This window comes from Triturus cristatus, chromosome 5_2 (assembly GCF_964204655.1).
Source record: "Triturus cristatus chromosome 5_2, aTriCri1.1, whole genome shotgun sequence".
In the NCBI taxonomy this organism is placed as follows: domain Eukaryota; kingdom Metazoa; phylum Chordata; class Amphibia; order Caudata; family Salamandridae; genus Triturus; species Triturus cristatus.
The window spans coordinates 219,655,395-219,887,696 of NC_140588.1; the positions used below are offsets into that span (position 1 = coordinate 219,655,395).

The window sequence follows — 232,302 nt, forward strand, 5'->3', positions numbered from 1 at the left end:
TTTGTGACTTTGGAAATAAAGCGAGTTGCAACTGCATTGGGCCTCACCTTGTTTGTTTCGCCGAGAAGGTATTGATGGGCTTCCCTGTGCCCATTTTGTGAGGCCACCCTGAAGGGCCAGGAGCTCCTGACAACAGGGGAACGCTTTGATGCTTCTTTTGAATATATATATATATATATATATATATATATATATATATATATATATATATATATATATATATATATATATATATATATAAGAGAGAAAGATACACCCATACTTTTAGTCCTACTTTTATGTTTGCCTTGTTGGTCTATCCCGGTTTTTACTTTTCTAAATCTGGTCACCTTATAGCAACGTCAAGCCACAACAAATCAGTGCATGTGCAGTGATGTCCAGTGGTTTTAAGGGACATACATACAGAAGTGTTGCTAAGAATAGCTCTATGCTCACTAACCCAGAGTACTTCTTTTTTTCCTACTTAGAAGCGCCAGTACTCTCCTAATAAAAGTACTGGATGGACCTCAGCTGACAAGTACAGGTATTTGAAATAAAACAAGTGCAGGTAATTGAGTACTTGCCACTACCTGCCAATTTTAAGAACTGGCAATGTCTTAGAATGAAACTTTTGTCACCCAGAGAATGGTTTCTGAAAGAACAAAACGTGTGAAGCATGGACTATGTAGAAACTACGTAAAGCTCAGCAGACCCTCTGTGTCTTTTGTGAGAGCTGGGAAACAAATGTCCAGACACCCGTGAGCTGTGTTCAGTCAGTGCCCGTGGTGAGCTGTGCATGATTCACCACAGCTCCTGCCCTGGAGCCCTTCCCTCCCCTCTCACCGTCTCCTAGTGACATGACGCTGCCTGCAAGAGTAGGACAGAGCCAGTCCATGCCACCGTCTCTTGCCTGCCGTGTTTTGTGCGGGAGATGGCAGCCAGGCCCAGGCTGTGTGGTGCGGTGCAGTCACACGGACTCCTCGGTGGTGGAACCGCACCGCAGACAGACGAGGCGGAGCGGGAGGAGACATTGTGGCCGGGATTCGGACCCCAGTACCGGGCGGCGCTGCTGGGGCTGTTCCGCCAGCGCCTGCAACTGGAGCCCCGGCACCTGCTGCTCTGCCTGGGGCAGGACGCGGCACCGGTGGCCGCAGCCCTCCGGCGAGCCTGCCACCTCCTCCAGCCCCCTGTACTGTGGGAGGGACAGCAGGCTCAGCCGCCCCCCTGCCAGCGGGCCCTTCTCCTGCATCCGCCTCACGACCATCACCAGGTAGGTAAGTGAGAAGACGATGGAGAAGGGAGGAGACAGATATAGAGTTTCCTTAGCTTTGTGAAAAGGCATGTTCACCTGATCCGCAACGAGAAATCTTGGCTTTGAGCATCGGATGCTGGAAGTTAGTTAACAGTCCAACGTCACTTGCAGGGTCGCCCCAACTTCTGACCTATTTTTCGTCCTCTGTGGATCACGTTGTAAAGTCATTTCATTATCTCCACTCTTCTAGAATATTCCGACCATCCGTTTGTTCGCTGTTCTTGTCATATTCGTATTTACTAAATCCACCACCACTGCAACTTTTGCTACATCTGTCGTGACATCATAATTTCTTTCACTGTCGTTTTCTCAAATGTGTTCTTTTGCTGCAGTCTATTGCTTTAAAAAAAGATATCCTTATGTTTGCCCATCAAGCGTGGCCCAGATCTGGAATTGGCACTCATGCCTCCTGCCTACACGCTTCAAAATGTATCCTCCCAATGGTGGATGAGAAGCAAACCTACTGCCATCTCCTGACGGCCTCCACCTTCCATTTCATTGGGCCTGCTACCTTTGGTTGATAAATCTCTCAACTTGACCGTTGGGCTCTGAATGGAGCTCAAACCTAGGCCCAGATTCTCAAAGGTGTCACGGAACGCAGCGCAGCAGCCAAAAATGGTGCGTTGCGTGACAGGGAGAGAGCAGGAGAGCCCCATATTCACAGAGATGTGGCTTTCTCCTCCCCTCTCCCTAGCGCCGGGGCTGATTTCAACTGCCCTGCGCCAGGCACACTTAGCGTCATAGTGCTAGGGTGCGTGCCTGAGTCTACCATAGGATTTGTACAAGAAGGGTAATACCCTTCCTGTACAAAATACTATGGCTAGACAAGTGAAACACGTTTTCCTAATTTGTATATGTGCTGTACAGTGCAGCACAAATGCTAAGTTGCACAAGGAAGGAGAAATTAAAAGATTTCTCTTTTTAACTCCTGATTTTCAGTGGCGCATATTTTTGGTGCTAAACCCTGTCTATAAATATTAGTAAATATGGTTTAGTGTCTAAAAGCATGGGTGGTTGCATGGAATGCCCATGTACCACCCATGTAATGCCCCTTGACACAAAGTAATGAAAAGCAGCGTTTTGCACTGGAAATGAATCAGGAAAAAAACATATGTGCTGGTTAGCGTCACTTTTGTGATGCTAACCCAGCGCAAAATGTTTGCGAATCTCCCCCTTAGTTTTGTAGTCATAATATTGATATTGGGGGAGTTAACGCTTGTCCTGGCGTGAACTCTCTGGTATGTCTATTACACACCCCTGGCCTGTGTGTAAGGCACAGCACTGAACTCCTCTGAGCTGGCTGTGGGTAAGGTACGTCACTGCAAGGTCCTTGACTGTCTGCAACAAGCATTAGTCCGAGACCCGTCTCCCCCATCTCAGTCTGAACTATCAGAGGAGTTCTGCCTCCAGAGATAGCTGTCCCAATATGTACTGTGAAACGAAAGTCTCTCTTTCGTCGTCAGCCCTCCCCTTCGCCACTTAGCCGGACCCACTTCCTTCAGATCCTGCTTCATAGTGAAGCTGAATACCTTGAGAAATAAAGGAAAGGACTCGTTGTAGGGAGTTAGGGAGGAAAGTAATGCTGACTGCGACAGGGAGGACTAAGGTCCAGGGTAACAAGTTTTTTAACACTGTTGAATCAAAATGTATCTGGCCCACTTCACCCCTCTCCTGACAAAACTTCACTGGCTCCCCGTTCACAAGAGATGCTTATACAAGATTCTGACTCACGCCTACAAAGCCCTGCACAACAAAGACCAGCATACATCAACCACCGACTGAGCTTCCACCAGCCCACCAGAATCATGCGATCGGCCTCCCTCTCTCTAGCTCACACTCTTCACATCTGCCAAAGCAACAAGGGAGGACGCTCCTTCTCCCATCTGGCCGCGAAGTACTGGAACAGCCTTGCCCTCCATCTCCAGACTCCATCCTCTCTTCAGGAGTTCAGAACAGGACTCAAGATCTGGCTTGGACCTCTGTTTCTGAAGACCCTGGTGGGTGATTAGTCACTCTTAATTAATCCTTCTTGATTGATTGACTGTATTTCCAAACTCCAACCAACAGTGTTTGACAAATGAATTTGTGGAAACTCATGTTGCCATACTACAAATTTTCTAGCCAAAGGAACACCAGTTGCTTCAGCCCATGATGAAGCCACTCCCCATGTCAGCCTTCTTTATATGCCCTTGCAAACCTGCAGTTCCTTTACTGCATATGCTATTGTAAGGGCCTTTCTCACTCACGTCCTTAGGAAGTGTGTCAATGGCATAGTTACCTGGATTGGCAAGGCCAAAAGAAAGAGAAAAACGCAAGCTAACTTTGGAGAGGAAAAAAGGTCCCATAGTAAGGACCTGCTTGTCACAGATATAATTGCCACCATGAACAAAATAACTTCTAGGTCAAAAAGTCTTAGGACACCATACTCAAAGGCTCAAATGGCTGCTTCTGGATAGAATCTAAAACCAATATTTAATCCCAATCTGATACCATCTTCCTCGCTGTTGGTCTAGATAAGGAAACACTTCTCAACATTCTAGAGACATAAGATTCAAATCTTCTGAGCCCATGGCTCCCTGAATGCTGTTCTTGCCGACCATTGGATTTTTAGGGTATCACAGACAAACACAATGTAAAACCCTTCTGAAAGAGATCCCAAATCTTTACCTCATTACATGAGGCAGGGTCATAAACATCATCTGCACACTATTTCTGAAATGTAGCTCAACGTCAGGCATTGAATGGAAAAGTCAAAGCCTTCTAGAGGATTGAACTGCCACATCTAGCTCTTTAGTACCATTAATCATCCAGGCTGTCAATTTTAGACAAGCAATAACTTTCCCTGCTTACCACAGGGGTCAGTAAGAGATATGGGAAAGAGGGAGAATCCATTTCCGCCCATTCCCCATCTGACGAAGCAGAGGATACCAGAAAGAGCAGGGCCAAAAGGGAACAATTATCACTAAATTCACTTTCTCTCTCTTTATCCTCAATGGAACCCTCCCGATTAGAGGAAAAGGAGGAAAGGCATACAGCACTGCCATGCACAAGTCATGGTGCAGTGTAGTTCCTATATCCCTGATAGGCTCTGCGCATTGGAATAACATACACTATAGATTTGACATAGGACTAAGGTCAGTATGTCTCTGTTGAGTATATTAAACGTAATTACTTGAGTGTGCCAGCTAACTCAGAGGTCACTAGAAACTTCTCGAAATTACAAGAAGGGATTAGTCTCTGACAACCGCATAAGCATGACAACTTTGTTTCCCTTTAGAATCGGAACAGTCTCAGAATCGTGGAAACAATAGATAACAGTTTCACTCAGTCAATCGTGCATGCTTCGTTTCTACAGAGTTGCACAGAAATAGGGAGATGGGCGTTTTTAATAAAAGGGTTTATTGAACAGCCTTATTTCTCGTGCAAGAGATATGAATTGCTACAATCGTAAGACAGACTGCGAAGTACAATATGTACGAGGTTAGCAGTAAGATAAAATAATACTGCAATAGCATGGTTTGTAGCTATGACATATATTGATCAAAATACATACATAAATAACATATGCTAAAATGTGATGCTCATCTTATGCTTCTAAATGTTTCTACCCCAGTGTACCTAACCTAAGTGCAGTACGAGGTTTGAAGTAGGTGCTGTTTCTAAAGTATAGCTAGCTATATTTTAGTTTAGCCAAGAGTTGCCAAAAGTTTCTCTAAGTTCTAATCAGCTACATACCTGAGAATGAGAGAGGTTGGAATCTCTTTTCTGGACTCGATAGTCTAACCCCCCGCAAGGGAAGTCAGAGAGCACTGGAGCTGGACTCTCTGCGAAGAGGATGGCAGCGTCAGGTCAGTGCATCAGGCTGGAACTCGATCTCCTTCCGAACTTGCCGTGGCGAACCGCGTAGTCTAAGTTGGATCGAATCCTCTGGGAACCACAATTTGCCAAGGCAAGTGCTGGTATATTTATACCTTGAAGGTGTCTAGGGATGCCAGTATTGACGTAAAAGTTGGGCAGAGAAACGTCATGAATGAACCCCTAAGGAATAGATGTTCATGCATACTTAATGAGTTCTTGGAGAAATCAATATTCAAGCTGGGGGAAATTCTTTAAGGCTTAAGGGTCTGGTTTTCCAAGAAATCGTTGTGACGTGGATGGACGGATGTAGGTGGCCATGCCTGTATTTGGTTTGTACGGAAAAAGTCTAAATAAGGGCCGCATTTCTATGTCCAAATAAGAGCAATGTGAATTGTACCTACATAAGGGCATAAATCGGGATTCCTATAAATGGAATCTAAATCTACACAGACCACCCACTCCAGTTTCGTATGAACGACGTTACTAAATCCCAAACGTTCTAAACATATCTTAAAACAGAGTATCGCATTGGTTTGCTAAAATAAGCTAAAAACATATTTAAAACATATTGTCTAAAAATACATTACAAAACCATTGCTATGCATAAAGTGTTGTACATATTAAAGGCAATGTTCATTCTAAGCATAGGATCACATAGGAATGCTAAATGAATGAACCAAAATATATACATGTGATGAAATGGCTCGTAAATACAGAAGAAATAGGGCCGAAACCATTTCATATCAGGTTACACAAGTCAATTTGTTATTCATGACAAGGTGGTATACTGTCCCTGGAAGTGTTATCAAAGAATTCTGTTCTCTATGAAAAGTTCTACTATACGCAGATTACTGTGCCCAGAAAACCAAACAATTTTTTGGTCGGGGGAAAAAAATATATAATCATAGAAAATGTTCCAAAGTCAGTATTTACGTTTGAAAAAGAATGAAGGCCAAATTCAGAGTCTCTCCGGAACACTTTGTGCTTGATTCAAAAATCAGTGTTCGGGGATGGAGAAAACATAACATTTTCTAATCCAATAGACAACAAGTCGTCTACCGTAGTGGGTGAGAGTTGGAATACCTCGTGTAGAAGATCAACCGCACATTGCTGCGGATTATCGCCTTCAGCATGGGAAGCATCAGCAATGTCCGGATTGGATGTTACCTGCGTGCCTGGTGTTTCCTCTCGTATCTCAGCAGTAGCATGCTGTGTCTGTGAGATCTCAATGAATGCCGCCATCAGGATTGGTAGCCGCTGGGGACAACACATAGCATGGGCCGTTATTGGGTCAAGCAGAGTATCGATATACGTAGGCATGACTGATGGGAGTGTCAGACAAACGTCCAGCACGCATTCGTCCCCGAAGAGCAGGCAGCGTAGAACAGGTAAGATGCTATCTTGCCAAATTGGTCTAAATGACAGAAACCAAGTGGTGTTTAATTCTCGTAGACGAGTTAACCCCAGAATTTGGACGATGCGCTCACGACACCTCATCTCCAATAGAGTTCTTTCCATGGTGAACTGGGTATCGCTGGTGATTTGGCTTGCCATATCGCAGCAGTAGGAGCAAAAATAGTATCCCTGCAACGAGTGCTAAAAGGAGCGACAGTCCGCCAAACACAGAGTGCATGAAATTCGGAAACATTCAGAGGACTGCTTGAAAAGGTGCTAACAGTCCTGCGCACACATTCTTAAATACATGTACAATACCGCTCGTATCAGACATGTTTAAGTTACGACCTAACATTTCTGAGAAATGCACAGGGCAGTTTGTATACAGAAGGGTATGTATCTCCGCAGAAGTCCTTGCGACTTGGAGGGCATAGGTTTCCTTGGCAGAGGTTAAAGGCACAGTTTTTTGTAAAAGAATGGCTTTCATTCTGCTTAAAGTATCAACTCGTATAGAAGAGATATTCAGTGAAGGCCATAAATGCGACTCCCTGACTAGGTCTACTTGTGGAAACAAGACTTGCATACAGCAAGTGACCCTGGAAGTAACCGTTACTAGATATGGGATACCTGGCAACATGCCACAGCAGCTGTGATCATTCAACATAATGTAACTCCCGTTCGAAAGTTGACCAAAGATTGGTTTAATCACTGCTGCCGGTGAACCGTGCAGGTGGCAGGATAAGTTTGTAGTGGAACTGTCACAGGCCCCGTGTAAGTTAATACCCTGACAAAGGAGAGAACCGCTTAGTGCGTGTTCACAGTTTTCACCGCTAAGGAACACTTCACGTCCCCCACTCCAACATCTGTGTGTGTAAGGTAAATTCCAGGATGTCTTGATGTATTCTTTACCCAACCTTTCATATTTGCCTGCTGGTATATTTTTTAGGCAATACTGAAAATGGACAGTCGTAATAGGCAGAGTATTCTTACCATGTATGATCCACTCAGTAGCTGGTTTTTCTGCCACTGTGAATGGTAATTTCTCTAGTTTTTCAATGCTCAGCACCGTATAGTCTGCTTCTCTTTACGCCAGTTTGATCTGTCTGTCAGTGAGATTGAATTCTGAAAACAGTGACGTAGTATTGATTAAACGCCAAGGCACATAGCCAGAACGCAGGTTTTGAAGCGTCCAGCCTAATAGCATGATAGAACGTAGTTGTGACAGACCATGTTGCAACATGACCAAGTCTTGTTCCATGATGTCTATGACAGAGGATACAATGCTGTCCAAAGAATATATCCTGGACGACAGAGCCGTTAACCCATTGTCTACTACAGAGAGAAATTTCTCTAAATTAATACGATCAATTTCTCGTATTCGTTCTGCAGTCTCTGCTTGAGTGACCTTCCATGCTTCATTATAAGCAGCGTAGATACCGGCATATATGAAACGTTTTTGATGCGGTTTTCTTGGTCCTTGCAAGAATTCCCTAAGATCAGCATCTTCTTGAAGTAAAGTTAAGTGTTGTTTTACATCCTCTAGTGTAGCTTTCTGTAGCCAATCAAGGCAAAGTTTCCCTACACTGTAAGTTGTTACTACCCCCGGATGCTGTCTTTGGACAAGACGTGGGTCTAGCCTATGAAAGGTAAAACCTTGTGTTTTGTTCAGGAATCTATCTTGACAGTTGTTTGTGTCTAAGGGCCAGAGCAAGCATTTTTCCCATTCAGGATCTGATCTGTTGTGATGCAAAATAGTATATACATCGACCTCCCCCTGTGTAGTGCTTTCACTTGTAGGTGCAGGCATAGACGGAGTGTTCATGTCTTTTATCTTGGCTAATCCAAGGCATGAAGTTTGTTGGACAGTGTTGTTCAAAAACATAATTTGCTCAGGGATGATACAGGCTCTAAACAAAGCTTCTATTCCCTGTACTTGCCAATCTTTAGTACCCCAGACAGTTTTTGTCTCAATATTGTCTTTTCAAAAGTCGTAACCCTGTCTAGACTGTTGGGCAATAAAGGCTGCAGAGTAAATCTGTTTGGTATTTGTTAACATATTTTTCATTCCTGTCTTGTTGACATTTTTAAAGTAAAATGTTTCTGCATTTGATACATTGAACCCTGAAAAATATGGAAATTTCATTGCAAATGTTTTGGAGCTACCCTTTGGAGGCGTAGGACAATGTTCCCATTGGTTATACATAAATACATTTCTAGGCATCGCTGTGATGTTCACTGCTGACAAGTCTCTTGCTTCACGATGAGATGATTTGTGTGGCTGGAGAAGTAAATTCACTCTTGTACTTGCTGTGTCCATTTGAATATATCTTCCATTAATCAGCATACCCAAAGTTATTACCAGAGCTAACCAAAGTAGAAAGAAGAATATTCCCAAAACATTCCATAGTTCAATCCATGGTGAAACCAGATACGTTTTTTCCAGTAGATGAAAAAAGTCTGTTGCTTGTTCTTTGAAAGTTCTTTGTACTGGCGTAGTTTCAGGCTCGCTGGGATCCTCAGAAAACATATCAAAGTTCATGAAATAGCCAGAAGCAGTTCTGTCAATGGTTGGAATTGCATCCGTATTTGATGAAATGGCTGGAACCAGTTGATCACTTGTTACTTTGTTGTAGACAGGTGTATCTGGACGAACTGTTATTTGGGTCTCAAGAGGTACAAGGTCCATAGCATTGTTGCTTAGTCCTCTATTTCTTACTGTCGAATCTTCAAAGGTGATGAGTCTCTCAGTTTGAACCTCTTGGATTGTAGCTAGAGGAGTACGTCTGCTACATTGGCGGAGTCTACTTGGCCTACTGTTCAGTATTGGCCACATAGTGTGGTTTGATCAGGTCTATGGACACAAATCTTTTCTCCTTTTTACCAGCAAGGGGCGGCAAAAGTACTGTTCTTGATCCTTGGATTGCTAGGACAGGTGCTGGTTGTCTGTAAGAAGGCCCAAATTCCTTCTTGTCCGAGATATTTTCACTGACTAGATCCCCAAGCTTTGGGATCCAGACAAGCCTTGCTGGGATGGCCGGATTTTTCTCAGTGGTGGTTGGCTTCAGGACCACGTTGCTTTGTTGTTTTTCAAGTCATTTAAGTCCTGTAAAACAGCCAAATGATCTTTGATATCAAATTGTTTGTTTTCCACCACTGTGTCTTTCAAATCTAAGTCCGGAACCAACATTCTTGTCCCAAACAGGACCTCATATGGAGTGACACCCCCTAGAGAACTTCTTGGCAAGTTGTTTAGTGCGCGTTGGACCCCATATAAATGTGTGACCCACCCATCACCCGAACCTAATACCCTAGCTGATATAGACTGCTTTATGTCCCGTTTTTTTCTTTCCACAACAGAATTTCCCTCAGGATTAAACGGAGAAGAATACCGCAATGCTACGCCCAGACTGACCATGGCTTCGTTGTAAGCCCTAGAGCTAAACGCAGGACCCTGGTCAGAATGTAGTGTGCCTAATGCGTATGTGTCGATAAAGACTCGCAAATCTTTTATAACAGTTCGAGCGTCAGCCGAGCGCTGAGGCCACATCCATAGGAACCTAGACTTAGTGTTTCTGGGATTGTATTCGTCCACAAGGACGCATGCACATAGTTAGTCTAATGCTGTCTAACAATGGTGTCTGCACTGGACTGACTACGTTGTAGTCAGGTATCTAGTGGTGTTCTGTACTGCGATCTCTATTGCATGCCATACAGTTATTGATGAAGATGTGAATGTGAGTATTCATCCCAGGCCACCAGTACATCTCTTTTAGTTCTAAAATTGTCTTTGCGATCCCATGATGTATCAGACCCTCTCCCAGATGCGCTTCGTAAATCAAAACTGCTCTACGTTCCCTGTTTGGAATTACTCTATCCCCCACTCCAGGGATTCGAGCAAACGGAACACCATTCACATCAATTATGTATGAGTATTTGAGTGGAAACTTTTTAGGTAATGCCGCACGGCTGTCTTTGCTTGATGCATTGACAGCCAGCATTATTTTGCTTTCTATTTTCGTTTTTGAATTAGTGATTGCAGCTACGGAAGCCGTTTGCACAGCCCCTTTCGCTGCTTCATCAGCCAATGAATTCCCTTCAACGTGAACGCCATCATGTTTGTGACTCAGCGTGTGTATCACATGAGTGTTTTGTAGTCCGTTTTGCAACTGAACTACTTGTTCCCAAAGCATTTTGTGCTTGATTGTGCCACCTTTTGCATCTTTGAAACCATTTTGAATCCAATTCTGTAAATACTTATTGTAAGATTGAACACAGTAAAAAGAATTCCACACTAGCAGTGTGGGGAATTCGCGATCTGTATTTTCAAGTGCCATCTTAAATGCTTGTAGTTCAGCTCGCTGAGCTGTACAATCTCCTAGAGATTGTGTTTTTGTGACCATTGGTCTGAATTTGCCATCTCGCATACGACCTTTAACAATAGCACACGCCGCACTGTAAGCTTGTTTGCTCCCCTAGCGGGCTGTGCAGATCCATCAGTATATATTATAAATTTATACTGGTCAAGAGGGAGAATTTCAGTAGGCAGAGGACATTCATGTTCATATTGCAGGAATGCTTGTGTTTTTAAATATGGATCAAAAACGTGTTCAACATCAGTTGCAGCAAGAGAATTAACCCATTGTATCCATCTCGGATGTAAAGCTTTTGCATTTGGAATGCTAGCCTTTGTGACTGCCTCTAAGGCTTGTACAGGAGTCACAACCATAATGCGTTTCCCCTGTGCTAGGGCTCTTTCTTTTGCTACAGCGGTTTGAACTGCTATCAGAATTTTTTCTGTAGAAGTGAATTTAATTTCTGCTTGTGTATACAAGTGGGATTTGTATGCAATTGGTACTTTTTCACCTTCGTTAAAAGTTAAGTAGGTGAATCCGCATTGACCCGGAATTATTCAGATCACTAAGTTGCGTACGTTTACGCGTGTTTGCAAGTGTTTCGTTGCTAACATGTCTGTTTGGAGTGAACACATAATTTCTGTGTGTTTTTGGGTCGAATCTGTGATTTTAAAATCAGATTTGATTAATTCGTAGAGAGGTTTAACCCTTTCTGCGTAATTTAAAATGTACGTTTTTCCAAAAATCTGGAAACCTAGGATCAACTGTAAATTCTTTATTGTTTTTGGAGGTTGGAGCAGCGCATACTTTTCTAAAAAGTTGGCTGCCAGGCTTTTGCCTTCACTTGATAGTTCATATCCTAGAAAAAGGACGTTGAGGTGGGCAATTCTTGACTTTTTAAAATTGAATTTGTAACCCTCTGAGGCGAAGCCCAATATTAAGGTGCTCACCCTGTTCAAGTGCCTGTCCAGGTCATCGTCTGTCAGATATATATCATCGACATATGACAATGCTTCGTCATCATAAGTTTGTAGTAACTCTGTTACCCTTGCTGAGAATAACCCGGGCTGTTTTTGAATCCCTGGGGCAGTCGACAGAATTGACGCTGGGTCCCCATTATTGAGAAAGTGGTCAAATATCTGCTTTCAGGTGCAATGTTTTGACATAAGAAACCATTTGAAATGTCTAATGTGGTTTTATATTTTTTGCGCACAATGTTATTCATTAATGCTGTAATTCTGCACTGCAAATGTTTTGCAACAAGAATTTAAGTGTCTGTAATCCAAAACTATACGATATGTATTGTCTGGTTTGGAGACATGAAACAAAGGATTGTTCATTGATGAGGTGCATGTTTCAATCACCCCCTGATATTCAAGTTGATATAAGATCTCCCTGACCTGTTTTTTAGCTTTTTGCTTAACTGGGTACTGCCTTTGTGCAGTTGGTTGATTTTTTAACTGGATTTTATGGTGAGGTGAGTCCTCATCCCATCCTACATGATTTTTATACAGTGCTGGGGTTTGGGCTACTGCCCATTTCCTGGCTAATGTATATTTTAAATGTATTGGAAAAATGGTTGGAGAAGGCAGGCATAATGATGGCCTCGCCATGTGAGCACTCCCTGACAAATTCTGGTGGCCAGTCTTTTTCTACTAAAAGTATATCATAACCCCTTGAAAGTTGCTCTCAAAAGAATGCTTTCACTTTTCTTGATATGTCTCGCTCCATCCAGAGTGTTATTTCAGATAACCAATGTGGAGAACTAACCCTGGTGTCTACAGTCTCAGCTTGTATGTCTTCACTCACGTCCACTGTCTCCTGAAGTCCGTTCAGGTTCTGGCGAGCTATTGTAACTTCTGCTGCACTGTCCAGCATGGTCTGGGCCCATTCTATGTTCTGTAATTGAGTTCTCAGTATTCTCGGCATGCCTGATCTTCAGACCTGCTACCTTTTTCTTGGTGAATTGAGGTTTTGCTTTATTTTTCTGAACGTGTTGATCGTCTTTGGACTTCATGCGTTCTTCCTTATTTTCTGACCGTCCTCTTCTTTCGGATGTCTGTGACGATATCTGAAAGGTACAAGAGAAACGTGTAAAATTATCCTGATATATGTCATGTTTTCGCAAATTATCCCTATTCCTGAGGTTGTTCCTGATATCAGAGGCCTCCTTCTGTGATGGAGACCAGCCTCGGGAATGAGAACGCTTCTTTTCAGAATTCTGTTTACTATTTTCCCACTTCTTTTTAGAAGAGGTAGGAGTGTTTTTAGGAAAGAACTTATCAGGACTTTCAGACAGTTGTGGTTTTAACTGTATAGCTCTATTAGCTTTTGTATGTTTTTAAGTAATTCTTCGTCTGACATTGATTTCAATGTCAGGGTCAGGTGTGTAGCCGGCTAAAATCGGCCCTGTTGCTCCTGGTCTACCAAGTGGACCGAGCCTGGTAATGTGATTGTAATGTTTTAGGGCGCCTTTAAACCAGAGCTCATGCTCCTGGTATTTGAGTGGAATTTCAATATCCTCGAAAGGAATATATTCCTCAGGTGGTTCATCTTCTTTGTAGAAGTGAAATATATGTGTTACTGGATTTGATTCTGGGAATACTATCCATGAATAGAATAGCTCTGTCTGGTGAGATTCATATGCCTCTATCACAAAAACTGCTCTACCACCTCTTGGTGTCAGACCATGTTTTATAAGTTTTAGAGTGATGGCTCTCCTTAAATTTGGTGGGATGTGTATAACACCCAACTCGTTAAGACCTGTATGGTCAGCAGTAGCTTGATCGTTGTTGACAACATCATCTCCGGTGTCGGACATTGTTTAATGAAAAATTGCAGAGCAAGATTCAAGGAAACAAAGATAAGGTGCACAATATTTTGGAATACTGTATCCTTCAACGTTGAACAAAACCAAACAGCTAATACATAGGACTTTCGTCCTACTCAGCTATGGCGGATATTATCCCTACCCACTCCAGATGTCTTATGGAGTTTTATGTGTAGAGGGTCTCTGAGAAAAGCACAACTGAGTTACTTCAGTATCTAGCGATAAATTAGTGCCTTACCAAACTGTTGGGCGCCATGTAGTGTAGTTCCTATATCCCTGATAGGCTCTGCAAATTGGAATAACATACACTATAGATTTGACATAGGACTAAGGTCAGTATGTCTCTATTGAGTATATTAAACTTAATTACTTGTGTGTGCCAGCTAACTCAGAGGTCACTAGAAACTTCTCGAAATTATAAGAAGGGATTAGTCTCTGACAACCGCATAAACATGACAACTTTGTTACCCTTTAGAATCGGAACAGTCTCAGAATCATGGAAACAGTAGATAACAGTTTCCCTCAGTCAATCGTGCATGCTTCGTTTCGACAGAGTTGTACAGAAATAGGGAGACAGGCGTTTTTGATAAAAGGGTTTATTGAACAGTCTTATTTCTCGTGCAAGAGATATGAATTGCTACAATCGTAAGACAGACTGCGAAGTACAATATGTACGAGATTAGCAGTAAGATAAAATAATAATGCAATAGCATGGTTTGTAGCTATGACATATATTAATCAAAATACATACATAAATAACATATGCTAAAATGTGATACTCATCTGATGCTTCTAAATTGTTGTACCCCAATGTACCTTACCTAACTGCAGTATGAGGTTTGAAGTAGGTGCTGTTTCTAAAGTATAGCTAGCTATATTTTAGTTTAGCCAAGAGTTCCCAAAAGTTTCTCTAAGTTCTAGTCAGCTCCATACCTGAGAATGAGAGAGGTTTGAATCTCTTTTCTGGACTCGATAGTCTAACCCCCCGCAAGGGAAGTCAGAGAGCACTGGAGCTGGATTCTCTGCGAGGAGGATGGTAGCGTCTAGTCAGTTCATCAGGCTGGAACTCGATCTCCTTCCGAACTTGCCGTTTCGAACCGCGTAGTCTAGGTTGAATCGAATCCTCCGGGAACCGCAATTTGCCAAGGCAAGTGCTGGTATATTTATACTTTGAAGGTGTCTAGGAATGCCAGTATTGACATAAAAGTCGTGCAGAGGAATGTCATGAATGAACCCCTAAGGAATAAATGTTCATGCATACTTAATGAGTTCTTGGAGAAATCAAAATTCAAGCTGGGGGAAATTCCTTAAGGCTTAAGGGTCTGGTTTTCCAAGAATTCGTTGTGACGTGGATGGACGGATGGAGGTGGCCATGCCTGTATTTGGTTTGTACGGACAATGTCTAAATAAGGGCCGGATTTCTATGTCCAAATAAGGGCAATGTAAATTGTACCTATATAAGGGCATAAATCGGGATACCTATAAACGGAATCTAAATCTACACACAACAATTGCGTCTACTCCTGGTGCTCCCATTGTATGAAATCTTGAATTGCATTTTGGGCAAATGGTGTTTTGTACTGTAGCACATAGTCTGCTTGAGGACAACCCGTTCTTGTACAAATCTTTTTGAACACTACTAAATTGCCATGAAAATCTTGTGGTGGCGGAAAAACTTGACTCTGCCTGCTCGCACACTCTCCACTTCCTTGATGTGTAGTGCTGTCAAACACTGTGCACTGCCCAGCAAAAAATGAGAACACTTAGGGCTGCTAGAGACTGAGAGTGGGTTTTGCCTTGCATGTTCATATACGTCTTTGTTGTCAGTATGTCTGTTCTGATCACAACAGATGTCTTTCAAATTTTATCCGCAAACTTTAGAAGGGATAATTTGATCACTTCTCACTCATTCCTGTTAGAGAAATGCAGCTTGTCTAAAGGCGACCATCTGCCTTACGTCTTCTTAGTGTCCACTGTGACTCCCCAACCACTTCCTGGAATCTGCTGTGATTACTGTATTGGGTTAGGAAGGAGACACACACACTTTGTGAGATGATCTTGGTCCGCCACCAAGCCAGTTGTTCCCTCATTTCCCTGGTCAGCAAAACTGGTGCCTGGAGATTCGGAGATTTGAGATCCCACCAAAGAAGGAGATGGTGGACTAATATTATAAATTTAAATCTTGCCCATGAAATCAGGGCTACTGTTGCCGCCATAGCCCTTGTACCTGTAACTAGATCCTTGACCTTGGAGAAAACTCAGTCACCATATATTGAAAATATGCCTGGATCTTGTAGACTCTGTTGACAGGGGACAGAGAATAATCCCTTCCTGGTCTGAATTCTGGGATCAATGAACTTGTGATCCAGCACTGGGGCAGGATCAATTTCTTCCAATTTTTCAGAATCCCATTTCTGGTTAGTGGAGGTATAACATGATGCAGATGCTGTCATTTCTCTTGAAAGGGCATGCATCAGCCAGTCATCTAAGTAAGGGTGTATTGAAATAACACTGTAATGCATAACAGCTACCATAAATTTGGTAAAAAGGTGCCATCAATTTAGTAAAGACTCAAGGCTGAAAGGCAATACTCAAAACTTAAAATGAAGACCTTGCACTGCAAAACATAGATACTTTGGGTGCTCCTCCAAAACTGAGACATGTAGATATGCATCTTAAAGATCTAGCTGCACCATGAATTCTCCTCGCTGAACAAGAGAGCTGATCTTTTGTGAGGAATTCATCTTGAAATGAGTTGTTTTTACCCGTTAGTTTACTCTCTTGAAGTCCAGCACCGGTCGCTATCCCCCTGATATCTTTCCACCTGAACCAGAATTAAGTATGAACCCTGCCCTAGCTCGACATTAGCACTTGGACAATAGTTTGTTTGACAACAAGTCTGAAGTTCCTTTCCATAGTAATTCTGATTTGCTCTGATTCTTTGAAATGGGTGAAGGGTTGTATACTGGTTCTGGAGGCCTGGATGTGAATTTGGCGCTATGTTCGACACCCAGACATCTGTAATGTCCTCCATCCAAGACTGAAGGAACTCTTGCGTACATCCTCCATCTGGACTTTCTGATGATTCCTGTTAGAAATGGGGGTCTCTAGTTTGCAGCTGCTGTAGGGGCCCTTGCTTCTAGTCAGGGTAAGGGGGATACACTTCTAAAATAACCCCTGCTCACCCCCTTGGTAGCTTAGCACAAGCAAACAGGCTTATCTCAGAGGCAGTGTGTAAAGCATTTGTGAACACATACAGTAATACAGTGAAAACACTACAAATGGACACCACACCAGATTAGAAAAATATGTAATCTTTATCTAACCCAAAACAAGATCAAACTTTTTGCTTTCCCCCTAGACCTTTTTTCTGACATGGTTTTGCCAACTTAGATGCTTTGGACACTTTGCCACTGCTGATCAGTGTCAAAGTGCAAGTGCTCCCTGTATAAAGTATAATGGTAATTGGTTGTCCATGATTGGTATGTTTGTCTTACTAGTAAAGTCCCTAGTAAAGTGCACTATGTGCGCCAGGGCTGGTAATGCAAATGCTACTAGTGAGCCTGAAGCACTATTTGTGCCACCCACACAAGTAGCTTTGAAAAGGTAACTCAGTCCTGCCATTGCAGGGCCTGCGCGCAGTTTGTAACACTGCCATGTTGTTCTGTCAAGTGCACTTACTTGCCAGACCTTACCCTTCCCTTTCTATGCACATCAGACACCCCTATGGTAGGTCTAGGGTACCCCCCGGACAGGGGGCAGTGCATGTGAAAGGTAGGACATGTACTGAGGTGTGTGCCATGTCCTGGCAGTGAAATGATCTCCATTTCGTTTTCACTGTTGAAAGTCCATCTTGCCCATAGGACAGAATGGGGAGGCTGTGTAATATGTTTTCCAGCCTTTCTTCCCAAAGGTTTAATATGGAAAGGTGAAGTTTAGTATGCCTGAACTCACAATGTAATAACACGTCTTTTTATGAAGGTGGTTTTTGCATTGTGTGTTTAGAAGCCACTCTTTTAGAAGTGGCTCTAACATTTCTGTGTGTCTCTGCCTGGCTGTGGATTGACTGTCTGGATTTGAAAGCAATAGGATCTAGTGAATGTCTTGACCCAGGGGAAGAGGTGAGACAGCAACAGGCTGACCTGCATCTGGAGTGTAGGGGGAGGAGTAGCCCCTAGAGGTGAAGAGGCCTGGGCTGCTGCTATAAAAAAATTGGCCCATTTCCTGCTGAGTGATTGAGAATCCAGACCCCCACTAATCAAAGGAAGAGAGGTGTCACTGGCAGGGAGGCACCCAGAACTGGTTTGAACAGGGGTCAGTGCCCCCTGAAACACAAAGACTTCAAAGCCATTGAGGGGTATAACTGTGAGAGATGAAGCCCCTGAACTTTGGAGAATGGCTTAACCAAGTGTGAACCAGACTCGAGCTACTTCGTGGTAAAGAGGACCTTTGCCAAGGAAGAAACAACTGAAGAGACTGAAGGATAGGACTGACCCTTGCTGTGTGTTCTGGGTCTGGCCTGCAGTTTGCTGTTTTTATCAAGGAAAGGCTAAAGGGACTTTGCGGTGTGCTGTGTCCCCCTGCTTGAAAGGACTTTGCTGTATGCTGTGCCCTGAAGTTACTTATCCCCAAGGGCCTGAGGTGAGGTGACTCCCTTTTGCGGAAACACAGGAACATAAAAGTTTCCATGAGAGTCTCATTGGTGCTGTGTGTGTGTGCCTGTTGCAGCCTGAGACCCTCGTAAGGCATGCCCTGTGATCGTGGGCACCTGGAATCCAAGGAAGGATCAGCGACATGGTGTGCGTGTGCTTTGTACAGCCTGAACCCTTTGTGAGTATTGACCAGTGATCGTGTGCACCAGAATCCAAGTGAGTCTCATCGGCGCAGTGTGCGGGTGGTTTGGCACCGTGAGACCTTCGTGAGGATTTGTCTTGTTATCGTGTGCACCAGAATCCAAGTGAGTCTCAACGACGCTGTGTGCGGGTGCGTTGGGCACTGTGAGACCTTCGTAAGGATTTGCCTAGTTATCGTGTGCACCAGAGTAAAGTGAGTCTCAGCGACGCTGTGCGCGTGATCTTCGTGCAGCCTGAGACCTGTGTGTGGAGTGCCCAGTGATCGTGCACCCAAAGTTTAAGGAAGAGCGTGTGCTCTGTGGCATCCTGAGATCTTTGTAACTGTAGCGGCCTGGACTGGCAGTCCCGGAGGAGCTAAGTTGCCGGCCCGAGCCCGCCGTTGCCAATTCACAAAGTTGCATTGGAGGCCCAGCTGCTGGACGAGGAGAGGAGAGGGAGTTTGCGCCCCCCAGGTAACTTGTTTCGACTTCTGGGGCAGGGCACGGGCTTGGAGGGAGACGCTATCGGCCTCTCTCTCGTGTTGGCAGTGCGAGCCTCTGCTTCGGCTCGTGTCGCGGCCCGTATTGCCAAGGGAGTGGCAGTACAGGGTCCGGAGTGCGGAGTTGCACTTTCAGATTACATCGTACCGTGTTGGGGGCAACTATTGAGAGGCTGACTGCAAGTCAGAAGGAGAGGCGGAGAGACTGCCTAAGGCCCAGAGATCAGGGCCTGAGTGTATTACGGATGATTCCATTTCTGTAGAACAGAGTACCTTACTGTCGTATTACACATTGCATCATGTTTGCATAACGGAGTACCTGATTAGTGTATGAAGCATGGCATCTTATCTGCATAACGAACTACCTGATTGTCGTATGACGCATTGCATTGTTTCTGTATAACAAACTACCCGATTAGCGTATTGCGCATTGCATTATTCCTGCATAACAAATTACTTGATTAGTGTATTACGCATTGCCTTATTTCTGCATAACGACGTACTTGCTGCCTGAAACGCTGCCTGAAACGCGCGGACAGCCGCTATACCTGTGCTTTGCTCTGCATTGTTTTACCTTAATAATTGTATTTTAAAACTGTATCTTTTAAAAAAACGAGGTCAGAAACTCACTGAGAGGCTGCTTCCTGAACAATCACGGCGCTCGGCTCCTCGCTTTCGCTGTTCTCTTCCTCTCACTCCCCTCCCCAGGCCCCAGCCTATCGGCCGTAAGGAGGAGGAGCTTAAGGGCGGGGCTTAGCAACAAATACTGGTGGTCAGCGCGGGAAAGGGAATTGTTGCCTGAAACGCGCGGACAGCCGCTATACCTGTGCTTTGCTCTGCATTGTTTTACCTTAATAATTGTATTTTAAAACTGTATCTTTTAAAAAAAACGAGGTCAGAAACTCACTGAGAGGCTGCTTCCTGAACAATCACGGCGCTCGCCTCCTCGCTTTCGCTGTTCTCTTCCTCTCACTCCCCTCCCCAGGCCCCAGCCTATCGGCCGTAAGGAGGAGGAGCTTAAGGGCGGGGTTTAGCACTAAATGCCTGCAATAACGCGGCAGCGCAGCGGACGCGCGCAGCGGGTGTGCCGATGACGCGCCGAAGGCGCGCCTAAGGCAAGCCCGTCTGCGCCCGTCCACGCCTGCCTGGGCCCAAGGGCCACAGACTCTGGCCAATTCACTACGTATACCTCTAACCATCTGCGCTCGCTAGCTAATTTCGGCTCGTTCCCTCAATTACTCATGTGAAAACCGTCTGAAGGAGCTCAACCTCTTTGTTCAACCCCCCTACCTTATTCCCCCCCCTGTCCTCAGTTCTTCAACTACCATTACCTACCCACACAAAACCAACAGGCAGACTGCCTTGAACATACTTTACTTAAACACTCGATCATTGGTCAAACACCAATTGGACATTTTCCTGCTACTTAGTCACAAAAAACCCAACTTACTTTTGGTCAAGGAAACTTGGCTCACTCAGGATTCTGCTCCTGACATATTAGCAGCTCTTCCCTCAGAATATTACATACATACAGCCAACCGTTCTTCGGGGAAAAATGGTGGCGGAGTCGCCGCCATTATTCACAAAGATCACACTTTTACTACCCTCACCCCTCTGATTCTCTCAGAGGTGGAGAATTTAGTGATTCAACTTGAGGCCACCACTGGCTCTATTGTCTTGGTACTATTGTATCGTCCCCCTTCTGCCATGCCTACTTTCCCTTCAGCCCTTAGCGAACAGATGACTGATCTGATCACCAATCACGCAAGTATTATGCTCATCGGCGACATGAACTACTGGTTCAATGATGCCCGGGGTGGCCCCCACGCCACGGAACTGTCAGAACTGCTTGTCAGCTTGAATCTTATCCAACAAATCTCCACGCCCACCCACGCTAAAGGACATATCCTTGACCAAATTTGGTCCTCAAATCTCACTCTCTCGGCCCTTACGGTCGCACCTTGCATCTGGTCTGATCATCACCTCATTAATTTCACTATCACCACCATTCCCAACCAGTACCTGCCCCCCACTGGCGGTGGCTTTTCCAGGAGATGGAGCTCCATTGATAAACCCGGCTTCATTAACTTTTTAGCTAGGTCCACGCCCACCTTCAGTTCAGATGTCGAGGTCATGAACTCGGCAATTACTGATTGGCTACTTGAGGCCTCTGACTCCCATGCTCCTCTCACCAACTTCACCCGTTCCCGCCACTCTGATGCTCACAAATGGTTTTCTGCGGAGCTCAAAAAACAGAAACTTGAGCTACGGCAAAAAGAAAGGAAATGGCGATTACACTACAGCTTAGAGGACAAACTCCTGTTCTCCTCAGCCCTCACGGACTATAAAAATGCCATACGGGAAGTTAAAGCCGCATACTTCTCCACTAAAATCCTGAATGCCTAAAATAAATCTTAAGAGATCTTCGCCATAATCAACGACTTATGCAACTCAGATCGCATTCACCCTGCTCAGTCATCCACTCAGGAGCTCTGTAACTCGTTGAATTCCTACTTCTTAGATAAAATTTCCATCATAAAAGCCATTATCCCTGTTCAACACTGCCCTGACAATGTGGATTTTACCACTACCAGCCCTTTTACTCCGGATCGCCTCCCTGCTCTATGCCCTCAGACCCTTTCAGCACTACTGTCTCGAGTGAAATCCGGTTCCCCCAATGATCACTGTCCCCCTCATATTCTTAAAGAGGCTTTCTCTCACCTTCCTCACTGTGTGCTCCCACTCCTAAATGAATCCCTATCTCAAGGTAAGGTCCCCTCTGCATTTAAGAAGGCTATAGTGGTGCCTATTTTAAAAAAACCTGGAGCGGACCCCCTCAACCACTCTAATTATTGTCCCATATCTCTGCTCCCTTACCTAGCTAAGATCCTCGAGGCTCACGTCACCAAGTCTCTATCCAATTTTATTGAGCTATCTGACTATCTGGAACCCAACCAAGCCGGCTTTCGCCCTGCCCACTCCACGGAATCAGTCATCCTTGCTGTATTAGACACTTTACGATCAAATGCAGACAAGGGCATCCATCAGGCCCTCGTCCTCCTTGATCTGTCCGCCGCGTTTGACACGGTGGACCATCACATCCTCCTGTCCCGTGTCAAACAGGCGGGCATACAAGGCTCTGCACTCAACTGGATCAAGTCATTCCTTGAGAACAGAACGCAGGCAGTTCGCCTCGGCCCTTTCACCGCACCCATGGTGGACTTTCCCTGCTGGGTTCCCCAGGGATCTTCCCTTTCCCCTCTCTTATTCAATCTTTACCTGAGACCGCTTATCAGTTCTCTAAAACATATGAAGGTCACTACATTTAATTACGCAGACGATCTCCAACTTGTCTTTACTCTTAGTGGACCTAACTCGGTCTCCGATTTTCAAGCCACCATGCTCCACATCCAGCGCTGGATGAACTCCAACCACCTTAAACTTAATCCCGGCAAAACTGAACTAATCTTGCCGGGAAACAGCGCAACCACGTGGGGCCCCCATTTCTGGCCCTCTGATCTCGGACTACCCCCCCACCCCTTCCCCCTCAGTGAAAAGTCTAGGAGTGACACTTAATTCCGATCTCTCGTTGAGAGGTCAGGTTGGGTCGGTGGTTTCCTCATGCGTCTTCCAACCCAGGAAAATTAGGAAAATAGCTTACCTTCTCACTCCCTCGGCTCGCACTCAGGCAGTTATAGCTCTAGTTTTATTGCGCCTTGACTTTTCCAATTCTATTTACTTTGGCCTGCCCATTTATCTGCTCAAACGTCTTCAAATGGTACAGTACCAGGCAGCCAGGCTTATCCTCAAACAACCCAAATGGCATTCCGCCAGGCCCCTTCTGGCTAAATTGCACTGGCTCCCAGTTGCACAACGTGCTGCTTTCAAGACTGGGTGCCTCCTCTTCAAAGCCTTGCATTGTAGTAGCCCCAAATTCCTCAGCAGCCGCATTGTGAAATACACCCCCAGTCGCACCCTTCAGTCTGGCAACCTTAGGTTGCTTGCTACTCCGACCATCAAACTCAAACGCCAAGGAGGGCTCAAATTCTCTTACCTCGCTCCCTGCTTTTGGAACTCGCTGCCCTTAGACATCAGAACTCAGGACAACCTCATGGGCTTTAGGAAAGCTCTCAAAACACAGCTGTTTACTCTATCTTACAATTAGCCTCCCTGCCGTGCCACCAGGCCTCAACTCAGCGCCATGAAACCTTCTGGTGTACGCGCGCTTTATAAATTCCTGATAACATAACATAACATAACTTGGTGGTTGTATTACGCATTGCATTATTTTAGATTGCAAAGTGCCTGATTGTTGCGTTACGCGTTGCATTCTTTTTACATTGCAGTGTCTGATTGCTTTGTTACGCCTTACAGTATTTTTACATTGCAAACATACCTGATTCTAGCATTACGTACTGTATAGCATGATATTAGGATTACAGGAGAATGTTTAGAAGTGCTCATTAATACCGCCAGAACTTACAAGGGCTGGCTGGCCTAACAACCGGCCAGGAGAAATGGTACACAACCTCATATGTTGGATTTATATTGTGTGGTCTTATCGTATATCTTTTTATATAAAGTTTATACTAGTTTTTATAAAACTTGTGTGGAGTCTATTTGTGGTGTCATCATTGGGTTGTTATGAGCGCGGTTGCAAATACTTTACACATTTGCCTTGAAGATAAGCCTCGCTGCTTGTGCCAAGCTACCGAGGGGGTGGTCGGGGCTATCTAAGAAGGTGACCTTTATTTCCCTGACGTTGGAACGCGGGTCCCTTCTTGGCCTGAGGTACCTACCTTGGCCAACCAGGGATCCAGGGTCTAACAATGAGGCAGCAGGCCAACACAGCAGAGCACGTTACAAAGTGACAGTCTCTCCTGGCAACACAGCAATCAGCAGGCCAACACAACAAAACAAGTAGTAAAGTGGCAGTACCTCCTTGCAGCACAGCTCCTCTTTGTTGCAGAGTTTCCTAAGGACCCCAGAGTGAACCTAATTGGGAGTGTCAGGGATCCAATGCTTAGACCCAAAATGTGCCTTTTGAAGTGGGGGAGACATCAAAGAGACCTTTGAACCTCACTAGGTCCCGACCGTTCCATCCCTGGCTCCATACGCCCTACAGGGGAGTATGCAGCTCTTTGTTTGGGGACAGGCATAGCCCTATTCTGGTGCAAGTGTCAGCTACTCCCTCATAGTCTACCTCAGGAAGGCCCATCAGCCTGGTGATAGGCCATCTGAATGCAAATGTCACACCCCAGCATACTTTGTATGGGAGTGCACAAAGCCCAGCTGTCACCCTGACCCAGATGTGTATTTGTTGACAGGCAGAGGCACAAGATGGTTAAAGTAAAAAAATGCCAATGTTTTGAGGTACGAATTAGAAGCGGGATATGAGAGTAAGTTAAATTTCGTTTTTAAATGTGTTTCACGCTGTTTAGTTGGTGGTGTGACAGTGAGGGTGGTTAAGGGAGGTGATTCTCTGTTGGGTCATGGGTTATTATTCTTTCATTTTTTTAAGCACTGGGCAGGTTATGTTGTAGAGTGGTTGGCTAAGCGCATCTTTCTAATTTCTTACAGCGACCCCTGACGAAGAACCAGATAGGTGCGAAATGCATTGGGTGATATTCACAGTCTTACAGTGAAATACGATTGATTGCACACGCTCATGTTAAAGCTTGGATAGCGTTTTGAAAATGCATGAATAAAGTATTCAGTGTTATCTATCTGTCTCCAGATTGATTCTACACAAACATAGAGATTATGATAACTAACATGATAAATTGATTGGATTAATATGGATTACTTGGTTTACTGTGAAGACTTGGTGTACATGGAAAATTTTCTCTTTAAAGCAGTGCAGCAGCTGGGGCCGCTAAAAGCGGCACCTTTTTTCAATGTCTTGGACATGCTGTGATGGGACGATTCACAGCGCTGCTTGCACGCATGCATACTGGCAGTTTCAGCATAAACTAAAATAACAGACAAGGGAAGGAGTGCATTCACTATTCTAGTCTCATTAACCTTGTAAAAGTGGCATTTTCAGACCTGCAATTTAAAAAAAACGTCACTAAAAGGTGTATTTTTAAATTGTGAGTTCAGAGACCCCAAACTCCAAATCTCTAGCTACTCCCAATGGGAAATTCCACATAAAAGATGTTTCAAAGCAATCCCCATGTTAACCTATTGGATAGATAGGCCTTGCAGTAGTGAAAAATACATTTAGCAGTTTTTCATTACCAGGATGGGTAAAACTCAAAAGTACATGTCCTACCGTTTAAATTCACTGCACCCAGCCCTTGGGGCTGCCTGGGTCCTACCTTAGGAGTGACGTACATTTAATAAAAGGAAAGGTTTGGGCCTGGCAAGTAGTTTAACTTATCAGGTCGAAGTGGCAGTACAAAACTGCACACACAGGCTCTGCAATAGCAGGCCTGAGCCATGTTTTAAGGGCTACTGGGTGGGTGGCACAATCAATTCAACGCTGAAAGCCCACTAGTAGCATTTAATTTACAGGCCCTGGGTACATATAATGCACTTTACTAGGGACTTAAATGTAAACATAAATACAATATGCCAATATGCCAATTGTGGATAAGCCAATATTACCATGTTTAGAGTACAGAGCATATGCACTAGAGCACTGGATAGCAGTGGTAAAGTACCCAGAATCCTAAAACCAGCAAAAAGGAAGTCAGCAAAACAGGAGGTAAAACATCAGAGGAAACCACACCAAGAATGGCAGGTCTAACAATATGCATTTAACATGCAAACACTGTACTCTTCCTTTATTGTATCAGGCCCTACTCTTCCTGTATTGTATCAGGCCCAGGTACACATACACCTAGTCCTCCTCTAGCAAGTCCGGCATCGTCATCTCGCCCTTCCGCCTGGAGGAGCTCAGCAACCGGCTGGCGTCTCTGCAGCAGGAGAACAAGGTCCTTAAGATCGAGCTCGAAACCTACAAGCTCAAGTGCAAAGCCCTGCAGGAAGAGAACCGCGACCTGCGCAAGGCCAGCGTCACTATCCAAGCGAGAGCAGAACAGGAAGAAGAGTTCATCAGCAATACATTGTTTAAAAAGATTCAGGCACTGCAGAAAGAAAAAGAAACTTTGGCTGTCAACTATGAGAAAGAGGAAGAGTTTCTTACAAACGAGCTATCAAGAAAATTGATGCAGTTACAGCACGAGAAGGCTGAACTGGAGCAGCATTTAGAACAAGAGCAGGAGTTTCAAGTGAACAAACTGATGAAGAAAATAAAAAAACTGGAAAACGACACCATTTCGAAACAGCTGACATTAGAGCAGCTAAGACGTGAGAAGATTGACCTTGAGAACACATTAGAACAGGAGCAGGAAGCCCTTGTGAATCGCCTTTGGAAGAGAATGGATAAACTAGAAGCAGAAAAAAGAATTCTACAGGAGAAATTGGACCAACCAGTGTCTGCTCCACCATCCCCGAGAGAGATTTCAATGGAGATTGATTCACCAGAAAATATGATGCGACATATCCGATTTTTAAAAAATGAAGTGGAGCGACTAAAGAAGCAACTCCGAGCAGCTCAATTACAGCACACTGAAAAAATGGCTCAATATTTAGAGGAAGAGCGTCACATGAGGGAAGAAAACTTAAGACTCCAAAGAAAATTACAGAGAGAAATGGAGCGGAGAGAAGCTCTATGCAGGCAATTGTCTGAAAGTGAATCGAGCTTAGAAATGGATGATGAAAGATATTTCAATGAGATGTCTGCACAAGGATTGAGACCTCGCACTGTATCCAGTCCAATACCTTATACACCATCACCAAGTTCGAGCAGACCCATCTCTCCAGGTTTACCTTATCCAAGTCACAATGTTGGTTTTACTCCTCCAACATCACTTCCTAGAGCTGGAATGTCTTACTATAACTCACCAGGTCTTCACGTGCAACACATGGGGCCCTCTCATGCCATCGCAATACTGACCTGGAGCCCACTTTTCATCATCAACCTGTGACCACACTGAGGAACACAGTTTGTGGCCCAGAGCGATACTGACCTGGAGCCCACTTTTCATCATCAACCTGTGACCACACTGAGGAACACAGTTTGTGGCCCAGAGCGGTATTGAGGGTATTTTATTATGTCTCACCAACCTTCACGTGCACTTAATTTTAACAATTTGGTCCTGACGAAGCGCCATCGACCTCTTATAGGCGGAAGAAGCGCGAAACATGTTGACCTATGACCTATGACCCCTGGGCATAGCGTGCCTCTAGGGTCATAACTTTTCAGCAGTCCAAAGCCTGCTAAGGGTACATCTAATAAAATTTGCTGCATGATGACCCTTTTTTACATATTTTTCACACCAACTAGCACGCACTTCATTTACCCTCCATCATCAACCCACTCCCCACACACCCACATGCACCATCCGGCGGTCCTCAAAAGATCTCCGACAAAGAGACCCTTCGCGGGGCCCGTAGGGAATTGCAGCGCCGGCCCTACGAGGAGCAACCGCCCGATGATGAAGCATGACACCCTTCGGGGTGTGTGAGGGCAATAGAGGACAAAGAGTGGTCTTCCAGTTTCATGAGTGGGTTTCCAATCTAGGAAGTTTTCACACTCTGCTTTCCTTTTTTTCTTTTTTAAGGCTTGGTGACTTTTTGCACTCGCCCATAGGAACTGTGTCCTCTTGGTTTAGATACACATACACCTAGTACATGCTTTTGTCCTGCACTCACTGCACAACACTGCGATCCTTCAGGTACTTTACCACTCATAGGCACATGTACATTCAGCACATGATTCACCATGCACACACGGCTCAGTACTGGATTTTCTTTGTTTGTACCCTTCCCAGGCACACATGCACCCAGCACAGATACATAACCTCTGTGCTGCATAACATTTTACACCAGTCTGATGTAGGCCCAGGGTGAGTTAAGCACAGAGCAGCATAACTTCAAAAATGAATGTGCCTGTAGACGTCACTCCAGTGGCACAGGTCAAAAAGGATCTGTTCTCTCTTACTGATCACTACAGTATGATGCCAACACCGCGCTCATGCTGCTTAGTTCCTGTTGAAGGCAGTAGCCTTCCACCATTATGAGGGTAGACCTTTTGTTTTGTGTCCCTCCCAGTCGAACATGACTGCAGTTCGTAAGACAGGCCTATATCATGGCACACACATGTGATCTGTGTTTGCCTATGACAACAAAAATCCCCATTAGGGATTCAGACATCAGTGCAGTTGGGCACTCAGGGCAGTGGTGCACATCTGTCACCACGCAGAGGAATTTTCTGTCCCAACACTCACAGATTTGTAAAGCAGGCATATTTTACACAACTGTAAACTGTTGACTGTCTCTTGAAGGGTTGAGGATTCAAACTCCAGACCTTAGTGTTTGAAAGAGAAATCTGTCTGTAACTCATGCCCCGTGTTACATGGGTGACACCCTACTCGTCTCTGGGGTGCATCCCAACAGCTAAAAAGTCTTGCTTAAAAATTAGAGACATTTTTATGCAAAGACTCAGTGGGGTATTGCTGAATATTAAATTCGGACTGTGCCCCCCCCCATGTTTTCGGTGGAACTGTACCATAGCAGAGTTGTTTCCACATGCCGTGGAAAGCAGGGATGCGATACAGTGTCCTACTTTTACACTGGGTTGCAGTCATTGATGCCCAAAAGAGGGTCAGTTTAAATGATTGACACAAATCGGAAGGATAGAGCTACTAATATATATTAGACAAATAAGGAGCTGAAAATTGGGGGGCAGGGATTCTCTAATAATTCTTTCCTGGATGACATAGAAAAAAATATGAGAACTATTTTTTTGTAATTGCTTGTGTGACTCAACCATTTCCTTCATCCCACATATAAAGAGAACCTCAAAAGTCTATTTGCCGCTATAGTGATTTACGCATACATTATTGTGCCAATCACTTAGTAATTTTCAGTCTTGCTTATGGATGCTATGGTCATGATCTGGAATTACTTGATTTAAATACCACGTTAATGAGGTTAAAAATGCTTAATAATCTAGGACTGTTGTCAAATAAGGTCCTATGGTTAAAGGCTTAGAACGTACCTTCAAACAAATTGTCCTTGAATATGAGGACTCACTGTGATGACCTACACCCATACGTGGGTGCAACATTTTCTGGCCTAAAAACACCCACTGGTGAAATATTTGAAGTAGCAGGCCCGATGAGAAGTGAAGTTTCGTGGCACTTCCGTGAGGAGGTTTAGTGTCACCCAGCTCACTTCTTTAGTTTAGCCATTTCGGGGTCTTGTCTATTAAAAACCCAGGTACAAAATCTTAGAAATTAGAAACACCCTTTAAATGTAATTCTTCTTTAGGCTATGATAACTCACTGTGCTAACTAAATATGTTTGGCCCTGCATTCTCCATGTGGTAGGTCTGTTTTGTGGCTTTGCTATCCTACATAATTGATTTATCAGCCTTTAGATGTGTTTGTTTCCCAGCATCCTAACAGGTGGTAAATGGTGGATAGATTCATAGTTGCAATACCACTATTATATTCAAGATATTGTGCTCTAAGAAATACACTTTACCAGTCTGCGTTTTAATGATGTCAATAGATATTAGTAGCTCCTCAAATGTGGGATTTTCAATAACACAAATGACCCAAACAAACATTAAAACATAGAAAAGTCTAACTGGCTTCATATGCATATGCTGATGGTTTTGCATATTACTTAGAACATCAGGATCACATTCATCCAACCAGTTCTCTACATTTTACTCAAATCCACCTGTAATCTTAAATAATCATCTATTTTGTTTTCATTAATTTATCTTCCTAGAATGTAATTGGGCTGGTTCGAGAAATCTTCAGTGGCCTGGAGGACCTCGGAGAAATGTTGCTTGTTCATCGTCCAGGATCGATGATAACATTACCATTTTTTGAGAAAGCAAGGAAGAGGTTGGCAGAGGAAGACCATCCTTACATGGTACAACATTTATTTTTTCCCTGTATTCTGTGAGCAGAATGATTTTTAAAACAGTTAAGCTTCCAAAGTTTGCAAAATCAGTTATAATCAAATATTGACAATCAATACAGTCCTTCTTTTGAGATCTCATCCTTAACTATTTATAACAACATAGCTATTTACTTACCTGAAGACACCACTTTTGCTCTTTTGAAAAAGTAAAAGTAGGACTCCTCAGTTAAAACATGGTTTTATTAACATTTATTTATGTAAGACTTCATCAATTACATATTAGAATTTGTTTGACAGTTGACCGTATTAGTTCATAAAGCACTCACAAAGCAGTGTAAAGTCAGGGTCGGAGACAGGTTAAGTGTTTATTTTGGTTAAACACAGCAGCAGCAGAGTAACACCTCCGCTCTCTCCTCGACACAGCATCCACGATCGACACACTCTAGAACCTCCCCTCGCGTGGATGCTGTAACGAGGATCATAAGGAGAGCACGAGACCATTCCACAATAACAAATCATGACATAACACATCTTCCCCTTACACAATAATCAAAACAAATAACACAAAAAAAACAAAAAATTAAAATGCAACATCACAAAAATAATCTGACATCCATTTTGGTTTAGATCGAGTACGTTTGTTACTACAACTTGGTCCATCAGTAGTGACTTGATCTTTCCCATGAACCCCTTCAGATGACAATTCCATATTGTTTTGTTCTTCACAGGGAGATAAATCTCCATTACAATTTTCCCCCGAAATAACAATATCATCGTTAATAGCATCAGAACCAACATTAACACAATTAGGAGTATCAGCATTAACACAGTTAGAAGTATCAGTATCATTTACATTTCCATCCCCCTTTGTAGTACTATCCCATTCTGAATGAGAATCATGTGACTGGTAAACCAAAGAAGGAGTTTGGTTAGACAAATTATGAGGAGGAAGAAAAATAGCAATCCTTTTAAGATTCCAAACCTTACCATCAGACAATTGAACAGCATTTCTTAAAACCTTCTTAACCTTTAAAGGTTCAAAATATTGACTTTCACCCTTACTAGTTTTCCAAGGCTTCTTGACCCTGACCCAAGAACCAACTTTTACAAAAACATCCTTAGTATTGTGTTTTTTGTTATATATTTCATGATACTTGTTGCATTTATTAACTATTCTGGATCTAATAACATCAACAGGTAAGGCAGAAGAAGTACTTTCTAATAACCACTCAGGATTGCATTTTGTCCTGGCACCTCGACCTCTCATAACTTCAAAAGGTGTTACTTCTAAAGATTCATGGGGTGTCGTTCTATACATCCACAAGGTTTTGAAAATTTGCACTTCCCAATCACAACTGTTCTGAACGGCCATTTGAATAGAGTTTTTAAGAACTCTATTGAATCTTTCAACCATGCCGTTACCAGAAGGGTTGTAAAGCGAGGTCGTCCTATGTTTAATGCCAGCTCTCTTAAAGTATTCTTGAGTTAAATTAGACATGAATTGAACTCCATTGTCAGAGATGACCTGAACAGGTAAACCCTCTTCAATGAAAGTTCTGTCAAGAAATTTCAAAACTTCTTGAGAGTCAACTTTGTTAACAACCTTAATTACAGGCCACCTAGAAAAAATGTCAATGAGTGCTATAATGTATTTTTTTTCAATGCCAACCGGACCCATAATGTCAATTGCAATAGTATGCCAGGGCTTTTCAGGAATAAAAGATTCACCCAATTTTGGTCTCAAAGTGACTAAAAATGTGTCCGAATTACAGCAAGGTACACATTCACGAACGACTCGCTCAATCACAACATCAATACCTGGCCACCAAAACCATTGCTTGACCCTCTGTTTGGTTTAAATATTGCCACTGTGCTCCTCATGGCAGAGCTTAACAATTTTCATTCGCATTGAGAGAGGAGGAATAACTTTATCACCTCTAAAAATGGACCCCTTGGTGACAGAAAGCTCATGCCTTATTTCCCAAAAGGCTTTAAATGCACTAGGAAGTCTATTTTTACAAGGCCAACCATTATTTATAAAAATGATCAACTTCTGCAAAGTAGCGTTAAGTTTATAACTATTCGACCATTCTACTTCATTGAAGTTGGATAATCCTTGATTGTGAATCAAAGCAACTTGTTCATCGTCCAAATCATAAGAATCACACTCATGCATTTCAATGGGTAATCTAGACAGGAAATCTGCAGTAACATTCTTTTTCCCAGGAACATAAACAATCTGATAAATATAATCCTGTAGCCTCAACGACAATCTAGCGATTCTTGCTGAGGCGTTCAAAATCCCTTCCGTTGTTAATAGCTTAACTAATGGTTTGTGGTCGGTACGTATTAAACAAGACCTCCCCCAAATGAAAGATCGAAAATGATCCATAGCCCAAACACATGCAAGGGTCTCTTTTTCGATTACGGAAAAGTTTTCTTCAGAAGGGGACAATGCACGAGAAGCATAACCAACGATGTTCTCGTTCCCATCCGGTCCTATTTGAGATAATACACCACCCAACCCCTTGTTACTAGCATCTACTGTGACAATATTGTCTAAGTCAGGATCAAATCCCTTTAGAGCTGGGGCTTCTACAATGGCACGTTTGATATTATCAAATTCAGATTGACATTCAGTGCTCCATAAAAACTTCACTCTATTCTTAAGGAGTTGTCTAATAAAGAACATTTTTGCAGAAAAGTTTTTTACAAATCTAGAATAAAATTCAGCTAGACCAAGAAAAGATCGAATTTCCGCCTTGTTTGTGGGATTGGGTGCATCACGAATAGCCTTGATTAAAGAACGTTTGGGAGAAATACCATCTTTACTAATAGTGTGACCCAAGTAAGTGATTGATTTCACAGCGAACTTACACTTGGAATGTTCAACGGTCAACCCTTTAGACTCCAAAATAGTAAAGACTTCATCAAGTATTCTATCGTCTTCATCTCTATTGGCTCCAAACACAAGAATATCGTCTTGGAAACATCTTACATTTTTAATTTGACCGAATAGATGATACATCAATCTTTGAAAAATAGCAGCCGCAGAAGCTAAACCAAAAGGAAGCCTTTTATACTGAAAACACCCGAAAGGGGTAATAAAAGCCGTTAGCGCTTTGCTCTCATCCACAAGGGAAATTTTATGGTAAGCAGCAGAAAGATCTATAGTGGAAAACCATTCTGCATTTTTCACCAACGACAACATTTCCGAGATCTTAGGAAGGGGAAACTTATCCACGATGATATTATTATTTAGATGTCTAAGGTCAATACACAATCTTAATTTTCCATTGCTACGTCTTGCAACAACAATCGGAGAAATCCACTCAGCAGATTCAATACGCTCAATAATGTCTGCTTTAACTAATTTCTCTAGTTCTTTCTCCAAATCATCTCTGAGGAGAACAGGAATCTGTCTGACTTTGTGAATCTTCAGACAAGCATTAGATTTCAATATAATGCGATGTTCAAAATCATTCAGATTACCTATGCAGCCACTGAAAACTTTGGGAAACTTCTTCAACAACTTTTTACAAAGCGAATTGTTTTCATTAAGTACCATGACAGGGTCTGGACTGTTGGGGTTGAGGATTATATCAAGTTTTCCCTGATCCTTCCACCCTAAAACTGAAGGTCCCTTCTTGGCAACATATAGTTTGCTGGTAGCTTGTCTATTCTTGAATACAAAAAGCAACAACCTATACCCAACCATGTCAATCTTTTCACCAGAAAACCCCACTGGTTGAATATCTGGCTCTAGAAGTTTATTGCCCAAACGTGCCACAAAAAGAGATTTCCACGTCTCTTCATCCACTATCGTATATGGCGAACCGGAATCAGCATACATTTGCACTGAAATCCCACCTATGATCATGGAACATAAAGGTTTTTTAAGAATTCTATCATTGTTGTCATAAATGTTCCAAATGAATAGCTCCTTAGGATTAAGATTTTGTGAATTGGTGGGATCATTGATAGTAAGTTTCTTAATACTATCTTCACATTCGCTTGAATCATAATCAACTTCATCCAAACACTTAACCTTCACTTTCTTTTTCCTATTACAAGCTTTAGTAAAATGGCCCACAATACCACAATTCGAGCATCGTTGCTTTAAGGCAGGACATGTTTTACACAAAGCTAAATGTGAAGGACTATCACAACGGTAACACCTAAAATTGGTGCCACGGTTGTACTCCTTTTTTTTTTTTACTGTGGTGTCATTTTTATATTTGATAGAATTATTAGTTCTGGAATTAAGCGAATTCGCTTTGATTTTGCTAACCACTTCTGCAGAGTTCTCTGCAATAGCGGCATTTCGTTTAAGTAACTTTGCACTACGGCGAGACATTTCCGCCTTTCTTACTATGCTTAAAATATCTTTTAATTCGGCATCGCCGTTTATCCATAATCTGTCTTGAACAGCAGGATCCTTATTATGCATTACCACCTGATCTCTGATGAATTGATCGACCAGATGATCAAACTTACAATCATCGGCAAGTTTCCTCAAAGCTGAAACATACTCGTCAATTATTTCATTAACTTCTTGTTTCCTGTGAAAGAACTTAAACCTTAAAATTCCAATCCAAACTTTAGGAAAAAAGTATGTATCAAAGTCATTCACTATTGCACCAAACACATTAGCATCACCACCTCCTAAAGCTTTAGTCATTTCCTCATAGGCTTTAAGCCCTCCTGGGCCGACAGAATGTAATAAAAGTTTCTTTTTCCTCTCTGGTGTCATTTTCCCATCTTCATCTATAGTGTCAATAAAGTTGAGAAAATATGCCTTCCATTGTGACCATTTTATGCATGGATCAGAACCAGCAGGCCACAACGCTTGAGGAGGCTGAATAGAATAACCTTGACTTGTCATATTTAAAGATAAGACGAAGAAAAAAAAAATATATATATATGCGTATAATGCACCAAAAAAATGGTGATAACACTCTAAAATGTAATATTTAAAACAAAGGAGAAAAAAAAACTATTCAAATGAGCAAGAACAGTAAAGGTGTGCACATCACCGAGTTGCTTGTACAGCCAACAGGATGTGCCTTTAACTATATGCACTTGTAGAGGAATGCACGACGTATGTAAATGTTATGCGCATTGATGTAACGTTCAAAGGTCATAAAATGGTGTGCGCATCACCGTAATCGTCGAATATGCGCTGCTAAACAAACGCGCATAAGCCAGTTGTAAAATTCCAACCAGTGCGAGCAGACTCGTGTGGTGAATTGAAATAACAGATGCGCTCGTATTAAGGTGTGTGCATCACCGTGAATGGGTATTAAGGTGGCAAAGTCATAGCAAAATACGGTAGCACTTGAAGAAAAAGAAAATGGTGGCACGCTGAGTTCACGCAACGTGAACTGGAACGTCACATCGAAAACGTGACCAATAGGAAGGCGAACTCTGCTGATGCTCTGATGAGCGAGACGCGACAGACAAAAGCGCTCGTGGAGGAACGGTAGAGTCTTCAAATAAAAACAAAGCCATAGCAGAGATAATGTAAGTAGAAATTCCCTTCTTTTAAGAGAAAATATGACCTGTGGTATCTTCAGTAGGTCACTGAGGGCCGAAGTTCAAGAAGTAGGTTGCCTCTTCGTGATCACTGAAATCCACGGACACAGGAACTGTAGTTGAATGCTTGTAAATCAGCACGTCAATCATAAACTTGACACATAGGTTCTTCCTGTACAACTCGTCGCCAATTGTAAAGTCAGGGTCGGAGACAGGTAATCGGTTTAAGTGTTTATTTGATTAAACACAGCAGCAGCAGAGTAACACCTCCGCTCTCTCCTCCACACAGCATCCACGATCGACACAGTCTAGAACCTCCCCTCGCGTGGATGCTGTAACGAGGATCATAAGGAGAACACAAGACCATTCCACAATAACAAATCATGACATAACAAGCAGCTTTGAAGATTTTTTGAATTAAGGTCAAAACATTATTAGATTCTCGCAATACCTATATATTTTGCACCCTTATTTCTATATTATTCTTGCTGCTCTTTTGCAATAACTTTCAAACCTTACTGTCAGGTAGGACTGAAAATGTTCACATGTTGCTATCTAAACCATTCCCTGTATGCAAGGTGCTCTTCTCAATAAAGATTTGATTAAACCTCTATTTACAGGCCTTTCCATAAGTATCTGATTTCTAAAGAGCTGTTATATCAATTGTACACTTCAACTATGATTAATTATTTCATGTAGCGCCCACCCACAAAGCGCTTCTTTAGAAAGTCATATCTCTACTCTTGACGATTTCCTCCTATGTTTGGAGTACATTTCCGAATTTCTTGGTTTAAGAAACTCTAGCTATAGATTTCTAATAGCATTCTTAACTCTCCCTGTGGAGAAACCTGTTCCAAAATACCACAGTGAAATTTGGAAGTATAGTCTGACTTATTCCCATCCTGGAAACACACTTATCTCTTCATCTCTTCTTTCTTGTACCATTCCCTATTAGTGAGGTATTTGCCTCCATCCATCAGATGTTTCCACAAAAAATCCCTTTGCATGTACTGTAGTCTTCCTTCTATGTTAATTTCTTTTCTCAAGTTACACATTCCCTGGCTGAAACTCGTATAGTGATTCCTACCCGGTTGACTTCCTGCTTCTTTGTCTGCATCATGTCAGACAGCTTTCCAGTTCTTTCAAAGAAGACCAGGACATTCCCCAACAAAGTATATAGATGAAGTTTTTTCCTTCAGGTATGAGAGAGGAGGAGACTAGGAGGTGATGATTTAAGCTGCTGTGACACGGGCATTACAAAAAGAGTGAGGCAGATGCTCTTCCCCTAGATGAATGGAAGAAAATGACCTGAAGGAGTCAGACATTGCTTATTGTTTTATGCTAAAAGAGAAAGTGAGGATGATTCTAACTCAAGTTAGGGTAAAGTTGGCTTGCCTGTTAGATTGGAGAACCCAGAGTTTGTTGTCCTATATAATAAATATGAGCAATCTTCTTCTTTGTCTGCCCTTTCATCAATCAATGAAATAAGTTATTCAGAGAGAATTGTGAACAGTTACATTCATATCTAGGTTTTATCCAGTTATGGATGACAGTTTGCCTGTCTACTAAATAGGAATAAAAATGTTTGAAAAATAATTACATTTTTGAATAAAAATAATAATGTTTGAATAATAATGGGTAGTACACACAATACTCCTACTCAAAGATTCAGACTTCTTTCTTAAATGGCAAAGAAGTGCTACAATCCTATTTGAAAGCATGAAGGGCCCGATTAACAGAACTAATCTGAGACAAAATCCTAAACGTACTACTTCTGGTATTCACAGAAGGCCCTTATGATTTTTGGTATTCACTTACGACTCCTAACTCCGCACCCGGACCGTACTCTCCACACCCGTACCGTACTCTCCGCACCCGGACCGTACTCTCCGGCTAGGGCCGTACTCTCTGTAATCTCCGGCTCGGGGCGGATAAAGCGTAATCAATGGACTGGAATGCAATTTTTACAAAAAGGAACATTAGGAATGTGTAATAAATGGTAGAGGAGGTTATGAAAAATAGTTTGGGCAGGGAATAGGGTATGGTCAGACACCACATCATAACCCAGAAAGGTTTGCTCCTTTGAATCATGGTACATGCAGTGCACAATATGCGCTCCTTTCAGTGTTGACTGCGGTGTCAACACTACAGTCAACACTGAGGGGAGAGCAAATTGTACCATGATACAACGGAGCAAACATTTCTGGGTTATGACATGTAGTGCCCTCCTGTGTGCATCCACATGGAGTGAATCACAAGGGGGCCTTGTGGTGCCCACTTTCTTTCCTCACTGCCACTATTTTCATGAATGAAAGAATTCTATGAAATCAGTGGCGGATGAGGAAAGTAGTAACACGCTTGGCTGAATCGCGGTGGTCCTGCCAAGCATATTACGCAGGTAACAGGGGTTACATGGTGGAGCTGGCGGTTCCAGGGTGGTGATCACCAAGGTCATAATTTGGCGGTCCGAGGACCGCCAGACTCATAATTAGGCCCCTTAGTCCTCACCATTAACATCCAAGAATGGTCTTGAGTGATGGTTCAAGAGTCCTTGCCAGGATTGTTTTATCTGTGAGGGAGTCAATGAGAATAGTGGATCCTACTTTATCCAGGATACTGTTCTGGAGTCGTTTTTAGTTGGTATTTTGGAGGCCACAGGGCCTTAGATATTCCAGGATGAGTACCATTTCTTAGAAAAGCAGAAGAGAACAACAGTGGTGTCTTAACCACAGATTGAGTGAAATGGCTGTGACACTTCTGGCCATTATTGAGATATTGATAAAGAACTATATGCTTTTTCACATGCTTGTATTTTGGTACGGGGAGTGTGTTCTAGGCACGCCCGCACATTCGTGGGGGTAATGGTCAAGGCACTGGCCAGGTCTTTCCATGAAATGGCAAAAACTGTTGTTCAGATCATTTGTCATAAAATGGTTAGCCAGATGCACAGCACACTGCTCCATTCTTCTGTGAACAGATACGTTTTGCACTGAGTTATATAATCCGCCCCAGAGACACCAAACTGAAAAGTGCAGGCAAACCTCACACAGGATTGTGGCAGTAACATCTGGATCACCACATCTCCTGTCAGACTAATACCTATGATGGGTAGAATGACAGCAGGGTGGATTCAGTAGAGGGATTAGACCATTTTTAAATCAGCTTTCAAAGGATTGTTTTTCAGACTGTGACACTCCAGTGGGATCTTCTTATATGGGATATTTGTGCTTCTATCCTCTAAACCCACCTTAAAAGGGGTTGCTGTTGAAAACTGGGACTATGAACACTTGTGTAGAACACATGCCCAAAGTTGGGCCTGCTGGCACCGATGACCAGAGTAAAAACCTTAGAAAACACGAGGCACCAGTGTCCTAAAGTTGGTAACCTTGAAGTTCCACTAGCACAAAAAATAGCCTTCCTATTTTGGAAGTCGTTTAAAAGGTGGTACGTTGAGAAGTGGATTTTTCAGAGGTGGTGTAGTGCCCACAGATCCCTTTGCCAACGAGTGGTGTGTGCTTTACCTATTTCGCCAATGAGGACACAAATGAGCCTGAAGACCATAGGATAGAAAGTATCCCTAGTTCTTATTGGTCTGCCTACTCTACTATTCTTAATGCTTTTTTATTTTAGGAAGCATCATAAACAACTATTGTTTCCCCTTTATGAATGACACAGTGTTCAGCTCTCCTGGAATTTTTGGTGGATTTGCTGATCCTCTCAAAGTTCCTATTACTGAGCGAGTGGAAATGTTAGATTACTCTGGGATGACCCGGGCCAGTTGAGAGACATTTCTGTTCTTTTATATTACCTGTGGTACCTTGGAATATGAGCAAATTGTGTATGCAACTTATCTGATTTGCTTAGTACCTAGGCAGAATGGAGTATCCATTAGTGGGGGGGGGGCAATGCTAATTACTTCACCCAAAGTAGGTCAAAGTAAGGCCATTCCTCTTTGACGAAACCAACCACGGTTTCCTGACTTTGTCTACTAGCGGCGAGGATTTCATGTCGAAGCCAGAAATTCTGTTTGAAAGTGAACAACATCCTGTGTCAGGGAATTATTCGGTGCTCACTTGAAGCAGGTAAATGATTCTGAGCAGAGGGGAGCTCATGGATGGAGAAGTGTAATTTATGCACTACCGTCCAGAGTTCAGTTTCTAACAGTAAGCAAACATGGCTGCCTTGTGGTGGCTGTTCTGTCCACATAAAGCCAAACTGCGGGCCAAATCTACAATCCCACTGCGCCCGCCAACAGTGCTTCACTTTTGATGCAACAGCAGCACAACGGGCTTGCCCATAATTAGAAGGCCACGTAAAGTCACCCGGCATGACTTTTCATGGCGTTGTAAATATGAAACATTTCACGCATCACTCTTTGTGAAAAGGGCATTCCATGGGTTTTGCTATGGGTGTTTCCATGCAACATCCATGAAACTTGACACATTCCCAGACTTACTATGCTTTTTAAAGCTGGGAATGCGTCAGAATCCTACGCCTCCCCAGGCGAGGCGCTGGAGTGGCGTAATGAGGAGAAATACTTTATGTCTCAACGTTTATTCCTCTTTCTATGCGTGCTTCATTCTGCAGCACACATAGAAAGAGGAAAATGCTATAGATTATGCAGGCACCCTTACAACATGATCGATGGGTGTCTGCGTTGTCTCATGGCTGCTGTTTGTGCCCTGGCTCAGGGGAGAATGACAGGAATGGGCCGTATCTTGTAGATATGGCGCATTCTACCTTTTTATTTTGACGCGCGGCAGCACTGCAGTTAGCCTTCCTAGGCCTCCGTGCGTCAAAATATAGTAAATGAGGTCCTGTGTGTTGTAACAACAAGTAACAGTGCAACCCTCTCCCTCTACCCCCAACAACCAATACTTCTTATGTACCCTCTGAGGTAGATTACATGGAGATCACTTCCTAACCCAACTCATGGGCACAACTATTGTGGAATTGCAACTAGGAACGTTCATCAAACCCCCCTCTAAGTCTGAAAGGGATCATGTGGTGGAAGTATTTATAACGTCTTAAAGTTTTGTTGTATGTCACGTCCTGCACACCTTTTGTAAAGAAACCCAGTAACATGCCCCACGAGTTGATAAAAATAATTCTTTATTTTTTTGGTACACGTTGTGGTAAAGGTGGTAAAGATGCAATGGTTCATGCAAAACTTGAAGACATTGACTGTCACCCTTACATTCTCAATTTGTATATGACTATCTATTCCTTTCTCATCCCTTTCTTACTGCTCTCTCATTGTAATCTCCTCCAAGAAGTGTTCCAACGCTAATTTTAAAGTTTGCCTGCGGAGCCTTTACTGAACGTCCCTTCAGTCATATTGAAAGAGCCAGGTCTTTAACTTTTTCTTGAAGACTGATAGCTTAGAGATGGACTGAAGCTCCATTGGCGAATTATTCCATACTGTTAGACTTGGGGGTCTCTAGTTGGCACAGGTATGCACTTGTGACAAATAGGGACCCTTGCCTCTAGTCAGGGTAAGGGGGTACACTCCTAAAATAACCCCTGCTCAACCCCTTGGTAGCTTGGCACGAGCAGACAGGCTTATATCAGAGGCAGTGTGTAAAGCATTTGTGAACACATACAGTAATCAAGTGACAACACTACAGATGGACACCACACAGGTTTTATATAAAAAATAAGTATTCTTTATATAGATTTACCACAAGACCATAAACGACAAAAATCCACAATACTGTTACTTTAAGATGGTAGAATTTAGCTTAGTTCTCTTTAGTTCTTAAATGCGACACTTTAAGTCAATGTACCTTTAGATGCAACACGCAGGGCTACGAAAGTGTTGCAACGATGTTGATGCGATAAAAGTTTGGTGCAAAGAAATAAAGACGTGAAGATCTACCAGATGTGGCACGCTTCTCCGATGTTGCGAGAAGACTCGATTCGATGCATCAGCTGCAGCGGCAACACCCCTATACGCGATGCGACTGCAGTGGCTTTGGCGGCGACACACTTCTCCGACGTTGCGAGATGCTTCCGCTCGATGCGACAACTGCAGCGGCGACACCCTTTACGCGATGCGACGTCAACAGCTCCGACGGCGGCACGCTTCTCCGTGGATGCGAGGTGCTTTACTTGATGCAGTGCAATGCGACAGCTACAGCGACGTCATCCAAGATGCGACGGCAGCATCTGCGATGGTGATACGCTTCTTCCTCGATGTGAGACTCTTTTCTTGATGCGGTGAAATGTGTCAGCTACGATGGATGCGATGGCGACATGCTTCTTCGGCGTTGCGAGACACTTCTTCGAAGATGCGAGACGCTTCCGCTCGATGCGACAACTGCAGCGGCGACACTCCTTTACGCGATGCGACGGCAACAGCTCCGACGGCTGCACGCTTCTCCTTCTTGAGTCGCGCTTCCAGCTCCTTGTGACACACAGTCCCTCAGAAGGCCCAAAACAGCAGCCAGCACTTCCAAAGAACTCTGGGGAGCTGGTGGTTAAGTCTTTTGTCCCTGAGACTTCAGCAGGAGGCAAGCTCTTTTCCAAGCCCTTGGAGATCCTTCACAAGTTGAGCAAAAGTACACACAAAGTTCCTTTCTCCTCTCTTTGGTGGTAGGCTACCCCTGCAGGCCAATCCCCCAGTTTCAGGGATAGTCGTCAGTTTCTTCTTGGTTCCTCTCCTCAGCAGAGGATTCTTCTTGTTTTCCCAAAGTGATCTAAATTCTTGGGATCAGGGTCCCAATACTTATACCCCAAAGTCCTTTGTCCTCTGAGGGCAGAGGGGCCTTTGCCTTGTTCAAACCAGTTCTGGTCAGTCCTGGAGCACTTTGTTTACCTGACTCCTTCTTTCCTTTCAAAGTGCAGGGTAGAGACATCAGACGCACCACAGGGGGTGGAGCCAGCATTGTGGAGGGAAGGCACAGCTATATTCAGGTCCCAGGTGCTGCTCCTCCTACCCATCTAGATGCAGATCTCTCTATTCACCACTGGGCTACCTCACCCTGTCTCCTGGAATTCCCCAGCCCTGTCACTCAAACTCCAGACAAGGAATACACAGCCTAGCAGAGGCAGGTTTGAATGGTTAGACAAGAAAATACCTACTTTCTAAAAGTGGTATTTTCAAACACAGAATGTTAAAACCGACTTCACTAAAAGATGTATTTTATCATTCTGAGTTCAGGCATACTAAATTCGAATTTCTACCATGTTCCCTGAGTCAGGTAGGATTATAAGATGTAATAATCAAACTGCCCATTCTGGCCTATGGAGAACAGGTAGCCTTGCAATAGTGAAAAACGAAAATGGCTGTAATTCACTATTAGAACATGCCACACACACCAGGGCATGTCCTACCTTATCCTTACAATGCACCCTGCCCTTGGGCCTACCATACTGATATGAAGAAAAGGGAAGGCTTAAGGACTGGCAAGTGGGTGCACTCGCCCAGTCTGCATGACAGTACCAGACTGCACGCAGGCTCTGCAATGGCAGACCTTAGACACACTTTTACAGGCTGCTTCTGTGGGTGGCACAACCAGTGCTGCAAACAACCAGCAGCATTTGGATTTACAAGCCCTGGGCACTCCTAGTGCACTGTACTAGGGTCTGACAGGTAAACCAAACCAACCAATCATGGAATCACAAATTCATACATCAATTTACAATAGGGAGAGCATATGCACTTTAGCACTGATCAGCAGTGGTAAAGTGCCCAGAGTCATAAAACAGCCAACAACAGGTCAGAGAAAATATAGGAGGAAGGCAAAAAGTTCAGGGATGACCCTGCAAAAAGGGCCAAGTCCAACACATACCATTGAGCCAAGGTAGGAAAAGGATCTGCCTCCAATTCTGATTCGGCGTATTTTGGGAACTTTGGCTCAGGAGCCATAAGTTGACTGTAGGTTCTTGGGAGGGACAGATGCACAAGTCCTCTTCCTCAAGCACACTGCTACATTCTCATGAAGAGCTTTATGAGCCAGGATCATTGTTTTAAAGAGAATCCTTTTTTTAATAGGGAGCCGGTGGAGCGATTTTAGATATGGGGTCATGTGAGTTCTAGGAGCAAGGGTAAGAATCATTCTGGCTGCTGCATTCTGCACCACTTGGAGTCTCCTAAAAAGGTATTCCGGAAGACCCAAGTAAAGTGCATTTCCGTAGTCCATGACCTAAATCTTTATCTAATATTTTAAAAGGTTCGTTTTACTCCTGTTTCAATTGTTTTATTAATCAGGCTCTTGATAAGCCAATTCATTGTGCGCTCCATATCTGTGAAATATTTCAACAACTCCTCATAAGGAGAAAATCAATTGTTGTCTACGTCACTATGCGTGGACTTCTGCTTTGTGTCATACTTTTTTTTTTATAAACATTATTATTGGCATTTTTGGTTTTCTTCTAAGCACAAAGTAAAACAACAGAACAAACCGGTCAGCACTGAGCACCACACCCACCCTGCCCGCCCTCCATTCCCCCCTCTCTCTCATTACACAAGAAGTCTGTTCCGGACTTATTCTGCGGGTGGCACCAGCGTCTTCAGTATACACCACTGCCCGTGCCCTAGGGCTGTACACACCGTCCATGAACCGTGCCGGTCCCCTCCACTCCACCGCCCCTCTAGAGACCCCCCTCCAGGCCATGATATCTCCGCCACCGGGACCACACCCTGTTGAATTTTTTGGGACAGCCATGTATACGTCAAGACCCCTCCTCCATTCCTCCAATCGGGGTGGCGAGGGCGCCCCCCAATATTTTGCCACGTCCCTCTTTGCCACCACCAGGGCCAGTACCAGGAAAGTCAGCAGCGGGCGGGGTGCTTTGTGTCATACTTGACCTCAGCATCTTAAAAAGCATTAAGTAACACTGAAGTAAAGGAGTACTCTTTTCTAAGGAGTTCCAAGCGTGGAACATATTTGTAAGGAGACTTACAGCATTGGCTGAACAAATACTTGATTGTCAATGCAAATGAAATGTGAGCGAAACGAAATGTTTGAACTGCATCTACCATAATGCATTACAGGAGGAGCGGTGCAACATGGTCACTGTGCATTTCACTGCCGTGAAATATATCTCTCTCTAATATGCCTCTCTGATATGTTATTCTGTTACAATTACGTACATTTTTTACATTTGTGTATGTACCCTTGCTATTTTGTAATATTTTGTTAATATCCCACCTCTTTGTGCTTTATTTTGAGCTTAACCTTGATGTATAATATCACACTTATAACTCCATCTTTGAACTTGCCCTGCATTCTAATGCATTGGGGGAATGCCCGCGATATGTAAAGTACAAACAATAAAATTAATTAATAAAAAAAGATACCGTATTGACAGTACTTGGAAGGCAACACACATATTTCCGATGGAAAATTAACACTATTTACAAATGCAAAAGTAAATCGAGGGGTTAATAAATAAGTGTATATTTCACCCAGTCCTATTCATAATTCACCACATGTTTAGGCAGGAAATCGACGAATTACACATTTTCAGGCGTAAACCTTGTGGATTGTCAGCAAACAGACAGCTTGTTTTTCTTCCTAGGGAATTTATTTTTCTCTGAAGAACCCTCTTCCCCTACACCTCTTTGAAATGCAGCATTTTTTCATTTCCTTGTCTCATTCCGAAAAAACACTGCGCTCGTTTGCAGGAGTACATTCCTCTGTGAGTCCAGTCTAGCCAATACCATGCGAAGGGTTTCCAAATTCCCACAAAGTTCCAACTTTCTTTGTGTCGAGACGTTTTTGCTTGGGCGCCGCTTTACCCCTTTTCTTGCCCTTAAACCTCATATAGTTATGCAGAAACGTACACCAATCAGGCAGAGCTTTCCATATATTTCTTCACACATTGCACCAATTAGAATATTGGTTGCATCCAGGAGCTTAGTAATGATGTTAATGGAGGAGCAATGTGAGCAGTGAATTTGCGATATCGGTGCTAGCAAGTCTACAATTTGGAATGTGGCCTTCATGACGTAAAAAGTTATAAAAGTATTGAATAAAGTTCACGTTGATGCCAACACAGAACTATCACCCTTCAGGCAATGGATGACCTGTGCACTGGTACCATAACCACATGAAGAGGTTTTTTTGAGACATTGGACTTAGTGTAACATTAATACCAAGACAAATAAACCCGCTGACAATATCTTCACTTCTCCCAGGAAGAGGTCAGTAATATCAATTAAAGGTTTATGCTCACTGCACGGAAATATGTGTTGAGTAAACACATTTCACAAGAGGTCATTCTTCCATACGTCATCAGGTCCAGAAGCATAATAGAATGGGTAACAAGTATTTTGCTAACATTTGTTATCCATATATTTACTTAAAGGTTTGTTTCGCCTTTGCGTGAGAGTGTTTGATGGGCGTTCTGTAGTAGGTAATCGTGCAGGGAACTTTTGGTTTACTATTAAACAGAGTACCCTTTGACAATGACTCAGACCTTTTCTCATAAATTTGATTTAATGAAAAACTTATCACGGATCTTGCAATGTCTTGTTTTGCTTTGGATGTACTGAGTTAACACAAAAGCAGTATTTTATTGGTAATCTCTAAGATATATTAGACACACCTTATGCATCAGGTACGCGATTAAAGACGTTTGGGTCTCTCAAGCAGCTGAATTGACATCTCTAAATGTATGCATGTTATCAAGCCTAGCATCCAGAAATACCACCAGCAGTGGAAGTTAAAGGTTAAGGGGAAGAATTGGGTTGTTTCAATGTGATTGCCTTTGTGATTCAAGGCAGTGCTTTCTGCATTTGTTGGAGAAGAGCAGTATGCCTAGTTGATAGCTTTCACAGGCTGTTTTGTTGTGTGGGATGTATAGCACACAACCGCCCTTCGGTGCTCGTTGAAGCTAATTCCTTGTAACAGGTGAAACCATGGCAAGTTGAAGAGCCTTATTGATTCAATAAAATGCTAAGCCTTTGATTGCCTCTTGGCAAGTTGTGGGGCTGCATCTTAGATGAACAGAGAAGCTTGCTGCCAAAATGAACAAACCCCTTTGCTAATTTGGTGGAATTCTGGGCTGATGAGATAGCTGAGAGAGGAGAGGCTTGGACAGAGAGTTGTATTGTGATATTGAAAACTTAAAAGTACTGCAAGAATCAAAGGCACTATATTATTGTTGCCCCGATGAACCATTCAAAGAGTCTTAATTCTGTCCCTCTCTTAAAAGAAAAACCAGCATGGAATTTTCAGAGTTAGTAACAGGTGATCTATCTTTTAAAGTTGAGAGGAAAGGCAACCTGTGTAGTCTGGATTTGATGGACCGAATAAGGAGTATGATGGCCAGCCCAAATATAGGACATTGCCATAATCAATCTTTGTAGAGAAAAAAAGATTCATATATGCTACCTGAAATAATTGGGCATACAAAAGGAGATCTTCCTTAGCAATTTGGATATTGGAAAATGTCTTGACCTGGATATTTACCCATGAAAACAGGGCCAGCCCAGTATTCAGGAGAAACCCAATATCTTTAAACATCTGGTAGAGGTAAAACACTGGCATGCAGCCAAGCAACAGGTGATGACCCCAGATGTGCTTTCCTACTCCGGAGGAGATTAGTGCTACCCATGCCACATTTAACTTAAGCTAATCGGTTCAAATGTAGGTAGATCACTTCCTACATACCACATCTTCTGCTATGATCTGTCTGTCATCAGTTTACGCACATAAATAAATAGTAAAAGAAGCATTTAAAGCTCCTAGGGAACAGGAAAGGGCTTACAAACGTGGTGGCAGAGGGAGAACCCATGCATGGGCTCCTAAATGCAGAGGCACAATGCAGAAAGTAAGTGGTGGATAGCCACCTCTTGAGGTTGGCTTGCTAGAAAAGAATGTATAAAGTCAAGGGCATGCCTAGTAAAGGCAGTATGTTGTAGGGCAGTGTAGTAAACACATCTAATGTTATTGAATTGTCCAAAATAATCTATGTGCTGACACCATCAGTAAGACTCCCAAATAAATATCATCACATCACAATGGACTCAGCACTGGAAGCAGGAAAGAATCCTGCCTATGGAGAATGGAAACATGCTTGCTCTTGAATAAAGTTTGTACTGCAGTTGTAACCAGCTGCCACAAAGCTTACCAGGAAAGGGCCGTTTCAAAATGAGACAGCAACTAATGGGAGGATCAAAGTTGAGTGATCTGTTTTTAGGTCTGGTATTGGCCAGGACATTTTGATTTTACTAAAATTATATATAATATAATTCTAGGGAATTTCAGCCTACTCTATTCAGCCATTGTGCTGTTGTTGAGACATTCACATTTTTTTCCTCCCACTACAGCATATATCATGGGACAATGGGTCAGCCCCCATCAGCTAGTGGTTAACGTTATTGTGTGTAACAGCATTCTGTCCTTTCACAAGGAGGACATTCACACATAAAGTCCCTGCCTTGAATGCCAGGAATTGCTATGGCAATGTGTGTTGCTTTTAGAGAGTGTTCTCCTGGATCTGGCACTAGCAAGACCTTTTGATTTGATTAAAGTTATATATTTATAAGTATACCTATATGTAAGGTTTTTCAGCTAGTCCTCTTCATCCATTGGTCTGTTGTTGTGCCATTCACATCTTCATCTGCCCACTATAGCATACAGCATGATGCCATGGACCATCCCACCTAAGCCCTTAACTACCTTCAGTGTGAGGGGCAGCATTCTACTCTTTAACAAGAAGCACACCAACACACAAAGTGGTTCCTTTCAGTGCTAAGGACAAGTATGGTAATGTGTGTTTGTTTGTTGGTGGGGGGCCAGCGGCTCCTCTAACAATAAAGTTTTACTAAAACGGCAATAAAACAAACATTGACAAAGCCAAATGGCTAGCTGTTAACACCGGACCTATTGGCTTTACTGATGCTTTAAAAAAATAATGGTGAGATCAATCATATCCTGCAACAATAAAGTTTTACAATACATTTTTACATAACTGATAATAAAGCTAGCATTGACAAAGACAAAAAACTGATTACAAATGCCAGACATATTAGCTTTGCCAATGTTTGTTTTGATAAGTAGAGGAGATGCAACTGGAAGTGCTAAGTGCATAAAGGCTGCAGCAAGATTTGAGGCCATTTCTTTATGAGTGTGTATAAGGAAAGGCGGCACTGCAGATTTCCGCAAGAAGCTGCAGAACATCCCTTTAGATATAGGTTTAAAGTGAGAAAGGATCAATAAAGTGATTGATGTTAATTCCGACTCAGAGGCTTGTGGGTAAGATTATTAAAAGTACATATATCTTCATCAATAATCTTGAGTAATTCCCAGTGTATGTTGAAAGGAGAAAGTTATTTTCAATTAGCATTATATGTCTTCCTTAATACGAAGCAATTGTAGTTTGTATTTGTGTCTTTGGGAGCATACTTTGGCGTTGAATAAGCAGTTATAATGGCAGGATCATACCATTACCTGTCACCGCCCTTTAAGGAGACAAATAGCAGTTTTTATATATTGCAAAGTTGGAGCATACCATTTTTACAGTTCTTTTTTATGGCAGGGTTTTAAATTCTACATAGCTCTTTTCAATCTTCCAAAGAGACATGTAAGCAAAGAAATAGGGTTTTAATGAGAAAGGAGAAATGTGTTTTTCCAGATTCTAGTGAGAAATGTAAGCCTTCTTAGAAAAAGTTGTTCCCAAGATAGTTGGGGCAGGAATTTTACAAGGGTCTGTCTTTGCAATGACCTCTCAAGTTCTAGGGCAGTCTAACAATTCTCTTAAGATTGTTAAAAATCAATTTTAGTTTATGACCACTTTTATTTGTGGGATGCCTATGACTCAATGATGAAGATCAAATGATTCCATATTAATTCGCAGAAGCTGTGTTTGGGAAAGCTTTAAAACCTTAACACGAACAAGGAAATCCAGTACCATTTGGGATTTAATTTGTAAAGCTGCTCCTGAAATTGCATCTACTGAAACTTCTCCAAATCTACGATGTCATTTGGGGACCGTAAAGCACAATCATTGAGACTGCTAAAGTGCGAGGGAGAGAAAGTGCAACTCCAATTTATGGGAGCTGAAAACGAAATGTTCCTAGGCACAGCAAATGGTGACAGATATTTTTGATGCCATCGCCTGGGGCAGACCGGTTCAGTAACCGGAAAGGCCTAGAGGCATAGTGCAAAATAGATTGTCATTTCAATAGCGTGCCTACGCAGTCGCCTGACATTTATCGTCATCGTTTTCAGGTGGGAAGGCTGCAGGCAGGGTTAAGGGAAATGGTGTGTTGTCATATACTGTAACATTGACAACGTAGCATCATCAACAGAGGGCAACGCGGAGGAAAGCACTATAGGCAAGAATCACATCTCTTCAGATATTCAAGTATCAAACAGTTCTGCAGAGCTTGGCCTACCCAAGTGATTGAAATGAAAATATAGACTATGGATGCTCGCAACTCCAGAGAACATGACTGCTACTGAGAAGTGACAGTAAGTTTGCATTTAAAGTATTATTGAGGAGTAGTAGTACTATTTCTTTTTTCGGTTTTAAAATAGAAAACCATGGGGCATATTAACAAAGGCCTTATCTCCGCTTTTTTGGCTTTAAAAGCTAAAAAAGGGGAGATAAGATTATCGCCCTATCTACAAGGGGATGCTAACATGCATTTGTGCATGTTAGCACCCGTTTTCCCGACGCCTCGCTTCGCATCTCTAATGAGATACAAAGTGGGCGTCACTGGGCGTACCCCTGACGGACTACCTTGTAAATTATCGCTAAATACACATCGCAATATTTACAAGGTGGCCCTCAGGATTTTAGCAGACGTTAGTTTTGGGCGAAAACTGCGAAAAACTAACGTCTGCTAAAATCCTGACTTAGCTATACTTACCATTGGGGGTGGATTATGCTGATACGACCACAGGGTCGTATCAGCAAGGTTATCGCCGTTTTCCATGGAACATCGCTGGAAAACCAGCGTTGTTCCATGGAAAACGGCGATATCCCCTCTATCGCTGGAATTTTTATCGCCTCGGTGATACGTGTTGTTAATAACGTGCTAACCGGCCGAAAAATTCCAGCGATAGAGGGCGATAAATAAAAAAGCACTAATCGCGCTTTGCGATATTTATCGCCGTCTATTGCTAATATGCCCCCATGAAAGTACACAACAAAAAATACGTCAGTAACATCTGAGAAACTTAAAATTACTAGGAGTCTGTATATTTGTTTCATATTTCAGTGTCAACCACCTTTGTGCAAAAGATGCATTTATATAAATATAAAAACAGTAATAAAACCAGAGCAACCTAATCAGTTAATCTACAGGCCTACAACATTGTGCAAAGTCATCAGAATATTCACTTTAGCACCAAAAAGTGCAAAAGGTTTAGTTGTGAAGATGATCAACAGTAGGATAACCCCTACTCGTATTACAAAAGCTTCAGACATTATATTTCCCTTGGCTGGGAGCAAATGTGTTCACGACCAGACTAAACATGTCGTATAATAAGAATTAGTTTTCTACATTTGCCTCTCTGCCACAAAGCATGCAATAAGTATCTAGACAACGCAAACACCAGCCACTCAGTACTTACACTCTTAAGGATTCTAAGAACATACTTTAAGTGCTTTAAGTGCTTAGTTGCTATTATGCAGCAGATTGGTATTAACTAGGTCTTCCTGATAGCAGAATACTTGGGACCATTATCCAGTGTTTCACAATCAGTCAAACAAGCGGGACAGTTTGAAGAGGTATTGCAGCCCGTTCATTCACTGCGCAATGCGTTCAGTGGTAGGGTACGGTGCCTACATTTTAAGTACAGAGTTTTAGCCTGGGGGGGCTTGATTCAATTTAGAAAGTCTCCACCTTTTATGTATCCTTTAAGTCCAAACTTCTACCAGTTAGCTCCCCTACAGTGGTACAGCCTAACCACTGAGAATTTCTATGGTCCCAATATCTCCTATTTGTGCAGTTGAGTTTTTCTGTTTGTATATTCTTGGGGTTGGACCATAAATCAGTCATCCCTGGTGTAGTTGAGCATAATTTGATGTACTGTAGCCAAAGTATAGTTCCTTTAGAATCAAGCATAATAAGATCTCGGAATGACAGACGCAGCATGAGAGGTGAAACATTAGTCTATATTCTGGGCCAGAAAGCCAGGGGTCGAAATGCAGTCTGAACCTTGAGGTACTCAACCGTTTAGAGATGGCAAAACCTGTGTGTTGCAGTACCATCTGGCTCTTGGATATTTGTGGTGACCAAGATAGGGTATTTATAAATCAAACTCTCAAATAGTCGAATTGCTTCACTTGATCCAGGTAGTTGTTACCCAGTTTCACTCTCCCTTTGAATGTCCTATGTGGGTTAAAACACATTAATTTTGTTTTGGTTCTGTTAAATTCCAGCCCAAGATTTTCACACAAGAGTGTGAAATGATCTAGTTGATTTTGTAACCCCATAGGCGATCTGGAAACTAGCAGGTTGTCGTCAGCGAATAATAGTGACTCTATTTTATGTCCTGCAAGCATGGGCAAATCCCCATTACAGTCAGCCAAGTGTTGTGTAGTTTCCTCCCTACAGTAGAAACTGCACTATTGTGGACAGCATAACCGTTGGGATGGTACCAGACTAATTCCATGCACCCTCTCAGCATATGTCATCCTATAGGCCAGCTAGCTCACAGCGTTCACCATAAGTACCTCTAAACCTAGGCAGGTAGCAAATCGTTCTGGCAACCACTGAACATGACAACCCTGATCCCCAAGGAATTGCGGTATCAGCTCTATAACCCTTTTGCTCAGTCACACGTGCTGTCTTCCTCTTGGAGAAATATACAAGGAATACATAGTGGAACATTCTCAATATTTATTAAACCAACGTGATTCTTGTATAGAGTACATGTGCTGCTATGATCAATAGACAGAAGCAAATTAAAGTTATTAGAAGTACTAGTACAGTAAACAGAATAAAAAGTTCCACCATCATGCTAAAACAATGTATATATGCAAGCATTTAAAACAATATAGAAATCTGGCATATTCCTACTATGCGTCCCCTACCCTAAGTGTCCAGGGCGTGTGTATGTGTCCTGCTGAGAATCCCCGTACTGGATGATCCAACCCCTGTTACCCGAAGGGAAAGAATGAAGGTCCCATCATGGTCACGAGCTGGACACCCCTCGTAGAGATATCATCAGGCTGCTGGGATGAAGTATCCGCATGTAAAGATCTCGCCAATGACAGCAAAGCGCATCTCTTCTAACACCTGGAAACATATGTTTATTTATTACAAAGGGCATCCTTGCCTTGAGCTGAGATCTTGATCAGACTGCCATTGTTTGTCTTATAGATAACAACAAGCATTTTTGCACAGTGTATGTATAAACCTTGTACATGGTGTCAAAGTAGCATTATAGTGTTCCTACAAAGTTGATTCTGTAAGCAAGAATAATATCCAAGAATCTAATCAAGATTGTCATGGATGCAACTGTGTGTCAGAAGTCATCGTGTAAAAGTGAAGACAACTTTAAGAAATCCCTGTGTATATTTAAAATGGCAGTGATTCCCTCTAGGCCTAATTGGAACACATGATACAAGGAGTCAAGTAACCCGTTAATATATTGGGTGAACATGGTCGGGTTCTAATACATAGCCTTGTCTCACTCCCCTGTCCACCCCAATTTGTTTGGTCAAATCCTGCCTCTGGCTCCATCTTACTTGAGCATAGTTTCCAGTGTGGAGTAATAACTTTCTGAGGGACACCAATCTGCTTAAGGACTGCCCACAATTTCCCCCTGGTATGGGATCAAATGCAGCTCGTAGGTCGACAAATACTGCATAGATATGTTCTTTTTTAATGATCACATACTTCCAGAGAGCTCCTGAAATTGCATCTGCAGGAACATCTCTAAATGTAAGATCTGTCCTTGGGGGGGGGGCTGTAAGGCACAATCACGAGACTGCTAAACTGCGAAGGAGTGAAAGAGCAACTCCAAATTATGAGAGCTGAAGACTAATTTTTCTTGGGTACAAAGAATAGTGACAGATATTTTTGACGCCACCGCCTGGGGCAGACCAGTTCAGTAACCAAGAAGGCCTAGGGGCATAGTGCAAAGAAGATTTTAATTTCAATAGCATACCTACGGAGTCACCTGACATACATTGTCATAGTTTTCAGTTGGGAAGGCAGCAGGCAGGGCTAAGGAAGTTATAAAATGGTGTTGTCATATACTGTAACATTGACAACATAGCATCATCAACAAAGGGCAACACGGATGAAAGCACCATAAGCAAAACTCCCAGCTCTGCAGACATTTAAGTGTCAAACAGTTATGCAGAGCTTGACCTACCCCAGTCATTCAAATGAAAATGTGGAATGTGGATACTCGATACTACAGAGAACATGACTGCTACTGAGAAGGCAAATGTGTTGTAAGAAAGAACATCTTCTCACTGACAAGGGCGCACTTAATATACGATGAAACACGCTGGTTTCTTCATCAGTTTTCTTTTTTATTCAAGATTTTTTTTAAACTCCAAATGATAAGTTTCAAAGCTTTGTCAGTTCATATTAACAATCATATTCATCGTTCATTTCCAATGAGGTGAAAATAAATTTTCATGACAACCTTAGATGTCCACCCAATGCATTTCGGGTCAAGTAGAAGTCTGACCCTTCTTCAGGGGTCTAAAAGTAGATGAGACAGGACCATTAGCTTCACTCAAGCATACAGTCTAATACATGTCAATTAATCATGAATTTAAAATGCATGTAACCACAGTTTAAATTATATTACACATGATCGTTAACTCTTAAGGTCAAAAACACAGAAAAAAGTTTAACCGTTTAAAAATATACTAAAGAATGCCTAGTGGCTGCAAAAAATATTTTTTTTAAAAAATGAAAGCAAAAACAGACGACATTGGTGGTACAACACCCTACAACTGGTAAGGAAACATCAGTGAAAATGGTAGTGTCAACTATACTCAGCGAGATTATAACTAACAAGGTGTAGAGTAAAGAAACAAAATCTAAAACACTAGAAACAATCACTAAATAAACTTACTCAGGACAAAGAAAGGTCTCTGCAGCTGTTGGAGTTACACACTCGGCGTGTAGCGTTCATGCCGAGATAAGTGGCTAGTTAAATTGTGCTGGATAGGTCTATTTATATCACATGGTGCAGAGATGAAAGTTACGCTGTCATTGGCTCACGAAGTGAACCAATGAAAATAGGGGGCTATGTGTAGACCAATGGTTACGCGCACAAAATGTAAAGCTGTCATTGGCTCCCAAACGAACCAATGAAAATAAAAAAGCTGTGAGTGAACCAATCGTTACACGCACATAAGGTAAAGTAGAAACAACGATAAAAAATAGTAAACCGAACTGGGAATTCTGTGCTTCCACAAAAAGTGTATGTGTGAAAAGTGTACAATAAAGTTGCACATACGATAAAGAAAAATTATCAAACAGAGTTAACAGATCCATGTTAATGAAAAACATAATATAAGGACCAAAGGGGGCCCATTACCAATGAGGAATAATGAAAATTCAAATTATAAAAAACACATATATTCAATACGATCGTTAATCCCAAAAGGATGGGAACAATTCAATTTCTTAATCCAAAAATATTCAGCTCGTAGTCTTTGTTTAGTGGGATCCATGTCGCGGCGTTGTGGAATCGTTTCAAGTATAGTGAAGCGTAGTTGTGATATTTGGTGACCCGCTTCCATCAAATGATTTGCTACAGATGATTTTAGGTTCTTCATCCTGATATTGCTCATATGTTCAGTAATACGAACTTTCACTTTACGCTCAGTTTGTCCAACGTATACTTTGCCACAAGGGCATTTAATGGCGTAGACGCAATTCGCTGTATCACAAGTGCTTGTGTGATTGAGGGCTATGGGGTAACCCTTAGAAGGATGGGTGAATTCTTTACCAATAATGACATTACCACAATGAATACAGTTTTGGCATTGAAGCATGCCGCGCCAATTTTGTATTGATTTCTTAGGAACATTCAACAGTTCTTTAAGATTTTTAGAGCGTTGAAAAGCAAAAGTGATTTTATCATCATATAGATTATTCAGATCTGGTTCCATTTGTATGATTCTCCAGTGTTTGGTGATGGCTTTCTGTATTTTATGTGACTCACAGTTATAATTTGCTACTGAGAAGGGCCTGTAATTTTGCATTTAAAATATTATTGAGAAGTATTGGTTCTCCCCTTTTCAAATTAAAGAAGTGCTGGTACTCAGTACCTGACCGTATCTGTAGATTTATGGGACGTGCCGTAACCTCTGATTTTAATGTCCGCTTGGTGCTGTCATCGGGCAAGTGTGCACTTAGCTGAGTGACCATTCCAAAGTTAAGGTGTGCCTACAATTACTGATGAAGTATAGTGACTGTTAGAAAGATCAAGGGGCATATTTACAATGGTAGTGACGGAGTGTGGCGTTAGCCTTCTTGGCTTAAAGCTGCACTCTGCCACTTCTGGAACGCAGGGCTGCACTATATTTACAACAATATGGTGCACCCTGCATTTCCCCCTGTGCTGGCGCTAAATTTAGCTGCCTAGTGCCAACGCAGGCAGGAGAAGATTGTTTATGCGCAGTGAGGTGACCCTTCCTGCACATATTCTTTAAATGGCGTTTTGTAACTTCCATGTGTGCTGCTTAATGTAGCACACATAGAAGTTGCAAAACGTCATTTTTTTTAATGATTGTTTATGTGCAGGAAGGGACACCTTCCTGCACATAAACAATCAATGGCGTTTTGTTTTTTCCATGTGTGCTGCCCAACGCAGCACACATGGAAGCAGCAACAACTAGGAGAAATTATACATTTCTCCTCATTTTGCTAGGGTAAGACCAGGTTTTCCCTGGTCTTAATTTTGGCGCTGCCCCATATCTACGCCACCCTTGTAAATAAGGGGCAGCACCAAAATCAATGGGTGTTGCGATGGAACGCTCATCGCAACACCCATTGCCCTTATTTTCAAGGCAGCGTTAAGCCTCGTTAAGTGGCCTAACACTGCCTTGTAAGTAAGGCTGAGCATCTATCGCCACCACAACGTCCAAAAAAGTAACTTTGTGGTGGCGATGGGGCTTGTAAATATGCCCCCATGTTCTGTATTATAATCAGGCTAACGTGACAGAATGAAAACTGTCAAAGTCAAGGAGTCAACACAAGGGTTCAGATGGTGTCAATGAGCAAAGGTCAAAAGGAGACGTGAAGGTGTGTAAACAAATGTATTGATGTGTCAGGGAGACGTCAATCGCACATTTATATTTGTGCCAATAGTTTATTAGAAACACAACCATATAGACTTGTCTTTGGTTTTCTTGCCGCATAGCCTGTGTGAAAGGTATGTATCTGCCTGAGCTTTTTCCAACATCAGGTCCCGTCATGTAGATACATTTTGCTGTTTTGAGCCGGTTGCAGGGGTACGTTTTTCTAATCTAGTTTCAGCAGCACAGGCTGTGTTTTATACAACACAGACAAGAAAATGTGTGTTTTCGTCACCGCACTAGCTATATTCGTGACCATCCGATCCATGGTCCAAACTTCCAACAAGAATCAAAAAAGAAAATGAAAAACAAAATAACACATAGGTAAACAGTGTATTGCTATGGAACCTTGTCCTTTGGCAGCCAGGACCTGGACTTTACCATGGTCTTGCTTACAAGTGAAATCTGTAAGTTATTCTATCCCTTTCTAGGTCATTTGACACTGTCACCAAAGGGGGGGAGGCAAGAAGAACAGGCATCCATTTTGCATTAACCACCCAAACAGGATCATGCACACGTGTGGTCAAGCTCCCTAACCTCAGAGTTTATTATTATAATAACTCTTGGTTAAATGTGTTATTACTACAGGGTGGTTAGGGGGCTTGAGAACCTGACTCTTCTCCTGGGCCTTGAAACATAAAGCAGTGCTTTCACTTTGGTATGTTCAGCCTACGAAAATGCTGTGTGTGCAGAATCTTCCTGTATATTTGACCCAGAAGGGTGTGCTGAATCTAGATGCCCTAATGCTAAGTCGAGTATTTTCCTCCATTTATTCCACCCCATGTCTTAACAATTTTGATGGGATGCCTTCCACCTTCAGAATCGCAAACAGGTTGTCTGGCATAAGGAGCCAAATGTAAACAAGATGGCTCTCTTATAGACAAGTTCTGCTATGCAACAAATATCAGAGTTAATATGTTTTGTTATAGAAAAGAACATGATCATTAATTTTGCTGCTGCAAAACAAAACTGACTGCCACCAAAAGGAATGAATAGCACTCATGAATATGTAATTTGCTACTCTATAATTCAACAGAAAAATGAGCAATGACCAAACAAAAAACGTCACCAACACAGGAACTTCGTGTAAAGTGACCTGTGACGGCTCCACGTGGCATCACAGAATGAGAGCCCTGACACAATGTGGGGAATGATATTGAGAGAAATACAAGACAAATGGTCTTCCTCATGAGTTGACAGACTGCATATGCAACCCAAAGAGAGGCACCCTTCTCGACCTATAAACTGAGTTGGGGATCCATGTGGTTAGATAAAATGAGTTCCTCCATTGTAAGAGAGGCATGTTGTTATCCCTTTCCACTTACGTCCCATTTTAGGCCTAGTAGGCTATGCCAAAGGCAGGTGAATCTCAGCAGTGGTGTAGAGTGGAATAACGTTGAGTGTAGTGGCATGCAGTGGAGTGAAGTAAACTGGAGTGCCATATAGTGGAACAGAGTACAGTGGAGTGTCATTCAGTAGAATAGCATAGAGTGTAGTGGTGTAGAGTGGAGTGGCATATATAGGAGTGGCGTAGAGTGGAGTGGTGTACAGTCTAATAGCATACCCGTGAGTGGCGTAGAGTGCAGTGGTATACAGTGTAATAGCAAACACTGGAGTGTCGTCAAGTGCAGCAGTGTGAAACTCAAGTAGGATATGCCAAAGGAGGGTGAAGCCATAAGGTCTAGGGTGCAGTGAGCTGAGAACAAGCTGAAGGTTATAAGCATGAAGATTAGGGTCATTGAGAGCAAGACCGAATAAGTGCTATAGAAACACAATGGATTTCTCTGCCTTCCAACAGTGATTTGCCATTGATGTGCCTCACCTTGAGATGAGAATATAAAATATAATCGGAAAATACCTGGAGTATAGCCAACCTACACATCCTGTTGCCATCAGCCTTGATTGAAGGGGGAAATTTAGAGGGCTTAGAAGAATTTCTATCCACCAAACTACATCTTCAGTGTCTTGGAGTAATTGTGCATATAAGAATGCATTTAGCCTTCCCACCAGATGGGTGGATGGCAGGAAGTTGGGTGGCGATGGTCATGCTGGAGAATGCTAAAGAAAGTGGGGATTCAGAAGAAATTATTACTTGCCAAGTTGTTGGGTTACCCTGAACTCTACCCAGAATCTCAACAAAGAGGAAATAGCTGCAGGCCACTGAGTGTTCCCTCTCTGTACTAAGAGTCACAGTATTAAACTGGCATCTTGCAAAACCGAGGGTGCAGTATGGGGTTAAGATTTTTCTCTTCTCACAAGACTGCACAATCACTCCTTGATAATTTACAGGAAGATGGCAACTGAGGGCATGTGGGAGCCATTTACATTTCATAAGTTGGAGATCTCCTCAAGTACATAATATGTAAAGTAAAAGGAAAGGAAAGATTCATATCCTTTTCAACAAATCTTTCCAAACCTATCCTCTTTCACGACTCATTCTATGCTGGAGGGAAATGTGAGTGAAATGCAATGTTTATTTATTTTTATTTATTTCAAATCTTTTTATTAAGTTTTGCATATGAAATCCCACCTTAGTGGTGGCAACGAATGCAATGTTTATTTGAAAAATGGGGGATTAACAAATGTTAGAATAGTGTGATTTTACAGTTCTGTGTGTAGATGTAGTTGTTTAAAAAAGATCAAGAACTTCGTCACTTCAGGCTCTCATCTACTACAAGATGGGTTCTTTTCAGTGTAAGTACATGCTCAGGCATACGTCCCATCCCGAGAAGGACTGGGGTCCGCTTATAGTTGGCGAGTGGCTGCAAAGGAGCTGAGGTAGCAGAGGCACCACCCCTGCCACCACAATCGTCTGCCAAATCTAAAAATGTGCCACTGGTTTGGCAGCATTTTCTTACTAAAGCTGCGCCCACCGACATGGGGTGAGCAATTAAAAAAAATCTAACAATGCCAGGCAGTCAACCATGCCATGTTGGTATGGCGAACGGTCAGAATCTTTCTTTTAAAGACAAGCCTTCAGGCAGGGTGTTGTGTTTGGAATACAGATCACAGAAAAACTGTGACCCTGACCCACTGGGGTTTATTCTTCGTTTTTGTCCAGTGCTGCTGTTGGTGCATTGTATTCGCTTTGAAACTCAGAGGTGATGGATGGAATACTTATAATTGTCACTGGCAATTCCAGTCCACTGAAAAAATACAAAGGTTAAACCTTTGTTATACTTAGGAAAACTTTATTTATTCTTTCTTTACAAACACAATTTAAACTACAAAAACTGTAGGATTTGAAATGCAAAAATTATAGTTATACCATACATTTATATTTTGTGCACCACCTTTAAATTACTATAACTTTATTCTTTCTATACAAACAAACCTTTAACTACACATAATTTACAAATTCTGAAGTTATACTTATAGCTTTAATTGATCATTTAATACAAACACCTTCAAATTATTAGAACTCACACACCTCCATACACAGCGTATTCAAATCAGTAGCCAAAATACATTAACTATAACTCGCTAGTGGTACAGAGTGTAGTTGCGTACTGTGGAGTAGCTTATAGTGGAGTGGTGTAGAGCGGAGTGGCATATAGTGGAGTGGTGTCGAGTGGAATAGCATAAAGTGTAATTTTGTAGAGTGGAGTGGCATAGATTGGAGTTGTGTACAGTGGAATACCATACAGTGGAGTGGTGAATAGTGGAGTGGAATAGACTGGAGTGCTGTAGAGTGTAATAGAATACAGTGGAACAGCATAGAGTAGAGTAGAGTGGAATGGAGTGGCATACAGTGGAATAGCGTAGAGTGGAGTGACGTAGAGTAGAATAGCATATAGTGGAGTGGTGCACAGGGAAGTGGCGTACAGGGGAACAGCGTGAAGTGAATCAGCATAGAATGGAGTAGCATATAGTAGAGTGCATAGACTGGAGTGGCATAGAGTGGAATAGGGTATAGTTAAGTGGCATAGAGTGGAATAGCATAGAGTAGAGTGGCGTACCATGGAGTTGCGTACATTGGAATAGCATGGAGTGGTGTGGCATAGAGTGTAGTGGCGTACAGTGGAGTGGCATAGACTGGAGTGGTGTAGAGTGTAGTATCGTATAGTAGAATAGCGTACAGTAGTGTGGTACAGAGTGCAGTGGTATAGAGTGGATTGTGGTACAATGGAGTGGCGTACTGTGGGATAGTGTACAGTAGAGTGATGTGGTGTAAAATGGAGTAGCATGGTGTAAATTAGAGTGGCATACAGTGTAGTAGTGTACAGTGGAATAGCATAGACTAGAGTAGTGTACAGTGGAGTGGTGAAGAGTGGAATACTATACAATGGAGTGGTGTACAGTGGAGTTGCATAGAGTGGAGTGGTGCAGAGTGGAATACTGTAGAGTGTAGTGTAGTAGAGTGTAGTGGGGTAGACTGTAGTGGTGCACAGTGTAATAGCGTACAGAGGCGTGGTGTACAGTGGAGTGGCGTAGAGTGGAAAAGCATAGGGTGGAGTGCCGCTGAGTGGAGTGGAATACAGTAGAGTAAAGTAGAGTGGAATAGCGTTGAGTGGAGTGGCATGCTGTGGATTGAAGTAATGTGAAGTGCCATATAGTTGCATAGAGTAGAGTGGAGTAAAGTGTCATATAGTAGAATAGCGTGGAGTGCAGTAGCGTAGTGTCGAGTGGCATACATAGACGTGGCATAGAGTGGTGTGGTGTACAGTGTAATAGCATGCACTAGAGTGACGTAGAGTGGACTTACATAGAGTGGAGTGACATAGGGTTGAGTGGCGTACAGTGGAATATTGTACAGTGAAGTGGTATACACTAGAGTGGCATAAAGTGAAGTGGCATAGCATGGAATAGCGTAAAGTGTAGTATCATAGAGTGGAGATGAGTATAGTGGAATAGAGTAGAGTGGAGTGGCATAAAGTGGAGAGGTATACAGTGGAGTGACGCAGACTACAATGTTGTAGAATGGAGTGGCGTAGAGTGTAATAGCGTTTAGTGAGGTGATGTGGAGTGGGATAGAGTGGAGTGGTGTACAGTGGATTTGCGTGGAGTGTTGTACAGTGGGGTGACGTAGAGTGCAGTGGCATACAGTGTAATGGTTTGTAGTAGAGTGGCATAGAGTGAAGTGTGTTACTTGAAAGAGATATAGAGTGAAAGTGAGTAAACGGATGTAGATGTAATGTGGCAGGAATATAGATTATGAGGTGTAAATGGTAATTTGTGGTAGTAGGTGTAAATAGTGTAAGTGGTGTTAAAGTTATAAGCTGTGAAGAAGTGTGGCTCAATGGTTAGAGCGGCAGACCCTGATGCAGAGTTCTGGCCCGGGAACAGAGTTTAATCCCCCGCCTCGGCGGGTCTTGGATTCAATTTCCTCGGACCTGACAATTCTCGCCTCGTGCCTATTCTAATCATGGGTCCTACGCTGCAACTCTGGGCAATAGCTTGCTTAATCTCCACAACGGCCCCAGCAGCGCTGGGATGCCTGGCTTCACCATGGGGGTGCCCAGGAGTGGACATTTCACAGGGAAAGGCCAGGAAGGGTTCCACAGCGGTATGAGTAAAAGCGCCAGGATACCCCCCATTGGGGGTGGCAGTGCGCTATACAAGTACATACACATTTACATTTACATTTAAAATACTTATATATTGTGCTGCGGAATACTGTGGCAACTTTGTGGTATACCGCAGTACATGACATTGAGAAGGTAGTATCTGATTGCCTAATGGCTGTCTTTTACCAAATCCTAAAGGCATCCCTGTAGTTTTATGCACACTTTCACTTTGTTCTGGGTTGTGGCTTCAGATATAGGTGTGTAATAGGCTTTATTGCTGTTCCCTACCTATTACCACTTTATTAAAGTGATAAAAGGTAGAGAAATGTATTTATATTTTTCTATATATTTTTACAGCACTTTATTGAGAACCGCGCTTTAAAAAAAATGTACATAGCGCAGTAATTGGCAGTTATTACCACGCTACTCTGTAGACTTTTGTTTTTTAAAGAATTAAATATGTAAAACATAGAAAACATGCTGCAGTACACTATATTTTTAAAATATAGTGCAGTTCAGTGTATTTTTTACTTTTTAACATATTTATTTTCATTTTTTGTTTTAAGTGCATTTTTAAAAAATGTAGATCGAAATAATTTTCTCTAAAGTGGTAATAGGTAGGGAAAACATATAAAACATAATACTTACGTATACCTAAGGCTGTAAGCCAGAACACAGCCAAAGTGTACTAAAACAACATGGCTGTCTTTAACTTTTGTAAAGGCAGTCATTAGCCAACCACATAATGCCTTGTCATCGCTATGTATCACTGAGTTTAGCTAAATACCGAAATGTTTTGTGAAATTACTGCAGCCAAGGATATCAGTAAATTAAAATCTCATATATCTTAAAACACGCTTATCCTACCTACCCGTAGCAACTAAAAAGGATCATTTGCATACCATAATGTATAATTCTTCCAAATTTCATGGAAATACGTTCAGCCGTTTTTGCTCTAAGTTTGAAAATAAGTCTATGGAAAATGCATTGGTGGAAAACACATTTTGCTCCCCCCTTTTATCTTTGTACCCCTTTGACCAATCACCACAGAACTTTGCATCCTACGTTAATGAAGGAAAAGCTATAGGTCTGGAAAGGTTTGTGGAGATTCTCCAAACTGGGGTAAAGTCATTAGCTGGTGAAAATCCAAGGAATTTCTATACCTGGGAATCCTAACTATAACTGTAGAGTGGCCGCTCTGGGAAGACTCAATGCCGATAAGACTATCATTGTATGTAGATCCTGTCAATCTCAATTCTTAGCAGTAAATATCATCTAGGATGTAATATTTATTTGATAATCCAGATGCATTATTGACTCCGCCCACTACATTTTCATAATAATTGCTGGTAGCTGAACATAAATCTAAATAAAAGAAAGTAACACACTCTCTTGAGCCAGCTTCTCAAGGGTCATTCCATGTTGAACACTCACACTGGCAACACTTGACTGAATTCTGCTAACAAAATCACTAACCTACTCACCTCATTGTTGATCTATCAACTTCCGATACCTTTCATGTAATAATAAAAGTACGACCCACTCAGATTAACAATCAATCAATTTCTTTATTTCTGCAATTGCCATAAAAGCACCTAGGATAAGATACGTCGATACAATATAACCACTAAAATCATCTCAATAAATAATGTAAAATGAAAAAACATGTGAGAAGCAGGAATTAGCAGCATATGAAAAGCAATCATTCAGGTGCTAAGAAAGATAATATACATAAAGTTCATGCATTTTGCTAATAGTCTAAATCCATAGTAAAAGGACAACATAAAATGTATGTGATAGCAACCAATTGCATAAAACAGATATAAAATGCGTACAAATCCCCCAAGACTTGTTTAGTGGCAACAGAGCATTCCTTTTCTGTCTACATATCCACATGTGTAGTCTGAAACGGGAAACAGCAAATAAAATTGGTTGAACTGTGTTTGATCTAAATATCCTTGATAAAATTCTGTAATCCCTAACACCCTAGTTGCGACATAGCAGCACAATCCATATCCTCTTGTAGACATGATAATACAGTCAACAAAACAGGACATGATCTATACATTCCTTTGTCTCAGAGCAGAAGGGGCAACTCATGTCTAAATCGGAAGGGGGACATTCCCATTTTGCATTAAATGTTCGAAGTGGCAACGTCCCAATCCGAAATTTAATATACAGAGTTCTAGCAACCGGGAGCTCAAATGCATCCATGTACTCTTCCAGAGAGTGAACATCTTTAAACTCCAGAAAGGCTGAGGTCAGAGAGCCCACCCTCCTGGACCTATGGAGCCCTCCATTCACATATCTCCAGTGCATCCCTTGGAGTGCGTGCTTTGATACACTACATGCAGTCTTTGAGTTCAGACTCTCACACCCAATCTCTGTTAAACAGCATTTGATGTGCCCCAACCAAGGAATCTTAAAGGCCACAGGGAGTTTTAAGATTTCATCTAAACCCACCTGATAGGGCACTAAATATGCAGAGGATCAGTTTCTCCTCTAGCACAACAAGGGTCTGAGCCTCACTCTGTGGATGTGGGATCTAAAACTTAGATCTAGCTGGAGAGGGACAAGTGGGGTGCTAGCAAGGAAGTTGGTGAGCAGTTGAATTAAACAATTCTCCACCAGCTCCATGTCACTTGCATTCTCATGCCCCCAAAGTTCCCGCCTTATAATGCCCCCCCCAGAGATTATAGATTGTGATTTTATAGTGCAGGGGTTATTGGGCAAAAGAGGGAGCCCTGCAGGCCCCTCAGGAACCTCCTATGCAATGCTCCGTCCTACGTTTGCACTTCAAAATCTGGGGAGACCATCCGAAATGTTCATTAAGAGTGTACCCCAGATATTCAAATCTACAGCCCCTCTCCAAGGGGATGCCATTGAAGACTGCGTGTGATCGAGTCAAGTGTTCAGGACCATGTACTTGGTTTTTATTAAGGTTGATCTCCAACCCTCCCTGCAGAAGACACTAAACTGTTCCAATAAGTTTTGGATGCCCATGCAGGATTTTGAGACCTGCAAGGTGTCCTCCGCAAACAGGAGAGCTGGGACTTTCATATTGGCCAGACTCAGAAATCATGCTTGCATTGCTCCAAATGGGCCACCAGGTCATTTATGAATAGAAAAATTGGGTCAGAGCTAAAACGCACCCTTGTCTTACACCCAGAGAAACTAGAATGGGATCTGTCAGCTCACCAAGGGAACCATACCTGACCTGTTCATAGTTATTCAAGTGGAGCCTACTGATGACATCTACTAGATATTTCAGGACACCCAAGTCAGTCAGATCTTTCCACAGGGTCTCCCTTGGAACAAGATCAAATGCTGACCAAAGGTTGACAAAGATTACATAGAGGCGACCACCCCCCAATGTAACATGTTTCAAGTAGATTTGTAATTGGAGTACTTGGGCAGTAGTACTAGTCCTTGCCCTAAACTTCGCTTGCAAGGGCGTGGGCATGCCTATATCCTCTATCCAGTTTTGTAGCCTGCTCAACAGAATTCAACTGAAGAGCTGCTGAGAGTTGTCGATGACACTAACTGGCCGATAGTTGGAAGGAAGGGACCTTGAGCCTTTTTTATAGATTGGGATGATCTCAGCCCATGCCCATGTCCGTGGCATAGATAGCCCATTCATAATGCTACTGAAGTAGAGGGTAAAATAGGGACTTGACATCTCCTTTGCAGCTTTAAGCAGATCACCCAGTACCTTGTCCAGTCCTGGTGCTTTCCCTGGGGTAATCCAGTCAATGGCATTGGGAACTTCGCTCACAGTGATAGGGTAAATAACACAATCAACCTGACTGAGCGAAGCTGCCACAGATGGTACATTGGATAATTGACCTTCCTCTGCCCGTTCAGCTGGAACAGCCGTGCCACCTATATAGCAGAACAGAGCCACAGCTTCAGGCGCCCCACTAACTGGAACCACTGCAGTTCCAGCAGCTAGTAAATTGTCCTACTCATTCATGATCAGCTCAGATGGTAGCCGTTATATTACTAGACAATGAGCCTGCAGGTTCTGGGCCCCTGTTAGCCAAAATTTGCCAAAAAGAGCAGTGGTCTTTTACTGCCAGAAGGAACGACTCCCATTTGGCCATTTCATAATCTCACTTGGCCTTGGCTAGTGTGGCCTTGTAAGAAGCCCTAGCTTCCTGGATTGAGAGTCACACCTTTGATAGAAACCATCAGGAAGTGCCTTGCTAACCTGCTTGCCTCATTGTACTATTAAGCCACTTGGGCTCATTTGGGGAGAGCCCTAGGCTTTACCATGAAAAGCTCCTTTAAGGAGCAGAACAGAGAGCTGTGAATGGCTGTGTAATTCTCCCACGAGGCCACTACAAGAGTGCTCCTGGAACATACATATGTCAAATCTGTCCAGGATAGTGCACCAATCAGGACATGGCTGTTTTTTTCTAAATGCTGGCATGGTTCCAGAAGACAAGCTTAATAAGGGTTTCGACCTTGGACAAGGGATCACTGGTAATGGTCACGCAAGGAGAAAAAATTACAATGGATTAGAGGCTATCGGATACAGGTAATTGCAACATATTATCAAAGTAGAGGTTAAGAACTTCAGGTACTGGGTGTGGAAGGTCAACAACTTTGAGGTGCGAGATAACAGTAGAATTAATTCCTGCTTCCTTAACAGTTAATAAAGAAGGGTCTCTCTGTCAGCCTGGGCATTGAACAAGTCACTCATTAGCAACCAGTTCTGAAAGTGCAGATATCTATGATGGTTGGGGACAGCAGAGACACTCAATGCTTCTGTTCAATGGTAAGGTATTCTCCTCCTTGCCAGCTCGCCAGGGGTGCTGGGAGAGGTAGGCCTGTACAAATACCCCAATGGAACAATGCTTTCAGTTAATCCTACATTGCCAGGTCTACAACCAGTTTTAACCAGGCAGTCTGGGTGACTGAAGATTATGACAACACAGCCCCCTCTATTGATTTAGATAAACGGCCAATCCACCCAAATCTCCTCACCAATAATATGTCATCATACTCATAAATGACAAATGCAGTGTTCTGTGAGAGCCAATGGTGGATTTTATTTTTCAGTTCCAAATATTATTCCTTCCTATTGGATAAAGGAGGCTGTACTCCAGACAGAACTGCCACATACAGACAACATTCTGGTACCAGGTTCAAAGACGACTGGACTTGTGTTGAATGGGGCTGGGAATGAGGTCTATTTGCACTTTTAGCCCTTTCTAGCCTTATTTACCTAGGAGCAGCTGTGTCACAACATGTTGTGGGCATAGGCTCTGCCCCTGATACTAAAGTAGGCGAGTATGCAGTTGAAGCAGGTGATTTCTTGGAGAACATGAACCTCTGATCTGTATTGCAGCTAGTGTTAATGGTGATAGGTCCATTGTTTTGAGGTAGTTGATCATGAGATTGCATTGGTACTGCAAGTGATGGTAAAGTGTTCAGTTTGGAGAACAATTCCTAGATAACTCCTTCCAAGGAGCTTTTCCTGATCGCAAGAGGAGTGAAAGCGGATGCCACTATGGTTTTGACTTGGTCCAGAACATTTTCCCTAAATTAATTTAGGCCCCCCCTTCTTTCGCATCAGGATTAGTAATTTCTGCCAATTCCACCTGCAGAAGACTAGGGCCAGTAAATTCCTGTGCAATAGTACAGGAGTGGGCAGTTGGCCCCAGTTTCGTAGAGTTATCAGGGATAGATCCAGTTTTTGTTTTCCTCTTCTTCCTAGCAGTTGATTCGCAAAAGCTAGCAGTCACAGACAAGTCAAGCACATCCATAGCGGGCTCCCTATCCAAGATAGTCAGGGAAGCATGCCTTGGAGCCTCAGGAAGGATTAGCCTGGAACAATTAAAGGGGCTACCTCAGGGGTACCAGACTGTAGTAAGTCCATACGCGATGAAACAAAACTAGGAATTTCCCCCATTTCAAGGGACAGACGCCTCTCTGCCTGTTTTGTTTCCCTGTTGACTACATTTACTGCTTGAACCAGAAAAGAGTGGAACGCTGTGCCAGCTTGAGGATTAACAGTGGCACTGTTCTTCCCTGCATCCAATTTGCACTTGCCGATAGCTACAAAAAAGGACTCACCAGAAGAGCTGTGGTGTGACAGACAAAGGAGTCAAGGGGGGTGGCTCCTTCTGGGTGATGCAGGTGAAGACAGGCCTGTCTTGGCCTAGTCTTCACCTGGGCGCACGCCCGGGTGTGTCCCGTTCTGTGGGCCGAGTTCATATCCTGTTTCTGTCTGGCTCTGGCCCTGCCCCTCTCAGCAAAGAGGTCACTGGTGGATGTAGTCCCACCCCAGCACTTGTGGCAGCAAAAGTCAATTGCAGGCAGGGAACTGCGAGTTGAATCACCTGCACTGTAGGCTGCGCTTATAGCGCGTTTTGACCGGCTCTTGCCGCGTCCTTCTCAGGAATGAGGTCGCAGGGGGACAAAGTACCACCCCACCACTTATGGCAGCAGAAGTCAATTGCAGGCAGGGAACTGCTAATTGAATCACCCCTCAGATTAACACTTCTCCCATTGCTTCCATAAAATTCCCTCTAAATTCTTCTGTCACCACATTCACTCGCCCCTCTGCATAGTAATGCCACTATTGATTTATTTCATTACTTCTTTGTACTTATACATTTATTCCTAAAACATACTTTCTTGTTTCATATCCCACACACCACCAATCTCAATGATACATTGCATAATAAAAAAGGACTCACCAGAAGAGCTGTGGTGTGACAGACAAAGGAGTCAAGGGGGGTGGCTCCTTCTGGGTGATGCAGGTGAAGACAGGCCTGTCTTGGCCTAGTCTTCACCTGGGCGCACGCCCGGGTGTGTCCCGTTCTGTGGGCCGAGTTCATATCCTGTTTCTGTCTGGCTCTGGCCCTGCCCCTCTCAGCAAAGAGGTCACTGGGGGATGTAGTCCCACCCCAGCACTTGTGGCAGCAAAAGTCAATTGCAGGCAGGGAACTGCGAGTTGAATCACCTGCACTGTAGGCTGCGCTTATAGCGCGTTTTGACCGGCTCTTGCCGCGTCCTTCTCAGGAATGAGGTCGCAGGGGGACAAAGTACCACCCCACCACTTATGGCAGCAGAAGTCAATTGCAGGCAGGGAACTGCTAATTGAATCAACCCTCAGATTAACACTTCTCCCATTGCTTCCATAAAATTCCCTCTAAATTCTTCTGTCACCACATTCACTCGCCCCTCTGCATAGTAATGCCACTATTGATTTATTTCATTACTTCTTTGTACTTATACATTTATTCCTAAAACATACTTTCTTGTTTCATATCCCACACACCACCAATCTCAATGATACATTGCATAATAAAAATGCGCCCTACAAATCTACATGTCCTTTTTACTTAGGAAATGGAGGAAATCAAAGTACCCTGAACATGTCATTACCTATAGGTCAGCTTTGAACCACACAGATAGCCACACAATCCTACTCATAACACCTACCTTCATTGATAAGATTAGCATTTTGCATAGCTTAATTGCTTTCTACCTTCCCACGAGATCTTTCAGAATCTCATAGTGTTCAGCAAAATCCCTGCAAGTTTTTCTGTTTCTCAATCTACACCTCTTCTTTGGGCATGATCATCTCTTCCTTTGGATTCAGTTATTTCTATTGGGGCGTCAATCAGTTTTCTTTGCCACCATCAATACTCCCTCTTCTCCAATTCTCACCCTCTGCAGCATCTAACTTGCTTCTCCATTCCAAAACCTTCCCACCTAACACTAATATCCTCCAACACAGTTAGACATTAGTAGTGCTTTGTCAATACAATAGGCCTGAGATAACTACGGTGACTAGGCAGTGATAAAGGCAGTAGGCCTGAATAGTTCATTGGGAAAATGAATATCAGATACCATAGATCAAATCTGTTTACTATGAAACGTTACAACAAAAACAACAACTCTGGCTTATTTATTGTGAAAAGCATATGTTAGAGCCTATAAACCTTTTAGGATGGATTGCTGTTACACTGTACAGACATAGTATTGTGTTGCATGGAATGTCACAAATTACTGGTGTAGGCAAGCCATTTAATGTTAGCCACCTCCTCTGATAATCCCTGGGCATAGACGATTTGTATTTTGATGATGACTGTTAACCCCTTTTAGACGGGTTTGGATATTGTTTTACCAACTGTAGTTTTGTACATAGTTGTAATTTTCTGACTGTATAGCCTAAGACTGCCTGATGGAAAAGTTTATTCTCAATACCATAGGCCTGAGTTGGTTATAGCGACAAGCCAGTGATGAAGACTATATGCCTGATTGGTTCATTAAGAAAAGTTATGGCAGATGCTGTAGGTCTGATCTTTTTTATTTTTTTAAAGTTATAACATAGGCAGTAGGCCTGATTTCTTTTTGTGAAATGCTTATGTAAATAGGCCTTTAAGGATGGATTGGCATAAACCTGTGCCATGTACACATGTATTTTGTTACATGGAATTTCACCGATTACCCTAGTAGGGAAGGATTTTAGCATTGATCACCTCCTATAACTGTATCTGAGTATAGAAAATTTGCACGGAGTCAGACCTATACTCTGCTAGAATAACTGAAAGGTTTAGTTGTCTATCAAACTCTGCTTATAAACAAATTGATAAAAAAATATATACATAAACATACATATATGCACATACATGATGGATCTTTGGGTCAGCCCTCTGCTGCCATTGCTCTGTTCTAGTGTCATTCACATTTAGCTTCCGCCCAAGATGGCATACAGCATGGGACAATGAGTCAGCCCACTTCAGCCATTGAATCTGTTGTTTATTGTACCAGATCACAAGTGCACACCTGTGCACATCTGATGTGTCCTGTAATTACAATCTGGTAAAGCAATATCAAATTACCATGTGCTGTTTTGCTTGGATGAAAACTAATTGAGATAAAATAATAGTAAAGGTAAATGAAAAAGTGAAAATAGCTGATTAAGACTTGTCAAAGCTTTATGACCGGCTCATAGTCTGTGCAGGCGGCGTGTTAGTAACTTGAGTAACTGCTGCATTGGAGAAACTACATCTGTACAATTACATAAGCAAGTTAAGTTTTATATGTAATTTACCTTTACCTCGACCCCAGTACCTCAAACCTATCTCTACTTTGATCTTTAGTAAGTGTACATTTTATTTAATTTGATCATTTAACTACCCTTCACATGAGAAGTGTAACCCTATAATTCAATCACATTAAATTACATTTCATGTAATTGCTAACTACAAACTAACTCTATTCCTAAATAATTTTAATGTTAATTACTTTAAATAAAAAGTAACCTTAACCTAATGCTAAAGCCAGACTTACACTGTTTATTTAAATGAAATAATTAACACTAATGTTACCTCTAACCTCAGTCCTATAATATTTTTTTATTTTATAATATTATATAATACCCTTAATTTCACAATAATGTTGATACAACACTTTAACTATTTATACATTTAATTTAAATTAAATTAAATAACCATAAGGTTAACTACGGTGCCAGTATTTTCTTAAATAATTTTCTTTAAATTAAAATATGGCCAATTTGTTACAATAACATTGTCAGCACACCAAGCCTAACACCTAATCACATTAAATTATAATATAATTAAATAAATTAAATAGATAACATTAAACTAACACTGATGCTAGTCTTAACCCAACCTTAAATTTAATTAAATTTAATTAGTAGTTACAGAGACAAATGTACCTGGTGGTGTGTCCATGAGAGTACTCTCTAATTGTTCTGGCAGACCCAGTATGTTTTCATGTGCAGGGGACCCATGCAGTAAGTCTCATGATGCATGCCGTACAGTGATTTTGTATGTTGCTGACCAACAGAGCGCTACAATATTTTAGTGAGTATCATACCTGATAGACTCTGTTGTATGATAGAGGTACACTCAAAGTGGTAACCCTTTTGAAATTGGTGACTACAGCCTTTATGACCAGGCTATGACATTACTAATAGCAAGGAGGAAAGTGTAGTGTGCGTGCTAGAAATGCAACAAAGCTGACAGAAAACTTTGAAAAACGTATTTTTTTTAATTTTTTTTTATTTTTTTTTATAAGAAACCTTTATTACACATTAAAAAGGATACAAACAAGGGCCTACAACCACAAGGGCCGGCCGCTAGGAAGCTCGGGAGCCAGCAAGGCAGCGCCATACATTCAAATGAGCCAGAAGCAAAAGCTCCCGGTAGTTCGTAAGCGCATATAACAGGCCGCGGCCACAGTCCAAGGGCGATCAAAAAGGACGGTTTCATATTTTTTAATAGAAGAAAAAAAAAAAAAACCAATAAGACACAAACAAGGCAATGAGAGTCCGAAATAGCAGCGTGCGCTCCCCAGGACGGGGGAAGATCCACATTATCTGGAATAACTCTTGACAGGAGGTGGCAGTGGGGGGCAGCGGAGAAGAGGACAAAGCATACACAATTACGTAGAATGCGCGGCTAGGGGGACAAAGCGACGTCGACCTCTCGCGGCAGAGGCGGAGCGCAGATATTTCCACGATAGGAATTCAATGGACCCCACACCTTAGTCCACCTCCCAGGCTTGCCTCTCGCCACATACACCGTCTTCTCCCTGAACATACACCAATCCATATTCTCCTTCCATACCGAAACCGTAGGCGGCCTCGGGGAACCCCACAACTGTGCGATATTGCGCTTAGCCACCATGTACCCCAAAGTCACCCACTGCGTCTGCGCCGCATTATAGTCATTTGGTTCCCAGACATTCAGCAAACACCTCCTGGCCTCTGGTAACAAAGCGACATGCGTGACCTCCTCCATTACAGTATGTACTCTGTTCCAAAATCGCACGACCTCCGAACATTCCCATAGAATATGAAGAAAGGTACCCAACAAGCCACAGCCACGCTTACACGTTCCATCCCTCGAATAACCCATACGTATCAAGCCAGGCCCTGTGACATACACTCTATGGAGTATCTTCAGTTGCACAAATCTAAGGCGGGCCGGGATCGCCACCTCTTTCGGGGAGGCCACCGCCGATACCCAATCCTCATCGTCCAGTTCCAATCCGTCAGCCGTCCACGCCTCCCGCAGATGGGTCAGCAAGTCCGTACGATCATTAATAAGTTTTTTATAGATCAGAGAAATAGTGCTGTCGGGCACATAGCCATCTAACACTCTATCTCCCAACGGGGAATATTCTGGGATAGCAGCCACATCCGGAAAAACCGAACACAGCGCATGGTAGACCTGTGCATATCGGAAGTACTCCCTATCATTTAATTTGTATTCAGTTTTGAGCATTTCAAACGTTGTAAAGGACCCTTTCGCCCAGAGGTCACCCACCTTACTTATACCAATCATATCCCATTTCTCGAAGCCTTTCGTTTTCCACAGACAACCCAAGCGCTGGGAGGCATACAACGGCGTCGCTCGAGTCAAGCGATCCCTCCACCCCATCGCAGCATTCGCCGCATGCCACACGCGTACCGCAACTTGCGTTGGTCCCGTCAACCGTGCATCCAGAGTCGCCGAATACAGTGCCCTATTGTAATCCCCGCCCGGAAGTAATAACTTATCCATCTCGAAGGCCGGATTCAAAGCAGGACCGTATATCCCGTGGTTCACCGCCGCCAACTGAGATGCCCAATAGTATCTATTAATATCGGGGAGGGCAACACCCCCATCATACCAAGGGAGTGTCAACTTGGCGAGAGCGATCCTCGGTCGCCCGTCCCAAAACAGTTGGCGCTGAAGACCCTCCACCTCACGGAAGTAACGGGCCGGCACGACATCTAGCGTATTTTGTAAAGCATACAAGAAGCGAGGCAGCGACATCATTTTAAACAGTGCCGCCCGTCCGAGCGGCGAGAGCGGAAGCCGTCGCCACCGCGCGACGTCGGCCTTCAATCGCTGGAGTGGAGGGAGAAGGTTTCGCTCACAGCGGACCGTGGGGTCCAGTGATATGAAGATTCCCAAATATTTGAACCCCAATGTAGCAATCTGAATAGGGCACCCCCGCGGCAGGAGGGGGGCCTCGCCCGAGAGGACGTAAACACATGACTTGGCCCAGTTGATAACCAGGACAGAATTACGACCGAAGGAATTCAATACGTCCACCAATACAATTAGGGACTTTCGAGGAGAGGTGAGATACAAAAGGATGTCATCCGCATAAAGGGAGACACGGTCCTCAAATTCCGGCGTCCATCTAATGCCCCGCAACGACGGCTCCCAATGCAACCAGGCAGCGAGAGGTTCTAAAGAAAGTGCAAAGAGGAGGGGCGACAACGGACAGCCCTGTCGCGTACCTCTCCCCAGCGCGAGGGGAGCCGACACCCTACCATTCACCACCACCTGCGCCAATGGGTCAGCGTATAGTAATTTTACCCATCTAATGAATTCAGGGCCAAACCCGAATTACGCTAATGCAGCCCAAATATACGGCCACTCTAAAGTATCGAACGCCATGGTAGCGTCCAAAGACGCCAAGATGGCCGGCTCACGCATAAACTCCGCTCTAGCAAGCACGTCATGCAACCGCCTCAGGTTCAGGGCGGTGTTACGATGAGGTATAAAACCGGACTGGTCCTGATGAATCAAGTCGCCCACGACCCGAACCAGGCGATTGGCCAATACCTTAGCCAGGATTTTGGGTTCCGCGTTCAACAACGAGATAGGCCTGTAGGAGGCACAGCGGTCTCGCGGCTTCCCCTCTTTATGTATCACAACTATAGTGGCAAGACGTTGGTCAAGGGGGAGGGCGCCCGCCGCCCGTGCAGCGAGGAACATGTCACGGAGATACGGTGCTATCTTATCTGGACGCAACTTATATAATTCAATGGGGAGACCATTGGGACCCATGGCCTTACCAGAAGCGATCGAGCGAATGGCCAAAGCAATCTCATCCGGCGACAACTTCGCCTCCATCAACATGCTATCAGCCTCCGAGAGGGACGGCAATGCAATATCTCTAAGCAACAGACGAGAGTCCTCCTCCGAACGCCCAGAGACCGGAGAGTATACCCCACGGAAGTAATCCGCGAAGCAGTTAACAATTTCTACCGGGTCAGTCACACACACGCCATCCACTCTCTCCACAACCGGCACCACTCTACTCGCTCTCTCCTTCTTGTCCAACCAAGCAATCAACTTTCCGGCCTTATCTCCCACATCATACAGTCGTCCTTGTTGCTCTCTACTCATCCTTTTAGCAGCATCCGTGACCAGCGCTCTATAATCTGACTGTTTAAGGCTGAGAACGTGCATTTTCTCATCCGTAACACCCCGCTCCAAATCCCCCTCCATCTCAGCTATGTCAGTTTCCAGGCGGACCACCTCTTCCCTCCCGCACCTCCTAGCATGGGAAATAAGAGACAAGGCATGCCCCCGGATCACCGTTTTATAACCTTCCCATAGGGAGACAGCAGACGACACTGACCCTACATTATCGTCGAAGTAATGTTATGTTATGTTAATAACATTTATTACGCGCACAGCTGCCCCAGCTAAGGGGCGTCCTGGCGCGCGACAAGGTACAACACAACCAACACAAGACCACAGGAAAGCAACAGAATTAAAACAAGAAAGTTTTTAAAGATTTCCGGAATAACAAGAGATCGTTAATTGTACGGAGCTGCAGCGGGAGCGAATTCCATAACGCTGCAGCCTTCACCCGGAAAGAGCGCCCACCAGCTCGGCAAAGCCTGAACCTCGGGACTACTGCCAGCGCCTGCTCCGAAGATCTTAATGCACGGGTTGGTACATAACCGGAGATAAGATTGGAAAGAATCTGAGGAGCAGATCCTTTCAGGATTTTAAAAACCAAACATAAAACTTTAAAATGAATTCGCGACTTAATCGGCAGCCAATGCAGTGCTCGGAGAGTGCTGGAGGCCGAGCAAGACCTGGGCAAGCCGACAATTGCTCTGGCAGCGGCATTCTGAATGCGTTGAAGCCGCACAATTTCTGCCTGATTGCTCCCTAGCAGGAGCGAGCTGGCGTAGTCCAGGCGAGATAAGACTGTTGCCTGCACTACCATCTGCCTGGTAGAGGGATCAAAAAACTTAAGAACAGGCCTTAAGCCCCGAAGGACACCAAAGCAGCACGCCGCTGTTTTCTTGGTGTGCCCCACAAAGCTGAGAGTGGAATCCAGCCAAACTCCCAGGTTTCTCAACTCCATAACTGGAGTTGGAGCCACACCAAGTTCCGGCGGCCACCATCTGTCACCCCAGAGGTCCCTACCCTTCCCGACGATCATGACCTCGGTCTTCGTAGCGTTCAGCTGGAGACAGTTGGCCGTCATCCAACTAGCCACCGCCCTTAGCCCGTTCTGGAACTTGGGGGCATCCACATCGGTATCCCCACTGATAGTAACCGCCAGCTGAGTGTCGTCGGCATATGAGACCATATACATGCCCCATTGCTTGACAACATCAGCCAGCGGGCTCACATAGAGATTGAATAGTGTGGGACTCAGTGAGGAACCTTGCGGTACTCCCAAGTCCAGAGGATGGAATTTGGACTGATGGGGGGGTGTGGCAACGCAGAAAGACCGGTCCACGAGAAAGGAGCGGAACCACTGAAGGGCAAGCCCCGTAACGCCAATCTCTTCCAGGCGGTGCAGAAGCATACGGTGCGAGACCGTATCGAAGGCGGCGCTCAGATCTAATAAAACTAGCGCCGCCGTCTGTCCCTGATCTAGCACCGACCGGAGGTGTTCAACCATGGCGAGAAGGGCAGTCTCCGTGCTATGCCCAGCTCGGAACCCATGCTTGGTCTCGTCCAGAATGTTAGCTTGAGTAAGATGGTCAGTAAGTGCCTGATTGACATAGGCTTCCATCAATTTGGCCGGCCATGGGAGCAAGGAAATGGGCCGATAGTTCTCCGGTCTCGAAGCGTCCAAGTTTGGCTTCTTCAAAATAGGAGAAACCACAGCACACTTCCATTTGGATGGGACCGTGCCCGTAGCCAACGAAGTATTAATCAAGGAACAAACCGTAGAAGACCCCACAAAAGACTGGTTCCTAAACAGGGCAGGACGTACCGGATCCAAAGGCGAACCAGATTTGACCTTCTGGGCCAAAATATCAAAAGCCTCAGATGAGAGTTGCAGAAAGGATGCCAACATGGAACCGGCAGGGGCAGTCACTGGACTTAACCAGTTCCGCACGAATATTAGGGTTACGTAAATACCAGGGGTTAATTGGCGCTACTCTTCCCTCTGCCCCAGGAACAACCTCCATCTGAAACAATAGAGGGGAATGGTCAGAAATACCTTGGGCCAAATGACGCACCTCCCCGATCATTCCAGCCTGGAACGCCGGCATAAGTATATAATCAAGTCTCGAGAGACTCCCGTGGGTCCCCGAGTGGAAGGTGTATTGTGCCTGTCCCGGGTGCATCAATCTCCAGCAATCTATAAGTCCTAAAGTATCTAGAAAGCCACCCAGCCAGGCCTGGGCTCTAGGGAGATCCCTGGGGGGGGTGACGGTCCTCTATACCGGATAAAACAGCGTTAAAATCACCCCCTAACACCAGAACCCCCCCAGAGAGTCCCAGGACCAAACGCCCCAAATCAGCAAATGTGGTCGTCTGCAATCCCGGTGGCACATAAACAGCAACGAGCGAAACAGTTCTACCCTCCCATCTCCCCACCAATGCTGCATATCGCCCTCTATCATCGTGGAGCACCTCGTCCACCTCCAACGGGAGAGATGCCCTGACCAAGATACCCACTCCCCTAGAGCCAGAAGTGAAACCAGAGTGAACAGCAAGGCGATAGCCCCGCCTATTCAGGGCATGGAAGGAGTTCCCAATCAGATGTGTCTCCTGCAGGAAAACAATGTCGGGCGAGATCCGTTTCAAAAACTGCAACACCACCCCGCGCTTGATCCTATCCCCCAGTCCGTTCACATTCCACAAAAGTATTCTCAATCCCTTACCCCCCACCCCGCTCCCGTGCATGATGCCCACATCCCGGAGAACACAACCAGGACAAATCCGCAGCTAACCTCACATTGCCTTGTGAAACAAACAAACAGTCCCCAACCCCCCCACCCCCACAATATCCAAACCACAACTCCCCCCTCCCTGCACCCCTGCTTGAGCCCGAACAGCCCCCCCAACTTGCAGTGTGCCTGTCGCCCTAACATGTACTGAACCACAAAAAGAACCCCTGAAGGAGGAAAGGGCCCCAATATGCTCTCCACAACCCCCGAGCATTTGAAGGGCATATTACACCAAACTTGAGTCCCATAGAGCTAAGGTACAAAACGTCACCAGCCTAGTCCATCACCGGGAACCAAAGTTCTAGTCCTGTTCCGCCGAACACTCGCCACTCTCCGCCGTCTGACCATCCCGACCTCGACTCCGGGGCAGGGTATCCAACCAGTCTCCAACCGCCTCCGGCGGGTCGAAGAAGTGCGAGCGATCCTCGAATTCAACCCGCAACCTGGCCGGAAATAGCATCGCATACTTCAGCTCCATGTCCCTCAAGCGCCGTTTGATGCCCAAGAATCCCAGTCGTTGTTTTTGGACCGCTTGCGTAAAGTCCGGATAGAAGCTGACGTTGGAGTTGTCAAACTTCAGCGGCCCATTCACCCTCGACGCCTGAAGGATATCATCTCTGTCCCGAAAGTTAAAAAGTCGGGCAATTATAGGCCGCGGGGGAGCACCCACTTTCGGCGCACCACCCGAAATTCTGTGAGCCCGTTCCACCGCAAAGAATTTGCTCAGCCCCTTGGGTGCGAGATGGTTGACCACCAGATCCTCCACAAAAAGGTCAGCAGCAGGGTTCTCCGACCGTTCCGGTACCCCAATTATGCGAACATTATTCCGCCTGGCCCTGCTTTCGGAATCCTCAAGTCAACGGTCAGTTTGGTCACTGGCCAGCCGTAACCTACGAACCTCCGTTTGCAGGGCGGCCACGTCCACAGTTAGATTCGACGCTGTGTGGTTCAAAGCATTGACCCGCTCATTCGTTTTAGACAGATCCGCCCTGACCAGATTTACATCGATCAGGACCGCATCCAATTTACGAGCCAGGGTATCAAACTGCTGACCCACTGCAGCCTTCATCTCCTCAATGGCGCCCATGACGTCTATCAAAGTCAAGTCAGCAGATAGGCCCGAGACATCCTTGGACCTTTCCGGCGATTTATGCGACCCACCAGGGGATCCCTTTGTCTGCGCATAGCGGTCCATGTTATTAGCCTGGGTGTAAACTCCCCGCCGGGTATTCTTGGGTTTCTGCTTGTCTCCGTCCAGCCTCGCCGCCATCGTCTGGTGACCACTGAGATCGGCACCTGCCAGCACAGGAGTAGGGACCAGATAGCTAATTCAAGGGACTACAGCCGTCACGGACTGTAGCCTGTGTATAGTCCGAGATCCAGGCCAAACACTCCACCATCCACGCTCCTCTGGAACATCAAGGTCCCTCAGCCGATGTCAGCAAACAGGTGCGAAAACGAAAGTGAAAGTGCGGGGTACGTGACAGGCCAGGCCCTGCATGCCGCTGTTGTTCGCTTCGTACCCGGGCACCTCACCAACTAGAGTTCGGGTCCAAGGCAGGAGCAGGCCGTAAACTTCAGATCGCAACCATTCCGGTTCCCCGAGCCCGATTTGAATTTGGAGAACGGATGGCACCTCAGCTCAAGTTCAGCAACAAAAGCCCGTCGACGAAACCAGGATTAATTCAGGATAGATGTGGGAGGTTGCGGAGGCCCTCGGGAGCCTTGAGCCTACGCGGCCATCTTGGTTACGCGCTAGGCTCCTCCCCCTTGAAAAACATATTTAACTTTATATGTGAGATATATACCTGAACGCATGCCATGTTTAAGGGCAGGAGGTGGGGTTGGCATCTGTTGACGTTGGTTAAAACTTTTGGGGTGCACGGAAATACATCACTGCAGCAGGGATATTGCTTTGCGGTGAAGAGTACCAGCCATTTTGTACAAAATATGCCTGCAGTATGTAACTGCTCCTGGTTCACTCAAACACTGCCTGAATGGAAAGGTTAAAGCAAAAAGCCATTCATTTCTTTCTGTATGCAGTACAATGCAGACCTAAACCTAACAAGTGGCAAGGACAAAATAAGGAACATTTTAATAGAGCTAAACAAATCTACCTAAAGATCAGCAGCTTTCAAGATCCATTCTGTGCCATGTCTGACCATTTGAAAGCCTCAAAGAAAGGAAGATTCGAAAAATCTACAAAACATCAGATCTCATTCTGGGATCTTTCTTCATTTCGACCCACTGTTTTTCCCCATCCCGCTTCTTTGACCACCAGGCCAAAAACCCTGCATTCCTCTTCAATAGGACGTAGGGCCTGATTTAGATCTCGACGGATGGGTTACTCCGTCACAACGGTGTCATATAGCCCGTCCGCCGAAATATACATTCCATTACATCCTATGGGATTTATATTTCGGGGGCGGGATATCCGTCTCTGTTGTAATAGGGTAACCCGTCCGCCAAGATCTAAACAGGCCCTAAATCTGCATTCCCATACCAAGTCTATATCTAAATATAGATGCATTCAAAAGAAACAACTTGATAGTATCCTCCAACGCGACTTACCCAAATTAGTCTAGTCAAGTAACCACGGTCCTAGACTAACACCCTCTATAGAAACCTCAGAGTATATACCATGTTACCTGGATGTAAAAGGTCCTGAATGTCATCATCAGACTCATATTATGATCAGAAATTAAAACACGTTTACTACTAGTCAAAGTGAGAACCCAGTCCAGGATCATTTTCCTCTCATACAAATGCCTCTTTAATGCTAGTCATGCTCACCCAATGTGACACAAACTGCACAAACCTAACTGGCCTCAAAGACAGACCAAACAGCATTTACTTATTGTTCTAGTCCCTTCTTCTTCCGGTGGAGAGAGGCAATTTACTATCAATTCTCTGCAATAATCTCTCACCTTAGACACAACTTAACCTCATCTTTGCGACAAACGTGAAAGCATTCTCCTTCCACCTTAGGACTACCACACCTAGGCTGTGAACCCTGCTAAAAAAAATATGTATCTTTGTAACAATCTTGCTCCCTCAACCTCATGGCCTATGCCACGAATATTCACTTGCCAACCTGGGGTCATATTATAGAAAGTGCCAATGCTTAATTTGCAAAAACAATAAGTGCCATGGCCCTCGTCAGGAGGCCACTGCAGTTCGCACTACACATTGCCCCGGACAGCGGTGCTGGTGACAGTACAAACACAACTAACATCACATTCCTACAAATGCAGCACTTCAGACTATGCCAGGCCCCCAAAACTATACGAATGGCTTGGGTGGCAGGTATTAGTCAATTTTAATGTATATTGAATTATTAAACAAATGTTGTTGTGTTCTTCTCTAAATAAAACAAACAGTGCGATCATGTGGCAGACTGTCATAATTGCTGGTGTTAGAAATTCAGTGCTGGTGCTGAGCACTGGCAACCACCAGCTCAAATTAAGCACTGGGAATGCAAGGAACATGTGCACCCAATTTGTTTGCCCATGTACACTTTGGTGTTAAAGAAGCGAACATTAAGGCTTGTGCTGCCTCTTCTGTAATACAGATTGCTCTGACATGAAGTGTGCGCTGATGCAATCTTAAAGTAGTGTGTCTTCATTTGCATGGCTGCATGGTCCCAAGCAAATGAGGAAATCCTTTACATCCATGTCACATGATCGATGTGGAAGCAGAGTCAGAGAGCAAGTGAGTAGAAGAATTGACTGTACTCCATATTGAGGTGCTGCTCAGTCAGTGCACCCCTTCAGAGCACCCTATAGGAGGGGTGCATGTGCATATCCCCATGACACCCTAGGCTTGGCCCTGCAGGTGGGAGCAGTCACCCACTGCACCAGCTGGCAGGAGGATCCTTGCCCCCTTTCAATGTGAGGCCTGTTTGCCACCTGCAGTGAAAGACTGACCTGAGAGTTCAAAAAGCTCATCAGCCTTTCACTAACGCACTGCCCTTAGGCGCGGTGTTGCACCCTCACTCGGAACAGTGTGTCTGCTGTGATATGGCACACTGCCCCACTCTGCACTGGGTGCACACACTTAAGGGAACGAGCAGTGCAGAGGGGTGCAGTATACTGTATCAGTAATGCGGTTCCCTTGACTGCAACTTAAACATCCTATCATACACAGGGCCAGTGCAATTATGCGATTTTGTGATTGTGGTGTTTTACGCATAATTATGGATTTGCTGAATGTGACACATATTCTATAATTTCCTGCATAAACTGTAGATTTTAACAAAAAAAATTGTTTGTAGCTCAAACGATCAATAGTTACCAAAAACGCTATAAACCATGTTGCCACACAGTCGAAGACCCTTTGCAAACCTTGACTAGTCTCCTTTCTGTTGCATATTGCTGGTATTGGGTGTTAAGGTGATACTAATGAGTTGAAACCTTTGCCCAGACAGTGTTAGCCTGTGTGAAAATGATAAAACAAGGCAGTGATATAACCATAAAATGCGCTGAATTATGGCGCTTAGTTTGTGTTTTCTTTTTGCATAATTTAGCCACCCTGCCACATAAGTTGGTCCTCCCCTGACGCATAATTCCAATGGCCCTGATTATACAACCTACATTTCTCTCTGGCCAAATGTAAGTGTACGTGTCAAATGATTATCACAGAGTAATTAAAAAAAAGAGGGGGCTACAACGATAGAGCGAAATTTGATTACAAAACATAACAGATAGATAGATACTATGAGGCTAAAGTAAGGGGCATATTTTTCAATATGTCATGCAGTGCAGCAAGCCTCCTTCCTGCACTGAGTGACAGGGAAAGGGCAGTAATGGCCCGTATCTAACATAATGCAGCACATTACTGCCTTTTTACCAGCGCTGGTGTACAATGGTGCAAGGGTGCCTGGGTTGCCAGCAGGCCTGATTCTGTGCAGGAAGAGACACCTTCCTGCACAATAACAATCCCCTGAGGCAGTTTCCTCATTCTAGAAGGAGAAACGAGGAGAAATAAACACATTTTGCATCCCTGGGGCAGAGTAATGCAACGCAGCGATTTGCGCTGCGTTGAGTTACTCCAGATTTATCAAGCCACGCAACGCCACGCAAGATGGCCTTGCTTGAAAAATCACATTTGTAGTTGCATCACACATGCACCCCATTGTGTGCTGCACAACTCCTTGATAAACAGGGCCCTAAGTGTGGCCCAATAACGCATTACTTAGTGCAACGGTGCTAAGGAACGAACAGTGAAGATCAAAAGCAGTCCCAGTTTTTTGTTTGTTGAACTTAAATCGTCCTTTCTAAAAAGCCTCTTTTCTTTGTTCTAGTATCTTGGTGCTAAAGTCAGCCCTTGTTCCCAAACAAACGTATACGCCCTGTGCCTTGACTTTCTATAGATGGAAGCCTTTAGGGCAATTGTACAGAGCCCTAGAAATGATTTATTTAAAATAAAAGGCATCTATAATGTTGCGAATAACTGTCCAAGAATGTTTTGTCCCTGCGATCCAATAGAATTCCTCTTCATAACCAACGCACATTATTTTCTTTATTATTTCTTGCAGACAAAGAATTTCTGATGTAATCTTATGTTCTGCAATTAAAATATTTGCATTGTTTGGAATAAAAACAGTACATAGCAACATTCTGAGTATGATTGAAAACTATTTCTGAAAATGTGTTTTCTCTTGGCAGAAAGTTCTAGAATGCCTGAGTGAACTAGGAGCCGACGTTCAGTGGGAAATTGAGCACGTGCCAGTCATAACAAGCAAGGTAAACAGGACATTGCAATGAAAGTCGCTGGCTGTGCCTGGAATTTTTTGTCAATTGTCCTCATATTTGCCATATTAACCTAGAGAAATGTTTTGCTTCTCTGATATGCTGCTGTGATTAAGGAAATTACTTCCTTTTGTACACAAAATCCAAATCCCGAAAGTATTGCTAGCATTCTAATTCATTTTTTGAGGCATTAGTCGTTTGGGCATCATTGCTTGCTAATTCTCACCATAAATCCAGAAGTTCTCTTTCCTCTTGCAAACCGGTTATATTAGCAAGCCATTTGCAAGTTGCACGGTGCAAGAACGCATTGTTTAGTGTGGGATCACAGATTTAGATATTTGTAAATGCGCAGCAATGTATAAGGGATTTAAAAAATAATGCTTATTGAAAATAAGAAAATTGAAGACAAAAACATATTATGCTACTTTTTTAGGTCCAGCCTATATGTGTGTGTGCGTGAGCGTGTGTGTGTGTGTGCGTGCGCGTGTGTGTGTGAGATACATTCAGGGTCAGCACTCTTCATCCATTATTTACTTTACCTTTCTTTCACCTTTCATTTCTGCCCACCACAGCGTACAGCATCTGGCAGTGGTGGGTGAGGCTACTTCAATTAATGGTTATCCACACTGTGAGTGATAGCATTTTGCTTGTGCACAACAGTCCTCACCAGCTAAATAATGCACTTCTGTGTCTAGGCTTGTGGTGTAACATTTCGTTTTACATCCCACACAAACCCTGTTAGTGGTGCAGGCAATGAGGAGAAAGATGTGGAAATAGAAGAGGGTTGTTTGAGCATCATGACTTCAGTTTAGTAGAAAGTGAAAACGGCATATCCAAAATGGCTATTCAGGCTCATACATTTTTTTTTCCACAAGACTTCTTGGTCCTTGTTCGGCAAAGTTGTTGCTGGTAGCTGAGGGAGTTGTATTTTCAGATTTTTATGACAACATCAAAGAGATACTGTGATGGTTTTGTAACTTTTACTGAGAATTCAACAGTACACTTGTAATCTTATCAGTTCTTATTGTAAATTGCATAAACGCCAATATTATTTTACTATGTAAAGTCTGTAGTTAGCATGTAGAAAAATCTTTATAACATATATGCTGAAAATAATTTTTCTTGGCCTTGAAAGAGTTTTTTTTCCATCACAAATATTAAATGTTACTTTCAGTCCTGTCAGTTCTAATATGGATATTGTCTTTCATTAAGCTGAGACTTTTCTCTGTGTGCGTGCCATTACAGCCAATACAAGGGGCTCCACATTTCCTCACTGTCCAGAAGTAACCCAGCCATAAAGTGTTCTTGTACCCCTTTCTCATGCTGCGTTCATTAGAACTGGAATCAAATCCCACCCCACAGCTGTTGTGTTGTTGCTCCACAAGAAGGCTTGAAGGAATAAGAACCACACACAGGTCAGAGTGATGTGCAGGTACCTCTTTTATCTAGATTTGCAGCATAGGAAGGTGCAGGCAGAGCTGATCTTTGACCCTCCTCTTCGTCTGGGATCCCGGCTTTAAGTGTGTGGCTTTCCCCCACTTCTTCCCTCATACCAGCTGCATGGAAGTGGTGTACAGTTCTCCAGAGTCTGTTCCTTGTCGCCTCCATGACATCTCAGCCCCTTTGAAACAAAATAAAGATGCAGAAAAGGAGAGAGAGAGAGAGATGGGAAAGTAAAGAATGCCTTATTAAAACCATACTCAAATGCTATGGTAACCAGGAAGTATTTTCTAGGATGCTCAGCAAATTTAGGGCTAAGTCTAACAACTGATAGCCAAATGCTCGGTGCTTCAAGGGGAGAAAAGATTGGTTATCACTACAGCCTTAATAATCTCCTCAAATGAGGGGAAAGATAAACAAATATAAAGTCCCCTTAAGCACACTTCCAATATTTAGTAGCATCCAACAGACTATTGATCCAGGTCCAGCGTCAGTTTTTATTATATATCACATCATAGCCCATCCAGTTAGTTTTTTTCTCTAAACACACGTTGTTCTTTATGTTCTGAATTGCAGTAAAACACCAACACGTGTTTCGTCGTGCAATATGATGCACAGTCAACTTCTTCAGGGCCTAAAATCAAAATCCGTCTGCTTGTAGTCCTCTGTAATCATCAAAAAGGTACACACTCCATGTAGTAATGAATGAACTATTTCAAAACCTTTCCTCGCAAGTTTCGTAGGCATCAAACGATAAATATCACCATGAAATGGTCTTAAATACAGTTGCTATGTGAACATGAATCATGTCCGTGCATCATGAAATGAGCGTTTGAATCATACCAAGTAAAGCGCGTTGTAAACTGTGTCGATTCACGAGTCCGTGACCTGTCCAAATTACCGCGACCGATTCAATCCGTGTTCACGACGGCGTTCGGATGGGCACTTCCCTGTTGTGAGGTGTGTTGCAACAGTCACGAAGAACTTGACACAGAGCATGGCCGAATAATATTTGGATCAGCTTGGCCCTTTGCACTGCTTCCTTGATGGTGGATATGAATGTGATGAAGCAAATTTCTTCATATTGCAAACTTAAAAACATTTAACTGAACAGTGCAAAAGTCTATGCTAAATAATATACTTATTATACATTTTGCAGTAGGCAATCACACTTAGGCATTATAAGCATACAAAAGAAATAATAATGTACTAACTGAAAAATTAGTCTAACAGTTGATGCCATATTAACAGAGAATTTATATCCTAACATTGAAAAGCCTGTTTTCATGCAGAATTGTTGTTAGCCTGAGGTGTTTTTCGTTCCACTGAAGAAGCTATAACTTTCCAGAAGCATTTTGTTAGTTAATGAATGTCTTGTATTAGGCAACTGATAATGAGTTTCTCATGGGGAGGCGAGGAGACAACCGGAAGTATGATTCATGGGAAGAACTGTCTGAACTGCAAAATGTGGATGAAGTATCCTTTCAAGGACTTGTATCTGTGGCCTATTTTGAAGACGTGAGAAACTGGGGAGTTTACCTACTCCCAGGAGTTTACTGAAATCCTATTGGATGTTGTGAATGGAGAATGTGATACTTGTTTCAATTCATAAGTCACTGTGTTTATATTAGTGTGGGTTTCTAGAGTTGGTCATCACATTCTGGAGATCCTCTTCATGAGAGATTACGTTTTGAGCCTATTCCTATTTACTAGATGACTGCTGATTTATAGCTGAGAACACTTTCCAGCTTAACAAATCTCTTATATTTGAAGTGCAAAGACTTCACGCCTATACATTTTATTCTCTCATCTAAACTCTTTAGGGGTTCTGGACTGACACCTTATTCTCAACCTAATTAAGATCAGGGAAATTCCTTTATGGAACACACTTGCGGCATTCTAACTATTTTGTCTATAATTTGCACTAATATTGTATTTTATCTTGTTTTGAAATATCAACTAATGGATTATTAGAATTTATAAGAAAATTAACTAAAGAATAATCGTTTGTAAATAAAATGTATTGCACTTACTAAATTATTATTATAACCCTTTAACTCACACAAATTCTCTTTATTCACTTTTCAAATGTCAAAATGAATTATTGGTACTAGAAGGTTGATGAAAATGATTGCTTCATTTAAGCTGTCTTTATCGACGAGCAAAGGTCTATATGACCAGTGGTGGGGGTTATTTAATCCCTGCTCCATCACATCTTTCTGCCATTCCATTGGCTGGAGGCCATAGCAGTGTTTTCTCCAATGATGAATACCCAGATATGTCATGAATTTGAGTAACTGTTATTCTGAGAAAGGGGTCCCATTGTTTGTCTTGATGGTGAGTGGGACACCGCAGGCTGCAAAAATTTCATTCAGGATGGGCAGCATGGCTGCCTCTGACGTTAAAGGCAGTTGATGCTCTAGAGGTAAACACGATTTTTTCTTGATGACAACCAGTGTCCAGGAATCCATAGAATTCAGCTGCCAACATCAACCTCACTGCATCTGGGAGATCAGATATTTGTAACTGCTCCAGCCTTAAAGGCTTCCCTGTGCTTTGACATGGGTGTTAGGTTTGAACCATTTCTTCTACCTGGCGATCCAGTCCTGGGAACCTTACCTTCTATCTGTGTATCTTCTTGGTTGCTACCATCCATCTGTGACTCTTATGTGCAAGGTTGACAGTTCGCCAACATAATGTCTGAAGTATAACTATTCCGGTGCCACAGAGGAGTATCCCTTGCTCCGTGTCCGTCAACTTCTTTTGCACGTTCTTGGGTACAAGTATCTCATCTTTGTTGACCCCTATCTTGTACTGACTGTTGTTGGTGGTGTGCCTCAATAATTGTCTTCTCATCATGGTTGTTACTTCTTCCATGGCGCTATAGTTGCATGATTCTCTCACCATCTCCTCTAGTGGTATTTGTACTGGGGTGCTCTGACATAGTACAAAGTTGATGTATTCCTCTGCCAGTGAGGGTGCAGGGCAGGCATTCTGAACAGGGTGCCTGGGGACCTAGGGTCTGCATAGTTGTGTTATTTCTCTTGTTTGTCAAGATTTTGAAATTGTAGTCCCTTAATCATATTCACCACTTTTCTTTCGTGGTGGAATTGTTGGCTGTAGATAGTTACTAGTGCTGGATGGTTCATTATGATCATTAATGGTTTTCCATATAGGAACATTTGGTGATGTTTGTATGTCCCCACGATGGCCAAAAGTTCTTTCTCCAGTTGTGAATAAGCTTCTTCCACCTCCTTTAGGCTTCTGCTTGAGAATGCAATTATTTATATTGAAGAATATCGGCCAAGCTATGATGGCTCCTAGTCTTACTGGGCTGGCATCAATTGTTAGATCTGAGCATAGGAAGGCATCAAAGTAAGCTAAGTGATCCATGGATGTTACTTCCTCTTTTATGCTTTCAAATGCTTCTTCACATTTTGCGGTCCACACAAATTGTTTGCCTTGCTGTGTAGGCTCTCTTAGTGGTGTACGTACTGTGGCAAAGTCTTTGATGTAGAGGGAGCAGTAGCTCACCAGGTCCATTAATGAACTTACACCAGCTACTTCCACTGTTGCTTGTATTTTGTTGAGTGTCTAAACCTTGGTTGGATCTTGTTGCATTCCTTTGTGGGAAAATATGTGCCCAAAGAAAATGAGTTTATCTTTTCTCAACTCACATTTGCACTCATTTATGGTCAGATTTATCATGGTTGTGTGTCACCCTTATGCTACACAAGGGGGCACAAGGGTGACGCAAAACCTAAGTGAGATTTATCAAGCCACACAAGGCCACCTTGCACCGCTTGAAAGTCTAGCATAACATAAGGCAGCGCAAATGGCTGCCTTGCGTTACTCTGCGGCAGGGAGGCATTCCATAGGTGGAACGTGGGTGTTACCACGCATTCCCCCTTCGAATGCATGGGGTGCAGTCCCAGATTTGCCATTAATGGAAGACCTGGAAAAGCGCCAAAATGCTGCACCTCCCTAGGAGAGGTGTAACGGGGAGAGATATCTTTATTTCTCCTCGTTTTTCCTCTTTCCTGAGAAGAAAATACCTCTCAGGATTGTTTTTGTGCAGGAAGGTCTAACTTCCTGCACAAAAACAATCCTGGTTACAACACAGGCTCCCGTGCACCAGCATGCAAGGCTGCCTGCACTGGTGCTAGGCAGCCCAAAGTGAACCAGCACTAGGAAAGGATAGGAATGGGCTCTATGATGGTAAATATGGTGCATCCCTGCCCTTTCCTTGTTACACAGAGCAGCAAGGTGGCTTGCTGTGTTGTGCTGTGCAAGAAAATTATAAACATGAGCCTCATTCTTTTGTCCTGTTCTTCTTTTGTGTGGCCAAACACTAAGATATCATTGCTGTAGTTTAGGCAATTTTTACGGGTTTGTGATCCATTTTTCATACTCGGATGAACTCATAGGGCCCGATTCACAGAACAAACTTAAGACAAAATCCTAAACTTAGTACCATTTTGGTATTCACAGAATGCACTTACTACTTCTGGTATTCACAGAATGAACTTACTACTTTTGCGATTCACAGAATAAACATACTACTTTTGCTATTCACAGAATGGATTTACGACTACTAACTTTACGTCCGCACTCGGGCCGGAAATTCCGGCCCGGAGGCGGAGCTTCCGGCCCGGAGGCGGGGCTTCCAGGCTGGAGGCGGAGCTTCCGGCCCGGAGGTGGGGATTCCGGCCAGTGGCGGAGATTTAGCCATAGCAAAAATCTCCACCTCTGGGCCGGAAGCTCCGCCTCCGGCCCGGAAGCCCCGCCTCCGGCCCGGAAGCTCCGCCTCCGGCCCGGAAGCTCCGCCTCCGGGCCGGAATTTCCGGCCCGAGTGCGGACGTACAGTTAGTAGTCGTAAATCCATTCTGTGAATAGCAAAAGTAGTAAGTTTATTCTGTGAATCGCAAAAGTAGTAAGTTCATTCTGTGAATACCAGAAGTAGTAAGTGCATTCTGTGAATACCAAAATGGTACTAAGTTTAGGATTTTGTCTTAAGTTTGTTCTGTGAATCGGGCCCATAATGTTCCATGTGGCTCTACTATTTAACACAAACATGGCTTTATGCATTCCCACGAATAACTACATTGTCACTGATTTCATGATCTCCTTTTTTCCAACATCTGAATGTGTTCTGGCTGTCTGTCTAGTGCTGCAGCTTGTCACGAGGTACACCTGCTCACCATTCTCTCATTCTGGTGATGAATCTGCGGAGGACCTGCATTTGTGTGCCTGTATTTGTCTTGCATGACAGTGTGACTTCATTCTTGGCTTTTCAGGTCACCCTCTTTCTGATTTCACCCACCTTATTTTGCAAATGCTTGCCAAGTGATTGTCTTTGTTGCAGTTCCAACATTTTTGACCTATGGCTGGGCAGGTGCCAGTGTGTATGGCAGTCTGCACTGGTAGCATGCTTTAACATTTCTGATTATTGTCAGCATTTGTCTATGAGGCTATTTGATTCCTCCCACAATTCTGCATACGTGCTCTAGCATCTTTTCCGATAACTTTCCATGTTTATGGTGTGTATATTGGACCTAGCATTGATTCTTGACAAGGCTATTACTTTGTCAAGTGTATATGTTTCTTTGAGGATCTTGGTTCGAAAGACTGTTTAATAGCCCCCTTCGTGATTTGCAATTGTATTGCTTGTTCATTGGTGAATTTTTGGAATTTGCAGTAGTTACCAGCTTTTGTAGTCTCATCATTTGATATCAAATGCTAGGGAACATCAGAAGATGGAGCCATGCGTCTCTTCTTAAGCTCAGGGCCGGCTTGGCCTGTAGAAACAAAAGGGCAAATTTACTAAGCTTTCATGTGGTAATCAAAAGTTGCACTGTTGCTGTTAGACTTGTCATCCTTAGGGTGGTCTTTCCATCAGCTTATTGCCTCTCATTTTTGCTGATTCTTTGTGTTGGCCGTAGGAATCTGAGCACTTTACCCCTGCTAACCAGTGCTAAAGTGCATGTGCTTGTCCCTAAAAATGATGACATTTGTGAAAACCTGATTGGCATATTTTTTGTCTGTTAAGTCCCTTGTAAAGTAGTATACCATATGCCCAGGGCCTGTACTTCAAATGCTACTAGTGGGGCGGCAGCACTTTTTGTGCCACCCACAAAAGTAGCCTTTCAAAGCTGTCTCAGGCCTTCTACTGTTGTGCCTGTGTGTGCAATTTACTGCTACTTCGACTTGGCATTTAAAACTACTTGCCAATCCTTAAACTCCCATTTTATTACATATAAGGAACCCCTACGGTAGGCCCTAGGTAACCCTAGGGGCAGGGTGATATATAAGTAAAAAGTAGGACATGCACCTTTATGTTTTGCATGTCCTTCTAGTTACAAACAGCCTATTTAGTTATTCACTACTGGGAGGCCCACCCCTCTCATAGGCCAGCATTGGGAATTCCTTAATACACTTTTAAGCTGTAATTCCTGATCAGAGAGGAGTAGCTTTTTCATATTTCATATTTTTGGAATGGTAATGCTAAATCCTCCTTACTGGTGAAGTTGGATTTAACATTACTGTTTTAGAAAGTGGACATTTCTCTGTACTTATTGCTCTTTGTGCCAGACAGCCTGTCTCCAATACATGTCTGGGTTGGGTGACAGCTACACTTTGTGCATTCCATCTAGACAACCACAAACACAGGAAGGTGAAGCTCATCTGCATTCTGAGAACTCATCTGCATTCTGATGGGTCTTCCTGGGCATGAAGGAATGGAAGGCGCTTACACTTGCACTTCAATAAGTAGTGTACTGTCCACACACAAAGCACTGATTTACCCCCCAGGGTTAGCAAGGCAGACAGGATTGGGTTGAACGGGATCCTTGTGCACTTCAGAGAGTTCTTTTGAAGTCACCCCCTACATCAATGGCTCTTTTGGGTATATGTTCAGGATCTCTTACCCCCTAAAGTCAGCCACTTCTGGAACTTGAACTGAACCTCTGTCAGAAGGACTATTGTGCTGCTAAAGGACTCAACTGGACTGCTTTTCTGGAAGGACTGCTTTTCTGCTTTTTACCCTGATGCCTTCTGCACCCTGACTCTACTGGAAGGACTCTGCTTTTTCTCCATCTGATCTCCAAGCCAAGGGCTTGCTGGCTTGCATCCTGTTTTCTGAAGTCTCATGGACACAAAAGACTTCCTACAATTCTGTTGGTGCCATTGGACTTTGCGTTCTGTGAGTCCTGCCCTTGCCTGAGGTGCCCCCTCCAAGTGCTGGGCCTCAGAAGTGGGTTCTGGCAGCTTGTTCACATCAATGTCGAAACAGCAGTGACTTTGCGCCCATTAGAACTGACTCATCACCTTCAACACCAAAGCAGCGGTCGCTCTATGACAGCGATTCTACAGCCAGCGCTGCTCGATGCCAATGGACAGTGCGGCTCCTCATCGGCGCAGCTCCTGCATTACAAAGTGGTTCAACACTGAAGCTACTATTGGAGAGAAAGGCCCCCCTGAGATACTTTTAGGTGCGAGAGGAGGGGGGAGGGGATCAAAAACAAATACAATGATACCTCTGTTCCGGCCTATTTTATTTTAGATTGACCAGAAAGGTTCTAACTATCCAATACCCCACACATAGATTCCAAGAAACTCATTTTATTTATCACTTTATTTTATTTGTAGAAAAGAAATTCCTTCAAGTATTAAAAACTTTTTTTATCTTATTATTATTTTCATATCTTTTTTCCTATCAATACGTCAATAAAACTTTATACAAAAATTCAAAACTCATTGACAAAATCACAAAAAATACAGACTTGTCCACAATTCATTGATATAAATGCAGAAATACAAATATATAATCATCCCACAACATCATCTCATCCAATCCAAAACTTTCATACTCATTCACTCCACAGTAGCATACTGTTAAAAAACAAGAGATTCAATCTTATGAGGGGCCCCAGGTAGTGTAAAAGAGAGCAGTGCAAATAGTTTCCAACAGAAACAGTAAGATGAAAATGGCTCTCCTGGGCCACTCCTCAAGAGAAGTGTTGGTCTGGTCTACGCGTGTTTCAGTGGCTGGCCCACCTTCTTCAGGACCAAGGATTAATTCATCTCTAGATGAGCAGAGGATGGCTGTGGGTGTTAAAAATACATGTATATATTGAGGGTATTGGCATAGATTCATTTTTCATTTATTTAATAATTAACTATGCTCTATATTCACACAGATTGACACAGATTGCTAGAAGGAGACAAATGTGCCAATTCACTCTGATACCTTGTGTGGTGCTATAGATATAGTTCAGATAGCAAAAAAAACATTGTGCATACAAATAAAATAAAATGAAAAACGTGCACATAGACTAGCCTGTAATCATCCATTGCCATGGTGCAAGGTGATAGTGGGATAAGGCCATTACATTCCACAACCATATACTCAGAAACAACAGAGAGAAGAATCCTCATGTAGCAAGAACTTCTACTGGCGACCTACTAATACCTTAAAAAATATTGATGAAACTTTTTTTCTCTGTGTCATAGACCCAATTGGTATCTTGCCAGCACTCATCAATTTTTTTTACTCAGTCCCTAAACATAAAGAATTAATGAAAAACGTTACAAACCCTCATGAAATCCAAGGAGGCCAACTGTTCAGACCGCAAGTTACTTTCAAAGAGACTAATAGCATGTTATCCTGTATGGAGCAAGCAGTATCACTTTCCATGTGGTTCAAATAGCTAATATTCGGCTCCCGGACTCAAGTTTAAAACACGGCTGACTCTCGGTTACAGAAACCAACATGCAAATTATTGTGCTATAATATGGAAACGTTATTTTACAAAGGGGAAGATTACTGGGCCTGCATCAAACTATGGGAAATCCTGAAAGAGCCCCTAATAACGAAAATGTCTCCATGGATCTATGCTGCTGTATAGTGGTGCTACCTTTACCTACAAACACTCGTCTAAGCTGTTAGTTTAGGAAAGAGAGGGTCTTATTAAAAAAACGGCAAGAATCTCATGTAGAGAGCGCCGATAGGCATCAAAACCAATACGGACCATAAAATGCACGTCGCGCTATGCTATAAGGGCATACAGCAGGATGGAGACTCCTTACCTCTGATATACAAGGCTCTCCTGGCGTCCACTCAGCGTACGTGTCCCCACGGAATTTTTAAATAATTCTCTCCCACCATCTTACTTTATATGTTACTACCGGTTAACAAATATCGCGATGTTAAAAAGCAGCAGGAACGCAAAGTTGCGTCGCCGCCATGTTAAAGAGTGTTGTTATACTGTATTAGCGGCATCGTCACAAGTTTCAAAACTAATTATAGGACAAGATCTATTAAGGACATGCTATGTATTCTATCCTGCCATCTTATTTTATAATATATGATGCTCCCAACTAGTGCGCGGTCCACCAAGTATTGCGATATTAAAAGCGGCAATTATGCAAAAAATGCATCGCCGCCATGTTTAGATAAATTGTTTTGCTATCTAGCCGGCATCAATCTGACAGCAGGACAAATTATATTGAAAACCTGCAAAAGGAATGCAATGTAAAAAACTGTTGTGAAAAGAAAAAGAAAACCATGCAAACCGCATTAGGGTCAGTGCTCGCGTTGGTTTGCTGGAGGCATCAATAGAAGAACACCAGTTAAAATGGGGAACTCCCCTACGTCTTGCACAAAGCTAACAGCTTTCCATGTTTTTCATTCCTGGGTTTCACAAAGAGCATTTATTTAACCGGTCACCATTTTGGAGAGGAAACCTTACATCTAGTTACATGGACTGTTGCCTTTTACTTACCCCTGGATATGTGCTAAGAGGTGTGGGCCTCAAAAGGTGAAAATGATGGCCAACCCAAGGATATGTTCTTTATGAAAAACTAAAAACTATCCTGATGTACAGTTACTATATCAAAAGGGTTATATATTGATATACCTCACCAACTGTTTTCTACATAGAGTCCTATTTAGACCATAAGAGAAACAGATGTCACTATACCAGAAAAGCTGGCATTGAGACAACATGATGGATATGCCCCTGGCTAGTGCAGTCATGTAGGTCCAAAACATAACTGGACCTTCATGTCACTATCCATGTAATCTCCTCATTCAGTATGCTATTGTGGAGTGAATGAGTATGAAAGTTAAGGATTGGATGAGATGATGTTGTGGGATGATTATATATTTGTATTTCTGCATTTATATCAATGAATTGTGGACAAGTCTGTATTTTTTGTGATTTTGTCAAGGAGTTATGAATTTTTGTATAAAGTTTTATTGACATGTATTGAAAGGACAAAAGATATGAAAATAATAATAAGATAAAAAAGTTTGTAATTCTTGAAGGAAAATCTTTTTCTATAAATAAAATAAAGTGATAAATAAAATGAGTTTCTTGGAATCTATGTGTGGGATATTAGATAGTTAGAACCTTTCTGGTCAATCTAAAATAAAATAGGTCGGAACAGAGGTATCATTTTATTTGTTTTTGATCCCCTCCCCCCTCCTTTCGGACCTAAAAGTATCTCAGGGGGGGCCTTTCTCTCCAATAGCTGTTTTTCTCGGTCTTTACCGCAGGCAATTTAGCTACTAAGCTTAATGCATGTCTCTATATTCACCATGATGGATTACAGGGTGTCAATGTGTGTTTTTCTTTGAATTATACTTTGTAAGATAGACAGGTACATCTTTGTGACATATAGAATTTCTTCCTAAAGAACCAACATTGGTGGTAGTTTCGTTCTTTCTTCATAGGTGCACCATATATAGAGTCAGACAAAGATGGAAGGTTTCAAAACCTTTGGTTTTACTGATTATGTTTTCTCAGCATTCATTGGTCAGATAGCTGGTACTAATGGAGATCGCAGAGACACAGTAAATGACAAAGGCAAATGGAATAAACTGATAAATATAAAGAAAAAAGCAAAAAGAATGGAGTCCCATGCTCACTTTATGCTTGAATATTTGAAGGCAGGGTCGATACCTTCTGGTTTAAGAGTGAGAAATGTCCCAGCTCTCTATGTTGAGGTACGCCAGTTCCTGGAGCGATGGTCGCCAATCGCAAACCATTGCTCCAGGGACTGGATAATCCTCATCATAGAGACAGTAAAAGAAATGATACAGATCTTGAACCAAGAAATACTAGAACTAGAAGAAAAACTCAAAACAAACACCAGTGTAGAAGAAGCGAAAAAAAATTGCTAAGCATAAATCAGGAACTACTTGAATTTGAAGACTACCTAATCAAGAAAAAAACTGACAAGTTAAAAAAAGATATACGCTGGTTCACGCAAGAAAAGGTTTATCCATACCTTCAGAGCAACTTCTATTTAGAGGAACGTTATGAAGGAGGTCCACAACACACACGAGCCTACAATAGACAGAAAACCATGACTTTTTCTGATACCAACTCATCTGATTCAGATTATGAAGGCCCTGCACCTAATGAAGGACTGGGTTACAACTCTAGAAATCGGAGAAGGCACCCCTATAGTCAACATCAACAAGGACAGTCACCTTTTTTAGAGCAAGGCAGGGGCAGAGGCCGTGTGAGATTTCAGAGACAGGACAGAACCCATTACCCTCAGACAGAGCCAGCACATCCGCGACTATACATGTGGACACGAAACCATCAATATTGGAAGTCTTGCAGACATCATTCCTATCTTTAATCTTTCTAGTCATCAGCTTTCCATACAAGAAACCAACATATTGAGTAAAGGTGTATCTTTTGTTCCCAGCACACAGCCAGATATTTTCAAAATGAACAAAGATCTTTTTCATTTTTTTGAAAAATTTGATTGAAGAAGTTTATGGACAATATTACTGCTGTGGGTCAAGATATCAATTACTCAGGTTGTAAGCCCCCTTCCATTCCAGATTTACGCCATCTCTTGAGATGGTAGGACCCGAGGTCGCAGTGTTTGAAAAAACTGTGATAAAGGAAATTGAAAAATTCACCAAATATGTTCCCAAAGTAACTTCTAACTTGACCATTCCTGAAAGACAAGCACTTAGTAGTCTTCAGAATAACACACGCATCACCATAAAGCTATGCGACAAAGCAGGTGGTATAGTGGTGATGGACAGTGATAAATATTGTGGGAAGATGGAGAATATGCTAGCAGTGCCAGAGCACTATGAATGTAAAAGAAGGACAGCCCTGTTAGATCTCAAAATGAGAATAGAGAACAGTGAGGCAAGAGCTTTTACTGATGGATACATTTGCCACAAAGAGTTAGAATTCTTGACTAACAGCAACACAGTCATCCCTGCTTTATATGGAGTGCCTAAAACACACAAAAAAACTGAAGACCCACCCATGCGACCTATCATCTCATCTATCAACTCCTGTACCGAGCCACTTTCTCAGTATGTAGATGCGTTCCTATGTCCTCTCACCAAGCTATATGAATCACACATCAATGACACTTGACACATGATAGCGACCATAGAACACATATCTTTCAATCGAGAGACTCAATTTCTAGTAACTCTATATATAGAGTCCTTGTATACCGACATCCCCCAGGATCTAGCCATAGAGGCAGTGGCAACGCTCTTGGCTAGAGTTCCTGGGGAGAGACCAAATAATTTCATCTTGGAGTGCCCTACATAATAACTATTTTAAATTCAAGGACAATCTCTACCAACAAATAAAGGGCACCAGTATGGGAGCTTCGTGTGCTCCTAGTGTAGCAAACGTCTACATGGGCGAATTTGAACTTAAACACATCTACAACAAGATTGCTCCGTTTTATGAAAACGTAGAAGCCTGGCACAGGTTTATAGATGCCATTTTTTTCATCTGGTCAGGAGAAGAATCAGATTTGATACAGTTCATTGAATGGTTGAACCTGAGTGGTTGTAATTTGAAATTTACAGCGAAATATTCTTCTGATAAAGTAGAGTTCCTAGATATGTGGATCATGAGTGGAGAGGGCGGGATAGAGGTGAGCCTCTAGAGAAAACCTACATCTAAAAATACTATTTTACAGCATAGTACCTTTCATCTCTCCTGTCAAAAAGACTCAATCCCCTTTGGGGAATTTCTGAGAATCAAGCGCAATTGCACTAACATGCCAGATTTCATGAAACATGCAGAACAACTCCAAAAGAGACTACTTCTTAGAGGCTACCCAAAGCGGTTGATCAGACAGTCTACGAAACGTGCGAAGTACTATAACAGAGACAGTCATATCAATGGTAGAGAAAAACAACCCCTAGAAAGAATTGTATGTGTGGTCAACCATTCAAGCTACAACAACAAAATACAACAGATTTTGCATAAGAATTGGAAAATTCTAAATATAAATGAAGACATGGCACTCACTAAACCGATTGTGGCATTCAGAAGAAATCAGAACTTGAGGGATAAATTAGTACATAGTAGGACTAAACCCTCAACGAAAAAGTGGGATCAGAACACTATTAACGGCCTCCCCCCTGTTTTAGGAAATCACAGGTATGGAAATTGTCATGTTGTCCTTCAGCCATTACCACCCAATCGTGGTCGTATGGAACCAAGTCAGGTAAACTGAAAAGTCACACAAACTGCAGAAGTAGCAACATAGTATATTGTATCTTCTGCCCCTGTGGGCTTGGTTACATAGGCGAGACTGGTAGGGAATTCCGCCTTAGGTTGTCAGAACATAAGCCAGCTATTAGGACGCATAAAGTGCAAGCCCCGATGGTAAGACATTATATTGACAACAATCACAATGAGAATGAACTCAAGTGGCTCATTCTAGAGAAAATCATCATTAAAACTGGACGTGATACAGATAAAGTGAGGAAGAATAGGGAAACCTTTGGATTTTCAACTGGGACACAGTCCGGAGAGGACTGAATGAGGAGATTACATGGATAGTGACATGAAGGTCCAGTTATTTTTTGGACTCTATGTAGATAATAGTTGGTGAGGTATAGCAATATATAACCCTTTTGATATAGTAACTGTACATCAGGATAGTTTTTTAGTTTTTCATAAATAACATATCCTTGGGTTGGCCATCATTTTCACATTTTGAGGCCCACACCTCTTAGCACATATCCAGGGGTAAGTAAAAGGCAACAGTCTGTCTAACTAGATGTAAGGTTTCCTCTCCAAAATGGTGACCGGTTAAATAAATACTCCGTGTGAAACCCAGCAATGAAAAGCATGGAAAGCTGTTAGCTTCGTGCAAGACGTAGGGGAGTTCCCCATTTTAACTGGTGTTCTTCTATTGAGGCCTGCAGCAAACCAACGCGAGCACTGACCCTCTTGCGGTTTGCATGGTTTTCTTTTTCTTTTTCTTTTCACAACAGTTTTTACATTGCATTCCTTTTGCAGGTTTTCAATATAATTTGTTCTGCTGTCAGATTGATGCCGGCTAGATAGCAAAACAATGTATCTAAACATGGCGGCGACGCATTTTTTGCATAATTGCCGCTTTTAACATCGCGATACTTGGTGGACCGCGCACTAGTTGGGAGCATCATATAATATAAAATAAGATGGCGGGATAGAATAAATAGCATCTCCTTAATAGATCTTGTCCTATAATTAGTTTTGAAACTTGTGCCAATGCCGCTAATACAGTACAACAACACTCTTTAATATGGTGGCGACGCAACCTTGCGTTCCTGCTACTTTTTTTTTATAAACTCTTTTTATTGAAAAAGTGGCATGTTAAATATCAGAGACACAGCATTTCACATGTAGACATTGGCACACAGTATTATAGCATATCAAAGACCATTTCTCCCCTCTGCAGCATAGTTGATATCAGGAATAACACGTTAATCAACATTAATGGCCTCTTCCCCTCGATCCTCTGGTGGTTCACATATCTCTCCCTGGAAAGTGTTCCAAGGCCCCCAAATTTGCGACCACTTTTTCGGGCAGCCCCTGGAGACATAAATAGGTATCTCAGTTACCATGCACCAGTCCATGTCCTAGGCCCAGTCCGCAATGTTCGGTGAGGTCGGAGCCCTCCACAATCGTGCGATATTCCGCTTTGCTACCATGAAGCCCAATGTGACCCATGTCCTCTCTCTGGCTGTAAGATCAATGGGGTCCCATTTGTTCAACAAAATCAGTTTTATATTGCACTGTATCTGCCGCCCCATCACTTCTTCCATCACTGATACCAACCCCTCCCAGAATTTCTGAATTGTATCGCATTCCCAAAGTGTGTGGATGAAGGTCCCCTCTTGGCCTCACTGCCGTGTACACCCACCGTCTGGGGCGTATCCCATACGAACCAATGAGGGTCCAGAGAGATACGTCCTGTGGAGGATTTTTAGTTGAACCAGTTGGAGTCTGGAGGAGATGGCCACTTCACGGGGGAAGCCACCGCAGCTCGCCACTCCTCATCCTCCAAGCCGGCAACGTCGTGGTCCCATTTAACTCTGAGCCGTGTTAAGGGATCAGTCATGTTGTTAATAAGCTTCTTGTAAATAAGGAATATGGCCTTTTCCGGCAGATCCCCATCTAGATTCCTGTCTTCCAGAGGGGAGGAATCGGGGAGGGCCATACCCTTTGTGAGAGTCGATAGTAGTGCGTGCCTAATTTGAAAATATCTGAACTGTTTGGAGCTGGCCATTTCATACTCTTGACTCAATTGAGAAAACTATATGACATTCCCGGATCTCCAGAGGTCTCCAATTCTGGAGATACCGATGGTATCCCATTTGTCGAACCCCAAGGAGCGCGACAGCCGATCCAGCTGGTCACAGTACCAAAGTGGCGTGGCCTGAGTAAGCTTACCCTCCCAACCCAGGCTTTTAGTGGCTTCTTTCCATATGTGCACAGCGTGTTTTGTCGGGCCGGTCAAGACTTTTTCCGGAGCTTTTGTATAGAGTGCCCCCGCGAACCCACCCCCCGGGAGTAGCCATCGATCAATCCGAAATGCCGGGTCATCATGTCGCCTGTAGGTGCATTGGTTAATGGCAGCAAGCTGCGAGGCCCAGTAGTATCTTTTCATGTCTGGGAGTCCGATGCCACCATCGAACCATCCCAGTGTGAGCTTGTACGTGGCTATGTGGGGTGGCTTACCCTCCCACAGCAAGTCTTGCACTGTGCCCTCCAACTCTTTAAAGTAGGATGCCGCGACTGGAAGGGGTGTGTTTTGTAATGCGTACTGAAGACGGGGGAGGGACATCATCTTGAATAGGGATGCTCGTCCATGGAGGGTCTGGGGGAGCGATTTCCAGTGTAGAACGTCAGATTTGAGGCGCTCTTGAGGTGGCCGGAGGTTAGTGTAATAGAATCGCGTCAGGTCTTTAGATATCCAGATCCCCAGATATTTGAGGCCATCAACGGCCTCCGTCAGCTGGCACCCCCGGGGAAGTCGAGGTCTCTGCCCACTAAGGACATAGAGGACCGATTTCGACCAGTTGATCCTATAGCCTGATAACCTGCCAAAGCTATGAAAGATATCCATCACCACATTAAGGGACCTCGCCGGGGAAGCGAGATAGAGCAGGATATCATCTGCATACAGTGATATACGGTCCTCCCAGTTACATGCCCAGTTAAGGCCTCGAATGGCGGGGTCCTGGTGGATCCAAGCTGCGAGAGGTTCCAAGGCCAAAGCAAAAAGGAGCGGTGACAGGGGGCAACCTTGCCTGGTGCCCCGACTGAGAGAGAAGACAGGGGACTTTCGATTATTTACAATCACTTGCGCCAACTGTTGACAATACAATAGACACACCCAGTTAAGAAATTCCGGACCAAATCCTGGCTTGCGTAGCACAGCGAACATGTATGGCCATTCTATGGTGTCAAAGGCCGAAGCAGCGTCCAGGGATACCACAACTGTATCTTCACTGATCGTATCTGCTCTACATAGCACTGCGTGCAGTCTGCGGAGATTAAGAGACGTATTTCTTGTGGGCATAAACCCGGATTGATCCGGGCAAATCAAATTGGGAAGAACGGATAGTAAGCGAGTGGCAAGGACTTTTGCAATTAAGGAGCTAAATGGGTCTATATGAGGAACACTGATCGGCGTGTTTACCCGCTTTGTGGATAACAATGATATTGGCTAGTCTATGATCTTCAGGAAGGATACCTAGCTCTTTACTTTCCTTGAACATGTCGGTGATAAAAGGGGCAGTCACGCCCGCCGTTAGCTTAAAAATTTTATGGCGATCCCGTTAGGGCCCGACGCTTTCCCCCCGCAGATGGTGGATGGCCCTCTCCACTTCGGTCGCTGTAATGTCTTGGTCTAAGTCAAGACTCTCCTCCACTGTGACCACCAGCATGCGTATATCAGTTAAGAGGGAAGAAGCCTCTTCTTCCGAATCAGTCGTACTGGAAGAGTACAGGGTGTGGTAGTAATTACCAAATGCATCCGCTATGTCTCGCAGAGCTGTGGTTCGGGAATGTGAATCGATGGCAATTTCAGCCACTACGTGCCGTGCCCCGTCTCTCCGATCTAGCCAGGCCAACAATTTGCCTGCCTTGTCGCCTACATCGTAAATCCTGCTAAGGGTAGCCCGATACTGTGCCTTAGCCACATCTGTGGCTAGGTCCAAGATCTCCTTAGTTTTAATGCAAAGCTGTTGACGCACTTCTTCCGAGTCGTGCGATCTAACTGTGCGTTCCAACTCTAGGACCTCGCCCTCGATATGCGTCACAGCGGCCGCCTTTTCCTTGTGTTGCCCTGAAATTTGCCCCAGGACCACCCCACGGACAACAGCCTTATAGGCCTCCCAAAGCGAGACGGAAGAGCTGACTGACCCCAGGTTTGCTTGGAAATACAGTTCAGAGCCTTATCCCTGATGGGGGGGTAATGAGATACCACGGGTTGATCGGTGCCACGCGGCCGACCGAGGGCTCCCCTACCTCTATTCTGCACAATATGGGGGAGTGATCCGATATGCCCCTGGCCAAGTGCCATATTTCTTTGACGATATGAAGATGATGTGTAAGAGTAAGCACATAGTCAATGCGTGACATGGTGCCATGGGGACCCGATAGGTGTGTGTATTGCAGTTCCCCTGAGTGCAGGCACCTCCAGACATTCACCAGTCTCAATGCACCCAAGAAGCTATGGATCCATTTACGCCAGACCGGTATGTCTTTCTGGGGCCAGCAATCCATGGAGTCCGAGACAATAGAGTTAAAATCCCCACCAATCAGTAAACGCCCTTCGGGAAGGCCCAGGAGAAGGTCACCGAGATCAATAAAGGCTTGCGTGTGGAGGCCCAGTGGAATGTATACTGAGACCAAGTTGAGGATGGCTCCCTCCCAAGTTCCAGACAGGGCTATGAATCTACCCAGTGGGTCCTCGCGGACCGAGTTATTCGTTAAGGGGAAGGATTTGCGAACAAGGATGCCCACCCCTCGGGAACCTGAACCAAAAGCAGAATGGGCCACCATTTGAAAACCTCATCGTGACAGGGCCTTACAACCATTGCCCAAGAGGTGGGTCTCCTGCAGAAACACGACGTCCGGTAAGTGTTCTTTCAAGAATTGGAGAACCACCCCTCTCTTTATTCTGTCCCCCAACCCATTCACATTCCATGAGATCAAAGTAAGTTTCTGTCTACGTGAGGTACCCATCAGTTGAAATTAGAGACGTAAGATACTCCGGGGAGGAACAAGCTAGAGGGGAGTACACGTATGGATTTTCCTACATTGCTGAATTTCATGGTCAATAAGAGTGTGGCTAACACCGTGTCTACTGCGGTTGTCATCTGGATTCAAGAATACAAACCATGCCTGCACAACAACAATACTCAAACCAGAACACAAAAACAAACCCCTTCCCCCATCCCGCAGACCCAATGTGCATTCTCCAAATTCCCCCATCCTGCCTCCCTGCAGTAACAAAACTTCCCGCCCCCCAAACTAGCAGAGTGCCTATCGTCCACCCTTCCAAAACTTACGGGTTTGTGCTGTCCAACCGAGCACACAACTCTAGGAATTTTACTGTTCCGATATTAACATCTACAGCCTAATGGGCTTGCACTAACAACATCAATATATACCCACAGTCACTCATATATATGGCAAAGGAACTGGCAAAGAGCAAGGAATATTTATCAACAAGCCATCCAAGGCAGTCCAGCTCAAAGCAGCGAGAGTCTGAGGCCTGTGTCGGAGCCGACCCCCATCCCACGTCCCTAAGTCTATTTGGAAGCAGTCAATTCACTCAAAGGAAAGGCATACAGACCAATTATTCAGCTCCACCTGCCACCTAGTCACAATCAGGAACTGTGGAGCCACCACCTGAGGCCCGGGCGTCTCCCTCCATCCTCACGCCCCGGGCCCGATGAGCGTGGCGGCCCGCCATTCGCCAGCCTTCCAGCCAGTCCCAGGTCTCCTCCAGGCTGGTGAAGAACCAGGATTTCCCCTCCGACTCCACCCTCAACTTGGTTGGAAACATCATAGCATATTTCAGTTCCTTGTCTCGGAGCGCTCTCTTCACTTCCAGGAAGCTACGTCGCTGCCTCTGCACCTTGAGGGTGAAGTCTGGGAAGAAAGTGATACGAATATTTTGGTATTCCACTGGCAGGACGGACCGGGCACACTGTAGGATGACATCTCTATAGCGGAATTTGAAGATTCTAGCAAGAAGCGGCCTCGGGGGGGGAGGGGGGCCCGTTCCACCGAAAAGAAATTGGAGAGTCCCTTGGGCTTGAGATAGGTAGTGATCAGCTCCTCCACGAAATAATCCCCAAAGGCCCCTCTGCACGTTCAGGCACCCCAATTATGCGGACTTTGTTACGTCTGGAGCACCCTTCATAGTTGTCCAGCTGCGCTTCTAGTTTAGTGGCCTGTGTTTGTAGCTCCTCCATCTTTTTCTGCAGTTCGGACGTGTCCTCCACCAGGGAGGATGCCTTGATTTCGACGTCTTTCAAATGTGAGTTCATTGAGCGCATGTCCTCTCTGATGAGGGACACCTCAGTGGACACTGAGTCAATGCGCGACTCTAGTGACGTGCAGACGGTGGTGATGGCCTCAAGGATATCATGCAGCGTCGGTTCTCTCTGCTTGCCACCGGGCTCAGATTTGTCGGTCGTGGTTAACCCCCCTTTAGGGCTCGCGTCGGGGGCCTCCATCCCATGCATACTTCATCAGTTTAGTCTGGAGGGCTGTCCGTGAGCCGCGTCCTCCTGCCATAACTTATGCAACACTCTCTGGGGGGGCTCACTAACAATCAGTGACTGGCACCACGTGAGGTAGTCAGCAGCAGAGCTCCAAAGTCCCATTCTCCACACTATACAGACTGACAATTTTCCGAAGTGCGGACCTCTGAGATCTCACAGCCGGAAACGCCTTCACCACCAAGGCGGAAGCATGCAGGTATCAACCTCTACGCAGATATCTGTATAAGGTTGCGACAGTGTCCTGATCAGTGAGCCCCCTGCCTGATGAACAGCCGGTCGAAGATCAGCCCCAAATCTCACCTATCCATAAGGAGGAGCAGATGCAGCGGTCCTACAGTCAAACAGCGGGACGGGAAACACCACAGCGCCTCGATACCGGCCCCGCATAGCCACCAACTCTCGGGGTCACTCGATGACTTCCTGACGGTCCAATGAGCAGTCCGGCACTACTCTTCCCATCCGGTCAGGCAGTGGATAACACAGGTGCTGACCGCAGGAGTCACGCACACAAATCCCCTTCCAGCACCAGGATATTAGCAAGTGCGCACCTCCCCAACCACAAGAAGGTGCCTCAACTACGCAATAAGGCAATTTTGATAGCGAGGGGGGGTACACCGCTGGTGTCTGTTGGCGGTTTCTGCGATGTACTTATGAGGCAGCTCTCATCGGGCAAGAGGGTAGGATGGCAAAGCAGCGCCCACAAGCTGCCATGGGGGGCACAGAAATGTCCTGGTCAACGAGCGCGACGTGCATCTTATGGTCCATATTTGTTTTGATTCCTATCGGCGCTCTCTACATGAGATTCTTGCAGTTTCTTTAATAAGACCCTCTCTTTTCTAATCTAAAGGCTTATACAAGTGTTTGTAGGTAAAGGTAGCACCACTAAACAGCAGCATAGATCCATGGAGACATTTTCGTTATTAGGGACTCTTTCAGGATTTCCCACAGTTTGATGTAGGCCCAGTAATCTTCCCCTTTGTAAAATAACGTTTCCATATCATAGCACAATAATTTGCGTGTTGGTTCCTGTAACCAAGAGTCAGCCGTGTTTTAAACATGAGTCCGCTCGCTGTATATTTCATTTTAGTTGAGTGGACCATTAGTAATTTTAGAACCTTTTGGAGCGGCCGTACTCGTTAAAAAGCACTTAGAACTTCAAGAAATAGGGAGAAACATACATAGTCTTTGGAACATGGCATGCTAATTAACACCTACTCATGTCCCCTTTTTATATATTAGGAATTTAAACTTTCAATAAAGAAAGATCGGAGCGGAAAAAGGAGTACTTGATCTTGTGGACCATTTTGTTGCAACATTATGGGAGCTATTGGAGCTGAATATTAGCTATTTGGACCACATGGAAAGTGATACTTCTTGCTCCATACAGGATAAAATCCTATTAGTCTCTTTGAAAGCAACTTGCGGTCTAAACAGTTGGCCTCCTTGGATTTCATGAGGGTCTCCCACGTTTTTATTAATTCTTTACGTTTAGGCACTCAGTAAATAAAATTGATGACTGTTGGCAAGATACCAATTGGGTCTATGACATGGAGAAAAAAAGTTTCATCAATTTCCATCGACAGCACGGATTGGCGCTGACGTTCGCCTCCATCCACGGATCGATGGCAACGTGGTACCTCCTCGACTTCTCGACACTGGTGCATTCTACAGCACAGGAAAATGCCTCAGGGGATTTTTTTGTGCAGGGGTCCCTTCCTGCACAGAAACAATCCTGCTTACAACGCAGGCACCCTTGCACCATGGTGCAAGGATGTCTGTGTTGGTGCTAGCTAGCACATTGTGCACCAATACAGGGAAATGGTAGGAATGTGCAGTATAGTGTTAAATACGGTGCATTCCTCCCCTTTCCCCATCACACAGTGCAGCCCAGCAAGGTGGCTTGCTGCGCTGCGTGATTTTTTGATAAATATGCCTCTTAGGCCCACATGCATCAAAGCAAAAGCCAGTCGCAAACGGGCAGATTCTCAGAATCTGCCCCTTTGCGACTGGGATTTTTGCAGTTGGGATGCATCATCCCAAATGCAAAAATCGCAATTTAAGGAATCTCTAAATTGCGATTCCTTAAATTGCTATTGCATTTAAGGAATCCCAAATTGAGATTCCTTAAATGCAATGCATGAAAGTTAAAAAATTAGCGATTTCGCTAATAGGGGGAGCAAATTACCATGAAGTTGAACTCCATGGTAATTTGCAAAAACTTTGAAAAATGCACTAAAGTGCATTTTTCAAAGTTCCATTTTACACACACACATGCCCTTGGGGCATGTGTGTGTGCAAGATGTATTCATATGCAGATTTCAGGGGTGCAACAGGGTGTCTTTTTGACACCCTGGCACCCTTGAAATAGCATGAGCAATTTGCGATTCTCTAATTGAGATTAGCAAATTGAGAAAGTCTTCCCATTCATTCCTATGGGCCTCTAGGCCCATAGGAATCAATGGGGAGGTATTCCTTAATTGCGACTCGCAATTTGCGAGTAGCAATTAAGGAATGTTTAGAAATCGCTATTTTGTAAGCGATTTCTACATGCATAGCCTTTTGCTATTCCTTATTAGCGAATCCTTATTTTTCGCTATTAAGGAATCGCAAATGGCATTGTTGATGCATGTGCCAGAAAGTCTCACATGATCTTTCTTGTGAGACCTCATGTCTGTGTCCTTTTTCTCATTTGTTGACGCATTCAGTAAATGGCTAATGTTTACAGCGGTCGCATGGGCTTGTGGGGCGTTTCTTCACTGCTTCTTACTGCTGGGAAATAAATAACAGTCAAGCTGACGTTTGGTGCTGTGGCTTGGACTTGTGGGTGTTTCTTCTGTGCTTCTTGCCATAGGGGCCTGGCTGATACTCGGGCTATGCTGTGGAGTGCTCACTTCTTCCTTCAGCATTGTCGGGGTTCAGAGTACTTTGGCACAGGTAGGTTGCTTTCTTTGGCACACGTGGATCAGCATCCCATTAATCATGGTCAGTTGTTGTGTCGTCATTTCATGAGACGGCGTGGGGGAATAAGAATCAGACACAGATCAGTTAGGTGCACACAAACCTCTTTCATTTAGATGTGCAGCATATAGGGAGCACGGAACTTTTACCCTTGTTTTGTTCTGGAATACCAGACCCAAGTGTGTGTTTGTGTTTACTCCACCTTGTGCCTATGAGCTTCAAGTAAGTGATGTCCAATGCCCCAGTGGCTGCAGGGTCCTAGTGCCCTGTCCCCTTCACAACAACAGCATTACTTCCTGTATAAAATTTGCTACGTTTTCATCAAAATAATGCAAGCACGAGGAGAGTGACACAAGTAAACTTGCTGGTTTCTTCGGATCATTTCTCTCTAGTAATCTTGAGATGCATATCGCATGGAGTCCTTTTCTCAGGATTGCCTGCTTATTGTATGCTATGTGTCATACAAATTGTTATGTTATGTGTATTTGTATAGCTGGGAGGGGTCCAGGTGCTGAAGCAGGAGCTGTATAGGCCACATGTCTGGTTTCTGATGTAGTAAAGGCACTAGTGCGTAGACCAGAGAGCAGACTGCGACACTGCTTGTGCAAAGGTCATGCATGCATGCAGTCCATATCAAGGATTCCTAATCTGCCACTGAAACCAGTTTTACATTAAAAAACACCAAAAATGTATGCAGCTGTATGAACGGGACAAGGGCTACTTCTTGATGCAGCTTTACTCTAGTGTATCAGTTTGAAGATTATTGGCCAGGGGAGGGGAGAGGGAGCTTTCACGTTAGTACTCTACTTGTAGCAGACCTTGTAACATTTAGCATGGATTTTACACTGACCAGATCCTGCTCTGGTATTATCAAGTACTCTGCATTTCTTGGGCTACAGACTATGACTTCGAGAACACTATTTTAGGAAACTCTTGTCAGAGAGCAGCTGGAAAATCCCAGGTTAAACCCTCATGCACAGCCTTTTCACTCTTCAATTCTCATGCCTCGATCTTTTGCCCTGTCTGTCTCTGCCTGTCTGTGTACCTTCCTATCTGTCTCTGTATCCATCTGTCTGTCCCCAAACTCCTCTATCTGATTTTGTCTTTCTCCATTTGTTCATTCTGCTCTCTTTTTTCCCTCGCACCCCCCTCCTTTTCTCTCACTCTTCTGTTGTGCTTGCTCCAGGGAGGATAGCTCTCTTATGCTCCTGATTTAGTCCTCTCCCTGCATTTTTGGTGCCCCATCAGGAGGTGTGTTATCCGCCATTTGTCCTGCATACAGCCACCCCATAGACTACCCATCTGGACCTCTTTCCTAGACTCATAACCGTCCTTCCACAAACCCCAGACCAGTAGATCACCCCATTCTTCTTACCTCAGATGGTAGACAAGATGACCCTACTGATCACTTGAACTGTCTGCCTCAGTGGTCTTACCCACTGAGCCGCCCTATCAGCATCTGGAGAGATCTTCAAGGAGGTGCATTATTTCTCTGTGCACACATGATTAAAAGCTCTAACACACAGGCTTTTGCTTTCGCACTCTCTTATCTCTATCACTGAGCCTGTCATCCCTTGTAACACTTTGAGCCCCCACCTCTCGCTGTATACCTCGAATGTACACTAATATTAAAGTATGCCAACGGAAACATGCACTGGCAAACCCAATTGCTCTACAGCTGGTCAACAAAGGCCAGACCTTTTGGCTTTGCCAGTGATTGTCTATTTAGGTGGCATAAGGCAAAGGCAGGTAGCCTACTGAAATGTAAGAACTTAGTCCAGGATACCCGTGTAGAAAGGGCTGAAAACGATTTTGGGGCACATATGAATAGTGACATGTAAAATACCTTCTAAGCCTTTAACACAAACTTGATTGTAATATAAATGCAAACAGCGCTTACTTTAAAGTTGGAAGAACAATTGCGTTTTTTCTGTTGTCAGTGTAACCCTAGTTTGTCCACTTGTGCGCTACATCAACTCCCAGGTGGTATTCCTATGTATGTGGCTCTGGTTGGTGCTAACCTGTGCAGGAGCAGACATAGTTACCTTTCTGATTGATGCAGATTCTTCATCCCCACCTCTTTCCTTCTCAGGAGCTGAGTGAAGCACTGTTAATTGCTCCATTTGTGTGGGGTAGCATTTGTTCCTGCTGCTGGTGAGAAATGTAATTATTCTGGCACAGCACGGTGACAAAGACCGAGTCTCTCCTAAGGGCCATAGCCACTGGGGGCATTTGAAGTCCATGACAGCCCATAACATTCTCCCCCACCCACCAAGTGACAGGCTGCTGGTACAGTATATAGCTGCAGGAGTTCTATAGGAGGTATGCTATAGAGTGATACATACTTTCATTCAAATGCCTCCATTATGCGTATGCACATCCACCAAAAACTTTAATGTGCACCACTAAAAAGAATCACACTCACAATCTTGCATGGTGCATACAGCAGAACATGTTTTACAGGATCCCAGTCACCCAAAATGCAAAATGTAAGAGACCAACTCCTGCTTTCTGGAAATCCATGAACTCCATATGCGTAGAGAAAAACCTATACCTCTTTTCTGTTCCTCCCTCTCTGTACCCAGTGGCTTACACACTCACACATGAGGGCACATCACCCATCCCTTATGTCATTATATATGCTAGATGTGTCTTCCTTGTACTGTGGCTGGACGAAAGGAGACAACATCTAATCCTGAGGACAAATGTGGGGAAGCTTCCTCATAAAGTCCTTCTCGACTCTCCCTAAATATCAGGTTATGGCTGTGATTCTAAATAGAGAAGTACAAAGGATGTGGCAATGTCTGTGGGAAGGGGTCCCCTATACGTAGTTACCTTTCTATAGTAATATAACCACCGTTCCTGGTGACTTGCTGCATGCCCCACTTACAGCCCACCGGGAACTGCAGGTCCAGCAGCTACTCACTGAACTGTGCACCTTTTTGCAACTTCTGGGGAGAACTTGCTTGGCTCAGATTGCCTCTGGAAATCAGCCCTCAACTTGCTGTATTAGGCCTTTCTTATGGACGTCCAGCTCTTCGGCACCCTCAGATTAGATCCTTTTTGTAGGCTGGAGGCCTTGACCTATCAGGGTCCCTCCAAACAGCGCTGGTGATAACTCCCTGTCACCCATGAGCAGAAGCACTGCAGGACTGTACCACTTCCAGCACGCAATCAACTTTCTGCTTTCTCGGAGACCAGCTCTCAGCTTCAACTCTGAATAATAACTCCTCACTAGTAAGTTCAACTCTTTTATGTACTTCAGGCACACGTTATCAGCCAGAAAACAGCCCTCCCCATTATTCTAGTTCCTGAAGGAGATGCAGTGGTAGCTTCCTCTCACCCCTCCAAGCATGTGAGTAGCTTGGTACTCAGCTACTAGTGCATCTACCATGGTGCTCCTGTGTTCACACTCTTACATACGGCTAGGCCTTTGAGAAGCTAGTCCCACACTCTTAAAACCTGGGCCGCCAAAAAGTTTCTATCCGTGCTCGTGGACACCACTTACTATCCTCGATTCACATCTGCAAATGTCCTGAGACTTCTTCACTCCCTAAGTCACACTCACATCCTTTTATGTGCATCTGGTGCTACTTTCACACTCTAAACCTGTACATTCACAGCATTTCTTCACCTTTTTATATACAGTAAGTTATACACAACCCAGGTGTACACACTTTTAAATCATAACCTCTGTTTATGCTCACCTATATCCATTCGTAGGGGACCTGGCTGGCATTTTGGGCTGAAATATTCTTCATGGAGCAGAACCATGGTTGATTTGTAAATGGCTGATTCCTCTCTGGGGTGGCACAGTGGCCAAAATATTATGGACTTGAAAGCAACTCAACTATTACCATTGCTTACATTGGTTCAAAAATCTCACCCACCACTTGCTTATTCTTCTTATGTTGCATGCTCACTGTGCCATAGGAACCAAGCTGCACCTCACTGCAGATTTCCAAAATTCTCAGTGTCTATTTCATAACAAGACAACATCAAAAGTAAACACCGAACAAATAAATGATACCTCTCTGGCCTTATACCCTTATGTTACAGTAAACATGTTCTTCAGCATTGCCACTAATTGTAATAGCAAACACTTCACTAATACGCCAAGGATCCAAGGGATCGCCAGTTCAGACACAGTCTCAGCCATTGAAGTTGAGTCCTACAGTAAGCCCATAAGCCCCTCCTGCACATACTGTGAGATATATGAATTAGCACTCCAGTAATAAACAACTGGTCAGTGACTGAGGCACTACTAATGCACTAGACCCCTTGTCCACACACACCCATACAAACACATCTTCTTTAAGTCATTCAGGATCACTTCCCCTTTATGAGAGTAAAAAAACAAACAATTAGAGCATGTCAAGAGGAGTCTTTATTATTTTCTGGACTCTTAGCATAACAAAGGTCCCCACAAACATCACATTTGTTATCCTATTTTTTCACACTTTTATCTCAGTTTCCATCTTATAAAAAATGTTTCTTCATTTATAACAATCCACACAGTGAACAAAATTCACTTACCTCTATGCTATGTTTTAGAGCTGGATAAAGATAATGCTCATATAATTGCATAGTTATGCATAGTTATCCATATAGATCTTGTGAGGAATGATTCAAATGTTTTACTAACTACGTTTACTGCTCGGATCTTTCATTTGACCTGTGGATGATCTTGGAAATATTATGAGTTTGCACCATCCCATGGATACTAATAGTCACTCTGGTGGTGGAATAAGACAAAACAAATATGTAACACTATTAATGGGGATGATTATTGTTTGTTTTGTAGCCCTGGTGAAGTCATAGGTAAAGAAATTACTGTGAGACGAAACACATGTTGGCTACAGTCTTCTGGCTTCAAGTTTTGTATTATAAGTTTGCTGAATGCACATGAATATTGAATTGAAAATATAGAGAAACCAATTAATTAAACAATCTGCTCTGCAGGTAAAAAAAAAGAACAACAAAAAGCCTCCAAGTTGTCCTGAATCACTTGCATTTAAAAAGTGCTGGCAAGTTTCTCTTGTTCTGTAGCAGACGTTAAAGCTTTGGACCCTCATTACGACTATCCAATTAATTCTGAAGGCTCTGTAACATGAGTTACTGGGTCCATCTGAATTATGGCCCTGATTTGCTATACCTTTGCATTGCTCTTGCATTGCGCATAGCGATGCAAAGACAACGCAAAGGCTTCAGTGAGATTTAAAAAGCCACGCAGTGGCGATTTGCACCGCTTTGTAAAGAAATGTAATGCAATACAGCAGCTTGCACTACGTTGCGTTACATTTCATAGTGATAGGTGTTCCATAGGTGAAGCGTGGGTATTCCCGTACATCCATCCATGGAACTGGATGCAATCCCAGATTTACTAAAGTCAGTAAACCTAGGATTGTGCCAAAAACCTGTACCTACCTCAGAGAGGCGTAACAAGGAGAAATATTTGTATCTAACCTCGTTACTTCCTCTTTCTATGCGTGATGCATTCTGCACAAGCAGAAGTATCGCATGTGTCGCATTTCTGGTCTATCTGTTTCACGCAGCACAGTACAGCAGCTTTGCTTGCTGTCATGCTTTGCATCAAATAATAGTAAATATGTCCCTATATGTTTAACATGAGCACCACAGCTCAGTGGAATGGCACCTGGAGATTTCACCTGCTGCAAGCAATCCTCAGGAAATAAAATGCTTCCTGCAGGCATTGTTTTAGTGATCTACATGTCCGTATTATTCGCCTAGAATTATGTGTGTAAAACAATTAAGGAACTCAAACTTGCTTTGAACGATGAGGGCTTGTGCTCAAAAAACAGTAGCTCTCTAACTATTCCCCTATCTTGACAATCACGTGAATTAAATGTGTATTTCTATATTTGTTTGCATTTTCCAGGCTAACTGGTTGTCTGTGGTTGGAAGGAAGGGCCCACCCATGCCAGAGACGTTGAGTCCTCATGAAGTGGAAAGAGGACTGCAAGAGTTGCGTCATGGATGCCTCAGATATATTGTGAGTAAAGAATGTTGGAGAGATCCTTGGGTATAGGTCAGTTTTCTAAGCTCCTACACTATTTAGGTCTGATGCACGTCTGTGCTTCAGTGTTGGCAAGACTTACCTGTCATACAGCCTCTCCACCCAGTGGTGGAGTAATCTGTTCTTATATTTGGTGCTATGATTTGGATATCAATACAGCCAGGATTCAGGAATGACCTGAGAGCCTACTTTTTCCTTTCCTCACGCACGATTCAGTTTTATTCTAGACTAATGTTGAACATCCTCTGACTGTCCCTTGTGGATTGCCATCTGTTTTCACCTCTGCATCTGTGACATGAGTGGTTGGCCTAGTGTCAGCTCTGTGTGCAAATTAAAGTGATGATAATGAAGATCGATGGCGCTCATGTTCTGTTTAATAATTGTACATAGTAGATTTTCCGCTGCTTAAAATGCTGTGGAAATGGGGCAATGAAGTTTTCACATTTCTCAAATGTTATGTTATGTTATAAGGTACTTGTAGAGCGCACGGCTACTCAAAAGAGTGTCCCGGCGCTAGTCAGCCCATAGGCTAGCCTAATAACAGTTGTAACAGAAAGAAAAAGAGACCTAGAGATGTTGCTGGAACATTCAGGTTTTAAGTTGTCTTCTGACTGTCATTAAGTCAGGCACCTGTCTGAGTGACATCAGCAAAGGTTCCAGACACGGGCAACCTGTACTTGGAAAGAGCGGCCACCGCAACGGGTGTGGGAGAATTTGGGAACAGCTATCAGATGTTGGTGAGATGATCTTAGAGTTCTCCCAGGTGCATAGTGTAGAAGTCTTTTGCTGATATAGTGGGCCCCCATGCCATTTAGAGCCTTGAAAGCCAGGGCTAACGCTTTGAAATGAATTCTGTTACGGACAGGTAGCCAGTGCAAGGCCATCAGATGGGGAGAGATACGGGTTCTGGGTCCTAGCATGAGAACCGCCCTAGCAGCCGCATTTTGGATGACCTGAAGTTTGTTTAATAAGAACTCTGGGAGGCCCAGATACAGAACATTTACATAATCCAGCTTGGAGGCAATGAGTGCTTGAGCCACAGTCTTTCTGTGCGAGAGAGATAGGGATAACAGGGGAAGGAATTTCCTGAGCATTCTCAGGAGGCCGAAGCAGGATCCTGCCACAGTCTGTATTTGGATTTTCATGGATAGAGAGTCATCCAGTTTCACCCCCAAATTCTTGACTGTCCTTACCGAAGACTGAAGGGGTGACAATTAGTAAGTGCAACATTACTGCATATTTAGAATTAAATGGGGAGTAGCGTATGAGACAGAGCTTCCACATTTTCTTTGCATTTTAAGGTGCAGCTCTATCTCCTGGGTTTTGCTGATGCGGACACGCATTGCTTTCCCAAGCAGAGACATTTTATTACCACATTTCTTAATGTAACAGTATCGCTGTTTTCTAAATACAAAAATCATATCCAATTCACAGAAAACGGCTCGCCACACATTTATTATGAAATTATATACCTCTTAACAATCGCTGAATGTGAGCCTTTGTGTTTTTTTCTTCTGTCCTACTACTCAATTCCTTTCCTTTCATCCTCCCCTATACTATTCATCCTATTTCTCTCATTGTTTCTTTTATCTTTTTTTCCAACCCCTTTTCTTACATCTGAACTGTGTTTCCTATAGTATTCCTGTCCTAAACTTTCTCAATCATTTCTGATTCTCCTCTTAATTCCAGGATCAGTCTTCTCTCCTTAACTACCATGAAATTGGGAAATAGTTGCATCTCGAATTCATAGCATTTTGAAATGGTTGACATATGGTATAAATGGCTTAATATTATTATTACTCTTTTTTTCTTTCTTCCAATTTCTTGGCTCTACTATTCATACCCCTCTCCCACTTTCCCACTGCCATTAAATTTGAGTCCTCTGCCTTACCTCACTAATTCGCCTTTGTCCTCTTACCCTACCCCTTTGCTATTTCCCTTCTTCCTGCCTCTCCTACCCCTTTCTCTCACCCTATCCTGTTTTAGGCCCCTCTACAGGCAGCATTAGTGCTGTGACACAGCCTTAGTCAGCACCGAACCCAGAACATAAAGTCATAAAATACAGAAAGGGGCATGGTGTCAGCCTCTTTAGTCATTGTTCTCTGTCAGGCACTGGCTCGATGGAATGTCCATCACATTTTGGATCAGCCCACAGCATTTGGTGGATGTGCAGTTGTAGCTGAAGTTCTTTAGTGCAGCTGCAGTTGGTAATGAGATTGAGGTAATCCTTTTTTCAGTCATCTAGCTCAAACAGTGCTGTCTCTCTGTCCTTATGCTGCTATGGCACTGACGCCTTCTGCCCTCTCGAGAGCCCTCCCAATGCTGGTGTGACATCATATTTGTTTTTGCAAGAAAGGAAAGCACTAAAATCACTCCCACATTGACTTGTGTCACATATTTGGCTACTCTCATTTGTTGCCTGGGCTACCTGGTGCCACGGCTTCTGCAGCTTGCGGCTGATGGAGAATGCTTGCTGATTTTGGAAATAGCCTTTACAACCTGGTTTTTACTACGTTGTACCTTTACCACAAATGTTTTCAGAATGCATATGGTTTTACAACGTATGCCTTTACCACATATTTAAGGTAATTTCGGGAGTTTGGTGGGTCTCGCCCCACAAATACATTGTTTATATATACGAATATAATTAAATTTCCAGGATCTCTTGGTTTTATATACGAATATATATATAAACAATGCATGGTAAAAGGCATATGTTGAAAAAGCATACGTGTTCCAAAAAAATGCAGGGTAAAAAATGCGTGGTAAAGGCATGCAGAGTATTTCCCCGCGTTGTTACTTCATACAACCACAGAATTCCCAGTCCCTGCTTGCCACCTTCCCTGGCCCTGCCTGATGTCTCAGCTAGAAATTACTAAAATCCAGGGCAAACCTTTATAGAACTGGCGCCTTTGTTATTGTTTGGAAAAAATTAAAAGGATTTGTTTCGCTCAAAAAACCCTTTTATGGTGGACTCCATGAATGAGGTTCAAATTGTCTTCATTCATTTTTTTATTCTTGCTCGCTGAGAAATTGGACAGCCTGAGAGAGGCAGCAAGCGGGGCCCAGGAAATGATCCGCATTGTCCCGCCAGCAACATGTAGAGCAGCATGCATGCCGAAACAGAAAAGGGACTTCTGATTTTATTTCGTGCCCCATGTTCTCCCAGTGCTGTGGAGGAGAAGGCAAATATTACGCATGAGCCGCGCCCGTACCAGCTTACTCCCACTCCTCCGCCAGTTCATGCCTGCTCCACTTGCCCCTCAAAGGCGCCACCATGAAAGTGCCCCTTCTGGCATGCCATTGGAGGCTTGGAGAAAAAGTGGTGGAGGCCTGACTATAACTTTTGTTTTGTTTCTTTATTTATTTAACAGTTTGATATCTTGCCGATGAGGCAATACAAACAATACATAAATATGCATTAACTTGACAAAAACAACATATTTCTTTAAACCTCCATACATCATAAATTAATTTCGTCGCCCTATAAACATCTACATATTTAAAACGCTGATCAAAGGTACACAGTGTTCTAAAAACCACTATGAGGAGTTTACCTATAATAAGACAGTATTCTTATTATATGTACAAAATACAATTGTTAAGGTGCAAAATATGCTAAACTTCAGTACAAAAATATTCTAAGATAAAAACCAAATCGGATTTTACCTATAGTAGGACAATATCTGTAATATTTGTGCAAAATGCATTTGTTTAGGTGCAAAAAACAATTATAGCAGGACCTCGACTTCTGATATAAAAAATAAGTACAGTAAGAGACACAACACAGATGATAAGTACAAAGTATTCTAAAGGCCGCTAACAGGGATTTATCCATAATGTAGTAGAATCGTTATTATTTGTGCAAAGTACACTACTTTTTGTGCAAAATACAATTACACCAGTAAACGGCTGACCATAACAATAAGTGTTTGCTTCAAACATTTCCATCACATTCTTTGTTTTCTGGCATGATGGGCTTAAACATTCCTACAGCATATTAGAATTTGAGGGATACTAGTCAATCAGTGCATAAGTACACAATTTATTACATTACATTCTTAAATTGATAACTTCAAAATTCTTCTCATAAGTAAAGAGAATCTGAGAAAGGGTAGCCAGGGCCTGTAAATAAACTAAGGTTCACACCAAAACTATTTGTTTTTGCTCCCTAGGAAGACAAAGAGCCAGTGACGTTTGAAGACCGCCTGATGTTCATAAGAGCTTCAAAGACACTATCGCCAAAGCAATTTCCACGAATCTGCCGCGGGATCTTAATTCCAACTTCTCCACATGCGAGTGTGCAAGATGTTCCACTAAAACTGCCTCTGACAGAAGACTGGGGCAGGCTGCTGGAGAAGTCCTTGGAACGCAGCAATACCCGGAAGAAACTGCTTTGAAATATTTTCAATTTCTTTCTAAGGACCTTAAAAGTACAGCAGGACCAACTGATCTAAAGAGAATTCAGTGCTCAAAATGAGAGGAGACAGCAAAGAAAGGGAACCATGTGTGAGGCTTCTTACAAGGCCACCTTCCATTTGCACCTTGTCTGTTGATTTGCTGCTACCAGACTAGTGACTTCTACCACTGTGAAGAGCAGCTAATTACCCAAAGGAAATATGTACATTTGACAACTGAGACAGAAAGACATGGTGTGGTGGATGTACTGCGGTTTTAAGAAGATTTCTTTAGTTGTGCTGATTAATTAATAAACCATCGCCTCACTTGGTAGTAAAGGCCTCATACTGGTTTGCCACTGAGCCATTGTTTTAGCATAAGATATAAACTAGTAGCTGCAACTCTGTGTTGCTTGGCATGGAAGGTAGGTATTGTAGCTGTAGTGGGCATCGGGCGTTTTCCTGGTGGGCTGGAAGGGCGTGAGCCGGTTTTGGAGCAGGGGAGTCCTTCTTAGGTCTCGCCTGAGCCAGCGCATGTGCTGCTCTGCGAGACATTTAGAAAGCGGGTTTTCAAAGTGCTACCACAGACATTTTGGTGGCCTCAAGCTTGCGTGCACGCAAGCGTGCACGCGCGCAGCCGCCATCTGTCTTTCCTCCTGTCACGGGTCATTAAGTGCATCGCGATCGCGATGCACTTTCACTTTCGCATACTTCGTCTTGATGCATTAGTGGGGAAAAAAGTGAACGTTTTCCACACTTAATAAGTGTTTTCAAAACCCTACCTTTTAGGTGACATTCAGACATTTTCAGTGGGCTCACAACTCAATTAACATTTTTGCTTGATTAAAACTCATGCCCTGTTTTCTAAATAAGGCTGTTTGCTCCAAAATAATTAACATAAGGAGCTATCTTGTATAAACTAGAACTCTGGGTCGCACAGAGCTATGTAACTAATCAGACCTATGACCAGAGATTACACACACATTTCTCTAACAAGTGTATCAACCACCTTAATTATTTTGCCCATGTCATACCGTACAACTCAGCTCTATGCTCCAGGTACATTAATCTTCTAAGACGTCTTAAAATGCAGTGTATTTGTGACCAATGAAATAACTCAGAATATCTTCATTGTTACTTCTGTTAATAATTTATTTGGGGTTCCAGTTTGTAAACAAGCATTGGCATAGCCAATAGGTCTCGCCTTTGGGACCTTATATAAGTATTTAGTTATGCAGCAGAATATCCTTGGTGCAACAACACCAACTGTTGCATGGCTAAACACTTATAAGGTCCCAAATGCGAGACCTATTGGCTATGCCAATTCTTGTTATTAACTGGGAGACGGTTTTGCAGCAATGCTGCAATATCGGCCCCCAATAACAAAAGCAACAGCAGTGCTTCACACTAGCACTCCCCTCCACCCCCCACTTCCGGGGACAGTCCGACTGAATTGCCAGGGCTGGTTTGTGTTCCCAGTCCGGTCCTGATTGTAGACCAGAGAAGGGGGTTTGCTTGGAGTTATGGGACAATTATCCACTGCTTGCTGGAAAATTGCTGTAAATGCAGAAGGATGACGAAAGGATACACATGCACTCACTGAGTTATTTTTCTTCATCATGTGGTAAATGCACACATTGTTATTTTTTTATGCTTGTTGTGTCAGAAAAAGCTGTGTTTCAAATTGTATTGATTTCTATGAATGAAAATTCTGTTTGTTCTGCTACTACACATGTCTCCTCAAAATAAAACTTGATATCAAAGCCCCATTTTCTGGCCTGATAACACAAATATTTGAGTCCAAGCCCTCGTTGCACAGCTGGGAGCCCATTACTAATATAGACACCAACACAAAGTTGTACTAATGTTCAGCTCAACTGAAAAACTACCCATTGACTAATGACGGCACAGGGTCTAACTCGCGAAAATATATTATTGTCATAATAAGGGTTGATACTAGGGGCCTCATTTATGAGGCCCTACTGGCACTTTCGCGCCGCCGGAATATCACTTTTTCGACGTTCCGGTGGCACAATGTGCGACTGGCATATTTATTAGGAAAAAAAACACAATTGATGGACGGAATGCAGAACAATTCAAAACATTCACCCCCAGTCAAGAGATCTTGACTGGGGGTGAACGATTTGATTTGTTCTGCATTCTGTCCATCAATTGTGTGTCTTCGGCATATTTATTAGGCCACGTAAAGCCACGTGGCTTTTCATGACCTTATAAATAGGTGCCCCTTTCACGCAGAAAACTGCGTGAAAGGGGTCTTCCACGGGTGTTCCACGGGTGTTGCTGGGGGCGTTACCAGCAACATCCATGTCTTTTTGACACTGCCCCCAGATTTATGAGAAATAGTAAGTCCGAGGCGGCGCCAAAAACGTATGCCTAAGGCATTCTGCAGCACACATTGAAAAAGGGAAAGGTCTCTTGGGAGTGTTTTCGTGCAGGAAGGTTTCACTTCAGACACAAAAACAATTATCCCCTCAACGCAGGCACCCTTGCACCATGGTGCAAAGGTGCCTGCGTTGGAGCACGAATGCCCAATGTACGCCGACGCAGGGGAAAAGGACAGGAATGCCCTGTATCTAATTGATACGGCGAATTCCTGCCCTTTTCTTTTGCCATAGGGCGGCACAGCAGCAAGGCCTGCTGCACTGCCCTATGGCAAAAAAACGATAAATGAGGCCCTAGGTTGTTGGCTCTAACTTTAAAATCTTGTTAGGTGTAGTTCTACCACTGGGTCTGTGCATGTAAGGAGAGGGAGAAACGGCCTCATTAAGGGGCCTATAGAACAACGCCATTCCAAAGAAATGGTGAATTGCATCAATGAGGAAATTGACACATAGGTGTAGATTTCCATGTGAAGAGGTCTCCATATGTAAATTTTCCTTAGAGATTTGGCCCCTATGAGTCTGACCCTCCCAGGGTGACAAAGAGCAGTGGATATGAATGTGGGGGGAAATGCAGCGATACTGCCAGTTGGCAGTGCAACTAAAGGTGAGCGGCCACTTGAGTGTTGACGAAGACACCACTCCCTCTCTCCACACAGCACAGGCTGTGTGCCTGCCTCCACTCTAATCTAGGTATTTTTATAGAGACACATGAGAACATCTTTCTCTCCCTCTCAAACAACTTTATGGCAATAAGTGGTTACCAAAATTATGTGACACAGCGAAGGTGCACTAATACAAGATGCTGCTCACAAAGTCTTCTCCATTACCTGTGCTACAGCATATTGGAATGGGAATGTGTCCAGCCTCATGTACAGTTGTGTTTCTCTGCCTTGAGTGACCAATGGCATATGTATTTTATCCTGACTTTTGATTTTGGTCCTACTCTCACACTAGTCTAGTGCACAGAGGCCTTGACATGTTCCTTGACCTTAGTGAGGCTCTGGGCCTATACTGTGACCTGGAGTGGTGCACCAAGTGTGCCCTCATTGTATAAATAATAGACCACTGTCCCAGTTTTGGCTTTAATACATAGAGTAATGTTGGCAGCACACCATGTTTTTGAATCCATAGTTGTGTCCAGACCTTTTTATCTATGTCACTAGAGTGAAGGTTTATAGGTCCACTATAGTTTCATTTCTATGCACTTACTCAAGCCTAGCACTAACAAGTGTATGTGCATGTTTGTGTACGTGGCCTTTGTGGTACATGCATTGTGTTCATGAGTGGACCAGAGTAATAGATGCCTGTGGAATTCATTGTGGGATTCCTTTTGGATAGCCATGGTCTAAGCTTGTGCACAGGATGGAGGTGAGATTTTCTTTTCCCAGACAGTAACATGTGTATTTGTAAAGCCCACGTTCACCCAAGGGTTTCTTGCTGCTGAATAACAGATGTTTATTGTTACCCAACTCAATGGTGCTCATTTTATCGACCTCAGAAGCATGAAAAGCTGAGTAGACCCACCAGGATTTGAACCTGTGACCATGAGGTCGAACACAGGCCTCTACAGTGGAAGCATCAATGATGAGGGCAGTTTCAATGCTGTGATTAGGTCTGAAGCCTGGTTGGGATGGGTCCAGGAGGTGGTTGTCTTCCATTTGTTTAGGTAGTCTCCTGTTGATCAGTTTCTCCAAGACTTTTACTTGGTGGGAAAGCAGTGAGATGAGTCTGTAGTTGGCTGGTGAGGATATGTCTGCAGTGAGTATCTTCATTAGTGGCAATATGGTGGCGTGTTTCAAGGGGTCCAGGAAGGTAGCAGTGGTTAGTGAATCTTTGAGGAACAGGGTGAATGAGGGAAGGGCAGATGGGCTTTAGTTCTCTTGTGAAGGTAAAGTGCGGGCAGTGGTCCTACGGGGATCCCAAGTGGATTGCATGATATTGGCGGTTCTGAGGCCAAATGTGTTAAAATATATTCCCTTCTTGTAATACACCAGCTTTGTGAGGCATGCAAATGTAATGATTTAAAGGTATTTTTTAGCCCTTCCTATATGGAGGAATATGAAAAACTTTTGAAACATAGAAGTAAATTAGACTTGCGATATAAGAGTCATTCATGTAACACTGGAGATACAAATCATTTATCAACTGAAATATGAGTAACTTGTTAGAGTTTTATAGAAGCAGATATGTGTTAATGATCTCTCAGGTTTGTGTACCACTGCAGATTTGAGAAAACTCATGTCAGAAGTTTGAAGAAACACCTTTCATATCATGACAACCTGGAGACCACAGAGAATATGATGATAACGATAACAATAGCAATAATAATAAATGTAATATCCATCGTACTGTGTGATATTATTTATTTATTATTTAAGTAGCTTATACAGCGCGCAGCTACCCCCGAAGGGGTGTCCCGGCGCTAAGACAGAAACTCAAAAAACGTGAGGGGAGAGTCAAATCGAAAACAAACACAGAAGTCATGATAAAGAGAACAGCCATGTTTTTAATTTGCTACGGAAGATAGATTCAGACGGGCAGAACCTGAGGTCAAGTGGGAGACAGTTCCATAATTTAGCAGTAATTACGCTGAACCCTCTACCGCCCATTCTGGAGCGTCGAAAGCGAGGTGTAGTCAAAAGGCGTAAGTTGTTAGATCTCAGTGATCTGACAGATTGAGATATTACCACTCGCCTTTTGATGTATCCAGGCCCAAGGCCGTTAATAGCACGATAGGCGAGGGTGAGGATCTTAAATTGAATGCGGCTTGCAATGGGGAGCCAGTGAAGCTCTTTGCAATAGGAGGCAACCGACTGACGGTAGGGGATATTTCCAATCAGTCTGGCTGCCGCATTCTGCACGATCTGAAGACGAACGATCAGATATTGAGGGGCACCGGCGTATAAGCTGTTGGCGTAATCTAGATGAGATGTAATAAGGGCCTGAGTGATCGTTCTGCGGGCATCTAAAGGAAGATAGGGAAAAATCTTCTTGATCATGCGCAGCTTGGCAAAGCAGGCAGAGGTGACCTTGTTGATTTGCGCTTTACAAGAGAGTGAGTCATCAAATTGAAAGCCCAGGTTACGTGCTGATTGGACAGGGGTGGGCGCAGGGTTAAGTACTGTAGGCCACCATAGACTAGAGGAAATTGGAGTTTTCTGATTAAAGAACAGAACTTCTGTCTTATCAGCATTAAGTCTAAGGTGGTTGGTGGTCATCCAGGCACAGATGTTATCCAGGCATAGGCGGAAGTTGGCAAAGGTGGAGTCCGAGTGGTCTCTAAAAGAGAATATTAGCTGAGTATCATCAGCGTAAGAGACCACTCTGACTCCACAAGACTCCACCACCTCGGCCAGGGGTGCAAGATAAACATTGAAAAACAGAGGGCTCAGGGCAGAGCCCTGCGGGACACCACACAACAGGGGTTTACCCTCTGATCTGAAAGGCCTGAGCACCACCTTCTGAGTTCTGCCAGTAAGGAAGGACTCAATCCAGGCAAGGGCGGAGCCACCAATTCCCACCTGCTTTAGACGGTTTAATAGGATTTTATGTGAAACCGTATCAAAAGCGGCGGATAGGTCGAGGAGGACCAGCATGGCCTCCTCGCCCCTATCCACGCACTCACGGATAGTCTCAGACACTTCCAAGAGGGCAGTCTCAGTGCTGAAGCCTGCTCTGAAGCCAGATTGGGAGTCGTGTAATAAAGAGTTAGTTTCCAGATATTCTGTTAGTTGCAGCTGCACCGCCTTTTCCAGAATTTTTGCAGATTTGGGGAGGAGGGAAATGGGGCGATAGTTAGAGAATTTAGTAGGATCGGCATCCAGCTTTTTCAGAATGGGGACCAACAAGGCTTCCTTCCACATAGTTGGAAAAATGCCATAATGGAGGGAAGCATTCCAAATAGAAAGAAAAGGGATAGCCAGTGAGGGGGCCAGTTCACCCATGGTCTTGGCAGGAATAAAGTCGGAAGGAGAGCCAGATCTGCACTGGGTGAGTAACCTGAGTGCGATCTCAAGAGTCAGCTCGTTATAAGACTGTAAAGAAGCGGATTCCGGAGCCATCACAGGGAGGACCAGGGGAGATTCCTCAGTAGGAAACAAGGTGCTAATTTTAGCAATTTTTTCGAGGAAAAAGTCAGACAGTCCATCACATAGAGCCTGGCTAGAGGGGTTCTGCACAGCTCTGGCCGGGGGATTTACAAATTCTTTAACAATATTAAAAAGGGTTTTAGAAGAGTTCTTAGCGTTGGAGATTTGTAGTGAGAAATAGTCTCTCATGGTAGCTTTTTTTAGTTTGAGAAATTTTTTCAGAGTGGATTTGTAAATTGCTCTGGATTCAGGGTCATAGTTCTGCCGCCACTTGCGTTCGAGAATTTTGCAGCGACTTTTTTCCTCACGGAGGGTTAGAGAAAACCAAGGGGCAGAGGGGCGTGTTCTAGCAGAGGTGATGGGTTTGAGAGGGGCAATGGAATCGATGGCAAGGAGCAGTGCGGAGTTGAGTCTAGACACATTAGCATCAATGTCACTAGACAGAGGGTCCGGCTGATAGTTGAATACGGGGTCTAAGGTTGCACAGGTAACTTTATGCCACTTTCTTCCCAGCTCTTTCCTAAGGACAGTAGGGGTGGGTCTCGAGTTTAACTCTAGGTCGAAAGGGACAAAATGGTGATCAGACCAAATGAGAGGGAGGGAAGGAAAAACTGTGATGTTCGAAAAATTAGCAAAGATAAGATCAAGAGTATGCCCAGCTGTGTGTGTGGGGCCCTTGACCAATTGAAACAAATTCAGACTCTGCATCGATTCCAGCAGGTTGTTAGCTATCGAGCAGAGAGGGTTGTCCACATGGAGGTTGAAATCTCCAAGCACCAAAAAATATTGGTGCTTAAGGGAGAGATCAGCCACCAGGTGGATAAATGCCGTTAGAGAAAGAGACGAGGCAGTAGGAGGGTTATAGACTAAAATACCCGCCAATACTACTGCCGCGGTATCCGAGATAGTGAAGTACATAGCTTCAATCATCCCGATGTTCGTCATTTTGGTGATAGACAGATTGAGGTGAGATTTTAGGATAATGGCAAGACCACCTCCTAATTTGCCCCCTGCACGATTAATGCCCTTTAAAAGATAGCCCGGAGGGGTAGCTAGATGGATATCAGGGGTAGAGGTATCTCTGAGCCAGGACTCAGTAAGAAACAGGATATCCCAGGCGTCCGAAACTATTGACGTCCAGATCTCGTTGGAATGGCGGGGCAAGGAACGACAGTTAATCAGACCTGCTTTCAGCGTCAGGGGATGAGACAGACGTTTCGGCAGGCTGAGGCAGGGAGAGGGACGAAGGCTCCAAGGCGGGAGGGTAAAATTACATTGGGAGCAGTGAAAAGGAGCATCCTCCAGGCAACAGGGACTACAACAAGTAGTGGAGGGACAAGTAGTGGGTTTGAGTAAGCGGAGCTGGGATCCGGTCCAGCAGGTACGGCCAGAAACTGCCCGACAGTCAGAGGGACTGGCACTAGGCACGGGCCAGGAGCGGACGGGCGCAGACGGGCTTGCCTTAGGCGCGCCTTCGGCGCGCAAACGGCGCTCCCGCTGCGCTCGTCCGCTGCGCTTACGTGGGAAGCACATTTGTAGAGAGAGGGGGTGGGCGTGGCCTGACGGGTGGGCGTGGCGTCGCGTTGCAGCAGCGATGGCGGCCGTGGTCTGTTTCCCAGTACACAGCGCTAAGAACCGCTGTTAGTGGGGAGCCTGCTGGGCGGAGATAGCTGAAATAAGCTCTAGGTAAGGTGCATGAAAGTTTAAAATAGAGTTAGAGCAAGATTGCACAGTTTTTAAAAAGCGAGTAGCAACACCTCCGGCTTCCGCCTCAGAGGTCTAAAGTTTCACAATGTTTAAAAAAGTTAGAGCAAAATTGCACAGTTTTAAAAAGCACAGTTGTTTAAGAAGCGAATAACAACACCTCTGGCTTCCGCCTCAGAGGTCAAAGTTTCATATTCACAAGGTCAGATCAGTGCTTATATTTCCTATTGAGTGGAATATGCAACAATATATATAGCCTCAAACCCATGGATGGTCACAATAAAACAGATTAAGGATCCCCCCAAAAAGATGTGCTCACCAAAATTATGTTCCGAATAACTGTCCAGCCAATGGAAAAAGCAACAAAATGCCATGTTTCCTATGACACGCAACGGTGGAAAATAGCATTACTGACTGCATCTACATGTTTTACTCAGGAGCAGGATTTAAGTCTGCATTTCACAATTCAATTTCACATGTCCAGTCAAAGGCTCTTATTATGACATTGGTGGCCCTACAGTGGATGGCACAATGTGCTGTCTGTTGTAGGATCGCCAAAGTGGTGGTGCGACCGCCCACCAGATTAGGAGTTAAATCCTGGTCTGGCGGGCGGTCCTGCTGCGTTCTGTTAGGCTCATAGAAGAGCCTAACATGCAGACCACCGCTCCCAGAGTGCCGACTGCACCTTCTTGCACAGTGTGGCATACATGCCACACCATGCAGGAACTGGGGGGCACTGCATGTACGCCCCCGTGCACCTACAGGTGGAGGAGAGGCAGGTGTTGCCTCTCCACCAGCCTTTTCAGGGTGTGCTCACCGCCATGAAAAGGGAAGTGGACAGGCAACTCCTTATATATTAGTGCTCCTGACTGCTGCACGACTGCCGCAGGATCCTTGATCCCCGGCGGTCGCAGCGGTCCTGAGGCTGTCCAACTGCCACACTCATAAAACTGCAGGTGGGCCCGCATTGTGACGGTGTTCAGGCCCCCACCATGGGTACGGCGGTCCATAAACCGCCAAATTCGTAATAAGTCTTTTCTTTAATAAGGAATTTTAATGCACACACAACTAATACTATGCACAAACTTGCTAATACTTGCAGGTTTTCGGGTGGAATTATACATCGGAAGCCCCTCCTAAAGAGGCCTTGTAGGCTAACCAGGGTGCAAATCATGTACACTAAAGAAATGTCACCGGGGGCAATTAACCCCGCAAATCTACACTGTACCAGTTATTTGTGAGTTACCAAGGCCTTAAACCTAAAATGAGCAATACCCTAAATGCAGCAGCCGGCGACTTTTGACAATAACAAAGGGCTGATTTAGATTTTGGCAGACGGGTTACTCCATCACAACGGTGACAGATGTCCCAACCACATAAATATAAATCCCATAGTATTTCAATTTATATTTCGACGGATGGGACATCTGTCACCGCTGTGACGGAGTAACCCATCTGCGGCAATCTAAATCAAGCCCAAATACATTTTGCAGTGGATAAAACCAAGACCATAGGTGTTTTCAAAACATTAAGTCCTCTCTTGAGGAGACCTAAGACACATTTAGTACAAACTTATACACTTCGATTTCCTTTGCTATGCTGTCTAGCAACCACTCCTACCACAGAACACAGGGGGTAGCTGCCCTTGCTGGACACCTGCTTTCTCACTTCAGAGAAACTTAGTTTCACAAATTTATTTTGTTGTGGGGCCATGTGGGGTATGCCTTTGCCCTGAGCTGGCTACCCAACAGATTGCTGCTACCCCGTCATGAAGGGGTGTGTGACCCAATCCCTCCTGTACTTGCCCTGCATTGTCTTGTTTTCATTTTCCCTTCTTTAAGCCCCTGCAGATGCTTTATTTTTACTCCTTGGTGCCTCTTTCCACCGCCTACTGTTGCCTCCGTCATGATCAACCCAACGCAAGGCACTCACTATTTTATGTGGGGTAGGGAAGCCTGCCACTCTCTCTCTTCCCTTTCGTCCACTCTCTCCCATAAATTACTAGTAGCCATACTATTATGTGGCAGAGTACTTGTGCAGGGATGAGCGTGTGCAGTCCCATCGGCCAGAGATGGTAGACTTTTCCACAAGGGACTGGGGTAGCCTAAGCCTCCTCTGCCTGCTTAGGACCCTGTGGTCCTTTATCAGCAGAGAGGATACTTTCATACAGTTGGGGCTGTCCTGGGAGAACACGTTGCTCTGGTCTATGAAGATTGGACCTAGGCTTCTCAAGTGGGGTATCATGTGGGGATCTCCTTCCTGATGCCCTCTTCTGAGGACATTATCTTCACTGCAGTCCATCACAGCGAAGATGTGATGGCGCTGTCAGCTGCCCCCTTGCCTCAGGGCACATTTTCCAGCTTCACTGGGGCCACACATAAGCGCCCACCTTAGGTGCCTTTCCACAAACTGCATTTTGTGGTATTTTTCGCGGTGTTTGGACAAAATATCGGATCTTAAATATCGAAATACAGAAATATCATGTCAAGAGTTGTATGACTTCAAATATATCGTGGACAGGAATACCGAAGGGAAAAATATCGGTTTTAGTGTTGTATCGTTTTTTAAAATATTGATGTAGGAAATAGCATTGTATATAATATTATTTTTTAGTGTTAATTAAGATGTAATGTACTGTATTTATTTTTATTATAAGTGTTCATGGTTTTGTTAATGTGCTTTTATTTTTGCTAAGTTAAAAAAAATGTAAAAGTAAAAAAAAGTTTCTATTGTATTAATGTTCTTAAATAATTATTGAAATATATTTTTAGTAATGGGATGTTGGGTTATTAGGGGATACGGTTAGGGAGTTTAAAAAAAAATATCTTTAAATTTTAAATTGTAATGTAATAATTGTAAAGATATGTAAATTTATTTTTTGAATTTTATCATTTATTTTATTATAATAGTTTTTAATACAAAAATGTTATTTTATACTAAATAATATATATTGTAATGGAATGTATTTGATTTGATTTTAATTTAATTTGTTTTCGATGTTTAAATAAAAATTAGAAAAATACATTTATTAAACTTTAATAAAAAATTACACACATTTTGATAATTTAAACAATTTTTTTAAATCTGATATTTAAAAATATAATTTAAAAAAACAATTGTATTGATAATGTTGTTATTTTAAATTCATGTAATTGTCGTTTTTAAGAATATGAATGGTAGGAAATTGTAAAATAAATATTGAGATTTTACATCAAATTTATAATATAAAGATTACATTTTGAGTTAAAACTTTTTATATAAAGGTTAGTAGTTTAAAATAGTGTGTTTCAATATTTTTTATTTACTGAAATGTTATAATGTCTAGTAGCAATTTTGAATTTTTTATTTTAATTTATTATATTACGTTTACATACATTTTAATGTGAATTGGATTTATAATATTTGAAGATTTTAGTATCCAAAGTCTTTTCACAAATTAGTATAGATTGGAGCGGGAACAGTAAATGTTACTACTTTAGTGCCCAACACTTTCCTCAAGTTGGTTTAGTTATGAATGGAAATCGAAAATGTCACCCCTTTAGTGTCCAACACTTTCCTTAAATTGGTTTAGGTTGGAATCAGAATATTAAATGCCACCCCTTTGTTGTCAAACACTTACTCCAAGATAGTTTAGGTTGCAGTAGGAATAGGAACTGTCACCCCTTTAGTGTCCAACATTTTCCCCAAGTTGGTTTAGGTTGCAGTAGAAATAGGAACTGTAACCCCTTTAGTGTACAACACTTTAATTGAGTTGGTTTAGATTAGAGTGGGAATAGTAAAGGTAACCTCTTTAGTGTCGAACATCTTCCACAAACTGGTTTAGATTGGAGAGGGGATAGTAAATGTCACCACTTTAGTGTCAAACACTTTCCCCATGTTGGTTTAGATTGGAGTGGGAATAGCAAATATCACCCCTTTAGTGTCAAATGCTTTCTCCAAGTTGGTTTAGGTTGCAGTGAGAATTGTAAATAAATCACCCATTTAGTGTCCAACATTTTCCCCAAGTTGGACTAGATTGGTAAATATCACCCCTTTAGTGTCCAACACCTTATTTAAGCTGCTTTAGATTGGAGTGGGAATAGTAAATTTCACCCCTTTAGTGTTCAACAGTTTCCATACATTGCGTTAGATTGGAGTGGGAATACTAATTTTCACCTCCTTAGTGTTCAACACTTTCCCTAAGTTGGTTTAGATTGGAGTGGAATAGCAAATGACACCCTTTTAGTGTCCAACACTTTCCACAAGTTGGTTTAGGTTGGAATGGGAATAGTAAATGTCATCGCTTTTTTGTCCAACACCTTCTTCAAGTTGGTAGATTGGATTGGGAATAGCAAATGTCCCCCCTTTAGTGTGAAACACTTTCTCCAAGTTGGTTTAGGTTGCATTTGGAATAGTAAATGTCACCCCTTTAGGGTCCAACATTTCCCCCAAGTTGGTTTAGATTGGAGTGGGAATAGTAAATGTCACCCATTAGTGTTCAACACTTTCATTTAGTTGGTTTAGATTTGAGTGGGAATGGCAAAGCGCACCCTTTTAGTGTCTAATAACTTCCACAAATTAGTTTAGATTGGAGAGGGAATATTAAATATCACCCCTATGGCATCCAACATTTTCCCTATGTTGAATTAGATTGGAGTGGGAATAGTAAATGTCACCCCTTTAGTATTCAACACCATATTTAAGTTGGTTTAGATTGGCTAATGATTGCAAAACTGCTATTTAACGATCGCAAAACTGTTACTAAAGCAAGCCAAGATAATTTCTGGGGAACTGGACTTAATGGATTTAAAATCTAAACACCCTGGCAGCTGGGCTGAGAAATGTTATCATCTTGGCACCCTTCCCGCCTATCTATGTTTGCTGCGAGGGGGTAGCCATCACACGATGCAGATGGTGCGGCAAAACATAAGAGACTCTAATGCATGTAACATGCATATGTGACATCCTGAAATCCCAAAGGTGCTACTGGCCCTGCCCTGACCAATATTTCAAATGTAAACATAAGATCATGTGAGGCGGCTGTATTTACCTGTCTATAAGGAGAATCATGCCAGTTATTTGTGCGCTTTATAAAATTCATGACATGAGTAACAGGAAAGCCAAAAAATCCATGATGATTACTGAATTCCTGAAATATATTGATGACAATATCTGCATGAAAATCAATTATACGCAGGACGAATCACTGCATAAGATTGACTGATATTGAGGTGGACATTTTAATAAATAAAAAGAGAATATGCATTTTATAGACTTGTGTCTAAACCTAGGTTTTACTAATGAAAGCACAATGCACTTTTTTGAGTCATAGTTGATTGCACATACAGGGCCACACTACTGTGAGTTTTAGTTTGTAGGGCAATGCTTTCTGCCTACTGCATGATTGCATGTTTTTACTTTGTTTTTATTTCCCATCCTTGCTAGGCTCAAGATGTAATGATTTTATTTATTTGAACGCCAATAAACTTTCAATTCAATTCAATTCCATTAGATTGGAGTTGGACTAGTAAATGTCACCCATTATGGGCCGATTCCGATCCTGGAAAAATTTCCCCCGTCCGAATTGTATCCGGATTTTTTTCCGTACGAATCGTACAAGTAGCGTACAAACTGCCAAGTACGATTCGCATGGGAAAAACTCCATACGAATCACATCGGGGAAATTTCCCCACACGTCCTCGGGTCGGAAATTGTGTCTGACACATCCCCGGACGATTTACCGTACGAATCGGGAAAATGAAGTCCGACCGCGCAAGTACGATCACTCCTGTCCTTTCGATTTCACAACTGTATGGAAAAAAGACCGTACGGACCGAACTCCCATAGCAACCATGGAGACATGTGCCCGCATACGCGCCGAACACCCCACCGCAGACCCCGCATGTACGCGCAAAACGCCCCCCGGCCACGGATGTACGCGCCGAACCCCCACCAGTGTATGCATGGAGCGTACCCCCACCCATGTATGCATGGAGCGTACCAACTCCCCACCCGTGTATGTACGGACCGTACCCACACCCCACCCGTGTATGTACGGACCGTACCCCCACCCGTGTATGTACGGACCGTACCCCCACCCCACCCGTGGATGTACGGACCGTACCCCCACCCCACCCGTGTATGTACGAACCGTACCCACACCCGTGTATGTACGGACCGTACCCCCACCCCACCCGTGTATGTACGGACCGTACCCCCACCCCACCCGTGTATGTACGGACCGTACCCCCACCCGTGTATGTACGGACCGTACCCCCACCCCACCAGTGTATGTACGGACCGTACCCCCACCCGTGTATGTACGGACCGTACCCCCACCTGTGTATGCATGGAGCATACCAACTCCCCACCTGTGTATGTACGGACCGTACCCCCACCCCACCCGTGTATGTACGGACCGTACCCCCACCCGTGTATGCATGGAGCGTACCAACTCCCCACCCGTGTATGTACGGACCGTACCCCCACCCCACCAGTGTATGTACGGACCGTACCCACACCCCTCCCGTGTATGTACGGACCGTACCCCCACCCCACCCGTGTATGTATGGACCGTACCCCCCCCCAACCGTGTATGTACGGACCGTACCCCCACCCGTGTATGCATGGAGCGTACCAACTCCCCACCCGTGTATGTACGGACCGTACCCACACCCCACCCGTGTATGTACGGACCGTACCCCCACCTGTGTATGTACGGACCGTACCCCCACCCCACCCGTGGATGTACGGACCGTACCCCCACCCGTGTATGTACGGACCGTACCCCCACCCCACCCATGTATGTATGGACCGTACCCCCACCCGTGTATGTACGGACCGTACCCCCACCCCACCAGTGTATGTACGGACCGTACCCCCACCCGTGTATTCATGGAGTGTACCAACTCCCCACCCGTGTATGTACGGACCGTACCCACACCCCACCCGTGTATGTACGGACCGTACCCACACCCCACCCGTGTATGTATGGACCGTACCCCCCCCCACCCGTGTATGTACGGACCGTACCCCCACCCGTGTATGCATGGAGCGTACCAACTCCCCACCCGTGTATGTACGGACCGTACCCACACCCCACCCGTGTATGTACGGACCGTACCCCCACCTGTGTATGTACGGACCGTACCCCCACCCCACCCGTGGATGTACGGACCGTACCCCCACCCGTGTATGTACGGACCGTACCCCCACCCCACCCATGTATGTATGGACCGTACCCCCACCCGTGTATGTACGGACCGTACCCCCACCCCACCAGTGTATGTACGGACCGTACCCCCACCCGTGTATTCATGGAGTGTACCAACTCCCCACCCGTGTATGTATGGACAGTACCCCCACCCCACCCGTGTATGTATGGACCGTACCCCCACCCGTGTATGCATGGAGCGTACCAACTCCCCACCCGTGTATGTATGGACCGTACGCCCACCCCACCAGTGTATGTACGGACCATACCCACACCCCACCCGTGTATGTACGGACCGTACCCCCACCCGTGTATGCATGGAGAGTACCAACTCCCCACCCGTGCATGTACGGACCCTACACCCAGTCCCCCCTGTATGTACGATGCGAAACACCACCACCGATGGACGGTGCAGACCAACACCCTGCCCGTGTTCGTACGCACCCTACCCCAGGCCCACACACCAGCACCCTCACCCAACATCACGCATGTACGAGTCGTACTAAGCCATAGCAAAGGACAGCACTGTACAACAACATGGCCCATGTACGCACCGTACAGACGCAAAAAACACTCGTACTGAACCAGGACAAACCAAAAAAACACAAGGAGAGTCAATGCGAGGCACACAACACCACAAAACATATCCAACAAGGCCAAATACATCATATACACTGACCTGCAACTGACAAACAGCTAAACAGAGGCCCAAACCACTACCACTCCTTATAACACACCCACCCAAAGTTCAAACACAGCCACACCCACAAATGGACCAATAAAAAGGCCCAGCACACACAAACCATGATCCTTTGCAACAGATCCCCTACTGCCAGACCACAGAGACAACGCACTGCACCATACTACATACATCAATACACCTTACACTTGCACTCCTTCACACAACCACCATCACAAACACACCCTCATTACATTCACACACACACACCTGCACAAACACACTCACACACCCACAACCATCCACACCCACACCCCCACAACCATCCGCACCCACACCCCACACCATGCCCACTAACAAGAATCCAAAGTTCACAAAGGAGGAGCTGGAGGTCCTTGTCGACGAAATCGTCAGAGTCGAGCCACAGCTCTTTGGAACATTGGTCAGACGGAACAGCATAGCCGAAAAATCTGCCATGTGGGAGAGGATAGTCAATTCTGTGAATGCTGTTGGGGCCACCAGAAGGACCAGGCATGAGTGCCAAGCCAGGTGGTACGATCTGCGGAGGACGGTCCGCCGCAAAATGACGGACGACCACAACCAGGCCAACATCACTGGAGGAGGTCCGTCCCGCAGACCGGTACACTACCATCCCTGGGAGGAGAAGGTGATGGCCACGCTGCCGCCGGTGGGAGTAGACGGACTAGAAGGAGTCCGAGAGCCTGGTGAGTACACAAACAACTCACCTCACATGGGGGGAACGCCATATACAACCCAAATACCAATCATGCACGCAACCCCCCCAAAGCCAGCACCGTACACAACCACACTCCAAAAACACACACATGCCACTAGCGCCTCCATGCCCCATGCCCCAAGCAAGGCCATGCCAAGTCACAGGCCACACAAAACACCAACACAAGACAGGATGTCCCCGATGCCGGGAGGGTGGGCCTCAAAACTAACAGAGCAACTCTGAAGCACACAACAATGCCCTCAGCCCATATGGCTTAGGGCACAGCCATACAAACAGTGTGTCCCCACACAGTACTGTTTTGCCTGCTAATGGTGGCCGCGTTGCAGGACGAAATGGGTATGAAGGCACAATTTGCACACAACAGCAGCTAATGAAGACGTATCACACTGAAAGAGTGTCAGCAAACACTGCCACAGCAGCAGCGCAGACTCAGACACTCCGCCCAATGGGTGCCGGCAGAGAAGAAACAAACCCACATGAACAAGTCAATGGCCTTTGAAAGACCTGCAAACTGTGTGTGCCCAGGAAGCTGGGCTGAGGTGACAGAGGGTGACACACAGAGGGAGGGAGAGGGGCAGAGAGAGGGACAGAGACAGAGGAGGAGGCTGACAGAGGGAGGGAGAAAGGGAGACGGACAGAGGGAGGAGGCTGACAGAGGGAGGGAGAAAGGGAGACAGAGGGAGACGGACAGAGGGAGGGAGAAAGGGAGACAGAGGGAGACAGACAGAGGGAGGAGGCTGACAGAGGGAGGGAGAAAGGGAGACAGAGGGAGACCAAATCACCCTTGGGTGGTGTGGCCATGTCTGCTCGTCAGCAGGTGGACTGTGTGCATGTAGACAAGGTTTGGCACTGCGTGAACCCCCCCTTCAACCTTTGATAAACACTGGGCCATGTGTCAATCTGTGCACGAGTACATCCGTGCTGCAGGCACAAACAGAACCTTACACCCAGTATACCCACCCACTGTGTTTGTCAGAACCCTGTCACAAATTGTTAAGTTACCTACCTGCATTCTCCAATAGCATGGAAAAAACACCATTTGGCCACGTACAGTGCAACACGTAAGGCGGCTCTGCATGGCTTGCTACGCCCGCTCACTACACTGCTGACTGCATTCACAAAAGATGCATCAAGTAAGATTGTGTCACACATAGGTAAAGTGTCGAAAGCTGTGGCCAAGGGACAAACCTATGCACAAGTGCACTGTCAGAGGAATGCTCGCCGAATCCAACCACCCAGAGGAACTGTGCCTAATCAAAAATGAATGAACATGGATGTCGCATGTAACACAATTAACACTGTCTCTCTCACACACAGGTCAACGTCGTCGATCTCCCCCCAACACTGGGGGGGAAGACTCAAAGGACCAGGCTCTGCGTGAAGAGGACCCCACCGGCAGCGACGACTCTCACCACTCCGTGGATGACCCAGACCAACCTGGCCCCTCTGGTGTCCAACCACCTGCAGCACCTGCGTCAGGTACAACTGTGCCAACCACCACGCCCATTCCTGCCACATCCCAGGAGACACCCAGGAGCCCTGCCCGCACACAACAACACAGCCAGTCTGTCCAGGAGGGACAAGGTGCTCCGGGCACCCAGGAGGAGGCAGGCGACACCGCAAATGCCATCCCTCAGGGGTCCCGGAGACCCGATGTGCCCACAACGGCCGGCCAGGCGCAAGTGGGCAGGGGTGGTGGGAGTGGAGGACGGCGGAGGCGCGAACCTAACCAGTTGGCTCAGGAACCGGTAATGTCACATGTCCACAACATCCTGGACGCATACCGGCGTGACTCCAGAGGCATCGACCAGGTAGTGGAGACCCTCAATGAGATGAAGACCCTGCAGGTCGAGCATCATGCCAGTCATCTACAACACCATGGACGGATGGAGGCAAGACAGGCTGAGCTCCTGGCGGTGCACAGGGACGTGAGCCAATCACTCCGTCAGATCGCCCAAAGCCTGGCAAACCCTCCCTGTGCCACCAGGCGTAGACCAGCACCAGAAACAGGGAGGGAGGAGGAGGAGGATTCATCTGACGGAGCGTCCCTAGCATCGTCAAGGCCTGCTTCTGAGGGTCCCCGGAGGAAGGTGGGTCGTCCACGCAAAAGACCGTGAGAGTCAGCGGAACATCACCATCTCCCAGGTCACCTGGCCTGGCACCTGGCCCTCTGGCCCAACAGCAGCACAGCAGCAACTGACATTCTCTGCCACATGGCCGTGCTGGTCACTGTCTGACCAATGTTGACAAAGACTGTGGCACAGACTCTGATGACTTTCAATGGCAGGATACCAACTCCCCCTGTGAACTTTGGATTCTACACTCCCGCCAAGCACCTCTTGTCACCCCCCCAAACACGTACCCCAGCACCAATAAAATTCATCACAATCACAAGATGATGCCGTCAGTTTGCATTATTCCACTACATGTGTGTGTTGTAAAGTCAAACCATGCCTGATTTCAGAAGTAACTCCAAACATCCATACCCTGGGGTCTGAGTCTGGCACAGGACACACATGAGTTACAATGTACCATCCAAGACAGACATGGAGCACCATACTCACCCGTGATGGGCCCAACCAGCTGAGGGGGTGCCCGCACAACTGTGCCTACAGACCTATTTAGAAGAGCAACAGTCATGCGCAGAGGTCAGGGATCATGTGGAGTGTCCTGGGGTGGGAGTCCCAGGTATGTGTAGACACGTGGCAGAACCATGTCCTGCATGCTTGAGTCAGGTGGATGTGGAGAATGGTGGGCCAGCCAAGGTTGGATGCATGGAGATGGCACAATTGGGTGTTGGATCTCAGTGCCACAAGGTTGTGTTGTGGTTGAGGGCTGCATCCTGAGTGTGTGCGTGGATTGAGAAGGTCGTCCTGCAGCTGGCAGTGATCCACTCCCCCCATCTCTGTTGGACGTTGATGTGGCCTGGTCGCTGGATGTAGTAGCAGAGCTGTGCAGATGCAGATGTGGACAAGTATCATGGGATTTCTAACGCACATGTCCGTAGAGTGCAGGGTAGGATTAGACACGGATGTCGTAGTTGACCTGGGGGATGGTCTCCCTCTTGCCTTGAGGTTGATGGAACTGGGGATCTTGTGCATAATGCAGAATGTGCTGCCGCATGAGGCACAGATGCTGCTGATCAGCATAGCACATGTCAGCAAGCAATCCATGATGAACACCAGCTCGTTTGCGTGGACACTGGGTGCCCTTGCTGCAGGGCCTGCAGCAGCATGCACCATGTCAAGAAAACAATGCCACAAGTAGCACACAAAGACAAGGATCTCAGGTAGGAACTATGCAAAAGGTGTATGTCAAGGAAGGAATGTCTGGTTCAACATGGCACACACACACACAATGGATTCACATGCAGCACAGTGGCCGTCGTGGAGACTGACATGCCACAATACCTACACAGCCATGGACATCATGCACAATACAGAATCTAATCCCTGACAAACAGCTTGCATCTTGCTACTCTACACATAGACTCATATGCACCATCTCTGAGAACAATGCCAGACATGCCGCATGCACAGTGGCAACAGACCACCATTGACAGAGATGAGGCACCTTGGAGGCAGAGGGACTCCTTTATTACTCATGTGTGTCGGAATGCTAATGCAACTCTGTCAACACATACACAGGTCATGTGGATGAACACGTGGGACCAACACTGGCACCCCCCTTACCACCACAGATGCTGGAAATCCATGGCACTGGCACACAAGTGACGGGTTACAGCTAATCACCCCCTGCTGCTCACGGAGAGGCTGCTATACACCATTGAGCCCCTAATGGGGAATTCACACACCATGTCAACCCGGTGCAACCCGTATGTTTCCGAGGGCAGTGTTACACACATTGATGGCTCCATCACAATCCACAATCCCATTACAGATGACTGTCACCAAGTCTGACCATCAATTCAGGTGAATTCAGCTCCATGTCATGTGCCCCATGGTGATTCTACATGTATGTAGAGTATCCAAACATGAACAGGAGCAGTGCACACACATTCAAAACAAATACCACTCCCAAAAAGCCGTGCTGCATCCCTTACCCGAAGGAGATTTTCGAACTTGTCCATGCATGTAACGCTGATTCAGCACATGTTGCTGTGTTCATGAGGAATAGCAGGAGCACAACAATGCCACCAGCAGACAGCATGCGCAAGTACCTGTGGATGGGAGACACACCAGATGTCAGCCAAAATAAGCACATCCGCATGCATGTGCATGTACTCGACACGTATAAGGTTGTCAACATGCTAGGTGACAATGATGACTCTGGAAAAACATTCTTCTATTGCACCATCACTCGAGTGACACATCCAAACACACCTCTGACTCACTTGGCAGACATGCAGATGGACACACACATTGCAACACTTGCCACACACGGCCCAATGCGTGCACACTCAGACACTGGAACTCACCACTAAGCAAAGAAGTTGCGTATGAGCCGAGTCCGCATGTCCTCTACCGCCTCCTCCTCCTCCACATCACTTGCCTCGTGACCAAGCCCTTCATCCTCCACGGGTGGATGGTCCTGCTCATCTGGATCCAGGATGAGTGGCACAGCTTTCTCCACTGCCATGTTGTGCAGCATGCAGCACACGAGGAATATCTTGCAGACCATCACCTGTGCATATGGGAGTGCGCCACCGGTCTTGTGGAGGCAACGGAATCGGCTCTTCAGGAGGCCAAACGTCCTCTCTATCACTCGCGTGTTCCGCCCATGGGCGTTGTTGTAGCGGTGATCGGCAGCCGTGCTGGGATTGTGGAGAGGCGTGATCAGCCTTGGCATGTTGGGATAGCCAGCGTCCCCTACATGGAAACATCATGGACAAGAGTGGGTCAGGAGAAGCAGTAAGACAGGAAGATGACGTTAAATACAGGACTGCCAGAGTATACCCACCAACAATTCATGCTCATTCGTTGCGCAGCTGCAGCATCATTTCAGGCACCCTGCTACGCCTCATGATGTAGGCATCGTGTGCTGATCCTGGAAAACGAGCACAGACATGTGAAATCACCATGTTGGCAAGACACACCACAAGGGCATTAATGGAGTGGTAATGCTTGCGGTTCCTATACGCTACCTCCTGTGCCTGTGGTGGTACCAAAGCCACATGTGTTCCATCTATGGACCCAATGACATGGGGCATCCCTCCCAGGGCATAGAACTCACGCTTGACACCTGTCAACTGCTCAGGACTTGGGAATTTAATGAACTCATCCAGGTGCTCCAACATGGCCTCTAAAAAATCATGCAGAACACGGCTGAACATGGTTTGGGACATGCCACCGACATGGGCAATGGTATGTTGAAAGGTACCCGTGGCAAAGAAATGTAGGGCTGCCATCACCTTCATCTTGGGTGTCAGTGCAGTAGGATACCTGTGGAGCGGTTGGAGGTGTGGTGCCAGCCGTGTCGTCAACTCCTCAATCAAACGTTGGGGGAATCGGTAGCGGCGTATACAGTCATGTTCCCTCAGGTCAGCCAAGTCCGGAATTGCTCGAGGGAGAGGCGGAGCCCTGCAGTGAATTAGAAGGGACAACGAAGAGTGAGTACAGTACACCACCAATGTCAATGTACTGAGCACATGCTGAACAGGTAATACACATATGCTACATACAGAGTCAGGTCTGTGCAATATGCCCTGGACACGTATGCCAGGCATGTGACACTCCTACCAAGAGCCAGCTACAAACGTTGATTCTCAACCTCAATATGCCATGCCATGAAACTAGCTGTGGGCCAGTGTAAGTGAGCAGGCAGACGCATTACAGGAGTTACAGACATCCAAATATGTGCAGAAGAAGGATGTTTATTGTACAGACAGGTTGCGGAACACTAGAGGCACAGGTCACATGTCATAGAATAAGGACAGACCACACACCTTGCCATGAAGGATTACATGTCAAGACTGATCGCACATACATTGAGAGTATGCAGATATGTCCTTGTTTTGGAACTCCGTGTCGATGCATACATACACACCTTACGTCGGATGACACATGTGTGCTGGTGTGCGTAACAGTGTGCCATGCCCATCTACACACAGACACATGTTGGTTGCAGCAACTGCAGATGCATTTGACCAAACACCTACATCAAACCTATGGGAACACATGACACACACATGACATAGCTACAGCGTGCAACGCGGGCATTCACTTGTCAGGGGTAACATTCCGTGTACCTGGCATCATGGGACATTTGCGGGTGTCGGTGACTGTGCCATGCCAGTGACGCATGGCCCACCAAGTCTGTACTACATGCACACATGTCAAAGGAGTGAAGGGGATGTGTGGCACATAGGGCACCATCACACGTGACATGTGTACACAGCTCATCATACTTTAATTAGCTTCACACCTCAGGAGTATGGTGCCACATCACAGCCTGACCCACCTGTGCCCGACACATGTAGTACTGCACAGACAATGCCTTGATGTCCAGCCTTGGCCAAGTATGACAGCTCAATTCCTTCCTGTGTGCCGCCTGTCACCACTGTCAGGTGTGAAACGCACCGCACATATGCTCTGAGGGCGTGTGTAGGGTCCCTATCACTATGCGAGTGCTGGCGTACGTGTACGCCATAGTAGTTCGTACCATACACACGCGTGTGTACGGTCCCTATCACTATGGGGGTGCTCGCGTACATGTACGCCATAGTAGTTCGGACCGTACACACGCGTGTGTACGGTCCCTATCACTATGGGGGTGCTCGCGTACGTGTACGCCATAGTAGTTCGGACCGTACACACGCGTGTGTACGGTCCCTATCACTATGGGGGTGCTCACGTACGTGTACGCCATAGTAGTTCAGACCGTACACACACGTGTGTACGGTCCCTATCACTATGGGGGTGCTCGCGTACGTGTACGCCATAGTAGTTCGGACCGTACACACGCGTGTGTAGGGTCGGTCCGTATCACTATGGCGTACGCATACGCCAGCACTCCCATAGTGATAGGGACCCTACACACGCGTGTACGGTCCGTATCACTGTGGCGTACGCATACGCGAGCACTCCCATACTGATGGGGACCGTACACACGCGTGTACGGTCAGTTGCAATGCATTTGGGGTGCCCTAGGGCTGTGGAACGCACTGTACCTGTGTTTTAACATAGGATTGACATACGGGACACATGAGGGACAAGTATAGGGGCCTAAATGCATGCTGGTTGTCATGGAGACCGAGTTTCATGTTTGAATTTCGCATCATGTGGCCAGCAGAAGTCGGTTGGAGACAATATACTTTGTTGCAATGTGGTTGTTGACATTACATCATGCTCAATTTTTAAACCATGCAAAGCCTGTCACTGGGGTAGTTTTAAAGTGATTGGAGGACACGAAGGATGCAAATGTGACTGAGCCAATCACTCTGTACTCCTGTAAATGAAACAGGCCAGCAAGGAAGATATAAGGCAGCCAGGTCCCTTGAGAGAGCACTTGCCTGCACATCCTTTTATTCCACAACACTGCTGCTGCTTGTGATTCCTCTGGCACCATGTCCAGGTCTGTGGAGAGGGCCCAGCCATTCACCATGGAGGAGAATATGGCGTTGGTGGATGTGAGCCTCCCACAGTACACCATGCTGTATGGTCGACCAGGGGAGCAGGTGAGTGCAGACTCCACTAGCTTAAACTGTGGCCCTTTTTGTGACTGTGACTTCTGGTATTGTGTCCAGGTGTGACAGACATGCAGGGTTCTTCATAGTGGGTCCCAGGGGGGGAAGGGATCATGTCTCCCATGCAGAGCATGCTGTAGTTCCTGTGTGCACAACACACTTGCATAGTGCTTACTGTGACGATCACTGCATGGTGCATGCCGCTTTCGGACTGCCTAATCCTCCTGGAAATGTTGTTTCTACAGTCCTGATGTGAGTCTGTGCTCCCCCCAGGGTGACAGGTGCCAGTACCCACAGATGTGTGTCTGTTCAGTGTACCTGTGGTGAGAGTGTCCAAATGATGTGGTCGTCCCCTGGACATTGGTGTGTGTGTGTGAGTCCCCTGTCATCTGGTGTGTGCGTATGTGGAGTGTTGCACCCCAGCTGCATGTGGGATGGATATACCCTGCCCATCTGATGTGAGCAGGGAGCTGTGCTGGATGTCTGCCGTGCTGAGACAGCCCCACATCTGTGACACCCCCAGTCTAGTGGCACATGTGCAGAGTGAGGTTTGTAGTGGCAGTTGCCAATGCCAGGTGATTGTTCAGTGCCTGTGTGTGTCTGTGTACTCTGCTGAGGTAGCGCAAGTGGGCTGGGGCATGTGACTGCTTAGGGGTACTGTTCAGATTCCTGGTGTAGCTTGGGATGCATAGTGTGAGCCTGCATCATTGATTGTGTTGCACCCCTCATGCCACCTGTGTACTTTCAATGGCACCTACTGCATTTGCCCATTCCCAGGAGGATGATGTCACTATGACAAAGGTGCAATGAGTTGGCTGCATACTATGGCCAGTTCAAACATGCATAATTTGTAATATGTGTGTCTCTGTATCATTGATAAGGTGGATTGATGTAATGTCACTTTTGCATCCTCACAGGTAGGCGTCTGTGCCAAGGGGGAGATCTGGAAGCAAGCCGTCAGTGCCGTGAGGAGGACGGAGGGTCGGAAGCGGCGCCTAGCCCAGGTGAGGAAATGCTGGCAGGATATCCGGTGCTGGACGCGGAGGATCGCACGGGTCCTGCTGGAGGACTCACCTGAGAGCCACAAAAACCGTGGGCGCCGGCGTCTGACCCACATCCAGAGGCGTGTGCTGGCAGTGGTCTTCCCCGACTTGGACAGGCGCTTACTGGAGAAGCAGCAGCAGGGAGGGGGTAGGTACATGTGTGTTTGTTGTGTGTGACCAGCTTTTGGAAGTGCGCAGTTGCATGGATACACTGCCAGGGTTTAAATGTGCAGTGCATATCCTGTTCCCCAAAGTAAAGCAATGCTGTTCTTCCTCCCTTCCCCTCCTTGCCATGAGTTCCCTGGTCTGTGTGTAGTCACTCTTGCACAAGGTTATCTAGGCTGGCAGTTAATCCAAGTGCCCAATGCTTGCAGCATCATGTGTGGGGGTGGTGTGTAACAGGTTTTTGGACGTTGCCTGTGCCCTGGCCAGTTCTGTCATTGTAGGGTCCTTGTTAGTTGGCACTGATGCTGAGTCCCGACATGGGAGTGTGTGTTTCATGTGTACTGCCTTACTGCCTGCATGTCAAATGTTGTGCCCTCTGACATGATGTGCTTGAGTGTGAGATATGCATAGTGCAGGGATGGTGGCTTGTGTTCCAGTCATATCCATCCAGGGCCATGGAGTAGTGTGGCCACTCCAGTCCCCTGGGGCACCTTTTCCTAGGTATCATGTGTGTCATCAGACAATGTGGACATTCTCTGTGTCTTCAGCATAGTTTGGGCCCTGTGGCATAGTACCCTGGCCTCAATTGTATTCAGGTATACTGTGCTACATGTGTCCACTGTACAGGGTGACCTAATGTAGCTGGTGCATACTCACAGGGGCCAGTGCCTGTGTGTCTTGGTACAACTATCTGATGATGGTTGTTTGTCAGTGATATATGTGGACGGGCGCACCAGGGGTAGTTTGTGTACGATCAGGATTTATTGCAGGCCATGTGTTTCCAGCCCAGACTAAGAGGTGTAAGTACTTCCTCTGTCTCAATCACATTGTCTCAGGTAGGGGGGGAGTTGGTGCGGGCAAGGCCTACATGTCCAAACCTGAAGTCTCCTTGCTCGGTCTGGCCAGTGTGTGATGTTTGTGTGGACAAACACTCAAGGTGCAGTGACCCAGTCATGTTGGCCATGGTTTTCAGTATTACCTTTGCAGCATGTCCCAAGAGTTGATAGACATGGTTCCTGATCATCCCTTTCTTGTCTACGCTGTGTGTCGCAGATGCTGTGCTAGATTGTCCCCAGAGCCTGGCTCCTCTGTACAATTTGATATAAAGTTATTTGCTATTGTGTCATGCTCTCCATATTTTAACAGTGGCATGGTGGGTCAACAAACTGTGTGTTGCAGGGACTACATATGTACCTTGTATTGTAGATGTTACTCTTGTTGCTTTTCAGGCTATGCACTGTGACCTATGTAGAGTTGACTCATGTGACATATGTATACAGGTGTCTGATTTCTCCTGTCTCTTCACCTTGCCCACAGCATCGTCGGGGAACTACGAGGGAGACACTGGCACGGACCGTGAGGAGGGAGCGAGCACCAGTGCCAGCAGTGCTGAGTTGGCTGGCACATCGGGTGGCACGGAGGCCGACGGGAGTGCAGCGGAGGACCTGTCCAGTCAAACCACCACCGACTATGACGCTGACGGGTCCGAGGCTGAGCTCTCCGAGAGGGCGGAGGCTGCTCCCACAGCTGACAGCAGCACTCCATCACTACCCGCCCCCTCCATTCCGATCACCAGCCTCCCACTTGCTCGTGTCCCTTCCCGCCGTGCTAGGTCACCACGTGTCTCCTTCTTGCCAGGCACCGCACCCCCTGCTCCTGTCTCCACTGCTGCCACCAATGCCGAGTCTGTGGACATCCTGCGGCAGTTGCAGGTTGGTCAGACTGCGATGCTTAGTGTCCTCCATGGCCACAGCCGAGTGCTCAACCAGATGGAGGCATTCATGGAGGGCATTTCAGCTGCGCAGTCTGACCAACGCAACTTGCTGAGGTCCATAGACTCGACACTGACTGCAGCAGTGGGTCTCCTGCAGCGCTACGTCCCCCCCTACCCCTGAAACATCCACACTTCCCACTCCCATGCCTGTCCAAAGCACACCCAGACGTCCCCATGCATGCACCCCACCAGACACAGGCACCACACAACCAGGGAAGGCAAAGCGCACAGCTCCTGGCACGCACACACAGGGAGAAGTAGGCACACCCACTGGGTCGGGGGGGAAACGGAAGACACGCAGCCAGAGTGGGAGTCCACATTCCTCACGACCACCACCCTCCAAATCCACTCCCCTCAGCTCTCCTGGCCAAGAGTCGGACACAGGGTCAGTCCTGCCCAGTGTGTCCATCAGCCCCAGTGTGGCACCACCCCGCAAGCGGTGAAGGCAGGACACCGGCAGGGGAGTTGAGTCCCCCCCTATCCACACCCTCCACCAGTAGCGCTGCGACCCATCCCTCCGACCCCCCCCCCTCCTTGGGGCCTGTGGTTCCTTCGGGTGCAGGGGAGACGCTGGGCGACCTGGCAGTAGTGTGCAGCGCCGTGCTCGAATCCACCTTTGGCGCTGCCCCACCCCCTGTGTTGGAGTCGTCCATCCCTGCACCCACAAAACCTACCCTTGCCCCTCCTGTCCCTGCGGTGTCTGTGCCTTCCCCCCCACATGATGCCCCCCCCCTGTGGATGACAAGGTAGTCTGAACTGTGCAGGCAAGCTAGGGGACACGCATCCCAATGTGTCCCCACCTGGATTGGAACTATGGACTGCCCTATGGGCCTTGTGCATATGGAACTTTTCATTCAATACATTTTAGAACATTGCTGAATAAAGCTATTTTATTTTCCTTGGCACACTACTGCTTTTCTGGCATTGCTGTTGGTGGTGCTGCTCCATGATTTGGGGTGGCGATAATGTGTTAGGTGTCTGGGATATGTTGTTGTGTGCTGGTCGTGGGGTGGACCCTGTTATCTGTGTGCCATCACACGGTATTTGCTATCAAACTTTGCTCATGTAAGCTGTTACTGCATGGTGACATTGTCCCAAGGTGTGTACCTTCCTCTGTGGACCCTGACATCTTCCCTGCAGGGTGTTGTGAAGACATTTGTGCAGTGCTGTGTCTACATTTGCTGGGTGTGTGACGGACCTCTTCAACTTTGGCCATGCATGCTGGGCAAGGTCTCCACCTGCATCATTTGTGGCATCCTTGGGGGTCACTGTACTTGTGACTGGAGTATATTGACATGACTTCATGTGTACATGTTACCTTTTCCACACTATGCATGTGTGTACTCCCAGCCTCGCACACATGTGTTACGTGTTCTGCTGGGTCTTTGAGCACCTGACTGACAATTGTGGGCATTGTATCTGTGGGTACTCCACCCCTTTCTTTCCATGGGCACAGCTGGGAGGACTCTGCACCCACCCCTCCTGTGTCTGGGCACTGCTGGGAGGACTCTGCACCCAGGAGTGATAGGCACCCACCCCTCCTGTGTCTGGGCACTGCTGGGAGTGATAGGCAACCACCCCTCCTATGTCTGGCCATGTACGCTCCATGCATACACGGGTGGGGGTACGCTCCATACATACACGGGTGGGGGTACGCTCCGGACATACACTGGTGGGGTGGCAGTACGCTCCATTCATACACGTGTGGGGGTACGCTTCGTACATACCCGTACCCACGCTCTGCGGGCCTGGGTACGGGCCGTACCCATGCCTTTGAAACATGGGTGCGGTGCGGACCCCCAATGTTGGTGGGCCATAGGGGTCCGCGCCGTACCCAGCACTTCAGAGCGTGGGTACGGGCTGTACCACGCACACACCTACATCACCCCAACAATGGTGGTACGACCCGTACCCACGTTCGGAAGGCCTGGGTACGGGCCGTACCAGCATTGTTGGGGTGATGTAGGGGTACGCGTGGTCCGACCCGTGCCCACGCTCTGAAGGCCTGGGTACGGCGCGGACCCCTACGGCACCCCAACATTGGGTGTCCGCACCGTACCCACACTCTTCAAGCATGGGTACGGTGCGGACCCCTATGACACCCCAACATTGGGGGTCCGCACCGTACCCAAGCTCTTAAAGCATGGGTACGGTGCGGACCCCCAATGGGGTGCCGTAGGGGTGCGCACCGTACCCAGGCCTTCTGGGTGTGGGTACGGGTCGGACCACGCGTACTCCTATATCACCCCAACAATCCTGGTACGGCCCGTACCCAGGCCTTTAGAACGTGGGTACGGGCCGTACCGCCATTGTTGGGGTGACGTAGGTGTGTGCGTGGTACGACCCGTACCCACGCTCTTAAGGCGTGTGTACGGTACATACCGGATTTGTTGTGTTGGCGGTTCGCGTCATCACCCACTTCCATTGTGGCAGACGCTGGCGTTGCTGGACACGCCCCCACCCCCTCGAGGTGACCAGGCCCTGGAGGTCAGGTATGTGCAGGGCATGTATGACTTGTGACATGGGTGGGGGTTTGGTTTCCTGCCCCTGCCCCCCCCTTTGCCCCTGGGTGTGGTTCTGACCTTCTGCGGCGTCTGCGTCAGTACCTGTAGAGCAGGTGGACTGCTATGAGGGCCGGGATGACACGTAGGTTCGGGTCCATGGCTGTCCGTCGCGTATAGGTGCTCCTTGTGCGCGTCGTCCTGATTTCCCGGCACTTTTTGGCAGCCGGAGAATATAATCCGTGTGGGGTGACGTCGGTGCGGATCGTACTTCCTGGTTCGTGGACCGCAGGCTGAATGCGTCCCGACGTCACGTCGGCATTGTCTCGGATCACATTGGTATGTATTTTTTCGTCGGTCGGTGTTTTTTACGATTCGTACGGGAATGGCGTTTCCGTGCGAATCGTACTTGCATGTTTGTAATGTTTTTTAACCGGGTATGAGTCGGACGGAGAAAATGCTCCGTCCGACGGTTCGTACCCGGTTTCTCCAGGATCGGAATCGGCACCATAGTGTTCAATACTTTCATTGAGTTGGTTTAGATTGGAGTGGGAATAGTAAAGGTCACCCCTTTAGTGTTCAACATTTTCCATACATTGGTTTACATTGGGGTGGGAATACTAATTTTCACCCCTTTAGTATCCAACACTTTCCCTAAGTTGGTTTATATTGGAGTGGGAATAGTAAAAGTCACTCCCTTTAGTGTCCAACACTTTCCACAACTTGGTTTAGATTGAAGTGGAATTAGTAAATGTCATCCCTTTAATGGGCCAACACCTTCTTCAAGTTAGTTTAGATTGGATTGGGAATGGTAAATGTCACTCCTTTAGTGAGCAACACCTTCTTCTAGTTGGCTTAGATTGGAGTGGGAATAGTAGATATCAGTCAGTTAGTCAAAAAGAATGTTTATTTAGACCATTGGCCTCTACACTGCATAAAACCTCACAAAATTAGTCGTCATAAAAATATGAATATACAATTAGACATCCAAAAACGTATATAAGCCATTAAAATCTTCTCATATAATTTATAAAAACATAATCAGAACAATATATGTGAATAAAATCTTATCCTAGGCTTACATAGCAAACACTGCCATTTCTACATAAAGAAGTTAAAGACAGCTTAAAAATGGCAGATGCTCTAACAAACCAATTAAAGTCTTTTAAACCTCCCCAGGGCACAAGAAAAATCCAGATAGCGCATATCCATTAAAAGTGCCACTACTTGCGCATGATTATAAGTGCCCTATTTTTTTTAAAGCGGTCTTAAAATAGTTTGTTGAAGGGTCTGTACTTTTAAACATTCCAAGAGGCTATGTAGATTATTGCATTTTACACTCAAGCCACAGGTACATTTACAAGATACATCCATCATTGCCATGTTTGTCTTGTCACTGCTATAAAACAGATTAATACCTATTCTCAGCCTTAACAATTCATATCTGAGACGAAGGTTAGGCAGTGAATCCACAAGAGGGAACCGCTCCTGATTTTGCCATGAATTGAGCACACATTGGGCTGAAAGCTTCCTCTTTAAGTACCGACTATCATGTTCTGTGGCAATATTCTTCATAATGATGCTGAGTTTACTTCTTGTGGTTTCTATATGCAGATTCTGGGAGCCTATCCTAGGACTCATTATCCTACATATGTCCTCTAGGTTTCTCCTGACACCCTTGGCCCACTTCAATTCACTATGTGTAATCTCATTCTTACACCATAAAGATACCTTTCGCCCGTCTCCTGTATTGAAATGTAGACAGAATTGAACTGCCTCTGCCCGTGGCATATAACTCTATGACGTAGTATCTATTTTCTTTCTTATTGCCTGGATCATTGAGGACCTCGGCAGGGACAATAAACTTTTCAGATATTTCCACTCCTCAGATTCTGAATTCCTTTTGCTGCATAAGCTTTACAACTCGGCTCCATACTGAAATTGAGGTCAGATCGTAGGCTGTTGAAACAGCCTTAGGGACATATCCCCATAATCTCTTTTACATTTTATCAGACCACTTACTGATGCTAGGGTTCTCGCTTTAAGCGATTCAATACTAACGTTCCACAGTAACCTCTTCTCAAACCATACCCCTAAGTACTTATATTTATCAACAGATTCTAATTTTGTGGATCCTAAGTACCACCCAAAATGTGCATATTTTTTGCCAAAACCAAATACCTATTTTGGGACTTACACCCTTTTCAACTGCTAAAGCTGATGGTAGGTCTGCTATAAACAAGGAGAAGAGTAAGGGGACCAAGTCACATCCATGTCTCAGCCCATTGTTGATTGGGATTTTCTGTGTCAAAGTCCCATCAGTGTCCGTAATTACCTGAGCCCAGTTGTGTGAGTGCAGCTCCTTTATAAATGCCAGAAGGCTCTAGGAGATATCTTGTTTTGCAAATGTCTCCCCTAAACTATTCCGGTCCACCAAGTTAAAGGCTGCAAAATAAGCTGCCCCATTGCTCCATAGACATCCGAGCAAAGAGACCATAAGCAGAAGCAGTTATCTATTGTGGAGTGGTCTTCCTTAAAGCCCCTTTGTTCTGGGAGTACAACATGGTATAATTTATCCCATTCCTTAAGACTACCTAGGATTATTTTTGCAAACAGGTTTTCACCCACATCCAGCAGGTTAATCAGCCTGTAATTTTTAAGGTCCTTTTTTTCCACCTCGTGTGTATCGGTCTAATGATAGCCCCTTTCCAATTGTTTGGAAACTGGCATACGGCTCAAATTCCTTGGGATGTCTGGTGAAAGAATTTTCCCACCAGCCTGCTCTGGTTTTAACTATAATGGCAAGGAGGTTATCTGCTGCTCTAGTCAGGACCAGTGTTGAGATGGTGTTTTTAATATTGACCAGAGTAAACTGATATCCTCATCCACCTCATTCCATTCTATTGATCTTGTATTCTAAGACTCCGATCCATAGATTTCTTTTAAATATTCGACACATGCTTCTTCTTCCACCACACATTTCAATTTCCCCATCTCCTTGCCTGAGCCCAGCTGCAAGAGCTTTCAAAACTTTTTACATTTTTTGTTTCTATAGCTTCTAACACATGTTCCAGCAGCTCTCCTTATATACTCTTTTCCAATCTCTGACCAGTTTTTATATTCTCCTTTGGTGTTCTGGAGGCTGACATAGATCCCATGGTCAAACTTTGTGTTGAGGATTTTTACTCCCTTTCTGACTTTAACTTTCTACAATAGCCATCAAACCAATCCTTAGCTTTCCTTGTGTCGGCCCGGGCCCTTTTCTTCATCTTCCTGTTAGCATTTAAATTATCCGTAGGCAGAGAACAACCTGACTAATTGAATTTTTATACCATTTTATACAATTTACAGAGGCTTGTGTCAGCTCTTGTCTCTGCTGAAAATTAACTAATTTCACCATTCATTCCTCTATGATTCTGGTGGTTAGGTGCTTTGGGTGATCTATCTGTAGGCGTAAAGCCATATCTCTAATCCTATTTACCCCCATGCTTTTTTCCAGTTGCAGGGGATAATGGATGCTTTTCTCAACTTGCGATACCTGGAAGCTCCCATTTGTATCAAAGAACCAGGCATGCAAAAAGATGTAATCAATTGGGTAAAGTGGCAACACATTTTTAAATGTCTGGCATGCAGGCCAGTTGGGTTCCCTGCACCCATTAACATACAAAAATCCCTTTGAGCCCAAATAATTTCCTAACACGATGTCACACATAGCTAACATTCTAGCGAGGTAACTAGCAGTATTAATATTAAAAGACAATATCTCCTTAAACAAGGGATCAGATATTGTTGAGTCCAAATTATGGTTAAAATCTCCAATCAATATAGTCATATCTTTATGAAAATTAGTACACATAAATTCCACATCCTCCTTAAATCCCCTAAGTTCAGACCCAAACTCGTCCGCACTCCCCATCTGTATGTAGACATTTTTTATTAGCATACAGTCATATCTCTTGTCTGGATTATAAAGATGTACTCTGCAGGCCACCATCCAATTACATTTTACTCCTATTGGTGTTACCTTTTTTGCAATCTTGGTAGATGTAAAAATAAATAACCCCCCAGATGGTCGCCCCTGCTGCCTCTTCTTTGCTGTTCTATTCACCTGCACAAACCAATCAATTGTCGGTGTTTTGTCGCAGAGTCAGGTTTCATGTAAACATGCAATCTCATATCAATCTGTTATCTCTTTAAATCTTTCTGAGCGTGACATTTTTGCAAATCCTATAAATATTACCTGAGAGGGCACCCAGGCTGTGCGACCACTCTTTATCCTAGTCGATATCGCTCTACCATCCGTCCTCACTATATGCTCTTGAAGAAAGTAACGCGTATCTATTCTCACAGCTACTGACACCCCAAGTTCCTTCTGAGCTGGTGTGTGGGACCATTATTTTTAGGTCTTCTTTCTTGCTATCATCTGACTGTCTAATATTCATGAACCCTTGTTCAAACAGCATGACCTGCCTTGGAACCAACACTACATGATACCTCAGAAAGGCTTTATTAGAGTAGCCAGCTTCAGGTATTTCTGTTTCTGGTATGAATTTAATCCCTTTCTTTAATACCTCACTTTCTACCTTTTCAAGCACTGTCTTGAACAGACCCAAATACAGTACAGTACCTATGTTACTTCATTATCTTTGTTATTGTTTGTAAACCCTACTTGTCTGAGGTCCTCTGACTCTATTGCTTTCAGACTTGTTTTTTTTTAGAAGGAGTATAATAAATGAGCGTGATTCAGGGGGACTAACTTCCTTACTCTCTTTCCCTTTTCCCCCTTTTGGTATAGGTTCGAGATAAACCCATAGCTTATTTACTTCTCCTCCCTTTGCTAGTGTGGTTTTTTCAAGTACATCTCCCCTGCTAGTATCCCTTTTTACTTTATCTATATTACTTCCCCACCCTGGTTCACTAGAGCCTCCACCTTCAGTACTTATTCCCCCTCATTTAACATTCCCAGGATCTTTCTTTCTTGAAGGTTGGGAGTTGCTCCATGAAAGACTCCCTGAGTTTCCCCTTCCAACCTCTTCTTCCCTGTATGCGTTACTAGATCCCTTAGGAATGATTCCATGGGGTTTCTTTTTTAGATCTTTAGCTTTTTGTTTTGACTCTCCTTATGTGTTCATGGCTGCTTTCTCCTTTTTTCCCTCCCTTGCACCCCTCCCTGCCTTTTTTCTAACTCTTTTGTACAAGGGCTGTACTGCCTATATATAGTTAGTTCTCCCAGCTTCTTTATCAACATTGGATGTTTGGAAACATGAACACTTGGAGCACCATCCACCTAGGAATTAGCCCCTTCCGCCTCCCTGCAGTCTTCATTACTCAAGGATTACTTATTTTCATAGACAGGCCTTACTAAGGTTGGCCTATGGTCCTTTATTTGCTTTAGTTACCCTGCGATGATTTATAATTGTGCTTTCTGTGATTTTAAAATGTCATTTTCCTCACTGTCACCTCCAGTAATCCTTGCAAGGTTTTTTGTAGGATCAGCATTATGTCCAGCATTGAGGCTGATGGTGACGCCGAAATCTCCAGATTTAAATTGAATTTTGCATGGATCCACATGTTTCTTTGTTTACTGCTGGCATGAGTTGATCTTGTGTGTTGTCGAGCTTCTCCCTACTTTCTTTTGCATTCCCTTTATCTATCCCTTCATTCAACCCACCTTCTGCCCCCTCTTCTTGTATCACCCAATTATCTAATAAGGAGAAAAGCCGGGGTGAAGAGAACAACCTTGATTCTAATGTGAACTCTTTACAGTCCATTGTATCTGGATTGTTTATGGAGGTCTTAAATCCGAAACCTGATAACAATCATTCCTCGTACTTTTGATGTCCTTTCTCTAGAGACTGGACCCTCGGGTTGACCTTGCCTTTTTCAAAAATGTTTGCCCACAAAGTCCATGATTGATTTAGAGACTGACGAGCCACCAGTCTCGCTCAGCGTGGGGCTTTTATAACGATCGTGCTTCTTTGCACTTTTTCAATCAGACTTCCTTACATCATCCTTTTGCACAACCTGATTCCCTTCTTGGGCCTTATTTCCTGCTGTGGTTGCTTCTCTCTTCTTTAAGTGTCTACTCAAGCCTTGGGCTGTTCTACCTCTCCCTGGCGCCATACTTTCTGGTTTGATTCTTGGATCTATTTTTTCAAGGGTTGCTACTGCTCTCTCTTTACAGGTTATAGGCCAAACCACTCACTCTCTAGCAGATGAGACCCACATTTTTCCCCCTTAATTATGGTTCCAACACCCACTCTGAAATGGGGTATATTAATCACTTTTAAATCCTTGTTTCAGAAAATGTCACTTACCTCTGCACTGCTTATGCGCTGTGACGGTGAATCGCTCTCACCGCCTCCACCCGTTTCCTCCTTCGGTGCACTTTCCTCAGAGTTCTGTGTAATTGAGCTAGGGACCTTATTTGCACCCCTCCTTTTTTGTCCACATAACAGGTGTCATTTACCAGTGCCAGCTTTGTCCCCTGCAGGCTGCATTCTGGCACTGCCGTGCTCCAAACTCTTTACGATTTACCGTGGTGAGCAGGTACAGGAGAGGCACATCAGGCTCCGGAGGCTCAGTGAGGCACCAGACTGTCACCAGGGTGCTGGTCCAACCACCCCACCTCAAAAGTGCCTCCAAATGTATTAGGAGTACTTGGGAGGGGCAATTGTATATTTTATTAACCGCTCCATTCTAACTCCAGTTCCAACTTATTGGCGATCTTCTCTGTAGCAGATACTGGGTGGGCGGGCACGAGCATGGCATGGCACCCCATTGTTTCCTCTCTGACACAGTTTTCATAGAGGAGGAACCGAAAAAGAGCCCCCTCGCGGGGGCCCGTTGGGTATTGCGCCACCGACCCGACGAGGAGCAGGTCCATATGATGAAGCATGACACCTAGCTTGCTGGGTATGTGAGGACCCTAGTTCTGCCACAGCGGGATCCCCTCCGAATCCCCCTTCCACCTAGCATCCCCCCCACCACCACCACCTCCTTGTTGGTGGATGGTCCCTTTACTTCTAATAAACTAAGCACCACAACTAGAGGAACAGCATCTACATTTGCTTTAAGGTCTGCTGAGCCCAGCAGGCCACCATACCTGGGAGGGCCTGTCATTCCCAATGGACTCGCAAATTGCAAAAGGCTCATTAATATTAATGAGCCTAGCAATTTGCGACCCCATTGGGAATCGCAAACAGTGTTGAACATGTAAGATAGCGCCTCTCAAATCGCGCGTCTCAAAAGACTCGCAATTTGTGAGGCGCTATTTTGCACGTCGTATATCTGGCCCATAGTCCTTTGTTATTTCTGAAGAGTTTTACTTTAAACTGTAGCATGCTGTACATTCTTTTAGTTTGTTTGCTTAGTTTAGGGCCAATTTGGGTAACCTTTTGCTTGATTCTTAGTTCTTGGTAGCTTTGCTCTTTTTGTAATGCTTTGAAAAATTTGTATGCTGTAAGTTGTGTTCTGCCTGGTGTGGATTGTAATGCATTGTTTGTTTTGCCTCCGTGTCCCAAGGGGCCTTTATAGACATTCCACCATGGTATCTGGTACTTGGCTTGGCTTCTGTGTCCTTACGGATGCAGTCTGGCAACCCATGTATTTTCGAAATAGTCCATTAGGGGACTAGGTTTGTCTTCATTTCGTTAGTACAAAGGTCTTTCTATTAGTAAATTACAGTGGTTGACTATCTCTGTGAAACATAGGCTACTGCTATAATTTTTTTTATTTACAAAGCGAATTGGATGTTAGTAGAGTATTCTACACTAAGAGCCTGATTATGAGTTTCATGGTCCGACCACCCGAACACCGCTGCTGCGTCCTCCAGAAGACAGCAGTTCCGACCTTCTCCCGAACGCTGTATGACAAGTTGACCGCGGTGTCCGTGCTGTGGCAGAAGAGGTCTTGTGGTGGTGGTGAATGGTTTTCCATGAATATCGATACCTTTGTGAGCATTTTGACTGGATGTATGTCGTTACAACGCACACTTTTACAACGCATGCACTTACAACGCATTTTTTACAACGCAAAATCCATTACCGCATTGCATTACAACGCATGACACTACAACGCATTTCTAAAAACTACCTTTACAACGCATTCCATTACAACGCCTACTACCTTTACAACGCATACCATTACAACGCATAATATTAAATTGCATTTAAGGTAAGTATTAGATAGTATAGGGGTAAAAATTACTATTCTAACTCCAGGGGGTGCAACAGTAGGGTAAGTGTTGGATAGTATAGGGGTAAAAATTACTATTCTAACTCCAGGGGGTGCAACAGTAGGGTAAGTGTTGGATAGTATAGGGGTAAAAATTACTATTCTAACTCCAGGGGGTGCAACAGTAGGGTAAGTGTTGGATAGTATAGGGGTAAAAATTGCTATTCTAACTCCAGGGGGTGCAACAGTAGGGTAAGTGTTGGATAGTATAGGGGTAAAAATTACTATTCTAACTCCAGGGGGTGCAACAGTAGGGTAAGTGTTGGATAGTATAGGGGTAAAAATTGCTATTCTAACTCCAGGGGGTGCAACAGTAGGGTAAGTGTTGGATAGTATAGGGGTAAAAATTACTATTCTAACTCCAGGGGGTGCAACAGTAGGGTAAGTGTTGGATAGTATAGGGGTAAAAATTGCTATTCTAACTCCAGGGGGTGCAACAGTAGGGTAAGTGTTGGATAGTATAGGGGTAAAAATTGCTATTCTAACTCCAGGGGGTGCAACAGTAGGGTAAGTGTTGGATAGTGTAGTGTAATATTATGCGTTGTAATGGTATGCGTTGTAAAGGTAGTATGCGTTGTAATGGAATGCGTTGTAAAGGTAGTTTTTAAAAATGCGTTGTAGTGTCATGCGTTGTAATGGAATGCGTTGTAATGGATTTTGCGTTGTAAAAAATGTGTTGTAAGTGTAGTGCGTTGTAAAAGTTGCGTTGTAAAGGTTGTTCCCCATTTCGACTGCATACGTGTCGATTGCACACATATGCATGATACATGTTTAAAAATACCAACTACCCATTGCTGGAGTCTGACCTATATGTGGACAGTCCAGGCAATGGGTATATGGTACAAAAAGCACATACCTGTGTTTTGCAGCAGAGAGGGTCCTATTCCTCGGGGGGAAGATGCTGCTCTGAAGTGAGGACCTGGAGAAAGGGATCCACATCGAACTCTGATGGGAATAACAAGAAAGAGGTGAGTATGCACCCCAAATCCTTCGTTTCCAGCGACCTGACGACGGCGGTTCTACCGCCACGGTCGACACATAAGAAGCTCAACTTGTAATACGGACGTCGGTGAGATTCCGCTGTACTGCACTATGGCAGCTGAATTTCCCTGGCCACATCGGTCTGCGGGTGGCGGTGGTTCAACCAGGGTCTTTGCAAAGGTAATTTGACAATCTTGTAATACGGTGGTAGGACCGCTGAGCTTGCGGCGGTCGGACTGAGGTCATGACGGTTCACGGACTGACAAACTCATAATCAGGCCCTTAGTGTATATTTTTGGAGGTGTCACAATATAGTTTAATTAAAGTGATAGTAAAAGCCTTGTATAGCTGTGTGGGGGAATAATATTTTTAGAATTGTTTGAATTATAGCTTGCTCAAAGTCTATGATTATTTTTTGAAGGTAGTAGTTATTTGAATGTTGCTTAATATTGTTTAGGTGTTCATATTAGGTACTGCTTTGTTTGTTTAATAGCAAAGGTTGTATGAAAGGGATATTTGTGTTTTCATATGCTCCATGTATGGTGTATGTTTGAGTGAATGTTTTGGGACACATTTTGAAGGTCTTATCCATCATCCAGGTTTGGCATTGGGTAGGTTTCATTCCAAAGGCCAGCTGACTCAGATATTTTAATGAGAAAAGTTCTTCTACCTCTTAGTAGCTGCTGACTTCTGTTCTTTCTTTCTTAGCAGCAGCTTCAGTTATTGACACCGCTACTCCTTCCTCCTTAGCAGCATCTTCACTGCAGAGGCCTGAGCTTAGCTTCCTGCCCAGCACCTGTGGCCGCCTCACTAGAGGTGTTCCTCAGGAGCACCAAAAGGATACTCCGCGGATGACCACTGTTTTTGCCAGCACATCCCAGATCTTGCTGGACTTTCTGAGTGAGTTTGCGTAGCAGCCAGGGTTTGACGGGTTCCGCAGCAAACTCGCTTTCCACTCTGTCTGGGAAAGCATCACGGATGTGGAGTTTCATATGACTTGTTTGGCACTGACCTAACCTAGTGGAGCCACATCATTCCTCCACCCCCTAGGTTCTGAATACGAGTGGCAAAATTTAATCTGCAAATCCAAGTGTCCTTGGGCCCTGGAATTATCGGGTCCCCAAACCCCTACCCTGATTATTCCAGTCCAGAGACACAATTACATGTTGCCTAGGCAGGGTCTGTGAACAGGAGCATGGCGAGCCCACTTCCTGACCCCTGCAGCAGCACAGGGTTAGCAGCCAGTGCTGCCCTGAACCCCTGAGGGGACTCTGGCCCTTCGGTATCTCCGCACCAAAAATCAGTAACCTTGTAATTAAGCTTTAGTGTCGCCAAAAGGAACATGTACACTGCCTTCCACACCCCTGTGCTGCATTCCTGTCATTTTGGGTAGGATTGCACAGAGCAACCATAACTGAGGCAAGAAATGCTTAATATTCCTAGAATGGCCCAATTAGCTCCTGGGGCTTCTGATATGCCACCTCGTAGAGCAGAGTAATTAACTTACTCAGCCAGGCAGCTCAAAGGATGAATCTAATTGAGACCAGATAAATATGGCATTTCATATAGTATATTAGAGAATACATATATGTCCAAAATGACTTCCTAGCTGAATTATGTGTCCACTAAATTATTTACAAGGCAGTGACACTCATCCTTGTATCATGTTGCAATCAGAAATGAAAGTTAAAACTCAACTGTACACAAAAAGTGCAAAGTGTATCATTGCATGTTACCCACGGATTCTGCAGTCTCTGTTAATCTCCAGCTGAATCATAACAATTTAGTCTGTGCCTTATCTGTCACACTGCGACTTGTGTAGGCTGAGTTAGAAAAGTCTTCCATGGTTAAGTTGCATGTGTGAAGAAGCGTGTGAGTACTTATCACGTGGAAGCTGCTCAGAGCCTTCACCCAGCTGTTCACAGCATCTTACATCATTTTAAAAGACTGGCTCTGGATGTATAAGCTCAAATCAGTTCTATACAGAAAATTGGGTTGGTTAAGGCTCCATCAGAGGGAGCCACGCCATTGCAGCTGTCCAAAAATGGAATGTCCACAAATAAAATAAAAATTTGGGATATTTCATGGGTAGAACTATTGTGCTACAAGCTGTACATGGATATGTCTGCACTTAGTATGCTCAGGAATAGGAATATGTTTTACTACCATACATGGGCAAGCCTACCAGTACGAGATCTAGTTGTTAATAACTGGCCAGCATTTTTTCTAGCAGGGATCTATCCCAATGCCATGCTGGAATCAGAGCCACCAAGGCTGCAAGGCCTTGTGAATACATAAATGATGACTATCGACAGGAGTCCAGGTATAGCAGTGTGAGTTGCAAACTGCCTAATATCAGCGACACAACCGGTGACCATGCCTAAGGATCCACACTCGCATAAAGAGGAATGAGCAGCTCAAAAGATTCCACCATGCAGTTCTCTCTTTCTCCATATTTCCTCCTACCATAGGTCCCAAGATCACTCTGCGTCACAAACCTGCACCATCATACACCACTATTCCCTTATTCTTCCCAATTGTACCATTCCATGCATGTAATTGTGGTCCTGCATCAAGGATAACAGCTTTCAACCTCATACAACCCTCAGTCTTGGATGATCCATAGAATGCCTTGACTTCTAGTGGCCTTTGTGTATTTTTTCTGAAGGTGATGTGTTTAAACACATTTTATCACATTATGTAAAAACTATAAATTACATTAACAAAGACTCCTTTTCAGGGTGATGAAAAAAGCATTTAACTGAACAGAATAATACATTCAAAATGCTAAGCTAGACCACGTAGAGAAAATATTTAAAACAAAGGAAACAAATGAACATTAAGAAAGAGAACAAGCTTTGACAAAGCAACTTGCTACCAGAGTATTGGCTTTGCCAATGTTGTTTCTATTAGCTTGGTAAATCTTTTTTTACAAAAACATTTTTAAAATGAACGCTCATCTGCAGACATGCATTCACATGCACAGGTACCTGTCTTTGAATGTTTTTGTACTGAAAGCCTATTTACGAACATGTGGACACAAGTAGTGTGTACATGGGATGTGGCACACTGCAATTGGCCGCTAGAGCTGTCCGGAGCTGCTGGGCCATTGCAAAGTGTGAAATAAGTTCTAGATAAGAAAAAAAAATCTCAAATATTTTAATTGGGTTTTCCATCGTGAGACAAAGCAATGTTGCAGCTTGTTATATGGTAAAACAGAAAACTATCCCCACGCCCTCTTACCTGTTTACCCCCGAAAGAAGGAGATCCCTGGAAACATTGTGGGAATAGAAGTAGAAAGATTGAGGGGGAGAAATTGGGTGCATCAGTGGGGTAACATGGTAGGATTAGAAGTAGAAAAAGGGGGGGGAGGCAATGGGGTGTGTCGGTGTGGTGAGGGCAGGGATGCTAAGCGCTTAAGTTCCTAGTGTTGGACTATTCCTCTAGGAAGGTTCAAAGAGTTGGATAGCCCTGAGGTTCTGCAGTGTAAGGCTTTCGTATTAGAGCCACTACATGTAATTTATCAGGAGTTGCTAAAGTCGGATGAACTTGTCCGTGTTGGCAAGACTGTACATTTTAATTCCAAAGCGAGGATCTGCCACACCTTATGGAACCAAAGGGAGGTGGGGGAGGTCGCTTTTCTTCCAGTAAAGGGCAATCAGCTGTTTGGCCGCACCAGTCATGTGGCACATCAGCACAGATTAGGAGCTCGTCATGCTCTCCAGTTGGCTCGGTCTCACTCCTCAGAGGAGAGTGACAGGTTTGGCTGGAATGGGGTAACCTGGTGTTCTCTTGACTTGTCGTACTATCTCATTCCAGAATGTTCAGATGAGTGTGCATTCTCACCATACATGCATGAATGTGCCCAATTCTTGATTGCATCTCCAACAAAGGGTGGAAGCAGTGTGGTATATGGGGTGTAGCCTATTCAGAAAAAAGGTACCATTGGTACATCACTTTGCGTGCCGATTCCCTCTGGGGGATGCTTCAGAGGGATTTGGATATGTTCCTTCCACAAGAGATCCCTGTCCTTTGGGGATATATCTTTTTCCAAGTCAACCACCCATTTAGTTTGGTAGGTGAGGGTGGTCCAGGGTTTAGAGTCCTGGATAGAGCCGTATGTTTTAGAGATTACTCCCCTCATTCCCTCCTATGTATTTATCAGTTTTCAAAGTGTGTGAGTGGTTTAGTGGCTGCTACAGTGTTGGTTGGATTAATGCCCAGTGACTGAGCTGGTAGTACTGGTGACACTTTTTCTCAGATATGTAATAGCCTTGTGTACATTGCTCATACAACTTTACTTTGTCTCCTGAGAACAGATCACGCAGAGTTCTGCATTTTCCCTTTTCCCAACCCAAAAATGCAGTGTCGTACAGTACGGGGGTGAGTTCTGAGTTCCTCGCGATTAGTATATTGGGGAATGGGAAGGTTGTGAGACTCCATTTGAGAGCTAGCTGGTCCCATACATCTAAGTCTGTCCTACTTGGGGTAGCGATGTAGATGCTTTTGGGTTGCGCATGCTGGGACAGCCATGGTAGGTCCCAGAGTGGGTGGCAGGCCACTGCATGATCCATGTGATGCCAGTGTTTTTAGCTTTTCTGTCCAGGAATTTTGGGCATCCCAGACCCCCACTGTCCCCCAGAAGCATTAAGATATTGTTGGAAATGCGTGGCTATTCCCCAGACCATTTGAATATGTATATGCTATTGTGCAGCTGAACAATGGTCTGGGTAGTTATAGGGTCAGGAGAGTTTGAAATAGCTATAGAGATCTGGGGAGGATATTCATTTTGATGACATTGATTTGTCTCGGCTGTGACGGATACAGTGGACTCCACCATTGCAGGTCCTCAAGTATATTTCTGTAGAGTGGTGCCTAGCTAGCCTTCGGCCATTACTCAAGGTGTCATGTAATGGTAAGCCCAAGATATCTGATGAAGGTTTTGGCCCAGTGGAAGGGAGTTGTCTCCATGCAGGTGGGAGATCTGCAGGTGGTATTGTGATGTTGAGTATAAGAGATTTGCCTACATTTAATTTAAATCCCGATACTTCCTCAAATTCTTCTAAGATGGGGATTAGAGAGGTGAGAGATTCTGAGGGGTTGTTTAGTGTAAGGAGGATATCGTCAGAGAAGATATGAATTTTGTGTGTCCAGACGCCAAACGGGATACCTGCTATCGTGCATTTCTGTGGGATATTTATGGCCAGGGATTTGATCGCAAGGGCAAAGAGAAGATGCGATAGTGGACACCCCTGTCTTGTTACCCGTGCTAGGGTTATACGGTCCATGAATTGCCTGTTTACCCTGTTCACTGCAGTGGGCTTGGTATAATCTGCCACTATATTGCCCATCATGCCCTGTCCAAGTTGAAGTTTGAGAAGGCCCAACTCACATGGTCAAAAGCTTTCTTCGAGTCCAGCAAAGGATCAGTGTCAGAATGTGACATTTATGTGATTTTTCAATGAGATAAGCTACACAACAGATGTTACAAAAGTATTTTTTAAGGAAAATAGCAGTCCTTTAATGCTTTTACGGGGACATAAATAAATATGCACTATGCAGGAACCAGTGCCAGTTACACATGCTTTGTCAGCTCGCTGCCTTTCCTGATTAACAGTTCAAAGTCCCTTTTGTGATTTCATTCTTAGGCAGTGTTGTTGCCTCTTAGTCCATCCCATTAGTAGAACAAGATGGCCCACTGATTTATAGCTTTACAGATTTTAAGTTTAAAAAAAAGGTATGCTATTTTCTAAACATACCTTCATGCAGTCTGCAGACAACACAATCTTAGACTTAAAACAGGGGAGGCAGGATTTGCTGTCATATTTGACATATTTTAACAGGTTAGTCCTCAAAGCCAATTGGCCAAAGGACAAAAGGGCATAATTTGTTTACTGAGGACTCAAAGATGAGATAAAAGATTTAGTAACCCTGGTAATGAACCCCAGTGAAAGTTGCACAGAACTAATTGAACTCATAATTAAGTTAGTTCACAGACTGCGGGAAAGACAAATGGAAAAACCAAGAAATGACCCAACATTATTCACAGTCAGGTAGCATGACAAAAGCCTAAGAATCCCAATACCCATGGAATTTATTTTGGATCCACCAAGAACTTCATGATCTTTGCTTAGGCCAAGTCATTAGAATTGCCATTTATACATACAAAATAAACACCCAAACAATCTTTGTCATCAATGGCAAAGGACTTCTGAACCTCTAGGGTATACTACTGAATCACTGAAGATATCAGTAGGAAAGATCATAATGAAACAATGGATTTTGATTTAATCAGAACCCCAAAATATAATACAATTCTTGGAAGGCCTCAGCTAAAGACTCATAATCCAACAGCAGACTGAGTATTAGAGGAAATAATCCTAACTTTAGTTTTCTGCAAAATGACACACACCATTAGAGAGAGTGGTGTAAGATAAAACCTCCCTTAGGAAAATCACAACTTCATCAATATATTTGACAAAACTAAAGCACGTATCCTGCCATCTCAGAGGTCCTTTAATTGCCAGATTGACAAATTCCCTGGCTCTCAAATCTCTTGTACCCATATCTGCACTCTAACTGAACCTGAGAACCAACATCTAAAAGAATAGTTGGAAGAGAATCTGGCCACTGTGTATATTTGGTAGTCAAACTCACCTGAATTATCCCCACTCTTTATTTGTAACCCAAAAGAGTAGAGAAGTACGTCCATGTATTGACTACCACAAACTGAATAAGATCACAGTAAATAATCATTAACCACCACCACTGACTCCAGTCTAACTAAACCAGCTAAAGAACACCAGGGTTCTTACTAAACTGGACATTGGGAAAGCCTATCATTATGTCAGAGTCCAAATGGGTGACAAATGAAAAACTGGATTAAGTACCAAATTTGTTCTCTGTGAATACTAAGTCATGCCCTTCATATTCAGCAAATCCCATGCAGCGTTCCAATTCTTTATCAACAAAGTCATGCAACAATTCATCATCTATGTCATTGCGTACATTGAGGAGTATTCAGAGCATGTATCTCAATTAAGACGTGTTGCTGGCCTTAAGATACCTTGAGAAATGTATTTTTCATGTCCACAAAGCAGATTACTTAGGTTTTATGACTATCTTTACAGTCATTAGCATGGGCCTTAAGAAGGCGGAAGTAATTACATAGTGCAATATGCCTACATCTATAACAGAGGTGCAAATCTTTTTAATTGTTGCTAATTTCCACAGACAATTTCTTGACCAATTTTCAACAGCCGTACCACCAATACCAAAACTCCTAAGGAAAGGGTGACCCTTTGAATGGAAAGAAGGTGGACAGGCTTTTGAAAATCTCAAAACTAAATTTAGCTCAAGTACCCATACTCTACTCAACCTTTCCAGGTAGAAGCTGATATTTCTTTAGTGGCGGTAGGTAGAGTCTTATCTCAATGGGATCCAAACTCAAGCCTATTACACCTACTATCCTTCTTCTCCGATAAGTTACCTCCTGTGAAAATCAACTTCTCAGTAGCAGACCGAGAACTTCTAACCATTAAGAGGGCCTTCGAGGAGTGGAGTTTTTATCTTCTTTGGTCATGTCACACTGATATAATTCTGGAAGAGCACAAGAACTTACAATTTTTTAAATAAGCCTCAGACTTGTCCACCAGACAATGGTGTTGGATGCAATTACTTAATGTATATGACTTTGTCTTTCAGTGCCAGCTCAGAAAAAGGCATGGTAAGGCTGACACCTTGTCCAGGTTTGGATTTCCAGACCAAAATAAGTTCTCCAAACCACAGCCATCAAGAATCATTGCTGAAGAGAAATTTGAAAATAACAGAGCCTAATTCACAAACGCCCTGCTCAGTCATGGTGGATGACTCACAGTCACGGCAGGTGTTTTGCACTCGTGGCGGGACCTCAGTACAGCAGTTTCCCATTGCGAGGTCCGAGTTTGAGTGCTGGACCACCGCAGTGACACATGCTTCCTCTGGTTTTTCTCCATTATTCTGTGCTTTCTGGAACCATCCAAAGATGTTGGAGACCAGGCCAAAACACATAATTACATTTCCTGCTGTACATGAATGTATCCTACAAATTAATCAGGCCCACCAAGAAGCCAAAAAGAATCTCAAAGAAGCCAAGAAAATGTACAAAGATTTTACGGACCAACTTAGAGCTGTGACTCCATGTTTGAAGCCAGGAGACAGAGTCTGATTGCCCACTAAGAACATAAAGTTAAACTGAGCTATTAAATTGAAAACAAAGTTTATTGGACCTTTTGAAGTGATTAAAATTATAAATCCTGTGGCAGTACTAATACAACTATGAAAAACCCTAGCCATTCATCCAAAGTTTGATGTATCCTTGGTGAAAACGGTTCTTGAAAAAACTCATCCCTCTACACCTCCTCCATCCATTTTCTTCAATGACATCCGAGTTATGAAGTTAAGGCCATATTGGACCTTCAAGGAGGAGACAGAGAGATGGATTGCAGAAGAAACCATGCTGTGCAAGGACAAAATGGAAGAACCCCTATCTCATTTGCTGCTTCCTCCTGAATTTCCAGAAGTAGACAAGTAAAAAGAGGTATGGGAAGAATCATAACAAGCATTTGCAATGCAATAGGTCTCGCAGTTACGAGAGTTTAAGCTATTGGCATTGCAAATGACAATGCCTTTTATTTATCTGTTTTGCTAATTAACACATAAATAAAAGGCTTTGTCATACACAATGCCAATAGTTCAAACTCTTGTAAATGCGAGACCTATTCAAAGAAGCGGCTGCCATTGTCCTGTGCTGCTTGGAAAGTGAAAGCGCGCATGGCGCGCTGAATGTTGCAGGAAAGCATGTTGTGCCTGCAGTAGGACAAACTCATTAAAGAAAAGAGTGCTTACAGACTAAAAAAGACGTACCGTGTAACGACAGAAGCAATAGGGCAAGTCCTCATGGGAGGTTACAAATGAAGACAAGGCGGTACTAAGGAGGGACTAACACGCCTATTAATTAATCGGAAGCCAGCATTTATGAAGGACAATGACACAAGCCAATGACAAATATGGGTGGAGAGTGGGCGGGGCTTCTATTCCATATTCCAATACAGCTTGCCACAGAGCAGCGCATGCGTGCAGACTCTAGACTCAACCTAGAGCAAGTTATCACATTTTTTAACATTCTGAAGGAAAGGGGCCCTAAATCCTAACACTGGCAGTCTTTATAAAGACCTGCAGAGCCAAGGCGCAGATTTGGCTCATTCGCTTTGCTCAGAAGTTGTTTGAACAGCTTGACGAATTTCAACAATCTGGCTGGGAGTCAAAAGAGATGGCAATGCATCAAAATTAGCAAAGAGTGCGACAAAACCAGTCATCAATGTGATGTGACTGCGCCATGACCAGGCTTGCTTGTGCCAATGCAGGCCTATGTGTGTTAAAACAAGACCTGCTCTCAATAACAGATAAGATCACTGTGCCTCTCAAAACCGAGCACACAAAATAAATGCTCATCCTTCAGTTGTCGTCATTCTGTGCGCTCGCACCTGTGCAATATCTGGGTCTCAGTACAAATGGCAATCCTAGATCAGTGAATTGAAGAATCCGTGCATACTTTCACAAAAATATGATCTGTTTCCGGCAGGCAGACAGGAGAGCAGACAGGCAAGCAGAAAGATTAGCCTCCAATCTACGAAGGAGGATCATGGGGCTGCTTGTCCTTTATGCTTAAATTTTGCCAAAATAATCATACAACGACACTGAACGATCACTGATCCCTGTCATTGGGCAGTGGGGGGCGGAGCTATGCGAATGTCATGTGCCCCAACAGCAGACTGAAGAAGCAAGAGTATGATCCAACAGGTAGGGTTACTTATGGCATACCTTTGATGCACATGTGATGTACCAGAGAATGATTCCCTAACTGCCCTTTTCTAAAGTTTCTCGCTTTCTTTGGTTTCCTAAATATTACTGAGTAATCGCTGGCTTACTTATGAATGATTTTGATTGAACTGTAGAGCTATTGGGAAGCTTTATTAAAATTAGCACCAGACAAATCTAATAAAAATAGGAAAATCTCGGTGATACAAATTGAAAGTAAACGGACAATGCCATTGAGCTGAGTCTTCAGCTTATTGACATGGAAGGTTCAATGTGTTCCAAAAAGTTACTAGAAAGTCAGTTTTAACATCTAGATTTTGAGGGAAAGTCTCTGATCTGATGGCTCTCCGCGTTCATCTAAAATGTACCAGAGCACGCACACTGTGTTCTACTAACACTGCAGATCCCCTTTTTTTGATTTTCTGGCTGACATTGACCAGAAATATAAACAAGCATTGACAATACTAATGGTCTAGCTTTAAAGGGATGTTGTATGGTAATGTGAAGCATTATCAGTAAATAGCACCAGAATAGATATTTATTTATGTGGAACAAAGAAATGTAGAATAGGATTGGTGTAGGTTAAAAGGTCAGGATGCAGTTGCACTGCCTAGACAGACCTAAAAATCCATGTAGGTTGATGACTTCCCTCCTCCCATCCATGCTGCTGCCAGAGAAAAATACCACAAATTATCTAGTTATCTAAGGACCAATATTCCTCTAGTGATAGCAGAATTGCTACTGCCCTCTACTTGCATACATCTGAAATGTGAAAACATTTCTTATACTCCAAACTATGTGACCCACGGATCTCTGACATATTATCGAAAGACACATTATCGAACTACACAAATATCGCATCAAATATATCGACATCAAAATTATCGACATTGTATACTTAATTAAAAAACTGCACTAATATCGACACTACAATATCGTAATACAATTATATCGATCACACAAATATCGCACACATCAATATCGCAATACTAAATATCGACATAAGTACATAAATATAACAAATATTGATAACCAAAATATAGACATCAATAATATCGTTTTTTTTAAATATATCGACAATTCTAATACTAATAAAACCAATACTTTAAACAACATAAATACAATATTTTGCGAAAACATACATTTTCCAATTATATTCTACTTAAACATAAACATTACATTTATAACGATCTAAATATTTAACAACATAATAAAAAAACACTGAAATAATTATCACATAGACATTTCGAACACATTTTACACAATTACAACACATTATAAACAATCGTTTTATATATAATTATTTAAAACTCTCCTCCTTTAAAACTAAATATACTCTTACTTAGCATTTTCCATAAAAGGAAACCAATTAACTTGAAAAAATTCAAACCATCCAATAGAAAGGCCACATACAGAAAACAACCAATAACATTCAAGAAACAATTTAAAACCACTATATAAACCAATTAAAACAAGTCTTCTACTGTGCCTTAAACCAAAGCATTGAACGAAGAAGAAGCTCTGCTAAACAGAAGAAACCTACATCCTACTACTATTCTAAAAACGTAAGTAAATAATCTTTTCTAACTAAACTACCAAATTAAACTAAAACACTAATTTATCTGTACTCAAATAAATAACTAACTTATATATTCCATCTCTTTATGTTTCCACTACAGATATTACTCAAATCAGCTAAAGAAAATATTGAAGATTGCCAGAAAGGACTCACTAAAAAGTAAGTATACTATCAAAATACTTTATAAAATATTAATTAAATCCTACTCAAACCCCAAAACATCCTAAACCCCTAAACAAATCCATGTTCTCTTTTTTAAGTTTTTAAAAACCTGTATAAATAAACACCTATAATCTATACCACTCGGCATTAGGGAAGGCTCCGTTTGCTTAGGGAGAGGTTGGGCTCCTGCATCTTATTTATTAGGGAGGAGGTGCACATAGGAAGAGGGGTAGAGGACAGGGGTACATTGACATGGGGTGGGGGAGGGGGGGTAGAGAACTGGGTGGGAAGGTTGTTCCTTCTCCTGAATAATTGGTCTTGATGATAAATGTGTGGTACTTCCGGGACGGGTGAAGGCAGGGGAATGTTTGTTGAGTTGTTGATTTGTAAAACAATAAAAAAAGTTTCTACAAAAAAAATAGTCTATACCAAACAGCAATACCACCCCACTTAAAAAACTAAACCAACCAAAACAATATATCTTCTTTAACTTTCAGAGACTACATCAACTAAACAGCATTTTGTCTACAAAGAACATCTTCATTCAAATACAACCAAAAACACTTGGTAAGTATATATAAAATAGTTTTTTGTTTCCTATTTTTATAGAAATATATAAAGTACAATTGCATATATTTTCATATACATTTTTTCCAGATTTCTAACACATCAAGATGACAGAAGAAGCCCAATTTATAACTTCGCAGAAAGGAAAATTCCTATTGTGTTACATGGGTTACACATACACCCAAGAAAAGCAGACGGACCGAAAAGTGAACTGGAAGTGTTCTAAATATTATTCTAACAAATGCTACGGACGAGCAACAACAAGAGAAACAACTGTACTATATACAAGAGAGCATAACCATCCACCCAATCTCTCTGAAATAGAAGTCAGATCAACCCTTGAAAATATAAAAGAATTAAGCACTGGCTCACAAACTGCTACAAGTGTAATCCTAAAAGAACTATTACCTAGAGTGCCCAAAGAAGCAAGAGGCCAATTACCATCAATTGCTTCTATAAAAAGAACAATTGCTAGGACCAAAAAATCAACCACGACAACTATACCATCCCCTAAAACTTTTCAAGATATCATCATTCCACCAGAATTAACTATCACCCACAATAATGAACCTTTTATTTTTTTTGATAACAAAAGCACTGAAAAAAGAATCATAATGTTTGCTACTGCAAACAATATAACTAAACTCCAACAATGCCAAACATGGATGATGGATGGCACCTTTACAATATGTCCAAAACCATTCTACCAGCTTTACACAATACACGGTCAATATCACAACACTTCCATACCTTTAATTTATGCACTATTACCTAACAAACAAAACACAACATATAATGAAATGCTAGGAAAACTAAAACAAGAATCACATGATTTTTACCCTCAAAGAATTATCATAGACTTTGAGCAAGCCATGATAAATTGCATTCTAAAACTGTACCCCCATACAGCTATCCAAGGATGTTACTTCCATCTAAACCAATGTATATGGAGACATTTACAAAAATCTTCACTAAGTGTAGAATATGCCACAAACATAAGTTTTGCACATCAAATAAAACTTCTAACGGCCCTAGCTTATGTACCAACCACAGATGTTGCAGAACATTACAATCTTTTATTAGAAAGTCCATTCTACAAACAAAATGAAGTAAAGTTATCTCCCCTCTTAGATTATTTTGAGGATACCTGGGTGGGGAGACTACACAGATCAGGCCATAGACGTCAGCCCAAGTTCCAAATACCTTGGTGGAATGTATATGTAAGTACACTCAACCAACAAGCCAAAACTAACAACGCCGTCGAGGGCTGGCATAATGCATTCCTAACTTCTACTGGGAGAACAACTCCAACACTACAAAAACTACTAATTGCCATACAAAAGGAACAAAGTTTCCAAGAATTAAGAATGCAACAATCTGTCCTACAATTAAAACCAAAACAATCTAGACAAACTACTCAAATGTATAATTACCTACAACAACAGGTACAGCTATACCCATCCACAAGAGGACTTGAGTACTTAAATATAATAGCTCAAACTCTCTTCTAAACCCTTTCCAAAATATTAACCCACAATTCTACTAAAACAACTATCACAACATAAATAAACCACTTTATTAAATCACATATTTAATTATGTGGTCTAAAATATATAAATAATTTATATCTACATATATTTAGACAACATAATTAAACAAACCAAGTACACAATAACAATATTAAATATATAAGATTTGCCCACCCACAATTAAAATATTTAAATAAACTTACCTGTGTAGTTGCTCCAATGGGATAATAACATTCCTTCCAAATAAATCCAGGTAGTTCAAAATCCATAGGTATCAAAAAGAAATCCAAATAAAATGGAAAAATACAACTGTTTTTCGAAAAAAACGTCTACGCCAAAAAACGACTATCCATTAACCATAAAAATCCCGAAAAATATTAAAAAGGTAAATAACCGCTCCTGGAAACCCGAACAATAAAGGAAGTGTAAAATAAAGATTAGTAAACACTACTAATCCACACTTCCTAAAAAAAAAAAGGTGTTTGAAAGAGACGAAAATATCTTCTCCGTAAAACCTACAAAAGAGAAACAAACATTCCCACCCACACACAAACACACATAATGCACCTAAAAACATCACTACAAACATTATTCAAACCCTATAAAACTTTAACACACCTAAATAACAAAACACTAACAAAGCCACAAACACGGAACACAACGTAAATTATAAAACCGTATACAAACTATTACTAACACCCTAACTTCTAAAACATCAATCCATACACACTTATTACAACATTACTACTTCCACAAAACACTTAAAACTATTTAATAATAAAGAAAATAACTCTTACCTTCTCAAACGCGAAACAGCTCCCGACCGCGACCTGGATTCTACCAAAATAACCCAAAACAACAGCGAGCGGTTACAAAATAAAAGACCCAAACAAACATAACAACTAAGAAAATCCCAAAAAATGCCCTAACTATTTAATTAACATTACACATTACTTTAAAAATTAGTAAAACATTAGAATAAAATACTCAAAAAGAATACCTATTTTTTTTATATATGTGAAAATTATTTAACTTATAAAAATTAATATAATAAATAAAATATATTTAATAATATAATAATCAAACTGTATATATTACCCAAAAAAATGTATGAACATGATATAATTAATATATTGTATCTACAACATACCAAAACTAAAAATAAAAAGAAATATTCTAAAATGTAAATAATTTCAATATTAATTATCTAATATAAATATTAATAATTAAAATATATTTATCATATATTTCAAAACATACAATTTCTTATAAATCCAAATAAAGTCTAAAAATATTGAGAGTACACAATATAAATTTAAAAATATTAAACAGCTATAAAAATCACAATTGTTATTTTTTTATTATTTTGTCTGTTCATATATTAATGTCCAAAATATACATTAAACAAATATATATCCATTATAAAAAAATTATTACAATAATACAAATGTTAAATATTAATTATGTTATCACATGTTTATTTCAATGATTTAATTATTATAATATGCGTAATAATAAACAATATTTTCTCTCTAATTAATATACATTCCAACAACTATAAAACAAATCTTATTTTCATTTCTACTATTTTATACAAAAATTTGGAATTTGCATTCTGATATAACTTCTATCTTTTATCCAAACAAAACTAAAATCTACAGATTTGTTGTAAATTAAAACAAATTAATTTAACTGTTCCTATTCAGCTCTATATTTAATTCTAATATTTGCTATTTACCAAACTTAATTAACATACTACTCCCACTACATACTGAACTTAATTAATTTACTATTCTCACTCCAACCTATATTAAATTAGAGTAGTTGCTGGACACTGAACTGAATTAATTTACTATTCCCACTCCAGTCTATATTTAATTAATATAAGTGCTGGACACTGAACTTAATTAATTTACTATTCTCACTCCAAACTATATTAAATTAGAGTAGGTGCTGGACACTGAACTGAATTAATTTACTATTCCCACTCCAGTCTATATTTAATTAAGATAAGTGCTGGACACTGAACTTAATTAATTTACTATCCTCACTCCAACCTATATTAAATTAGAGTAGGTGCTGGACACTGAACTGAATTAATTTACTATTCCCACTCCAGTCTATATTTAATTAAGATAAGTGCTGGACACTGAACTTAATTAATTTACTATTCTCACTCCAACCTATATTAAATTAGAGTAGGTGCTGGACACTGAACTGAATTAATTTACTATTCCCACTCCAGTCTATATTTAATTAATATAAGTGCTGGACACTGAACTTAATTAATTTACTATTCTCACTCCAACCTATATTGAATTAGAGTAGGTGCTGGACACTGAACTGAATTAATTTACTATTCCCACTCCAGTCTATATTTAATTAATATAAGTGCTGGACACTGAACTTAATTAATTTACTATTCTCACTCCAACCTATATTAAATTAGAGTAGGTGCTGGACACTGAACTGAATTAATTTACTATTCCCACTCCAGTCAATATTTAATTAAGATAAGTGCTGGACACTGAACTTAATTAATTTACTATTCTCACTCCAACCTATATTTAATTAGAGTATGTGCTGGACACTGAACTTAATTAATTTACTATTCCCACTCCAGACTATCTTTAATTAATATAAGTGCTGGACACTGAACTTAATTAATTTACTATTCTCACTCCAACCTATATTAAATTAGAGTAGGTGCTGGACACTGAACTGAATTAATTTACTATTCCCACTCCAGTCTATATTTAATTAAGATAAGTGCTGGACACTGAACTTAATTAATTTACTATTCTCACTCCAACCTATATTTAATTAGAGTATGTGCTGGACACTGAACTTAAATAATTTACTATTCCCACTCCAGTCTATATTTAATTAAGATAAGTGCTGGACACTGAACTTAATTAATTTACTATTCTCACTCCAATCTATATTTAATTAGGGTAGATGCTGGACACTGAACTGAATTAATTTACTATTCCCACTCCAGTCTATATTTAATTAAGATAAGTGCTGGACACTGAACTTAATTAATTTACTATTCTCACTCCAACCTATATTTATTTGGAGTATGTGCTGGACACTGAACTTAATTAATTTACTATTCCCACTCCAGACTATCTTTAATTAATATAAGTGCTGGACACTGAACTTAATTAATTTACTATTCTCACTCCAACCTATATTAAATTAGAGTAGGTGCTGGACACTGAACTGAATTAATTTACTATTCCCACTCCAGTCTATATTTAATTAAGATAAGTGCTGGACACTGAACTTAATTAATTTACTATTCTCACTCCAACCTATATTTAATTAGAGTATGTGCTGGACACTGAACTTAATTAATTTACTATTCCCACTCCAGTCTATATTTAATTAAGATAAGTGCTGGACACTGAACTTAATTAATTTACTATTCTCACTCCAATCTATATTTAATTAGGGTAGGTGCTGGACACTGAACTGAATTAAATTACTATTCCCACTCCAGTCTATATTTAATTAAGATAAGTGCTGGACAGTAAACTTAATTAATTTACTATTCTCACTCCAACCTATATTTAATTAGAGTATGTGCTGGACACTGAACGTAATTAATTTACTATTCCCACTCCAGACTATCTTTAATTAATATAAGTGCTGGACACTGAACTTAATTAATTTACTATTCTCACTCCAACCTATATTAAATTAGAGTAGGTGCTGGACACTGAACTGAATTAATTTACTATTCCCACTCTAGTCTATATTTAATTAAGATAAGTGCTGGACACTGAACTTAATTAATTTACTATTCTCACTCCAACCTATATTTAATTAGAGTATGTGCTGGACACTGAACTTAATTAATTTACTATTCCCACTCCAGTCTATATTTAATTAAGATAAGTGCTGGACACTGAACTTAATTAATTTACTATTCTCACTCCAATCTATATTTAATTAGGGTAGGTGCTGGACACTGAACTGAATTAATTTACTATTCCCACTCCAGTCTATATGAAATTAAGATAAGTGCTGGACACTAAACTTAATTAATTTACTATTCTCACTCCAATCTATATTTAATTAGGGTAGGTGCTGGACACTGAACTGAATTAATTTACTATTCCCACTCCAGTCTATATGAAATTAAGATAAGTGCTGGACACTAAACTTAATTAATTTACTATTCTCACTCCAATCTATATTTAATTAGGGTAGGTGCTGGACACTGAACTGAATTAATTTACTATTCCCACTCCAGTCTATATTACATTAAGATAAGTGCTGGACACTGAACTTAATTAATTTACTATTCTCACTCAAATCTATATTTAATTATGGTAGTTGCAAAACACTAAACTTAATTAATTTAGTATTCCCACTCATAAATATATTAAATTACACTAGATCATGTATACTAATCTTAATTAATTTTATATTCCCACTCCAATATGTATTTAATTACAGTAATTGCAATACAAATATATAAATATAAATATATAAAAAAACAATATGTTTTAATCATTATTAATAAATTAACATAAAAAAATACCCACACTTATCCTCTACAAATCCAAATCCCCAATCTAAAATGTATCCCAAATATTATATTATAATATATTATATCTTAATATAAATTACTCAACATTACTAATTTCAAATACATTTTTAAAACACTCCCCACCCTTATCCCCTATAAGCCAACATCCCAAGCCCCAAATAAATTTAAAATTGTACAATAAAAAGCAAAATTTATACATAGTTTGTATACAATATTACCAACATTTTACACATTTTTATCAAACTCCACACCCTTATCCCCATAACACAACATCTCACTCCTAAAATTCAATATAACATTCGAAATTTTATTATAATTTTCTAAATTTTGTATACAAATTATTCACACATAAATCAAATTTTTTAAAACACTCCCCACCCTCATCCCCTCTAACCCAACATCCCACTCCTAAAAGATAATATTAAAAATATATTTTTATTCCAAATTTCAAATAAAATGTTTTAAATATTTAAAATTTAAAAATAATTTTTACAACAATTCCCACCCTTATCCCCTATAACTCAACATCCCACTCCGATAATTTTAACTAAATTTCTAAATTAAATTTAAAATTACAATTTTTTTTTATAAACAATTCAAAAATATATAAACATTTGCAAAACACTTCCCACCCTTATTCCCTATAACCCAACATCCCACTCCTAAAATTATTTTTAAATTTCTAAATTAAAATTAAAATTTCTACATTATTTTTTTGAAACATTCTAAAACATATAAACATTTTTAAAACACTTCCCACCCTTATCCCCTATAACCCAACAACCCGCTCCTAAAATTATTTCTAAAATTCTAAATTTAATTTACAATTTCTAAATTATATTTTTTTTAAATTTAACAATATATAAACATTTTTAAAACACTTCCCACCCTTATCCCCTATAAACCAACATCACGCTCCTAAAATTATTTGTAAAATTCTAAAATTAATTTACAATTTCTAAATAATTTTTAAAATAAATTAAATAATATATAAACATTTTTAAAACACTTCCCACCCTTATCCCCTATAACCCAACATCCCGCTCCTAAAAAAAAATTAAAAAATCTAAATTTATATTAAAATTTCGAACTAAATTTTTGTAAAAATTCAAAAATATATAAACATTTTTAAAACACTTCCCACCCTTATCCCCTGTAACCCAACATCCCGCTCCTAAAATTAAATATACATTTCAAATTGGAATTAAAATTTACTAATTAAATTTTACAATATATTTAAAAAATAATTAACTTTTTTAAAACACTCCCCACCCTTATCCCCTATAACCCAACATCCCGCCCCTAAAACAAAAAAAATATTTCTCATATTATATACATTTTAACTATTTATACAAACAACTTCAAAATATTTACTAAACACACAATAACGATATTTTCACATGTCGATATTATTACTAACGATATTACTTACATCGACATATAATAAAAAAAAAAAAATCGATATTTTGCACATCGATATTATCTATTTCGATATTTTGTACAGTAGATATTTTTGACTCGATATTTATGTCCCTCGATATTTAAAAGTCGATATATAGACTGCTCACCGTGACCCACAACCTGCAAGAACCTAAAAAAATGAATAACACCTGTTATTACCTAAATTATGCAACCCAATATATGCATGCATCAGAAACAGTTCAAGACCATTCATTATACCCAGAGGTCGAAGTGCACACAAAAACAAGCAGTGTTCTTACTGCACTACACTTCTTGTTTTAGAGAAATAAAATGTGGTGTCCCACAGGGATTGGCTCTCAGTCCTACAATGCTTAATGTATAAGTGTCTCCAATGGCCCTACAAGTTCAGCCTTGGGATTTCAATATAGTATCTTATGCAAATGACACTCAGTTGTCGCTTGATTTTCAACAACCGGATAACACTAGGATTGGAAACTTTTAGGGAGGTCTCGGCTGTAGAAAACCGGATGCCTAGCAGCTGAATTCAGATAAATCTGAAATTTGTGTTTTTGAGAATGTATATCCATTGGACATACAGAAATTCTGGCCAGTTGTGTTGGGGGACTCGCCCATTCTAAAGGCAGTAGTCAGGAATTTTGGGGGTGCAACTGGACACTAGACTATCATTTCAATAACCGCTACAGTGGACTTAACAGCGGTTTGTTTTGCTCTATTAAAATCCTTATGAAAGACTAACATTTCTTCCAGTTTCTACCTGGGAAGACATCATGCATGCCTTAATTACATACAGGCTGGATTATGCAAATGTACTTTACCTGGAGGGATGAACGAAACTGGGGATAGGCTGCAAAGAGTGCAGAATGCGGCAGTGGAAAGATTGATCCTAAATATTCCCAAGAGGCAAAGGTCTGGTGCTACTGTACTTGTTACCAGCCAAGCAAAGAATTGAGTTTAAGGCACTAATAATTACCCATATGGCTATACATAAAAAGGTCCGTGTTATATTCAGAAGAAAGAAAATATATATTCCATATGGCACTTCCCTCAGTGAAAATAGGTCATCTTTGCTTCCCTAGGATACATAAGACTAGAGAATGCAGGAGGCCTTTTGCTTTTCAGACTCGATGCGACTCTTGGATCTTCCCTCCCCCAGTTTCCACACATGGAAACCAAACCCTCCTTTGGGTCAGCTCAATAACTCGTATCTAATTTTGCCCACAACACAAAACGTCCCACGAAGCAAAGCTTTCGCCACTAATCCGCTTTACAAACTCCGGGAGCATTTTACAAAGCACACATGTTCTTGAGAAAGGAGACGGCGATGGATAAAAAAATGGAGACAGGAATATGGGACGCAGTGATGCCGATTAACAGGACAGCACTGCACTAAGAAACTCATAACTACACTGGGATTAACCATCAAGACAGACCTAGACAACAAAATAAAAACCTTAATTTAAGATTACACCTGTCACTAAACACAGCAGTCAGACATTAAAATAAACAATGTCAGCAATGCAAGCAGATCCATATCACCTTTCAGAAAGATCCAAGAAAGTGGAGTTCTATCCTATACAGAAGGGTTCTCTAAAGTCGGACCTGGAGGGTCGAATCCATGCCAAATTTTTAGCATATTCCCATTGATATAAAAGTAGTTATCTTAAAAATGTTGCATGGATCTGGCCCTCCAGAAAATACTTTGGAGAACCCTGCTATACAACCTAAAGACCACCAAGAAATGAGGCCGACTGCCACAGCTGACATATGTTAGGGTAGAGGGTCAAATGACTGGCACCCCAAGTATGATACATTCCACAGAAACAATCCTAAACTAACTCAACCCTCACACAGGATCGTCCAACAGCTTGCAACGACCCACCCTTAATGACGGAAGAACCCGGAAAAACCCAACAGGGTGTGTACACATATCCGAGAGGTCAAATAATTGTCTCACAAGGCGAAACCAACAGCCCCTGGGGCGGCAACTATTGAACCAATGGGCCACCTGTATGATGCCTGAACATGAGACCATGTTCAGCTAAAAGAGAACATTAAAATCAGTATACTTGGGATTTTCCATCGGAGTTTAATTACCACCTTCCTTATGGAACAGGTGGAAAGCTGAGAAACACTGACAGAGGCAGGTCAAATTTATTACGGTTAATTGAAACCTTTACATACAACATGTGCAGCAAATATGAAAATTACTGGAATTCAAATACAGATTCATAAGTAACATCTAAAACGCTAAAATAATACAATGTTATAAAAAAAGTAAAACGGAGCAGACAGACATTCAACATTAAAAATGCATTAAGGGATTGTTTAAAAAAAAAAATTATGTGTTATTAGAATCTAGTCAGGCAAGAGTTTGTTATAATCAGAACGCAAAGGTCAATGGACAAATACCACGTGAGTAACCGGAACTGGTTATTGCAACAGCCCATAGTACTAAAGTGACCTTGCACATAAGCCAACCATTTATGCCAGTAAATTAAACTGCAACTGCAAATTTGGCTAACGGAATTTCATCAGGCTGCGTGACCCATACGTCCTATTGATGGAAACAGTGACTCTTTACAGCGGGTCAAATAATGGCTCCTACAAATGTAATTTAGAGGGGTTGGAAAGGATCGGTGCAAGGTACAAGTTCGCTAAGGTGGGAAATGAGGACGTTCCAGGCAAATTACACAGAGACAGTAACAAAACACTTAGGTGCCGATCACGATCCGGTAAAAAAATTCCCCGTACGACTCGTATCCGGTCTTTTTACTGTACGAATCGTACAAGTGTCGTACAAACTGGCAATTACGATTCGCATGGTAAAAAGTCCATACGAATCGCATTGGGAATCATTCCCCACACGTCCTCGGGTCGGAAAATGTGTCCGACACGTCCTCGGACGATTTACCGTACAAACGTGAAAAGTCAAGTCCGACCGAGGAATCACGATCCCACCCGTGCGTCCGAACTCACAACCGTATGGTAAAAACACCGTCCGCACCGAACTCCCATTGCAACCATGGAGATATGTGCCCGCATACGCGCCAAACACTCCCCCCAGCACCCATACGTTCGAGTCGTACCCCCGTTCAATGTACACCCCCCCCTGGATGTACACCCGTGTACGTGTCGAACCCCCACCCGTGTATGTACACCCCAGTACGTTCGAGTCCTACCCCCACCTCTGTACGTGTCGTACCACCGTGTACCCACACCCCAGTACGTTCGAGTCCTACCCCCACCCCTGTACGTGTCGTACCACCGTGTACCCACACCCCAGTACGTTCGAGTCCTACCCCCACCCCTGTACGTGTCGTACCACCGTGTACCCACACCCCAGTACGTTCGAGTCCTACCCCCACCCCTGTACATGTCGTACCACCGTGTACCCACACCCCAGTACGTTCGAGTCCTACCCCCACCCCTGTACGTGTCGTACCACCGTGTACCCACACCCCAGTACGTTCGAGTCCTACCCCCGTTCAATGTACACCCCCCCCCCCTGGATGTACACCCGTGTACGTGTCGAACCCCCACCCGTGTATGTACACCCCAGTACGTTCGAGTCGTACCCCCACCCCTGTACGTGTCGTACCACCGTGTACCCACACCCCAGTACGTTCGAGTCGTACCCCCACCCCTGTACGTGTCGTACCACCGTGTACCCACACCCCAGTACGTTCGAGTCCTACCCCCACCCCTGTACGTGTCGTACCACCGTGTACCCACACCCCAGTACGTTCGAGTCCTACCCCCGTTCAATGTACACCCCCCCTGGATGTACACCCGTGTACGTGTCGAACCCCCACCCGTGTATGTACACCCCAGTACGTTCGAGTCGTACCCCCACCCCTGTACGTGTCGTACCACCGTGTACCCACACCCCAGTACGTTCGAGTCCTACCCCCACCCCTGTACGTGTCGTACCACCGTGTACCCACACCCCAGTACGTTCGAGTCCTACCCCCACCCCTGTACGTGTCGTACCACCGTCAATGTACACCCCAGTACGTTCCGGTCCTACCCCCAACACAACCTCCTAAGTACGGAGCGCACCCCAGGCCCCAACATCACAACCGCATGTACGAGTCGTACCAACCCACACACAAGGACAGCACCGTACAACCAAATGGCCCATGTACACACCGTACACACGCTCAAAACGCACGTACACAACCAGGACAAAACAAAACAACACAATAATACACTATACGAATGGCACAAAGCCACTAAACATGGCCAACAAACACTACAAAAACACCTTCACTGACCTGCAACTGCCAAAGACAAACAGAGGCCCAAAACACCACCACTACTTATAACACACCCACCCAAACTTCAAACACTGCCACACCCACCCATGGACCAATAAAAAGGGCCCACACACACAAACCATGAGCCTTTGCAACAGACTCACTGCTGCCAGACACCACAGCACCATACTACAAGCTTCACCACACCTTACACTTGCACACCTTCACACAACCACCTTCACTAACACACCCTCATCACATTCACACACACACACCCACAACCATCCACACACCCCCCCCAACATCCACACCCCCCCCCACCATCCACACCCACACCCCTCACCATGCCCACTACCAAGAATCCAAAGTTCAGTAACCGAGAGTTGGAGGTCCTTGTTGATGAAATCCTCAGAGTCGAGCCACAGATCTTTGGAACATTGGTTAGAAACACCAGCATGGCAGCAAAAACAGCCATGTGGCAGACCATCGTCGATGCTGTGAATGCTGTTGCGGACACCAGAAGGACCAGGCAGGAATGCCAGAACAGGTGGTACGATCTGCGGAGGAGGGTCCGAGCCAAGAGGCAGGAGGAACACGACCAGGCCAACGCCACAGGAGGAGGGCCCTCCCGCAGACCCGTACACTACCAGCCCTGGGAGGAGAGGGTGATGGCCATACTGCCGGTGGAGGCAGTCGAAGGATTAGAGGGACTCCGAGACCCGGGTGAGTACACAAACAACGCACCTCACATGGGGGGAACGGCATCCACAACCAAAATCACTAACAGGCACGCAACCACCACAAGCCATCGCATGACTCAACCACACTCCATGAGCACGCACATGCCACTGCTGACACCATGCCCCATGCACCCAGCTGGACAATGTCAAGTCACAGGCCACAGAAGACACCAACACATGACACGGTAACCCGGATGGCGGGAGGCTGGGCCACAAAAATCACTAAGTGCAACTCAGAAGCAGACAACAATGCCCTCTGCCCATATGGCCTAGGTCACAGCCAGACAAACAGTGTGTTCCAACACAGGAATGACTTGCCAGCAAATGGCGGACGCCTTGTATCAACACATGGGGGTGAAGGCACTGTTTTGCACATGACAGCAGCTAATGAACAGCCAACATTGTGAAAGAGTGGCAGCACACACCACCACAGCAGCAGCGCACAGACACACATCACACCCAATGGGTGCCTGGAGATCAGAAACAAACTCACATCAACAAGCCAAGGGCCACTCAAAGATCTGCTAACAGTGTGTGCCCAGGAAGCTGGGCTGAGGTGACAGAGGGTGACACACAGAGGGAGGGAGAGGGGGACAGAGAGGGAGGGAGAGGGGGACAGAGAGGGAGGGAGAGGGGGACAGAGAGGGAGGGAGAGAGGGAGGGAGAGGGGGACAGAGAGGGAGGGAGACGGACAGAGGGAGGAGGCTGACACATGGAGGGAGGGAGAGGGGGACACAGAGGGAGCGAGACACAGGGAGAGCAAATCAGCCGTGTGGCGTGTGCGAATGTCTGCTCGTCAGCAGGTAGACTGCGTGCATGTAGACAAGGGTGGCCAGTCCCAGAACCCCCCCTCTTCACCATGGCAAAACACAGGGCCATGTCACAACCTGTTCACGAGCACAACGACAGCTACCTGGATCATATAAGTGTGTGGATCCACTCCATGTGCACATGTACAGTGCTACACGGAAGGCGCCAATGCATGGCTCGCCACACCTGCCCACTCCACTGCTGACTGCAGTCACACTTGACGCAGCAAGTAAGACCGTGCCACACATAGTGAAAAGGGCAAAAGTGGTGCACAAGGGACACACCCATGCACAAGTGCACTGTGAGTGGAATGCAAGACAGATCCCAATTCCAAGAGGAAAAGTGCCAACTTTGACACTGATGAAACATGGATGTTGCATGGACCAAAATTAACATTGTCTCTCTCACACACAGGTCAACGTCGTGGTGCACCCCCCAACACTGGGGGGGAAGACTCACAGGACCCGGATCTGCAGGAGCCCGATCCCACCGGCAGCGACCACTCTCACCACTCTGTGGACGACCCCGACCGACCTGGCCCCTCTGGTGTCCAACCACCTGCAGCACCTGCGTCAGGTACAACTGTGCCAACCACCACCCCCACTCCTGCCACATCCCAGGAGACACCCAGGATCCCTGCCCCAACACCACAATGCAGCCAGGCTCGCCAGGAGGGACACGGTGTCCCGGGCACCCAGGAGGAGGCAGGCGACAACGCCAATGCCACCCCTCAGGGGTCCCGGAGACCCGATGTGCCCACAAGGGCAGGCCAGGCGCAAGTGGGCAGGGGTGGTGGGAGTGGAGGACGGCGGAGGCGCGAGCCTGACCAGTTGGCTGGGGATCCGGTATTTTCCCATGTCCGTAACATCCTGGACTCATACCGGTAGGACACCACGGGCATGGCCCAGATTGTGTCCGTCCTCGAGGGGATCAAGGCCCAGCAGGCCCAGCAACATGCGGAGCTACATGCCTGTCTACTGCAACACCAACGGAGGATGGAGGACAGACAGGCTGAGCAAGTGACGGCATTCCAGGGGATTCACGCTACACTCCGTCGGATGGCCGACAACATGGCCGACCCTCCCTGTGCCAGAAGGCGGAGAACATCACCACCCACAGGGAGGGATCAGGAGGAGGAGGAGGAAACATCCGATGGAGCATCCCAGACGTCGTCACGGCCTGCTGCTGAGGTTCCCCGCAGGAGGGCGGGTCGTCCACGGAAAGGACCGTGAGGGTCGGCGCTACATCACCATCTCCCAGGACACCTGGCCTGGCACCTGGCCCACTGGAGCAACAGCATCACAGCATCAAGAGACATTCTCTGCCACATGGCCCTGCTGGTCACTGGCTGACCAATGTTGACAAAGACTGTGGCATGGACTCTGAGGATTTCCAATGGCAAGGACACCAACTCCCCTACTGAACTTTGGATTCCAAAATCCCGGAAAGCCCCTCACTTTGTCTCCCCCCCCCCCCCAATAATAAATCACACTATGAAGAGTAGATGCCTGCTGGTAGCATTATTACCTAACATGTGTCTTGTAAAGTCAAAACATGCCTGAGTCATCTTTTGTCTTCAACCATCCACACCCTGGGGCCTGAGTCTGGCACAGGACACATGGGTCACAGTGTATTAGGCAAGACAGACATGGAGCACCATACACACCCGTGATGGGCCCAACCAGCTGAGGGGGTTGCCGAACAACCGTGCTGACACACACATTGAGTACAGCAACAGTCATGCGCAGAGGTCAGGGATCCAGTCCAGTGTCCTGGGGGGCACCCAGGTATGTGTAGACAGGTGGCAGAACCATGTCCTGCAAGCTTGAGTCCGGTGGATGCAGAGAATGGGGGCCTGGCCAACGTTGGATGCATGGGGATGGCACATGTCACAATACCCACACAGTCATGGACATCATGCCCAATACACAGTCTCAGCCCACACACACAGCTTGCATCTTGCTACTCGACACATTGACACATAGCCACAATCAGGGAATACCATGCCAGACATGCTGGATGCACCGTGGCAACACACCAGCATTGACTGAGAAGAGGCACCTTGGAGGCATAGGGACACCTTTATTAGTCATGTATTCGGGATTGCAGAGGCAACTCGAAGTACACATGAACACGTCATGTGGAGTAACATGTGGGTCCAACACTGGCACCCCCCTTCTGCAGCACAAATGCGTGTTCGCCATGGAACTGGCACACAAGCGTGGGCTAACAGCTAAATACCCACAGCTGCACACGGAGAGCCTGCCATACACCATAGATCCGCTGATGTCGAAGTCCCACACCATGTCAAGCCAATGCTAACCGTATGTGGCCGAGGGCAGTGTCACACACATTGATGCCATCATCACAATCCCCTATCCCATCACTGATGACTGTCAACCAGGCAGACCATCTATTCAGGTGTACACAGCTGCATGTCGTGTCCCATGGGGATGCGACATGGCTGCAGAGGAACCAAACATTGACAGGGGCAGTGTGCATACATCGTGAACAACTGCCACACCCAATACACCCCAGATGCATCCCTTACCCCATGGAGACTTCCAAACGTGTCCGTGCCTGTAACGCTGAGTCAGCCCACGATGTCATGTCCATGAGGAATAGCAGTGCCACAACAATGCAAGCAGCAGACGGCATGCGCAAGTACCTGGGGAAGAGAGACACACAAGAAGTCAGCCACAAAAACACAGCCACTTGCATGTGCATTTACTCGACACATGTATGGATGACAACATGCTAGGTCACAATTATGACTGGGGAAGTACAACCATCACTGGCACCATCACTCCAGTGACACACCCACACACACCTCTGACTCACGTGCCATACATGCAGGTGGAGACACACATCACAACACATGCCACACGGGGACCAATGCGTGCACACTCAGACACTGGTACTCACCACTAAGCAAAGAAGTCGCGTATGAGCCGAGTCCGGATGTCCTCTTGCGGCTCCACATCCTCCACATCACTAGCCCCATTGCCAAGCCCTTCGTCCTCCACGGGTGGATGGTCCTCGTCATGTTGATCCAGGATGAGTGGCACAGCTCTTTCAACTGCCATGTTGTGCAGCATGCAGCAGACCATGAAGATCTTGCAGACCTTCGCCGGGGCATATGGGAGTGCGCCGCCGGTCTTGTGGAGGCACCTGAATCGGCTCTTCAGCATGCCAAACGTCCTCTCTATCACTCGCCTTGTCCGGCCATGGGCGGTGTTGTAGCGGAGCTGGGCCGGCGTGATGGGGTTGCGGAGAGGTGTCAGCAGCCAAGGCATGTTGGGATAGCCAGCGTCCCCTACATGGGAAGCACATGGACATCGTTAGAAGTGGTGAAGCGGTCGTGCTGGTAGGCTATACAGAATACAGGACAGACAGACTGTACCCACCAACAACACATGCCCGTTCGTTGCGCAGCTGCATCATCATATCAGGCATCCCGCTACGCCTCATGATGTAGGCATCGTGTGCTGATCCTGGAAAACGAGCACAGACATGTGAAATCACCATGTTGGACTGACACACCACAAGGGCATTGATGGAGTGGTAGTGCTTTCGATTGCGGTACGCCACCTCCCGTGCGTGTGGTGGTACCAAAGCTACATGTGTCCCATCTATGGACCCAATGACATGGGGCATCCCTCCCAGGGCATAGAATCCACGCTTGACCGCAGTCATCTGTTCAGGGGTTGGGAACTTGATGAAGTCATCCAGGTGAATCAACATGGCCTCTAAGAAATCATGCAGCACACGGCAGAACATGCTCTGGGACATGCCACCAACATTAGCTATGGTATATTGAAAGGTACCCGTGGCAAGAAAATGTAGGGCAGCCATTACCTTCAGCTGGGGTGTCAGTGCCGTAGGATACCTGTGCTGCGGTTGCAGGTGTGGTGCCAGTCTCGCCGTCAACTCCAGAATCAACGGTTGGGTGAAGCGGTAGAGCCGGATGCTGTCATTCTCCTGCATGGCAGCCAAGTCCGGAATTCTTCGGGCAAGAGGCGGCGCTCTGCAGTAATTTGGAAGTGACAAGGAAGAGTGAGTGCAGTACGACAACAAATCATGTGTACTGAGCACATGTTAATCTGTCAATACACACATGCTACATAGGGAGTCAGGTATGTGCTACATGGCCAGGACACGTATGGATGCAAGGTGCCACTCCTACCAAGACCCAGCTACACACGGAGATTGAGAACCTCCCCATGCCACGCCATGGGAATAGCTGTGTCCCAGTGCAAGTGAACAGCCAGACGCAAGACAGGAGTGACATACGCCCACACATCACCAGCAGTAGGATGCCGATTGCAGAGACTGGTAGCGGAACACTGGAGCCACAGGTCACATGACATTACACTAGGACAGCCCACACACCTTGCCATGAAGGTGCACATGTCATGACTCACCACACATTCCTTGTGAGGATGCTGACATGTCCTTGTCACGCTACTCCGTGTCCCATGCATACATGTGCACCTCACATCCGATACCACATGTGGCATGGTGTGCGGAACAGTGTGCAATGACAATCTACACACAGACACATGTTGGTTGCTGCAACGGCTGCAGCTTTTGAGGGTGCTCCAACATCAACCTGATGGGAAGCCCCCACACATACATGACATAGTCACATTGTGCACCGTGGGTAGTGACAAGTCAGGTGTCATAACCCCTGTACCAGGCATCAGGGGACACTTCCGTGTGTTGGTGTCCGTGCCATGCCAGTGACGCTCACCCCAAGTGCGCAGTACGACATGCACACATGTCAAAGGAGTCAAGGGCATGCCTGGCACACATAGCACCATCACACAGTACATCTGTACACATCTCATCATACATCTGGTGCCTTCTCGACTCAGGAGTAATGTTCCACATCACAGGCCGTCACACCTGTGCCCCACACATGTAGTGATGCACAGACGATGCCTTGATGTCAATTAATGGACAAGTATGTGCATCCATGGACAAGTATGTCCGCCCTATCCCTACCTGTGTGCCGCCTGTCACCACTGTGATGTGTGAAAACTGCTGTACTGCTGCGAAGAGGGCCTGTGTACGTTCCCATATCACTATGGGAGTGCTGCCGTATGTGTACCCATCGTGAAGGCGAGCGTACAGGCATGTGTACGGCCCGTACCACTACGAGTACGCATACGCGAGGACACCCATAGTGGTACGGGCCGTACACACGCCTGTACGCTCCCTATCACTATGGGTGTCCTCACGTATGCGTACTCGTAGTGATAGGGAGCGTACAGGCGTGTGTACGGCCCGTACCACTATGGGTGTCCTCGCATATGCGTACTCGTAGTGGTACGGGCCGTACACATGCCTGTACGCTCCCTATCACTACGAGTACGCATACGTGAGGACACCCATAGTGATAGGGAGCGTACAGGCGTGTGTACGGCCCGTACCACTATGGGTGTCCTCGCGTATGCGTACTCGTAGTGGTACGGGCCGTACACGCGCCTGTACGCTCCCTATCACTATGGGTGTCCTCACGTATGCGTACTCGTAGTGATAGGGAGCGTACAGGCGTGTGTACGGCCCGTACCACTACGAGTACGCATACGCGAGGCCACCCATAGTGATAGTGAACGTAGGCACGCGTGTACGGGCCGTTGCAATGCATTTGGGGTGCCCTAGGGCCCCGGAACGCACCGTACCTGTGTGTGAAGCTCCAAATTACATAGGGGACACATGAGGGACAAGTATTAAGGCCTACATGCATGCTGGTTGTCATGGAGACCAAGTTCAAAATTCGAATTTCTTCTGGAAGGTGCACAGCAGAAGTCAGTTGGAATTAATCTACTTTGTTGCAATGTGTTTGTGGAGCTGACATCATGCAGGAGAATGAAACCGATAGAGTACACACAGACTGCTAGGTTTGAAGGGATTGGTGGAAACATAGGATGCAAATGTGAGTGACCAATCACTCTGTACTCCTGTGCATGAGACAGGGCAGAAAGGCACATATAAGGCAGCCAGGTCCCATGAGGGAGTACTTGCCTGCACATCTTTGAATTCGTCGACCCAGCTGCTGCTACTGATTCCCTGGAACCATGTCAAGGGCTGTGGAGAGGACACAGCCATTCACCCTGGAGGAGAACATGGCATTGCTGGATGTGATCCTCCCACAGTACCCCATGCTGTATGGGCGACCAGGGTATCAGGTGAGTGCATAGGACACTGGCACAGACTGTCCCTATGTTGTGACTGTGACTTCTGGCATTGTGTCCTGGTGTGACACACATGCCATGTACTGTAGGGGGGGTCTCGGGGGGGGGATGCCTGATGTCTCCCAGCCAGAGCATGCTGTGATGCATGTCTGCTCTCCTCACTTGCATTGTGTTTACTGTGACATTCACTGCATGTGGCATTACACATTGTGCCTGTCTAATCCTCCAGGGTATGGGGCTACTACAGTCCTCCTGTGATTCTGTGGTTACCCCAGTGTGACAGTTGACTGTGCCTACAGATGTGTTTTGTCCACTGTACCTATGCTGAGAGTGTCCACATGATGTGTTCGTCCCCTGGACATCTGTGTGTGTAAGTCCAATGTCATTTGTGTGGGTGCATATGTGTAGTGGAACACCCCAGATGCATGAGGCCTGGATATGCCCTGCACATCTCATGTGAGCAGGGAGCAGTGCTGTGTGTCTGACGTGCAGAGACAGCCCCACACCTGTGAGCCCCCCCCCCCCCGATCTAGTGGCACATGTGCAGTGAGGTTTGTATCTGCATTTGGCAATGGCAGGTGAATGTCCTGTGCCTGTGTGTGTCTGTGTACTCTGCTGAGGTGGCGTCAGTGGCCTGTGGCATGTGACTGCTTTGAGGTGCTGGCCAGACACAGGAGGTGTGTGTGCAGAGTCCTCCCAGCAGTGCCCTGAGACAGGAGGGGTGGGTACAGAGTGCTCCCAGCAGTGCCCTGAGACAGGAGGGGTGGGTACAGAGTGCTCCCAGCAGTGCCCTGAGACAGGAGGGGTGGGTGCAGAGTCCTCCCAGCAGTGCCCTGAGACAGGAGGGGTGGGTACAGAGTGCTCCCAGCAGTGCCCTGAGACAGGAGGGGTGGGTGCAGAGTCCTCCCAGCAGTGCCCTGAGACAGGAGGGGTGGGTACAGAGTGCTCCCAGCAGTGCCCTGAGACAGGAGGGGTGTGTGCCTATCACTACCAGCAGTGCCCTGAGACAGGAGGGGTGGGTGCAGAGTCCTCCCAGCAGTGCCCTGAGACAGGAGGGGTGGATGCAGAGTCCTCACAGCAGTGCCCTGAGACAGGAGGGGTGGGTGTGATGCACAGTGTGAGCCTTGATCATTGATTGTGACATTGCCATCATTCCACCTGTGTACCCACAATGGCACGTACTGCTTTTTCCCTCACCAGAGGATCATGTCCCTATGACAAAGGTGCAATGCGTTGGCTGCATGACATGCCTTGTTGTAACCAGCTAATTTGTTCTCATATGTCTCTCTGTGACATGTGGCTGGTGTATTGATGTGGTGTCACTTGTTCTTCCTCACAGGTAGGCGCCACTGCCAAGGAGCAGATCTGGCTGACCGCCGTCAGTGCCGTGAGGGGTGTGGATGGTCGGAGGCGGAGCCTGTCCCAGGTGAGGAAACGCTGGCAGGATATCCGGTGCTGGACGCGGAGGATTGCACGGGTCCTGCTGGGGGACTCACCTGAGAGCCACAAGAACCGCGGGCGCCGCCGTCTGAGCCACCTCCACAGGCGTGTGCTGCCGGTGGTCTTTCCAGACTTGGAGAGGCGCTTACAGGAGATGCAGCAGCCGGAAGGGGGTAGGTACATGTGTGTTTGTTGTGTGTCACCGGCATTTGTAAGGGCACAGTAGCATGAATTCACTGCCAGGGTTTAAAGGTGCTGTGCAGATCCAGTTTGCCCCAGTATAGCGCTGCGCTCCTGCCACCCTTCCCCTCCTTGCAATGTGTTCCCTGGTCTGTGTGTAGTCACTCCTTCACAAGGTAATGTAGGCTGGCGCTTTGTCCACGAGAACTATGCCTGTAGCATCATGTGTGGGGGTGGTGTGTAACAGGTTTTGGGACCTTGGCTGTGCCCTGTCCAGTTCACTGCATGTGGGTTCCATGTCAGTTGGCACTGATGCTGAGTCCAGACATGGGAGTTAGTCACTCAAGTGTCATGCCTTACAGCGCGCATGTCCTATGTAGTGGCCTGTGACATGATGTGCATGAGTGTGCGATACGCATAGTGCAGGGATGGTGGCGTGTGTTGCAGTCATTACCATTCAGGAGCATGGAGTTGCGTGGCCACTACTGTCCCCTGGGGCATCTTTTCCTCAGTGTTGTATGTGTCATCACAAAACGTGGACACTCTCAGTGTCTACAGCGTAGGTTGTGCTCTGTGCCATTGTCCCCTGGCACCATGTATATAGACGTGCAATTTTGTACAGGTGTCCACTGTGCAGCCTGACCTGAATGTCCTTCTTCATACTCACAGTTGCCAGTGCCTGTGTGTCTTGTTATACTCATCTGAGGATGGGCACTGGTACCTCATTATTTGTACAGGCGCACCTTGGGTGTTTGGCGTCCAATCTTGCATTTTGCCTGCCCCTGTGTTTATCACCCAGACTATGAGATGTTGGTGCCACCTGTGTCTCAACAATTTGCCTCGTGTAGGGGGTGGTTGGGGCGGGCAAAGCCTATATGTCAAATCCTGATTTCTACTTGCTGGGTCTGGGCAGTGTGTGATGTTTGTCTGGACACACACGCAAGGTGCAGTGACCCAGTCATGTTGGCCATGTTTTCAGCATTACCTATGCAGCATGTGTCTCAAGTTCATGGATATGGTCCCTGGTCATCCGTATTTTCGCCAACGCTGTGTGGTGCAGATGCAGTGCTGGATTGTCCCCAGGGCCTGGGTGCTATGTCAGACTCCGTTTCCTGTCTTTTGCTATTGTCTCATGCTCTCCATGGTATTTCAGTGGCATGGTGGCTCAACCAACTGTGTGTTTCATGCCCTACATCGGTACCTTGTTTAGTAGATGTTAGGGATCTTCCTTTTCAGGCTATGCAATGTTACCTATGTAGATTGGACTCATGTGACAGATGTGTACAGGTGTCTGATTAATTTCTGTCTCTCCACCCTGCCCACAGCATCGTCGGGGGACACAGAGGGAGACATGGACACAGACCAGGCGGAGGGACCGAGCACCAGTGCCAGCCGTGACATCGGGGCTGGCACATTGAGTGGGACAGAGGCGGAGGATAGTGCGGCCGAGGACCTGTCGACTGGCACGTCAGAATACGAAGCTGACAGGTCCGAGGAGGATGTCTCCGAGTGGGCGGAGGCTCCACCAGCAGCTGACAGCGGAACAACACCTCGCACCGCCCCCTCAGTTCCCATCAGCCGCCTCCCACTTGCTCGTGTCCCTTCCCAGCGTGCCCGGTCACCGCATGTCTCCTTCATGCCAGGCACCGCACCCCCTGCCCCTGTCTCCACTGCTGCCGCCAATGCCGAGTCTGTGGACATCCAGCGGCAGCTGCAGGTTGGTCAGGCTGCGATCCTTAATGTCCTCCATGCCCACGGCCAAACCCTCACCAACATCGAGGCATACTTGGAGGGCATTCATTCATCGCAGGCTGACCAACGCAACTTGCTGAGGTCCATAGACTCCACACTGACTGCAGCAGTGGGTCTCCTGCAGCGCGACCTCCCCCCACCTACCCCTGCCCCATCCACACTTCCCACTCCCATGCCTGTCCCACGTACACCCAGACGTCGGCATGCACCCACATCAACAGACACAGGCACCACACCAGCAGGGAAGGTCCACCGCACTCCTCCTGACACGCACACACAGGGTGAGGTAGGCACACCCACTGGGTCGGGGGGCAAACGTGTGACACGCAGCCATAGTGGGAGTCCGCATTCCACCCAGTCCACTCCCTCCAAATCCCCTCCCCTCAGCTCTCCTGGCCACATCTCCCCCAAGGACTCCTTCATGGCCGCTCTGTCCCTGAGCCCCACAGTGACACCACCACGCAAGCGGTCAAGGAAGTCCTCGGTCAGGGTGGTTGATTCTCCCCCCCTGTCTCCACCCTCCCCCGGTGGCGCTGCGACCCATCCCTCTGACCCCCCCCCCTCCTTGGGGCCTGTGGTTCCTTCGGGTGCAGGGGACTTCCTGGAGGACCTTGCAAAGGTGTGTAGTGCCATCCTGGCCTCCGCCTTTGGCCCTGCCCCACCCCCTGTGGTGGAGTCCTCCATCCCTGCACCCACAACGCCTCCCCTTTGCCCTGATGTCCCTGCGGTGCCTGGTGCTCCCCCCCCCATGATGCCCTCACCCCTGTGGAAGACGAAGGCATGTAACTGTGCAGGCAAGGTAGGGGACACGCATCCCACTGTGTCCCCCATCCAGCTGAGACTCATTGACTGCCCTATGGGCTTTGTGAATATTGAACTGCCTGCGATCCACGGACATTGTGCTCATGCTGAATAAAGCTTAATTTTTTTTCATTATAACACTACTGCTATGCTGGTATTGGTGTTGGTGGGGCTGCTACATGGTTTTGGGTGGTGTTTATGTGTTGGGTGTGTGGGATATGTAGTAGTGTGCTGCTCATTGGGGGGACCCTGGGATCTGTGTGCCATCACAAGGTGTTAGCTAACTTTCTTTGTTCATGTAAGCAGTTACTGCATGGTGCAATTGTCCCAGGGTGTATTCCTTCCTCTGTGTACCCTGATATCTTCCCTGCAGGGTGTTCCCAATGTTTAGCGCAGAGCTGTGTCTACATGAGCTGTGTGTGTGACGGAGCCCTTCTACTTTGGCCATGCATGCAGGGCCATGTCTCCACCTGCAACATTCGTGGCATCCTTGGTGATCACTGTACTTGTGTATGGAGTCTGTTGACATGAGTTCATGGGGACATGTTCCCTTGTAGGCAGTATGCATGTGTGTACTTCCAGCCTCACACACATGTGTTACACCCCTCCTGTCTCAGGGCACTGCTGGGAGGACTCCACACCCACCCCTCCTGTCTCAGGGCACTGCTGGGGGGACTCCACACCCACCCCTCCTGTCTCAGGGCACTGCTGTGAGGACTCCACACCCACCCCTCCTGTCTCAGGGCACTGATGGGAGGACTCCACACCCACCCCTCCTGTCTCAGGGCACTGCTGTGAGGACTCCACACCCACCCCTCCTGTCTCAGGGCACTGCTGGGAGTGATAGGCACACACCCCTTCTGTCTCAGGGCACTGCTGGTAGTGATAGGCACACACCCCTCCTGTCTCAGGGCACTGCTGGGAGGACTCCACACCCACCCCTCCTGTCTCAGGGCACTGCTGGGAGGACTCTGCACACACACCTCCTATTTCTGGATATGTACGCTTGGAACATACATGGTGGGGGTACGCTCCATGCATTCGAGGTGAGGGTACGAGTCGTACTTACACTGTTGGGGTGGGGGTACGCTCCATGCATACGCGGGTGAGGGTATGAGTCGTACTTACACTGGTGGGGTGGGGGTACGGTCCGTACGTCCGCGGGTGAGGGTACGAGTCGTACTTACACTGTTGGGGTGGGGGTACGCTCCATGCATACGGGGTGAGGGTACGAGTCGTACTTACACTGGTGGGAGTGGGGGTACGGTCCGTACGTCCGCGGGTGAGGGTACGAGTCGTACTTACACTGGTGTGGTGGGGGTACGGTCCGTACGTCCGCGGGTGAGGGTACGAGTCGTACTTACACTGTTGGGGTGGGGGTACGCTCCATGCATACGCGGGTGAGGGTACGAGTCGTACTTACACTGGTGGGGTGGGGGTACGCTCCATGCATACGCGGGTGGGGGTACGAGTCGTACTTACACTGGTGGGGGTGGGGGTACGGTCCGTATGTCCGCGGGTGAGGGTACGAGTCGTACTTACACTGTTGGGGTGGGGGTACGCTCCATGCATACGGGGTGAGGGTACGAGTCGTACTTACACTGGTGGGGGTGGGGGTACGGTTCATACGTCCGCGGGTGAGGGTACGAGTCGTACTTACACTGGTGTGGTGGGGGTACGGTCCGTACGTCCGCGGGTGAGGGTACGAGTCGTACTTACACTGTTGGGGTGGGGGTACGCTCCATGCATACGCGGGTGAGGGTACGAGTCGTACTTACACTGGTGGGGTGGGGGTACGCTCCATGCATACGCGGGTGGGGGTACGAGTCGTACTTACACTGGTGGGGGTGGGGGTACGGTCCGTACGTCTGCGGGTGAGGGTACGAGTCGTACTTACACTGTTGGGGTGGGGGTACGCTCCATGCATACGGGGTGAGGGTACGAGTCGTACTTACACTGGTGGGGGTGGGGGTACGGTCCGTACGTCCGCGGGTGAGGGTACGAGTCGTACTTACACTGGTGTGGTGGGGGTACGGTCCGTACGTCCGCGGGTGAGGGTACGAGTCGTACTTACACTGTTGGGGTGGGGGTACGCTCCATGCATACGCGGGTGAGGGTACGAGTCGTACTTACACTGTTGGGGTGGGGGTACGCTCCATGCATACGCGGGTGGGGGTACGAGTCGTACTTACACTGGTGGGGGTGGGGGTACGGTCCGTACGTCCACGGGTGAGGGTACGAGTCGTACTTACACTGGTGTGGTGGGGGTACGGTCCGTACGTCCGCGGGTGAGGGTATGAGTCGTACTTACACTGTTGGGGTGGGGGTACGCTCCATGCATACGCGGGTGAGGGTACGAGTCGTACTTACACTGTTGGGGTGGGGGTACGCTCCATGCATACGCGGGTGGGGGTACGAGTCGTACTTACACTTGTGGGGTGGGTGTATGCTCCATACGTACGGGGTGAGGGTACGAGTCGTACTTACACGGGTGGGGGTACGGTCCGTACGTCCGCGGGTGCGGGTACGAGTCGTACTTACACTGGTGGGGTGGGTGTACGCTCCATACGTACGCGGGTGGGGGTAGGGTCCGTACATATCTGTCCCCACGCTATGTGATGCTTGTGCGGGCCGTACCCAGGCCTTTGCCACGTGGGTACGATCCGTCCCGCCATTGTTGGGGTGACGTGGGTGTGGGCGTGGAATGTCTCGTACCCACGCTCTTCAGGCGTGGGTACGGGACGTACCGGTCTGGTTGTGTTGCCGGTTCGCGTGGTGACGGACTTCCGTTGTGGCGGTCGCTGGCTTAGCTGGACACGCCCCCACCCCCTCGTAGTGACCAGGGCATGGGTGTCAGGTATGTCCTGGGCATGTGTGGTGTGTGACTTTGGTGGGGGTTTTGTGGCCTGCCCTGGTCCTGCCACCCCACCCCACCCCACTTTCCCCCCTCCCTTAGTTATTCTGACCTTCTGCGGCGTCTGCGTCGGAACCTGTAGAGGAGGTCGACTGCTATGAGGGCCGGGATGACACGTAGGTTCGGGTCCATGTCTGTCCGTCGCGTACGGGTCCTCCTTGTTTGCGTCGTCCTGTGTGTCCGTCGCGTACTGGTCCTCCTTGATCGCGTCGTCCTGTCTGTCCGTCGCGTACTGGTACTCCTTGATCGCGTCGTCCTGTCGCGTACTGGTCCTCCTTGTTCGCGTCGTCCTGTCTGTCCGTCGCGTACTGGTGGTCCTTGTTCGCGTCGTCCTGATTTCCCGGCAGTTTTTGGCAGCCGGAAAATATTCACCGTGCGGGATGACGTCGGTGCGAATCGTAATTCCTGGGTCGTGAATGGCTGGCTGCGAGCGTCCCGACGTCAAGTCGGCGCTTTCCCGGATCGCATTTGTAGGTTTATTTTGTTCGCTCGGGCTTTTTTACGATTCGTACGGAAATGGTGTTCCCGTGCGAATCGTAATTCCTTGTTTGTAAATTTTGACGACCGGGTACGCGTCGGACGGAGAATATGCTCCGTCCGACGGTTCGTACCCGGTTTTTACAGGATCGTAATCGGCACCAAAGTGCCAAGATAATGAAGAGCTCCCATATGCTCATAGAATGTGATTATAAGAAAAAAAAAAACAGCTCTGTGCAAACCGAACCACTTAGGTCTTTACAGCGCGTTATTAGAATCACAGTTTGTATCACAGTAGGACAAAATTGGCTACTGCTGGTTTGGTTTCACTAAGAAAGTAGAAATCATAAATTTAATAAATCTGGGTCACCACTAGTGGGTGTTCGCCTTTTAAACAGGTGAATAATAGAGTAGCGACAATTCTGGATGTTAAACTTGTTGAAAGGAGTTGCGATCTACCTTCTGTATTCAGTGATAAAAAAAAACAAGCGATCGCGAACAAACATCAAAGCGGCCGTGCGGCCGCGAAAGTGAAAGTAATCACAGTCAAGCGCTGTGTGCGCGCTCGCGCACATGCACTGTAGCTCTAGGCTGGCCTGGTAGCACTTTTTGGAGCCCTCTCAATAAGTCTCGCCAGCCCAGCGCATGCGCTGGGTCAGGCGAGACCTAAAAATGAAGGGGTGACCAAGAAGTAGATGGATTGTCCACTCTTCATATTCCTGGAGAAGGAAATCAAAAGCAAAACCAGGGGATTTTAATATTTTCTGGTATTGTAAACGGGTCTAGAAAAGAGGTCTCTAAATGAAAGGCGAGCACATAGTTGATATTTTTGTGATGCATCTGTGCCTTGCCCTTAAAAAGAGATCCCATTTAGTTGCAATATTTATACTTTCTGCCAGGGCTGATGCATGTACCACATCAAATGAAATGTCACAAAGAAATCCCACCTGCCTTTCAATAGATTCTACTAATGCAGAACATCCTGATCTTTCGAAAATGATCTTGAAAATTTCTTCGGAATCAGAGTTAAGGGATTGACTAGTAAATGTTCCACAAACGACGGCTCTCATAGACAGATGCGATCAAGGAAATGCCTTCTTTAAAGCAGAATTGATCTTCTTTTTAGTTGACCTTAGTAGTATATAGGTATAGCTTTCATCAAAAAATCGTGTCCGCAAAAGTGACAGGTCTGTGTCCGCAAAAGTGACAGGTCTGTGTCCGCAAAAGTGACAGGTCTGGTCTCAAACGCGGGCCGCAAAAGTGACAGGTCTGGTCTTAAACTTGACAGGCCTAGTCTTAAACTTCTGGCCTTAAATTTGACAGGTCTAGTCTTAAATTTGACAGGTCTGGTCGCAAACGCTGGTCTTAAATTTGACAGGTCTAGTCTTAAACTTGACAGGCCTAGTCTTAAACTTGTGGCCTTAAATTTGACAGGCCTGCCAGCAAAAATGGACAGCTGCAGGGGAACAGCTGCGGGGGCAGTCCTGAGGCCACGTGACCGTGTTGTGTTGTAGAGGTGTACGCCTCTTTTAGGGGTTGTGGCTTCTTAGAATACATATAAGCATGTGGCAAGAGCCGTGTACAGCAAGCAGACGTTTGAATACGAAAAGGGACCCACAGCCAAAATGAAGAGATACAACCCGTTCGTGAAAAGCACAGGGGTGGATGGCTCCCAGACCCTTATTAATAGATATTACCGCAGCTTAACACCTCTGGTAATGGACGAGAATGCTCAACAAGAAACACCTCGGGATATGGGCTGCGATGTTACTGGTTTTGGCACCGGCCTGTGTAGGCCTATGGAAGAACTTAGGCTCAAGGATTACGGATGTCGGATGGTCCCGGTTAAGGGCGACAGCAGCGAAAGTGAGGGATCATGTAGTGACAGTGTGCTTGCTGGCCTCAGCTCAGTGGACATGGAGGACGTTGAAGAAGTTGTAGCACCTCCTAACACACCCGTCTGTGAAGACATGGACCTTCAGGAGAATACGGATGCTGAGAAGGACGGGCTGCAACAGCCCGGGACAAGCGTCGAAAATGTTGGGGCCTCGCAGGACATTAACGACTCGCAAGATTTTAGAGCCGCAGCAGAGGGCTGTGATAATGCAGAGGTTAGTAGGAAAATGTTATGAACAGGTAGTTACAAAAAATGATGTATTTTATTTCTTCAGCTAGCGTATTGTCATTCTGTCTTCTTTTGACCCCATAGAGAGCAAAACCCGCTGGATGCACATACTTCATAATGCGCTATGATAAAGAGGCTGTAGAACCCCCTAACACACCCGTCTATGAAGACATGGACCTTCAGGAGAATACGGCTGCAGAGAAGGAAGGTCTGCAACAGCCTGGGACAAGAGTCGAAGATGATGGGGCCTCGCAGGACATTAGCGACTCTCAAGATTTCAGAGCCGCCGCAGAGGGCTGTGAAAATGCAGAGGTTAGTAGGAAAATGTTATGAGCAGATAGTTACAAAAATGATGTATGTTATTTCTTCAACTAACGTATTGTCATTCTCTCGTCTTTTGAACCTAGAGAGAGACCCCCAAAAGGTCTGCTACAGAGTGGAGGCATGTGTCAGGGTGGCGACCTGCAAAAGCGAACAATGTAATTTTCAATTGTCTGTGGTGTTCAAAACAAACTGAAAGTTCCATATGTCAAAACCGTGAGGGCTGCGACAAGTGTGTATGCGGCTCTGACGCGTGTGAAAAGGAAGAGCAAGGATTGCCCGATGACATCCGACAGGCAGTTAAGGCTTTCGCCGCGTCGGTGGTACTAAATTGTGTCAAACGGGACTATTACAGCCTTTGTCAAGGTCATCAAATCAAAGATCCTCAGCAGGCGGCGCACGAATGCTTGTGTGAATCATACAGAACAAGAACAATACGTTATATTTGTACTTTGCTAGACCCTTACAAGGTATATAAACTGCTAAGGGTTGTGTATGGTTTGTACAATGAAAAGAAAGATGTCCACCCCGATATGTTGATGATCTTGATAGGGGCACTCAATGAGATCCGATACGCCTTAGACCCGACCTCAAAACTAACCGTTATGCAGGGAATGGACACTGCTTTCAATAGAAGGATGATAGAAAGACTCATAGCAAGGCGTATGTGTAATGTGTATAAAACAAATAGACTAGCAGGGTCTTTGGCCCCCCGAAGACTGTTTTAAGCAGGTTCTTATGTAACGTTACATGATAGCGTGTATTTAGAACAAACTAGTAGAATGTTAAACCCAAAAGGGTGACGCTGTGTTGTCGTACTATGCAGAATGTGAAAAGATATGAAACCAATGTCTATGATTTTGCTAATAGTCTTTATTTTTTAATAAAGTGTTCTTACACAAAACAAGCGTCATTCAGTGCATTGTGTAACGGCTGATAACATGCAGGGGGGCGTGTTAAGAAAACTTTATTACGATACTAGGGGAGTTGGTAGCTTGGGGAGCGCCGAAGCTCTATATACAAGGGCTGTGGATGAAAAGGAGTTGGTAAGCAGAGAAGCTGTGAAGACTTGGTTATCAGGCGAGGAGGCGTATTCACTCCATAAACCGGCCAGAAGACATTTTAAGAGACGCCCAACAATCGTTAATGCGCAAATAGATTATCAATGGCAAGCGGACATAATAAGTCTACAAGATATAGCAAAACATAACAACGGATCTTGTTATATATTAACCGTCATAGATGTGTTGTCCAAGTACGCCTACGCAGAGGCGCTGCGTGATAAAAGTGGGGCTAGCGTCACAGCCGCTTTTAAAGCCATCTTCGATAAGGGTCGTATTCCTCAAAAACTACAAACAAACGCCGGAAAAGAATTCTTAAACAAGGCATTTCAGAAATTATTAAAGCAACACAATGTTCAACATTTTGTAACACACACGGAGGTAAAAGCAGCTGTTGTAGAACGGTTTAACAGAACCTTAAAGTCTAAGATGTGGAGGTATTTTACGGCCCACAACACCTACAGATACGTGGATGTCCTGCCGGCTTTCTTAGCTGTATATAATGCCAGTTATCATAGGACCATCAAAAGGGCCCCCGAAGATGTGACCCCTAGTAATTCGTTAACTGTTTGGAGAAATGTGTATGGTCGTAATTTCAATACAAAGGTGAAGAAGCCTGTTTTTAAAAAAGGTGATCACGTAAGGATTTCAAAATTGAAAGGAGTCTTCACAAAGGGTTACCAGCAGACTTTTAGCGATGAAATATTTATAGTGGAAAGTGTGGAGCTTAAGGAAGGGCTGTATATTTACAGGTTAAAGGACTACGATGGGGAAACGGTGTCTGGGGTTTTTTACAAGGAAGAGTTACAAAAAGTGCCAGATGATCCGAACAGGGTGTACAGGGTTGAAAAGGTTCTGAAAAGGAAAGGTAGCGGGGCTAAGAGCCAGGCATATGTCAAATGGCGGGGATGGCCTGAGAAATTTAACAGTTGGGTGTTGGCCAGTTCCCTGAAGGGTGTGTGAGCTCAAAACAGCTGATACGATGGAGACAAAACCCTTTTATATAACCTTACCATCCAATGCCTCTAAGGGCATGTTCCCCAACAATCAGATTTCTAATTACACCGTCAAATTGGCTAAGCCTGTGGACCTGAAAGGGGACTGGGAGGTTGCCCTAACAGAAATCCAGTACCCTAGAACATGGAATACCTTTACAGCGGCCGAAACCAAGTTCCAATTCAAGCGTGAAGAGGACCCCAAGGTCCTAAACGTATCCTTCCCTCACGGCTACTACCCAAGCGTTTCAAGCGTTGTCGAAGCCATCAACAAATCCATAGCTGCCATAGAACCGCTGCCGAATATTCATCTGGTGCTAGATAACGTTAGAAGGAAGGTGTTTCTCAAATCCATAAACCGCAATACTCTGTTTAACTGCTCCGGTAAATTAAAAAGGGTTTTAGGGACAGTACAACATGTGAAAAGTCCGGTGGAACAAGATCACACGTGCCCCGATATTAACGGGGGTTTCTACACGCTCTATGTGTATGGTGATATTGTAGAGGCTCAGAGGATCGGGGATAGTTACTCGCCGCTGTTAAGATGTGTTCATGTACAGGGTGATAATAATACCATGGTCAACATCCAATTTAACAAACCTGACTACGTCGCAGTTTCTAAAAACCATTTTGACACTATTTCAATTATGATCTACGATGATCAGTCTGAGCCGGTGGCCTTTAAATACGGGAAAGTTATTGTCAAACTTCATTTAAGGCCTAGACACGACAGGGGATATTAAGCAGCAGGAATGGTGGTTATGAAAACCTACGGAGATCCGTCTATGTACAGAGACTATTACAGAAGTCAAGCCGGTTATGGAGGACCGCCATACTTTCAAGGGTCACCTGTTATGTACGGGGCTGGATTAGGAGGATTCTTTAGAAGTCTGTTTAGAAGAGCTATGCCTTTCCTGAGAAGAGGCTATGAAATTGCAAAACCACATGTTAAGGCGGCTGCCACGAACATTGCCCAGGAGGTGGTGGGGTCTGTTACATCGGCGGTTGCAGAGCGCATGAACAAGCAACCTCAAGAAGTAGCGGGTTTGATGTATAAACCACGCGCGAGTGTCAAAAGGAAACGTGGGGTTTCTAGACGCAGGGGCCCTCCGGCCCCCTATAAAAAAAGGAGGAGCTCTTCAAAACGCACTCAGAAAAGAAGAGCCCCAAGAAGGAAGAGAGCTGCCAAGAAGCGAAACGGCTCTAAAGTAAATATTTTTTAAAGCCTCGTAAACACAGCCATGGCCTTCGTACATTGTGGATCTGGAGAGTGCGCCAAATCAGAGTTAGACTTGTTTAGTCTAAAACCCACGCAGACAAGCATCGAAAACAGCTTCTTCATGGAGGTATCACCTTTAGCAGCATTGACGCCGCTGGCCCCCATAGAGTTTTTTGTGTCAGGGTCCACGGATATGTATTTGGATCTCAACAACACTTTGCTACATCTTATGTGTAAAATCGTCAAAGCCGATGGGACCGACATTGAAGACGACGCTAAAGTGGCAACGATCGCTTACCCGCTAGCTACCCTGTTTAACCAAGTGGACATCACCTTAGGTGATCGACTCATCACCCAGAACGATAACATGTACGCCTACAGAGCCTACATCGAGAGCATTCTAAATTACAGTAGCGATGCCCTTGACACACAACTTTCAGCTGGTCTGTTTCACCGGGATACATACGGACAGTTTGAAATCACAGCTCTGGATGGAGCCAATAAGGGTTTTATAAAAAGAGCAAGGCAGGCGGCAAGTAGTCGTACCTTTGACCTCCTAGGTCGCATACATTCAGACCTCTTCTTCCAAGATAAACTGCTCATCAACGGAATTGATCTTAAGCTCAAGCTCACTCGCAACAAGGACTCATTCTGCCTCATCAGCGGGGATGCGGAACACTACAAGCTGAGCATCCTGGCCGCGAGCCTGTTTGTAAAGAGAGTGAAAGTGTCACCGAGCGTCAGGTTGGCGCACGCCGAAGCTTTACAAATATCCAACGCCAAGTACGCTGTGGAAAGAGTATCTCTGAAGGTATTCAGCATCCCTGCAGGAACCCGCTTAACACAGCAGCAGAATTTATTTCTGGGCCAGCTACCCAAACTCATCATCATAGGTTTTGTGGACAATACAGCTTTTAGTGGTACCTATGCCTCAAACCCCTTCAATTTTAAACACTACAAAATCAACTACGCGGCGCTGGTCCACGAGGGCAATGTGATTCCTGCAAAACCCTACACACCCAGTTTTGCAGCCGGTCATTACATCAGGGAATATCAGGGTCTGGTTTCGATAACAGGAAAGCATGAAAGGGACTGTGGTGTAGCCGTGTCAAGAGAAGGCTATGGGAGCGGATACACGCTGTTCGCATTCGACCTGACACCGGACATGGAAGATGGCGATCACTACAACCTGGTCAAAAATGGGAATCTAAAAGCTGAAATACGTTTCGCCGACCCGCTGGTGGCTAATGTGAACATGGTCGTATTCTCGGTATTCAACAGCATCATTCAGATCAACCACGCAAGACAGATTTTGTTTGACTATCTTTAAAAACATTTGCGAAATGGATACTGTACAGATACGTGACTTCTTAAACAGACATAAATACGCTAGGAAATACTTTTTGGGTGTTTTCCCTAGCGATGGGTTACCAAGCGAAATAGGGCCAGAAAGACCGTGCACCCTAGTCTTTAACACAGACCCGCATGACCAAGAGGGGACACACTGGGCCGCCTTGTTTATAGCTAGGGACAAGGTTACAGTGTTTGACAGTACAGCAGAGTTCCCTGAACACAGACTCTATACACGGCCCATATTCAAGTTTGTGAAAAAAGCTGCAGCGGTGGTGGAGTATAACAAGCTAAGGGTGCAGGATTCCATGGCCATCACATGCGGTGAACACTGTGTTTATTTTATCAGTAAAATGTCAGAGGGTCTTTCGTTTAGAAATTTCTTAAATCTATATTCGAGGGATCTTGTTAACAATGACAGTATAGTTGTGAAATATGTAAAAGAAAACACAAGGTCGTCGGTCAGACCTGTGAAAACAGAATATGCAGCTTGTCAAAACTGTAAAGGTTTATAACAGTCGTATGCTTAATGTTGAACATGTAAAATAAAGACAATGGTGCCGATCACGATCCGGTAAAAACCGGGTACGAACCGTCGGACGGAGCATAATCTCCGCCCGACGCGTACCCGGTCGTCAATTTTTACAAACAAGGAATTACGATTCGCACGGGTACACCATTACCGTACGAATCGTAAAAAAGCCCGACCGAACAAAAAAAACCTACCAATGCGATCCGGGAAAGCGCCGACCTGACGTCGGGACGCTCGCAGCCAGCCATTCACGACCCAGGAATTACGATTCGCACCGACGTCACCCCGCACGGTGAATATTTTCCGGCAGCCAAAAACTGCCGGGAAATCAGGACGACGCGAACAAGGACCACCAGTACGCGACGGACAGACGACGACGCGAACAAGGAGGACCAGTACGCGACAGGACGACGCGAACAAGGAGGACCAGTACGCGACGGACAGACAGGACGACGCGAATAAGGAGGACCAGTACGCGACAGGACGACGCGATCAAGGAGTACCAGTACGCGACGGACAGACATGGACCCGAACCTACGAGTCATCCCTGCCCTCATAGCAGTCCACCTCCTCTACAGGTTACGACGCAGACGCCGCAGAAGGTCAGAATAACTAAGGGAGGGGGGAAAGTTGGGTGGGGTGGGGTTGGCACGCCCAGGGCAGGCCACAAAACAACCACATAAGTCACACACCACACATGGCCTGGACATACCTGACTCCCATGCCCTGGTCACCACGAGGGGGTGGGGGCGTGACCTGATAAGCCAGCGACCGCCACTACGGAAGTCCGTCACCACGCGAACCGGCAACACAACCAGACAGGTACGTCCCGTACCCACGCCTGAAGAGCGTGGGTACGAGTCGTACCACGCCCACACACACGTCACCCCAACAATGGCGGGACGGATCGTACCCACGTGGCAAAGGCCTGGGTACGGCCCGCACAAGCATCACATAGCGTGGGGACGGATATGTACGGACCCTACCCCCACCCCGTATGCATGGAGCGTACTCCCACCCCAACAGTGTAAGTACGACCCGTAGCCCCACCCGCGGACTCACGGACCGTACCCCCACAACCAACAGTGTAAGTACGACCCGTACCCCCACCCGTGTATGCAAGGAGCGTACCCCCACCCCAACAGTGTAAGTACGACCCGTACCCCCACCCGCGGACTCACGGACCGTACCCCCACCCCAACAGTGTAAGTACGACCCGTACCCCCACCCGCGTATGCAAGGAGCGTACCCCCCACCCCAACAGTGTAAGTACGACCCGTACCCCCACCCGCGTACTCACGGACCGTACCCCCACCACACCAGTGTAACTAGACTCGTACCCTCACCTCGAATGCATAGAGCGCACCCCCCACCCCAACAGTGTAAGTACGACCTGTACCCCCACCCGCGGACTCACTGGCCGTACCCCCACCCCAACAGTGTAAGTACGACCCGTACCCCCACCCGCGGACTCACGGACCGTACCCCCACCCCAACAGTGTAGGTACGACCCGTACCCCCACCCGCGTATGCATGGAGCGTACCCCCACCCCAACAGTGTAAGTACGACCCGTAGCCCCACCCGCGTATGCATGGAGCGTACCCCCCATGCCACCAGTGTAAGTACGACCCGTACCCCCACCCGCGGACTCACGGACCGTACCCCCACCCCAACAGTGTAAGTACGACCCGTACCCCCACCCGCGTATGCAAGGAGCGTACCCCCCACCCCAACAGTGTAAGTACGACCAGTACCCCCACCCGCGTAAGCAAGGAGCGTACCCCCACCCCAACAGTGTAAGTACGACCCGTACCCCCACCCGCGGACTCACGGACCGTACCCCCACCCCAACAGTGTAGGTACGACCCGTACCCCCACCCGCGTATGCATGGAGCGTACCCCCCACCCCAACAGTGTAAGTACGACCCGTACCCCCACCCGCGTACTCACGGACCGTACCCCCACCACACCAGTGTAACTAGACTCGTACCCTCACCTCGAATGCATGGAGCGCACCCCCACCGTGTATGTTCCAAGCGTACATATCCAGAAATAGGAGGTGTGTGTGCAGAGTCCTCCCAGCAGTGCCCAGAGACAGGAGGGGTGGGTGCAGAGTCCTCCCAGCAGTGCCCAGACACAGGAGGGGTGGGTGCAGAGTCCTCCCAGCAGTGCCCAGAGTCAGGAGGTGTGTGTGCAGAGTCCTCCCAGTAGTGCCCAGAGACAGGAGGGGTGGGTGTGGAGTCCTCCCAGCAGTGCCCAGGCACAGGAGGGGTGTGTGCAGAGTCCTCCCAGCAGTGCCCAGAGTCAGGAGGTGTGTGTGCAGAGTCCTCCCAGCAGTGCCCAGAGACAGGAGGGATGGGTGTGGAGTCCTCCCAGCAGTGCCCAGAGACAGGAGGGGTGGGTGTGGAGTCCTCCCAGCAGTGCCCAGAGACAGGAGGGGTGGGTGCAGAGTCCTCCCAGCAGTGCCCAGAGTCAGGAGGTGTGTGTGCAGAGTCCTCCCAGCAGTGCCCAGAGACAGGAGGGATGGGTGTGGAGTCCTCCCAGCAGTGCCCAGAGACAGGAGGGGTGGGTGTGGAGTCCTCCCAGCAGTGCCCAGAGACAGGAGGGGTGTGTGCAGAGTCCTCCCAGCAGTGCCCTGAGACAGGAGGGGTGGGTGCAGAGTCCTCCCAGCAGTGCCCAGAGACAGGAGGGGTGGGTGTGGAGTCCTCCCAGCAGTGCCCAGAGTCAGGAGGGGTGGGTGTGGAGTCCTCCCAGCAGTGCCCTGAGACAGGAGGGGTGGGTGCAGAGTCCTCCCAGCAGTGCCCAGGCACAGGAGGGGTGTGTGCAGAGTCCTCCCAGCAGTGCCCAGAGACAGGAGGGGTGGGTGCAGAGTCCTCCCAGCAGTGCCCAGAGTCAGGAGGTGTGTGTGCAGAGTCCTCCCAGCAGTGCCCAGAGACAGGAGGGATGGGTGTGGAGTCCTCCCAGCAGTGCCCAGAGACAGGAGGGGTGGGTGTGGAGTCCTCCCAGCAGTGCCCAGGCACAGGAGGGGTGTGTGCAGAGTCCTCCCAGCAGTGCCCAGAGACAGGAGGGATGGGTGTGGAGTCCTCCCAGCAGTGCCCTGAGACAGGAGGGGTGGGTGCAGAGCCCTCCCAGCAGTGCCCAGAGTCAGGAGGGATGGGTGTGGAGCCCTCCCAGCAGTGCCCAGAGACAGGAGGGGTGGGTGTGGAGTCCTCCCAGCAGTGCCCTGAGACAGGAGGGGTGGGTGCAGAGTCCTCCCAGCAGTGCCCTGAGACAGGAGGGGTGGGTGCAGAGTCCTCCCAGCAGTGCCCAGAGACAGGAGGGGTGGGTGTGGAGTCCTCCCAGCAGTGCCCAGAGTCAGGAGGGGTGGGTGTGGAGTCCTCCCAGCAGTGCCCTGAGACAGGAGGGGTGGGTGCAGAGTCCTCCCAGCAGTGCCCAGGCACAGGAGGGGTGTGTGCAGGGTCCTCCCAGCAGTGCCCAGAGACAGGAGGGGTGGGTGCAGAGTCCTCCCAGCAGTGCCCAGAGTCAGGAGGTGTGTGTGCAGAGTCCTCCCAGCAGTGCCCAGAGACAGGAGGGATGGGTGTGGAGTCCTCCCAGCAGTGCCCAGAGACAGGAGGGGTGGGTGTGGAGTCCTCCCAGCAGTGCCCAGGCACAGGAGGGGTGTGTGCAGAGTCCTCCCAGCAGTGCCCAGAGACAGGAGGGATGGGTGTGGAGTCCTCCCAGCAGTGCCCTGAGACAGGAGGGGTGGGTGCAGAGTCCTCCCAGCAGTGCCCAGAGTCAGGAGGGGTGGGTGTGGAGTCCTCCCAGCAGTGCCCAGAGACAGGAGGGGTGGGTGTGGAGTCCTCCCAGCAGTGCCCTGAGACAGGAGGGGTGGGTGCAGAGTCCTCCCAGCAGTGCCCAGTCAGGAGGGGTGGGTGTGGAGTCCTCCCAGCAGTGCCCAGAGACAGGAGGGGTGGGTGTGGAGTCCTCCCAGCAGTGCCCAGGCACAGGAGGGGTGTGTGCAGAGTCCTCCCAGCAGTGCCCAGAGTCAGGAGGGGTGGGTGTGGAGTCCTCCCAGCAGTGCCCTGAGACAGGAGGGGTGGGTGCAGAGTCCTCCCAGCAGTGCCCAGAGTCAGGAGGGGTGGGTGTGGAGTCCTCCCAGCAGTGCCCTGAGACAGGAGGGGTGTAACACATGTGTGTGATGCCGGAATTACCCACATGCATACTGCCTACAAGGGAACATGTCCCCATGAAGTCATGTCAACAGACTCCACACACAAGTACAGTGATCACCCAGGATGCCACGATTGTTGCAGGTGGAGACATGGCCATGCATGCATGGCCAAAGTAGAAGGGCTCCGTCACACACACAGCTCATGTAGACACTGCTCTGCGCTAAACATTGTGAACACCCTGCAGGGAAGAAATCTGGGTACACAGAGGAAGGAATACACCCTGGGACAATTGCACCATGCAGTAACTGCTTACATGAACAAAGAAAGTTAGCCAACACCTTGTGATGGCACACAGATCCCAGGGTCCCCCCAATGAGCAGCACACTACTACATATCCCACACACCCAAACCCTTAAACACCACCCAAAACCATGTAGCAGCCCCACCAACACCAATACCAGCATAGCAGTAGTGTGATAATGAAAACAAAATTAAGCTTTATTCAGCATGAGCACAATGTCCGTGGATCGCAGGCAGTTCAATATTCACAAAGCCCATAGGGCAGTCAATGATTCGCAGCTGGATGGGGGACACAGTGGGATGCGTGTCCCCTACCTTGCCTGCACAGTCAAATGGCATCGTCTTCCATACTGGTGAGGGCATCAGGGGGGGGGGAGCACCAGGCACCGCAGGGACATCAGGGCAAAGGGGCAGCGTTGTGGGTGCAGGGATGGAGGACTCCACCACAGGGGGTGGGGCAGGGCCAAAGGCGGAGGCCAGGATGGCACTACACACCTTAGCAAGGTCCTCCAGGGACTCCCCTGCACCCGAAGGGACCTCAGGCCCCAAGGAGGGGGGGGGTCAGAGGGATGGGTCGCAGCGCCACCGGGGGAGGGTGGAGACAGGGGGGGAGACTCAACCACCCTGACCGAGGACTTCCTTGACCGCTTGCGTGGTGGTGTAACTGTGGGGCTCAGGGACAGAGCGGCCATGAAGGAGTCCTTGGGGGAGATGTAGCCAGGAGAGCTGAGGGGAGGGGATTTGGAGGGAGTGGACTGGGTGGAATGCGGACTCCCACTATGGCTGCGTGTCACACGTTTGCCCCCCGACCCAGTGGGTGTGCCTACCTCACCCTGTGTGTGCGTGTCAGGAGGAGTGCGGTGGACCTTCCCTGCTGGTGTGGTGCCTGTGTCTGTTGATGTGGGTGCATGCCGACGTCTGGGTGTACGTGGGACAGGCATGGGAGTGGGAAGTGTGGATGGGGCAGGGGTAGGTGGGGGGAGGTCGCGCTGCAGGAGACCCACTGCTGCAGTCAGTGTGGAGTCTATGGACCTCAGCAAGTTGCGTTGGTCAGCCTGCGATGAATGAATGCCCTCCAAGAATGCCTCGATGTTGGTGAGGGTTTTCCCGTGGGCATGGAGGACATTAAGGATCGCAGCCTGACCAACCTGCAGTTGCCGCTGGATGTCCACAGACTCAGCATTGGCGGCAGCAGTGGAGACAGGGGCAGGGGGTGCGGTGCCTGGCCGGAAGGAGACATGCGGTGACCGGGCACGCTGGGAAGGGACACGAGCAAGTGGGAGGCGGCTGATGGGAACTGAGGGGGCGGTGCGAGGTGTTGTTCCGCTGTCAGCTGCTGGTGCAGCCACCGCCCACTCGGAGACCTCCTCCTCGGACCTGTCAGCTTCGTATTCTGACGTGCCAGTCGACAGGTCCTCGGCCGCACTATCCTCCACCTCTGTCCCACTCGATGTGCCAGCCCCGATGTCACGGCTGGCACTGGTGCTCGGTCCCTCCGCCTTGCCTGTGTCCATGTCTCCCTCTGTGTCCCCCGACGATGCTGTGGGCAGGGTGGAGAGACAGAAATTAATCAGACAGCTGTACACATCAGTCACATGAGTCCAATCTACATAGGTAACACTGCATAGCCTGAAAAGGAAGATCCCTAACATCTACTAAACAAGGTACCGATGTAGGGCATGAAACACACAGTTGGTTGAGCCACCATGCCACTGAAACACCATGGAGAGCATGAGACAATAGCTAAAGACAGGAAACGTAGTCTGACAGCACCAAGGCCCTGGGGACAATCCAGCACTGCATCTGCACCACACAGCGTCGGTGAAAATACCGATGACCAGGGACCATATCCATGAACTTGAGACACATGCTGCATAGGTAATGCTGAAAACATGCCCAACATGACTCGGTCACTGCACCTTGCGTGTGTGTCCAGACAAACATCACACACTGCCCAGACCCAGCAAGTAGAAATCTTGATTTGACATATAGGCATTGCCCGCCCCAACCACCCCCTACACGAGGCAAATTGTTTAGACACAGGTGGCACCAACATCTCATAGTCTGGGTGATAAACACAGGGGCAGGCAAAATGCAAGATTGGACGCCAAACAGCCAAGGTGCGCCTGTACAAATAATGAGGTACCAGTGCCCATCCTCAGATGAGTATAACAAGACACACAGGCACTGGCAACTGTGAGTATGAGGAAGGACAATCAGGTCAGGCTGCACAGTGGACACCTGTACAAAATAGCAAGTCTATATACATGGTGACAGGGGACAATGGCACAGAGCACAACCTACGCTGTAGACACTGAGAGTGTCCACGTTTATGATGACACATACACCACTGAGGAAAAGGTGCCCCAGGGGACAGTAGTGGGCACGCAACTACATGCTACTGAATGGTAATGACTGCAACACACGCCACCATCCCTGCACTATGCGTATCGCACACTCATGCACATCATGTCACAGGCCACTACATAGGACATGCGCGCTGTAAGGCATGACACATGAGAGACCAACTCCCATGTCTGGAGTCAGCATCAGTGTCAACTGACATGGAACCCACATGCAGTGAACTTGACAGGGCACAGGCAAGGTCCCACAACCTGTTACACACCACCCCCACACATGATGCTACAGTCATTGTTCTCGTGGACAAAGCGCCAGCCTACATTACCTTGTGAAGGAGTGACTACACACAGACCAGGGAACACATTGCAAGGAGGGGAAGGGTGGCAGGGGCGCAGCGCTATACTGGGGCAAACAGGATCTGCACAGCACCTTTAAACCCTGCCAGTGAATTCATGCTACTGTGCCCTTACAAATGCCGGTGACACACAACAAACACACATGTACCTACCCCCTTCCGGCTGCTGCATCGCCTGTAAGCGCCTCTCCAGGTCTGGAAAGACCACCGGCAGCACACGCCTGTGGAGGTGGCTCAGACGGCGGCGGCCGCGGTTCTTGTGGCTCTCAGGTGAGTCCCCCAGCAGGAGCCGTGCAATCCTCCGCGTCCAGCACCGGATATCCTGCCAGCGTTTCCTCACCTGGGGCAGGCTCCGCCTCCGACCATCCACACCCCTCACGGCACTGACGGCGGTCAGCCAGATCTGCTCCTTGGCAGTGGCGCCTACCTGTGAGGAAGAACAAGTGACACCACATCAATACACCAGCCACATGTCACAGAGAGACATATGAGTACAAATTCGCTGGTTACAACAAGGCATGTCATGCAGCCAACGCATTGCACCTTTGTCATAGGGACATCATCCCCTGGTGAGGGAAAAAGCTGTACGTGCCATAGTGGGTACACAGGTGGAATGATGGCAATGTCACAATCAATGATCAAGGCTCACACTGTGCATCACACCCACCCCTCCTGTCTCATGGCACTGCTGTGAGGACTCTGCATCCACCCCTCCTGTCTCAGGGCACTGCTGGGAGGACTCTGCATCCACCCCTCCTGTCTCAGGGCACTGCTGTTAGTGATAGGCCCACACCCCTCCTGTCTCAGGGCACTGCTGGGAGGACTCTGCATCCACCCCTCCTGTCTCAGGGCACTGCTGGGAGGACTCTGCATCCACCCCTCCTGTCTCAGGGCACTGCTGTTAGTGATAGGCCCACACCCCTCCTGTCTCAGGGCACTGCTGGGAGGACTCTGCATCCACCCCTCCTGTCTCAGGGCACTGCTGGGAGGACTCCACACCCACCCCTCCTGTCTCAGGGCATTGCTGTTAGTGATAGGCCCCCACCCCTCCTGTCTCAGGGCACTGCTGTGAGGACTCTGCATCCACCCCTCCTGTCTCAGGGCACTGCTGTGAGGACTCCACACCCACCCCTCCTGTCTCAGGGCACTGCTGTTAGTGATAGGCCCCCACCCCTCCTGTCTCAGGGCACTGCTGTGAGGACTCTGCATCCACCCCTCCTGTCTCAGGGCACTGCTGTGAGGACTCTGCATCCACCCCTCCTGTCTCAGGGCACTGCTGTTAGTGATAGGCCCCCACCCCTCCTGTCTCAGGGCACTGCTGGGAGGACTCTGCATCCACCCCTCCTGTCTCAGGGCACTGCTGTTAGTGATAGGCCCCCACCCCTCCTGTCTCAGGGCACTGCTGTGAGGACTCTGCATCCACCCCTCCTGTCTCAGGGCACTGCTGGGAGGACTCCACACCCACCCCTCCTGTCTCAGGGCACTGCTGTTAGTGATAGGCCCCCACCCCTCCTGTCTCAGGGCACTGCTGTGAGGACTCTGCATCCACCCCTCCTGTCTCAGGGCACTGCTGTGAGGACTCTGCATCCACCCCCCCGTCTCAGGGTACTGCTGTGAGGACTCTGCATCCACCCCTCCTGTCTCAGGGCACTGCTGGGAGACATCAGGCATCCCCCCCCTGGGACCCCCCCTACAGTACATGGCATGTGTGTCACACCAGGACACAATGCCAGAAGTCACAGTTACAACATAGGGACAGTCCGTGCCAGTGGCCTATGCACTCACCTGATACCCTGGTCGCCCATACAGCATGGAGTACTGTGGGAGGATCACATCCAGCAGAGCCATGTTCTCCTCCAGGGTGAATGGCTGTGTCCTCTCCACAGCCCTTGACATGGTTCCAGGGAATCAGTAGCAGCAGCTGGGTCGACGAATGCAAAGATGTGCAGGCAAGTACTCCCTCATGGGACCTGGCTGCCTTATATGTGCCCTTCTGCCCAGTCTCATGCACAGGAGTACAGAGTGATTGGTCACTCACATTTGCATCCTATGTTTCCACCAATCCCTTCTAACCTAGCAGTCTGTTGGTTCTCTATCGGTTTCATTCTCCTGCATGATGTCAGCCCCACAAACACATTGCAACAAAGTAGAAGAATTCCAACTGACTTCTGCTGTGCACCTTCCAGAACAAAATCGAAATTTGAACTTGGTCTCCATGACAACCAGCATGCATGTAGGCCTTAATACTTGTCCCCTATGTAATTTGGAGCATCACACACAGGTACGGTGCGTTTCGGGGCCCTAGGGCACCCCAAATGCATTGCAACGGCCCGTACATGCATGCCTACGTTCACTATCACTATGGGTCTGCACGCGTATGCGTACTCGTAGTGGTACGGGCCGTACACGCGCATGTACGCTCACTATCACTATGGGTCTGCACGCGTATGCGTACTCGTAGTGGTACGGGCCGTACACGTGCATGTACGCTCACTATCACTATGGGTCTGCACGCGTATGCGTACTCGTAGTGGTACGGGCCGTACACGCGCATGTACGCTCAATATCACTATGGGTCTGCACGCGTATGCGTACTCGTAGTGGTACGGGCCGTACACTCGCATGTACGCTCAATATCACTACGAGTACGCATACGCGTGCAGACCCATAGTGATAGTGAGCGTACATGCGCGTGTACGGCCCGTACCACTACGAGTACGCATACGCGTGCAGACCCATAGTGATAGTGAGCGTACATGCGCGTGTACGGCCCGTACCACTACGAGTACGCATACGCGTGCAGACCCATAGTGATAGTGAGCGTAGATGGGTGTGTACGGCCCTATCACGATGGGTCTGCACGCGTATGCGTACTCGTAGTGGTACGGACCGTACAAATGCCTGTACGCTCGCCATCACGATGGGTACACATACGGCAGCACTCCCACAGTGATTTGGGAACATACACAGGCCCTCTTTGTCAGCAGTACGGCGGTTTTCACACATCACAGTGGTGATAGGCGACACACAGGTAGGAATAGGGCGGACATACTTGTCCATGGATGGACATACTTGTCCATGGATGGACATACTTGTCCAGGAATGGACATCAAGGCATCGTCGGTGCATTACTACATGTGTGGGGCACAGGTGTGACAGGCTGTGACGTGGAACATGACTCCTGAGTGGAGAAGGCACCAGATGTATGATGAGATGTGTATAGGTGTAATGTGTGACGGTGCAATGTGTGCCAGGCATGCCCTTGACTCCTTTGACATGTGTGCATGTCGTACTGCGCACTTGGGGTGAGCGTCACTGGCATGGCACGGACACCAACACACGGAAGTGTCCCATGAGGCCCGGTACAGGGGTTATGACACATGACTTGTCACTACCCACAGTGCACAATGTGACTATGTCATGTATGTGTGCGGGATTTCCATCTGGTTGATGTTGTAGCACCCTCAGAAGCTGCAGCCGTTGCAGCAACCAACATGTGTCTGTGTGTAGATTGTCATTGCACACTGTTCCGCACACCATGCCACATGTGTTATCGGATGTGAGGTGCACATGTATGCATGGGACACGGAGTAGCGTGACAAGGCCATGTCAGCATCCTCACAAGGAATGTGTGGTGAGTCATGACATGTGCACCTTCATGGCAAGGTGTGTGGGCAGGCCTAGTGTAATGTCATGTGACCTGTGGCTACAGTGTTCCGCTACCAGTCTCTGCAATCGGCATCCTACTTCTGCTGATGTGTGGGTGTATGTCACTCCTGTGTTGCGTCTGGCTGTTCACTTGCACTGGGACACAGCTATTCCCATGGCGTGGCATGGGGAGGTTCTCAATCTCCGTGTGTAGCTGGCTCTCGGTAGGAGTGTCACCTTGCATCCATACGTGTCCTGGGCATGTAGCACATACCTGACTCCCTATGTAGCATGTGTGTATTGCCAGATTTACATGTGCTCAGTAGACATGAGTTGTTGTCGTAGTGCACTCACTCTTCCTTGTCACTTCCAAATTACTGCAGAGCGCCGCCTCTTGCCCGAACAATTCCAGACTTGGCTGCCATGCAGGAGAATGACAGGATCCGGCTCTACCGCTTCACCCAACCGTTGATTCTGGAGCTGACGGCGAGACTGGCACCACACCTGCAACCGCAGCACAGGTATCCTACGGCACTGACACCCCAGCTGAAGGTAATGGCTGCCCTACATTTTCTTGCCACGGGTACCTTCCAAAATACCATAGCTCATGTTGGTGGCATGTCCCAGAGCATGTTCAGCGGTGTGCTGCATGATTTCTTGGAGGCCATGTTGATTCACCTGGATGACTTCATCAAGTTCCCAACCCCTGAACAGATGACTGAGGTCAAGCGTGGATTCTATGCCCTGGGAGGGATGCCCCATGTCATTGGGTCCATAGATGGGACACATGTAGCATTGGTACCACCACACGCACGGGAGGTGGCGTACCGCAATCGGAAGCACTACCACTCCATCAATGCCCTTGTGGTGTGTCTCTCCAACATGGTGATTTCACATGTCTGTGCTCGTTTTCCAGGATCAGCACACGATGCCTACATCATGAGGCGTAGCGGGATGCCTGATATGATGATGCAGCTGCGCAACGAACGGGCATGTGTTGTAGGTGGGTACAGTCTGTCTGTCCTGTATTCTGTATAGCCTACCAGCATGACCGCTTCACCACTTCTAACGATGACCATGTGCTTCCCATGTAGGGGACGCTGGCTATCCCAACATGCCATGGCTGATCACACCTCTCCGCAACCCCATCACGCCGGCACAGCTCCGCTACAACACCGCCCATGGCCGGACAAGGCGAGTGATAGAGAGGACGTTTGGCATGCTGAAGAGCCGATTCCGGTGCCTCCACAAGACCGGCGGTGCACTCCCTTATGCCCCGGCAAAGGTCTGCAAGATCTTCATGGTCTGCTGCATGCTGCACAACATGGCAGTTGAAAGAGCTGTGCCACTCATCCTGAATCAACATGATGAGGACCATCCACCCGTGGAGGACGAAGGGCTTGGCAATGGGGCTAGTGATGTGGAGGATGTGGAGCCGCAAGAGGACATCCGGACTCGGCTCATACGCGACTTCTTTGCTTAGTGGTGAGTACCTGTGTCTGAGTGTGCACGCATTGGTCCCCGTGTGGCATGCCTTGTGATGTGTGTCTCCACCTGCATGTATGGCACGTGAGTCAGAGGTGTGTGTGGGTGTGTCACTGGAGTGATGGTGCCAGTGATGGTAGTATTTCCCCAGTCATTATAATGACCTAGCATGTTGTCATCCATACATGTGTTGAGTAAATGCACATGCAAGTGGCTGTGCTTTTCGTGGCTGACTTCTTGTGTGTCTCTCTTCCCCAGGTACCTGCACATGCCGTCTGCTGCTTGCATTGTTGTGGCACTGCTATTCCTCATGGACATGACATCGTGGGCTGACTCAGCGTTACAGGCACGGACACGTTTGGAAGTCTCCATGGGGTAAGGGATGCATCTGGGGTGTATTGGGTGTGGCAGTTGTTCACGATGTATGCACACTGCCCCTGTCGATGTGTTGTTCCTCTGCAGCCATGTCGCATCCCCATGGGACACGACATGCAGCTGTGTACACCTGAATAGATGGTCTGCCTGGTTGACAGGCATCAGTGATGGGATAGGGGATTGTGATGATGGCATCAATGTGTGTGACACTGCCCTCGGCCACATACGGTTAGCATTGGCTGGACATGGTGTGGGACTTCGACATAAGCGGATCTATGGTGTATGGCAGGCTCTCCGTGTGCAGCTGTGGGTATTGAGCTGTTAGCCGACGCTTGTGTGCCAGTTCCATGGCAAACACGCATGTGTGCTGCAGAAGGGGGTGCCAGTGTTGGACCCACATGTTACTCCACATGATGTGTTCATGTGTACTTCGAGTGGCCTCTGCAATCCCGAATACATGTCTAATAAAGGTGTCCCTATGCCTCCAAGGTGCCTCTTCTCAGTCAATGCTGGTGTGTTGCCACGGTGCATCCTGCATGTCTGGCATGGTATTCCCTGATTGTGGCTATGTGTCAATGTGTCGAGTTGCAAGATGCAAGCTGTGTGTGTGGGCTGAGACTGTGTATTGGGCATGATGTCCATGACTGTGTTGGTATTGTGACATGTGCCATCCCCATGCATCCAACGTTGGCCAGGCCCCCATTCTCTGCATCCACCGGACTCCGGCTTGCAGGACATGGTTCTGCCACCTGTCTACACATACCTGGGTGCCCCCCAGGACACTGGACTGGATCCCTGACCACTGTGCATGACAGTTGCTGTACTCAATGTGTGTGTCAGCACGGTTGTTCGGCAACCCCCTCAGCTGTTCGGGCCCATCACGGGTGTGTATGGTGCTCCATGTCTGTCTTGCCTAATACACTGTGACCCATGTGTCCTGTGCCAGACTCAGGCCCCAGGGTGTGGATGGTTGAAGACAAAAGATGACTCAGGCATGTTTAGACTTTACAAGACACATGTTAGTTAATAATGCTACCAGCAGGCATCTACTCATCATAGTGTGATTTATTAGTGGGGGGTGGGGGGGGGCAGAGTAAGGGTCTTTCCGGGATGTTTGAATCCAAAGTTCAGTAGGGGAGTTGTGGTCCTTGCCATTGGAAATCCTCAGAGTCCATGCCACAGTCTTAGTCAACATTGGTCAGCCAGTGACCAGCAGGGCCATGTGGCAGAGAATGTCTCTTGATGCTGTGATGCTGTTGCTCCAGTGGGCCAGGCGCCAGGCCAGGTGTCCTGGGAGATGGTGATGTAGCAGCCACCCTCACGGTCCTTTCCGTGGACGACCCGGCCTCCTGCGGGGAACCTCACCAGCAGGCCGTGACGACGTCTGGGATGCTCCGTCGGATGTTTCCTCCTCCTCCTCCTGATCCCTCCCTGTGGGTGGTGATGTTCTCCGCCTTCTGGCACAGGGAGGGTCGGCCATGGTGTCGGCCATCCGACGGAGTGTAGCGTGAATCCCCTGGAACGCCGTCACTTGCTCAGCCTGTCTGTCCTCCATCCTCCGTTGGTGTACCAGTAGACAGGCATGTAGCTCCGCATGTTGCTGGGCCTGCTGGGCCTTGATCCCCTCGAGGACGGACACAACCTGGGCCATGCCCGTGGTGTCCTGCCGGTATGAGTCCAGGATGTTACGGACATGGCAAAATACCGGATCCCCAGCCAACTGGTCAGGATCGCGCCTCCGCCGTCCTCCACTCCCACCACCCCTGCCCACTTGCACCTGGCCTTCACTTGTGGGCACATCGGGTCTCCGGGACCCCTGAGGGGTGGCATTGGCGTTGTCGCCTGCCTCCTCCTGGGTGCCCGGGACACCGTGTCCCTCCTGGCCAGCCTGGCTGCATTGTGGTGTTGGGGCAGGGATCCTGGGTGTCTCCTGGGATGTGGCAGGAGTGGGGGTGGTGGTTGGCACAGTTGTACCTGACGCAGGTGCTGCAGGTGGTTGGACACCAGAGGGGCCAGGTCGGTCGGGGTCGTCCGCAGAGTGGTGAGAGTGGTCGCTGCCGGTGGGATCGGGCTCCTGCAGATCCAGGTCCTGTGAGTGTTCCCCCCCAGTGTTGGGGGGTGCACCACGACGTTGACCTGTGTGTGAGAGAGACAATGTTAATTTTGGTCCATGCAACATCCATGTTTCATCAGTTTCACAGTTGGCACATTTCCTCTTGGAATTAGGATCTGTCTTGCATTCCACTCACAGTGCACTTGTGCATGGGTGTGTCCCTTGGGCAACACTTTGGCCCCTTTAACTATGTGTGGCACAGTCTTACTTGCTGCGTCAAGTGTGACTGCAGTCAGCAGTGGAGTGGGCAGGTGTGGCGAGCCATGCATTGGCGCCTTCCGTGTAAAATGTAAATGTAAATGTTGTAGACTTGTAAAGCGCACAGCTGCCCCAGCAACGGGGCGTCCCGGCGCTGTAGACCGCTGGGGAACCCGTCCTGGCTATCCCTGTGAGATGGTCCCTTTCTGGGTATCTCCAAGGTGAAACCAGGCATCCCCGGCGTCTGTGGGGGGCCGTTGTAGAGATGAGGCAAGCTTAATGCCCAGAGTTGCCGAGTGTGTTCCTGGTTAGAGTAGGTACCGAGGCGAGAATTATCGAGTCCGTTTTTGACCCTGGTCCACGACCCTGCCGCGTCGGGATTGAACCCTGGTCCCTGGCCGATTCTCTGCTTACGGGTCTGCCGCCTCTAACTAGTGAGCCACACCTCTCCACACCTCTGCACATGTAGCACTGTACATGTGCACATGGAGTGGATCCACACACTTATATGATCCAGGTAGCTGTCCTTGTGCTCGTGAACAGGTTGTGACATGGCCATGTGTTTTGCTATGGTGAAGAGGGGGGGTTCTGGCACTGGCCACCCTTGTCTACATGCACGCAGTGTACCTGCTGACGAGCAGACATTCACACCCGCAACACGGCTGATTAGCTCTCCCTGTGTCTCGCTCCCTCTCTGTCCCCCTCTCCCTCCATCTCTGTCCCCCTCTCCCTCCATCTCTGTCCCCCTCTCCCTCCCTCTCTGTCCCCCTCTCCCTCCCTCCGTGTGTCAGCCTCTGTCACCTCGGCCCAGCTTCCTGGGCACACACTGTTAGCAGATCTTTGAGTGGCCCTTGGCTTGTTGATGTGAGTTTGTTTCTGATCTCCAGGCACCCATTGGGTGTGATGTGTGTCTGTGCGCTGCTGCTGTGGTGGTGTGTGCTGCCACTCTTTCACAATGTTGGCTGTTCATTAGCTGCTGTCATGTGCAAAACAGTGCCTTCACCCCCATGTGTTGATGCAAGGCGTCCGCCATTTGCTGGCAAGTCATTCCTGTGTTGGGACACACTGTTTGTCTGTCTGTGACCTAGGCCATATGGGTAGAGTGAATTGTTGTCTGCTTCTGAGGTGCACTATGTGCTTTTTTGGGCCCAGCCTCCCGCCATCCGGGTTACCGTGTCATGTGTTGTTGTCTTCTGTGGCCTGTGACTTGACATTGTCCAGCTGGGTGCATGGGGCATGGTGGCAGCAGTGGCATGTGCGTGCTCATGGAGTGTGGTTGAGTCATGCAATGGCTTGTGGTGGTTGCGTGCCTGTTGGTGATTTTGGTTGTGGATGCCGTTCCCCCCTTGTGAGGTGCGTTGTTTGTGTACTCACCCGGGTCTCGGAGTCCTTCTAATCCTTCGACTGCCTCCACCGGCAGTATGGCCATCACCCTCTCCTCCCAGGGATGGTAGTGTACGGGTCTGCGGGAGGGCCCTCCTCCGGTGGCGTTGGCCTGGTCGTGTTCATCCTGCCTCTTGGCTCGGACCCTCCTCCGCAGATCGTACCACCTGTTCTGGCATTCCTGCTTGGTCCGTCTGGTGTCCGCAACAGCATTCACAGCATCGACGATGGTCTGCCACATGGCAGTTTTTGCTGCCAGGCTGGTGCTTCTGACCAATGTTCCAAAGATCTGTGGCTCGACTCTGAGGATTTGATCAACAAGGACCTCCAATTCTCGGTTACTGAACTTTGGATTCTTGGTGGTGGGCATGGTGAGGGGTGTGGGTGGGGATGGTGGGGGGGTGTGTGTGGATGTTGGGGGGTGTGTGGATGGTTGTGTGTGTGTGAATGTGATGAGGGGGTGTTTGTGAGGGTGGTTGTGTGAAGGTGTGCAAGTGTAAGGTGTGTTGTAGCTTGTAGTGTGGTTCTGTGGTGTCTGGCAGCAGTGAGTCTGTTGCAAAGGCTCATGGTTTGTGTGTGTGGGCCCTTTTTATTGGTCCATTGGTGGGTGTGGCTGTGTTTGAATCTTGGGTGGGTTGGTTATAAGGAGTGGTGGTGTATTTGGCCTCTGTTTGTTTTTGGCAGTTGCAGGTCAGTGAATGTGTTGTTTTAGTGTTTGTTGGCCATGTTTAGTGGCTTTGTGCCATTCGAATGGTGTATTCTTGTGTTGTTTTGTTTTGTCCTGGTTGTGTACGTGCGTTTTGAGCGTGTGTGCGGTGTGTACATGGGCCATTTGGTTGTACGGTGCTGTCCTTGTGTGTGGGTTGGTACGACTCGTACATGCGGTGGTGATGTTGGGGCCTGGGGTGCGCTCCGTACTTGGGAGGTTGTGTTGGTGGTACGACTGGAACGTGCTGGGGTGTACATAGACGGTGGGACGACACGAACTGTGGTGGGGGTACACGGGGGTATGACACGTACTGGGGTGGGGGTACGACTGGAACGTGCTGGGGTGTACATAGACGGAGGTACGCCACGTACTGGGGTGGGGGTACGACTGGAACGTACTGGGGTGTACATAGTCGGTGGTACGACACGTACTGGGGTGGGGGTAGGACTGGAACGTACTGGGGTGTACATAGACGGTGGTACGACACGTACTGGGGTGTGGGTACACGGGGGTATGACACGTACTGGGGTGGGGGTACGACTGGAACGTGCTGGGGTGTACATAGACGGTGGTACGCCACGTACTGGGGTGGGGGTACGACTGGAACGTGCTGGGGTGTACATAGACGGTGGGACGACACGTACTGGGGTGTACATAGACGGTGGTATGCCACGTACTGGGGTGGGGGTACGACTGGAACGTACTGGGGTGTACATAGACGGAGGTATGCCACGTACTGGGGTGGGGGTACGACTGGAACGTACTGGGGTGTACATAGACGGAGGTACGCCACGTACTGGGGTGGGGGTACGACTGGAACGTACTGGGGTGTACATAGACGGAGGTACGCCACGTACTGGGGTGGGGGTACGACTGGAACGTACTGGGGTGTACATAGACGGAGGTACGCCACGTACTGGGGTGGGGGTACGACTGGAACGTACTGGGGTGTACATAGTCGGTGGTACGCCACGTACTGGTGTGGGGGTACGACTGGAACGTACTGGGGTGTACATAGTCGGTGGTACGCCACGTACTGGTGTGGGGGTACGACTGGAACGTACTGGGGTGTACATAGACGGTGGGACGACACGTACTGGGGTGTGGGTACACGGGGGTATGACACGTACTGGGGTGGGGGTACGACTGGAACGTGCTGGGGTGTACATAGACGGTGGTACGACACGTACTGGGGTGTGGGTACACGGGGGTATGACATGTACTGGGGTGGGGGTACGACTGGAACGTGCTGGGGTGTACATAGACGGTGGGACGACACGTACTGGGGTGTACATAGACGGTGGTACGCCACGTACTGGGGTGGGGGTACGACTGGAACGTACTGGGGTGTACATAGACGGAGGTACGCCACGTACTGGGGTGGGGGTACGACTGGAACGTACTGGGGTGTACATAGACAGAGGTACGCCACGTACTGGGGTGGGGGTACGACTGGAACGTGCTGGGGTGTACATAGACGGTGGGACGACACGTACTGGGGTGTACATAGACGGTGGTACGCCACGTACTGGGGTGGGGGTACGACTGGAACGTACTGGGGTGTACATAGACGGAGGTACGCCACGTACTGAGGTGGGGGTACGACTGGAACGTACTGGGGTGTACATAGACGGAGGTACGCCACGTACTGGGGTGGGGGTACGACTGGAACGTACTGGGGTGTACATAGACGGAGGTACGCCACGTACTGGGGTGGGGGTACGACTGGAACGTACTGGGGTGTACATAGACGGAGGTACGCCACGTACTGGGGTGGGGGTATGACTGGAACGTACTGGGGTGTACATAGTCGGTGGTACGCCACGTACTGGTGTGGGGGTACGACTGGAACGTACTGGGGTGTACATAGTCGGTGGTACGCCACGTACTGGTGTGGGGGTACGACTGGAACGTACTGGGGTGTACATAGACGGTGGGACGACACGTACTGGGGTGTGGGTACACGGGGGTATGACACGTACTGGGGTGGGGGTACGACTGGAACGTGCTGGGGTGTACATAGACGGAGGTACGCCACGTACTGGGGTTGGGGTACGACTGGAACGTGCTGGGGTGTACATAGACGGAGGTACGCCACGTACTGGGGTTGGGGTACGACTGGAACGTGCTGGGGTGTACATAGACGGTGGTACGACACGTACTGGGGTGGGGGTACACGGGGGTACGACACGTTCTGGGGTGGGGGTACGACTGGAACGTGCTGGGGTGTACATAGACGGTGGGACGACACGTACTGGGGTGTGGGTACACGGGGGTATGACACGTACTGGGGTGGGGGTACGACTGGAACGTACTGGGGTGTACATAGACGGGTGGGGGTGTACATACACGGGGGTACGTGTCGGACGTACGGGGGCTGGGGGGAGTGTTGGGCGCGTATGCGGGCACATGTCTCCATGGTTGCTATGGGAGTTCGGTGCGGACGGTGTTTTTTCCATACGGTTGTAACCTCGGACGCACGGGATGGATCGTGATTCCTCGGTCGGACTTGACTTTTCACGTATGTACGGTAAATCGTCCGAGGACGTGTCGGACACATTTTCCGACCCGAGGACGTGTGGGGAAATATTCCCAATGCGGTTCGTAAGGACTTTTTACCATGCGAATCGTGATTGCCAGTTCGTACGGCACTTGTACGATTCGTACGGTAAAAAGACCGGATACGAGTCGCACGGGGGAATTTTTTACCGGATCGTGATCGGCACCAATATATTTTAAAAAAACATGTATTCAGACTCCGTATTTCAATATACATACACCTTAAATGTTTTAAAAGACGACTGAGACGGATATAAAAGTTATAACAAACGTTTATTACAAACAGGTTGGTAGTGGGGTCATTAGTTTCACAAACTTTATTGAAGAAACCAATGAAGTAGAAAAACCAGGAACGTTTATACATATAATACACACAATTATTCAAAAAGTCTGCGGAGCCATCAAGGCGTAATCCACGGGAGGGGTTTGGGCATAGTCTTTTTTTTGCGCGGTGGTGCCTTAGGTGCAGGGGTCGACCATGTCGAGGATAGCCTCTGCCCTTCAGAATTTATAGGTGATGGTAGTAGGGGGTCCTTCAAATTTTCCAACAGGCGACGGTGTTCATTATTCCCAACGAGCGTGGAGGGTATATTGAGTTCAGCAGCGGCTTGCAGAAACTGCGCCCACCCTCTCGGTGCATTTTGAGGCGTTAGGATTTTGGGGTGCGTGAGACCTTTGACTAGATCGTACATGTGTGACCCTGCAACCGGGTGTCCCTTGTAGAGAAATTCACCTCGCTCATTCCAAGAGGTCAGGTCTTTAGAAGCGGCTAGTTTACTCATTAGCATCTGCGCAGCCCCTCTGTGCCTCTGGCTTATATTTTTTAAGAGATCGTCAACAAAGGTATCTGAGGATGTCGCAAGATCGGGAGGCGGCTGTAGGGGTTGCGGGGCGGTGGCTGGTGCTGGTGGTTGTTCAGAGTCTGGGGTATATAGAGTCAGCTTGTTTTTCTCGGTATTCCACAGGGTGTATGAATTTAAGAATTTTTTGAGAGTGGCTGTGTAAAGGTTAGCCTTGTCGTAGGGATTTAGATCAGTCCTGCTCAAAATGTCTTGAATTTCAGTATCCAGGCGTAGAGTCTCATTTCTACGTATATCCCAGGCGTTGTCCGAGGAAGACCCCATATGCTCCATTTGCTGTCTAGGCACCAGATACATTTTTGTGGCATGTTCCATCACCGGCCCGTGATGAGGCTTGTAATTATAGGTATAGCAATGCCCATCAAGTTACCTATAAAACCCCCAGACTGTTTCACCAGTTTCTTCTTTGTGATGAGCGAGGCCCTTTTATTACTGAGCTTCCTGATAAGACCCCTCTTCTTCTTCAACACCTGTAACTGACGCTTTGATATAGGAACATTGCCTTTTAGGGTGTTTAGGGCTATTTCTGAAATGGCAGACACTAAATCGTCAGAAGCGGCGCCCAGGATGGCCTTTCTGTGTTGGGGGCTGGCGGTAGCAAGCATTTTCAGGAGCGCTAGATTGCGACGTAGGCGGTCAGACATGGTCACCACTGAGCGTTATAATGGTTGAACTGTAAATGGCTCTAAAAGACATCAGCGTTGCTTTTTATAGGGCCTAGTCTTGGGCTTTGGGGTGTAAACCACAGGGTGCTCTGGGGGAAAAATATCAGCCCTTAGTCTATAGTCTTCTAGAGTTTCATTTTTTAAGTCTACCAGCAGGTATCCGTGGGGTTTTGATGTAGCGTCGCTAAAGGCCTCCATGAAGAAGTGTGTGTTTCCGGGGTACATCTGTTTAGCTATGACGGATATTTGTTGTTTGTCACGGGGGTTTTTAAACAAAACAAGGTATGAAGCGTTGAGAGCTATAGACCGACTGTTCTTGCCCTTGTAAAACAAGTTCTGCACAATGTAGCAGATGCTTAGATTGCGATGATGTGAATATTGAGTAAAAGCTCTCTCTAACTCGGGGTGATCACCCCCTTCACGCATCAGGTCATCAACAATTATCATATTTACATGGGTTGGGGGCAGTAGCTCATCATCGTTGAGGTTATCCGGTATACCCTCTATAAATTTGATATGGGGGGACCGACGGCCCAAGTCTGTATAAAGAGGCTGCCAGCATGAATAAAGCCATACAATATTGTTAGGGGTTTGTGATAAAGCAGAGTCGGCATTTTCTAAGAGCTTTTTTATAAAGTAGCTTTTACCGCAGTTTGAGGGGCCTGCTAGAACGCAGGAGAACGGATGCTGTAACCGGGTGTCCATGTTGTGGCGGTTGTCTCTCTAATGGGTCTAATAACCATAAGGCAGTGTTTTATAGTCGCTGGTCAGGACCCTTTTATCAAAAACAACTCGCAATGTTTTATGTAGAGGCTGGGTTGTGATTTCCCACTTCTTTTTGGATCTGACTATGCAGGGCTGGTTCACGACTATGGTTTTAGCATTCTCAGAATCGTCTGCTGTAGCGTATTCATGCACCAGATTCATCAGACTATCAAAATTGATTTTTAGGGTGTTGCTGACATTTAATGTTATCCCTTTGACCTTCATACAAACCTTGTTCTTGTTGGTACGGTAACTGTATGTTTTAGGCCCTGAGGAAGTATATTCTTTTATATACTCATCCTCATCTAGCTCACTGGTTAGATTACCCAGATAATCTCCTAGAGGAGGGTCTTCATCCCCAGGCTTGCTGAGAAAAATCACTGAATCTGTATCATGATACAAGCAACGATCCTGGAGCTTATCCATAACCCCATAAAGCTCTAGACGAGCGTGGGCTGTCGTGAAGCATGCTATGAAAATGTTTATGTTGTTACTCGTTGTGGGGTACTCTTGGGCATATTTCCAACACAAAGCCGCGGTATCGTCATCGATAAAATTGCAGCTGGACACCTCGTAGCAGGGGGCAAACAGGTACTTGAACAGTTCATCAGGATCTGATATTAAGGTAGTATTTGAAAGGTTTGTGCGCTGTGCAAATTTTCCCATAAGGAGTTGAGACAGAGTTTGGCTAACTGTCGGCGTGCAGGATTGACCTCTATCAGGTGGGGGCGTAAACGGATACCCTCATGAGCGTAGTAGTCGGCGATGTATTTCTGTTTTGCACCCTGACTAGTACACCATTCAGGATACCCGGAGGCCTCATGTTTGTCTCTGAGAAACAAATTAATGTAGGGGGCAAAGAGTTGTGTTGTAGTGCTCTTAAAATGCCACACTTCGTGTACTCTACCTAACCTGTACCCTTTCTCTAAGGCAGCTTGTACCTTGTTGCTACACCAGGTCCCTGTGAGCATCCTTTGTTCATCGGTGTGTCTGCACCCCGCAACCTCTTTAAACATCGCACATGTTCGACAGAGGGTGAACAGCAGCTTACCATCAACTCTACATGGTAACACCGGGAAGTAGAGCTGCTTAGGCGGATAGATTTCACATTTGATAAGCCCAAAGTATTCGGATAGGGGCTTAAAATCTCTATAGATGATGGTGGGATGACCCAGTGGGTATAACTTCATTTTGTTCACAAAAGGGTACAGACTGGTGAAGTCATAGTAGTGTATTTTCTCACCCTCACCAGCGGCCTTGTACAGTTGTATGGCATTTGTACGCTCCCCAAATAAGGCATCTCGGGGCTCCAAAGGTGTGGGTAAATCATGAGTCTTAAGAAACGAGCAGAGGGCTGTGTCAGTTTTTAACATATCTAACCACTCGTGCTCCCAAAGAACTCTCATAGCAAAGCCCTGATTTTCAACATACTGGGTCTTTGTCAGAGTACGTCTGTATAAGTGTTCAAATTTGGTGCCCAGCATTTTGTTATACTCGTGGGGTTTGTAACACTTGGGGCAGCCGTGGTAAAAACAACCATTGAATTTAAAGGCTGTCGGCACACCCTGAATTACAGAGTACCCGTCCAGGTAATAGGGTCCCAAGCGGTATTCACCACCCTGTAAGGCATGTTGAATCTGGATGTCCTCCTTCTCAGAGATGTGCATGAGCCACTGGATAGAGGGGGTTGAATAACGTTTCTGTTTACCGTTATAGAGGTCTGGCGGTACTAGAGCTATAGTTTCCGGCACTAAAAACATGTGTTTGTAGATGGACATACACATGGATGCCAGAGTGACGTTTTGAAAGGGGTCTATGTATTCGACCGCATGTTGTATTTTAGGGGTTTTGGATGTCAAGGCCTTGACTTTCTTAGGCATTGTCTTAGGTTTCAAGACCGTGACTTCTTTAGTCATAGACACCACAACATCTCTGAAGAGGTTACAAGCTTGCCTGAGGATCATTACATCAGCCTGACAATAAGCTTTCAACTCTGTTTGAAAGTGAAACTCCTTTTCACAGTTTTCAGAGTACCACTGTAGAAAGCGCGCTTTCTCATCAGGCATCATGTATTCAACCCCGTAGCTGTCAGGAGGAGTCATAGGACCCACATAATTCTGGTTAGCCCAGGTGTTAAAAAAGTGTGGAAAATAACCTTTACATCCTGGGAACCCGAAGGCCTTTGGCAGCATGCTCAATTTCATGGGGAGGAAATTCAGGGTGTCTATGAACCGTATTTTTAAAGGGCATACCGTCATCAGCATCAGTTTAGAACCTTGGGTTATGAGTTCCACCTGTATCTTTTCACGAATCATGTCGCGTAGAATAAAGAAGGAGTCATAGGCTTTCGAGTTGTGGGCGAGCATGGTATATCCTTGGAACTTGGCTTGAATGAAAGTGCTTAGGAAATCACCAACACACGTTCGCCCCTCAAACTCCCAACTTACGTCGGAGGTTAGATGGTGTGCGTAAATGTAGTTAGGCTGGTGTACCCCCGTCTCTTGTGTGCACTCTGTATCAAATACTATATAGTCTTCGGTCCTGGTCTGCGGGGGACCTTTAACCATATAACATTGGTGGTTGGTGCCGGCCTTGTAAGACACGTGGCAGCGGGGACATATCATACCTCTGCACTTGTGATCCCCTGCCACATATCGCCCACACTCGGTGCAGTCCTTTTTAGGGACGCAGTTGTAAGATTTCTCGTGTATGCTCAAGCAGTTTTGCGAGCGACAAAACATCCTACATGTGCCACACCTCACCTTCAGGGTGGTGTCTTCTATACAGCCGTCCCTCTGACACATCTTACAATGCATTTCACACTGGTGAAATGCTTTATTGGTGTATATATGGTCGCAGTGGGTGCACACATACCTGGTTCCCAGAAAACCTTTAAGGTTCAAGATGCCGTAAAAATGATTTTCAACGTGGAGGACATATACGGTCTTGTTTCTCACAGGTCCCCCGGTTGTAAAGTACTTCCAGGAACCATTGTGATAAAGAACTTTCACCGTCACGGCGAAATAGTTCTCAAAAAGACCTATATCGCCAAAGCCGACCATTCGGTCAGGAGGTATTTCAAGAACCTCATGGGCTTTAGCAGCTCTAGACATGATGACAGCGTCAGGGGTCTTGCGAGCCATCAGCAGCCCCACGATGCTGGCCGCCAGACATGTATTGGCCGAGGCGCTGCTAAAGTTGAGCAGCCACCTCTGTTTCTTACCAATTAGTTTACTGTATAGTATGCTCTTTAAGGGTCTGGAAACACCTCCCCCCTCACGCCCTCGTACAATAAGGGCTATGACTCTAAAAGTGCCATAGGCGACTAGTTCAGCCTTACTCTGTAACAGCCTTGAGAGGTTTTCTAAAAATTGCACAGCGTCAAAAACATCTCGGCTCTTCCGCCTGGTGAACAAAGGAGTGTCAAAACCCTGCCCCTGGAAGCGGAGTTGGAAAAAGTCATTAGGCCCCACATCGTGTAACAACCTTTCTATGAGCGCCTGCACAGCCTGATGTATAGCTAGAACACCATGAGTGTTTGATGTTATTTGGTGTAGGTTAACAAATCTAAACTCCTCATAGTGTTCTACGGCCCTAAATCTCTCTACTTCGCGAGTGTAACTTCTAACACTCTCTAGAAACAAGGGCTCGGGTCCCTCATCAGTAGGAGTGTGATTTGTGGAGTTGTTCTCTGGTGTGTCATTTTGGGGGGTAGGGGTGGGATCTGTCTCAGGGGTCCTTGTAAACCTGCGGGTAGCGCATATTCTAGCCTTCTTCAGCTTATGTATTAAAAGCCGTCGTTGCTTTGTACTATTAAGCCACTTGTGTTTTTTTTTACGGGCCCAGGCTTTTCTAGATACAAAACCCCTGCCTAGCTGAACAGTCATGGGGGTATCAGGGGACACCTTGTTCATGGAGGCAGCCGCTACAGTTCCACCCCTAGGTCCTTCTGAAGGCTGTGGTGTTTGGAGTTTTAAAGCCAGGCCCCCTACTCCCTTCAAATGGCCGACCCTCGGTATGTTAGACCCTGACCCTATGTATTGTTGTTGGTGAAGTGCTGGGTTAAGTGTATCAGGAGTTGGTGTTGAAGCTGCGGGACCCTGTTTGAAGGGGTTTAGGGAAACAGCGGGGTCTTGTCTGCGGGGATGTGGGGAAACAGTTGGGTCTTGTTGGTGAAGTGTTGGGTTAAGTGTTTCAGGCGGGGCTGTTGAAGCTACGGTAACCTGTTTGAAGGGGTTTAGGGAAACAGCGGGGTCTTGTCTGAGGGGATGGGTGGAAACAGTGGGGTCTTGTCTGAGGGGGTGTGGGGCAGCAGATGGACGCTGCTTGAGCCGTTTTAAGAAGCGTACAGACTTTGTCACTAGCCTCTGGACCTGACGGCTATATTTTAGAGACCGCTTATGAGCACCAGTCGCTGTGGGGGTCTTTAGGGGTTGGTCTTGTCTTAGTCACCGTTGTATACCATGTATGTCGGCCATGGTTGTCTGACACATCTGTATGATCCCATTTTTACACAGCCCAGTCCTTGCAGCGATCAGATGTTGGGCCTCCCTCCTGTTACAGCTCTTGGTAAACCCCAGATCAATTCTCATGATTGCGCGGTTCCCCTGACGCCTTAATTTTCGAACAGCCATCTGCATGTCTTTTACATGAGCCTTGAATACATCTTCTGCGTTTACAGACACATCTTGTCCCTGCTTAGGGGGGCACACCTTGCACGGTCTTATAAATGGAGGCAACTCCGCAGCACCAGCTATACTGCCACTAGCGGGCGCGGGGTTGGAAACAGGACTGTACACTGGGATGGCAGAGGGGTTGGACACAGGACTGTACACAGGTATGGCAGAGGGGATGGACACAGGCCTGTACACGGGGCTGGCATCGGGGCTGGACACAGGACTGTACACAGGTATGGCAGAGGGGATGGACACCGGCCTGTACACGGGGCTGGCATCGGGGCTGGACACAGGACTGTACACGGGTAGGGCCGCGGGGCTGGACACTGGTCTGTACACGGGGTTGGCAGTGGGGCTGGACACAGGACTGTACAAGGGGATGGCCACGGGGCTGGTAGGGTCGTATGCTCCCGGTGGGGTACCGTGGGACACCGGGTATGAGGATTGTGAGGAGTTGTCGTTGTAATCCTGGGGCCGCGCTGAAATGTCGGTGCTAGGGTGTTGTGCATGGTTACCGGTGTTCTGTAAACCCGCTGTGCTCAAAGACCCCTGGTACGCCTCTTCTGGGGTTCTACCTATGCTGTCTACCAACCCCCTCATCAGCGTGAGTGCGTAGGTATCCGTGCTAGAGGGACCTTCTAGGGGATGCGTATTATCCACTGTTGAGACCCGTGGCTGGGCCTGAACACTTACAAACGGCTTAGGGGGCTGCTCAGGGGCGTGCACCTCT

General features: G+C 45.8%; 3 protein-coding genes across 3 annotated transcripts; all 3 read left to right on the forward strand.

Annotated features, from left to right (window-relative positions):
- Positions 1-874: 874 nt before the first annotated feature.
- Positions 875-120,688, forward strand: LOC146822819 (uncharacterized). Its single transcript, XM_085606589.1, has 5 exons — positions 875-1,249; positions 29,867-30,013; positions 83,932-84,009; positions 114,396-114,509; positions 118,709-120,688. Exons 1-5 carry the CDS (start codon positions 911-913, stop codon positions 118,931-118,933), a joined length of 903 nt encoding a protein of 300 aa, XP_085462715.1. The 5' UTR covers positions 875-910; the 3' UTR covers positions 118,934-120,688.
- LOC146822820 (coiled-coil domain-containing protein 6) lies at positions 21,807-27,051 on the forward strand. The gene is made up of 2 exons (XM_085608115.1): positions 21,807-21,824; positions 25,906-27,051. The coding sequence occupies exons 1-2, from the start codon at positions 21,807-21,809 to the stop codon at positions 27,049-27,051; spliced, it is 1,164 nt and encodes a 387-aa protein (XP_085464241.1).
- Positions 120,689-199,119: 78,431 nt separating the features above from the next.
- Positions 199,120-200,596, forward strand: LOC146822821 (uncharacterized). The gene is made up of 2 exons (XM_085606307.1): positions 199,120-199,476; positions 199,898-200,596. The coding sequence occupies exons 1-2, from the start codon at positions 199,120-199,122 to the stop codon at positions 200,537-200,539; spliced, it is 999 nt and encodes a 332-aa protein (XP_085462433.1). The 3' UTR covers positions 200,540-200,596.
- Positions 200,597-232,302: the final 31,706 nt, after the last annotated feature.

Bases quoted from the DNA above. Each gene is read 5' to 3' on its own strand.
- LOC146822819 (XM_085606589.1), top strand. From the start codon at position 911: ATGGCAGCCAGGCCCAGGCTGTGTGGTGCGGTGCAGTCACACGGACTC. The intron at 84,010-114,395 runs GTAAACAGGACA...TGCATTTTCCAG, and splicing joins TGCCAGTCATAACAAGCAAG to GCTAACTGGTTGTCTGTGGT. The intron at 114,510-118,708 runs GTGAGTAAAGAA...TTTGCTCCCTAG, and splicing joins ATGGATGCCTCAGATATATT to GAAGACAAAGAGCCAGTGAC.
- LOC146822821 (XM_085606307.1), top strand. From the start codon at position 199,120: ATGGGCTGCGATGTTACTGGTTTTGGCACCGGCCTGTGTAGGCCTATG. The intron at 199,477-199,897 runs GTTAGTAGGAAA...TTTTGAACCTAG, and splicing joins AGGGCTGTGATAATGCAGAG to AGAGAGACCCCCAAAAGGTC.